The sequence below is a fragment of the Bos grunniens genome, chromosome 1, assembly GCF_055505025.1.
Source record: "Bos grunniens cultivar Pamir isolate PY7600 chromosome 1, Bosgru_T2T1.0, whole genome shotgun sequence".
Taxonomy (NCBI): Eukaryota; Metazoa; Chordata; class Mammalia; order Artiodactyla; family Bovidae; genus Bos; species Bos grunniens.
In genome coordinates, this window is record NC_141165.1 from 44774875 (window position 1) to 45018667 (window position 243793).

General features: G+C 38.7%; 1 protein-coding gene and 1 pseudogene across 9 annotated transcripts; both read left to right on the forward strand.

The window, feature by feature from the left end:
- Nucleotides 1–36623: 36623 nt before the first annotated feature.
- On the forward strand, nt 36624–37249 carry LOC147379357 (phosphatidylinositol N-acetylglucosaminyltransferase subunit P pseudogene; annotated as a pseudogene). The gene has a single exon (XR_015133011.1). The product of XR_015133011.1 is annotated as a phosphatidylinositol N-acetylglucosaminyltransferase subunit P pseudogene (transcript).
- Nucleotides 37250–127379: 90130 nt separating this feature from the next.
- On the forward strand, nt 127380–243587 carry MME (membrane metalloendopeptidase). 8 transcript variants are annotated; one of them, XM_086317624.1, is made up of 24 exons: nt 128202–128397; nt 128775–128837; nt 132895–133064; nt 133769–133804; nt 166765–166926; nt 168104–168184; nt 168271–168366; nt 168485–168603; nt 173827–173892; nt 186517–186651; nt 190834–190935; nt 192561–192697; nt 192807–192900; nt 194041–194169; nt 194923–195021; nt 198336–198416; nt 199685–199788; nt 214865–214923; nt 224557–224676; nt 226151–226284; nt 226407–226472; nt 229688–229783; nt 230128–230204; nt 242365–243587. In XM_086317624.1, the coding sequence occupies exons 3-24, from the start codon at nt 132905–132907 to the stop codon at nt 242462–242464; spliced, it is 2253 nt and encodes a 750-aa protein (XP_086173750.1). In that variant the 5' UTR covers nt 128202–128397; nt 128775–128837; nt 132895–132904; the 3' UTR covers nt 242465–243587. The 8 variants fall into 8 exon arrangements, with proteins under 8 accessions (XP_086173720.1, XP_086173728.1, XP_086173742.1 ...); XM_086317634.1 differs by lacking the exon at nt 128775–128837 and adding an exon at nt 132148–132248; XM_086317594.1 differs by lacking the exons at nt 128202–128397; nt 128775–128837 and adding an exon at nt 127380–127666.
- The last annotated feature ends 206 nt before the right edge of the window (nt 243588–243793 follow it).

Sequence of the window (243793 nt, forward strand, 5' to 3'; positions counted from 1 at the left end):
GACAGCAAGGAGATCCAACCAGTCCATTCTGAAGGATATCAGCCCTGGGATTTCTTTGGAAGGAATGATGCTAAAGCTGAAACTCCAGTACTTTGGCCACCTCTTGTGAAGAGTTGACTCATTGGAAAAGACTCTGATGCTGGGAGGGATTGGGGGCAGGAGGAGAAGGGGACGACAGAGGATGAGATGGCTGGATGGCATCACTGACTCGATGGACATGAGTCTGAGTGAACTCCGGGAGTTGGTGATGGACAGGGAGGCCTGGTGTGCTGCAATTCATGGGGTCACAGAGAGTCGGACACGACTGAGCGACTGAACTGAACTGAACTGAAGAGAGGAAACAGAAATAATCTTTAATGAGCATCTACTGTGTTCTGCTATCTCAATTCAATCTCACAACAATTTTCAATCTGAGAAGTGTTATCTCTATTTAACAGATAAGAAAAACAGGCCTTAGAAGAGCTAACAACTCACCCAAGGTTTTACATAGCTTGGAAGCAAGCAAGAGATTTAAAGCCAAGTCTACCTGGCTCAAATGTCATTTCTGAGGTTTTTGATCATGTTTGAGAAAGCCCCATAGATCCCTTTTCTTCCTGTTGTATAAAAATGTACAAGATTGTTTCTCAGATATCCAGAATAAGGATGACAAATGTGGAGCACTCAAGCCCTTGACCATCATGGCTATTCAGTCACTACTGGGTCAAACCAGAGTCTTAGAACATTTTTCAACAGAACAGTCCCAACAGTTCAGCCAGTCAACCAAGTATGTGAACTATTTAATTTTATTTATACATGATCTTTTTCCATTTAAAAAAAAAAATACTTTTTTTTAAACTTTTTCCTAGGATCAACTTTTTTTTTTTAAAGAATTCAACCTGAATTTTCAAAAAAAAAAAAATCTCAGTTGTGCCATGGTAACCAGTGAAGAAAACCATCAAACTGTGGCCTTTACTATTTTTTTTTCCTTCACTGTTACCTGTGACTCATAACTCCACTCTTTTCTTTCTGCTCCCATGCTTTCATTGGTCTCTACTGGGCCACTTAGCACAACTAAATGGAAAGAGTAGAAGGAAAAAGCTTCCTGTAGGCTTCCTGTCAATGTGCAGATGTATAACCCTTTTGGAATTACAGATCTTGTAGGTTATTGCACTTTCATAAATGCAGTTCAAACAGTGTTAGTGTGACTGCCAATTCCAAGAGCACTTCTCTTAATATGAGAGCATTCTGGAATTAGAAAATGTCACAGAAAGCATATGTTGTGTCCCCATGTCCATTTCACTTCCACCTTCTCCACAAGAAGGATGCGTCAGGCATCAAGATCAAACTAACAGTAATAGAAAGAAATGTAAAGACTGAAGGAGCAAGGGAAAGTATTACTAAGTCTAGGGGTCAGTACAGGAGACAAATACTATGCTCTCCTTTTGCAAGAAGATATAAAACAAATTGGAGTGTTAGAAACTTTGTTAGGCAAAAATAAAGAGTTTTAAAAGCTAAAAAAATTTAATGTAGGGTAGAAGCAAATTTTTTTTTCTTTTCTACCTTTTAGGAGTGAAGATTTGGTTGATGGAAATTTGTCTAAGACACTTTCAAGCTTTCAGGAGATTTATGGGACTGTGGAGATAGGTAGGAAAGGAAGGAAGGAAGATGATGTGTGCTTTCAAAATGTCTATGGAAGGCTGAGATGGAAGATCTAGATGTTGGCAAGAGTGGCGGTGGAAGCTTCAAGCTCTTCTTCTTACTTGTACCACAGTTTTATCATTAGGAGAAAAGGTAGAGATTTCAAGAGAATTGTTCCCCAGAAATAGAGATCTTTCAGGCAGAAAAGAAACCCACAATATGCTACAGTAACAACAGCAAAGCTTTACTGGTTTAAAATAAAGTTTTTCTTCTTTTTCAATCTGCTTGTTTACCTACTCGGCTCAGAGTATTCATTCAGAGGACACCCACCATCTCACAGTCTTGGTAGAGCCCCTACCATCTCAAACATGCGAGAAGGAAAAGAGAATTCTGAAAGCTCTCAGGCTATTAAATGATTTTCTTCTAAGTATTGTAACACATATTACTTCTGCTCTGACATATCAGCCAAAACCAATTACATTGCCCCACTCAGACGCAGTGAGGATGAGAAATACAATCCCATGTGCCCCAAACAGGAGATAACAGAGAATGTTAGTGACCAGGACTAATAACTACTTAAAGAGAACATCCTCATGTCTCTCAAAAATCTGAGCAGGTCTAAAGGAGTCCCATTGCAGGCCAGAGGAAGACTATTCCTAACATTGCTTCTGTTTGCATATGAGAGCACAAAACAGAAGTTATATACAACATATTATAGAGAATCTCTAAACTGCCTGATTCCCCACATCTGGCTCATACTAATAAAGTTTATAATACTTGAAGCACCTAAGCTACTATGGAAAAGACTATGCAGTTGCCTTAAAAAACTAAAAATAAAGTTACCAAATGATTCAGCAATGCTGGCATATATCCAGAAAAGATGAAAACTCATATTTGAAAAGATACATGCAACACAGTGTTCATAGCAGCACTATTTGCAATAGCCAACACATGGAAGCAATGTGAGTGTCCATCAGTAGATACATAGATAAATAAAGAAGATTGGTATATGGCAACCCACTCCAGTATTCTTCCCTGGAGAATCCCATGGACAGAGAAGCCTGGCAGGCTACAGTCCATGGAGTCACAAAGAGTCAGACATGACTGAGCGACTAACACTCTTCCTGCATATATATATATATATATATATATATCATGGGATATTGCTCAGCCATTAAAAAAATGAAATAATGCCATTTGCAGCAATATGGATGGACCTAGAGATTATTATGCTGAGTGAAGTCAGTCAAACAGAGAAAAACAAATACCATACATACCACTATGTAGAATATACAAAATACAGATTAATTTATTTACAAAACAGAAACAAACCTAAAAAACAAATTTATGGTTACCAAAGCAGACAGTGAGGGAGGGATAAATTGGGAGTGTGAAATTAGCAGATACACACTGTGCTGTGCTGTGCTTAGTCACTCAATTGTGTCCAACTCTTTGTGACCCCGTTAACCGTAGCCCACCAAGCAGTTCTGTCCATGGGGATTCTCCAGGCAAGAAAACTGGAGTAGGTTGCCATGTCCTCCTCCAGGGCATCTTCCCAACCCAGGGATTGAACCCAGGTCTCCTGCATTATATGTGGATTCTTTACAGTCTGAGCCACCAGGGAAGCCCAAGAATGCTGGAGTGGGCAGCCTATCCCTTCTCCAGGGGACCTTCCCGAACCAGGAATCGAATCAGGGTCTCCTGCACTGCAGATGGATTCTTTACCAGCTGAGCCCAGGGAAGCCCAGCTACACACTGCTATATATAAAATAGACAAACAATAAGGACTTATTGAATATCCCAGAGAACAATATTCAATATCTTGAAACAAGATATAATGAAAACGAATCTGAAAAAGAATGCATATGCGTTTGTATGTATATACGTATATATAAAAGAATGTGCATGTGTGTGATGTGTGTATTGAATCACTTTGCTGTACACTGAAACTAACACCTTATTATAAATCAACTATACTTCAATTAAAAAAAATCTTGGAGCACCTAGAAAATGCATCTATAACAAAGATATAATAAACTGTTATAACATGACTTGAGGGAAACCCACATTAATTTAATCAAAGATATGCATTATGTGCTCAGTCACCCCTCAGTCATGTCCAACTCTTTGCAACCCTTTGGACTATAACCCACCAGACTCCTCTGTCCATGGGATTTTTCAGGCAGGAATACTGCAGTGAGTTGCTATTTCCTCCTCCAAGGAACCTCCCGGACCCAGGAATCAAACCCACGTCTCCTGTCTTCTGCATTGCAGGTGGATTCTTCACCCACTAAGCCATTGGGAAACAGCTATGTATTATGAAATAGCTGAAAATTAATTCAATACTATTATTTATAATAAGAGTAAGAACTAGTTGGAATTATCATTGAAAATAGACTTTCAAGGAGATTTCCCCAACAGGAAAAAAAAAAAGAATATACTAAGAGCTAAGTTCATGTATTAAAAAGATAAATAAGTTACTACTTCCTCTTTCAAAAAGTCAGGGATGTCAACTGTATTTTAACAGTTGATCAAAGGAAAAACTAATACTAGATCTTTATTCTTCAGAACTAAAGTCCATCTTTCCAAATCCTTAGTAAAATGACATCGTTGCCATTATTCCAGAAGACTTAATGGAAAATAGTTTATATAAATCACCAAATAATCAGATTGAGTTCATATATGTAAGCTTAAATAACCAGGAATGTAATACATACCAAACATCTGGCATATCATAGTCAAGCTCTTGAAGAATGATTGATATGTCTATATTGTTGCTGGTTTCATGGCAATCCAACTTTTCCTTGAACCAAGAAAGGACTCAGATTGGCACGAAGTTTTGTGATAAATTTGTGTTTGGAATAGTCTTCAAAGAAATAAAAACTAACTTTCCTTGAAAAGTAATGATAGCTTAGTTAATGCATCTAAAGTCATAAAGGACTTATTGGCTATAGCTATTCATTCTTGCTTTACTTATGTTTTAACTGCTATTTTTCTATCATAAGAATAATACACTAGGTAGCATGAGGCATCGTTTTGGGTTGTTTAGTTGTAAATAACATAAACAACTCTAAATTACAAAAGCATAAAGGGAATATATTGAAAGGATCACAGGTAATTTATAGAACCAAAGAGAAGCCTGCACTAGGCTTGAAAAATAACAGGAATTAGTGCATCAGGAACTGGACCAGGGTGAATAAGTTAATCAACCACCACAGGGTAAGGAAGCTCCCATCAGTTTTTAGGTTTTTGCATCATTCTGCTCAACAGTCAGCATCCCAGAGGAGATGCTGACTGGCCAAGTTTAATTCACAATTCCCCCCCTTAGCTAGGGTGGGGCAAAATACCTTGATTGATTGCTGTATTAGTCTTGCACACAGTGGAAGGAAGGTAATTTTCTAAAAAGAATTTGGGTTATTTGCCTATTAAGTGAATGCTTATTAAAACAGTTATCTATGATACTAGGTTATATTCAGAGGAGCTTTAGAGTTAATAAAATACTTCAAGGGGGATGCCTATAAGTTTCCTCAAAATTCCCTTTAAAACTCTGAAATTTGAATTCTGATTTTATTAGACTTTCACTCTATATATATTGCATCTGTATATACAATTATACCTCCATATGTGTATACTTGTCTGTGCATAAACCAAGATTGTTTTTTAAAAAATAAGTTACTAAGAGGCTATTAGGATGCAATTAGCTTATACTATAAAATCCTTCAGAACATTGGTAGTAGAAAGGAGAATCTGAATTACTTAATATTTAACTCTCAGATACAAAGCATGAAAACATAACACATATTCCAGAGCAGTAAATATTGTGACAGCACTTGTGTATGGGGGAGAGGGTGGGAAATCATATTTATATTAATAGAGATTTTAGATTATGATGGACTTTGTATACCAAAAGTTTGGAATTTTACCATGTAGGCAATGAGACATCAGTAAAATTTACTTAAGTATGAAATGATATGATCAAGTTTGTGTTTGCATTTGTTTAACCACTGATGGAAATGGATAGGCTAGATTAAAGGAACAAATCACAGGAAATAACTTCGTTAGGCAACTGGAAATGATTTAGGCACAACTAGAAGGCAATGGCACCCCACTCCAGTACTCTTGCCTGGAAAATCCCATGGATGGAGGACCCTGGTAGGCTGCAGTCCATGGGGTCGCTGAGGGTCGGACACGACTGAGCGACTTCACTTTCACTTTTCACTTTCATGCATTGGAGAAGGAAATGGCAACCCACTCCAGTGTTCTTGCCTGGAGAATCCCAGGGACGGGGGAGCCTGGTGGGCTGCCATCTATGGGGTCGCACAGAGTCGGACACGACTGAAGCGACTTAGCAGCAGCAAGAGCTAACTCATTGGAAAAGATCCTGATGCTGGGAAAAACTCAAGGCAAGAGGAGAATGGGGCAACAGAGGATGAGACGGTTGGGTGGACGTGAGTTTGAGCAAGCTGAGGGAAATAGTTGTGGACAGAGAAGCTTAGTGTGCTGCAGTTAATGGGCTCGCCAAGAGTCAGACACAACTTAGAGACTGAAAAACAACAACAAAGTTACAGGAACTTGACCTAAGACAAAGACAATGAGAATGGCTCTAGAAAGAAGGGAACTGTGTTAGGTAGTTTTTTCTCTTCCACAACCTCCTCTGAATCTTAGAGGTGTGTAGCAACCAGCATTTATTTTTATCTATGGGAGGGGAGGGGTTTTCCCCACCACGATCATCAGGGGACATTTGTCCGTGTCTTGAGATATTTTGGGGCATCACAATGAAGAACAGTACTACCAGCATCAGTAAGTAGAAGCCAGGGATTTCACTAAACATCCAACCATACACAGGAGAGCTCCACCACCCTCCAAGAACCATCTAATCTAAAAAGTCAGTGTTCTGAGGTTGAGAAGCACTACTTAGCTTATGATTCCACAGGTCCAGTTTGCTCTGATCTTGGCAGGGATTCTAAGGGATTCTGCCCTCACCTGGGTGGTCCATGTATGTGTGGTCAGCTAGATGGTCAGCTGAGAGCTGGCTGCTCTGAGGTTCTGCTGTGAGAGCTCCTTTCTGATACCTATCAAGTCTTATCCTCCTGCAGGTTGACCAGGGGTCTTTCATGTGCTGAAGTCAGGGCTCCAAAAGATGAAGAAGAAATATGCAGGATCTCTTGGGGGCAAACACTGCTGTGAGTCTCAGAGAGCAAACACGGTTGCCTGTGTCTCATTTTGTGAGTCAGAGAAAGTCACAAATTTAGCCCAGATTCAAGAGATAAAGAAATACTTTTGTGCCTTTTGATGTGAGGGCCATAAAGAATGTGATCATTTTGCATTCCACCGTAGAGACAGACTCTTGGCATAGCTAGAAGGTAGAGTCAAAACAGCTGGTGGCTGATGGTGAAAAGGAAGAGATACTGACATTAAAATTGTATTGACCAGAGATCATGAATAATTGAATCTTGTTTTTGGCTACCTACTTCTTTGCATATTTCCCAGAGAAAAATGTATTCACAGAGAGCCAAGCAAGGTAAAAATTACCCTCTTTATTTTTTTTAAATATTTATTTTATTTATTTATTTGGCTGTGCTGGGTTGTAATTACAGCCCACAGGATCTTCAATCTTCACTGTAGTATGCAGCATCTTTCATTTGTGGCATGCGAACTCTTAGTTGCAGCATGAGGAATCTAGTTCCCTGACGAGGGATTGAACCCAGGCCCCCTGGACTGGGAGTGTGGAGTCTTAGCCACTGGACCATCAGGGAAGTCCAGACCCATTTTGTTTCTATCTGAAGATTTTGATTCAAAGATAAGAAAGTTCAATCCTAAAAATCTACACTAAAAGCAGAAGGAAAGATCTTCTCTGTCTAGTCCATTGAAAAATGTAATTCTTTCTCCACTGTGGAGAAAAGACACATCTGTGAAGAGGGAAGGGAACAAATGAAGAAAAGGGAATCTGGGAGAAGGCATGGTGCTGGGTAAGAGAGGACAGAAGAGGAGACACATGGCTGATATGGTAGGGTGCCCTGGGAGCTTGCAGCAGGCTCTTAGGAGAACAACACATCCTGAAAAGGTTCCACCCATGCACACTCTCCCCACAAGGGCAAGGTCAAACATAATGCTCCTGAACCTGGTCAGTCTCTGGTACTGTTTCTCTGTCAAAGAAGTCCGGAGTCCTGCTCTTCAACCTGATCCACTCATTTGGAGGAAATAGCAGAAGGAAGCTGTTCAGCCTCAGCTTCCACCCCCGTAATCAGTTGTAAACTGTTAGATACAGGACTGACAGAGAGGAAAAACTCAAGACGACTCCCAAGTTTTAGACTAGGCGCAGGGAAGGCAGTATTTCATCTCAATTACACATACCCAACTATGCTGAGAAAACTCCTCCCCAGCATAGTTGGTTGTGTATGTGGTGTGTATGAAAACATTACCCTTTCAGAGTATGTAAAATGAGAAAAGAAGCAAGCCAAAAGTGGGAACTTGGAAAGCATCAGTATTTAAACAGCAAGTGGAAAAAGAGGCTCATAGAGTAGGCTCAATATACTGGCTGCAGACATAAATAGAAATCAGGAAGAAGTAGGGGAATATTTTTTAAAGATCGAAAAATTCACAAGAGTGGGTAGGGTGTGGGAGGAAGTCTCAAGACGGAGGGGATATATATTTATACATATAGCTGATTCATATTATTGTACAGCAGAAACTAACAGAACGTTGTAAAGCAATTATACTCCAATTAAAAAATAAATAATAAAAATCCGAAAATTCAAAAGATGTGGTTGTGGTCAACACAGTCAAATGCAGCAGTGGTAAAGTAGGGATAAAAGCTTAAATGAACATTGGCTTTGGCAATAGTGATTCATTGTAAATGAAAAATGAGTTTAAGATTTCAAGTAATGATAATTACTTTCTTGAATAGATTGGAGGAAAAACAGAGATACAGGGACACTTGTGATTAAAAGAGCTTTTTATGTAAGGAGATTTGGGTATATTTACATGCTGAAAAGAAAGATTCACTACAGTAATTGAAGATATAGAAAAGAAGAGGAACATGATGGAGAAATCTCTCAAAAGATATAGAATAAATGAGTGAAGAAGAGCATGTTGAAGGAGTCTCTTTTAAAGGAATAGGGGAGTAAAATCAAGTAAGCAAAAAAAAGGTTAGGAGTAGGAGGTTTTCATGCTGGTAGCTGTTGCTTTATCAAGCAGGGAACAGCCATCCATCCATGTTCTAAATGAGATGGTGAAGGGCAATGGGGTGGTTTTAACTGGAGGGCCAGAGGACAGTGATGAATATATTATTAGACTCTACACTTGCAGTTTCCATTCTATAAAGATTGTGAGGAACTCAGAGTAAAAAAAAAAAAATAGTGATGACTAATATATCTACAAAATATTGTACATTTCCACTGGACATTGAAATGGAGGATGATATAGCACTGCTTATCTTCAAATATAGGGGATAAGTCAGGAAGCATATACAAGCAGTACTGAAATGTATTTATTCCACATTTATTAAATAACCATACCATTCCTCCAAAAGATAAGGGGTCCATCACCCCAACCATTAAAGAGCTTGAAATTTGTCAAGGAGGAGATAACAAACAAATCATTGTAAGGGACACTAACTATAGTGGAGGGGGAGGCACTTAGTTGATCAAGAAGGGAGGAAAGGACTCAAGGTTGGAGAAGAATTCTGGAAACAAGTGACAAACTGAGAATTGAAGAAGTTCATTAAGAGGCGGGTAGAGGGGGAGATCAGAAAGGGCAATCTGAGAAACAGAATCAGTGTGCAGAGATGGAAAGAGAAAAGAGACTCTCAGGAAGAATCAAATCAAACAGGCAAGTCAGAAGCCCTCATCCCTCTACTAGTTGCTTAATCCCCCTTTCCCTTTAAAGATCCTGAACCCCTCACATGCATTCTAGATTTTAAATAATGGGGGCAGGAAAATCAGGGCTTGCCCCTCCTCCGCTTTTCTCATAAATGACACACTTGCGAATATTATCCCCATCATCAAGTTCTTGCTACATAATCTGATGAATACAGTTCCACTGAGGAGTCATAGATTCATCATTGCTTTGCATCTAACTCCTTATAAAGGCATTTGCATTCTGTTCTGATACTTCCAGACTCAAAGTCTTTATAACAGAGAACTGAGGAGAGAGAAAAGGGATGCAAAATGGAAAAGAGTGTCTCCCAGCATCTCTCTTCAAATCATATGTCAAGTCACTTATTCCACTTGTACCTTAATCCTGGCTCTGAATAACTGAAAAGTTTGCAGTGTGTCTTGAATTTTTAAAAGTAATACAATATATAGTCCATGCACCGCATTAATTCAGGTTTAGACTTGGACAAATTGCTTTGAACAACTTCAGCCCCTAAGCAAGGTTAACTGGAAAATGCACCATCCTCCATGAAGGGAACCTCTGGGGAACCTGGTGAATTTGGAATTTTAAAAGTAATTCAACTATTTACAGAAACAATGGAACAAGAAGTATGGTTTCCTAAAAGCTGGTTAAAAATGCTATCTGAGTTCAATTTAAAGTGCTATTATTCTAATCTTTCTATTAAATGATAAAACATGAGAGAAAATATTATATGCTTTCCTAGCCTTAGTTTATGTATAAGAATGTAATTTATTTTTTAAAGAACACAAACACTACAGTAATTCTCAAAAATACCAAACTTTGAAATCCTCTTAGTTAAGAATTAAGTTTTTGAGGGAAGTGCCTAGAGGTGCAAGGAAGGGTAGATAAATGCATTTTTAAAGTAATCATAAAACCTATTTCATAATGCCCTCACCTGTGTTTGTCAGAGCCAGCAGCAGACAGTGCCAGCTTTACTTTTAGTTTCACTTACAAAAGTGAGGACAAACTTGAGCAGGATTTTAAAATCTAGAATCATGTTCTTTTCAAAATTAAGCTTGAATGTATCAGATAGTTTAGGGTGACAGCAAATGAATTTCATTGCATTTCTTTTTTTGCCTTTTTTTACCAGTAAGGCACCAGAAGTGCTGAGGATCTATTAAATAAAAAAGAGGAACAATAAGCCTCTGTGATGATGGTGGTACTAAAGCCCACAGGGACACCAGGCTCATTTGTTGTCTTAAAATATCAGATTATCTCTATCTCTGTCTCTCTCTCTCTCATTCTCACTCACCACACACACACACACACACACACACACACACACACACATACAGACTTCCATAAGGATACCTCTGATTTTTAAGCCTATACTGTATCAAATACCCCTTTTTTAAAGTATTAGTATTATTAAATTATTTTCAGCCACAAAGTAGATAACATTTCTAAAGAACCCTCAGCTCTTACAAGGAAGGACAAATCAAGATGACTAAATTCACTATTATTCCTTGTCTCTAAACAACTCCATTAAAAAGAAAAAAATGCACAACACACACATAAATTTTTTAAGGACATATAAAAAATAGATAGACTTGATAAGAAAGATGCTTTCTTGGCACAGGCCTCAATTTCCTTGACAATAGGATATGACCATATGAAAATCTCATCAATGCACACTTTAATAAATTGGAATTTATGATCACTAAGAAAAAGATTAAGTCAAAGTGTATCTGATTGTGTGAAAAATTATATTAGAAACCTGTATTTCTAGGTCTGCAAATTATTTTTGGACATTTTTATTTATGGAAATGTATAAATTATAAAAAGCTTTTAGGCAATGTTGCCCTAACCACCACTTCCAGTCTCCCTCCAGCTCCCTTCCCATTCGCTTGTTCCATCTCCTTCAGTTCAGTTCAGTCGCTCAGTTGTGTCCAACTCTTTGCAACCCCATGAATCGCAGCATGCCAGGCCTCCCTGTCCATCAAAACTCCAGGAGTTCACTCAGATTCACGTCCATCGAGTCAGTGATGCCATCCAGCCATCTCATCCTCTGTCGTCCCCTTCTCCTCCTGCCCCCAATCCCTCCCAGCATCAGAGTCTTTTCCAATGAGTCAACTCTTCGCATGAGGTGGCCAAAGTACTGGAGTTTCAGCTTCAGCATCATTCCTTCCAAAGAAATCCCAGGGCTGATCTCCTTCAGAATAGACTGACTGGATCTCCTTGCAGTCCAAGGGACTCTCAAGAGTCTTCTCCAACACCACAGTTCAAAAGCATCAATTCTTCGGCGCTCAGCCTTCTTCACAGTCCAACTCTCATATCCATACATGACCACAGGAAAAACCATAGCCTTAACTAGACAAACCTTTGTTGGCAAAGTAATGTCTCTGCTTTTGAATAGGCTATCTAGGTTGATCATAACTTTCCTTCCAAGGAGTAAGCATATATATCCCGTTAATTTTGGAATTCCTTCCCATTTGGGTCACCAAAGAGCACTGAGTAGATAGAGTTCCCTGAGCTATATATGAGGTTCTCATTAGTTATCTATTATATACAAAGAATCAATAGTGTACATATATCAGTCGCAATCCCCCAATTCATCCCACCCTCCTGGCCCCTAGCTTGATGTGCACACATTAGTTCTCTACATTTGTGTCTCTATTTTTGTTTTGCACAAATGATTACAGGTTTCCACTCCTAAAGCTTCACAAAGGCCACCTCTTCTTTGAAAACTCCCATGACAGAGCCCCACATACCCCTGCCTTTCCATGCCCATCTTTCCAAAGAAATGTATACTATCATATCTTTTATCTTGTATCTCTTCCCATTGTCATTAGGCATAATTATTCTCAGAACCTCTGGATTTTATATTCCTGTAATATATGGTGTTTCTTTTGGATTTCCGTTTAGTTCAGTTGCTCAGTCATGTCCGACTCTTTGCCACCCCATGGACTGCAACATGCCAGGCTTCCCTGTCTATCACCAACTCCCAGAGCTTACTCAAACTCATGTCCATTGAGTTGGTGAAGCCATCCAACCACCTCATCCTCTGTTATCTCCTTCTCCTCCCAACTTCAAACTGTCCCAGCATCAGGGTCTTTTCAAATGAGTCAGTTCTTCACATCAGGTGGCCAAAGTACTGGAGTTTCAGCTTCAACATCAGTCCTTCCAATGAATACTCAGACTGATTTCCTTTAGGATGGACTGGTTGGATCTCCTTGCAGTCCAAGGGACTCTCAAGAGTCTTCTCCAACACCACAGTTCAAAAGCATCAATTCTTCAGTGCTCCGCTTTCTTTATAGTCCAACTCTCACAGCCATACATGACTACTGAAAAAACCATAGCCTTGATTAGACGGACCTTTGTTTGGAAAGTAATGTCTCTGCCTTTGAATATACTATTTAGGTTGGTCATAACTTTCCTTCCAAGGAGTAAGCATCTTTTAATTTCATGGCTGCAATCACCATCTGCAGTGATTTTGGAGCCCAAAAAAATAAAGTCTGCCACTATTTCCACTGTTTCCCATCTATTTGCCATGAAGTGATGGGAACAGATGCCATGATCTTAGTTTTCTGAATGTTGAGCTTTAAGCCAACTTTTTCACTTTCCTCTTTCACTTTCATCAAGACGCTTTTCAGTTCTTCTTCACTTTCTGCCATAAGGGTGGTGTCATCTGCATATCTGATGCTATTGAGATTTCTCCCAGCAATCTTGTTTCCAGCTTGTTTCATCCAGCCCAGCGTTTCTCATGATGTACTCTGCATATAAGTTAAATAAGCAGAGTGACAATATACAGCCTTGACGTACTCGTTTTCCTATTTGGAACCAGTCTGTTGTTCCATGCCCAGTCCTGACTGTTGCTTCCTGACCTGCATACAGATTTCTCAAGAGGCAGGTCAGGTGGTCTGGTATTCCCATCTCTTTCAGAATTTTCCACAGTTTGTGGTGATCTACACAGTCAAAGATAGTCAATAAAGCAGAAATAAGTGTTTTTCTGGAACTCTCTTACCTTTTTGATGATCCAGTGAATGTTGGCAAATTGATCTCTGATTCCTCTGATTTTTCTCAATCCAGCTTGACCATCTGGAAGGTCACAGTTCATGTACTATTGAAGCCTGGCTTGGAGAATTTTGAGCATTACTTTGCTAGCATATGAGATGAATGCAATTGTGTGGTAATTTGAGAATTCTTTGGCATTGCCTTTCTTTGGGACTGGAATGAAAACTGACCTTTTCCAGTCCTGTGGCCACTGCTGAGTTTTCCAAATTTGCTGGCATATTGAGTGCAGCACTTTCACAGCATCATCTTCCAGGATTTGAAATAGCTCAACTGGAATTCCATCACCTCCATTAGCTTTGTTCCTAGTGATGGTTCCTAAGGCCCATTTGACCTCACATTCCAGGATGTCTGGCTCTAGGTCAGTGATCACACCATTGTGATTATCTAGGTCATGAAGATCTTTTTTATACAGTTCCTCTTTATATTCCTGCCGCCTTTTCTTAATATTGTCTGCTTCTGTTAGGTCCATATCATTTCTGTCCTCTATTGAGCCCATCTTTGCATGAAATGTTCCCTTGGTATCTCTAATTTTCTTGAGGAGATCTCCAGTCTTTCCCATTTTATTGTTTTCCTCTATTTCTTTGCACTGATCACTGAGGAAGGCTTTCTTATCTCTTCTTGCTTTTCTTTGGAACTCTGCATTCAAAAGGGTATATCTATCCTTTCCTTTTCTTCTTTGCTTTTCATGTCCCTTCTTTTCTCAGCTATTTGTAAGGCCTCCTCAGACAGCATTTTGCTTTTGACATTTCTTTTTCTTGGGGATGGTCTTGATCGCTATCTCCTGTACAATATCATGAACCTCTGTCTACAGTTCATTAGGCACTCTGTCTATCAGATCTAGTCCCTTAAATCTATTTCTCACTCCCACTATATAATCATAAGGGATTTTATTTAGGTCATACATGAATGATCTAGTGGTTTTCCCTACTTTCTTCAATTTAAGTCTGAATTTGGCAAAAAGGGGTTCATGATCTGAGCCACAGTCAGCTCCCAGTCTTGTTTTTGCTGACTGTACAGAGCTTTTTCAGCTTTGGCTGCAAAGAATATAATCAATCTGATTTCAATGTTGACCATCTGGTGATGTCCATTTATAGAGTCTTCTCTTGTGTTGTTGGAAGAAGGTGTTTGCTTTGACCAGTGCATTCTCTTGGCAAAACCCTATTAGCCTTTGCTCTGCTTCATTCTGTACTCCAAGGCCAAATTTGCCTCTTATTCCAGGTATTTCTTGACTTGCTACTTTTGCTCTAATGAAAAGGACATCCCCTCTAATGAAAAGGACATCTTTTTTGGGTGTTAGTTCCAGAAGGTCTTGTGGGTCTTCATAGAACTATTCAACTTCAGCTTCTTCAGCATTACTGGTCAGGGCATAGACTTGGATTACTGTTGTACTGAATGATTTGCCTTGAGAAGGAACAGAGATCATTGTATTTTTTTTGAGATTGGCCTAAGTCCAAGTACTTAGGCCCTGTTTATGTGATTCTTTCTGTGCAGAATGTTCTTTCTCCTGGTCTTTCTCACCATTAAAGTCTATTACTATTATCACCTGATTAAAAAACACCTTCTCCAACTACCCTATCCCATTACCTTGCTTTAATGTTTTGTGTTTTTGTTTGTTTGTTGTTTTTGTCTACCTTTTATTTTTTAACTGATGTGTTCCTATTTATCTGTTTACTTGTTTATTGTCTGTCTTCTCCTTCCTCCTCTCCTCACCCACTCTATTACAATGTAAGCTCCTCAGAGCTTAGGACAGTGTCTCAATCATGATATGCGTTCAATAAATATTTTTAGAATAAGTGAAAAAAATGGATGCCTATCTCCACCAATGATAGTGAGTTTCCTCAAGGCAGGGGCCATGCTTCACGCATTCCTTGTTCCTTATAAATAACACTGTCAGCATGGAATAACATAGTAAGAGTTCAACCGATGCTCACTAAATAAATTACCCATTAATGAATGAGTAAACAATGAATAAATTTTTTTATTATACACATAGGATAATATTAACCTTAAACATATTAATATCTGTGTAAAGTTAGTTACACAGTTTTAGAAAGGATAACAAAGGCAGGGATGCTATAAGGACTCTGAGACTTGGGGAATGGCCATATATTTTTTTAAGCCTTAATACCCTTAAAACAAAAACTATACATGACTCTTAAAACACAGCAAACATTATCCTCAATGGTGAAAAATTGAAAGCATTTCCCCTAAAATCAGGAACAAGACAAGGGTGCCAATTCTCACCACTACTATTCAACATAGTTTTGGAAGTTTTAGCCACAGCAATCAGAGAAGAAAAAGAAATTAAAGGAATCCAGATTGGAAAAGAAGTAAAACTCTCACTGTTTGCAGATGACATGATCCTCTACACAGAAAACCCTAAAGACTCCACCAGAAAATTACTAGAGCTAATCAATGAATATAGTAAAGTTGCAGGATATAAAATTAACACACAGAAATCCCTTGCATTCCTATACACTAACAATGAGAAAACAGAAAGAGAAATTAAGGAAACAATTCCATTCACCATTGCAATGAAAAGAATAAAATACTTAGGAATCAATCTACCTCAAGAAACAAAAGACCTATATACAGAAAACTATAAAACACAGATGAAAGAAATCAAAGATGACCCAAATAGATGGAGAAATATAACATGTTCATGGATCGGAAGAATCAATATAGTGAAAATGAGTATATTACCCAAAGCAATCTATAGATTCAGTGCAATCCCTATCAAGCTACCAACGGTGTTTTTCAGAGAACTAGAACAAAAAATTTCACAATTTGTATGGAAATACAAAAAACCTCGAATAGCCAAAGCAATCTTGAGAAAGAAGAATGGAACTGGAGGAATCAACCTGCCTGACTTCAGACTATACTACAAAGCAACAGTCATCAAGACAATATGGTACTGGCACAAAGACAGAAATATAGATCAATGGAACAAAATAGAAAGCCCAGAGACAAATCCACACACCTATGGACACCTTGTCTTTGACAAAGGAGGCAAGAATATACAATGGAGAAAAGACAATCTCTTTAACAAGTGGTGCTGGGAAAACTGGTCAACCACTTGTAAAAGAATGAAACTAGAACACTTTCTAACACCATACACAAAAATAAACTCAAAATGGATTAAAGATCTACATGTAAGACCAGAAACTATAAAACTCCTAGAGGAAAATATAGGCAAACACTGTCTGACATAAATCACAGCAGGATCCTCTATGACCCACCTCCCACAGTAATGGAAATAAAAGCAAAAACAAACAAATTGGACCTAATTAAACTTAAAAGCTTTTGCACAACGAAGGAAACTATAAGCAAAAAGACAGCCTTCAGAATGGGAGAAAATAATAGCAAATGAAGCAACTGACAAACAACTAATCTCAAAAATATACAAGCAGCTCCTGCAGCTCAATTCCAGAAAAATAAATGACCCAATCAAAAAATGGGCCAAAGAACTAAACAGATATTTCTCCAAAGAAGAAATACAGATGGCTAACAAACACATGAAAAGACGCTCAATATCACTCATTATCAGAGAAATGCAAATCAAAACCACAATGAGGTACCATCTCATGCCAGTCAGAATGGCTGCTATCCAAAAGTCTACCAACAATAAATGCTGGAGAGCGTGTGGAGAAAAGGGAACCCTCTTACATTGTTGGTGGGACTGCAAACTAGAACAGCCACTGTGGAGAACAGTGTGGAGATTCCTTAAAAAGCCAGAAATAGAACTGCCATATGACCCAGCAATCCCACTGCTGGGCATGCACATGGAGGAAACCAGAATTGAAAGAGACACATGTACCCCAATGTTCATCGCAGCACTGTTTATAATAGCCAGGACATGGAAGCAACCTAGATGTCCATCAGCAGACAAATGGATAAGAAAGCTGTCGTACATATACACAATAGAATATTACTCAGCCATTAAAAAGAATACGTTTGAATCAGTTCTAATTAGGTGGATGAAACTGGAGCCTATTAAACAGAGTGAAGTAAGCCAGAAAGAAAAACACCAATACAGTATACTAACGCATATATATGGAATTTAGAAAGATGGTAACAATAACCCTATATGTGAGACAGCAAAAGAGACACAGATGTATAGAACAGTCTTTTGAACTCTGTGGGAGAAGGCAAGGGTGGGATGATTTGCGAGAATAGCATTGAAACATGTATATTATCATATGTGAAACAGATCACTAGTCCAGGTTTGATGCATGAGACAAGGTTCTCAGGGCTGGTGCACTGGATGACCCTGAGGGATGGGATGGGGAAGGAGGTGGGAGGAGGGTTCAGGATAGGGAAGAGATGTACACCCATGGCTGATTCAGGTCAATGTATGGCAAAAACCACTACAATATTGTAAAGTAATTGGCCTCCAATTAAAATAAATAAATTAAAAAATAAATAAGTAAATCTTAGAACATTAGAAAAAAAAAAAGAAGTAGGGGGATGATGAAGATAAGTTGTAAGAAGATCCAATCATTAATACAGAGCTATTATTTTCAGAGTAATGCCCTAATCATTAATTTTTATCCATTTCTGTAATTAGTATAATTAAAGATCATTATTCTGCCAAAACAAAAATAAAGGGAAAAAAAAAAAAAAACAGAAGGGAAGGGGGCAGGGCACAACCTTTAAAAGAAACTGGTTGGGACCAACTAGGTCCAAGAAGGCGGATGAGTCAATTTCCACCAGACATTGAGCCTCAGAATATGCTTACTGTAAAACATCAACATGTTAAATGACACACCCATGGGTGCCATAACAGTTCCAAGGCTAACCATAAAAGGTCAACTAGTGAGCAGTGGCCGGGTTCCTAGAAATTCCCACCCTTTCCCCAATACAGCTGGAGTACTCTCCCCACTTGTAAGCCTATATTTCATTCTTTGCAATACTATGGGCTAACCTTCTTTCTGAGTCCCCCAAAATTGTGAATCATATACAGCATGAGGCTCAGAAATCTTAGCCAGTGTTTGATGCTAAAGCTTGAGGACTTCAAGAAGTACGAGGCTACCAGCACAGAGACCAGAGCCAGGAGAGCAGGACAGAGAAACAAGACCCACTGTGGGCCTTCTGCTCTTTCCAGGGGACAGAGAGAAAGTTACTGTGGATGAAAAAATCCACCCTCAGGGAAGGTGAATTCTCCAGTTATGTTCATTGTATTTTTCAAACCAAAATTTGTTACATGCAGCCTGAGAAGGAGACCTGAATACAATAGATAGAATGCTTGGATCTAGAGCCAGTTCAGAAAATCTAGAGGTAATAGTTGCAATATTAATAGGGGAACAAGTTAGTCCTCAGATTCTTCTATGTTTGGGTGAAATGTCTCACAAAAATTCTCAATTCCCCAGCTCTAATTGATTCCATGCTTATCAAGCTTTTCATTCAGTTACTGTTTTATTAATACTAGTCAGAGGATCTCCATATTTGAGATGTAAGTGTTCTGATCTCCAGCACATATAATCTTGCTGCTGCTGCTGCTGCTGCTAAGTCGCTTCAGTCATGTCCGACTCTGTGTGACCCCAGAGACGGCAGCCCACCAGGCTCCCCCATCCCTGGGATTCTCCAGGCAAGAACACTGGAATGGGTTGCCATTTCCTTCTCCAATGCATGAAAGTGAAAAGTGAAAGTGAAGTCGCTCAGTCACGTCCGACTCTTAGTGACCCGATGGACTGCAGCCTACCAGGCTCCTCGGTCCATGGGATTTTCCCGGCAAGAGTACTGGAGTGGGTTGCCATTGCCTTCTCCCATGTAATCTTAGTGATGGGTTATAAACCTATTTCTTGTGAGTTTTGTTAGTGCTGAATCACAGTCTCAGGGGAGAAACTGCCTGTATCCCTTAAGACTCTCAACTCTGAGAGTCTATAGTTCTATGATTCAATTCCCCAGACCCTAATAATCTGAATATGAACTGATGTAAACTGGTATGTGGGCTTCCCTGGTGTTCAAGAGCAAAGAATTGGCCTGCAGTGCACAAGACGCAGGTTCAATCCCTGGGTCAGAAAGATCCCCTGGAGAAGGAAACAGCAACCCACTCCAGTATTCTTGCCTGGGAAATCCCATGGATAGAGGAGCTTGGTGGGCTAGAGTCCATGGGGTCGCGAAAGAGTCAGACATGACTTAGTGACTCAACAACAAGAAACTAGTATGTGAGGGATGGATCCTGGAATCTGATACCTGAAGCCTGAAATCCTTCTGTTCATACTTTGTTTTGAGGCTTGGAAACAGAGCCTTCTCCTTTCTTAATTCAAAGCTCTGAGTTCAAAAATGTAGGTATATGGGTAATTGCCCCACTCTTGAGCACCAGCTTCTACCAAGGCCACACCCTATTCCTAACTCTATCACCGTGTTATTAAAGTATGACCTTCTCTCTTTTTCACAGTCTAGGATCTATCCTCACCATACTGCCTCTCCTGAACAAAGGGAAAGTAGCCACCTTGCTTTGGCTTCTTGTCTTAGGTAAATTACTTGTCTACTCTAAGCTTCAATTTCTGCTTCTATATAATGTCAATGGCCAGTAATATTCCATGTCCAGTTTCTCTATGTTGAAATGTAGTTGAAATTCTATCAGACTAAGACTCAGGAAAATTAGGAAGTGGAAAGAATGGTTCCAAAGGATTAAGTTTACTGGATGAGAGGACCATTAGCCAAGTTATGTTAAAAGACCTGGCAATCAGTTTCAAAGTGTTCATTAACATTTGACAGAGAAACTGGGAGAGTGGGTGAAGTCCCACATTTCTCTAAGTACCCTTATCTTTTAATCAGGAACCCCCTAAATTGTCAACGAACTACAATGTGCTACACTTTGTATAGAATCTTGATGCTCAAAATTGCACCGATCAGAAGCATCAGCACCACCTGGGAGCTTGTCAAAATGCAGAATCTTGAGTTCCTACTGGATTTGAATCTGTTTTTAAAGGATCTCTATGTGATTCATATGTGACTTGAACTTTGTAAAAAACTTGTCAAGAGCAGCCATTTTTAAGTATGATTTCCAGACCAGGAACACCAGCATTGCCTGAAAACTTGTTAGAAATGCAGAACCACAGTCCCACTCTAAACTTACTGAATGTAAAATTTTGGGGTGCAGCCCAGTAAAGTGTTTTAACAAACCCTCCAGGTGATTCTGATGTATGCTCAAGTTTGAAAATTTCTGCCTCTGGCTTTTCTCAGTTTATACTCAAGAAAAGCTAACTTTCAACAAAAGCTATTTTAATTCTAAAATTTCTTTAAGTGGCTAAAAGAACCATATGTCTATCTGGACAATTTTTTAAATATGTTCAAACCCCACTAGTATTTTCCGAAAATATACCATTATGATTTTATTTAAGCGGTAGTCAGAATTGATAAATGTGTATATTGAATACCATTTGTTAATTCATCTGGCATCTGGCAAAACCATATCACACTGATATGATGGATGATCCTGCTTCTTTGGAATGAGAAAACTTCCACATGGAGGCACAGTAATTATTCCTGAAGGAATGAACATAATATAAACTGTCATCATGGATAAGTTTTGTGGGCAAAGGATGCCTGAGGGAAAAGGCATCATTTTAAACCTCTATTTTCAGCAATGGTGCTCTTCAGTGTTGCTCACACCTAAAGCTGTTTTCAGAACTTCTTGGGCATTTCTGCCCTTTGTGGCTTTGGGCTTCATTTATCAGGTGATGGAATGTTTCAAATTCCCTCTCCCTAAAGAATTTAACGGAGAAGGCAATGGCACCCCACTCCAGTACTCTTGCCTGGAAAATCCCATGGATGGAGGAGCCTGGTGGGCTGCAGTCCATGGGGTCGTGAAGAGTTGGACATGACTGAGCGACTTCACTTTCACTTTTCACTTTCATGCATTGGAGAAGGAAATGGCAACCCACTCCAGTGTTCTTGCCTGGAGAATCCCAGGGACGGGGGAGCCTGGTGGGCTGCCGTCTATGGGGTTGCACAGAGTTGGACACAACTGAAGCGACTTAGCAGCAGCAGCAGTGAAGAATTTAAAATATTTTCTACTTTGAAATTTTTTCCTTCAAAAGCAAGGTCCAGAAGCCAAAATGAGTTCAACCAACATACTAGTATTTTCCACAAGTGTAGCTTTGACCAATGAGTTTTTTAAAACGTATTTTATGAAGAATGTTAACATACATGTAGCAATTTTCTACCTGTAGAAGGGAATGGCAACCCACTCCAGTATTCTTTCATGGAGAATTCCATGGACAGAGGAACCTGGCAGGGCTACAGTCCATGAGGTCATAAAAGAGTCAGACATGACTGAGTGGCTAACACTTTCAGTAATTTTCTAAATTAACCAATTCAGCAATTTCATTTCCAGAAATACATACTAAAATATATACCCAAATGAACATATATATGTATATATATATTCACATAGATTTATCCATATGATAGATATATGAACATGTATTTACAAGAAAATTCATTGATATGGTGTTTGTTGGAAATAAGCAAAATGTCCACTATCAGAGCATAGTCACAAGGGTATTAACCAGAGCCAGTTCCCTCAGGGATGCCCCCTGTGTGTGCCAGGCTTTGACTTAGTTTCCAGATTATGAGGAAGACAAGTATATTGAACTGCTCGGGCTGTGATTAATAAAATGCCACAGAGTTTGCATTTATGTTTCTCACCTATAAAATCAATATAATGGTACCTATTTCTAAGATTGTTGTAAGGAATAAGATAATAATTTAAAATGCTCATAATTTTCCAGGCCCAAAGTAGGTGTTCAATAAACAAGACATTATTATGTCTCTGTATAAGCTTGCTTTTGAAAAAAACTCATACACACACACACACCCAAAAATGTACTGTAAAACCACTCCACTAAATCATCTCTAAAGTCACTCTTAGAGTGACTGTAAATGATACTTGGCTGCAATGTTTCACAATAAAAGGAATGGAACTTTTAGGTACTTTTATTGCTTTCGATATAAAAAATATCGTACTTTCCTACTCTATGGGAATTCTATTTTCAACAGTTGCTTTGCTTGATTAACTATATTTGTTAAAATGTATTTGTGTTGCCAGGTAAACAATGTAATCCTGATGTTAGATTATTTTTTCTGTGGTTAGCATATTATTAAACCTACCAATTATATGCTACAAATAAAATGAAATTACATGTAATCATTAATATTACTAAATATATATTTTTCTATAGAATTCTATTGAAGATATATTACTTTCAGTGACAGAAGTGAAGTACACAGAGATATATATAATATGCTACCATGTGTTAAAAAGTGCCCTTTTTTAATGTCTACCTTTTTGCCATATGTATGCATTATCTTTTGAGAAAAATAATTTAAAAAACCAAAATAGGTGTTCTTTTCAAAGCAAAATACAGCAGAACAGATGCCCCAAATTTCATTTTCAAACAGAAATCTCTATCAATAGCACCGCTAGCAGCTTCTGTTTGTCTTTATTAATAAAGCAAAGCCTTCAATCTTTCCCAGCATCAAGGTCTTTTTCAATGAGTTGGCTCTTCTCATTAGGTGGCCAAAGTATTGGAGCTTCAGCTTCAGCATCAGTCCTTCCAATAACTATTCAGGGTTGATTTCCTTTTGGATTGACTGGTTTAATCTCCTTGCAGTCCAAGGGACTCTCAGGAGTCTTCTCCAGAACTTCGAAACTTCTCCAGAACTTCTCCAGAACAGTTCGAAAGTATCAGTTCTTCAGCTCTCAGCCCTCTTTAGGGTCCAACTCTCACATCCATACATGACTACTGGAAAAATCATAGCTTTGAGTATATGGACTTTTGTCGGCTAAGTGATGTCTCTGGATACAGACATACATTCATCACTTATTTAATAATGATAGGTGGACTCTGTTAAATATTGGGGATATACCAGAAAGCAGAACACACATATCAATTGCCCTCTTGAAAATTAGATTCTCACAGGGAGATAGATGGTAAACCAAACATCTTTCATGATAAAATTGTGCAAAGGCATATATTAGAAGTAGGGCGGGGCACCATAGAAACTCATATCAGGGGCATGTCATCACAGAAGATGTCAAGGCAGGCTTCCGGAGGAAGTCTGAGGTAAGAGTAGGAGTTAATGTAGTGACTCCTGAGGGGACTATTCTAGGCCTCCCTCTAGCTTGGCTGGCCCTGGAAGATAATACTTGGCAGGTGAACGGTGAGTGACTAGAGCTCAAAGCAGCTCCTCCCTCCATTAATCTTGTCCCGTGCAGTATGCTGATGAAAGTAGAAGTTGCTGGGCACATGAGGGATGTGAAAACTGAGGCTCAGAGAGGAGTCCAGGGTCACACAGCTACTGAGTGGCAGAGCCAGGATGTTGATTATCTCTGCCGTGTTTGAAAGATCAGTAGATTTTGTCTGATGTTATTGAAATTCTGACTCAGAATCAGCCAAGTATAGGCTTTCAGTCATACTACATGATACCTAAAACACTGTTTGGTACATAATAGATGTTCAGTAAATATATCTTGAATGAATGAATAAATCCTAAGTTTGAAGTATCCTGTTGAAGCATCCTCTATCTTTTGAATAATTTAAAGTAATCCATGTCTCAGTCCTTGAATGGAAATTTAAGCATCTTAAAAGTTTTATGGAACTTCAAAACCCTCCAAACCAGGTGTTTTAAAACTAGATTTATTCTTTCTACAAAATGCTAAGGGACCATGACAGAACCTAGAGCCAACTCCAGGAGGTCTACTTGGGCTCTGAGATGAGTGAGAAAATATATAATAATAATCCAAATGAAAAATTAGGAAAATAGGCTAAAAAATCAGGAAGAATAATCTAAAGATTAGGAACATGGCTCTCTAGGAAGAAGTCAATATGATTCATCTATTTGGAGCTGGCAAGAGAAATTTTATACATATTTCATAAAGATCATCTTGTTTACCTCTTACAACATGAATTTGATCCTCACTCCAGCCAGACCAAACAATCTAATACATTGAGGATTGTGCCTGATGATGAGAAGCAGAATGGCATGACTTGCTTTCTCCTCTTTTTACCTAAGACCAAGGTGTGGGGTCCTTGAGAAATTAAAGCTTCAGTGCACTGAACAAACTCTAGTCTTTTCTGAAGGACTTTGATCTTTTAGAATTACACTGAGCATGCTGCTGTGCTGTGCTTAGTCTCTCAGTCATGTCCAACTCTTCGAGACCCATGGACTGTAGCCCAGTAGGTTCCTCTGTCCATGGAGATTCTCCAGGCAAGAATACTGGAGTAGGTTTACACTGAGTATACTTTCTAGCATTTAAACATGGCATCCATATCTTAATTGCCCTATTTTAACTGTGAGTAATCTAGTGCTGGGAGGTAAATTAGGCCCCTGTAGTGGTCTATTAACTTTCTCCTCCCGCTAAGGGGAAATTTATTAAATTCTCTTTCTGTGTTCCAAGAAAGCAAAGCTTGAAACTGGCCAGTAAGCGTGTAAGAGCCTACTGATGATTGTGGAATGAGTTTCCACCAGCTTTTATTGTTATTTTAATTCATTCCAAATGTAGACTTAAACCATTAGCTAGCTAGCATTTTCTCTTTCTTTTCCTTCACATTCAAACACATGCACACTCTGTCACTATCCCTTTCTCAACGATACAAAGACTTGTATAAGTTCTACTCACATCTCATTTTCTGCTCATTTTCAGATCTCTCTTCTGCTCAAGATTTACTTCCTGACCACTAAATCTAGGTTCAGGTGTTCCTCCAATACACTCTTACTGCAATTACTTATTTGTTTTTCTCCATACTGACCTGTGCTTCCCTGGTGACTCAGATGGTAAAGAATCCACCTGTAGTGTAGCAGATGTCCCAGGGACAGAGGAGCCTGGTGGGCTGCCATCTGTGGGGTCGCACAGAGTCGCACACGACTGAAGTGACTTAGCAGCAGCAGGAAGGAAAGAGTATAGTATGTGTGGATAGACACACAGGTGGCCTCAGAGAGAGAGAGTTGTGTCCTTGTGATGGTTTGAAATCACTTTTATGGAGCATTTTTTTCCAGTTTTCCTGTGGCCAATCATCTTGCTTTGCCTGGTTCTGAGTCTGTTTTTGGTGTATCTCAGAGTCCTCCCATGTATGCATGCACATCTCTTAACCAAGATGGATTCTAGTGAAGAAGCCTGTGGGTAGGCTGATATCACTTAGTATGTGGTGGCATTCCCTCTCTTTTGACCTCTGAGGAGCCTTTCTGCACAGGTGTAGCTGGGGAAGTCCTGACTTCAAGCATGAGGAATAGAATATGTGGCCTTTTATCTCTTATCTGGTCATGGCCCAGCCTCTTCCATCATCTTGCTTTTATGAAGTTTCTATCCACAGGGGAGAAACTTTTCAGCCTGAGGCCCATCTATCTCCTGCCTCAACATGTTTCTATAAGTATTGGGGGAAAATCCATGAGCAATATGATTGGTAGTTGTGAATTCGAATTAGGTAGAAGTGAACATCCTTGTTTTTTGTTTTAGCAATTTTCAATTGTTTTTCAACATATTCATATCACAAAATAAGGGAAAATGCAGGTTTTTTATTCCCAGGTTAATGGTCCTTCAATATACTATGCAGCTAACAGAAAGGCATTAGGGAAAAAAACAAAGATTCAGAATTTAGGATTGGCACAAAGAAACTATTTTTGGTGTAAATAAGCAAATAACAGAAGTTGGCTTCTACAAGTATGTACTGAAAAATACAGGGGGAAATATAGAGGAAATAACTTACACTTAGATTTAGACCCTAGTACCAATTTTTAAAATGAAAACTTCATTTTACACCTCTGCATTTCACAAACTCACACACCAAGAAACATGAGGTCATCAGTTCTTGGAAACAAAGTAAATCTGTGGTTTACCTCTCAAGGTCTCTCACTGGTTCCTGTTATCACTGGCACCAGAGGTGGTGTTGGAAGGCCACTGTGAAATCAAGAATTCACACAATCTGAAACTGCTTATGTCAGGTCTTTCTTCAGGGTGAAAATAATATTCGACAATTTGCAGTGTATGCTTACCACATCTGCACCCATTTTGGGTCAATTTTTTAAAAAAAGAAAAGAAACTGCTGGAAAGAAATAAGCTACCCATTCAAAAGTAAAAACAGGGAAAGCCAGCTGCATACAAATATTACAGATTGTGCTGATGAGATCCATGGATGGGCAGAAAGAGCTGTTTCAGGAAAAGAAAATCTAACTTCTGAACAGAAAAGGCTCAGAACATAGATGGACAAAAGTACTTCTTCTAGCAAAAGCAATTTCTAGGAGTTAAGTGAAGATATTTTCATTTCATCCAAAAAGGATTCTCAAAAGAATATTTCTTTTCCATATGGGTTGATTGATTATTGATAGGCTGGTTTATGGACTGCCCCATCCCATTCTGTTTTTTTAAAGAAAATGTAGAAAAGCACAATGAAGCAAAGATTAAAAAATCACTCATAATCACATTACTCAATAATACCACTTTTAAATTTTCAATGATGGTTGGAACTTCACCAGTAATTTTTCATGATCATTGGTAAGTTGTAGGAAAGAATTTTCTAGTAAACTTTCTTCCAAAACACATATATTAATTCTTTCTTTAATCAAAGCTCTCCCTCAGTGTGAGTTTTTAATTAGCAAGACAATACTCAAGATAGAATCTGGTGTGTTCCTTAGTTGTTCAACCTGTTTAGTGGCTTACATTTGTTCCATTTGTACTAGGTGAGCGGACTGAGGCACAATTATGCCAGAACAGAGGTAGACCTGAATGTTAGAGAGGTCTCAGTGCACCGGAGTTTCTCTCAGAGACATGAATAAGGAAGACACATGAGTCTTGAGACTTTCCTCAGTGGTTCAAACGACAAACCCCCCAAGCCTGCAACTGGTTACCCTTCTTTACTGTCTGTTCATGAGGTCAGAGCTCCAGGTTTGATTTCAGCATGGACAGAATACTTTTCTGTTTCCTCAAAGCCATAGACAACATTGTTCACTGGTTGTGTCTCAGAGAACGTCATTCATTCATGAATGAAGAGATTGGGAAAGATAGTCTAGAGATGTGTTGGAAAGATAGTCTAGAGATGTAGAGTAATCCTGACAGGAAGCTGACTCTATTGACACCTATTGCATCTCTGGCACATTATCTACATCATTTCATGTTGTCATAACAGTACTTGTATAGAATGATTGTTATGATGCTTAGATGAAAAAATGAGACTCAGTCAGATTAATAAGTAACCCAAGATCATACTATTAATATGTGACAAAACCAGAATTCAAAACTCCAAATCCATACCTTTCCCACTGTAACATCCTGCCTGGTTAGTCAGAACGATCTTTAAGTTTACTGTTTTCTAAATCACAGATGAATAAGAATGTTTTCACCTATAAATATTTAAATATATGACACAGTGACTCTAAAATCTGTAAGGTCTTGTGATGCAAAATGATCAAAGTCCCTATAGGACTTTTAGTAAAACAAATAAACCTCATATCTATATGCTGTTTATGTGAAAATAAACCTCTCCTCATATGGTGAAAAGTAAAAGGAAGAAAATAAATGGGAATGTGATATATAAACTATTAAACACAGTGAACACATAAAATACTATTGTCTGCCAAGTTCTCAAGGACATAGTTGATTTTAAAAAATCATCTGCAAACAATAAGCATTGAGAGTGCAATCCCCCAAAATATAGTTTCTTCTAAACTATCTAGAGAACATGTCTTTTGAATCCTTGTTCAGTCACTAAACACACAGCTGTTTATTGAATTCTTTGGTGTCTTGACCATGAGTCTGTACAGATGCAAATCTCTGCTTCACTTTTGTGAGATTTCCACAAGTAATCTGTCTGTAAACCTGTTTAGGAATATAAGTAGAGCACATTGAGCAGCTCATATTGTCATCAGTCAGTGCTGTATGATATGAAATAATGCCTACCCCAATCTCGCCACTGGCTAAGCAGGAAACAGCTTTCTATATTCCCCTCACTGGACCTCTGGATATGTAGACGGACAGCAGATGTAAGTGTCATGGCAACAGAACTGTTTACTTAGTGGATAGCATGAAGTATCCAGAGAAGCTGAAAATGGCCATGATTGCTGATTTCTTTCAATAACACTAGTAAGATTCCTGGGACAAACTATAGGCTATAACTAAAGATCTATATAAAGATTATATAAATGTATTATATAAATTTAAAATTAATATGAAGATTCATATGAAGATTTATATAAAGTTGGATTTTATAAGAGTTGACTGACATTTTCTTAAAAATTGCCCAACGTACTGACCCTATGAAATTGCTGGGAAAATCACATGAAACTAAATTTAAGGATAATTAATAGCATGCCTTTGGAAAAATAATTTTTAAAAAAAGAGGAGTAAGGAAATAAAGAAAGAGATGCATAAAGACAAGGAGGGGATGGACAAGGAAAAGAAAATGAGAAAGGGGAAAAGGGAGGAAGAGGGAATAAACTGCAGACAAATGGAATTTTATCACTATTGGTAGAGCTCCTGTCATGTGCAAGGACCTGTGTGAAGTACTTGGGAAGCTACAGAGAGATGAGATATGTCCACTCAACAAATTCAACAAATATTTAAGCTAGGGGGAAGGAGCCCATTTTAGTATGCCATATCACTTGGAAATAAATCTAAGATTACTTAAATGAGAAATAAATCAGAAGTGGACTTCAAAAGCATCCTTCTTATTTAAACATTTATTAGAAGTTTTATGCTGGGAAATATTGAATTATGCTGGAAAAGATTGAAGACAGGACGAGAAGGGGATGACAGAGGATGAGATGGTTGGCTGGCATCACCGACTTGATGGACATGAGTTTGAACAAGCTCCAGCAGTTGGTGATGGACAGGGAAGCCTGGCATGCTGCAGTCCATGGGATTGCAAAGAGTCAGACACAACTGAGTGACTGAATTGATACTGATTTTGATAGAAGTTTTAATTTTTTTGAAGAAGCGAACTTGTTCTTTGATTGGGTGGTGGCTGTTATCTGTGACCAATAGAATTGGGTCCAGATCCATTGCCCACAGAGAACCATTTCATTACCTGGCAACAAAGGGGCCTATATCACACGGACAATTTAGTGGTGATAGCAATTTCTCAGATTTTCTGATTTTAGCATGATATGACATAGGATCAAGTAAGCTGTAGTTTCACACACTTGAGTTCTAAAACTTGGCTATGTCACTAATTTGTTGTTATTGTTTAGTGACTAAGTCATGTCCGACTCTTTTGAGACCCCATGGAGCCCGCTCAGCTCCTCTGTCCATGGAATTCTCCAGGCAAGAAAACTGGAGTGGGTTGCCACTTCCTTTTACAGGGGATCTTCCTGACCCAAGATCGAACCTGAGTTGCCTGAACTGGCAGGCATTGACAGACAGATTCTTTACCACTGAGCCACCAGGGATGTATGTCAATAATTAGCCTAGACATAATCAGAGTAGATGCTTCAGTACATTTTTTGATTGTTGTTTGTTTAACAAATTTTGACTCAGTATATATGCCTCAAATAAATACAAATACTATCTTGATAAAAATTCCCAAAGAATTATATTTGAAAACAACAAGAACATTTAATTCTTAGATCTTTTTTACTTTGAATATATGAATGTGAATGTATTGCAACAGAGAGGCTTAACACCTGGGTGAATCAAGAATCAATATTGTGAATATGAAAGAGTAACTGGCTAAGTGAACTTCATCAACTTGCTCCTGTATCTTGACCATATCCAAAAAACTGCCAGCTAAGGCCTGAAACCTAAGTAGATCCACTGTTTTAAAGAATCACTACTATAAAACCAGTAGAATTGTATGAAAAATGACACTGCTTTAGTCCACTAGTTTTCGAATGAAGCATACAACTCTGTTTTGACTAAACAAAGTTCAAGAATTTACGCCTTTGTTCTTGCCAAGATTTATTCAAAATACATTTTCAGTGCCACTGGGAATGAAGCTTTATCTGGAAAAGACAATAACTGGTACTATAAATAATAAACAATGAGTATATATTGTCAGGGAACACCTCAAATAATTCTCTATAAATCAAAAGGACATGTAATTCAATTCATGACATGCATATTTTAACTTGCTTCATTCAAAAGCATATTTTTATTAAAAATGTTATGGTCACTTTAGTCAAATGCCACTTGTGTCTACCTTTAGTTAGATATTGGTTCATGTACCTGAGAGGACAACATTTTTCAAGTGTTAAAAGAAGGCAAGGGTTACAAATGACATATAATACTTTTTATGCACAAAGAGAGAAGGGAGGTGAGATATTGTGGGAGGTATTTCTGTCCATTAAAGAGCATTATTCATGAAAAAAAAGTATTAAATAATCAGAAGAAACAATTTTAGGAATAAGCACATTAATAGCAAGCTACACAACAGTTCTAAATATTCTAGGGCAAATAAGCCTAGAGAAATTAGGAACAGAAGGAGTATTTGTCCCTTTGCACAGGCTTACATACACTTGACTTCAGAGAAGGCCCAGTTCCTCACCTCCTAGTAACAGCCTCTGCCGAGTTGAGTTCAGTTCAGTCACTCAGCTGTCCCTGAATCTTTGCAATGCCGTGGACTGCAGCATGCCAGGCCTCCCTGTCCATCACCAACTCCCAGAGCTTACTCAAATTCATGACCATTGAGTCGGTGATGCCATCCAACCATCTCATCCTCTGTCATCCCCTTCTGCTCCTGCCTTCAATCTCTCCCAGCATCACAGTCTTTTCAAATGAGTCAGTTCTTCGCATCAGGTGGCTGCAGTATTGGAGTTTCAGTTTCAGCATCAGTCCTTCCAATGAATATTCAGGACTGATTTCCTTTAGGATGAACTGGTTGGATTGCCCTGCAGTCCAAGGGACTCTCAAAGTCTTCTCCAACACCACAGTTCAAAAGTATCAATTCTTCAGTGCGAAGCTTTCTTTACACTCCAACTCTCACATCTATAAATGACTATAGGAAAAACCATGGCTCTGACTAGACAAACCTTTGTTGGCAAAGCAATGTCTCTTCTTTTTAATATGCTGTCTAGGTTGGTCATAACTTCTCTTCCAAGGAGCAAGCATCTTTTAATTTCATGGCTGCAGTTGCAGTCACCATCTGCAGTGATTTTGGAGCCCCAAAAAATAAAGTCTACCACTGTTTCTATGGTTTCTGCATCTATTTGCCATAAAGTGATGGGACCAGATGCCATGATCTTCGTTTTCTGAATGTTGAGCTTTAAGCCAACTTTTTCACTATCCTCTTTCACTTTCAACAAGAGGCTCTTTAGTGCTTTATCCCTTTGTGCCTTAAGGGTGGTGTCATTTGCACATCTGAGGTTATTGATATTTCTCCTAGCAATCTTGATTCCAGCTTGTGTTTCATCCAGTCCAGCATTACTCATGAAGTACTCTGCATATAAGTTAAATAAACAGGGTGACAATATACAGCCTTGACGTACTCCTTTCTCAATTTGGAACCAATCTGTTGTTTCATGTCCAGTTCTAAACTGTTGTTTCTTGACCTGCATACAGATTTCTCAGGAGGCAGGTCAGGTGGTCTGGTATTCTCATCTCTTGAAGAATTTTCCACAGTTTATTGTGATCCACACAGTCAAAGACTTTGGCATAGTCAATAAAGCAGAAGTAGATGTTTTTCTGAAACTCTCCTGCTTTTTCAGTGATCCAACGGATGTTGGCAATATGATTTCTGGTTCCTCTCCCGTTTCTAAATCCAGCTTGAACATCTGGAAGTCACGGTTCACGTACTTTTGAAACCTGGCTTGGAGAATTTTCAGAATTACTTTGCTAGCATGTGAAATGAGTGCAATTCTGTGGTAGTTTGAGCATTCTTTGGCATTGCCTTTCTATGGGATTGGAATGAAAACTGAACTATTCCAGTCCTGTGGCCACTGCTGAATTTTCCAAATTTGCTGGCATATTGAGTGCAGCACTTTCACAGCATCATCTTTCAGGATTTGAAATAGCTCAACTGGAATTCCAGAACCTCCACTAGCTTTGTTCGTGGTGATGCTTCCTAAGAGCCACTTGACTTCACATTCCAGGATGTCTGTCTTTAGGAGTGATCAAACCATTGTGATTATCTGGGTCATGAAGATCTTTTGTGTATAGTTCTGTGTATTCTTGCCACCTCTTCTTAATATCTTCTGCTTCTGTTAGGCCCATACCATTTCTGTCCTTTATTGAACTCATGTTTGCATGAAATGTTCCCTTGGTATCTCTATATTTCTTGTGGAGATCCCTAGTCTTTCCCATTCTATATTTCTCCTCTGTTTCTTTGCACCGATCACTGAGGAAGGCTTTCTTATCTCTCCTTGCTATTCCTTGGAACTCTACAATCAAATGGGTATACCTTTCCTTTCCTCCTTTGCCTTTTGTGTCTCTTCTTTTCTCAGCTATTTGTAAGGCCTCCTCAGACAACCATTTTGCCTTTTTGCATTTCTTTTTCTTGGGGATGGTCTTGATCACTGCCTCCTGTACAATGTCATGAACCTCCGTCTATAGTTCTTTAGGCACTCTATCAGGTCTAATCCCTTGAATCTATTTGTCACTTCCACTGTATAATCGTGAGGGATTTGATTTAGGTCATACCTGAATGGTCAGTGGTTTTCCCTACTTTTTTTAAGTATGAATTTGGCAATAAGGAGCTCATGATTTGAGCCACAGTCAGCTCCCAGTCTTGTTTTTACTGACTATATAGAGCTGCTCCATTTTGGCTGCAAAGAATATAACCAATCTGATTTTGGTATTGACTATCCGGTGATGTCTGTGTGTAGAATCTTCTCTTGTGTTGTTGGAAGAGGGTGTTTGCTATGACCAGTGCATTCTCTTGGCAAAACTCTGTTAGCCTTTGCCCTGCTTCATTCTGTATGCCAAGGCCAAATTTGCGTGTTACTCCAGGTGTTTCTTACTTGCTACTTTTGCATTCCAGTCCCCTATAATGAAAAGGATATCTTTTTTGGCTGTTAGTTCTAGAAGGTCTTGTAGGTACTCATAGAACCATTCAACTTCTTCAGCATTACTGATTGGAATGTTTCTTCAACATTACTGGTTGGAACATAGACTTGGATTACTATGATACTGAATGGTTTGCCTTGGAAATGAACAGAGATCATTTTGGCATTTTTGAGATTGTATCCAAGTACTGAATTTTGGACTCTTGTTGACTGTGATGGCTCTTCCATTTCTTCCAAGGGATTCTTGCCCACAGTAGTAGATGTAATGGTCATCTGAGTTTAATTCACCCATTCCAGTCCATTTTAGTTCACTGATTCCTAAAATGTCTATGTTCACTCTTGCCATCTATTTGACCACTTCCAACTTGCCTGGATTCATGGACCTAACATTACAGGTTCCTATGCATTATTGCTCTTTACAGCATCAGACTTTTCTTCCATCACCAGTCACAACCACAACTGGGTGTTGTTTTTGCTTTGACTCCGTCTCTTCATTCTTTCTGGAATTAGTTCTCCACTGATCTCCAGTAGCATATTGGGCACCTACCTACCTGGAGAGTTCATCTTTCAGCGTCATATCTTTTTGCCTTTTCATACTTTCATGGGGTTTTCAGGGCAAGAATACTGAACTGGTTTGCCATTCCCTTCTCCAGTGGACCACATTTTGTCAGAACTCTGTGCCATAATCTGTCCATCTTTGTTGGCCCTACATGGCATGGCTCATTGTTTCATTGAATTAGACAAGGCTGTGGTCATGTGATTGGATTGGTTAATTTTCTGTGATTGTGGTTTTCATTCTGTCTTTCCTCTGACCAAGAAGGATAAGAGGCTTTTGGAAGCTTCCTGATGGGAGAGACTGACTGAGGGGGGAAGTGGGTCTTGTTCTGATAGGCAGAGCCATGCTGAGTAAATCTTTAATCCAATTTTTTATTGAAGGGCTGGGCTGTCTTCCCTCCCTTTATTTGACCTGAGGCCAGACTATGGTGGAGGTAATTAAGAAAATGTTGACCTCCTTCAAAAGGTCCCAAGCATACATTGCTACACTCAAAGCCCCCAACCCTGCAGCAGGCCACCGCTGACCCATCTCCATGGGAGACTCCTGGACTCTCACGGGCAAGTCTGGGTCAGTCTCTTGTGGGGTCACTGCTCCTTTCTCTTGGGTCCTAGTGTGCACAAGATTCTGTTTGTGCCCTCCAAGAGTCTGTTTCCCCAGTTCAGTGTAAGTTCTGGCAACTCTATGGTGGGTTAATGGTGACCTCCTCCAGGAGGGTTTATACCATACCCAAGTCTGCACCCAGAGCCCCTGCCCCTGCAGCAGTTCATTGCTGGAGAATTCAAACACAGTTCTTTCTCAATCTCTGTGGGGTCTCTGGGTCCTGGTGCACACAAAGTATGTTTGAGCTCTCTGAGCCTCTCTGGCAGGCATGGGGTTTCATTCTAAATGCATTTTCACCCCTCCTACCATCTTGCTGGGGCCTCTCCTTTGCCCTTGGATGTGGGGTAAAGGAGAAGCCCAATGCTATAACCTTGAGGCAGCCCAGGGACCTTCAGCCACTGCTCCCTGTCTAAGACTTTTAGTATCACTCCTAGTTGCCTAGCAAGTTTTCACCTGAGAAAAAGAAAAAAATATTAAACACTAAGCTTGTCACCTACAGTGGCAAGGCCTATTTTTAATCATTTTAAATACAGATAGATGGTCTTGTTTGGTTCATGATGATGATAATGATAGAATGCTTTGTATGTATTTTACTATTTTATCCTTGAATTAATTTCTTCCCAATTTATTTTAGTTCAATTCAGTCAAAATATGTTTATGAAGGTCCTTTCCTCCAGGACCTGTACAAAGACTTGGTCAATGGCATGTATTCTACTAACTACAGAACAAAGAGATCAAACCATACACCATCAGTGTGCAGATAATGCTATTGGGACAGTAGGGAGGAACTAGGACTGTTAGGATGGAGAGAGGAAACAAAGGAGGCATTAAATCTAGGACATTAGAGAGAGAAGGAAAGGGACAAAAAGCAGAGGAGTGTGAAAGTGCACGTATGTCGACACACTAGTGAATGGAAAGAAGTTAGGTTAAAAACTTAGTTATGAGCCATACTATGAAATGAAAATTCATGAATGTCAAGCTGAGGGATTCACACTTTATTTTTCCTATGTAAAAGGTGAGAGGGCTGAGGAGGAGGAGAGTGAGTTATGAAACTAGTATTCACCATATTTTTTAACTTTAAACTTAATTTTTTTTTAGAGAGAAGCATTTAAGATTCACAATAAAATTCAGGGAAAGACATAGAGATTTCCCTTACTCCTCCTGTCCCAACACATGCATACCCTTCCCCATGGTCACCACCCCCCAACAGTCACTCTCCTGACCCCCTACCCTGATGACCACTGATCATTTTACTGTCTCCATAGTTTTACCTTTTCTAGAATGTCATATTCATAGTTGAAATCATATGGTATGCTTTTCATGTTGGCTTCTTTCTCTTAGAAATATGCATTTAATTTTCCTTCATGTCCTTTCATGACTTGATAGCTCATTTACTTTTAGCAATGAATATTAGTTCATTGTCTGGATATATCACAGCTTTTTTTTTTATCCATTCACCTACTAAAGGATAACTTGGTTGCTTCCAATCTTGGCAATGGTGAAAGCAGCTATAAATATGTCTGCAAATTTTTGCATAGACATAAATTTTCCACTTTTTTGAGTAAATACCAACGAGTGCAATTGCTGGGTCATATGGTAGACAGTCACCATCTTTTACTGATTCTAGGATGTATATTTTTTACAATTCTAGCATCAGAATGTATCTTTCAATTTACAGAGTCCTTTAGCAGGGATTGTTACATAATTGTATTGCGAGTACCAACAGCTTGTATTTTCTTCCTTGTGCATTTACAGAAATGATATATAATAAAAATCTGGCCAAATAAATTTAAAAGTGTCTTTAGATAGAAAAAGTCTAATAAGAAAGAATTATTTTGTAGCGTTTTTAAACTTGGGGATACATAAAATAACTATGTGGTAGTCTGCTTTTAATATATATGAGTCACAATATTAAATGCTTAAACAAGGAGGTGATGTAATCAAAAATATTTTTTAATATTTGTTCTTAGCAGTCTCCTGTGAAATACTAAAGAATATATTCGGGTCCTCTTTCGCCCTCCTGCAGCTCCCCTAGTCTGCGCCTGCGCCAAGGCAGAGGCCCTGAGGTGGCCGAACTTGCCGCTGGGGAGTCGGCGCTTGGAGGACCCAAGAATATCTAAAGCCACGGGGAAAATGGTGGAAAATTCACCGTCGCCGTTGCCAGAAAGAGCGATTTATGGCTTTGTTCTTTTCTTAAGCTCCCAATTTGGCTTCATACTGTATCTTGTGTGGGCTTTTATTCCTGAATCTTGGCTAAACTCCTTAGGCTTAACTTATTGGCCTCAAAAGTATTGGGCCGTTGCTCTGCCTGTGTATCTCCTCATTACCGTAGTCATCAATTACGTCCTCTTATTTGGAATAAACATGATGAGTACCTCTCCACTTGACTCCATTCATAATATCACAGATAACTATGCCGAAAACCAACAGCACAAGAAAGACCAAGAAGAGGCCATCCCAGCACTAAGAGATATTCCTATTAGTGAAGTAAACCAAATGTTCCTTCTTGAAGCCAAGTAACTTTACACCAAGAACTTAATTGTATGTGGACTAATACCAAACATTTATTATAAATTTTTGACATAAAGGTTTCAACCGTAAAAAAAAATAATAATAATAAAAAATAAAGAATATATTCAGGAGGAGTAGAGTCCAGTGACAAAGCTGGAGGCTATTTATATACTGTATATATATAGTATTATGGGGGTTCCTGGGAGATTAGCTAGAAAAGAATCCACCTGCAATGCGGGAGACCCTGGTTCAATTCCTGGGTTGGGAAGTTCTCCTGGAGAAGGGATAGGCTACCCACCCAGTATTCTTGGGCTTTCCTGGTGGCTCAGACAGTAAAGAATCAACCTGCAATGCAGGAGACCCGGGTTCGATCCCTGAGTTGGGAAGAGTCCCCTGGACGGGGACATGGCAACCCACTCCAGTATTCTTGCCTAGAGAATCCCAGGTACATTGGAGCCTGGAGGGCTGCAGTCCATGGGGTCGCAAAGAGTCAGACATGACTTAGCAACTAAGCACACATAGTATTATGATATATATATATATATATATTTATTGTAGTATATAGTATATATATATATATATGTATAGCATAGTATACAGGACCTTCACTGGTGACTCAGATGATAAAGCATCTGCCCACAATGGAGACCCAGGTTTGATCCCTGGGTCAGGAAGATCCCCTGGAGAATAGTGGTAATCCACTCCATTATTCTTGCCTAGACAATCCCATGGACAGAGAAGCCGGTGGACTATAGTCGATGGGGTTGTAAAGAGTTGGACACAACTAAGGGACTAACACTTTCCCTTTCATATAGTTACTATATATGTGATATACTAATATATGTGGTTTACTATATATATGGAAAAGGGAATGACAACCCATTCCAACATTCTTGCTTGGGAAATCCCATGGACAGAGGAGCCTGGAGGGCTGCAGTCCATGGGGCTGCAAAAGAGTTGGACAAGATTTATGACAAAGCAGCAATATATTTTATATACATATATATATAATAGGCACAACACACAACAGTATAGACAAGAAAATATGGGATATGAGCCATGGAAGTGGCATTAGACATTCAAGAAAGTCAAGATTCATTTTAAATATACACTTATTGAGAATAAGTATCCATCTAGATGTGATCTGATGAGGGAGAAGGAGTTAGAAGTAACTTTCTCTTTGTGGGTTTTTGCCTTTTTTTTTTTAACTGTTGTCTCCATTTCCTATTCAATCAAATCAAAGTTCTGGTGTAGGGATATAATTTTGTAAATAACCAACTGCTAAAAAAAGAAAACAAAATATATATCCTTTTCCCTTTGGCATTGTAAGCAGACTTCTTAAATCTCCAATGTATATGAGATGTCATTTCGGTCTATCTACATAGTCATCATGACCTTGACAGTGACCTGTAGTTAACACCGAGCATCTGATACATAAAACCACCCATCTAGACAATGAGCGGAGCTGTCAGCTCAAATTTCCCAGGAGACAACCCCTGCCTCAAAGATACTAGGAAAAACTGTGGAACATCTGTATCATCTCCAAGGCCATTCTGTATTTATTTGAAGGGCTAACGTCATGGTCTTCATCATACCTGACTCATTTTCACTTACCTAGCTCTTTAACAAACAAGCTTCCTAATTTATCTAAATTATTTTGACATTAAAATTTATCTAGCAACATTCACCATAACTTTCTTCCAAACTTTTATTTGAGGCCCCAGCATTTTAGGTTAACTCATACTGGCCTTACTGCACACTATCCTGCTCCCCCACTCCTCAACTAGAGACAAAAGCAGAATCCTGTGCATATGACAGACTCATCGGATCTTTAGAGTAGCACATAAGTGAATGAACATGTAATTTATTGTGCATAGCAGGACATTTTTTAGAGTAAAGGAGAACATTACTAATAATTACACAGGAACAGTACACACAATCCTGCTCAGGATGAAAGGTCATATTATTTATAAGGCCCTGGGTGATCTGGCCTCTGACAAGATGCTCAGTTTTATTTCTATGTGTTTTCTTTTTTTTTAATTCTTTTTTGAAATATCAAATTCTGACAACTACCTTCCAATGGTTCACTTTTTGGTCAAGTCCTCTCAGTTGAAAAGCAAAATGTTTGGTTAAATTAGTATTATAATCTAATATTCCTAAAACAGAATTGGAATGATAAGGTTATGGTAACATTACCCTGGGCATGTGCCAGAAATATTAGTAGGATTAGTTAGTAGGATTCCAAAAAAGTTCTGTGCCCCAAGAAGATGAAAAAACTCAAGCTAAGTGACTTCAAAGTGGTTCTCTAACTACAAGCCTCTTTAAAACCACTACTTGTTAATCTCCAAGAGAGTGGTGAACTATAGTATGTGAGTGCTAAGTTCCTTCAGTCATATCCAACTCTTTTGCAACCTTATGGACCATAGCCTGCCAGGCTCCTCCATCCATGGGATTCTCCAGATGAAAATACTGGAGTGGTTAGCCATTCTCTTCCCCAGGGGATCTTCCAGACCTAGGGATTGAACCCACATCTCTTATGTCTCTTGCATTGGCAGGTGGGTTCTTTACCACTAGCGCCATCTGGAACGCCCCTATGATAGTTTCCCCAATTTATGAGAGCCTGAAAAGGAGATTAATGTTCTTCTGTTCTGTGAAACACTTTTAGAGAAATTCTGTTCATGAAAAAAATTATACTTTATCTCCATTTAATAAGCTAAAGTTTTTTTGTTTATTTTCATAGTTAATGCTTTAATACTTATACATAACCCTGAAGTAGTAGTTTAAGCTGAGTTGAGGGTAATTAATTCCCTTTCCAATTTACTTCTGTGCCTTGGTATTGCTATGATTAGGTTTGAACAGATATATAAATGTAGCAGTGAGACTTGTAGGATACAAAAATCACTGATTTGGTGTTTTGTGGGTAAGAATCTCTCCAATTCCATAAACTATGACAGTCTAAAGAATTTATAGCTTTCCCTTCAAACTCCCTTTAATAACCAGCTTCCTCTTTAACAACATGTTGTGAATAGACTGAAACCAACCTGGATGTTTCCTTTCTTGGTAATCAGAAGACAAGTCGTGTTCTCTCTTTGTTTGATAAGACTATCAGGATGTGAAAAATAAATCTTGGCAGAGTTATTGAGATAAATCCTCAAACGAAACTCAGATTACATGTAAAATTAGTAGCTACATATCCTTTTGAGAAAAATAGAAAAACAAATTTAAAAGAACACAGTAAAAATTTTAGAACCTGCCATTAAAGACAATTTTTTTAAATGAAAATTTAGAAACATTGTCTCTCAGAGTATGATTTCTGAAAAGGCCATACTTTAAATATGGCTCTCTTTTTATAAGTGGGTAAGTTATTTCATTCTGCCTTGGAATTTTAAAATAATGTTCCACGTCATCTGATAAAACAGCGAAACCAGAAAAGGACCCCGGGAAGAGATTTATTAGTACCTTGTTTATTTTCCTTTGTTTTGTGGCCCAAAAACATACAAAACATTTTAATTATGATTAATCTTTAATTATAATTCTTTTAGAATGTACTTCCAAACATACACATATTGACCACTAAATATCACAATCATCTATATAACATATCAGAAATACTCAGCTTTATGAGGGTAAGATGCCAAATGTTACCACCTTATTTGGAGAAGTCATATTAAAAGTATCTTCATTTCTCCATTTGTTTCTAAGAGAACACACAATTGTAGTGGCCAAGACTTCAGACTTAAGGTATATCTGGATTTAAATCCTCGTTCTATCACTGAATACTGTGACATTCTAAACATGTCTTACACCTCACCTGCTAAATGAGATGCTAGTAATGACTCACTTATAAGCTTCTTATAAGAATTTAATAAACAGAAATATGTAAAAATTTTTGGCTTAAGTTCTGGCATATAGTAAATAAAAGTCACTATTAAACAGAATTAGTACATATAAATACTTTCCATTAGTCATTTGAGTTGGCATGGTATGTACCAAGATTCTAGGTTTCCAATCATTTAGTATTTAGCATGTCTGTTTCCACAAAGCAGAAATGCATCTGTGCTATCATGCATTTTCTAAGTCACTATATACAAGAATCAAGTTTTTACTAGCTTTTCTTATCTTTCTCTTCACCTCTTTCTTCTACTCTCTTGTACTTTCCACTTTTTCTCCTTCCTGGGATTGTAGTTTTGAAAATTAAACACCTGTTGCCATTGAAAGAAAATCCTATAGAGATAAGAAGTCTAAATAAACTGAGGGTTAAGAGTATGCCTGTCAATATTTCCAGGACCCAAAGATTGTTACCCTTACACCACCATACCCTAACATCACTCCAGAAAAACAAACTTATGTGAATGTTACAACCAGTCAACATTAGCACCTCCTTCCATAGGACCATGCATTAATTGGCTAAGGCTGCCATAATGATATACTCCAGACTAGTGGCAATACTAGAGAAATATATTTTCTTACAGTTCCAGGGGCTGAAATCCAAGATCATGGTGACATCAGTGTTGGTTTCTGGTGAGAGCTCTCTCCCTGGCTTGAAGATGGTTGCCTTCTCGCTGTGTGTTCACCTGGTCTTTCCTATGTGCTTATGTACAAAGACAGAGAGAGTTCTCTGGGGTGTCTCTTCATCGTCTTATAAGGACATTAGTCTTAACAGAATAGGGCTAACACTTATGACGTCACTTAACCTTAATTACCTCCTTAAGGCCCTTTCTCCAAATTCAGTCACCTTGGAGATTAAGACTTCAGCGTAAGAACTGAAGGAGTTTTAACACAATTCAGTCCATAACAATCCTGCTTTTTCCTATTACCATGAGGACTTGTAAACCCCTTCCCTCCTCCTATATTTAAGCATCTTGAAAGGAGAAGCAGAGGAGGAAAAGGATCATCCAGAGAAGAAGGAAATGATCGTAGATAGCTGAAGTGGTTTCAAATAATATATTTATTTTTCACACCTTTTCAGATTAAAACATCAGGGTTTTTTTTTTTTTTTTAATTCAAGTACAACACTAATTTCTCATCTGTTTTCTTTCATTCTGATGAACATGTATAGGACCTTCCTGGCTCTCTTAAAACACCTATCACCTCCTTCCTGGCAATATTTAGCTGCTTCAGTTCAGTTCAGTCACTCAGTCGTGTCCGACTCTTTGCGACCCCACGAATCATAGCACACCAGGCCTCCCTGTCCATCACCAACTCCTGGAGTTTACTCAAACTCATGTCCATCGAGTCAGTGATGCCATCCAGCCATCTCATCCTCTGTTGTCCCCTTCTCCTCCTGCCCCAAATCCCTCCCAGCATCAGGGTCTTTTCCAATGAGTCAACTCTTCGCATCAGGTGGCCAAAGTACTGGAGTTTCAGCTTAGCATCAGTCCTTCCAATGAACACCCAGAACTGATCTCCTTTAGAATGAACTGATTGGATCTCCTCGCAGTCCCTCCAAGGGACTCTCAAGAGTTTTCTCCAACACCACAGTTCAAAAGCATCAATTCTTTGGCACTCAGCTTTCTTCACAGTCCAACTCTCACATCCATACATGACTAATGGAAAAACCAGAGCCTTGACTAGATGGACTTTTGTTGGCAAAGTAATGTCTCTGCTTTTGAATATGCTATCTAGGTTGACAATAACTTTCCTTCCAAGGAGTAAGCGTCTTTTAATTTCATGGCTGCAGTCACCATCTGCAGTGATTTTGGAGCCCCCAAAATAAAGTCTGACACTGTTTCCACTGTTTCCTCATCTATTTCCCATGAAGTGATGGGACCAGATGCCATGATCTTCGTTTTCTGAATGTTGAGCTTTAAGCCAACTTTTTCACTCTCCACTTTCACTTTCATCAAGAGGCTTTTCAGTTCCTCTTCACTTTCTGCCATAAGGGTGGTGTCATCTGCATATCTGAGGTTATTGAGATTTCTCCCGGCAATCTTGATTCCAGCTTGTGCTTCTTCCAGCCCAGCATTTCTCATGATGTACTCTGCATATAAGTTAAATAAGGAGGGTGAAAATATACAGCAATATACAATTTAGTTGCTTACAGGTCCCATTTTTAAAATTAAATATAGAATTGTCTTGAAAGTGGGATCTGTGTCCAGTTATTTTTTTCCTGATAATAATTAACACAGTGTTTAATACAGTGTTTCAGAAAGCAATTTTTTTTCAGAAAACAGTTTTTCATTTTTTCAATAATTTTTAGTTCAATGGCTAGAATAACTAGGCCACTACTGCTTGATTAGAATTTCCTATTAAATAAACATAAATAATAATTATGAAATAAATTTATGAATAAATTCATATAAGTGTGAAATTAAAAAGTTGAAAAACTTAATGTAAGACTCTTTTAACCCAACGTTTTAGGTATTTATAAAATGCATTTAAAATTTACCATCATTCCTGCCATACATATTAGCAAGTTTATAACTCAGAAATATTTTTATTTTTATTCTGCTTGTACAAAATTTAACAAGCTAATACCTTCCATGATATGTTTCACAATGAGAGAAGAATTCAACTTTAATTGCTCGAGCACTATTCCTGACATAGTTTCATTGAATAGCAAATGCTAGTACAGTTTACAGAAATTCTACATATTACCAGATAGCAAATTCCTTGAGGACAGGAACTGGTTTTGTTTTATTAATGTATTGAGTTGTCATAGTCCCAAAATGTTGTCTTGAATTTAGCAGTTGTTCTAAAATATTTATAGCATAGAAAAAACAGAACTACATGTATTGGAGGGGCTTCCTGGGTAGCTCACATGGTAAAGACTCTGCCTGTAATGCAGGAGACTCAGCTGCAATTCCTGAGTCAGGAAGATCCCCTGGAGAAGGGCATGGCAACCCGCTCCAGTAATTTTGCTTGGAGAGTTCCATGGACAGAGGAACCTGGAGGGCTACAGTCCATGGGGTCACATGGAGTCAGACATGACTGAGGAACTAACACACACACACACACACACTCACACACACACATATTGGAAATGTTGTTTAATACAAGATGAGCTCTGAATAACTGTTCTCACTTCTTTTTATTTTCTTTTTAAGTTAAAATATAGATGATTTTTTAGTTTCAGGTGTGATACATAATAATATGGCATTCACGTATGAAATGATCACCATGATAATAAGTCTAGTACGACCTGTCCCTATATAAAGTTATTACAATATTGTTGACCACATTTCTTATGCTATATATTACATCCCCATGACTTTTAATTATGAAACAGGAGGTTTACTCCTTTTAATCCATTTCACTTAATCTATTCCATTGTGTGTGTGCGTGTGTGTGTATATATATATATACACATATATACCATATCGTTATCCATTTGCCTATCGATGGTCACTCAGGTTGCTTCATATCTTTGCTATCATACATAATGGTGTGATGAACATTGAAATGTTTATATCTTCTCAAATTAGTGTTATTGCTTTCTTTGAGTAAATACCCAGAAGTAGATTTGCTAGATAGGGCTTCCCTGGTGGCCCAGTGAGTAAAGAATCCACCTGCCAATGCAGAAGACCTGGGTTTGATCCATGGGTCAGAAAGATCCCCTGAAGAAGGGAATGACAGCCCACTCCAGTATTCTTGCCTAGAGAATTCCATGGACAGAGGAGCCTGGTCAGCTACAGTCCGTGGGGTCCCAAAGAGTCAGATGCAACTGAAGTGACTGAGCATGCACAGAAAATTATTGGGCTTCCCTTGTGGCTCAGATGGTAAAGAATCCACCTGCAATTCAGGAGATTCAGGTTCAATCCCTAGGTTGGGAAGGTGTCCCAGGGAAGGAAATGGCTACCCATTACAGTATTCTTGCCTGGAGAATCCCGTGGACAGAGTAGCCTGATGGATTACAATCCATGGGGTCGGAAAGAGTCGGATGCAACTGAGAAACTAAGCACACACAAATTCTGACACGTGTGAGGTGGTATCTCATTGTGGTTTCCTAGACAGCATATTCAAAAGCAGAGACATTACTTTGCCAATGAAGGTCCGTCTAGTCAAGGCTATGGTTTTTCCTGTGGTCATGTATGGATGTGAGAGTTGAACTGTGAAGAAGGCTGAGGGCTGAAGAATTGATGCTTTTGGACTGTGGTGTTGGAGAAGACTCTTGAGAGTCCCTTGGACTGCAAGGAGATCCAACCAGTCCATTCTGAAGGAGATCAGCCCTGGGATTTCTTTGGAAGGAATGATGCTAAAGCTGAAACTCCAGTACTTTGGCCACCTCACGCGAAGAGTTGACTTATTGGAAAAGACTCTGATGCCGGGAGGGATTGGGAGCAGGAGGAGAAGGGGACGACAGAGGATGAGATGGCTGGATGGCATCACTGACTCGATGGACATGAGTCTGAGTGAACTCTGGGAGTTGGTGATGGGCAGGGAGGCCTGGCGTGCTGCGATTCATGGGGTCGCAAAGAGTCAGACACGACTGAGCGACTGAACTGATGATTAGGGATGCTGAGAATCTTTTCATGTAACTGTGGCTATCTGTATATCTTACCTGGAAAAATGCCTATTTAGTTCCTCTGCTCATTTTTAAAACTGAGTTGTTTGGGGTTTTTTTGATGTTGAGTTGTTGAGCTCCTTGTATATTTTGGATTTTAATTCCTCATCAGATATATTGTTTGTAAATACATTCTCCTATTGCAGAGGCTACATTTTTGTTTTGTTTGCACTTTCCTTTAATGTGAAGAAAGGTTTTTAGTTTGATGGAGTCCCATTTGTTTTTGTTTTTTTTTTTCCTTTTGTTTCCCTTGTGTGGGGAGATAGACATTGTTTAGCAAGGAAATATTGCTAAGACCAATGTCAAGGAGCATATCACCTATGGTTTCTTCTAGAAATTTTACAGATTAATGTCTAAAATTTAAGTTAAATGTGTCTTTAATCCATTTTTAGTTTATTTTTGTATATGGTATGAGTATGTGTGTGTGTGTGTGTGCTCAGTCATGTCTGACTATATGGTATGAGAAAGTAGTCCGATTTGATTCTTCTGCATATAGCCATCCAGTTTTCCCAACACAATTTATTGAAAATCCAGTCTTTTCCCATTGTATATTCTTGCCTACTTTGCCATAGATTAATTGGCCATATTAGTGTGAGTTTACTCCTGGGCTGTCTATTCAGTTGAATTGATCTTGATGTCTTGTTTGGTGCCTGTACTGTAGTATTTTTATAACTGTAGCTTTGTAGTTTAATTTAAAATCAATGAGCATGATATTTCTAACTTTGTTCTTCTTTCTTAAGATTGGCTAACATGGTTCCATACAAATTTTGGAATTATTTGTTCAACTTCTGTGAAAAATGCCTTTGGTATTTGGATGGTTATCTGCGTGGTATAGCTATCCATTGTTTCATCTTCAACTTATTTCATCAATGTCTTATAGTCTTGAGTACAGGCCTTTTTGGTTAGATGTATCCTTAGATATTTCAATCTTTTTGGTATAATTATAAATAGTACTGTCTTCTTAATTTATCTTTTGACTACTTCATTGTTAGTGTATAGGAATGCAACAAACTTGTGTATGTTAATTTTATATCATGTGCAGCTTCACTGAATCTATTTATTAGTTCTAATACTTTTATATAGTATCATGCTATCTGCAAACTGTGACAGTTTTACTTCATTTCCAATTTGGATTTTTTTTTTTTTGGTCTCAATGCTGTGACTAGGACTTTTAATACTATGTAGAATAAAAGTGGTGACATTGGCATCCTTGTCTTCTTCCTTGGAAATGTTTTCAGGTATTTTTACCATTGAGTATGATGTTGGCTGTAGACTCACCATACCTCACCTTTATTATGTTGAGGTATGTCCTCTTGATACCCACTATGATGAAACTTTTATCATAAATGGATGTTGAATTTTGTCAAATATTTTTCTGAATCTATTGAGATGATCATATAGTTTCTATTGCTCAATTTGTTAATGGAGTGTATCATATTGTTTAATTTGTGAATGCTGAACTATCCTTGTATCCCTGGAACAAATCCAACTTGATCATAGTGTATTATTCTTTTAAGGTATTGTTGAATTTCATTTGCAAATATTTCATTATGGATTTTTGCATCTATATTTCATCAGGCATATTATATTGGCCTTTAATGTTCTGTTTTTTCTAGTGCCACCTGGGAAGCCCATGTGAAAGGATGCATATTTTACTGCTTTGGGATGAAATGTTCTATAGATACCTATTAAGGCCATTTGGTGTAGTGTGTCATTTAAGACCAGTATTTCTTTACAGATCATCTTCTGTCTGGATGATCTGTCGTTTGATGTAAGTGAGGTATTAAATTTTCCTACTAATACTGTGTCAGTTTCTCTCTTTATATTTGTTAAAACTTGCTTTATGCATTTAGGTGCTCCTATGTTGGGTACATGCATTTTATAATTCTTATATCTGTTTATTGGATTGATCCCTTGATCATTATGTAATGTCCATCTTTGTCTATTGTTACAGTTTTTGTTCTAATATCTATTTTCTCTGAATTAAGTATTGCTACCTCAGCTGTCTTGCATGAAATTTCTTTTGTATCTCCTCACTTTCAGTCTGTGCATCACTAGGTCACAAGTGAATCTCTTGCTGCTGCTGCTGCTGCTGCTGCTGCTGCTGCTGCTAAGTCGCTTCAGTCGTGTCCAACTCTGTGCGACCCCATAGACGGTAGCCCACCAGGCTCCCCTGTCCCTGGGATTCTCCAGGCAAGAACACTGGAGTGGGTTGCCATTGCCTTCTCCAATGCATGAAAGTGAAAAGTGAAAGTGAAGTCGCTCAGTCGTGTCTGACTCTTAGTGACCCCATGGACTGCAGCCTACCAGGCTCCTCTGTCCATGGGATTTTCCAGGCAAGAGTACTGGAGTGGGGTGCCATTTCCTTCTCCGAGTGTGTCTCTTATAAGCAGCATATGTGGGGGTGTTATTTTTTTATTCATTTAGCCATGCTGTCTTTTCAATAGAACATTTAGTCCTACATTTAATTTTTGGTAGGTATGTACTTATTGCCACTTTTTAAATTACTTTCTGGTTGCTTTTGTAGTTCCTTTCTGTTTTTTCTTTTGCTGTTCCTTGTCATTGTCCTTGAGTGTTAGATTTGAATTCCTTTCTCTTTGTGTGTGTATCTGTATGTATTTATTATAGCTTTTTGGTTTGTGGTCCCCATGAGGTACATATATAGCAATAAATACATCCATATATATATGTATATACACATACATATACATATAAATATATAAACAATTATAAGTATATATACTTTTCAGTTGAGCTTCCTAGGTGGCACTAGTGGTAAAGAACCTGTCTGCAAGAGACAGATTTGATCCCTGGGTCTGGAAGTTCCCTGGAGAAGGACATGGCAAGCCACTCCAGTATTCTTGCCTAGAGAATCCCATGGACAGAGAAGCCTGGCGGGCTACAGTCCATAGGGTCACACAGAGTCAGACACGACTGAAGCAACTGAGCAAGTGCACAAACACAATTTCAAGTTGGTGATCCCTTCAATTTAAATGGATTCTAACCACCCTTCGTTTTTTACTCTCCCTTCCAGGTTTGATGCTTTTCATATCATATTTTACGTCTTTTAGTTTTCTGTATCCCCTTAACTACTAATTGTGGATATAGCTGATTTTACTACTTTTATCTTCTAATCTTCCTCATAGCTTTGTAAGTGGTTGATCTGCTACATTTGCATACGTTTGCTTTTACCAGTGAGAATCTTCCTTTTGTAATTTTCATATTTCCATTTGTGGTCTTTTCTGTTTAGAGAAGTTCCTTTAATATTTATTATAAAGCTGGCTTAGTGCTACTGAAATTTTTTGAGTTTGCTTAACACTCTGGAGAAGGCAATGGCACCCCACTCTGGTACTCTTGCTTGGAAAATCCCATGGACAGAGGAGCCTGGTAGGCTACAGTCCATGGGGTCACTAAGAGTCAGACACGACTGAGCGACTTCACTTTTACTTTTCACTTTCATGCATTGGAGAAGGAAATGGCAACCCACTCCAGTGTTCTTGCCTGGAGAATCCCAGGGACGGGGGAGCCTGGTGGGCTACCGTCTATGGGGTCGCACAGAGTTGGACACGACTGAAGCGACTTAGCAGCAGCAGCAGCAGCAACACTCTATCTCATCTTCAAGTCTGAATGACAGCCTTGATGGGTATAAGGGGTTGTTTTTTTGTTGTTGTTGTTTTTTAACTTTCATCACTTTGAACATTTTGTGCCATTCCCTCCTGGCCTACAAGTTTTTTGAGAAAAGCTAGCTGATAATCTTACAGGAGTTCCCTTGTACATAACTAGCAGTTTTTATCTTCCTGCTTCTAAGGTTCTCTCTTTGCCTTTTATTTTTGCCATTTTAATTATAATGTGTCTTGGTGTAGACCTTTTTGGTTTTATCTTGTTTGAGATTCTCTGTGTTTCCTGAACCTGAATATCTTCCTCCTTTTTCTGCCTCTCTAAAATGTTAGCGAAGCTTTTAGCTATCATTTCTTTAAATAAGCTCTTTGCCCTTTGCTTTCTGTCTCTCTCTTCACCTTCTGACACTCCTCCTCATAATGCAAACGTTATTACGTGTGACATTGTACCAAGATCTCTTATTCTCATTTATTTTAGTTCTTTTTCTTTTTCTCTCTCTCTCTTCAGCTCAGATGATTTCCACTAGTTTGTCTTCCATTTTGCTGATCCATTCCTCTGTACTGTCTAATCTACTGCTTTTGTGTCTTACTGTGTATTTTTTTTAATCTCATTTACTGTATTCTTCAGCTCTATCTAGCTCTTTTTTTATATTTCTTAACATTTTGTTAAAATTATCACTATTTGCATCAATTCTTCTCCCAACTTTGTTGCACATCTTTATGATCATTACCTTGAACCCTTTAGCAAGTAAATCACTTATCTTCACTTTGCTTAGTTCTTCTGAGGTTTCACTTTTTCCTTCATTTAGAACATATTCCTCTGTTTCCTCATTTCCCCCTAATTCTCTGTATTTATTTCTATTTATTAGATAGGTTAGTTACATTTCCTACTTAGAGAAGTTAACATTTCCTAATCTTAGCATATGTAGGAAATATGCTATAGGCCCCAGCAGCGCACTTCCCTTTAATCACCAGAGCTATACGCTCTGTGACACTCCCTATGTGAATTGCATGGGCCCTTCTATGATGGACATATCTGGAGTTGGTGCCAACCTGCCAGTGGGAAGGGGCAGTTCTCTAAGCAGTTGGCTACAAGGTTTGGTGGGTGTTGGGACTGGTCCTGGCCCACTGATGGGTGGGAAAGCTCCCAGCATTAATAGGCTACACAAGAAGACTCCAAAATGGCACTTGTCAACACCAGCTTCTTCAGGGTACCACAAACTTTCCCAAACGACCGTCTCCAACATCCGTGTTCTCAGAGGGAATACCAATTTCCTGTCACCTTGCCAGGAGTCTCTCCAAGATCAGTAAAGAGCCTTCAGATTATTGCTTCTGTGCTGGGACTCAGCATATGTGAGAGTTTGCATGTGTCCTTTAAGAGCAGAGTCTCTGTTTCATAAAGCCCTCCATTTCTCCTGCGTGGAAGCAGTCTGACCTTCAGAGCCAGACAGTATAGGGGCTCCTCTTTCCCTTGCAGGGGCCCCAAGCTAATGTTGCACTCAGACTCCTGATTCTCGGGGGCAAACTCTGCATTAGTGATTACCCTCCTATTTGTGGTTTGCCTGCCAGAGTGTAGGTCTAGGCTGCATCACATCTGTGCCCTCCTACCTATCTTGCTATGGTTCCTTCTTTACAACTTCAGCTGTGGAAAATCTTTCTGCTAGTCTTCAGGCCATTCTCATGGATAGCTACTCTATAATAGTTGTAATTTTGGTGTGTCCATGGCAGGAGGTGAGCTCAGGGTCTTACTACTCTGCACTGCTGGCCACATCCTCCTTCACTTTCCTCTAACAGATTACCTCTATTATTAGCATACGTTGTTCAATACAATAGCCATTAGCAATATGAGAGTATTTAACACTTAAAATACAGCCAGTCCATATTGAGACTAGCCATATTTTAAGTGTTGCAAGTAAAAGTGAGAGGTGTCGTAAGCATAAAATATTCACCAAACTTCAAAAATTTAGTACAAATAAAAGCAAGATTTTTATTAATAATGTAAAAAATTGATTACATGTTGAATTGTTAATTTTTTTGACATACTGGATTAATAAAATGGGCCTCCCTTTCGGCTCAGTGATAAAGAATCTGCCTGCCAATTCAAGAGAGGCACCTTTGATCCCTGGGTCAGGAAGATCCTCTGAAGGAGGAAATGGCAGCCCACTCCAGTATTCTTGCCTGGAGAATCCCATGGACAGAGGAGCCTGATGGGCTACAGTCCATGGGGTCACAAAGAGTCGGACACAATTTAGAAACTGAGCGCACGCGCGCACACACACACACACCAAAATATTATTAAATTAATTTCACATTTTTCCCTTTTTTTAATGGAATTACTAGAAAATTTTAAATCTCACAGGTAATTGGCTGTATATTTTTAATGTACACAGCTAATGTGACCTGTTCACAGACGTAGGTTGTTATTTTGCCTAGAATTATACTATGCTAGCACAGTGAATGCTTTAAACTCTATTTCTGTAGAAATCCCTGGCCTCTTAAAAGCTTGTTGGAGGAAAAAAGAAAGATTTAATACCTGATGTAGTCCAAACAATATATTTATTTTTTAGCACTTATTTAGAACAAGCTGTTGAATATTTTGGAAATTCACAGTGTAACATGAAACACTTTTAAGTATTGTCATGTGGCTTCTCTACAATTAGTTCCTTAAACAGTACTCAGTTGTAGGCCAGACAAATTATAAATTGTTGTGGTTTAGGGTCCTTTATGCAGCATGAGGAAATTAAAAACTAAAAACTTTATAATAACCAACTCTAGAAAAAAAGTCATTGGAGCTCCTGTGGCAGCAATAGTTTTGAGGAATTAAAAAATAATGCCATAGAAAGGAATTTTTATTTAGTAAGATTTTAAATACTAGTTTTGTATACTGATACATCAGTGGTGTTTCAAGGCTGCTGCAAGCACTTGGGTGAGAATAAAATTAAGTTCTTGTGTATTTGTTCATTAGAGCTGACAATCTTCAAAATTCTTCTGTTTACTAAATATATTCCCATACGTCATTTTACTTTCATTTTGATTTCTGATATCAACACTCTGAAAACCGCTGACATCAGTTAACCTCAATCATTTGATAAGTCATCTTCCTCAAGCAGTTCACAATACCTTTTCATGTTGAATACAGAGGTCATTTTCTTCCACCATCAGTGCTAATAGGCCACCCCTTCCAATTAAATGCAATAACAGAGAAGCATTTCTAAGTGGCCGACAGTCTCATTTCACAAGAGCTGTAATGATATCTCTTCTTTTGTGTCATCTGAAAAGGTTCAAATGGCATGAGAAGCTATTCTGCCACAGTTAAAAATGAAAGTTAAGTCTGAGAAGAATGCAAGAGTGGAGATATTAGTGAGGCCAAACTGCAAATGTAGGGGCCATTTTCAAAGCAGAGGGAACCTTAGAAGTGCAGAAGAAAAGGAGGCACACTTGTCTCTTTCAAAAGAGAATGAGAAAGTAGTTCTCAGAGATGAGTTCTTTAACCCCAGACAGCTGTGAACAATTTGTCAACGGCTCTGAAGTGTGGCAGAGTCAACCCCTGGGTCTTAGCCACGTGGGTTGGGTACTGGTTTCCGTGATGCTGAACACACAAGAGGACACTTCTGCCTCAAGGACATCCTAGTTGTCGTTGCAACCCACAGAATATCAAAACGGTGGAAGAGTAGCTTACGAATTAACTGAACTAGACTAATAGGCACCCTGGGTGCATGAAAAAACCAGGCCAGCAAAAATTAGCAAATAGAAGTACACATGGCATGGCAGGAAAATCACAACCCTTTGCCATGACACTGAATCTTGTGTCTACGATTTAATGTGTCACCTTAGGCAACTTCTTTAACTTCTGTGAAGCTTGGTTTCTTCTATAAAACAAAAGTAACACGTATAGTTACAGGAATATATAGTTAGAGGAATCATTCTATTTAAGGTTTCTGAGATATAATAATTGTTCTTTAATATATGGTAGTGCATGAGTGTGTGCTCAGTCACTAAGTCATGTCCTACTCTTTGTAACCCCATGGACTGTAGCCCACCAGGTTCCTTTGTCCATGGAATCTGCCTGACAAGAATACTGGAGTGGGTTGCTATTTTCTCCTTCAGCGGATCTTCCTGACTCAGGGATATATATGGTAATATTGCTCTGAAAAAGCAATCTATAGCAATAAATGCACTGATAAAACTTAGAAAGGGGATTAGTTTGCTCTCACTCTTGCAATCTTTGTGATTTGATATGAAGCAGTATAATAATATAGAAACGTTCTAGGCTCCTGTTTTGCTCCCTATGTTTCCTTAAATCAGACAAGGACTGACAGAGCTAACCTTTGGTATCCACGTGGCCCCTGAGTTACAGTATTCCTCACTACCCATCTTGAGCAGTCCCTAGACCTTGTCTTCTGCTTTGAATTTCATTTTTAAACTCTTCTCACCTCAAGTCCTGGTGTCACCCACCACTCTCACCCTCAGTGACACAGAGCTACACTCCTATTTTTCCTTCCGTTATCATTCCATACACTTGTAGAAGGAATGGCCAAAAAGATCTGACAATCAAGAATTGAAAATGTCTCCCCTGAACTCTAACTTCCCAGTGGAAAACCCCAGAGTAGAGGGAGGCTCCAATCATAGATAAGCGGGCCACCTATTGAAGGCCAGGCTCTGCCTTAGCTTTATCAGATCAGATCAGATCAGTCACTCAGTCGTGTCCGACTCTTTGCGACCCCATGCATCGCAGCACGCCAGGCCTCCCTGTCCATCACCAACTCCCAGAGTTCACTCAGACTCACGTCCATCGAGTCAGTGATGCCATCCAGCCATCTCATCCTCTGTCGTCCCCTTCTCCTCCTACCCCCAATCCCTCCCAGCATCAGAGTCTTTTCCAATGAGTCAACTCTTCACATGAGGTGGCCAAAGTACTGGAGTTTCAGCTTTAGCATCATTCCTTCCAAAGAAATCCCAGGGCTGATCTCCTTCAGAATGGACTGCTTGGATCTCCTTGCAGTCCAAGGGACTCTCAAGAGTCTTCTCCAACACCACAGTCCAAAAGCATCAATTCTTCGGCGCTCAGCCTTCTTCACAGTCCAACTCTTACATCCATACATGACCACAGGAAAAACCATAGCCTTGACTAGACGAACCTTTGTTGGCAAAGTAATGTCTCTGCTTTTGAATATGCTATCTAGGTTGGTCATAACTTTCCTTCCAAGGAGTAAGTGTCTTTTAATTTCTTAGCTGTATACCCAGCATCAATTCTGTTGTCTCAGGGTCCATCCCAGTTACCCAATGAATACAACCTCCCTATGCACCCAATGAATGTGCTCAGTCACTTGGTCATGTCTGACTCTTTGCCACCACACAGACTGTAGCCTACCAGGCTCCTCTGTCCATGGGGATTCTCCAAGCAAGAATACTGGAGTGGGTTACCATGCCCTCCTCCAGGGGATCTTCCCCACCCGAGGATTGAACCTAGGTCTCCCTCATTGTAGGCAGATTCTTTACAGTCTGAGCCACCAGGGAAGCCCAATGAATAGCCAGACTTAAAACAAAGTTCCAGTATATGCAACCAGAATATATAGTTTATTTACTTTAATTTTTCTTACAATTCTAAATTTAAAGTTGACTTGATCTTGTATAGTTGAGGTTAGGATACAAAAACTGTGATGCACTGTACCAAAAAAAAGTGACATTGAAGGCAATGCTGCTGCTAAGTCGCTTCAGTCATGTCTGACTCTGTGCGACCCCAGAGACGGCAGCCCACCAGGCTCCCCCATCCCTGGGATTCTCCAGGCAATAGTAGAGCTGTATTTAGAATTTTTAGGGAAGGCTTATTTTGAATCAAGAAGTGAAATATACACATTTCTCATTTTCATTCTTGTTCCTTATTTCTGAACTATGCTCAAACCTCTCTTTGGAGTAACTTATATTTCTTACTTTGATTTGTTTCCAGTGGCTCAAGGTGAAAAAAAAATTTTTTTATCCTGTAAGCATAACAATGGGAAAAAAAAAAAGTGCTTTCCTTTATAATCCTGGGTAATATGTCTAATAAATTTGCCAGCAGTGAGGAATGAGCCTGTGAGGAAGTAAAGACACACATCTAATAGACTCTAATGACATAGTACAAAGGCCTAATTGTTGCTAAAATTTATGAGTTCAGTGTCCTTTCTCTTTGTAGCCTGGAGAAATAGTCTTACCATATTCTGAGCATCTTCCATCCTACATGATTTTTCTGTATCTCCTTTGAAAATGACTGCAAAATGCTGTAAACTCTTTGTTGCATGGCATTATGTGGAAACTAGATGTACTGGTTAATCCAAGAATTAATAAGCATTTTCTGTATGTATAGGTGACAAAATGAGAACTAACCCACCACAAAGTACCTTATGCTTTCTCTGCTTCTAATAGCCCTGCTATCTCTCTCAAAGCTCTACAATAGCTATTAAATGTCTACACTATCTTTGTGCTACTGACAAGTACATGTATCAGTTGATCAGGAGTCCTCATTGCTGGAATGCCAAGAAACAACATTGTAGTTTTGTTTGTATTTTTTAAATAAGGGAGAACGTCATTATCTTCCCAAGGCCTATGGTAATGTTCCCCAAGTTACCCAAAGAGAACAAAGCCTGTTGCTGATTAAATACCAAAGTTCCTTTTGGTTAATGCTCATGGAGGGTATGGGGACGTGTATGGACACCTGTTCTATGAAAACAAAATACACAATTTTAAAAGGTTCTTCCTTTTTTCCTATTTTAGAGTTTGTTTTACTTTGCTTTATTTTCCTATGGGATAAATTCTTCCCCCTAGTCCCCTCATGATTTCTTTCAGCATGATACATGAATAACTATGCATAGAAGCTAGTTGGGGTGGGGAGGTGTCAAACAAGATAAAGCTATATTGACTTGTTTCATTTGAAACTCACGATCTGAAACCTAAAAGCATATTTAATGGGCTCCTGCAATTTCTTTATAGAGGGGACTCAATAAATATTTCCTAATGGAATAATGTAAAGTTTTAAAATATTGTATTCAGGCAGGAAGCACCTCCTACACATTTAAATTTAAAAGTTCATACTGTATTTGTTGGTCTACTATAGTTACTGGCTGCACAGTTAATATTATTAAATAAGAAACGGGGCAAGTATGTAACTCATCCATCCAGGGTACCCTGTGTGACATGTGGCCTATGATGCACTGCCCAAATTGAACACTTTTTATTTTCAAACAAGAAAATATTGACTATCATAAATTTGATTATGAATTTCTCTGCCAATATTTTATATATATGATATCAACAAAAAATCCAAAGGGCCCAGGAAGGGCCAAATTAAACATAAATATCCACGTGAAAGACAGCAAACTTCCATGAACAGCTAATTGATGAATGTAAAAGTACATGTAGATACACATGTAACTGAGGGAAAATGATATTTGTATTAAATTCAAAATGTTGAGCAACAGATTCAGTTTCAGACAAGATATTCAGATTCTGAAGGAAAAAAGAAAAGCATGATGACAAAGAGTAAGATAACTTACAAATTGGGATCCACCACTGCCCAGAAATGCTAAGTAGAAGAGGGAAAGGGGTGCAGATTGGACATTTCATGTACATTCATCCACACAGATAGTACCATAATAAGTGATGCTATCCTTGACCAGAATGAAAATGGCAGACCCTTTTCGTTTATAGGTAATGTGGATGAATCATTCACAAAAGACTGAACTCTTGTTTCTAGGTTGAACCCCAAAGCCTTTCAAGCTTGATTAGTTTAATTGTTTTTACATTTTTAAGAACCACGTTATAAAGTAGAATGATGTATCCATTTGTTCTCTGTAGTGGTGATATCTTTCAAGAGTTACACATCACTGGGTCAGTGTGGACTGAGGTACAGTGGTTGCAGCCTGAAAATTCTCTGGAAAGAGTGGACAGTATATCCAAGTTATCATCTACAGTGAATTCTAGTTCTTAATTTTTATTTGCTTACAAATTACTTCTCCTGACAAAAGCTATATTTAGCTGAACTATGTGGTTTGATTTTCAAATCCTCCACCCGCACACACATATATTTAAGTAATTGTTTCAAAGGTTCACAATCATCGCTTTGTAAGGAAGGAAAGCAGGGCATGCGTGCTTAGTTGTTCAGTCGTGTCTGACTCTTTTGCAACCCCAAAGACTGTTGCCTGCCAGGCTCCTCTGTCCATGGGATTTTTCAGGCAAAATTACTGGAGTGCGTTGCCATTTTCCTCCTCCGCAGGATCTTCTTGACCTAGGGATGTAACCTGCATCTCCAGTGTCTCCTGCATGGCAGGCATTCTTTACCCACTGAGACAGCTTCTGTTACAAGTTAAAATATCCCTTAGTACAAATAATTAGTACAAAAAAAATCCCTTAGTGCAAATTCCTGTAGGTGAAAATTATGTCTATCATCTGACCTTTGTGTCACACTTCATTACAGTGTAAGTAGACAAAGCCCTTCAGACAGCCACCCACACTGAGTAAAACTGCTTTGATAGGTTCCCTGCTTCTTTTGCCCTTTCAATGAAGATTCCAAATGATAGGCATAAACTAAATAGAACGGGACAGTGAATAGGAATGTGCCTTCTGTCATGTTAATCGGAAAAAGGCTGTAGTGCAGTTTAGACTGGAGAAGCAGCATGAAACCTGAAGTCAGGAGATGAAGGAGTCTGGTCCTTGTTCTGCCATTTGCTTGCTGAGTGACACTGGGAAAGTTGCTTAACTTTTCTGAGAAAATTTTGTGAAATTGGAAGATTATATTTAATCTTTACTGTTTTATGTAGCTATTTGAAAAATTTGGTAATCAGACTGGTGCTTTAATCATATTTTCTCTTTACGTATCAATATATTCTTGGGCGCTAGAGATGTATCAGTTCAGTTCAGTTCAGTCTCTCAGTCGTGTTCGACTCCTTGTGACGCCATAAATCGCAGCACACCAGGCCTCCCTGTTCATCATCAACTCCCAGAGTTCACCCAAACTTATGTGCATGGAATCGGTGATGCCATCCAGCCATCTCCTCCTCTGTCGTCCCCTTCTCCTCCTGCCCTCAACCCCTCCCAGCATCAGGGTCTTTTCCAATGAGTCAACTCTTCGCATGAGGTGGCCAAAGTACTGGAGTTTCAGCTTCAGCGTCAGTCCTTCCAATGAACACCCAGGAGTGGTCTCCTTTAGGATGGACTGATTGGATCTCCTTGCAGTCCAAGGGACTCTCAAGAGTCTTCTCCAACACCACAGTTCAAAAGCACCAATTCTTTGGCGCTCAGCTTCCTTCCCAATCCAACTCTCACATCCATACATGACCACTGGAAAAACCATAGCCTTGACTAGACGGACCTTTGTTGGCAAAGTAGTGTCTCTGCTTTTGAATATGCTATCTGCTGCTGCTGCTGCTAAGTCGCTTCAGTCGTGTCCGACTCTATGCGACCCCAGAGACGGCAGCCCTCCAGGCTCCGCCGTCCCTTGGATTCTCCAGGCAAGAACACTGGAGTGGGTTGCCATTTCCTTCTCCAATGCATGAAAGTGAAAAGTGAAAGTGAAGTCGCTCAGTCGTGTCCGACTCTTAGCGATCCCATGGACTGCAGCCTACCAGGTTCCTCCATCCGTGGGATTTTCCAGGAAAGAGTACTGGAGTGGGTTGCCATTGCCTTCTCCGATATGCTATCTAGGTTGGTCATAACTTTCCTTCCAAGGAGTAAGCGTCTTTTAATTTCATGGCTGCAGTCACCGTCTGCAGTGATTTTGGATATAGACATAGCCCCTAGGTGGCGCAGTTGTAAAGACCCTGCCTGCCAATACAGAGGGCGCAAGAAACGCGGATTCAGTCCCTGAGTCGGGAAGATCCTCTGGAGTAGGAAATGGCAACCCGCTCCAGTATTCTTGCCTGGAGAATTCCATGGACAAAGGAACCTGATGGGCTACAGTCTGGGAGTCACAAGAGTCAAACACACCTAAGCAACTGAGAACACACACAAACAGATATAGATATATGGATATCTATCTAAATGTGCGTATAAATATAATATACATATTTGAATATATGTATGAGCAGAATAGGGGCTTCCCTGGTGGCTCAGACACTAAAGCGTCTGCCTACAATTCAGGAGACCCGGGTTCGATCCCTGGGTTGGGAAGATCCTCTGGAGAAGGAAATGGCAACCCACTCCAGTATTCTTGCCTGGAAAATCCCATGGATGGAGGAGCGTGGTAGGCTACAGTCCATGGGGTTGCAGAGAGTCGGACACGACTGAGCGACTTCAGTTTCATTTTTTCATGAGCAGAAAAAACATAGATATATCTAGCAGCTTGGGGGAGTTGTGGTTTTGCTTGTTTTTCACAGGTGCTTGAACAAGTATGTATTTGCTCTGTTGAGTGGAGTGGTGAGTAGTGTCAGTTCAATCCTATGTTGATTATATTGTTCAGTTATTACTAGCTACTACTTATGGTTGCTTTAGTAAGGGCACTGGGTCCTTAGATCTCCTTACACTGCCATTCTGGAAATAATGAGATTTTGAAACAGTGTTTCCTTTGTCTTTTATTTACTACAGCCATTCTGGTAAAATTATCCTGATTTTTTTCTTAATTTCCTAATTCTATGGTTTGATGGTTTGTTTCATTTTGAAATCTGAAGATTCACATTTGTATATTGTATTATTTCGATCTTTAGTCACTCTGAAAGAATTTAACATTAACATTCTATAAAAATTTGAAGCCATCCTTATAGTCTCCAAGACGTTTTAAAAACTGATAAATATAGTTTAATTGATAAGAAATTTAAAGAGAATTTTTAAGGAAACACAGAAATATAATGAGTAAGGACTATTTTCTTCTAGGAAATTTTTTTCTTCAATTTTATTATATTTGTTACCTGCAGTATTCCTAAAGTCCTCTTAATTTTCTATCTTCCAAATGGTTGCTTTTCCTTACTATTAGGGAAAATAGTAAGGAAATACTATTAAGGAAAACAGTAAGGAAATACAACATTAATACTATTGTATTACTTTACTAAGCCTGCCATAGCAAAATACCACAATCATCAGTGTCTTAAACAAAAGAAATCTATTTTCTCACAGTTCTGGAGGATGGAAGTTCAAGATTAAATTGCCAATGAAGTTTCTCCTGAAGTCTCTCTTCTTGGCTTGCAGATGGCCACCTCCCTGCCGCCTATTCATGTGGCCATCGATCTGTGCATACATGTGTGCCTTTGGTGTCTCTTAGTGTGTCCAGATTTCCTCTTTTTATAAGGATACTGATGCCAAAACTTAGCCTTTGTGCACACTGGTACTGAGTAAAATCCTGGAGACAGAGTTTTGGGTGAAGTAGTAAAGAACAGACTTACTGCTTTGATAGGACTTCCCTGGTGACTCAGACTGTAAAAGCATCTGCCTACAATGAGGGAGACCCGGGTTTAATCTTTGGGTCAGGAAGATCCCCCGGAGAAGGAAATGGCAATCGATTCCAAACTCTTGCCTGGAAAATCCCATGGACAAAGGAGCCTGGTAGGCTACAATCCATGGGGTCACAAAGAGTCAGACACGACTGAGCAACTTCACTTTCACTTTCACTTTTGATAGGCAAAGGTAGACATAGCAGGTTCATGCCCCCAAAACTCTGTCCCAAACTGGTGGGGTTTGTGGGGAGTTTTATAGCCAAGGGACAGGGTTGCTTCTAAGGACCAGGTTGCATGCAAGCTCTGTATTCCTTTAATCTGAGATCTCCTGGCATCTCATGGTCTCATAATCTGTGGTTCTTGGTTCTCCAGGTTACTGAACTGTGACTTCCTCTCTGGAACATCTATTTGGTGGAGATTTTAGTTCTGCAGAAGAGCTTAAAGATATTGTTGTGAATACCTCTTGAGGAAGAACCAGGACCCTGCCCCAAGGCTGTACTATTGTTTCTTGACTGTTCTTCCCTTTTTTCTGCATCCCCTCCCATTCCTGATTAGCAAATGTTTGAACCTATCCTTTGGAACAAAGAAAGGCTTTTGTGCTCAGGCACCCCATTTGGTCCTGCTGCTGCTGCTGCTACGTCGCTTCAGTCGTGTCCGACTCTGTGCGACCCCAGAGAGGGCAGCCCACCAGGCTCCCCTGTCCCTGGGATTCTCCAGGCAAGAACACTGGAGTGGGTTGCCATTTCCTTCTCCAATGCATGAAAGTGAAAAGTGAAAGTGAAGTTGCTCAGTCGTGTCCGACTCTTAGCGACCCCGTGGACTGCAGCCCACCAGGCTCCTCCATCCATGGGATTTTCCAGGCAAGAGTACTGGAGTGGGGTGCCATTGCATTTGGTCCTATTCGGTTTCAATACCAGTCACAATGGATTAGGCCCCCCCCAACAGCCTCATTTCAATTTAGGCATCACAGGTGGCACAGCAGTCAAGAATCTGCCTGACAATACAGGAGACTCAAGAGAGGCAGGTTTGATCCCTGGGTCAGAAAGATCCCTTGGAGTAGGAAATGGCCACCCGCCCGAGTATTCTTGCCTGGAAAATCCATGGAGAGAGGAGCCTGGTGGGCTATATATAGTTCAACAAGAGAGGCAAAACTGAGCACAGCACAGTCATCTCTCCAGAGGCTCTCTCTCCAGTAAGAAGTATTGGGGTTATACAGATTTAGAGAGGGACACAATTAAGCTCATCAGATATATAGTCTAAGTCTTCCTTGTATTGATACATTGTTTAGTATTAATGGAAACATTTTCAGTCTAATAATCAACAGGCAACTGCTTAGGAAAAACTAACTGAGACACCCCATTATGGTAGCCCTTATCCAGCCCTTGTTCTCTCACCCATTTAACCTACCATTTCTTCTCTCTCTCTTTCTTGCTTAATTGCTTTTTGAAAATGATTGCCCTCCAGCTACACCTGATGTTTACCCTTCCAGGGCAACAGTCTTCATTCCAGAAAGAATGTCACCAGAAGATGATCTCAAGGACCATCAGAACCTGTCTTGGAATCACCTGATGCCAGCCCTAATGATCTCAGTGCCCCTAGGAGGAAGAGAAGAATGCAGGACCACATCAACCTTGACCCTTATCTTCAGTCCCATTTTCCATCCTAAAACTGTAAGACCTCTTCCAACTTCCCAAGAAGGGGGACTCAGTCTTGAAAGCATTAGCTTGCTGTGGTGTCCTTTGCCAGGGAAAGTAATAAAGCTACTCCTTTCTTCTCCTCCAAGACTCTGTCTCCATACTTATATTCAGCTATGGTAAGCAGAGACCTGTTTTTCGCCAACACAACTACTTCTAAACAGACTTTTAGTAGGCATTATAATTTTAATTACATGAATCAGTACTTATATGATTTTATACGTATTTCCAGCAACTCTAATCATTTTTTCATGAAATGGTAGAGTACGATAATTTCCTAGTTTCTTCTTCATTCATTCTTGTATTTGACAAGGAAATTGATTAATAGATAATCATTCATAAACCAGCATTACAGAAATCCTCTGATACTACATAATCCTATGTCCCAAAGAATACCTACTAAACACTTGTTAGATTAATTTAGTTAGGTTTGGGTCTTTGTTTTTTGCTTTAGGGACCTAAAGGCCCATAAAAACAGAGATAAGGATCTAGGAATCAAACTGCTATTTGCTATATGACACACAGTAACAATTGTTAAAAATCGATGCTAATGGATGGCAAGGACTATGCTCTCTGGTACGCGTTCTTCTTGTTGGTCGATGCACAGTTAACGACTTCACTCTCCTGATACAGCCCTGTCTCCTACACCTTGTTGCCATTAGAGAAAGCTGTGAATATGAAGTTGCATCTGTGAAGGCTCTTCTTAGGATCTCTGCAGAATCTGTTAGCAGTTTTAGAGTCTCTCTCCAGGATTTTCCTGGCCTTTTAGAAAGCTTGGGATCTTAGCCAGAACAGGCTGACCAACCTCTGCAGGGACCTATTTAACCTTGTCATTAGCAAGAGAAAAACCTAAGCAATTCCCATGTCAATTTGACAGAGGATGAAGCTAAGGGTCAAACAGACTAAGGATTTTTCCTGTTAAGTTCAAAGTCATAATATGAATAACTGATGAAGCTGCAAATTCCAGTCTAACGACTTTTATCCCAGAATGATTCCATCTTCTTTCACTGGTGTTAAAGTAGGAACTTGATAAGTCTTGCTAATTATATAAGATTATCAACTGTGTAACCATGTGTTCGGAGAACGCAATGGCACCCCGCTCCAGTACTCTTGCCTGGAAAATCCCATGTGCAGAGGAGCCTGGTAGGCTGCAGTCCATGGGGTCACTAAGAGTCGGACACGACTGAGCGACTTCACTTTCACTTTTCACTTTCATGCATTGGAGAAGGAAATGGCAACCCACTCTAGTATTCTTGCCTGGAGAATCCCGGGGACAGGGGAGCCTGGTGGGCTGCCCTCTCTGGGGTCGCACAGAGTCGGACACTACTGAAGCGACTTAGCAGTAGCAGCAGCAACCATGTGTTAGGCAAATAAATTGCTTTCTTTTTACTGAAATGATGCTATCTAAGCTTCTCTGGTGTCACCAGTGGTAAAGAATCTGCCTTCCAGGGCAGGAGACACAAGATACTTGGGTTTGATCTCTGGGTTGGGAAAATCCTCTGGAGGAGGAAATAACAACCCACTCCAGTGTTCTTGCCTAGAAAATTCCAGGGACAGACGAGCCTTGTGGACTGCAGTCCATGGGGGTCACAGAGAGTTGGACACAATTTGAACAACATGTACACATGCATAACTGCTGGAGCAGATAATCTTCAGCAGTTTCATTAAACCAGAGTCAGATTTCAGGAAATTAGATTATTTAAGGGATGTGGGCAGAATTTTTTTTAATAATTTTAATTTTTTTTTAATGTTTTTGTTTTTTATTGGATGAAAGATTATTTAAATTCTATGCTGCTTTACAATTTTCAGAAGTTTTACACACATGATTTCGTATAATTCTGGAATTACCCCTTTTCCCTGTCTACTTCTGTATTGCCCCTCCTGTCTAACCTCTCCCCACAGGTAACCACTGGTTTGTTCTCCGTATCTGTAAGCATGATTCTTTTTTATTTATTAGTTTGTTGTATTTTTTAGATTCCACATATAAGTGATATCATACAGTATTTGTTTTTCTCATCTGATTTCTTTCACTTAGCATAATTGGGCAGACTTTTTTAGAGCTGCTGAGTATATTCAAAGATTTATTAATTAAATCAGAATAGAAAATTTTATGCCCGTTCTCCTCTAGATGTGGTACACAAGATAAAAAAATTAAAGTTGCTTAATGTATACAGCTCTCTCAACTAGAACTTGCTGGGGAAAGAGACTGATTCAAAAAAACTCCTGGACTTTTTAAACCATCCTCTCCTTAGCACTAACCCAGGGCCTTGAAGTAAGAGGCTAATGGTGTATTGGTGGTGGTTTAGCTGCTAAGTCTTATCTAACTCTTGCAACCCCATGGACAACAGCCCACCAGACTCTGTCCATGGGATTTCCCAGGCAAGAATACTGGAGTGGTTTGCCATTTCTTTCTCCAGGGGATCTTCCTGACCCAGGGATCAAACCCACATCTCCTTCATTGTTCATGGTCTCCTCCTGCATTGCAGGCAGATGCTTTACTGCTGAACTGTTAATAAAGCATCTGCCTGCAATACAAAAGATGCAAACTTGATCCGTGGATTGGGAAGATTCCTTGCAGAAGGACATGGCAACCCACTCTACTGTTCTTGCCTGGGAAATCCAGTGGTCAGGGGAATCTGGCAAGCTACAGTCCTTCAGGTTGCAAAGAATTGGACATAACTGAGTGATTGAAAAAACAACATCAATATATTAATTGAAATAAGTTAGAGAATGAAAAATTTTTATAAAGTAATGGCTGAAAGAGGAGGGTAGCAGGCAGGGCAAAACCTTTAAAAGAATGACATTGTCACAAGGACAGAAGATAAACTAAGAACCAACTAGGTCCAAGATGGCCGATGAGACTTCCACTACACCTTGAGCCTCAGTATACACTCATGTAACACTTCAGTAAGCTAAATGACACACCCACAGGTATCAGGACAGTTTCAAGGCTGACCATAAAAGATCAAGAGGTGGGTGGTGTCCCAATTTTCTGGAAATCCCCACCCTTCCCCCAAAATAGCTGAAATACTCCTCTCACTCATTAGCCTATGAAATTACCCACCTCTGTAAAAACTGACAACTCCATACCCTGGTACCTCTTGCCTTCTGAGATGTCCCACACTCTGTCTGTGTAGGAATTTTTCCTAAACAAATTCACTTCTTATCTATCACTTTGTCTCTCACCGAATTGTTTCTGTGACAAGATATCAAGAACTGAGTTTCATTCGGTACTGAGACCACGTGTGTGTGATCTCAGTTAAAAGGCTGTGGCTTCAAGTCCGAATCTGATTGCCAGTTTCACAGCCCCCCTTCCACCTTTGCTCTCCTGCAGTCTCTTCACATCTGGCAACCAAGTGGTACTTGAGGAGTATCAACTAGAGTATGTTATCATCAGAACTCTTCAATGACTCCCATTCTTACTCAGGACAAAAGCCAAGGTCCTCGTAACAGTTTCAAAGGCTCTGCAAGATTGGCCCGTGTGTCCCTTTGAACCCATCTTGCACTTTCAGCTTTGCTCGCACCCCTCCATCCTTCTTTGCTATTCCTCGAGCTTGCCAAATGTGTTGCCACCTGGGGAAGCACCTCCCCACCTCCCCAGGCTGCTGCCCTAGATTTTGCTGCTGCTCATTCTTTGCAGTGCACGATTTAAAATGGAAACAATTCTCCCCAACTCCATATTCACCTCCCTAATCTATTTATCTCTCTACTCTTTATGAATTTCTAATAAATAATTGACTTGTTTATTGTGCCTATCATCTATTTTACCCCAGCTGCAATGGGAATACCATAAGTACAGGGATTTTTGTTTGTTTTTCTAGTACCAGGAACATAATAAGTATTCAGTAAACACTTACTGAAAAAATAAAAATAGTACAGGGAAATGATCTAAATTCAGTAAAATCAGTGTTTTTGTGAAGGCAACATTAAAGGATCTGTTGACAAAGAAGGGAAAGACAAGAAAATATTTTCAGAATAAACTGGAAAGGACATTTCAGGACTACAAAGGAAAAGTGAAGTTAATGCGCCAGGCTTTCCTGGTGGCTCAGATGGTAAAGAGTCGGCCTGCAATGGGGGAGACCTGGGTTTGAGCCCTGGCTCAGAAAGATCCCCTGGAGAAGGAAATGGCAACCTACTCCAATATTCTTGCCTGGAAAATCCCATGAATGGAGGAGCCTAGCGGGCTACAGTCTGTGGGGTCACAAAGAGTCGGACTCAACTGAGAGACTAACACACACATGTGCAAAACAATAAATAAAAAGAGGGGAGGGAAGAAGGAAGAAAGAAGCAAAGAGACTTTATGTTGACTTAAAGGGTGCTGGTTAAGACATTGCTCTTCATAGAGTCTCCAAGTTCCCTTTGACATTGGTCTGGAGAGAAGACAACTAGAACTTCAGCCCCCAACACCTGAATCTGCTCCTCAGTTTTATATCATTAATATTTTGAGTTTCTCAAAAAGATTTTGTTTTGAAAAAAAAAATGCTTCAGATTAAAAGTGAAAACAGGAGGGTGAAACTATGGCCACAAAGTACGGTATGCTGGGCACGTTCTAAGAGCTGTTCACTGAAGCCTGCTGATAGAAGAGGTCAGAATCACAGAGCGGTCTGTAGAGAATCCCTCTGTCTTAACAACCAGCCTTCAAGTCCTGAAGTTCAGAAAGAGAGTGGCTGCAAGGCAAAGAAAAAGAACAGCTGGGTCTTCAGGGAAATGCACAATTGAACCTGGAGTTGAGGTGATCCAGTGGAGAAGGCAATGGCATCCCACTCCAGTACTCTTGCCTGGAGAATCCCAGAGACAGAGGAGCCTCGTGGGCTGCCTTCTATGGGGTCACACAGAGTCGGACATGACTGAAGCGACTTAGCAGCAGCAGCAGTGGAGCAAGGAAGGAGAGGGCCAAGAAAGGAAAACGGCTCTGAAGATGGTTCAGCTGTTCATCTGAGGGAGTAAGGGTGCTGGGCAGAGCATTTACAGCCTCAGAGGGCACTAAGATAAGAACACAAAGACATTCTTGCAAACTACTCAGAACACGAGTTGGAACTCTGTGGAATGTGGTGGGAATAAAAATAAGCAGTGGGGTTTTTAGTGTTGGGAACAATGGTGTGGCCCCCTCACTGAGTATGAATTAGGGTTGTTCACTGTCATTGCTGGGAACTGAGGAGTGGGATTCCTTATCTGGTAGGAATTTGTGCCTGCAGTGGCTGGATTTGTGCCTGCATTGAGAGATTTGTGCCAAGTGTGTATATAAAGATGTATAGTGTATGAGTTTGGAGGAATTTACACTACCCAGGCTCTTGGCTTTGAATAGTTCAGTTCTATTTTTTTTAATTATTATTACTAAATTGTATTATTACTTTTATTAATTATTACTATCAAAGTTTACTTGAGTCTTAAAATCTGTTCTACACTGATATATCCTATGCTATCAGCATTTCACTTTATGCTGTTCTAAATATTCCCTGTGTCTTAGTCAGTCAGTCTGTCTGACTCTTTGCGACCCCATGGACTGCTGCTCACCAGGCTCCTCTTTTCATGGAATTCTCCAGGCAAGAATACAGGGGTGGTAGACATTCCCTTCTCCAGGGAATCACCCAAGGATTGCATCCCAGTCTCCTGCATTGCAGGGAGATTCTTTACCACCTGAGCTACCAGAGAAGCCAAAATATTCTCTGCCCATGCTTAATTTAGTATATGTGATGATTCATGTTATTTGCACAAAAATAATACATAAAGCTGGTAGTCTAAGGAGAGGACAAATAAAGTTGTAAAAAAGGGCAACTTTCATGTTATTCAGTCTTAGTCTCATATAATTATATTATTTCATTTTTGTTTCTGTTGGAATTGCTATTATGAACATGTGGCTGTTTTTTGGATACTTTTCCATTGATATTGCCCTGATTTGGCAATTGTGGTTAAGGAATTTAGGTATTTGAGTGTAACACAGAAACAGAAGTTTTTGTCCAAAGGATAAATTTCCTATAAAGATTCATATTAATATATGTATAAAAACCATAATAGAAAATTTTCTTTAACAATAAATAAAAGTGGTCCTCGGGCTTCCCTGATTGCTCAGTGGTAAAAGTCCACCTACAGGTTCAATCCCTGGATTGGGGAGATCCGGGGGAGAAGGAAGTGGCAACCCACTGCAGTACTCTTGTCTGGAGAATTCTATGGACAGAGGAGCCTGGCGGGCTACAGTCCATGGAGTTCGGACATAACTTCATGACTGAACAACAGCAACAACAAAAAAGTGGTCCTATCTATATAGAAGCAGAGGAGAATTGTAGCAAATATCTTTGAATGCACAGAAAGAGCTATGAAGCCACTGAAAATCATATTACTTGAGAAGAAGCTGAAAAACAAGGATTCTTGAGAAAGCAAGACCTGCTGAATGTAATATCTGTTTCCAAATAGTTGGAGGCTTCTGGAATTAAAAAAAAAAAAAAAAAATGGATTGGGCTTGTTAGGTATGGCCTGAGGGACAGATGATGAGAGATGCAGTTTCCTGACAAAATGGAGCAGAATGTCTGTGACATTCACATCTCTACTTCTGACTCTGAGAGAATCAGGATGTGCAGCCTAGCCACAGTGGCCATGTGCTCACCAATGGAGAAGACAAATAAAACAGAGACATATTAACAGAGCATCTGCTCTGCTGACTATGCCTGCATGATGGCCAGAGATAAACTGTGATGGGCTCCAATTTACCTTTCTAGTCCTGCCACTTCCTGCGCTATTCAGACTTGAAGGCTATTGGTTAATTCTTCCCCATGATCTCCCCAGTCCCACATACACATAGAATGCCAGGACCCTTCTGGGCCTTTGCTCATGCTGGTTTCTTTCCTTAATGCTCTTTCTCCTTTCTCTACCCTGAAAACCTCCACTCGGTCTTTGAGATCCAGCTCAAATATCACTGCTATAGAGGTTTCTTTGCCTTGGGGTTCCTTCCACAGAATCCTTTGGCATTGCATTTATATAGCATTTTAACAGTGTTACAGACGTAGAGGGCTTAAAGGCAACAGATTAAATGCATAAATGGCTTAGATTAGGTTGGATTGGGTGCTTTTTAAATATATGAATTCTTTCCTTTCTATATCTTAAACTCAGTAACTGGCTCAATCCTTAGCACATAATATTTGCTCAAAGAGGTTTATTGAAAGAATGGGTGAAATTTACCTCCAGCATATTTTCACTTTTCATCAGCACAATCAAATAAAAGTTTGATTATTTTGCTTGTTTTAAATTATCTATTTACTGATTGGTAGCAATCTATTTATGCATGGGTAAATGCCACACTAGAAAGATGGTTCTGCTTTTCTTTTGGAATGCCAATGAACTCAGCTACAGGAAAGGGGTGATGACCACCATTTATTCATTCATTTAATTGCTAATTATGTGTCAGCCCTCTTCTAGGCTCAGGTGATTCCATGAAAAGAAATACAGACAATGCCCTCTGTTGATGCCCAATTAAAGATCTCTAAGATCTCTAAGATCTTTAATTCTCTAAAGAGACAGAAAATAATCAAGTAACCAGAAAAACAAGGTAATAGTGTCTAGTAATATGGGCTAATGGAGAAGGAAATGGCAACCCACTCCAGTATTCTTGGCTGGAAAATCCCATAGATGGAGGAGCCTGGTAGGCTACAGTCCATGGGGTCACAAAGAGTCGGACATGACTGAGCAACTTCACTTCACTTCATTTCAATATGGGCTAAAAGGACCATAAAATGATATGTTGTTTTGCAACAGATTACGGATAGAGGTTAGAGTGGGTGATTCTTCTCTGATGAGGTGAGATCTAAATGTTGGAAAAGAGCCTGTCACGTAAGATCTAGGAATGGAGAGGACAGTCAGAGCAGTCTAAAGACAGGAATTGGGAAAAGAAAAGGCCACAAGCGTAGCTAGCACATCATCAGTGAAGAAGACCGTAGAGTGTATGAAATACTCCATCACCTGCTTCCCATGTTTCTACTTTTATGTCTGACCACATCCTTGGAAGAAGACTATCCACATTTTATAGAAGAGGAAGCTGAGAGTCAGAGAAGAGAAATAATTTTCTCTTCTGGAAATGGAAGGAACAATTATTCTAAACAAATTGTGACTGTCTCAAAAGTTCGGAATCAAACTCAGACTTGAGTAAACTGATTCTAGATATCACTGTGTCTTTACAGTCTTTTGCTAAACCACTGTGAGGTGAAAACAAGCAAATACACTGGAATCTCTTGATATATTGTTAGAAGACAATATTGCTTACCTCAAAGTATAAATGTACTATTTTAAGCTTTTCCTTATTTGCAAGTTATATATTTCAAAAACAACTGTCATCTGTTTAAAACCATGGTAGGAGCTATAAACAACATACTTCATTTTAATAGACCAAATTAAAATGTCAATTGATATAAACACCAATAAAATGAAAATTCATAGTTTGATGAGAATATATATTATTTCAGTAGTTTTTTTTTTCTACTGAAGTCTAATTAACTTACAATATTACATTGATTTCAGGTATATTACATAGTGATTCAGTATTTTTATACATTACAAAATGATTACCCCAATCTAGTTACTGTCTGTCTCATGCAAAGTTATTGCAATATTATTAACTATATTTTCTATGCTGTATATTACTTTTTATAAGTCACTGGGAAGTAGCTTTATTTTATAACTGAAAGTTTGTCCCTTTTAACCCCCTTCCCTATTTTGTTCATCCCTTTACCCTCTCTGTCCTGGCAAACACCAGTTTGTATATGAATCTATTTCTGCTTTGTTATATTAAATTTTTTTTGATTATACAAATAAGTGAAATCACACAGTATTTGTTTTAGTCTGACTCATTTAACATAGTGTAATACCATCTAGATTCATCCATATTATCACAAATGGCAAAATTTTATCCCTTTTATTGGCTGATTAATATTCGTCTGTAGTATGTGTGTGTACTATGTCTTCTGTCCATGAACACAGGTTGCTGCCATAACTTGGTTGGTTGAAGTGTGCTCAATCATGTCCAACTCTCTGCAACTTCATGGACTGTAGCCTGCCAGGCTCCTCTGTCCATGGAATTTTCCAGGCAAAAATACTGGAGCAGGTTGCCATTTCCTTCTCCAGGGGATCTTCCCAACTCAGGGGTTGAACCTGTGCCTCCTGCATTGGCAAGCAGATTCTTTACCTCTGTGCCACCTGGAAAGCCCACATCTTGGCTATTTTAAATAGTGCTACAATGAACTGGGGTGGCATCTATCTTTTTGTACTAGTGTTTTCAGTCTCTCTGAATAAATACCCAGAAGTAGAATGCTGAATTGTATGGTAGTTCTATTTTTTATTTTGTCCCATTTTCCATAGAGGCTATACCAATTTACATTTCCACCCGTAACGCACAAAGTTTCCCTTTTCTCTGCATCCAGTTCAACACTTTTATTTTTGACTCCTTGATGATAGCTATTCTGACAGGTGTGAGGTCATAACTTACGGTGGTTTTGGCTTACGTTTCCCTGATGATTAGCTATGTTGACCATCTTTTCATGTGTCTGTGGCCATCTGTAATGTTTGTTGGAAAAACTGTTTAGGTCCTCTACAATTTTTGATTGGTTTCTTTCTTCCTTTTTTATTTGGTTACTGAGTTTTATGAATATTCAAAATAAATTTTTGATGTTAACTACTTACCATTTGAAAATATTATCTACCATTCAATAGATGGCCTTTTTGTTCTGTTGATATGCAAAGGCTATTTAGTTTGATGTAGTTTCATTTGCTTGTTTTTGCTTTTGTTTCCCTTGCCTAAGGAGACAGATCTAAGAAAATAATAATATCATCAATGTCAGAGAGCTACTGTCTATGTTTTTTCCTAGAAGTTTTATGGTTTCAGGTCTTACATTTAAGTGTATAATCCACTTTGAGTTGATTTCTGTGTATGGTGCAGAAAGTCACCCAGTTTCATTCTTTTGCATATAGCTGTCCAGTTTATCCAACACCGTTTATTGAAGAGATTGTGTTTTTAAAGTTTGAGGATAAAGTAAGAGGCAATTCAATGTTAAAACACAACATTTGTTGTTGTTGTTGTTGTTAAGCATTGTTTCCCGTTGATGCTAAAACATTCAACCAATTCTTCAAGGCTGACATAGCACACTAAACTAATAACAAAATGCAACCATGAAACAATTGTGGACACTTCAAAAAGGGTATTCAGTTTATAGTGAATACAATGAACAGATACATCTCTCTTCTATTTTTTAAAATTAATCTATTAGTGATCAGTAACCACAAAAAGGCTAATTAAAGGTTAACTAAAATACCATGTAATTATCTTCCATTGGGCCAGAATAAACTTAAAGTAATATGGAAATTAATTCACTGACACTGGGAGATATTCCTTAAACCAAAGATACCAAAAGATTCAAAATTAGGGTAGTATCTAAATGAATAGATATGGAAAACTTGGCCAATTGCCTAAAAGATTCAAGCTGCAGATTTTTAGAATGTACAAGGAAAAGATAGCCTTCAGAGTCTTATCTAAGAAACGTCTTCATCTCAACAATGAGATTCAAGTTTTGAGTTACTGTCTATGGAGATAAACTAGTATAGGAGGACTTTAACCTGTCTAAGGTCATTACCATAAATCATAAAGAGGATTTGGGCATGTGTGTTCCTTAACCAGAAGGAAAAGTTACCACTAGTAAATTCCTGAGTCTTAGACACATGGCAGAATGTGCATGGGCTGTTTGCTGAGATTTATTTTTCCCTCCAGGTATGCTTTTCCTGTCCCAGTGATCTCCCGGTAGTAATAAATATCTTACTGTACATCCAGAAACCTCATTAGAAATAAGGAGCATAGTTATCAATTTGACTTTAGAAGCCAAAGATTGGAAGTGATGTTTCTCTGACTTTGTACAATCTGCCTCACTTCAGAAGAGGTGCAGAGCTTTGTTCATAAAGGGCTCTCCTTATAAATAAAGCAAACAATTTTTAAGGTTTTCTGTACATGCCTTAGCGATCTGTGATTGATTAGACCTCAGGAGGCTAAGGAGGAATATAACTCAATTAAGTTGAGATTTTTGTTAAGGCACAGATGAAGGAGAAGCAGGAGTTTTATTTTGAAGCCAACCCCCTAGGGTCTTAATAAAATATGCAGTAGTCATTAACACACAATTTGCCTCTTTGGTCCTTCCTAACAAAACTGGAAGAATTTTGAAGAACATGTGATTTCCATTTTACCCCATGGGTCTAGGTCTCTTGGTCAGTTTGGAAATCAAGCCTAAAATAACAACCAAAGAAAGTTTAAATTTATATCCAGGATAACAAACAGGTTTCATATTGCCTGCCCTGCCAGATCTCATCAATTCGAGGTGGCTGCCTGGAATTCTGGGTCGAGCAGGATGGTAAAGTACACTAGCTCATGGGAAAGAAACCAGGATGAGTTACTTATGTTTACCATGCACTCAGGGAGGGAATATGACAAGGCCCACTCAATGTGTTCACTGACTTTGATGGAGACACTCAAAGAAACATGAAGACAGATGATTGTTTCAGGGAACCATGATGGATGAAAAGTAAAACTTCCATACCAAGAATGGTGTGTGGGTGCTCAGTTGTGTCTGACTCCCTGTGGCCCCATGGACTGTAGCCCATCGGCTTGTCTGTCCATGGAATTTTTCAGACAACATTACTGGAGCAGTTAAGGCTACTCCAGGGGGTCTTCTCAGCCCAGAGATCAAATCTGCCTCTCTTGTGTCCCCTGCATTGACAGTCGGATTCTTTACCACTGTGCCACCAATAAGGGAGAAAATATAAAAATACATATGTGTATAGTGACTTCAGAGTAAAGCCATTTACTCATTCATTAAAAAGTTTATTGTATGTTTGTTTAAAAAAATTAAATTATTAACAATAATTAGCAAATATAATAATAATATTACTATAACATGTATTACATATAATACAAATATACTTTTAATATACTTACATATTGTCATGAAAAGCAGGCATGATATGCATTATATATGAATAATGAAAAAATAAACATTTGCTGAGTGTATTTTCCAGGTGCTAGAGATAGAATAAAAACTAAAACAACATTCTGTTACATTTCATGTGAGGAAGAGACCCAAAAAAAGGCAATTAAACAAATAATTCTGGGAGTTATAAAGGCTGAGAATAAAAATAAAGTAATGAAAAGGAGCAGAGATTATTAGGAGTGCTATTTCATGAACAGGGGGTGAAGCCTTCTCTGAGAAGGTGGCCTGGAAGCAGGACCTGAAAGAAGTGAGTGGCTGAGCTGTGTAGACACATGCAGGGAGGGCACGTTTCTTTCAGGGAGGAGCAAGCACAAAGACCTTGATGCCAGAGTGTTCTTGGTGTCTGAAGAACAGCAAGGATTTCAGTGGGTGGAAGGAGCACTGATGAGAGTGAAGGAGATGAGGAGAGAATGGGGGCTGATGATGAGAGCTAAGCCTCCTCAGCTATTGAGGAAGCTGTCCCTTATACGAGTTTGACAAGTTACCAACAGAGAGTTCTGAGCGGAAAGTTACTATGAATGACCTGGTGGTTGTTGAGAAAAACTGCAGGGAAGGAAATGGGGCAAAAATAGAAGAAAAAAGACCACTCAGAAAAGAAAAGCAAAAACACTCAGGAGACACCTGCGATAATCTTGAACCAGTCTAGTTGTGGTGAAGGGGAGAAGTGATCATATCAGGAGATAGCTCTCTCTTTCTCTCTCTCTATATATATACACACATACATATATATATTACATTTATATATGTGTGTATGTATATTTCCATATAATATTTACATTTTAAGATTTGTATTTATTTAAACTAGAAAGAAAAACTCAGCTCACCCATTTCTCTTACTCCTTGCCCCCCAACTCTTAAGCCACCAATCTGTTCTCTGTATCTATGAGTTTGAGTTTGTCTATTTGTTTAAATTCCACATATAAAGGAGATTATATGGTTATTTGTCTTTCTCTGTCAAGGTCTGTCTGTGCTGTCACAAATGGCAAAATTTCATTGTATTTTAGGGCTGAATAATATTCCGTTGTATATATGACTTAAATAAGTTGGGGTCTGTTAAGGCACAGTTCAAGGAAACTGAAAGTTCTTTACAACTTTTTATTCATTCATTCATTGTTGAACACTTCGGTTGTTTCCATATCTAGGCTACTGTAAATATGCTACAGAGAACATGATGATACATATCTCTTTTTCAAAGTAATGTTTTTGTTTGGAACTCCCATACTTTTTCCCACAGTGGTTACACTGATTTATATTCCCATCAAAAGAATGTATTCTGAAGGTAAAAGTGGTGGAATTTTTTAATGGGTTGGAAGTGATATGTGACACAGAATGTCATGAAAGACTTCAGTATTTATGGCCTGAGCAACTGGAGAGATATATTTGTCATGTTTTGAGATGGGGAAGATTGTGAAAGCCGCAGTTTTCTGGAAAAAAATTATATAATTCATGTTTGAACATGTTAAATTCTTTTAAATTTTTTAAAAATAGACTTCATTGTGGTATAATTCATAAACAATTAGACATACCAATTTAAAGTGTTCAGTTTGATGTGTTTTGACAAATGTAGACACTTGTGTAACTATCACTGCAAACAAGCTACAGAGTGCTTACCATTACCTCCAGAACTTGTGCTAGTCCTTTCCCCAGCCACTGCAGGCCCCAGGCAACAACTGCTCTGTTTTCTGTCCCTATAGCATAGATTATGTTACAGCATATAATCTTTGGACTGACTTCTTTCAATCAAGACCAATATTTTTGTGATTTCATTCATGTTGTATCAGTAGTTTGTTTCCTCTTATTGCTGGGTATCATTTGCCTTTTTATTACTGAGTTGGAAGAGTTCTTACTGAGCTTCCTTGGTGGCTCAGACAGTAAAGAATCCACTTGCAATGCAGGAGACTGCGTTCGATCCCTGGATCGGAAAGATACTCTGGAGAAGGAAATAGCAACGCACTTCAGTATTCTTGCCTGGAGAATTCCGTGGACAGAGTAGGCTGGTGGGCTACAGTCCATGGGGCTGCAGAGTCAGACACAGCTGAGCACTAACACACACACACGAGTTCTGAATACTACTCCTTTTTCAGATACATGCAAGCAAATATCTTCTCCAGTTTTTGGTTTGCTTTTTTTTTCTTTTTTTTTGCCTTTTCTTTTGAAGAACAGTGTATGCTGAAAAGCAGAACTTTTAATTTTGTTGAAGTCTGATTTATCACATTTCTGCTATGGTTTGTATATTTTATGACCAAAAAAATTTTTACATACTCCAAAGTTACAACATGTCTTCTATGTTTGCTTCTAAATATTTTATAATTTTAACTTTCAAGTTTAGGTCTGTGATTTATTTCAGGTTAGTTTTCATATATGATGTACAGTTTATTTTTTCCAAATGGATATACAGTTTTTCTAGCACCAATTTTTGAAAATGATTTACTTCCTCCGTTGAGTAATGTTGACACCTTTTTTCAAAATTCAATTGACCATAAATGTGAGAAACTATTTTTGGATGCTACATTCTGCTGAATTGATCTTTATGTATTCTCATGACAGTATTATACTGTCTTGAATATTAATTTTATACTAAGTCTTGCTTTGTCCCTCCAAGTAGTAGCAATGGCTTATTGTGTTACTAACATCTGGATTTTCTCACCAGCCCTTTGTTGACTTCTCAGCTTCTAATTAGTTTTCTTGCTAACAAATACATTAAATTCCATTTGTTGTAAATACTTCAAGTGGTTTCCAGGTCAAAATTGACTAATATAAAGTCTCAAAAAATTGGTGAGAAAGTACTATAATTATCCCCACTTAACAGATGAGGAAATTGAGGCACAGAGAAGTTAACTATTTTGTTTATTAAATAAAGAGCTAGTAAGGGGTTGCATAGAGTCGGACACGACTGAAGCAACTTAGCAGCAGCAGCAAGTGGTGAAAGATAAGTTTCAAAGCCAGATAATCCAGTTCCTGAGCATTTGCCTGTAACATTCTGCTTTGCCACCAGCAAATATCACTATACTAGTGATATTCAACAGAGAAGGCAATGGCACCCCACTTCAGTACTCTTGCCTGGAAAATCCCATGGATGGAGGACCCTGGTAGGCTGCAGTCCATGGGGTCACTAAGAGTCAGACACGACTGAGCGACTTCACTTTCACTTTTCACTTTCATGTGTTGGAGAAGGAAATGGCAACCCACTCCAGTGTTCTTGCCTGGAGAATCCCAGGGACGGCGGAGCCTGGTGGGCTGCCGTCTATGGGGTCACACAGAGTCGGATACGACTGAAGCGACTTAGCAGCAGTAGCAGCAGTGATATTCAAACTTTAACTCACTAAGTGAATTCATGCAGAATGCAAACAGAAAGAAAAAAAACCAGAGGAATGAGCAAGGAGTTTAGAGCTCAGAAAGATGAGGAAGAATCAACAAAGGAGACTGAAAAGAAATAATCCTTGAAAGAGGAAAATCATAAAAAGGAGTGTTCTAGAAACTAAGGGAAGAAAGTATTCCAAGGAGGGAGGATCAACTATGTCAAATGCTGCTGGTAGGTCAAATGAGGTGAGCGCTGGGAAATGCTCATGGGATTTGGCAACATGGGTTGTTGATGATCTTGATAAGAACAGCTGTGGTGGAACCATAGGCGGGTATTAGAGCTAATACAGTGGGATCAAGGGAAAAACAGAGAAGAGGAAGTGGAGAATGAAAGTGTACACACCACATTAGCTGTGTTTGTTGTGAGGGACTGGGTAGTAGCTGGGAGTGATAGTGGTGGTGGTAGATGAAGTCAGGTTTGTATGAAGATGTGGATAATCTAATGAAGAAGAAAATATTGATGATGCAAAAGTGAGGAGAGGAAATTGAAGAACACAAATCCTGGAGGGGACAAGTGAAGATAACAGTAAGACCCAGTGCCAAGCAGAAGGGTCAGCTGCAGGTAGAAGGGGAAATAAGCCCTTCCTAGTAGTGGAATAATAAGGCAGAGGATGTGGTACAAGGTGGTTTGACAGGATTTGTGGTAGGAATGTGTGAGAGGGCTCTTCTGGGAGCTTATTTGTTCTCAGTGAAGGAAGAAGTTGGACCATCAGCTAAAAGTGAAGAGAGGCAAGAAAATTGCAGAAACTTGATGAAAGTAGAAAAGGCATCAATTATGTGGTGGTGGTGGTTTAGTCAGTAAGTCATGTCTGACTCTTTGCAACTCTATGGACTGTAGCCCACTAGGCTCCTCTGACCATTGGATTCTCCAAGTAAGAATACTGGAATGGGTTGCCATGCCCTCCTCCAGAGGATCTTCCCAAACCAGGAACTGAACATGGGTCTCTGTGAGAGTAAGAATTAAATAGATTAGAGAAATGTAGTAGAATTGCCAGGTAGTAGCACTGGATGCGTGCTTGAGGGTAATGATCATACATGCAAAATGATAGCAAGTTGATACTTAATAAGTAGCTCTCATTTTTTTAATGGCCATTTTCATCCCAATAATATTGTTGGGAAAAGTTAATAAGCTTAGATCTTCTAATTTTTTTTAATTGACCAAAAGAATGACCATAAAATTTGCCAGTTAAATTGTGCTATTGTAATTATTGTAAGATAATTTCCTAATTTTAATCATTTAACTATGGCTCTGTAGGGCCTCCCTGGTAGCTCAGTGTAAAGAATCCGCCTGTAATGCAGGAGACATGAGAGACACAAGTTTGATCCCTGGGTCTGGAAGATCCCCTGAGGAAGAAATAGCAACCCACTCCATTATTCTTGCCTGGAGAATCCCATGGATAGAGGAGCCTGGCAGGCTCCATGGGATTGCAAAGAGTCGGACACGACTGAGCAATTAACACTCACTCACTCATGGCTCTGTAAGAGAATTTCTTGGTTTTAGAAAATACACAATGAAATATTCGAGAAGAAAGGGACATTATTTCTGCAACTTACTCTTAAATGCTTCAGAAAATGAATAATGGATATATGAGATTACACACACACAACATGCAAAAAACTAAGATCATGGCATCTGGTACCATCACTCCATGGCAAATAGATGGAGAAACCATGGGAAAATGACAGACTATTTTCTTGAGCTCCAAAATCACTGCAGATGGTGACTGCAGCCATGAAATCAAAAGACACTTGCTCCTTGGAAGAAAAGCTATGAAACACCTAGACAGCATATTAAAAAGCAGAGACATTACTTTGTCAACAAACGCCAATCTAGTCAAAGCTATGGTTTTTCCAGTAGTCATGTATGGATGTGACAGTTGGAGTATAAAGAAAGCTGAGTGCCAAAGAATTGATGCTTTTGAACTGCGGTGTTGGAGAAGATACTTGAGAGTCCCTTGGACTGCAAGGCGATCAAACCAGTCAGTCCTAAAGGAAATCAACCCTGAATAGTCATTGGAAGTACTGATGCTAACGCTGAAGCTCCAATACTTTGGCCACCTGATGAAAAGTGCTGACTCATTGGAAAAGACCCTGATGCTGGGAAAGATTGAAGGCAGGAGGAGAAAGGAACAACAGAGAATGAGATGGTTGGCTGGCATCACCGATTCGATGGATATGAGTTTGAGCAAGCTCTGGGAGTTGGTGATGGACAGAGAGGCCTGGTGAGCTGCAGTCCATGGGGTTGCAAAGAGTCGGACACAACTGAGCAACTGAACTGAACTGAACTGATAGATATATTATATGTGTTTATTATGTATATATATAAGTGCATCAGAAAATACTGTTGCTTTGATCTCCCTTATTCATTCTGAATTGCTTCCCTCACTCTGAATCTATGATCTCTATGATCATCATTCTAGTCCATGTCACCAACATTAAAGCCCGGCAGGCCTGTTTTCCCTATCACCTCTCCCTCAATATATTTTCTACATTCTAACTAAAGTCTATTTATAGCCAGTCATGTTATACACATAAAATATTCCAATGCATTTAGAATTTTCAGGGCCCTGCATATGCCTCCAAGCATCCCGCCTCTCTTCATCATTCCACATACTCCAACAACGTGGAATTTTCCTTGACTTCTGGAACAAGTCATCTCTGTTCCCATATCTGCACTGACTGGAATGCCCTTGTCTCTCATATCCCACATCTCATCATTCATTCAACAAAGATTTATGAAGATCCTGTTATGTGCCAAGCACTACTCTAGGCTCTGTGGTAACAATAGTGAAAGCACATTCATGGTCTTTTCACAGGGCTTGTGCTCTTGTCAGTGACATACTCAGGATTCATAAAGCCTCAAGTTAACATAAATTTGGCCTGCTTTCACTAAGAAAAAAAACAGCTATAAATTGTGAGTACAAAAGTAGATATAGAAGTTAGTAGTTATTTAGAATAAGAGAAGAAATTTCAAGCACTTTCTTGGCCTTGGAGTTTCAGACCCCTTTCTTCTGAGAAATCCTTCAGCAAATCGCTAGATGTGCTTACCTGCTAAGGCTTCTTGACACAACTTGCCTTCCCCTCTTCACCCTGAATGCTGCACAGCTTCCAGAAACTCCCAGCAGTTATAGGGCTCCAAGCAAGACAGAGCTTCCTTGGTGATTCAGATGGTAAAGAATCTGCCTGCAATGCAGGAGACCCAGGTTCAATCCCTGGGTCAGGAAGATTCTCTGGAGAAGGGAATGGCTATCCACTCCAGTATTCTTGTCTGGAGAATTCCATGAACAGAGGAGCCTGACAGACTACAGTGCATGGGGTCGCAAAGTGTCGGACATAACTGAGTAACTTCCACTTTCAAGCAAGACGGGAATTTTGAAGCTTAAACTTCACTAGCTTCATGGCAAATTTACTCCTCATTCTGTAAACAAGACAGATCATAAACAATTACAGCAAAAATATTTTAGGAAGTGATAAGTATTATAAAAAGATAAAAGTAGTCCATATGACACAGAATGCCCAGGCAGGCAGTATTAAATATAGTGGAAGTGAAGACCTTAAACTTGATTCCAGAGTAAAGATCATACAAAAGCCACAAGCATTTAAAGGTCACAAGTTCTTTGCTTTCTTGACTGTTCCTATTGTAGCAAATTTTAAAAAGGGATTTCATAGAAGGATACCAGAAAGCTTGAAAAATCCATAAATTTAGTTTTCTGAGAAAGGAAGGATTTTTCCGTAAGATAAAGCAAGCAAAACAGGCAATTGTCACTTTTATATGTGAGATGGTGGTTCAGATAATTTTGCAGCATATTAAAGGCATTTCAGCCTACTTACCCAAAGCCCTTTTGAAAATGGTCTTCAAACTCCAGAGTTTCTATTTAAACAGAAGTACACAGAGCTCCATCTTAGAAAAGTGACTGAGAAGAAGGAATTGTCTTCAGTTTTAACAGAAGACAAAGAGTGAGAGATGAGGAAATAAGAAAAAAATGAAAAAGATTTAAATTCTCGAGTACCTCACCAATTATGATAATGGCAAAGACCTAAAGCCTGTGTGTCAATTTAAGCCACAAAAAAGTATGCGCATTTCGAATCAGAGGGAAATGGAAATTGTCAGCAGCATTGTACTGTCTTAACCCGAGAGAAGAAAGAGTTGCAACTCTACATGTTTCTAGACTTTTATTGAGCCACTTCTTTTAATCTTCTTGAAATTGGACTTATTCATTTTACAGGAACACTACTTAGCTCTGAAAGATTATCTTAACAAAAGAATATTTCAATTCAGGAGTTTAGAGAAATTAGTCAAATGGAGTTGCCAAATGGTCATAATGACCATTCTGGTTTTCATCTTCGCTGAAATAAAACTCATAAACAGTCAGGAATGAGAGTGTTCCCACCTTCTCTTGTCAGAAAAGTTCAGAACAATTGATACAAACTAGTTGAAGACAATTTTTATAATGGAATTCCTTCTGTCAGCCACTTTTTAATTTTTTTGTTTTGCTGTGTATATGTGTGTGTGTGTAAAGGTTGGGGGTCTGGCTAATTTTTATTTTAGGTGATATAGACCTGTAATAAAAAAATTTAAAAATCAGTAGACAAAAACATATACAATGAAAAAAAGATCTTTCTTCCCATTTCATGCCCAATCTTTCTCCCCATTTCATGCCCAATCTTTCTCCCCAAATGTAACTAGTAAGAATAATTTCTTATGGATCCTTCAGAGAATAGGGGAAAAATACACATACACACACACACACAAAGGTTACATATGTGTTTAATGTTTTACACAAATTGCATTGTATAGCAAAGAGTGTTTGAATCTTCAAACACTCAATTCAAATATTGTTCAGTTTGAATAATCATTGCCAACATGACCTTTCAAAGAAATTGTATATTTTATTTTCCTACCAGAAATACATGAATTTCTGTACATAACCTCTCCAAATACATGAATTCATGAAGAAATACATGAATTTCTTCATAGCCTCTCCAAAACTGAATGTTAGTAAACTTAAAACAAAATTTTTAATCTAAAAGATGAAATAAAGCACCATTTTTGCTTTTGCTAATTAATTATGAATGACAGTGCATATTTTTCGTGTTTTTTACCAATTTATATTTCTTTTTTCCCTTAAGTGTTTATGTTCATCACATTTAAGGACTACTCCAGTGGCTCAGCAGTGTTAATGCAATGCAGGAGATACGGAGAAAGAAATGGCAACCCACTCCAGTGTTCTTGCCTAGGAAATCCAATGGACAGAGAAGCCTAATGGGCTATAGTCCATGTCTCAAAGAGTCGGACATGACTGAGCGCGCGCACACACACACACACACACACACACACACTTATCACCTTTATATGTTTTTCTTCTATATTTTCCTTTATGTAACAATTTACATAAACCATTTATAAATTTAGAAAAATCACCATTTGTAAATTATATCTCTTACAAATATTTTTCCAAGTTAATCATTGTGGGGGTATTTTTTTTTTGCTTTTTTTCTCTTGTAAAATTACTCTTACAGTCTTTTTGCAGTGCAATTTTTAAACTTTTTCATTTATGGCTTTAGTGTTTTTGTGTCCTACTTACAGTCTTCTCATAGTAAGATTATACATAAGTTTATCCAACTTTTCTTCTAGTAATTTTATAATTTTAGTTTTAAATCTCTGATTACCTAGAAATCATTTTGATATTAAGGAATCAACCTTATTTTTTACAAAATACTAGCATATTTTTCCAACACTATTTGTGAATCTATTCTTTCTCCTCTGTTTGGATATGCAACCCTCACAACACACTGATTTCCCTTGAATTTATCTATTACTGGACTCTTTTTTATGTTTCCTAGATCTATTTCTTCTATACTACCAAATTCTTTTTTTTTTTTTTCTTTTTTAACTTGATTACATATTTTATTATCTGGTAGACTAGTCTTCTTTTTTTCTTTAATTCTTTAAAAATTTATTTATTTATTTTTGGCTATTCTGGGTCTTTGTTGCTGCATCTGGGCTTTCTCTAATTGTGGCACATGAGCTTCTCATTGCAGTGGTTTCTCTTGTTCTGGAGCTTGGGCTCTAGGGCACATAGGCTTCAGTAGTTGCAGCTCCCAGGCTCTAGATCATAGGCTTAATAGTTGTGGTGCATGGGGCACAGAGGATCTTAGCTTCCAGGTCAAAGCCTTGTCTCCTGCATTGGCATGCAGATTCTTAACCCCTGGACTCCTAGAGGAAGTCCCTAGACTGCTGCTGCTGCTAAGTCACTTCATTCATGTCCGACTCTTTGTGACCCTATAGATGGCAGCCCACCAGGCTCCCCCATCCCTGGGATTCTCCAGGCAAGAATACTGGAGTGGGTTGCCATTTCCTTCTCCAATCCATATTTCACATATTTACAAAAATTTTGTCTGATATCCCATAAAATCTTCTGGTGTTATAATGAGATTGATTGACTTAAGTTAATAATTTATCATTAAGTGATCGTTTTTTAACCTATCCATAGACAAAGTATCATTTCCTCTATTAATCTCAATAGAATTTTTTAGACGCATTTATAAAAGTCTTAGAAATTCTGTAAGTTTCTCATTATTTATCTTTTTATAACCATTGTAAATGAGATCATTTCTTCCTTTTTTATCTAATATATTGTTGTGTACTCTTAGGAAAGTTTCTAACTTTTGTGTATTAATTTTGTAAGTAGCCATCTTGATAAAAATTATTTTATTAATTATAAAAGGGTTTTGGGGCGATTCTTTTAAATTTTCTAGGTAGATTAATCATTTCACCTGCAAAGAATTTTTCCTGTTTTTCCATTTCTTTTTTCCTTCCAGTATTTATACTACTAATACTACTAATTTTTCTTGTTTAATTTGTATTGGCTATTCCTTCCTGAACAATATTAGTAATAGAGCTAACACTAGAAATCCTTACCTTTCTCCTGACTCTAATTTGAATGTTTATTAAGTAGATTCTTTATGCTGTTGTCAAATATCTTCAACAAACACCCTATTGGGAATAAGATAATCATTTTTCCTCCTTTAGCCTAGTATTGTGAGGAATTATATTAATTAATTTCCTGATGTGTAAACAATTTTGCATTCTTGGGGTGTGCCTAACCAGGCCAAGAAGTAGTGTTCCTTAATTGTCCACTTTATGCTATTCATGCATTTTTAAAAGATATTTGTATTAATATTGTAGGTGAGATTAGCTTTGTAATGAAAGAGGGGCAAATTTTGTTATTACTCTTCTCCTGACCTAGTAAGTAAAAGTTGAAAGCTTTCCTTCATTTGTGTGTGTTAAGTCGCTTCAGTCATGTCTGACTGTTTGTGACCCCATGCCCACCAGGCTCCTCTGTCCACAGGATTCTCCAGGCAAGAACACTGTAGTGGGTTGTCGTGCTCTCCTCCAGGGGATCTTCCCGACCCAGGGATTAAGCCTGAGTCTCTTATGTCTCCTGCAATGGCTGGCAGGTTCTGTACCACTAGTGCCACCTGGGAAGCCTTCCCTCCTTAGTGTTCATTACAATATTGTAAATTAGGCTGAAATTATCTATAAAACCATTTGGACCATTTCTTCAGAGAGTACTATTAATACGTTTTCAGCAAATTTGGTTTGATTTCTTCCTTACCAAAAAGGTATTATAAGTATATAAATTTTCAGGTAGTTTTGGTTTGAGGATTTTTTAAAAATTATTATCCTTTAATAATTGTAGGCTCTTTGCTGATCTATTTTTTATTTCCCATCATAACAATTGATTCTCTTTTTCTTTTATTCTTTACACTTTACCTAGAGTTGGTTGATTTTTTAGGTCTTTTCAATGAACCAACTTTTTCTTTGTTAATTTTCTCTCTTGTCTGTTTCCATTCTTATCTTTATTAGATAAGATAAACTTTGGGTTTATTTTTTATTTATTTATTTTTAAATTTTATTTTTGGCTGTTCTGGGTCTTTGTTGCTGCGTGCAGACACTCTCTAGTTGTAGTTGGCAGGAGCTACTCTTTAATTGAGGTGCATGGGCTTCTCAGTTTGATGGCTTCTCTTGTGCTGCAGCACAGGCTCTCGGCACACGCACTTTGATAGTTACAGCCTATAGGCTCAGTAGTTGTGGCTCGAAGGCTCTAGACTCAGTAGTTGCGATATATGGGCTTACTTGCTCCATGGCACCTGGGATCTTCCCAGACCAGGGATTGAACCTATATCCACTGCATTGGCTGCTGCTGCTGCTGCTAAGTCGCTTCAGTCGTGTCCGACTCTATGCGACCCCATAGACGGCAGCCCAGCATTGGCAGGAGGATTCTTATCCACTGTACCACCAGAGAAGTCCCAGTTTATTGTTAAATGTTAGGCATTGATTTAAATACTTGTTCTTTTCTAATATCAATATTTAAAATTTCAAGTTTCCCTCTCATTACAGCTTTAGCTTTATTTCATAAACTTTGATATGTTATCTTTGAATTATAATTCAGTCCAAAGTATTTTCTTACTTCCCTTGTTTTCCATGGTATTTTTCAAGTTTATCCTGTTTGGGGTTTGCTAATCTTCTTGAATAAATGAATCTATGTTTTTCACCAAATTTTAAGATTTTCAGCTATTATTTTCTTTAACTATTTTTGTGCCTCTGTATCTCTTGCACTGACTCTCTGGGAGTCTATTCATGTATGTTAGACTTTTTGAGGTATTTCATTGGTTCCTGAGAGATGACGGTTTAAAAAAATATTTTTAATCTTTTTTCTCTTTATTTTTAAATTGGATAACTTTGTATTGACTTACCTTCAACTTTACTGAAAAACTAAACTGTTCCTCTGTTATTTCCATTCCACTTGTGAGCCTATCAGTAAGAGTTTTGTTTTAATTTATTGTATTTATCACTTCTAAAATTTTCCTGTGCTTCTTTTTTATATTCTCTACTAGTCACATGAGACTTTTACTCATTGCATTTTTTTTTTTTTTTCAGTTGAGGGTTTCTACATCATGTTGTACAGCTATATAATAGCTATGATTCCAACACCTAGGTGTATCTCAGGGATGACAGTGAAGAAGGAATTCATAGGGCCTGGACTGCATCTTAGGCTAGTTCATGCTGATCATGCTCTGCCACCTTTCCAATGGACTCTGAACTCTGTGTTTAGTGCCTATGAAAACAACAACAGAAGGATAAGACCCCCTCCGGACAGGGGAACCTTGAAGATCGCATCTAGGTTACTCATCGCCTAAGAGAAAACATACACTAATCACCCCTTCCTCCAGACAGGCCATGAATTGTTCTGTATCTATCGGAGTGTAACCTCAGGTTTATTGATTACTGGCTAATTGTTTGACTGTTTGAGCAAGAGCACGACACGTGAGTGATGGGGTTATTGGGATTGTATTTTCCTTGGTTTATGTAAGTCTCAAGGAATTTGGAGTGGTGGGTTCAGACATGTACACATGTGGTATAAAAGATTTTCACAAATGCTGGTCGGGGTCCTTCTCTAAGAGACTCTACCTTAGGCCCACTGGTGTAATAAACTGCACTCCACTCTCTGCATTGTCCTTCTGAGTGAGTTTGTTTCAGAGAACGCATGGCTACAACAACAGCTGTTCCTTGTCTTTTTTTTTTTTTCTGAGAGTTAGACATATATTCTTGGTTCTGTGTATGTAGAGTAATTTTCTATTGTATCCTGGATATTACAAAAGGTATGTTGTGTAGACTGAGTCCTATTGTGATCCTCTAGAGAAACCAATATGATTTAAACAGTAAGATCTGTTTTATATTTATGAATGGTAATTCAAACCTCTGTGAAGTTTTCTGAGACTTTGCTAATCTGTTTTAGGTCTGGTCCATGCATTTAAAGTTCATGTGTTAGTACAAGACTGTTTTGAGTAGTCCAGTTTTCAACTCAGCTCTTTTTAAGCTTTTGTGTGGGTTGTTCCTGTGTAGGCATTGTTCCAGAAGGGCATATTTTTGGGTTAAAGCTGAGTTTGTACATGTGGTTTAAATCTCAGTTCCCTTTGGAAGACCTTGCTATGTGTTGGTTGAGGTCAAACCTGTACATGCATAGCGTCACAGAGGAAAGATAAATTCATGAATAAATGGGAAGTCACCCCATGTGAATTATTTCACTCAGTTTTTACTCTCCAACATTTAATTGGTTTTGTTTCTTTTTGGAGTTCTTGAACAATTCAGAACATTTTTGTTTGTTTGTTGTTCAGAGTTGTTGTTTTCGTTATAATCATAGGGAGACATGGACTACAGTGAGAATATTTCTTGAGATTGTTGCATTGGTTTTATACTCTTTGCCTTTGTGCTTATTTAACAAGACTTGTAAAATTTTTTTTATTAACTCTTTCCTCAGAGCTCAATAGAAATTGCCTTGGGGTAAAATCAGAGAAAGCTTGCAATGTCCTGAATGCAGACTTTTAAAACCTACATCCTTACAGAATTCTTTGGCCTTGAATTTTAGTATATTCTGCAGAACATCCCTTGATAATGAATACCTTGCATTCGTTTTTCCTAGAACATGGTGAACACTTTAATCTGTAGTTTCAGTTCTTCCCTTCCTCTTATAAAAATACTCATTATTCTATCTTTGAGTACTTTTTTCTATTTCAGTATTTAGTTTATCTTATTCATAGATGCTGAAGATCTTTGTGTGGAATTTATTTTTGTTCTTTATATATATTATGTGCCCTTTAATTGCTTTAATCTCCTTATCTCTTTTATATGTAATCACTGCGATTATCCCAAACTTTTCCAAAAAAGTCTGTCTTTAACATGTCTATTCTAATCCTTACTAATTCTAATTTATTCATGACTTTTGTATTACACACCCTCAGTTTGTTTCCCTAGTCCTGAAATCTCACGTTTCACCTTTTTCTGTTACTTCATTATTTATTTTTTATTCATGAATTCATGCTTTTCTTGATCTCCCTGTGGTCAAATCTCCCATCGTATCTGTCATAGGTTGAATAGTGTCTGCCCCCCCCCAAAAATTCATATTTATACAAAACCTCAGAATATGACTTCATTTGGAAATAGGGTCTTTGCTGATGTATTAATCTAATAGTTGAGATAAGATCATGCTGGATTAGAGTGGGTCCTAAACCCTATGAGGTTGCTTTCATTTAAGACAGAAAAGGACAGAGACACCCAGAGATGAAAGCGATGAAGGCCATGTGAGGATGGATACAGAGTAGGAGTAATGAGTGCTTCTATGAGCCAAGGAATGCCAACAGTCACTGGAAATTAGGAAAAAAGTATGGGAGAGTTTCTCCCTCAAACTCCAGAAAGAACTGACCTTGCTGATTTTGTACTCCTGGCCTCCTGAGGTATGAGAATAATACACCTGTGTTTTTTCAAGCTACTTAGTTTGTAATAACTAGTTATGGCAACACTAGGGATCTATACCTTATGTTGGTACTAGAAAGTGAGGTGCTACAGTAAGAAATATCTAAATATGTGGAAATGGCTTTAGAATTGAGAAATGGGTAGAGGCTGGAAGAATTTTGAGGCACTTCTTGGAAAAAGTCTAGATTGCTTTGAAGAGATGATTAGTTGAAATATGTATGTGAAAGGTAATTCTGATGAGGACTCAGATGGAAGTTAGGAGCATGATGGAGAAAAAAATCTTAGCAAATATACATATCATTATGAACAGAATATGGGTAGAAATATGAATGAGGAGAGTGAAAAAGCTGACTTAAAGCTCAACATTCAAAAAACTAAGATCATGGCACCTGGTCCCATCACTCCATGGCAAATAGATGGGGAAAAGTGGAAACAGTGACAGGTTTTACTTTCTTGGGCTCCAAAATCCCTGTGGACAGTGACTGCAGCCATGAAATTAAGACGCTTGCTCCTTGGAAGAAAAGCTATGACAAAATAAACAGTGTATTAAAAAGTAGAGACATTACTTTGCTGAAGTCAAAGCTGTGGTTTTTCTACTCATCATGTATGGATATAAGAGTTAAACTATAACAGAAGCTGAATGCCAAATTATTGATGCTTTCCAATTATGGTGCTGGAGAAGCCTCTTGAGAGTCCCTAGGACAGCAGAGAGATCCAACCAGTCTATCCTAAAGGAAATCAGTCCTGAACATTCATTGGAAGGGCTGATGCTGAAGCTGAAGCTCCAATACTTTGGCCACCAGATACAAAGAGCCAACTCGTTGGAAAAGACCCTGAAGCTGGAAATGATTGAGGGGAAGAGGAAAAGGGCAACAGAGGATGAGATGGTTGGCTAGCTTCATTGACTTAGTGAACATGAATTTGAGCAAACTCTGGGAGATGGTGAAGGACAGGGAAGCCTGGCGTGCTACAGACCACGGTCCATGTCAACGAGTCAGACATGACAGCGACTGAACAACAACAATGAACATAAAAGATGCTTTTGGTGAAATCTCAGAAATAAATGAAGGATAATTATTGTCAAATGGCAGAAAAATTGTCCTTAGAAAGCAAAGAAACTTTGGCTGAGATGTGTTCTATAGTTTGGTGGAAAACAAAACTTCTAAGTTAAGAACTTGAATATTTAGCTGAGGATACTTCCAAGAAAAGTATGAAAGGTTTCACCTAGTTCCTCCTTGCTGTTTATAGTAAAATGTGAGAGGAAAGAGATAAACTGAAGAAGGAACTGTTAAACAATAAGGAACCAGAGTTTGATAATTTGGAAAATTCTCAGTCTATACAGAAGGCATGCTCTAGAGAGGGAATCAAGCGTTCTGGACAAACCCTTGCTAAAGAGATTAGGTATATATTAATAACATGTGAATCAAATCAACCATGTCAACAAAAGCCAAGAACAGATATAGGGTTATCAAAGAAAGGTCTATGGAGGACTTTCTTGTCTGATGGCACAGATTACTATGAATTGTGTGGGAGACCAACATGGGTTTTGAAACTGTTATACTAGCAGAAACATTGCCAGCCTGGACTGAAAGAGATAATGGTGGGACAAAATGAAGGAAGACTGTCAGACTTCTGGGACTATGCAAACAAAAAGTGAACTGACAAAGCTGCTTGGCTGTAAAAGTGTACTAATTGTCAAAAAAAAAAAAAAAAAAAATGAATCCAGGGGAAAGCTGCAGATAGATATAAAGGCAGAGACCAGAAAAAAATAGAACCATTGCCACAGGCTGAAAGGGTAAACCAACTGATATAGGCCCAGAGGACAGAGCATCAAATCTTAGATGATTATTCTCAGACTTTGAACTTAATGGAATTTGTCCAACTGGATTTCAGATTTGCCTGGGATCAGTGATCCCTTTATTCCTTCCAGTGCCTCCCTATGAGAATAAGAATGTTTATCCTATGCCTGTCCCACAATTATATTTTGGAAGTGGATAACTTGCTTTCTGGCTTCACAGGTGCCTCAATGATAAAGAACCTGCCTGCTAATGCAGAAGACACAGGAGACATGGGTTTGATCGTTGGGTAAGGAAGATACCCCTAGAGTAGGATATGGCAACCCACTCCAGTATTCTTGCCTGGAAAATTCCACAGACAAAAGAGCCTGACAGGCTACAGTCCAGGGGGACACAAAGAAGTGGACACAACTGAGCATGCACAGAACTTGTTTTCTGGTTTCACCAGTCTAGATACAGAGAAGACTGCCAAGGATTTCCAGCAATGACCAGAAACTATTCATCTAGCATTATAAGAGAATACATTTCCATTGTTTCGAGTCATCCGGATTGTGGTAATGTGCTATGACAGCCCCAGGACACTAATACAGTGTGGAATTTACTTTTATTTCTTTGCCCTTTTTAATATGAGGTATTGCATCTATTGGGATTTTTTACACTATATTCTTTTCTTTAATGGTTTTTATTGTAGCAATTTTTATGTAGCTTTCCTATCACTTCTTTTTGTCTTTATTACTCATTTATGTTGTTTCATCAAAACCATCTTTTGGTCCTAAATAACTTTGATACATTCTTCTTGTCTTCCTTCCATGGTGCTAAGACCCAATGTTTTTCTTCCTCATTTTCCTAATTATGCATGAATTGAAAGAGTTAAGTCCAGCTTTGGACAACTATAGGTAGATGACCTAGCCTATGTTCCCTCTCATATCATTTTGTTAGAAATTCAGTATATAAGAAAATGGACTCAAGGCTTCATTGAGTACCTCCATAAAAGAGGATATCTAAATGGCCAATAAACATATAGCTAAATTGAAAATGACTGAGTTGGCAAGAATCTGGAATAATCAGAAATATCGTAGATTGTTGATATTAATTAGTTCAACCATCATGGGAAATTGTTTGTTAGCACCTATTAAACCTGATCATATGTATACTTCATGACCCAGAAATTCAACTTCTAGATATATACCAAACAGAAGTGTATTCACATTTTCACTAAAAAACACACAGAAGATTCATATCAGCTGTAAACTGGGACCTGCTTAAGAATGTTTCAACTATAAATGGTGATACGCTCACACAGTGGAATACCACACAGAAGCTTCCGTTGCAGCTCAGCTGGGAAAGAATCTGCCTGCAATGTGGGAGACCGAGGTTCGATCCCTGGGTTGGGAAGATCCCCTGGAGAAGGGAAAGGCTACCCATTCCTGTATTCTGGCCTGGAGAATTCCATGGAATGTATAGTCCATGGGGTCTCAGAGTCGTACACGACTGAAAGACTTTCACTTTCACTTTCAAAAAGAATAAACAAACTAAAACTACGTGCAACAACATGGATGAATCTCACAAAGATAATGATGAGCAAAATAGAGAGAAATCTGATGGATTGAATGTGTTGATGCAAAATTCATATATTGACATCTTAACCCCCAATATGACGTGTTTGGAGATAGAGTCATTTTGTTATTGTTTAGTCGCTAAATGATATCCAACTCTTTTGTGACCCCATTGACTGTAGCCCACCAGGCTCCTCTGTCCATGAGATTTTCCAGGCAAGAATACTGGAGTGAGTTGCCATTTCCTTCTCCAGGAGATTTTCCTGCCCCAGGGCTCGAACCTGAGTCTCCTGAATTGACAAGCAGATTCTTTACCTCTGAGCCACCTATGAAGCCCATAGAACCTTTAAGAGATAATTAAGGTTAAATAAGGTCAAAAATGGGGCCACAATTAGATAACATTAGTGTTCTCAAGAGAAAAGACACTGGGGATCTTGCTTGCTCGAACTTTCTCTCTGTCTCTGTCTTGTGAGCACATAGCAAGAAGATAGCCACCTGCAAGCCAAGAAGAGAGCTCCTGCCACAAGCTGAATATGCTGGGGCCTTGATCTAGGTCTTCTGGCCTCCAGAACTATGAGAAATTAAATTTCTGTCATTTAAGCTGCCCAGATTATGATACTTTTTATGGCATGTCAATCACACTAAAAAAGAATTTATTACATAAATCCTCCAAATATATAAATTCAAAAGCAGACAGAATTAATCTATGCGGTTAGAAGTTAAATAATAGTCACTCTTGGGAGAAGTAGGAAATAACTAGAAGGGAGCCCAGAAAGATGCCTAAGTCACTAGGGATACTCTGTTCTTGGTGTGATTGCATGAATGTCTTAATTTTGTGAAAATTCATTGGGATGTACACTAATGCATTTTTCTGATTTATGCATTTATGATGTATGCATTTTTCTAAATGTACATTTTGTGAGAAAAAATTACAAAAATTGTCTTTTCTAAAATTTCGGTGCCTTAGTTCCCTGCTCCTAGCCAGGACACAGGTTTTTGGAATTTTTATTTATTTATTTTTTTGCATAGGCCTACTCTCAAGATTCCTTTGTGGCTCAGACAGTAAAGAATTTGCCTGCAATGCAGGAGATCCAGGTTCGATCCCTTGGGTGGGAAGATCCCCTGGAGAAGGGAATGGCAGTCCACTCCAATATTCTTGCATGGGAGGGGAGGTGAAGGGTGAAAGGGTAGAGATCAGTGATCTTTTTAAGGATGTAATTCATTTTCTTTCCCCCGACTGCTTACAGGATGAATGAAGTCCACAATGCCTATTGTATTCTGCCTTTCAGTTCAGTTCAGGTCAGTTGCTCAGTCTTGTCTGACTCTTTGGGACCCCATGGACTGCAGCACGCCAGACTTGCCTGTCCATCACCAACTCCCAGAGCTTGCTCAAACTCACGTCCATTGAACTGGTGATGCTATCCAACCATCTCATTCTCTGTTGTTCCCTTCTCCTCCTGCCTTCAATCCTACCCAGCATCAGGGTCTTTTCTAATAAGCTGGCTCTTCTCATCAGGTGGCCAAAGTATTGGAGCTTCAGCTTCAGCATCAGTACTTCCAATGAATATTCAGGGTGGATTTCCTTTAGAATGGACTGGTTGGATCTCCTTGCAGTCCAAGGGACTCTGAAGAGTCTTCTCCAACACCACAGTTTAAAAGCATCAACTCTCTGTCACTCAGCCTTCTTTATGGTCCAACTCTCACATCCATGCATGATTACTGGGAAAACCATAGCTTTGACTAGACAGACCTTTGTCAGCAATGTCTCCACTTTTTAATATGCTATCTAGATGTGTCATAGCTTTTCTTCCAAGGAGCAAGAGTCTTTAAATTGCATGGCTGCAGTCACCATCTGCAGTGATTTTGGAGCCCAAGAAAATAAAGTCTGTCATTGTCTCCATTGTTTCCCCATCTGCTTGCCATGAAGTGATGGAACTGGATGATGGGACTGGATGCCATGATCTTCGTTTTTTGACTGTTGAGTTTTAAACCAGCTTTTTCACTCTCCTCTTTCACCTTCATCAAAAGGCTCTTTAGTTTTTCTTCACTCTGCCATAAGGGTGGTGTCATCTGCATATCTGAGGTTATTGATATTTCTCCTGGCAATCTTGACTCCAGCTTTTGCTTCATCCAGCCTGGCATTTCGCATGATGTACAGTCTTCCCTGGTGGCTCAGATGGTAAAGCGTCTGCCTGCAATGTGGGAGACCAAGTTCGATCCCTGGGTTGGGAAGATCCCCTGGAGATGGAAATGGCAACCCACTCCAGTACTCTTGCCTGGAAAATTCCATGGACTGAGGAGCCTGGTAGGCTACAATCAATGGGGTCGCAAAGAGTCGGACATGACTGAGCAACTTCACTTTCACTTTCACAGTGCATATAATTTAAATAAGCAGGGTGACAATATACAGCCTCGACATGCTTCTTTCCCAATTTTGAACCAGCTTGGTTTTATATCTATTTGTTGTACTCCTGCTGCCATACTAAAATTTTCCTTCATTCATTTCTATAGTTGTCACTGTTTGAAACTTACTTTTAACTGTTTTATTTTTGGACAAAGAAGGATCTAATATATAACTTTTTTCACTGTCTTTCCCCAGAAAGCAGAAGTCAAGTTTACTTAACTACCAACTAACTTACTTAGTTACCATATCTTTTAAAATATGTTAGGAGGTAGTTGACTTAAAAACAAAAAGCTTTTATGAACCCCTATAAATAATAACAATAGTATTAATACATTTATGCTGTTAAAATTGTCAAGACTTTTAATAAAGATGCCTGATCATGATTGACTCAAAATGTTACATGGTAGAAGCCTTTCAGTTCAGACCCCAAGAAAGAGAAAGAGCATCTCTTTCTTCTTAAAGGACATTTAACCACTGGATTTTTTTCTTGTCAATGACAGTGGTCCATTTTATTGTTCACTGCCCTACCCCCACTGCCAGCACCACGGACAATGTCTAGTTCTAAATAATACTTAAGAATGAATAAATAAACTAATGAATGGGAATGTAATCATAACAAAGAACATGTAAATAGATCATGCTAAAATTAGAAAAATAGAAGAAACATCTCTTAGCCATTTCTTCACACTTTTAAAGCCGTTATCCAGCATTTGTGCCAAAAACCAAACTAAACATTTCACTTAATAAGTTAGAAAATTAAAACCCAGGAAAAGAAAATTATTTTAAAATTGACACCAGAAATGAATGGAAAACAAACACACAATGAATAAGTTGGTAAATGAAACTGTACCCTGACTCTGAAAATGCCACAAAGTGAACCACAATTGTTTAAACCTCAACAGGAAAAAGATTGAAAATAAAACTCAATATTGATATATTTAAAGCATCTTGATATTTTGTACATAGTGTAATTTTCCAGTAAAACACCAATTTCCAAAATTACTCCAAGAAGAGGAAGAAAATACGCATTTGTCAAAGCACTACCCTCTCCAACGGATACAGGTTCCGAATGATTTCATAACTGAGTTATTTTAAATCTTCAAGGAATAAATAATTCTGCTGCTTTTTAAAGTGTTTCCAGATCTAGAAAAAGAAGGATCACTTCCAAGGATATTTTGTGAAGTTAGCATATTGATATCAAAACATGGCTAGAGAATGAGTGTCAACTTAAAAAATATTCACACCCTAAAAGTTGAGTTATATTTTATTTGGTGGGATTTTTTAGGACTTCAAGCCTGGGAAACAGTATCTCAAGTGACCCTGAGAAAACTACTCTGAGGAGGCGAGGAGAGGAGTCAGGTTATATAGAAGTTTTGCAACAAGGGGCAGGTAGTCTGAATATCAAAAGATGATTGTCAGTTAAAGGAAACCAGATATCCTAAGTTAAGGAATTTAGTGCTTTTCTATGTATGGGAAGATGCAAGAGTCCGAGTTCACTGAAATCATTCCTTTCATATGGACCTCAGCTATCCTGAGGCCTGTAACCTGCGTTATCCTGAGCTTCCTTGGGCTCACCACAGGGAATGACTGCAATCTGATGGCTATTAGACCACAGGTATTTTTCTCCTCCCTGAGCACCCTTAGCGCTCAGGAACTTACACTGGAGACCTAGAATCACTGATGACTGTCACATCCTTGTTTATTGATATGGCAGAAAACATTCCAATTCTCAACAGCTAATACCGAAAAGGAGCTTTTAGTATATAATAAGCATTATTTAAGGGTCCTAGGAATATAAACACATTTAACTCTCACAAAATGCTTATGAGATAGATGTATATTAAAACTTTGCAGATAAGAAAACTTAGACACAGAGATGCTAAATAACTTCAAGATTTCACAGTTAGTAAATTGTAGAACTGGAATGCAGGTCGAGTAACTTGATTCTAGGAGACAAGCTATCGACCATTACACTGTTTGCCTTTCATAGAAAACAGAAGTTACACCCCTACTTCATTTTTGAATGAAGATGCCACCATCTTAGATAAATTGCTAGCAAGTTTAACTCAAAAGTATATAAAGTTTGAAGAAGAAAACAAATATATATCATGACCAAAAGAGGGTTTTTTTTTAAGAAAATTGAAAAAACTCAAGAGTATAAAGACAATTTATGCAATTCTTAAATTTTAAGTAATTTAAAATTTTATGTGTTCATTCAATCGGAAAGCAATTTGATGTAATCATTCTCAGAGAACAGAATAAACCATATATTAAAGAAGCAACAGTTACCATTATTAATAAAAATATAGTGAACAGAGGAAAACAAAATGAAAAAAAATTAATAATATGAAAATTCAGTAAAGAGGTTGTTGAATGGATTTGGCTAAGGGGCAACTAGATCCAGAGTCTGAAAGCAGGAGTTGTTGCTCAGTTGATCACTCTCTTGACTGATAAGGATAAGGGTAGAAGGTAACTATACGCCACCTAAAATTGCTTTAGGTCGCTTGGTCAGAGGTTATTGACGTCAAGAATAGACCTTCATTCTTGATCTTTGGGAAACTGAGGGAAAATCAATGTCCTGAGAGTTGCAGCAAAAGAATGTAGTTTTGTATATGTAAAACTGCTTCTGATCCGCAAATGTCCCTTTGGGCTAGGGGAAAGCTGAAACCATGCTATTAAAGATCCTTCTTTATAGCTGGAAGCATTCTTAATCTGTTCATTGAAATGCCTATGGTCATGATGGTTTACTAAGGCATCTTTCCCATAGAGCAGGTGGTTTACAGCAAGTATATTGGCCTTTTTTGTCTTCAGTTTATTCCCTTGTAAAATGTAAGGGGTTGAACAAGAATAACCTAAGACTTTTCCCAGACCTAATATGTCAAGATTTTAGATCCTCAGATCCTTCCCAGAGAGCAGATAGAAACTGATGGTTGTAATGGAAGGAATGTCCTGAGGTCCTGATGACGTTGAGAAAGAACAGAACTTTCTCAATGAGGGTGAGTTGGGAAGGGGACTTGGGTGCAAGGATGGCTAAAGATAAACCTGAATGTTTTAGAACTGGTCTAAGGTATGCCTTATATTTACAAAAGGATAATTGCCATGTAACATATTAAAAGGCTACATGTGCCAGCCATACAAATAAAAAGTATCACACATTCTTTATTCAACTTTGTTCTGAGTTAAGAAGTCATGGAGGGGACTCTTACCATAGCAACCATTTATTACTAAGATCCTGATAATATTTTTGAAGTGTGGTTTGTTTTTTTTTTTTCCCAAATAGTTCCCTGGCATCAGCTATGTGTCTGTAAAGTTAACTCAATTCTGACACATATACCTGCAGATAGCACCAGATTCCATGGTTAAGAGTTCAGTTCTACAAAACTGCTCTCCATTTCAGGTGCTAATAGCAAGTCCCGATTATTGCCTGAGCTACTAACAAACTGGCTATCAGTCAGTTTCCCACGACCCCCTGTTTGGTTTCAGTTAATTTGGTAGAGCGATTCACAGAACTCAGGAAACCAGTTTACTCACAAGGTTATTGATTTATTATGAAAAGTGAAAAAGAAGGTGAAAGTGCTAGTTGCTCAGTCATGCCTGTTTGCAACCCCATGGACTGTGGCCTGCCAGGCTCCTCTGCCTATAAAATTTCACAGGCAAGAATACTGGAGTGAGTAGCCATTCCCTTCTCCAGGGGATCTTCCTGACTCGGGGATCAAACCGGGTTTATCATAAAAGGGTATAATTCAAGAAGAGCCCAATGGGAGAGGTCCACCGGGGCAAGGTATGAAGAAAGGATGAGGAGCGTCAATGCCTTCTCTGAGCACCGCTCTCCCCAAATCTCCATGTGTTTACCAACCCAGAAGCTCTCCAAACCCTGATACTTTGAGTTTTTATACAGACCTCATTACCTAGGCATGATCAATGAAATCTTTGGTCCTTGGTTATTAAACTCAATTTCCAGCCCCTCTCCCTTTCCCAGAGGCCAGGGATAGAAGTGGGACTGAAAATTCCAACATCAGTTGGTTTCTCAGGCAACCAACTCCCATCCTTAGATGACTAGGGACTTTCCAAAAGTCACCTCATTAACAAAGACACCTTTATTATGCGCATCACTTTGGAAATTCTGAGGGTTTCCATAGTTCTGTGCCAGATAGAAACAAAGATCAAATATTTATTTCTTACTAAAAAAATCAGAATATCACAATTATAAACTTGTATTTGTTACAGGTATATAGAAATGCACTTGATTTTTTGTATTTGCTTTTTATATATTTTATCCTTCATAAGCACATCTATTAATTCTAACAATTTATCTATAGGTTCTTTTAGATTTTCTAGGTACATTACATTTGAGAATAACAACAGTTACATTTGTTCCTTTCTAAAACTTGTAACACTTTCTTTCTTCATTCTGACTAATTGCCTTAGTTACAATATTTTCTTTCATGTTTTAAATTTAAATGGTGGTAGTTGGCATCCTTGTCATATATTGTAATTTTTTTTCTAGAGTTAATTTTCAAACACTTAACATTTATATAGATTTACCTATTTACCTTCATCTTGCTCATCATTCCTTCCAGCCTTTTTGAACTTTCACCTGCATCCTATTCCATAGGCAAAATATGGATCTTTTGGTAACAAATATCTTTAGTTTAGGGGCTTTTCATGTGCTGCTAGTGATAAAGAACTCACCAGCCAGTACAGGAGACATAAGAGATGCAGATTTGATCCCTGGGTTAGGAAGATCCTCTAGAGGAGGGTACGACAACCCACTCCAGTATTCTTGCCTGGAGAATCCCGAGGACAGAGGAACCTAGCAGGCTACAGTCTATAGGGTCATAAAGAGTTGGACATGACTGAAGCAACCTGGAAAGCATGCATGCCTTTAATTTATCTTCTTTTTTGAAGAAACTATTCTTTCAAAAAGGCTTCCTTGGTGACTCAGTGCAAAGAATATCCTTGCCAAGCAGGAGAGATAGATTCAATCTCTAGGTTGAGAAAACTCCCTGGAGAAGGAAATGACAATCCACCCCAGTATTCTTGCCTGAGAAATCCCATGGACAGAGAGAGGAGCTTAGCAGGCTAAAGTCCAGGCTACAGGTTGCAAAAGAGCTGGGTATGACTTAGTGACTAAGCAACAACAAAATTCGTTCAAAACTTTAAAGACTATCTTTCCATTGCCTTTGGGCTTCCATTCTTCATGTTGAAAATTCAGCTATTACCCTAATTGTTAGTTCTTTGAGTTCCAGAGTGTTTGTCCCTAGTTACCTGTAAGAAATGAACATAAATATTTATGGAGGAAGGTAATATACTTACAGGCTTGGAGCTATATCACAAAATTTTTGTATACAATCTCCGACACTCAATTTAAAGTAACCAGGCATCTGAGAAGAAATCAGAACAGAAATGAAACTTTAGAGAAACAGTTAACAATACTGACAAAACTAAAGGTAAATTCTGTTTCTCCAACCCCCACTGCTTCTCTGTTAACTGCTTTTGGGATTTATCTCCTTGACTTTAGCCCTCAACATGGTTATTATGATATTGTTGTTTAGTTGTGAAGTCATGTCTGACTCATTTGTGACCCCATGGACGATAGCCCCCAAGGCTCCTCTGTTCATGGGATTTCCCGGGCAAGAATACAGGAGTAGGTTGTATTTCCTTCTCCAGGGCATCTTCCTGACACAGGGATGGAACCTGTGTCTCCTATACTCAGCCTTCTTTGTGGTCCAACTCTAACCTACATGGCTACTGGGAAAAACCATAGCTTTGACTATATGTACCTTTGTTGGCAAAGTGATGTCTCTCCTTTTTAAAATGCTGTCTAGGTTTGTGAAAACTTCCCTTCCAAGGAGCAAGTGTCTTTTAATTTCATGGCTACACTTACCATCTGCAGTGATTTTGGAGTACAAGAAAATAAAATCTGTCACTGTTTCCATTTTTTCCCCAATGTATTTGCCATGTAGAGATGGGACCAGCTGCCATGATCTTAAGTTTTTTGAACATTGAGTTTTAAGCCAAATTTTTTACTCTCCTCTTTTACCCTCCTCAAGAGGATCTTTATTTCCTCTTCACTTTTTAACATTACAGTGGTATCTGAGTATCTGAGGTTGTTGATATTTCTCCCAGCAATCTTGATTCCAGACTGAGATTCATCCAGCCTGGCATTTTTCATGATGTTCTCTCTATTATATATGGTAAACAAGCAGGGTGACAATATACAGCCCAGACATACTTCTTTCCCAATTTTGAACTAGTCACTTGTTCCATATCTGGTTCCAACTGTTGTTTCTTGACACACATACAGGTTTCTCAGGAGATAGGTAAGATAATCTGGTATTCCAATCTCTTTAAGAATTTTCCACCATTTGTTGTGATCCATGCAGTCAAAGTCTTTCACATAGCCAACGAAACAGAAGTAAATGCTTTTTGAAATTCCCCTGCTTTTTCTATGATGCAAATGTTGGCAATTTGATCTCTGGTTCTTCTGCCATTTCTAAACCCAGGTTATAAATCTGGAAGTTCTCAGTTCATGTACTATTGAAGCTTAGCTTGAAGCATTACCTTGCTAGCATGTCCAATGAGCACAATTGTATGGTAGTTTGAACATTCTTTGGCATTACCTTTCTTTGGGATTGAAATGAAAACTGACCTTTTCCAGTCCTGTGGCCACTGCTGAGTTTTCCAAATTTGCTGGCATATTGAGTGCAGCACTTTCATAGCATCACCTTTTATGATTTGAAATAGCTCAACTGGGATTCCATCACCTCCACTAACTTTTTCATAGTAATGCTTCCTAAGGCCCACTTGACTTCACACTAAAGGATGTCTGGCTCTAGGTGAGTGACCACCCTATTGTGGTTGCTGCTAAGTCACTTCAGTCGTGTCCGACTCTGTGCGACCCCATGGACTGCAGCCTACCAGGCTCCCCCGTCCCTGGGATTCTCCAGGCAAGAACACTGGAGTGGGTTGCCATTTCCTTCTCCAATGCATGCAAGTGAAAAGTGAAAGTGAAATCACTCAGTCGTGTCCGACTCTAGCGACCCCATGGACTGCAGCCTACCAGGCTCCTCCATCCATGGTATTTTCTAGGCAAAAGTACTGGAGTGGGGTGCCATTGCCTTCTCTGTCTATTGTGATTATATGGGTCATTAAGACCTTTTTTGTATAGTTCTGTGTATTCTTGCCACCTCTTCTTAATCTCTTCTGCTTCTGTTAGGTCCTTGCTATTTCTGTCCTTTATTTGTACCTATCTTTGCCTGAAATGTTTCCTTGGTATCTCCAATTTTCTTGAAGAGATCCCTAGTTTTCCCCCATTTTGTTGCTTTCCTCTGTTTCTTTGTATTGTTCATTTAAGAAAGTGTTAGTCACTTAGTCATGTCAAACTCTTTGTGAGTCTGTTCTGTGAGTCTCCTCTGTTTATGGAATTCTCCAGACAAGAATACTGGAGTGGGTAGCCATTCCCTTCTCCAGGGGCTCTTCCCAACCCAGGAATGGAACCTGGATCTCCTGAATTGCAGACAAGATTCTTTATAGTCTGAGCCACCAGAGAAGCCCAAAGGCTTTGTGCATTCAGCTTAGTATATCTTTCCTTTTCTCCTTTCCCTTGTACTTCTTTGCTTTTCTCACCTATTTGTAAAGACTTCTCAGATAACCACAATTTCTTTTTGTTTGAAATGGCTTTAATCACCACCTCTTGTACAACATTATGAACCTCCATCAATAGTTCTTAAGTCATTCTGTCTACCAGATCTAATCCCTTGAATCTATTCATCACTCTCACTGTATAATCCTAAGAGATTTGATTTATGTCCTACCTTAATGGCCTAGTGGTTTTCCCTACTTTCTTCATTTTAAGCCAAAATTTTGCAATAAGGAGCCATTGATCTAAGCCAGAGTCAGCTCACTTTTTGCTGACTATATAGAGCTTCTCTATATTTGGGTACAAAAAATATGATCAATCTGATTTCGGTATTGACCATCTGGTGACATCCATTTGTAGAGTCATCTCTTATGTTGTTGGAAGAGGATGTTTGCTATGACCAGTATGTTATCTTGGCAAAACTCTGTTAGCCTTTGCCCTACTTCATTTTGTATTCCAAAGCCAAAGTATGTGTGAAAAAGTGTTAGCTGCTCAGTTGTGTCTGACTCTTTGACACCCCATGAACTGTAGTCTGCCAGGCTCCTCTATTCATGGCATTCTCCATGCAAGAATATTGCAGTGGGCAGCCATTCCCTTATCCAGGGGATCTTCCTGACCCAGGGATCAAACCCAGGTCTCCTGCATTGCCTGCAGATGATATACCATATGAGCCACCAGGGAAGTGGTATTGAACATCTGGTGATGTCCATGTGTAGTGTCATTTTTGGTGTTGTTGGAAGAGTGTGTTTGCTATGATCAGTGTGTTTTCTTGACAAAACTCTGTTAGTCTTTGCCCTGCTTCATTTTGTACTCCAATGCCAAACTTGCCTGTTACTCCAGGTATCTCTTGCTACTTCTGTATTCCAATCCCCTGTGATGAAAAGGACACCTTTTTTTGATGTTAGTTCCAGAAGTTCTTGTACATCTTCATAGAACCATTTGAGTTCAGCTTCTTTGGCATCAGTGGTTGTGGCATAGACTTTGATCACTATGATGTTGAATGGTTTACCTTGGAAATGAAGCAAGGTCATTCTGTTGTTTTTGAGATTGCACCCAAGTACTGTATTTTGGACTCTCTTGTTGACTATGAAGACTACCCCATTTCTTCAAAGGGATTCTTGCCGTCAGTAGTAGATGTAACGGTCATCTGAATTAAATTTACCCATTCCTGTCCATTTTAGTTCACTGATTCCTAAGAGTTTAATGTTCAGTCTTGCCATTTCCTGCTTGATGTTTCCAGTTTACCTTGATTTATGGATCTAACATCCCAGGTTCTTCTGCAATATTGTTCTTTCCAGCATCCAACTTTACTTTCACCATCAGACACACCCACATTTAAGCACTGTTTCCACTTTGGCATAGCCTTTTCATTCCCTCTGGAGTGTTTCTCTGCTCTTCCCCATAAGACATATTGGACATCTACTGACCTCAAGGACTTATCTTTTCTGTGTATAGGAAGATACAGGACTCTGGGCTCACTGAAACCATTCCTTTCATATTTATTTCTTTTTAAATTTAGCTTCAGCTTTCTGAATTAGTTGATTGATACCTTTTATCAGTTTTGGAAAATTCTTAGGCACTATCTCCAAACAATGTTTCTACCCTACTTTCTCTCTTCCTCTGGGACTTCAGTTACAAGTATGTCAGATCTTCTCAATGTATTCTGTATCCTCCTGCCTTTTACCTTCTTTTCTTTATTGTCCACCCCTTTGTTTCCTAGTGTTTTGTTCTGGGTAATTTTTGTTTTCTTTTGATTTGTTTGTCTGACTTAGATTCAAGGTAAATAATCCTATATTTATCTTCAAATTTAGTTCTTTTTTTTTTAAGTTTCCAGCTATATGAAAAAGTATTCAAGCTTGGCTTTTATGTCTTGGATCATAATAATCATAATTATTTTGAAGAATTGATGCTTTTGAAGTGTGGTGTTGAAGAAGACTCTTGAGAGTCCCTTGGACTGCAAGGAGATCCAACCAGTCCATTCTGAAGGAGATCAGCCCTGGGATTTCTTTGGAAGGAATGATGCTAAAGCTGAAACTCCAGTACTTTGGCCACCTCATGCAAAGAGTTGACTCATTGGAAAAGACTCTGATGCTGGGAGAGATTGGGGGCAGGAGGAGGAGGGGACAACAGAGGATGAGATGGCTGGATGGCATCACTGACTCGATGGACGTGAGTCTCAGTGAACTCCGGGAGTTGGTGATGGACAGGGAGGCCTGGCGTGCTGCGATTCATGGGGTTGCAAAGAGTCGGACACAAATGAGCCACCGAACTGAACTGAACTGAACTGAATTATTTTAAAATCTATTTTTGATAATTCCAGTGTCCATTACTTCTCAGTCACTTCTCTTGTATATTGTTTATCCAATGTTTTGTTTCCTTTCTCTCTTTTGCTCATGTGCCTGTTTATTTTTGACTGAGTGCTAAAAATTGTGTATTAAAAACTGTGGAACAATTCTAAGCATAGTGTAATATTATTTTTTGAAATAATTTTTCTAAACCATGGAGGATTTAGATTTGCTTCTTTACTGGTGTATGCATGCTCAGCTGTGTCTGACTCTTTGTGACCCCCTGTGACTCTTTGTGACTCAGAGGGCCCACCAGGATCCTCTGTCCATGGAATTTTCCAGGCAAGAATACTGAAACAGGTTTCTTTACTGGTGAGGGGCTAACAATGCTGGGTTACCTTAATTCAATTTAAGGGATAGATGTGTTTTACACTGAACTTCAGTTCCTAGAAGAAACAGGTTATTTTCAAACACTTTAATTCTTAAAGTGCAGTCTCAACTCAAAGCAGTGAGACATTTACTGTTTCATTTGTTTTCTATTGGCTGGTGCTATACTCAATTTTTGTTTTTTGTTTTTTTTTTAAATCTAGTTGTGCAAAACTGTGAAAAGCACTGCTTCATCTCAGGCTCTCAGACATCTCTTCAAATATGAGCGTATGACCCTGGAGGAACAGTGCTCCAAACTGAGGGCTCACTTCCTAGGTGATCTTTTTCTCCTGGATTTTGACCCTTTGATGTCCCACTATTTTATTATATTATCTTCCTTGCTTTTTCTGTTGTTCACAATAGAAATTTTGCTCCGAATTACACAGTCTGCTGGGGCTTCCTAGGTGGCTCAGTGGGTAAAGAATTTGCCTGCAATATAGGAGACACAGGAGACATGGGTTGGGAAGATCCTCCCTGATAGCTCAGTGTAAAGAATCCACGTGCAATGCAGGAGACCTGGGTTCTATCCCTGGGTTGGGAAGATCACCTGAAGAAGGGAAAGGCTACCCACTCCAGTATTCTGGCTTGGAGAATTCCATGGACTGCATAGTCCGTGGGGTCGCAAAGAGTCGGACATGACTGAGTGACTTTCACTTTTGGAGGAGGGCATGGCAACCTACTCCAGGATTCTTGCCTGGAGAATCCCATGGACAGAGGAGCCTGGCAGGCTACAGTCAATAGGGTCACAAAGAATGGGACACAACTAAAGTGACTGAGCGCATTTAGTCTGCTATTATAGATAAGCCAATTCTTTCTAATTCAAACTCATAAGGTCTTCTGGTCCTTTTTTTTTAATTTCTTAACCATGATATAGCTAAAAAGAAGTTGCTGATCATAGAATTACTTTATAAATTTTATCTTAAAAGAGGTAAAAAAGGATTTAAAAATTGTATTTCTAGCTTTTCAAGATATAATTCAGGAAGAAATATTTATTTTTAAGGCAATATAACTGGATCCTGTGTTAATTATGTGATTGATTTTGTTATGCCAACTGATCTCAGCAAATTTTATACCATATCATCATCTTATAAAAGATGCAATAGTTGTTATCATGCAAAGGCAACCAAACTATAAAATAATATTTAACAAAAATTATTTAGAATCACACAGTGTCATATGATGACCTTTCTGTCAATGAGACAGAATGTAGCAGTTAAACGCAGAGTCTTTTGCAACAAAAACACCCATGCTTGACTTGTAGCCCATCATTTGCTGGGACAGATTAATTTCTCCAACCTTTAGTTTCCTCATTTGTAAAATGGTATTCATAATACTATGTACTAAATCAAGAATATCTTGAGGATAAAGAAACCATTGTTTAGAAATGATTTATTTAGCACAATGCTTGGTATCTGATAAATATTTAATAAAGATATTTATTATTAGCCATTATGCTAGATCACAGTTTTCAACCTTAGCTCTTGACATTTTGGACTGAATAACTTTCTCTGAGAAAATATCCTATATATAGTAAAATTTTCAGAGGTTATCTTGACCTCTGTTCATCAGATGCCAGCAGTATCCCCTCAGTGGGACAACTAAAAATGTCTCTAGAAATTGTCAAATATTGTCTAGAAAACAAAAAATTCCTGGTTGAGAACCTCTTTGCTTGAAAATCATGTATATATAGTCATCAAACTCAAGTGGGAAAGATGCTAAATTTGAAGTTAGAATACTTAAATTAATATGCTAGATTTTATCATTATTAATCAATGAACTTCAGAAAATTCCTTAATTTCTCCCATCTCAGCTTCCCCACTGTACACATGCACACAGATGCATATATATGTTCATATGCTATACAAATGTGGGTAAATATATGTAGCTATTTAATATATATGGCAGTTTGTAGTATCCTTAAAAGGATCATACAAGAACAAACTGTGAAAAATAGCTTTGTAAACTTTCTCAATACTTCATTGACCTGATAAAGAAGAAAATAATAATTGCTTACCTGTTAATGACCTACACCCTGCCCTCCAATTCTGAGGAGAATAGAAACAGAAAACTTGTCATTTTATAACCTTTTACAGTGAAGTAGAATCTTCACTGTAGATCAGTCCAGTGATAGACAAAAATTAGGTAGAGCCAAAATTACTCTTGTAAACCATTAGAAAGTTGCTAAACTGGAAACTTATTAATGATCTCTGAGTAATTAAGATATCCAATTTTAGTTCATATTGGAATAGAACTGTTTCTTCAGTTGAGTACCAGATGAAGTGTTTGGGGCCATGGTGCTTTTTTAAAAACTATATTTAACAACTGTATTAACCCTCCAATTTGCGAAATACTCAATGAGAGGCGTGCTGCTGCTGCTGCTAAGTCGCTTCAGTCATGTCCGACTCTGTGCGACCCCATAGACAGCAGCCCACCAGGCTCTGCTGTCCCTGGGATTCTCCAGGCAAGAACACTGGAGTGGGTTACCATTTCCTTCTCCATTGTGTGAAAGTGAAAAGTGAAAGTAAAGTCGCTCAGTCGCAACCGACTCATGGCGACCGCATGGACTGTAGCCCACCAGGCTCCTCCATCCATGGGATTTTCCAGGCAAGAGTACTGGAGTGGCTTGCCATTGCCTTCTCCAGATGAGAGGCATGGTGACCAGCTTAAAAAAAAAAAAAAAAACAGGCTAAAGTCTGTGTCTCATTTCTCGTGTTCTTCCTGTGGCATATGCTCAATTGTACAGCATGATAAGGAACATCACTGGTTGTATTTATTATTCATTTAACCACACATAGCATGTTGAATTATAACTCAATTGTGTTAATAGGACCCTTCTATTCCTTTGCCTTTGAACATGCTGGCACCTTTACTTAGAAAATCTTTCCCTTCAGTGTACTCAGTGAGCTCCTAGGTATCTGGACTAGGATACCTAGTCCTAGTCTCCCAAGGACATTTTTAACAAAGTACCACCATTGGCTGCTTAAAACAATCATGACATTTATTGTGTCACTGCTCTAGAAGCTAGAAATTCAAAAGCCAAGTGTAAATAGGGCCAGGCTCCCCGTAAAGTCTGTAAGGGAGAATTCATTCTTGCCTCTTCTAGCTTCTGGTACTTGTTGGTAGCAACCCTTGGCATTCCTTGGCTTGTAGAAGCACCACTCTAACCCTTGCCTTGACTGTTGCATGGTCACCTTCTCCCTGCGTGACTCTGCTCTGAGTCTTTTCTCTTCAAGGACATCAGGCATACTAAATTAAGACTCACTCTATTTCAAGACTTCCCAGATGGCTCAGTGGTAAGGAATCCACCTACAGTGTAAGAGACACAGGAAATACAGGTTCAATCCCTGGACTGGGATGATCCCCTGGAGAAGGAAATGACTACCTACTCTAGTATTCTTGCCTGGGAAGTCCCCTAGACAGAGGAGCCTGGAGGGCTATGGTCCATGGGGTAACAGAGACGGACACAACCGAATGACTCAGCATGCATGCACTCCAATAGGGCCACATCTTAATGAATTATAACTGCAATGACCTTATTTCCAAATAAATTCTTAGTCTGAGGTTCCAAAAAGACATGAATTTGGAGTGGGAACATTATTAAGCCCAATAAAGTAGTGTTTGGCAGTTTCTTCAAAGACAATCTGTGTGAATTCTTTTTTTTTTAATTGACCACTTTAGGCATTCTTTCATCAGGGTGAGTTTTGTATTATCTAACTTAAAATATGAGCTATATGACATAAACACAATCTACCTTGTAGAGCACTAGGAGGTGCCTTAAATAAACAGGCAGTCATTGTCCAGAGCAACCAAAGCTGAGGTGAAGTGAGAGGTCAGAGATTAACTAGAAGAAGCTTTCCATACATAATAAGACACTGTGGTTGTAAAAGAACAGTAGCTTTAAATATGAACCCAAATTGTACTGATATGCACTGATGTTCCTAATTACTGTCACTGCTGTATATGGAGCTACTTTTACATGGACAGCTCCATATGTATAGTGCCTTCTAGGATGAATAAGGAGGGACTGATATTTTTAAGCCATTCAAGAGCTTCTAGCTGATTCACCTAATGAATCAAGGAGTGTTAGAGCAGGAAAGTATTCTAGATATCATATAGTCCACCTCTCACTTTGTAGAAGTGAAACTGAGGCTCACAGTTTAAGTACTCTGTTTCAAAAATCAACTTTCAAAGACTATGTAATGACAGAAAATAAACCTTTTCCAGTATTTATTTCTTAAAGAAATATATAAAATAATGACACAATCTTATTTATAAAATAACGTGTTGTTGTTTAGTAGCTAAGCTGTGTCTGACTCTTTGAGACTCCATAGACTGTAGCCCACCAGGTTCCTCTATCCATGGGATTTCCCAGGCAAGAATACTAGAGTGGGTTGCCATTTCCTTCTCCAGGGGGTCTTCGCAACTCAGGGATTGAACCTGCGTCTCCTGCATTGGGAGGCAGGTTCTTTACCACTGAGTCATCAAGGAAGCCCCAAAATAATCCATATGGACATAGAAAGAGAGTACAGGATGTGCACTGAAAGGAAATGATAGCACAAACGAACACAGATGATTATTGTCTTCTTTGCATTTTCTGATATTTCCTATTTCCTATAAATAAATATTATGAGCTGTTATGATTGGTCCCAAGGTTGGGCACCCTAAATTTGTTTGTTCATCTCTCCTTGCTTACCAGTTGCCAATAATGAAGGCACCCCCATGTAAACTCTCATTTCTTGGGTAGCATAGTTTTAAAGTAATTAGGATAAATATTAAAGCAGCTTTTCCCAAATTTCAGTCATTTGTGTGCATGTGTGTGTATTTGGAGGAAAATTGCTTTACAATGTTGTGTTGGTTTCTGCTTGTACAACAACATGAGTCGGCTATAAGTGTGTGTGTGTGTGTATATATATATATATATATATATATATATATATATATATATCTCCCACCTTTGAGCCTCCCTCCCATCCACTCCCATCCCACCCCTCTAGGTCATCTCTGAGCACTGAGCTGAGTTCCCTATGCTATACAACTGCTTTCTGCTAGCCACATTTGTATATTATGTTAGTGAGTTTGGCATATCTGAGTATCAATTGAATATTACTTACCTTATTGAAAGTTTTTTAAATTGTTTTTTAATAGACACTTTAACAAGCAAGATATAAGGATAAAAAAACAGGCACATGGAAAGATTCAAAGTCACTAGTAATTAAAAAATATATACATTGAAATCACAATGAGGCATTACTATGTATCTGACCCAATGGCTAAAATTAAAAGATTGACCATGCCAGTGTTGGCAAGGATGTGGACCAAACAGAACCCTTATACATTACTGGTGAAAAGAAAGAAAGCTACAGCCACTTTGGAAAACAGTTTGGCAGTTTGCTGAAAAGTTAAACATGACTACCATATCCAATCATTGCACTCCTAGGTATTTATCCAAGAGAAATGAAAGCATATGCTCATATGCTTGTACAAAGACTTGCACATTAATTTTCATAGCAGTTTTATTTGTAGTAGCCTAAATGGGAAACAGCACAAGGACTAATGGCTAAGCAAGCTGTGGTGTATCCATACGATGACACCACTCAACAATTAAAAAAAAACAAACAGACTTTTGCTATTAAATGGATGAATAACTATTTTAAGTGAAAAAGCCAGGCAAAAAAAGAGTATACTTTTATAAATCTAAGTAACTAACTACATATTAATAAATATACATATATATGTGATTATATTTACATAAATTCTAGAAAGTGAAAACTATCATATAGTGACAGAGAGCCCATTAAATGTTGCCTAAGGATAAGAGAAAGGTAGAGGAGGGGCAGGAGAGAAAGATTATCAAGGGGCAGAAGGGATTTTTGGAGAGTGACGGATAAATTTATTATCTTGCAATGAGTCTTCCATTGATATGTACATATGCCAAAATGTATCAAGTTGTACACTTAAATATATGTCAATTAAACATTAATAAAGTTGTTGAAGCCAAAATAATGCCCCCCCAAAACTTGGATACCATAAGCGTGTCTGATACAGTATCATTGGTGTTATTATCAACTACTTTGCTTGAAGTCTCTGTACTTATAAACACCTTTCCCATTCTAATTGGCCCACCACACACTTAACAAGTTTTACTAAATTTAGTGTAGCATGAGTAACATTTTAGACTGCAGAAGTCTACAGCAGTAGGGAATTATTGAAAGTTTTTGAACAGTTGAGGAGTGAAATAATCTGAGCTTCTATTTAAAACAATCTACCAGAGAGTATAGTGAACAATAAATTGGCATAAAGAAAAGATGAAATTGTGCATTTGTAAGAATAATAGTTAAAATGTTAGTATAATAATTCAGAAAAAGTAAGAGCATTCATGCTGGTTAATGTTAGCTTTGGAATAGGGTATAGGGGAAGAATATAGCAGATCCTATAGAGGTAAAAACATTAGGATTTGGAAACCTATTGTATGGTTAGTAATAAAGAAGTCATTAAAGGTCACTTGAATGTGTAAAGCCTAGGTGACCTGGGACAATGGTAATTCTATAAAATGTATGGGTTCATAAGAGCATGGGTATGTGGAGTTTCCTGCAGATGGAAAGAAAGTTGGGTCTACCACTCAGGAAATACACTGGACAGACTGACATCAATTTGGTAGTTGTCTGTCATGATATCATAGCTGAGATAATGGGAATGGATAAAAATAATCAAGGAAGAAACGGTAGAGAGATGAAAAGAGAAGAAAAGATGCTTTGTTTACTAGACACACAGAGGGAAAAGAGGACAGGGGAGGCCAGTGTAGGCACAGTGTTAGCATAGCATGGCAGAAGCTGAGTTAAAAGTTCAAGAAATATATGTGTTAAGGGTTTCAGGAGAAGAAATAATCGAGAAAATTGAAGGCTTTCAGTAAGAGAGTGGACAACTCAGAGTTGAGAGCTTTGTCCAGGCCCGGGATAAGGCTAGAGGGAAGATGAACATTCCAGTAAATGAAGAGCACTAACCTGACCCTTTTGCTCTGAGGCACTTTATAGGAGTATTAATTTCTTGCTAGAATGTGAAATGGTGCCCTAGCAATTTACTGAAGATACTGGAGGAGGAGAAAAATTGTACTTTATGGAGAAATCTTTTTTACTTTTATATTAACTCCTACTTCAAAGAGTTCTTGGAGAAATTAATCTGGCCCTGAATTCCTTAGCAGAAAGAAACTCATTGAGTTTCAGATGAGTAGGAAGCAATACCATCAGCTTAACAAACTGAGAATAGGCTCCATTACCTTCAGCTATTTTAATACCCAGATACTGACTCAATTTGGCAAGAATGACACTGAACCTATTCCTTATCTTTGTGATGTCAGGCAACCCCAGCAAAAACACCTCTTTGGGATTTGCCTTCCTACCCAGCTCCAGAAGCAGCCGGAAATGAGCATAACCAGAGAGAACAGGAAGAGATTATTTTCCCTTTGGAATGTAACTGCCACCTCTACCCAAAACCAACAGATATCACAGGTGGACTAGGGGAAGGGACAATAACTGGTCTGCTGCTGCTGCCACTAAGTCACTTCAGTCGTGTCAAACTCTGTGTGACCCCATAGACGGCAGCCCACCAGGCTCCCCTGTCCCCAGGATTCTCCAGGCAAGAATACTGGAGTGGGTTGCCATTTCCTTCTCCAATGCATGCATGCATGCTAAATCGCTTCAGTCGTGTCTGGCTCCGTGCGACCCTATGGACAGCAGCCCACCAGGCTCCTCTGACCATGGGATTCTCTAGGCAAGAATACTAGAGTGGGTTGCCATTTCCTTCTCCAAATAACTTGTCTATACAAATAAAATTAGTTTGATAGAAGTAAAAACATGGCAGACCACACAGTTTAATATGTCTGAAGCTTTCAAGTACATCAATTTTTCCCTAGTGAAATTTCTTTAATTTTCCTGGCCCAGTTTTGAAAGTTACAATGCATTAATGTACATTGAACAAACTTTTTAAGTAATATTCCCCAATCACGATACTTGAAAAGATTTTTTACATTAAAAAGTATCTTGTAGCAATGAGCAGTTGGTTTTATTTAGGAATTGGCATTCAGAAATTTTGAACATTATTAAAAATATACACTGAAAGCCACTAGGTACATACATCTGCTTGTACAGATCCGATTGAAGTTTTTAAAGTTTTCTTTACAATTGAACTTAAAGAATGTAGGTAAATGTAATAATCTGATTGGTAAGAATGACTGTCTGGTGGAAAGGATTAAGATGGATGGGGTTAAAGGTCAGCTTTATCTTTGCAAATGAATTGGTAGAAACTAAAGCAGAAAACATGAGTCTAAAATCAAGATATTTCTATTTCATTTGGCACTTTTCCTGCAAACATTAGGCATTCAAGAAGTTGGGAATCAATTATATTTAAAATATGAATATATCAAGGTAAGATACCAGCTTTCCTCTTCAGGATTGCTTAGAAGACACATTTCTTTTCTTTATCGTGCTTCTCCTGGTTTTGACTATTTGTAAACATCCCTCTTCCCCCTCCACAGTCAGAGTCAGAAAGTACCAGATATTTAAAGGTGAACTGTGCCAAGGCTGAACAGCTGTCCACAGTCTGGATTCTTCCTGTGGCTGTTGCTGTGTTGTATTCAACTCCCCACTCTTACCCCAGAGCCAGGGCCACAGATGTCCACAGGAAATGCATCTGAGAGGTCTAAGGGGAGTGAATCAGATGCACATGTTCCTTGGTATGTGGTGATGGGCATCCTCAAAGTGCCGGCCACAGGCAGGGCTCCCTCAGGCCAGAATTGTTTCCAGGCTTGTGAATGCCGAGTGTCTGCACAAGTTGTGCTGGAAAACCGCCTCTCCTTCCCCTTCTCAGTACAGTGTCAGCGATGGAATGTTAGAGTGTTGCTGAGATGAAACATGTAATCATCTTGGGGATGTGAGGGATGAGCACATCTTTGTAACTGAGCTTAGTCACGTTCTAGGTGAGGGGTAAGTGCAGCCTGTCCCCAGACGGATTTTCCTGCCCCACAATATCAGAGCATATGGAACAGTTTAGCCAGAGAAGAGGCTCGATTCCATGTTTTAAAATGCAATTTTCAGTGGCTCAGAGGTTAAAGTGTCTGCAATGCGGGAGACCTGGCTTCGATCCCTGGGTCAGGAAGATCCCCTGGAGAAGGAAACGGCAACCCACTCCAGTATTCTTAAGCCTGGAGAATCTCATGGGCAGAGGAGCCTGGTGGGCTACAGTCCACGGGGTCACAAAGAGTCGGATACAACTGAGTGACTTCACTTTCACTTTCACGTCAATCAAAAAATTGTTTGATGAGTAGAGCTTGGTGTTACAATGTTTCTGAGCCTTATTTGTATCATTGTCACAATTAATGATTGCTTTGAAAGTGAAAGTGAAGTCACTCAGTCATGTCCGACTCTTTGCGACCCCATGGAATGTAGCCTACCAGGCTCCTCCGTCCGTCCGTGGGATTCTCCAGGTTGGGTTGCCATTTCCTTCTCCAGGAGATCTTCCCAACCCAGGGATCGAACCCTGGTCTCCAGCACTGCAGGCAGATGCTTTACCATTGGAGCCACCAGGAAAGACTCTGATTGCCTTTGGCACATAACAAATATTTAGATGTTTTGTCAGTTTGTCAGAAACAACAAACTTCCCATTGTTACGTTCTGTCATTTCACAGAAATACAGCAATTTCAACAATTTGTTCTACATTCTATCTATAACTCACCACCACCAAATGTTCCCTGTCTCAGTGAAGTGATAGATCCATCTCCTTGCCCCAAACGACAGGAATCATTCTAGATTCCTTCTTCTGTACCTTTAATATTAAAAAAAAAAAATCCAAAGTCCTATGATTCCACCTCAAAAATCTCTCCTTTGATTGCCTTAGATCATTTGCTTTTAAGACACCTCTCATAAGAACTATTGCACTAGCTTTCTAACAGGTCTCTCTGCCTCCATTTTTTGCCTCCTCCAGCTGTGCTTCCCATTACCATCCATGCAGCAGAGGTATTCTCATGTACCACTCTGATAGTATTTCTCCCTTGTACAGATTTTACCATGCTCTCTACTGCATGCAACCAAATGTAAACAGTTTGTAGCACATACAAATTTCTTCATTATCTGGTTCCTCTCTTCAGTCTTCTCTTGAGAAACCTCCTGCTTCCTCCCTATGTCTTTTACACTTCAGCAATAACTAGCTACTCAAAGTCATCAGACTATTGCAAGGTATCTCATACAATATTCAGGACATAGAAAGGTTCTCTATGTTCTCTCTGTCTTGACTGCTCTTATCCTCTCTTTTATCTGCCAAATACCTTAAGTCAAATAAGAAATATATTAAGTGATGAAGTGTTCTGATGTACCCAATGATAAAAAAAAAATGCCCTGTCACATATTTCAAATGAACTTTGTATATTATTCAGTTACAAAAATAACTATGTTCTATTGTAAAAGTTTGTTTGTATTTGTCTTACTCACTAAACTATGACTTCCTTGATTACCTAATCATCTTATCTTTTGTTTTCTTTTTATCTACACAATCCTGCAAAGGATTTGCTTGCTTTTTCACTCAAAATTTCTTTCTGAGTCATCCATATTGATTTGTTTAGCTGCAATTGGTTATTTTACATTCTGTGTAATATTCTAGGATTCCATTTTATGAATGTATTAGAATAGTTTATCCAATCTTCCATAAGTTGACTTTTGTTTCTTGTATATTATTATTATTATAGACAATGTTGCCATGAAGTCTTTCACACATCTCCAGATGCACATGTACACAAGTATGCATTTGAAGGTAAAATTGCTGGAATGTCATGTACTTCAATTTTTCTAGACAATGCAAAATTTTTTCAAAATGATTTGCTAAAGTATATATATAATTTTTTTTCAAAATTCTATTGGCCAGTAATAGAACAATGGAAACAGTGAGAGACTTTATTTTTGGGGCTCCAAAATCACTGCAGATAGTGACTGAAGTCATGAAATTAAAAGACACTTGCTCCTTGGCAGAAAAACTATGGCCAACCTAGACACCATATTAAAAGGCAGAGACATTACTTTGCCAACAAAGGTCTGTCAAGCTATGGTTTTTCCAGTAGTCATGTATGGATGTGAGAGTTGGACTATAAAGAAAGCTGAGCACCGAAAAACTGACGCTTTTGAACTGTGGTGTTGGAAAAGATTCTTGAAAGTCCCTTGGACTGCAAGGATATCCAACCAGTCGATCCTAAAGGCAATCAGTCCTGAATATTCATTGGAAGGACTCATACTAAAGTTGAAACTCCAATACTTTGGCCACCTGATGTGAAGAACTGACTCATTGGAAAAGACCCTGATGCTGGGAAAGACTGAAGGGGGAGGAGAAGGGGACGACAGAGGATTAGATGGTTGGATGGCATCACCAACTCAATGAACGTGAGTTTGAGCAAGCTCAGAGAGTTGGTGATGTACAGGGAAGCCTGGTGTGCTGCAGTCTGGCATCGCAAAGAGTAGGACACAACTGAGCAACTGAACTGAACTGATTGGCCAGTGCCAGTTAAATGTAATGTTTGGGGTTATCTTTTCAATGGAAATTAACAGAATTTCTGTCAGAAAAAGTTTATTTGTATTTTTTAAGCAATAATTATTTTGATTCCTATCAGTTTCTTACAAATTACTAAATATTTGAATACATGTACTTTCCTATCAATTTCCAAAAATGGATATCTTTGCAGAGTTGTAAAATAGCATGGCCAATAAAGAGTCAGCCAAAGTTGTACAGACCAATAGAATCAGATAGTCCTGCAGGATCTGCTAGCCAGGGATCTGCAAGCTACCACTGGCTAGCCAAATCCAGTAGTAGCCTGCTTCTTAGATTCCACATACAATTTTTTTACATTTTTAAAGAGTTTTTAAAAAGAAAAAAATACGCAACAAACATATGTGGGCAACCCTAAAATATTAACTTTCTGGTCCTTTACAGAACAAGTTTTCCTACTTTTGTGCTAGCCAATTCTCTCAATTCCATTAAAAATCATCTCTTTTGTCCTTTACAAGGACAATTGTTTTTTCCTCCCGTGAGACTGAACAAATTGATACTCTTATCTGTGGTATGTAAGAAGTCAGGTGAGTAAAATTTGGTTTTATCTTGGAGTTTTAATTGATATTTACCTGTTAATTAATGAGATTGTGTATCATTTTTATTTAAAATGAAAGTGAAAGTCGCTTAGTCTTGTCCAACTCTTTGCGATCCCATGGACTATACAGTCCACGGAATTCTCTAGGCTGGAATACTGGAATGGGAAACCTTTCCCTTTGCCAGGAGATCTTCCCAACCCAGGGATCGAACCCAGGTCTCCCACATTGCAGATGGATTCTTTACCAGCTGAGCCACAAGGGAAGCCCAAGAATACTGCAATGGGTAGCCTGTCCCCTCTCCAGGAGATCTTTCCAACCCAGAAATTAAACTGGGGTCTCCTGCATTGCTGGCAGATTCTTTACCAATTGAGCTATCAGGGAAGCCCATTTCTATTTAATGTCTGTTTATGTCTCTTATTCATTTGGAGTGATTAACTTGGCTTCTATTTGCAGATCCTTATATACTCTAATAATTTTCCACTTTTATGTGTTGGAGATATCTTTCCCTAGTGCATTACTTGTCTTTTTATTTTCTTTAAAGTTTTTTTTTTTTTTTTTTGGTAAGCAAATAGAATTCAATTTGTAATTATATTTATCAGTCTCTTTAGGTTTTGAACTTTTGGGGCTTTGAAATAATTCCATTTCATAAGATATGCTTTTATATTTATTTCTAACACTTTTAACACTTTAAAAATGTTTGCTTACCACATTTAAATTTCTAATTCACATATAGCTGATTTTGTGTACTGTATAGAAATGCAATGTATTTTCCATCTGAGGTTTTATCACTATTTAAATAATTTAAAATTCTTTCTCTATCTATAAGCCAACTCTATGTGACTGATCTGATCTGATCTGATCTGATAGATATATCAAGTTTTCTTAAAAAAATGAGTCTATATTTTATATCCCTATTTCATTTGATACATTTTTCTTTGAACCATAAACTATTGCTAATTAGTAAATTACTATTAAAATTAATTTATAAGTCTTATCTTCTAGAAGGTTAAATTCCTTCTACCTGCTCATTTTCAGGATTGTCTCAGCTATAATTTTCTGTTTCTTTCATGATCATTTTACAATCAGCTTATCATATTTCCAAAAATATTTTGGGCATTTGATTGACATCTAATTTAATCTATAGATTAAGAATTGATATTCTTATAATATTAAATATTCAACTCTGAGTTCTTGATTTGTTTCTCAGTTTACCTGGTTTTCTTCATAACTTTTGGGAAGATTTATAGCTTGTATGTTTTTTATGAGATTTACTTTTAGGAAAAAAATCTTTTTATGTCCATAATTATATCATTATCTATCTATACATATATCAACCTAAAAAAAATAGTCACAACCTAAAAGTTGAAAGTTGGGTTTTATTTGGTATGGATTATTAGGACTTCAAGCCTGGGAGACAGCATTTTAAGTAACCCTGTGAGAACTTCTCCAAGCAGATGAGGGGAGGAGGCAGATTATATAGAAATTTTGCAACAAAGGGCAGATAGTCTGAACATCAAAAGACTATTGTTAACTAAAGAAAACCAGATATCCTAAGCTAAGGAATTTAGTGCTTTTCTATGCATGGGAAAATGCAAGAGTCTGGGTTCACTGAAATCATTCCTTTCATGTGCATCTCAGCTATCTGGGGTCAGTATCCTGTGTTATTTCACATCCTGAGCTTCCTTGGGGCTCACCATAGGGAGTGGCTGCAGTCCTGATGGCTGCTAGTTCACAGATACTCTTCTTCCAGAGTTTCCCTTAGGGCTCACCTTAAAGGGCTGCAATCACTGATGACTGGGACATCCTTGTTTACTGATATGGCAAGAAATATTTCATTTCTCATATATATATATATATATATATATATATATCTTTGTTACTGTAGACAGGTCTTTTAAAGGTTACACTTTCTAAAATTTTATTTCTGCTGTATAAAGATACAATTAGCTTTTTAATACTGACTTTATATTCAATGATGTTATTACACTTTTACAAATACTAACAATTTTTTATTGATTGCATTCATTTTCCTATATTGATGATCATGTAGCAGGGAAGGGCCAATTTTGACTCCATGTTGGATCTGTTGTTTTGACTTTAACCATTGCTTTTGTTATATAATCTTACATAATGACCTGCTTCAGAGAACCCTGCCCACCTGTGAATGGCTACCGAAAAGAAGAAATTAATACATCCTCTCCTATTTTGTGAGGTAAATGGCCTTTTTATCTTACTTCCTCACCTCCTCCCACTCCCTGATTTTAAAAAAGGAACTGACATCCAGACCCTGATGAGATGGGTATTTGGTAACACTAATCTGCTACCTTCTCTGTCTGCTGGCTTTCTGAATAAAGTCTTTACTCCTTGCCTCAACACCTCATTTGTAAATTTCTTGGCCTGTTGTCCAGTGAGCAGAGCAAGCTTGGACTTGGTAACAATCATACTATTTTCAAACAATGACAGTTTGACATTCTTTCCTTCATTCTTTCCTTCTTTTTTTCTTTTCTCCTTTTTCCTGCCTCCTCTCTCTCTTTGTTTAATTTCTAACTGTATTGTCTCAGTTCTCTAAATACAACACTTAATGTACAAACTTGTATTTCTAGCTTTTGGATCATTTTTATATACTGCCTGTATTCAGTTTACCATTATTTTGGTTTTGCTTCAAAACTCATGGATGTTTGATCTTAATTTTCCCTTCAGATACTCTTCTGTTATTAGCATCAAGGTTATATTAATCTCATAAAATGACTTAGGAGATATTGTTCCTTATTTCATTTGCTAGGGAGGTTTGTATGAGAATGGAATTGCCCATTAATAAGATAGAATTTGCCTTAAAAATGTGTAGGCCTATTTCTTTTTTCTTTATGGGAAGATTCCTAACTGCTAAACTTATAATGATTATAAGATTATTTAGATTCTCTATTTATTCTTGAAACAATTTTTGTAATTTGTATTGTCCTAGGAATCTGTTCATTTTACCTAATTTCTTAAATATATTGGATATAACAGCATACAACATTTTCATTATCTTTAATTTCTGTTTATTTTTTGTTTTTTCTTTTATTCAAGCCATGCAAGGTTCAATTGTAACCTTGACTCATCCATCTTTTTTAGTGAAGAAAAGTTATATGGCTAAAAAAAAAAAAAAAGAAAAGTTACATGGCTCAAAATAGCCTGAAGTTAAAACTCCCTTCCAGATCCTCCCCACCATTCTATGCAAAACAAAGAACTCTCTCATCCAGAGGAAAAAAATGGACATTAAGGATGGTTACACCCAGTTCCCAGCCAGTAACTTTCCACATACATGCCTATATATACTTACTCTTTTCTTGGATAAGTACAGCAGCTCGATAATCTGACTGCTGCCCCTTCTCGCCTCATTAAAGGTGATCTGTTCCTGTAAAGTGCCGGTCTCCTTTTTCTGAACCTCACCTTCTCTAACTCCCTTACCTTACATTTAGCCTTGCCAGTTTTATTTTGGAGAAGGCAATGGCACCCCACTCCAGTACTCTTGCCTGGAAAATCCCATGTGCAGAGGAGCCTAGTAGGCTGCAGTCCATGGGGTCGCTAAGAGTCGGACACGACTGAGCAACTTCCCTTTCACTTTTCACTTTTCACTTTCATGCATTGGAGAAGGAAATGGCAACCCACTCCAGTGTTCTTGCCTGGAGAATCCCAGGGACAGGGGAGCCTGGTGGGCTGCCGTCTATGGGGTCTCACAGAGTCGGACACGACTGAGGTGACTTAGCAGTAGCAGTAGCAGTTTTATTTGTCTTTTGTAAGATCCAATTTTGGATTTGTTGCTCTTGGTGGCTCAGATGGTAAAGTGCCTACAATGCGGGAGACCTGGGTTCAATCCCTGGGTTGGGATATCTCCTGGAGAAGGAAATCGCAACCCACTCCAGTATTCTTGCCTGGAAAATCCCATGGATGGAGAAGCCTGGTAGGCTACAGTCCATGGGGTTGCAAAGAGTTGAATACGACTGAGCAACTTCACTTTCACTTTCTATTATATTTCATGAATTTTATTATTTTAAGGTAGTTATTTCTTTCCTTTCATTTTGTTAGAATGTTTCCTGTTGTTCGTTAACTTTTTAAGTTAATGCTCACCTCATGAAGTTTCAACATTTTTCTTTTTAAATTAAAAACATTTAAGACTGTAAGTCTCCCTATAGATAAGTCAATTGATAGGCAGTATTTTCATTGTCATCCAGTTTTGTTTTTCAACTTTCATCTTTGATTCATGTGTTATTTATTTAAAAACAATTCAACTGAGTAAAATATAAAAATCAACAATTCTTAAAAGCAGAAACATTCAACCTAGCAGGTAGATAAGAGTTCTGAAGTTCTATACAGGGCAAGAGATTTTATAGATACAAGGAAGGAGGAACACGGAAGTTGTACTAGACAAAATAAAAAAGAAGACAGATTAGTTATTGCAAAATTATTTTCCTTTGGCAGGAGTCCACCAGGCAGATTAGCTACCTAGTGCTGATCAGGCAATCCTGATTGACTAGTTTAAAATTCCGTTTCTGGAATAGCCTAAACTATAATTAAGTCCAGGCACAGTTTTAAAGTGTTGTGGGAATTAACATATGCTACACTCCATTTGGGGCCTGTATTCTTGTCTTTAACATATGTAAAAGTGTTTGTGTGCATCATTTAACAATTTCTAAGTGTACATGTGATTTTGATTTAGCTTTCTTTAGTTGTGTTAAGTTCCGAAAATCTGTTATTTATAATGAAAAGTCTTTGAAATTCATTGGCACTTGTTTAACGGTTTGATATGTAATCAATGTTTATAAATATTCAGCGGGTGCTTTAAAAAATGTGTTTTCTCCAGTTCTTGGTTAAAATGTTCAATATATTCCATTAGGCATGCTTTTAATATTGTTATTTAGATCTTTTGTATCATTACTGCTATGTACATGATTTGTCAAATATCATGAATGATGTATTAAAATCACCCATTATCATGGTGAATTATCATTTTTCTCTTGCAATTCTGCTGTTATTTTTTTTACAGTACATATTTAAACTTATAGTACTGGATCTAATAAAGTTTAGAATTGTATCACCCTGCTGAACTGACTGGTATCTTTCTTTGATAAGTTTTAAGTTTATTTTGTCTGATTACAATATAGCTATACCAGCTATCTTTTGGTTAACATTTGTTTGAAGTATCTTTTTTTAACATCATTTTGCTTTCAACCATTCTATATTATTAGGTTATAAGTGTGTCTCTTGGGCTTCCCTGGTGGTTGAGACAGCAAAGAATCTGCCTGCAATGCAGGAGACCCAGGTTTGATCCCTGGATCAGGAAGACCTCCTGGAGAAGGGAATGGCAACCCACTCCAGTATTCTTGCTTGGAGAATCACATGGACTGAGGAGCCTGCAGGCTACAGTCCATAGGGTCACAAAGAGTCGGACATGGCTGAAACACCTTAGGATGCACGTGTTTCTTAAACAGAAGATAGCTGGCTTTTATTTGTTGTATTACAATCTTTGTCCTATAATTGGAAAATTGGATCAAATTATATTTATTATAATTAATATATTCTTTTCCATCGGAGCCAACGGCGAAGCCCATAAATAACATATTTGGATTAATTTTTACAATTTTATTTCTAGAATTTCATTTTTTCTCTTTCCTTATCATTCAGTTCAGTTCAGTTCAGTCACTCAGTCATGTCCGACTCTTTTCGACCCCATGAATCGCAGCATGCCAGGCCTCCCTGTCCATCACCAACTCCCGGAGTTCACTCAAACTCATGTCCATTGAGTTGGTGATGCCATCCAGCCATCTCATCCTCTGTCGTCCCCTTTTCCTCCTGCCCCCAGTCCCTCCAGGCATCAGGGTTTTTTCCAAATGAGTCAACTCTTCGCATGAGGTGGCCAAAGTATTGGAGTTTCAGCTTCAGCATCAGTCCTTCCAAAGAACACCCAGGACTGATCTCCTTTAGGATGGACTGGTTGGATCTCCTTGCAGTCCAAGGGACTCTCAAGAGTCTTCTCCAATACCACAGTTCAAAATTATATTGCCTTTAATTCTAGTTATTTTCCTTATGTAAAACTTGACCTTATACACTTCATTTTTTTTATGGTTAACTAGTAATTTTTACACGTATAATTAATTTAATAAGGTCTAAAATTAATGTCATTATCCTCCTTTCCAGCAACCTAAGTAAGCGCTTTAGAGTGTTTGAACTCTATTTAATACTTTCCTGAGTTACACATCACCATTGCCTAGTATTTTAGTTGATCTTTTTTATTCCCATACATTTTGTCATCAGTGTTTCCTTAGATTTACCTATATTATTACTATTTTATTTGCTTACTATTTCTTCTTGCATATAAGATCTCATATCTAGTATTATTTTGTTTCAGAAATTCATTCTCAACAAGTTCCTTTAGTGAGAGTTAGGTAGTGATAATTCTCTCAATTTTTGTTTGGCATAGTCTAGCTGGGACCACTTTACTAAGAATTTTTAACTTGGGAATTTTCAGGCTGCACAATTAGTGTAAATCTCAGCCCTATATCCATCTGAGGTCTGGTCTGATCATGAATTTTCACTGGAAGCTTTTTGGTATAAATTTACGTACCTGAAGTGGAGGCTTAAAAATACATATATATTTATGTATTTATGTTTAGGGAGTAGGAAAGAGTGAAAGTGGGATTTGAGTTTTTTTCTTTTTTTCTAGTTCACCTTTTCACTGCAGATGTTCCTTTTTAGTCATCTCGACTTTATGTAGGAATCTGACCTGGCTTTCACCTTGTTCTGGACTAGGTTTTGTAAGGAGGTTTTGTAAGATTTTGTTAAAATTGAAGCTCTAGATCACCTAGGTTTGATAAGACCTCCTGAGATAGGTAAATGTCACCAGGGCAGCACCACTTTCATCACTCAAATGCCTTTCTGGATTCCTAGCTTTTGGCTTTTCAGATTTTCCTTCCATTTCTTGCTAGCTCAGTGGTGCACTTAAAGGGCCTTTAAAAAATATCAAGAATTTGTAAGTGTTGCATACAAGGACAGCTTTGAAGGGTCTACTCTGCATCCTTCTAGAACTTGCGTTCCACTCTTAATAACTTATGCATAGCAGCCGGGAGGACTACTTTTGTTACCAAAACAGTACCCCTTCCAGGGTCCGAGAGTGAGCTCTTGTCTACCACTCAGAAATGAATTGTCTGAGGAGAAACACATGCTAACAAAGCAAAAGAATATATTGGGAATAGGCACGAGGTGGAAAGCAGGAGAGTAAGGGAACTCAGGAGAACTGTGCTGTCATGAGGTTTGCAGTCTTAGGTTTTATGGTGATGGGGTTTGCTTTCTGGGTTGCCTCTGGCCAATCATTTTGCCCCTGCAAAATGATTCAAGACCCTTCCTGGCAGTGCACACATCTGTTAATTAAAGTGGTTTCCAGCCCAAGGGTTTCTGGAAGGTTGGCAGAACATATTATGGGCTGGCATCCCCTCCCTCCTTTTGTCCCTTCCCAAATTCTCCCAATTAGTCTTACAAGACATATCAGGGGATGGTATCTCTCACCTCTTTTTGACCCCTCCTAAATTCTCTGTTAGTTTTTAGCAGCAGCATAGTGTTCTGTATCATGACTTCCTGTTGTGCAGCAACTCATGCCTGGCCAACAGTTCCCTAAAATCTTCTCCTCCATCTCTGTAACTCACCAAACTACCTGACTTTGGAAAACCTCTACAAACCTCGGTTTTCTGAGTTTCCTTATCTAGTGACTCTTTATTAGTTAGTGTTAGTCGCTCAGTCGTGCCCGACTCTTTGCGACCCCATGGACTGCAGCCCACCAGGCCCCTCTGTCCATGAGATTTTCCAGGCAAGGATACTGGAGTGGGTTGCCATTTCCTTCTCCAGGGGATCTTCCCAACCCAGGGATCGAACCTGGGTCTCCTGCACTGCAGGCAGATTCTTTACCAACTGAGCTACAAGGGAAGCCCCTGACTCTTTATTAGATCTATTATAAAAGAAATCTTCCCAGTTTAACCTCTGTCTAGGAAGACATTTGGCATTTTTGATATAACCCTTAAATTTCTGGGGAACTTTAATGAGATTAAGCTTTCTTGTAGGAAACACACACTTGACCAACAGCTAGAAGTCTCATTCTAAAAATAACTTGGCACTTTTTTTTGTTGTTAACTGTATACTCTATATCCAGTCTTTGTCTCTATGAAACAACCTTATCAAAAGTGAATTTTGAATTGGATTCCTGCAGTTTTTTTTTTAATTGCAATTGAATAGACTTAAATCTATGACATATGCTCTGTTAAGAATAGTCTGAAAAGTTTTCATTAACAAATCTTAATTTTTAAGACAATTTAAATGAATTAGCTTTGTTTTTATGTTTCAACTCTAAGTTCAGAGGCACTATAAACAAATCAGACCATCTTTGTTTCTACCAGAAATAAGATATTCCTGAACTGCAAGGATAAATATTACCTTCCAAAGGAAATTTTTCTTTTTAAAAGTTTTGTGCAAATTTGAAAACAGAACCTAGCTTGAAAAATTCAAATAAAAATGTTAGGACCAGGACTGAGTTTTACTTACATTTCCTGTTGATATGCAAACTTGGTGATTATTCTGGCCAAGGTATTCCCCCTCCACCACCAACTTTCATCACATATTAATCAGAAGAAATGTATTAAACTTTTAACGTACATGGCTCCTTATGAAGAAACTGAGGACTGACTACATTAAAAAAAAAAAAAAGACTTTTCTAGCTCATTTTAATTTATTGTTAATTGCATAAGGTTGAAATAACATTCTGATGATTTAGCTGAAAAGTAATAAAAATTAAGTACTAGAGTGTTAGAAAAATCTAGATTTCTCACAGATTGAGTAAATCACCTATGTTTCACTCTTTTCTGTAAAGTGAGAATAAGAGTAACTCTTATTTGAGTCAAAATGAACTGGGTTCAAATTCCTGAGCTGAGTTCCTTATGCTTATCTGTGGGGTAATTACATTCATATTGTAATATTGTGAGGATTAAGTAGTGTCTGCACCATGCATCTAGAAAGAGTAGAGAACAGAGGTTTGAGGAGAGTCCTTTTGATTTTGCTATATAATCTAATTATACAATGATTGTTCTTTTTCTTAATGTCTCTCCATTGTATCCCATTTGCCCTTTCATTAGCAAGTATCACTTTTTCTCTTAGCTTTTCAGCTTTCTTTGTTATGAGAAAGATTCAAAATTTGTTAATGCAAAGGGACTTCTCTCAAGCACTGAGTCATTGTGATGTTAAAAACAGTAACGGGAAATGCAGGAAAACGCAACCTGAATTCCAGTATGAATACCCCAGGATGTGTCATGTGTGTATATGTGTGTACATATGTTGACAAACATATAAGGAAAAAGACATCGATGTTAAAGCTACCTATGTACCTGGCATTGATTAACTGAACCAAAAATTATTGAAGCAAAAAATTAAAAAAAAAAGAAATTAGAAGAGGTTTAGTTCTTCTAAGCTAAACTGTTTTTTGTGCCCTTGAAAAGGAATCACATGTCTTACATGAAAATGGTATGTTGCTTGACTGCATTAAAATGATGAGGGTCCAGCAGATACATTATAGCTAATTAAAAAAAATTTTTTTTTATTTTATATAGCTAATTTTAATAGGTAAAGCAGACACACTTGAGTTTCTTTTTCTCACTCCCCATTCCAGGCCCCCAGGTATGCACATTACAAGATTCCCTAGAGTCAGAAGATGGAAGTGGAGAGTTTCACTACAGATTATAGCTCTGGACATCCCCAAGAAAAAGAAAGGAAGGGAAGAAAGAGACGAGAGGGTAAGCAAAGAGGAAGGGAGGAAAAGGAACAGAAGGAGAGAAGGAATAAAGGGAGGGATTGAAAGAAAAGAACGAAAGAAAACACATAAATGAAGGAGGGAAAGAAAATAAAGAAAAAATGAGAAAGGAAGGAAGCTTCGCTGATGGGAACGAGAAAAAGGGAGTGTGAGGAGAATTGTTTTTGTCTCAGGTCCATTAGGAAGAGAAATAGAACCTTTATCAGCACAACAGAATCTCGAAGAAGCAATGTATTGTTTTCTTGAAAGCCCAGAAGCTAAGCAATTCCAAGAATGTTTGGCAAAGACCTTTTGAGAAGGGTGAGGTAGGGGACGAGTGGGGAGGACTTTCTCATACCCCTAGCCCGCAGCCCTGGCCCCATCACAGGATGTGGCAGGATTTGGGAGACTTAGAGGAAACCTTCAGGTCACTCAGGGAACTGCTCCTCTCGCTGGTCCTGCAGTAGCAAGGCGGGGTGGGGGGTGGGGGGTGAGAGCGCCCAGACGCGCGGGGCGCGGAGATGTGCGAGTGGCGAAGCTGGACCCAGCGCAGGCGGGAGCAGCCGCCCAACTCCCGGCGCGGGATCTGCTGAGAGGCCACGGTGAGTCTCTCCGGATGCGGGTCAGGAGATGCCCTGGTTCCCCGTGGCCCCCGGGGCCCCGGCCGAGGCGGGCCCGGAACCTCCCTGGAGTCCGGCCTGGGCTCTGCGCTGCCACCAGCTGCCGGGAGCCCGCGCTGCTCCGGGCGCGCCTGGGCGGACGCACCTACCCACCCGCGCTCTGCGGGACTCCCCGCCGGCCGCCGGCCCTGTGCGCTCATTGGTCGGGGATGTGTCTGCTCAGCAGCCGCCAACTTCCCCCGAATCCCACGGGTGAGTCCCGGGAGAGCGAGCGGGCACCTGGGAGCTGAGGGAGATGGGTCCAAAGGGCGTGAGATCTCCCCTGGGGCGGTGGGAGCTGTTGGGACGACAGCTGGAGGGCAGAGCTGGCCGCGGGGCGCGGCTGCCCGGGAGGTGCACGGAACCGGGTTGACGACTCAGGTCCGGCGCGATCAGAGCGCCCGCGACCCTGCGGGCGAGGGAGGCGTGCCCTGGGAAAAGCCGAAACAGACTTAAAGAGTGAGGGACCAGGGCAGAGAGGGTAACCTGGAGGAGGGCTTTGCAAGTGATGTGAGGTCGACTCTTCAGGTTCATTTCCATAGCTTTCTTGTAGCCTCTTCCTCGGAGAGTTAGGTCTGGTTACTGAGTTCAGCGGTACCAGATTGCAGCGGGGCTGATTTGGGGACTGGGCATTTGCCATTCCGCTGGACAGACAGTGTTATTGTATATTTAAAGTAAGGTTTGTTTTCATTTTGGTTTCTGTCAGATTTTCTTCCTTTTTGTAGCTCACTTTTCTATTTTTACTTTCCCTAACCTGAAGATCTTTTTATTATCCCACCTCTTCATCTTGCTTTGAACCTTAGTTTCCTCTTACATAATTTATGCTGATAGAGTGCTTAAATCTCTCGAGGGTTGGTTGGTGGGAGTGGGTGGGTAGTTCTTTAGCAGATGAAAGTTTCCTTAATCGGTCTCAACCAGTTTGTATTATTCGAACAAAAGGGTAATTGCAACTGAACTGTTCTCTTTAGCCGCTTGATCAAGCCTATTCCTCCCCAATATACGATGCAAATAGTAATTTTATTAAACTGAAAAGTAGTACCTTGATTTGCAGTGTCAGCATTTGGAAGTTGCTAATCCGCAAATCGGCTATGAAGCCATCTACCTTGCATTATTGGTGGGTTTCAGCACTTACAGAAATATTGTCCCACAGTTTCTTGCGCTCCATGCTGTGTCTTTTGTTGTATAGCTGCTATACTGCATATGGGAGTAATGTGGTTGGGACTTTGTGCTCAGAACTCCGTATATTATTAATAGATCCTGGAAATACCTTCAAGTTAATGTCTGAGCAAACAAGGAGGTGATTTCTCTAGCATATGTGCCTCCTCAGATCTGCAGCTACCCTCTAGTATATGTGCTGCCCTCTAAATATGGGACCCATTACCATCTTTTTTTGAACATAAGTATAGTTGATTTATATGTGTCAGTTTCAGGCATATAGCATAGTGGTTCAGTATTTTTGCAGATTATACTCCCCTACAGGTGGAACCTGTTTCTCTTGCTTTCTATGCCTCAGTTTCCATAATACAAACTGTAATTGCATAGATTAACCTCAGGGACTAGTAGAAAAATGTTAATGTACTGTGAAGATGAACATTGCTTGGATTTATAGACTTCTTTTTAACAAACCAGTTACCCTCTGGATTCTTTGATGTGATAAAAGTAATGTGTATGCTCAACTGGCATAAAAATTGCTACTTTATATTGCTTTGAAACTCAGTTTCTACCTAGGCAAAATAATCATTTTTTTCTTTTGGAGATGTTGTCTGAAGTCTGCAGTTTGTTAGGTTAGACATTCTATTTCTCTTCTCGTAGAAGTATCTACTTTTTTGCTTGAACTTGCCAACACATCTCCTCAATTGAGGTGAAATACTTTAAGGATGTAGATATGTTTTGGCATATCCTGCTTTATATGGGACTAAAAGTATCAGCTGTATAATTTTTATATTCTTTTGTATAATTGCCTCCTTTACCCCTCTCTAAAACGAGTTGGGTGTGATTGCATTGGGTATCTAAGTATCTGAGAGATGGTGGTAAGTTTCTTCCTGAAATTCAAGATATTGACACTTATTTTCATATAAGAAAATAGTGAATCCACTGGAATTGACTGGAAATGAATGACAAAGTTGATTAGGTGGTTAAACATGCCTGCCTCCTTTTTGCTTTGCTAAGTGCTGTTGAAAAATGTGTCTTAGGAGCAAAGATTGCAAATTTACTGGGCGTTTACAAGAGGGCAGATGGAGAGTTCAGTTCAGTTCAGTCGCTCAGTCGTGTCCGACTCTTTGCGACCCCATGAATCGCAGCACGCCAGGCCTCCCTGTCCATCACCAACTCCCAGAGTTCACTCAGACTCACGCCTATCGAGTCAGTGATGCCATCCAGCCATCTCGTCCGCTGTCATCCCCTTCTCCTGCCCCCAGTCCCTCCCAGCATCAGAGTCTTTTCCAATGAGTCAACTCTTCACATGAGGTGGCCAAAGTACTGGAGTTTCAGCTTTAGCATCATTCCTTCCAAAGAAATCCCAGGGGTTAGCATGTAGTTAAAAAATGATATTCTTTTGATGCAGGTAGAAGGACTAAACAGCCTCAGTCACGGCCTTCATTTACCCCTGTAACAATTTCTGCTGCCTTAGGTGCAGAACCATTAAGAGCTCAACTGCTTCAGTACCCCAATCTCATGGGTAAGGAGGAGAAACCTGGGAAAAGTATCCCAGAAGACAGAAAGATACACATGCCTACTAGTTTTCCTGTATAGTGGAAGCCTGGTGGCGCCAAAGAGCACCTTTAATTTAACCCCATGGCTGCCCTGGTTCCTGGCCCTAAGTTTTGCTAGAGAAACCGACGTTTCTAAGAAGGAACTAAAAAGAGAAGTGGGTCATAATGTATCAGAGAATGTTTCTCTAAATTGTCTTCTGAACTATTATTAGAGAAGGGAGAGAAATATTCAGGAAAGGGAAATACTCAAGTAAATGTGATTAATATTAAGATGTTTTTGAAGTCAGTCTTGAATTCATCTGGGAGAAGTGGGAAAATTATTCTTTTTATTGTTTATCTTTCTGTACAGCATACAAGTGTTCACTTTGTCGCCCATTTTCTTTCCCCACCTACCTCCCCTGTTAAAACTCCAAGGACTACTATCAGTGCAATTCCATATCGTAACCCAAGAAAGAGGCTGTGAGATGAAGCCTCATGTTATGGTAACATGAGTTACATAACCATTAAGACATTTTAACATTCAGGTACATTACATTCCGTTTTTATTGAGTAGACCCGGTTTTCATGGTCTAATAAAATATTTTTATTTGATAGTCTGTCCTTGGTTATAGCCTCATGTAATCAAGGGGACAGCATACTTAAAAATATGTATCCAGAAATTTCAAGTCCAGTTGTGGTTCACTTAGTAATAACTCACTAGGCATATTAAATTCCTAGTTATCTGCTGGATCATCCAGGCCTTCCTTTAAACATAGAATCCTTATCTACTTTATCCTGTGCCTCAGTTTCCACAAAACACAGAAGATTACAAAGATTTCTAACAGTAAGAGCATCTCTGAGCAGTCATTTCATCTGGGAACTAAATTATATGCTTAATTTGCATCAGGCTATAAACAGTTAATCTGTTAGTTTACGATCCTTTTTTCTACAATCAGCCAGGAAAATTGAAGTTGTCTGTTCTAAGCTTTGGTAAATGGCTGATAAAGAGTCACTAGGCCTCTAAAAGAAACATAATGAAATTTAATATTTAGGCTTATATCCCTTTAATTTTACCCCCTGGACTTCTGCAATAAGGTTTATTTTATTTTATTTTTTTTTTGCAATAAGGTTTAAAGTAGCTATCTTTCTATGATGATTCAATTTTATTTCAAAATGTATTCTTTGTAATTGTGTTCTTTGAAATGTATTCATTGTAAATGTATTCTTAGTTGTGTAGCTCTGGGCAAGTTACCTGGTTTTTCTTTGCCCCACTTTCCTAAGGTATAGAACTGGAATATTAAAATCCAACTCACAAAGATTCAGAGAATAAGCACATGCAAAGCACTAAGAACTATGAATGACACAGGGGAAGTAATAAATGTCACCTATTATTAGTAGAAGTATTAATATTAGTAATTTAAAAACAAGTTAAATAAGTATCTTGTTATCTTGACCTGCAAAGTTGAATTTTTTTTAATCATATTTTTTCCTTCTTTAGTTGCACAAGGAAGCTGTGATTGTGGTTAATATCTCTCATCCCAGGTTGTAAACCATGACTTTTGGTCCAGTGAATGACCATCTCCAAGACGGTCTAACTAGTTAATAGATACTCATGTTAGCAGTTGTAATTTGGAACTGTAAAAATAAAAGACTTTTTAAGACTGAAAAAAAACTACCACATATGTTTGTTCATTTTTGTTTTTATCTTTATTCACATTTCAAATTATTATTTAGTCAAAACCACAAAGTATTAGATGTTGATTTCCAAGCTTGTAAAAGAAGACAGTGGAACAAGATATAAAATTCACCTTTGATGTTGTCCAAAGTTCAGAAGGGTGAGTTTAAAAATTTCCTTAATGGTACAGAAGTTACTTGCTTATGAACCGCTGAAAAAATTCTATGTGAGTATTTAAGCAACTTTCCTTGTCTAATTTTGCTTGGATCTTTAGTGATATGTCAAAAAACCCGAAAGATTGTGGCCAGGATCTGTCTAATTTATATGACTATATACTCCTTGCTTTCAGAATCAAAATTTTGACTTTCAGCAAAAAAACTTCTATTTCTAATTTTATACTGAGTTAGCCTTTTACTGAAGAAAGCAATGGCAACCCACTCCATTACTCTTGCCTGGAGAATCCCATGGACGGAGGAGCCTAGTGGGCTGCAGTCCATGGGGTCGCTAAGAGTCTGACACGACTGAGTGACTTCACTTTCACTCTTCACTTTCATGCATTGGAGAAGGAAATGGCAACCCACTCCAGTGTTCTTGGCTGGAGAATCCCAGGGACAGCGGAGCCTGGAGGGCTGCCGTCTATGGGGTCACACAGAGTCAGACACGACTGAAGTGACTTAGCAGCAGCAGCAGCCTTTTACTTTTATTCAGCCACGTTAGGCATTTAGAAAATTGTGTATAGATCTCTTCGTTTTATCTATTTATTTGTTATGACTAGTTTTTAAAAATTAAGAAACAGTTTTTTGCAGATTTTAGGTAATGGGCAGATCAGAAAGTCAGATGGATATAACTGATATCAACACACCAAAGCCAAAGAAGAAACAGAGATGGACCCCATTGGAGATCAGCCTCTCCGTCCTCGTCCTGCTGCTCACCATCATTGCAGTGACAATGATAGCTCTCTATGCAACCTATGATGGTGAGTTATTCCCACACTCATGCCCACAAACATGCAGAAGAGAGTGAAGTCTTTATCCTAGACTTTCCCCATCTATTAAACAATAGGTTAAGGAGAGAGACACTTAAAGACTGTGTGATATAAAGATTCATTTATAAAATGTAATATCAATATGCCAGAGCAATTAACTTTGACTAAAGTACAATGTTTTTTTATGCTTGAACTAAGTTATTAATTGCCAAGTATAGTTAGTGCACTCATACTTATTTTATGAAGATTCTAATGTATAATTTTACATGATGACAATGTTCACAATTTTAAAACCAACTTCATTTGGTCAACTTTTGTTGTGTCATTGAAATTCTAAACAGCTTTACGAGAATTTAAGAGGTGTAATTTGAGTCTTAAAAGTTTTTCACAAATGGGAAAAAAAATGGTATGGTTATCAGACTAAAACAACTGATATTTCAATTTAATAGTACTAAGGGCTTAGGGGACAGAGATGATATAAGAAATACATTCTCTTCATTTAAAAATGTAGGATTTGCTTATTTTATTCCTCTTTATTTTCTTCTAACTTCTGTCAGTGGTATATAATACTTGGGGTTTAATTCTTGCTCTAAGGAATTGATTATTTAATTGATAGTTTATAAAAGAAGAAAAGGTAGGGAGAAAATAGAAAACATGTATTGCAAGTATTTATGCATATATCTTCCTTTTTCTAGATGGTATTTGCAAGTCATCAGAGTGCATAAAATCAGGTAAGAATATGGTTTTTAAATTGAATAGTTTTATAATTATTGTATAAATATATAAAAATCAAATGCTAATATATCTCTATATTTGGGTATATTTTTATTTATTATAAATCACTAATTTATAGTCAAAGAAAATAAAAATACATTTAAGTAGTAGATAGTTAATTTATTCATTCTAAAAAGGAATTCACTCATTTGAACCCCAGAGTATATGGTAGGGTAGAGATGGAGAACTGTGTCTCTAGCTTTATGAAGCTTGCCTTATAATTGGAGAAAGAAAATCAGCACATTGAAATGGCACACGTCGTATCATTTAGTTTTAAATTTCTCAATGCAGATCATAAGCAAGGTAGAGAAACTGAGATTTGGGAGGGGTCTTAAAGCAGGGCTGGGATGTGGAAGTGGAAGTACAGAAGAGAAAATTCTAAACTAGGAGAAAAGACAGGAATAAATCATGTAGAAAAGCAGTGAAAGTATAGACTTGATAGATAAAAGTTACAGAGAGCATTGAAAATTCATGTTTAGCCCTGATTTTGTAGTAGGAGTGGAAAGGATATTTTCCTAAACAGATCACTCAATAAGGCAATAGTTGGAAGGTGATTCTGGGAATGCTAGGGTAGGTGGACTGAGTGAGAAGCTAGGGAGAGTAGGCAGGTAGGGGCTGCTTCTGTAACTCAGATGTGAACTGAGGAGGGCTACCTACGGTGGGATGAAAAAGCAATGAAACAATTGGATGGCTCAATAGCACTGACTTGCTAAAGGAAGGATATGAATAATTTGAACATGACACCAAGTATGAAACCTCAAGGGACTTGGGCGACTGTGGCAGTTCACACAGAAACAACGAAGTTAGGTAAGTTTGTTTTCGGGGGCGGTGTGATTAATGTGGATTTAGATGTGTTGGGTCTAAGTCAGGGGTAATATCGAAGTGAAGATCGACAGTAAGACAGTAAAGATGCAGTGGATTTAGGGTCTGTCAGCCAAGAGGGGATGGTTGAAGCCTTGGGAATCGCTGAGTTCTTAAAAGGAGAAGTATAAGGTTGAAATTAAGAGGACATCAAGAATTAGAGTAGAAGGAGAAGAAAAATCAGCAAAGGGAACAGAAAAGTATATGATGCTTTTAGACGTCATATCAATTAGAGTGTGGTGAAAAAAAGAACATTTTGACAAAGAGAAGAAAGGTGGTAGCAGATATGTGAACACCTTGGAGATGGACATAATATATATGCCCTTTAGCAAGAGGTTCTAAACTTCCTTTCTAGTGTCTACATTTCTTCTAAGAAATAACCTGTCACAAATTAAACGTTTTCTGTTGGACTGTCTTATGTGGTTTTTTGTTATTTACTGATTTGTGCAGAATAATGATAGGAAAACTATGGGATTATAGGTTGTAGTCTAATGTCCTGAGTGTATATGTGCTCTTTTTGCCTACCCTTCCCCAACCACTGGATCTTAAGGGCACTAGCCATATAGACATTTTGGGACATGATGTGGGTAGCTTAAGGGCAACCTGATTAGGATACCAGCCATTTGCTCCTCAGCATAACAACACATACTTTCCCATCCAAAGGCCTTCCCAGAAACCAAAGTTTCCTTATTCCTCAGGGGAATGGCTACACAGGTCCCTTGGCTGGGTGGTGTCCAGGGTCTCTGTGCTAAAGCTGGTAATGCTCAAGTTGTTTGTCTGAATTACTGTTTGCCCTCTCCCTGGGTCCCATCCCTCCTTTCTCTCTACCAGTTCCCTATGATATGCTCATGCTGTTCAGTTTTGAAAAAACCCCACTTACGTGTTGACTTCTAATTATCTCTGTTTTTCAATACACTTGACAGACCTATTAAGTCTCTTAATCTGTAGATTCTCTCAGGCACTCTTTTTTTCCCTCTCACTTTTTTTTCTTGGATTTTATTTTTGAAGAAACTAGATCCTTTGATTCCTAGGATTTGTAGGATCACCTACAATCTAGGTGATTGTACCCTAGAGATCTGAGCAGGTTTCTTCAGTGATACCCACCCAATGAGCAATGTGACATTTGGAATCTGAAATCTTACATGTGACTTAATGTTTGGGGGTAAGGCTCTGGCTCTTTTTGATAGTGGCTGCCAGGTTTAACTCATTAAAATGTATTTAAACTGGATCCTTTAATTGTAGCTTAGAAATCATACCAAATGTAAAAAATACCTCACAGAACTGTATCTTGGCAGAGAAATGTATACAGTAGGAATAACTTCAGTGATAAACAAGATTGCTGAATAGCTGTATGTTTTTCTTCATTCTGCTTTGTTGATTCACAAGCTGTTAAGAATACGTTTGTATTCCTAGTTACTGTTCCTCCCTGGGGGAAGAATGGTGAAACTTACACTTATGGATAGAGTTTTCATGCTCTACTTACACATACACACACACACACACACACACACACAGTCCTCTACTGGTTAGAAAATATTTTCTGTGTCAGAAAATACAACTGTCAGTTTTGGAAGTTTCTGTAGATTAAGAAAACTCTGGGGGAAATTTTGGAAAGAAAAAAAAAGTGAGAAAGTGAAAGAGGGGAATGGATGGAAAAGAAAAGAAAGATGGAGAAAAGGATGTTGAAAAAAATATAAAGTCTCCCACCAGCAATTCTATAGATTACTTTAAAAGGTTCAGTTCAGATCAGTTCAGTTCAGTCGATCAGTGGTGTCCAATTCTTTGCAACCCCATGAATCACAGCATGCCAGACCTCCCTGTCCATCACCAACTCCCGGAGTTCACTCAAACTCACGTCCATTGACTCGGTGATGCCATCCAGCCATCTCATCCTCTGTCTTCCCCTTCTCTTCCTGCCCCCAATCCTCCCAGCATCAGGGTCTTTTCCAGTGAGTCAACACTTCATATGAGGCGGCCAAAGTACTGGAGTTTCAGCTTTAGCATCATTCCTTCCAAAGAACACCCAGGGCTGATCTCCTTTAGAATGGACTGGTTGGATCTCCTTGCAGTCCAAGGGACTCTCAAGAGTCTTCTCCAACACCACAGTTCAAAAGCATCAATTCTTCAGCACTCAGCTTTCTTTACAGTCCAACTCTCACATCCATACATGACCACTGGAAAAACCATGCTGCTGCTGCTGCTGCTAAGTCGCTTCAGTCGTGTCCAACTCCATGCGACCCCATAGATGGCAGCCCACCAGGCTCCCCTGTCCCTGGGATTCTCCAGGCAAGAACACTGGAGTGGGTTGCCATTTCCTTCTCCAATACATGAAAATGAAAAGTCAAAGTGAAGTTGCTCAGTCGTGTCTGACTCTTCGCGACCCCATGGACTGCAGCCCACCAGGCTCCTCCATCCATGGGATTTTCCAGGCAAGAGTACTGGAGTGGGGTGACTTCGCCTAAACGGACCTTTGTTGGCAAAGTAATGTCTCTGCTTTTCAATATGCTACCTAGGTTGGTCATAACTTTCCTTCCAAGATGTAAGTGTCTTAATTTCATGGCTGCAGTCACTATCTGCAGTTGGGAAGATTCAAATCTGAGCACAGAAATTGTTGAGCATTGGAACGTTTAGGTATTGATACCCATGGTGTTTATTTTAAGTAAAAGTTGGTTGTAGCTTAAATCTTTCTCCCCGTGGAAGGGAAAGTCATGGCAAGTATACTTCTCTCTTTGATCCTATGAAGTCAAGGGATGGAGGTCAAGCCATACTAAGGCAAAAATAAAATATTACAGAAGGCTGTGGGTCATCTTGAAATTTAGTGGTTGTTCTTTAAACCTCTATAAATTTAAATATTGGTTTGGCCAATATTAAATATTGGTTTGGCCAAAAGTTAGTTCAGGGTTTCCATAAGCTGTTATAGAAAAACCTGAAAAACTTTTTAGCCAACCCAGTATTTATAATATACACAAAAATTATGTTTATAATACACACTTTAACTTGCTTGTGTAAAAACTGCATCACTATCAAAGATTCAGTTCAGTTCAGTCGCTCAGTCGTGTCCAACTCTTTGCGACCCCATGAATCGCAGCACGCCAGGCCTCCCTGTCCATCACAAACTCCCAGAGTTCACGAAAACTCATGTCCATCGAGTCGGTGATGCCATCCAGCCATCTCATCCTCTGTTGTCCCCTTTTCCTCCTGCCCCCAATCCCTCCCAACATCAGAGTCTTTTCTAATGAGTCAACTCTTCACATGAGGTGGCCAAAGTACTGGAGTTTCAGCGTTAGCATCATTCCTTCCAAAGAAATCCCAGGGCTGATCTCCTTCAGAATGGACTGGTTGGATCTACTTGCAGTCCAAGGGATTCTCAAGAGTCTTCTCCAACACCACAGTTCAAAAGCATCAATTCTTCGGCACTCAGCTTTCTTCACAGTCCAACTCTCACATCCATACATGACCACAGGAAAAGCCAGAGCCTTACACCACACCTAAAATGAAACAATTACTATTTAACAAGTTATGTCAGTGTTCAAAACCCTACTCTTAAAGTCTGAGTAATATTATTTACCATACAAGGTTGTAAAAAACATGGAGTTACAGAGCCTGAATGTGATTTCTCAAATGTCTCTGTAAATCTATATCTTGAAACTGGCTTCCATTGCACTGAAAACTTACTGAGATGTCAAAGAATCATGAACTTTAAATCAAGGTTTTCCAGTTTCATCACTGTTGACATTTTGGGCTGGATCATTCTTTACTGTGTGGAGAGGACTGTCCTGTGAACAGTAGGATGTTTAATAGCATCCCTGGCTTCTACCACTAGGTGACTAGCAGCATCATTTCCCAATTGTGACAATCAAAAAATGTCTCCAGACATTGCTAGAAGTCTCCTTGGGGCAGCAGAATCATCTCCAGTTGAGTACCACTGGCTTAAATAATCTCAGGAGATCATCTAATGCTTTCTCTTTGTACTAGGCAGAATAATGCTTCCCTAGAGAGGTCCACTTCCTATCCTTGGATCCTGTGAATGTGTTACCTTATAAGGCAAAGGATACTTTGCAGATGTGATTATTAAGTTAAGGATAACTCAGGGAGATTATCCTGAGTTATCTGGATGGTCTTATGTGATCACAGGAGTTCTTATTGGGTTGGCTAGAATGTCCACTCAGGTACCATTTATAGAAAACCCCAAATGAAACTTTTGGCCAACCCAGTATAAGGAGAAGGGAGCAGGAGGGTCAGAATCAGAGAGGAAGATGTGAGAACTGAAGCAGAGGAAGCCAAGATTGGAGTAATACAGCCATAAGCCAGAGAAAGTGTGTGGCCTCTAGAAGCTGAAAAGGGAAAGGTATGGTTCTTTCTAGCGTATCCAGAAGGAATGTATCCCTGTTGACCTCCAGAGCCGTAAGATAATGCATTTCTGTTGAGTCACTGCATTTGTGACAGTTTGTTGTAGCAGCAATAGGGAACTAGTAATATACCCTTCTATAGTTTCTTTATTTGAGGCCTGTCTTTGAAGAGTTAAACATGCATACACAGTGTCTCTTGCTAAACTAGTCTTTTATTACTAAATTGTGTGTAACATATAAAAATAAGGAAGAAATGTTAAAAAGATTAACAGAGAGGTATAATACAGGAGAATAATAATCGAATCTAATAAAGTAAAAATAGGAGATAATAAAATAGAATAATAATAGCTAACACTTATTGACTGTTTGTGTGTCTGACCCAGTTGCAGGCAGTTTACATTTGATTCTTACAGTGACCTTGTGAATTAGGTACCGTTATACATTCTTTTAGGAGAAGGTGATGGCACCCCACTCCAGTACTCTTGCCTGGAAAATCCCATGGATGGAGGAGCCTGGTAGGCTGCAGTCTGTGGGGTTGCAAAGAGTCAGACACGACTGAGCGACTTCACTTTCACTTTTCACTTTCATGCATTGGAGAAGGAAATGGCAACCCACTCCAGTGTTCTTGCCTGGAGAATCCCAGGGATGGGGGAGCCTAGTGGGCTGCCGTCTATGGGGTCGCACAGAGTTGGACACGACTGAAGTGACTTAGCAGCAGCAGCAGCAGCATACATTCTTTTTACAGATGAACAAACTTGAGCTAGCATTGCACTCCAGGCAGCTTGGCTCTAGAGCCTGTATTCATGACCACTTCTCCATGTTGCCTTAAAGAAAATTAGGCATCTGTCAAACTTCTAATGCTCTATACTTGTACATATAGTATTTGAAAGCAAATTGCCTCCCCTCGTGCTAGAACTTGGAATTAAAGGACATAAATGACTCTCAGAGACCTGAAATAATTAAATCCAAACTGAGAAGGAGAAGAATGAATATCTCTTTGACCAAGAACCAAGCTACTTTACTGAGAACAGTAAGCAACTTTATCAGTGACTTTAGTACATCAAACTCAACTTGGAATTGAGGCGTTTATAGAAGCAAACATTAGTGGTGTGGTCCTCAACTCTCCAGGGGATAGAGAAACCAAGTTCAGATACATGATCAGTCCAGTTCTCAAGACAGCAGGAATACCCGTACAGGTGTGCAGGTTGTACACTGCACAATTGTGGCAGTCCTGAGAGATTTATGGAGCACCAGGATCTGGATGAACCTCTCAGAACTATCCATTTTCTTTACTTTAATTCTCTACTTACCAAGCAAACTTTTGATAAGTATTAAATATTAATACAGGAAAGGAGGCATTCTATTCATTTGATAGATATATTCAGCTTGGTGAGATAATGTATTCCTATTCTGATATATAATCACTTTTGTGTGGCTGAAGCTATAATCTTTGAAGTAAATGAACCTTCCAAATATCTGATCGTTTCTGCAAGGCCAGATCCTGGTAGTAACCTCAGTGAAGCATCTTGTTAGCAACTGGCCTTTTCCTGACAACAGCAGGGAATATCTGCATTGATATGGGTCGTGGTCCCTCCTTGTCTGCTGACACCCGAGACCTCCAAGAAGAAAAATGACCAACTAGATAAGTACACTGAAGACTGCAGACTGACTCATGAGAGCTGCCAGCCATGTAATGGCCTTTCAGAGTGGATGAGGCGATTTCATTATGTAATTAAGCTTGAAAAAAATCCTTCAGGCAATAAGAACACAGCAGGTATCTTAGTGGGAAGACTGCTGAAGCATAGCTTTGTTAATTTAAATGTGGCATGTGGCAATTTGCTTTGGGCTTCCCTGACACCATTCTCCTGACAATTGTGTAAAAATACTAGCTTCAAAAATTCTCCAGTCTAAATTAGCATTTGTCAGTCAGATCCTTTCCAAGAAAGGGAGTCAATTATGTGATAGGTACACTCATATATAACATATCTTTCTTACGTTCTAGGTAGATTTTAAGCAGTCATGCACCGTCTCTTTTTAGTACATGGTCAAGGTATGGAAAACATAGATAAATTGGATTCAGTGGCTAAAGGGAAAAAAATTGGCAATGTCTGATAAGTTCATTTGGTATCTTAAGGTTTATTTTACTAAAAAGGCAAAACTATAGGGGCAGAAAGTGGAATAGCTATTGCCTACAGGCTGAGATTGGAACAAGGATTCCCACAAATGGACATAAGGAAACATTCTGGGGTGATGGAATGTTTCTAGAGTTGGATTGTGGTGATCATTGTACAAATATGTAGATGTATTAAAAGTCACTGGGTGAATTTTATGGTATATGATTTAAAAGCAGCAAAATCACCGTTATCCCTTTTTTCCATCTCTCCAGTGTCCATTTATAAGTAGTTATCTTCTGTTTTGATCTTATACTTGGAATCGTTAGTAAATGTTGAGTCCATTGATTCCCATATCCACAATTCAAAGCAATTATGTGTCATTTTCTATGCCTACCAAATCACTAAATAATTTAAGCTTCTCAATTTGAGTGAGTACCTATTATCTGATTACATTAACATTATATTGATGAAAAGTCTATGGAAATAGTAAGTCAACTAAGAAGTTAAAATTATTTCAGAATTGGACATGGGAAGCATTGTTTGCATATGTTCGAGTTGCATTTTCAGAGGAAGTCCGGGATATATGTGGTATGGTAGGCCAGGTAGATCAACCACCTCTTAATCAAAGGCAGGATACAGGGTCTACCACAGAGTGGTTCTTGGGGATAATCGTGCTCCTGGGAAAAGGTGTTGGTTTTTCCCGAGAGTTCTGTGAATTGTTTCCCTTTTCACCCTGACTACTAATATGTCAAGAGATTTGTCTTTAACCTCTAATGATAGGACCTCTTTGTATACAGTTGATTCATTAGCATTATCCCTGCCCTCCTTTTTCTTTCTCAGCTGATGTATATGATTTTATTTTATATATCCCTGTAAGGCCACTTTGAATTCTTTTATGAACCACATAGGTTAATAATTAGATGACTAGAATATAGAGAACTTCCAGTAATAGATATGTGCATGAGAAAGACTGTTAAAGGGTAAACTTTATTTCAAAGAGATGTGTTATGAATAATTAAGGCAAAATCTTTTGAAAGATTATGGCTTCTTTTTCCACAAAGCCAGCAGCACCAAAGAACTGAGATGTAAGTCTGGGCCACATCCTGTGTTGCTAGTATGTGATCTTAATTATGTCAGTTTAGCTCTCTGCATTCCATTTTCCTTATCTACAAAATTGAAATTAAAAGTGTCTCATTTTACAGGGAAACAGCAAAGACTAATGACAGCCCATTTCATTTTATGCATTCTTCAAGGAGATACACCACAGGTATAATGCACAGATGTATTCCATTTAATATGTTCTTTCATGAAAGTTGCAGATGCACTATTTAAGGCTGAGTTTTGAAGGGTAAAAATCTATTTATTGAGAATCAAAAGGCAGTCAATGTATTTTTTTTAAGTGGAAGGTGTATCTAAAAAAGAGAGAGGGTAGGGGCTGGAGGGGGAGAGAGAGAGAAAGTAGTATATTTTAGATACTCAGGTAAAAATGTGTCATCTCTTATTAACATTTTCCTTGACTACTGTGCTCTGTCTTAGCACAAGGAGTGACAGTTCAGCCTGCAAATCAGGTAAAACGAGCAAAATTAGTAATGGGCACTTGCATCCATGTTTCCTGTAAAGCAAACCACATTTTTGGGTGTGTGTGAAATCAGTCAGGCACACTTTGATTTGAACACATAGCTCTTCTGTGCTCACCCTTGCAGACACTCACTGTTATCCCTTCCCTCCCCAGGGATTAAACTCTAAAAGTAAAGAAGCCAGAGGGCTACAGTAAGAGGAGAATAACTAGATTCTTGTTATTCACAGTGTGGTCCACATACTAGCAGCATCAGCATTAGCTGGGAACTTGCAAAAATGCAAATTCTCAGATCCCAACTCAGACCTGTTGAATCTGCAACTGCATTTTTAGTCAAATTGCCAGGAGAGGACACTGCACAGTAAGGATTGAGAAGCACTGAGCAATAGTGATTCTCAACTATGGCTGCTTATTACGATAATTGGGGAAACTTTTAAAATATACCCATGCCAGCCTCTCTCTTTTCCCTGACACACAAAGTTCCCAGTCCTTCAGCAGAGTGGTTTCTGCTGAGTGTTGGCAGAAAAGGAATTTAAGTAAATAAAGTGACATTAAGGTATATAGAAATTCCCTAGGCATTTGCATTTTTACAAGAAGTTATATGTAACCAACTGATTGCTTTAAAAGGTGCAATTTTGGACAGTGCTACTCAGTGAAAACTAAGTCAGAGCTGAGGGACACTGGGCCTGTTTTTTTTTTTTTTTTTTTTAACTAATTATAATGGAGAAGCTGAACCTGATTGTTCCTTTGAATTTCCTAGTATAATATAGGCACAGATATTTCCATAGAGACTTCAGAACAACATCTTTCCTCATCTATTCCTCTCTTCATTCATTTATAGTTCCCCAAAACATTAATTGAACACTTTCTAAATATTAAGCACTTTTCTAGACACTGGGAGTTTGAACTTAGATATACCCTGCCCTCAGGAAAGTGACAGTCTGTTCAGCATGACAGACCAATAAACAAAGTTACCATGTGGTTTGGGTAAGTGCTAGGGCAGAGAGAAGCAGTGTGCCTCAGGCGCTCTGAGAACAGAGCACCTAAAACCAAATCAATCCTTACATAGCTTGGCAGCTAGAGTGATTGTAACAGGGCCAGGAAAGCATTTGCAAGAGGAAACATTGCCTGCTGGTTCAGAAGGCCAGGCAGGGGTTGGCAGGCCAGTGGAGCAGAGGGCAGCATGTGCACAGGCTGGATGCAATACGCCTGGGAAACCTGGGTAAGTGTAGGGTCTGCAAAGAGTTCATGATGACTGGAGTGTAATGTGGAATGCACTGGGTTGTAATTCCTCTTCAAGTCTATAGAAAATGCATAAGTATGTTCTAGGGAGCATCTAAAGGATTTAAGCAGAGGTATGGCATTGTCAGGCTTGCCTGCTAGCTCACGCCAACCTGGTGAAGCGGAGACAGAGCTTTACCCATACAAGGGAATACTATTTCTGTGTCCTGGGTATGAGGGAGAGCTTAGCAAGATCAAAGAACTAGAATAATGACTATAAGGCTAAGTCATAGGTGACGTGTGTGTGGATGTGAGAGTAGGGGTGATAAGGGTATGTCAGCATTGGCACAGGATTTTGTAGTCCATGGTAAATTCCATGGTAAAGTGTTTGAACCTTCTACCAATACCAGTGAAAAGTTATGGAATGAAGTTTTCAGTGAAGATCAGAATTGTTGAGAAGGTTCATTGACTGTAACTAAAGAAGGGCTGTGGGCAGGGAATTAGTCTACTACCCCTTAACCATAACCCTAATGGTTGCCTGGATTTGATGGTAACAGAGTGGAGAGAATAGATGGACTTGAGAGCTCTTTAGGAGTAAATATAGGCATAAAGTAAATATGTGAGGTTGTGAAAAAGAAGTGAGTAAAATGTAACTGACGTTTCTGGCTTGGGAAACTGGGTGATAAGTGTTGCCAGTCACTCAGCCAGGGGACACGGGAAGAAATTAGAGAGTATGTTAAAAGCTAGAGTCTGATCATTGGAGTTAAATGCAGCTGAGAAGTTGATAAGATAGAAATGAAACTATGAAGAGGTTGGGATTTCCCTGGTGGTCCAGTGGTTAAGACTTTGCCTTCCAATGCAGGGGGTGTGGGTTTGATCCCTGATCTGAGAGCTAAGATCCTTCATGCCTCATGGCCAAAAAGCCAAAATATAAAGCAGAAGCAAAATGTAACAAATTCAATAAAGACTTTAAAGAATGGTCCACATTAAAAAAAAAATGTTTTTTAATGAAGGAAGAGATTGAAGATTCCATTGGAAGATGGGAAAAATGATGGATCTTGTTCCTGGGGACATAAGAGAGGATACATTCAGAGAAAAGACAGCAGGGCTACTATTAAACAGGGGAGGAACCCCTCTTCCTCTCTTACCAGGTGGAAAGTGGTAATGATAGTGTGAGTGCTAGTATGGTTAGAGGCTGGCAAGGATGGGAACCTGTGTGACACATCACCCAGTTACTTCAGTTTTCTCTTTGTAAGAGAAATTACGGGTTTTGAAGGCTGGAAAGGGCCAGTGTGTGGAGTTGAAAGGAAAGACTAACCAGGCCCGTGTAGAAAGGCTTTGCACAGAATTAATGGCCCTGTTGAAGTTTTCTTATTTGAAATGGCATTAAACTAAGCAGTTACAGGGTTTTCCCAGCATCACAGATAATGTCTTCCACAGATATTTACTGAACATTGTTCCAGTTGCTGCAGATGTAGAAGTAAACAACACAAAGTCCCTGCTCAAAATGAGCATGCAGTAAAAAGGGAGACTGATAATAAAGAAGTCAATTGATAATTCTATACAAATATTCTGAACTATCTTAACCTAAAGTTGGAAGGGAAAAGGTAGGTGGCAGGGAGCATTCAGGGTGGGCTCATTTGCAAGGGGAAGGGAATAAATTCTCTGGTGAGATGACAGTTTAAATGATGGCACCATAGGATGTAGCCTAATAGAAGGTAAAGGAAAAGCCAAGAAAGAGCAGAGTAGACCTGAAGTAAGAATTCTCAGCAAAGTAAAAGAGCCGGTGCAGAGGGACTAAAGAAGTGAAAAAGCTTCTGAGGATGGGAAGGCTGATGTGTAGATGACGCAAGTAAAAGATGTCAAAGGTAACTATTCCATATGATAACATCAGAACATCACCCTGAAAACGCAGATATGAATGCGGAATGGAGGTGAAGGTCCTGAGACTTTGTAAGGTTAAGAAATTCTTAAGTTAGATAGTAGCAGCAAGTGTCCACGTAGTCCCTCATGTTATCTGGGAACATGGTAGAACATTTGTGGCAGGGAAGACTGAGCGAGATGTCGAGTCTTTAATACAGATGAATGTCTAGGAATTTAGTAGACAACAGAGATAAAGCAGATGAAGTGGGGGTGGTCAGCTGGCAGAAGCCTAAATAAACCCAGTAGAGAGGAATGATCTGAAGCTTTGTAGAGTGACGGTAGGAGGCTGGTTTTGTTTTTCAGTGTGTGGAGTGCTGACGGAGAGAGAGCTTCAAGGAAAAGGGCCTCCCTTAAATCAGAGAGCTGGGGGAGTGTCCTGTGAGTAGGCTGTGTGTGTGTTAGTCATTCAGTCATGTCCAATTCTTTGTGACCCCATGGACTGTAGCCCACCAGGCTCCTCTGTCCATGGATTTCTTCAGGCAAGAATACTGGAATGGGTTGCCTTTTACTCCTCCAGAGGATCTTCCGGGTCTCTTGCATCGTGTGCAGATTCTTTACCACTTGTGAGTAAGCTTAGGGATTAATAAATCATGCCTTCTTGTCCAAGATAATTCTAGAAATGCTCTTCTGATCATGCTTCCTCACACAACCCAAAATGCTTTCTTTCACTCTCTAAAGGCAGACTTGCAGGAGATACCCTTCTGAATGGAGGTAAATGTTTGCTGATAGGAATCAGATTCTAGAATCATAGTATGGGCCACCTGATCTAGAAGTTAGCACTGCCAGACATAGTAGCAATGATTATAATGTTTTATTAAAATAAGTATGGGAAAATATTTCATGAAAGGTATCTTTCCAAACCCTTCTCTATACCCTGCCTTACTGTGAAGAAATTATTTACATATCATTTCCAGGTAAAGTTTGGGAACAGTTGTTCAGTTTCTCATTAGATGTGGACATTTTTGTTTTTGTTTTCAGAGATGAAATAAAATGTATCATTTGTACTTTGGAAATTAACCCACTCTCGTTAGGGTTTTCGACTTCTATGTGTCACCAGTTATTGTATCACCCCAGTGGGTCCGCAGCAGTGGGTAAGAGGAGATGCTGGAGGGCCACCCGTCCAGCATGTTGTGTGGGAACTCCATTTGATGGAATTAGAATTAGTCATGAATTCGTTTTTTTTTTTTTTTTATCAGCCCAGATGAAAACTCAAAGTGAACCAGTGAGTTCTTAAAGCAAAATGTTTGTTTAAATATTTTTCAGAGGCATAATCTTCCTTCAAAATCAAAAGGAAAAAAAAGCCCAAACAAAATTGTCACATTTTAGACACAACACGTCTTTTAAAAAAACTTTTCAAAGTAGTACCTTAACCTGAAACTAATAAAAAGGGATTTGGTCCATAGCACGGACTAGGTGGATTAGGAAATCAAATTGAAATCGATTAGCAGGTAACCAATAGCCAGCAGTACCTCTGTTTCTCTGGGCTTGATGTTTAAAGCAAGAATAAAGAAGCCAACCATAAAGTGGTGAAGATGGCTTAGGCCATACCTTTAAGTAGTTTCCTTTGTTAATTAAGATTTTATTGAACTTTGGTTCAGTTGCTCAGTCGTGTCCGACTCTTTGCAACCCCATGAACTGCAGCACGTCAGGCCTCCCTGTCCATCACCAACTCCTGGAGTCCACCCAAATCCATGTCCATCGAGTCAGTGATGCCATTGACTCATCTCATCCCTCTGTCGCCCCCTTCTCCTCCTACCCTCAATCTTTCCCAGCATCAGGGTCTTTTCAAATGAGTCAGCTCTTCGCATCAGGTGGCCAAAGTATTGGAGTTTCAGCTTCAACATCAGTCCTTCCAGTGAACACCCAGGACTGATCTCCTTTAGGATGGACTGGTTGGATCTCCTTGCAGTCCAATGGATTCTCAAGAGTCTTCTCAAACACCACAGTTCAAAAGCATCAATTCTTTGGCTCTCAGCTTTCTTTATAGTCCAACTCTCACATCCATACATGACCACTGGAAAAACCATAGTCTTGACTAGACGAACCTTTGTTGGCAAAGTAATGTCTCTGCTTTTGAATATGCTATCTAGGTTGGTCATAACTTTCCTTCCAAGGAGTAACGTCTTTTAATTTCATTGCTGCAGTCACCATCTGCAGTGATTTTAGAGCCCAGAAAAACAAAGTCAGCCACTGTTTCCACTGTTTACCCATCTATTTGCCATGAAGTGATGGGATCAGATGCCATGAGAATTTCTTATTTAAAGAACTCGCAAATCATTAAAGACTTATAATAAAACGTTGTTGAGGATCTAGTAGTTATTTTAAAATACTACCAGAAAAGAAAGTTTGTTAAATCTAGAGGCTTAATTTTCTGCTTTAATTAAATTAATTGAGTGAAATTAAGATGTTTCTGATATCTCTTGCCAATCTGAAGCCAGAATGAATTCATTACCCCCAAACACATATATATAGTAATTAATGATTTCACTAACTTAGAAACCAAAAAGCAAAGTATTAAAATTATATATGTTCAGAGAAATAATTTAATTATATATAAGTGAATCAAAGAAAAAAACAATATTTAAAAAGTCATTAACTGAACAGAATGTTTCTCTAAGCCCTGCGTATAATATTCTGTAGTAAGGAAGTGACAATGTGTTGGGAAAAAATGGTACAAGTGAAACCTTGAAAGTCTCCTTAAACTCAAATCCATGCAAATATGAATCTCTAAAAGAGAATGTAAGGTAGCAGCTACAGATGCTGTGAAACTTGACATATTTCGACAACTATGGTAATAAACTTAAAGTAAAGAAGTGGAAAGATTTGCAAAGCTGACAAACTGGCTGAGTTCCATGCAGGCCCTTGTTGCAGGATCAGCTCCATTCCAGCCCCAGGCACTTACTAAGCCAAGGTCATTGGCTCTGGCTCCCGAGTCTGGTCAGTCTCGCGCCTGGTGAACTACCTCTGACCTAACTCTAGTGACTGGGTTCCTACCTTGTCCCTTGGGACCTCACTTCTGGCTCATCCCCCAGTTTTGGAAATTGAGTTTCTGCTTTTTCTTCCCTGTCTTCTGGGACTGGCACCTACCTTATTGCCTTTTGCACACAGTCTGCTGGTTACAGTGCCCTCATCACAGCTGCCTACTGCTCCTTGTCCCTGGGTAGCTTCTTGCTATTAGGCAGGAACTTCCTCTGTTGCTGATCCCTCATAGTCTATCTAAATTGGGATTCAGTCTCCCAGGACTGGCTCAGATTACTTCTACCTGAGCCCACTTTATGTACATGACAACATTTTATATGGAAGGAAAATGTTTCTTCATTTGCTGACGAAGAAACAGCTCAGTGATGTTGTATGCTGATACAGAAAGCCAAGGATCTGGCTTTTCTCTCAACTATCAGCCAATTATGCCTGTTAAATTAAAAAATTTAGAGAGGGAGGAATCAATTTTTTGTCTTATTTTATTTCAATACAAGAAAATCTATGTGTCAAAAGTTCAAAATTTTTTAGATACTGCCTACTGGCTTAAAGCTCAACATTCAGAAAATGAAGATCATGGCATCCGGTCCCATCACTTCATGGGAAATAGATGGGGAAACAGTGTCAGACTTTATTTTTCTGGACTCCAAAATCACTACAGATGGTGACTGCAGCCATGAAATTAAAAGATGCTTACTCCTTGGAAGGAAAGTTATGACCAACCTAGATAGCATATTCAAAAGCAGAGACATTACTTTGCCAACAAAGGTTCGTCTAGTCAAGGCTATGGTTTTTCCTGTGGTCATGTATGGATGTGAGAGTTGGACTGTGAAGAAGGCTGAGCACCGAAGAATTGATGCTTTTGAACTGTGGTGTTGGAGAAGACTCTTGAGAGTCCCTTGGACTGCAAGGAGATCCAACCAGTCCATTCTGAAGGAGATCAGCCCTGGGATTTCTTTGGAAGGAATGATGCTAAAGCTGAAACTCCAGTCCTTTGGCCACCTCAAGCGAAGAGTTGACTCATTGGAAAAGACTCTGATGCTGGGAGGGATTGGGGGCAGGAGGAGGAGGGGACGACAGAGGATGAGATGGCTGGATGGCATCACTGACTCGATGGACGTGAGTCTGAGTGAACTCCGGGAGTTGGTGATGGACAGGGAAGCCTGGCGTGCTGCGATTTGTGGGGTCGCAAAGAGTCGGACACGACTGAGCGACTGATCTGATCTGATCTATCTGACTTTAAATGAACAATAAAAGCCATATTTAACTGTAGTAACAGGAAAAAAGAAGCCAGTATCAAAATATCTTAAGATTTTGATACAGTTAAAGTACAGCTTTAAAATAACAGGTGGTGATAATTCACTAACAGAAGACAAGAAGGAAGGGTTCTTTGGGAGTATCTCTTATGGAATAGTCATTGTTTAAGGTATTGGAATTAGAATCATTGCTGTGGGTAAAGGGTATACTTGTAATTATCATTGCTTTTATAGTCTGTGGGTTACCTGGAAATACACCTTGAGTTAATTCTTAGAAACTGCACATCTCATACTTTTAAGTTATTGCATGATTGATAGTCTGAAGCTCCATCTCTAACCTAGCCCATACAGTCATACAAATGATGCCTTTGTGTACAAATCTTACAGAAGAGGTCAACCAGCAGCTTAATATCTGTAATCCATGAGAACTCTGTCTGGATTCATGGGGAGGCTTTGTCCAAGCAAGGGCTCCTGAAAGCCTAAGTTGACTGGGCAAGGGCATGTGCTGAAAGTTGGTTTATAACTTTCTGACCAGCCATCCAGATAGATTGAGGATCAAAAGGCCCATTTCTATTAGATGCACATGATGAGGACTTCTAGGACAAGGCTGGCTGTTTCCTGCAAGCTCAGCAAGAGGAAATCCTTTCCTGTGATCAACTCCCTTCCCTAAACTGGACAGGGTGACAAAGGCCAAGCCCTGCTTGTTGGCTCCCACAGATCTCTTTCCACCAATTGAAGAGGCAGGGATCCTCCTCAGGGATGCTCTGCCCTGGGGATGTTGAAGCCCTGGGGATCTAGCCCTTCATTCTTTATCCATGCTGTATCCTTCCTTCTGAGGATGGCCTACCTTTCCATACTCACAGAGAGCCGCTCTACGCTCCAGTCCTCTTTCAGTTGCCTCTTTTGTGAAGCCTGTCACTCACCTTCTCTGCCTGGACCGCAGCTCTGTTCCTGACTCCACTATCTGTTGAGTGAATGAACGAAATGTCTTCCCTCTTTCACCTTTGCCTAGCTAACTCCTTTGCTCCCAACACATCCTATATGTTTACCCATAACTCCCATCACACTTGTAGTTAGTTCTCCAATGTCTAGATTTGCCCCACTATAATAACTATTTCTATCTTACTCATCAGTCTGTTTCTAGCAGCTAACAAGGTGCATCGCAAATTGTAAGTCACCAATAAATACTGATTGCATATATGACGATTTTATGTTTTATATTTATATATTTTATTTACATTTTATATTTGTTTATATTTATTCTGTCAGGTTCCTTATCTTGGTTACAAAGCCACTGTTGTCTAGGCAAGGTGTTTTCAGGGCACCTTATACATAAATGCAGTAGCAAAGAAGTGGTCTCATTCTGACTGCTCCACATATGTAAATCAGATTTCTTAGTTTTGTATCTCCCCATCAGATTTCCCGAGTTTAGCCCTTTTCTGTTTGATCTATCTCTTTTGCTAGCAGTAAAGTCAATTATTCTCTTCTTGGTGGTTTAATTTTCCTTGTTAATTCTACCCTTCTAAGGTAGAACTGGGTCAACAAGAAGACAGTTTCTGTATGTATTTCTCTTCCCACTATTTTCTTCTTTCAGGGAGATTTTGTAACTAATGTTCTACTTACATAAGCATTTCCAACTTCATATGACCAAAATCTCCACTAGTCTGGCCTTTCTTTTTCCAACACCAGCTCTCTCAGAGCTTCTCCCTTCTCAGTAACTCATCTCTGCTCTCCTTTAATGAGACCCCGTGCTCACCTTCTCTTGAATGTCTCTGTTTGGCTAAGTGTGGCTGGTTTTTGACCATCATCCTTAAAGATTCCTCTATCCTAGGAATATGTTTCACTCATAGTATGCTCATTCAGACTCCTGGTTAGTCCACACAATCACCCATAAGAAGCTCATTTATAGAAGCACACTGAGAGTGGAGCATAACAACCCTTCCTTTCTAGATACAGTTACTTTATAGGAATTCATGTGCATCATGAAAGAAATAGTCTTGTGTCAGAGGAAACCCTGCAATTTCTGCGAGGGAAGGGATTATACCTGTTTATTCACCATGACATATATTCAGATCCCAATAGTGTCAGACATGTAGGGGTACTCAAAATAGTTGTCGAAAAGTTTCAGAGTCTTTTCATGGTCCACAAAGAAAAAAAATCTTTTTTGGAGAAGGCAAATGATTTAACATAATCTTCTGCGTCTTCTGTAATAGAAGAGAGATAGGTTTTAAAAAGATAAATATATGGAGCCTTACGCTACCTTGTATCCACTAAATTTCTAATTTGTTAATATGTACTCAATGTCATAGTGCCCACTAGAGTTTTGTTTTGTTTTTATAATTTTGACTTCACTTTAGGCAGCATTCTAAAGCACCAGTGACCCAGTTTATCCTTCTATTGTGATCTTGCACCACTCCCTATCCAAAATTGATGCAAAGGCAGAATGTTTTGAATTACTCCCAGTAATTATATATCATTGAAGTTGGACTGATCACTTTTGTTCCACAGCATGATCCAAAATAGCAAAATTTTTAAACGGGAGAAACATGGCTATGTAATCTCATTGCTTTCTCCTTAGAGATACCTACCAGTGTCCAGAGTTTGAGATCTACCTAATAAAGTTACTAAGGGAACAATGTAGCCTTTTCATAACCTTCTGTATCTTTCCTTAAATGAGGAACATTATTATTCATTAATATTATAATCAACATGCAGCCTTGATAACTTATTTTAAGTGATATATTGTATTTAAATTGCAGTATAATCTTTAATAGCTTTTTGCCAGCAGAGAATCTTTTAGGATTTAAAATGCAAATTGACTTGAAAAAGAAAATTTATTTTTAGACTTAGGGCACTTTAACTTAATTGTAACACAGTTTCAGGGCTTCCATTTGTTAACAGGATGTTTTGGGTTGTGAATTTTGAAGGAATCCCTACTGGAAAATTATTGACTATCCTCTCTTGGCTATGAGCCATTCATTTAAATGGGCTGTAAGATAAGGCTGAAGAATTTCACTAATTTGGAAACGCCAACTAAGGATTATTACTGTAGGTCCATTAGACTTGAGATTTCTGTAATTATCTATACAAGTTTTAAAGTCTAGGGTCAAACGAGGTGAAAAACTTTATGTAGCTGTACTCATGTTATGAAGCAATTAAAATCTTAATTGGGCATCAAAAAAACAGTGACTGCTATATAATTTAATTTAGATTCTTGGAGCTTTCAAAATGTTTTTTAGTGTTATTTGGAGTTACGGAAGGATGATTCCGTAGAAAGACATCAGCTTAAAGTTAGACCTAGGCTCTCTCTAAAGTCGTATTGATAACTTCAAGCATGTAATCACTCAATGCCTAGGTTTCCTTAAAATAAACATAATATGTCCTATTTATAGAGCAATGGGAAGATGTTGTAAGAAAGAAAAATAATTAAAACCTTCAGCATTGCTATTTACCAACAGTGTGACTTCACATACAGATTCCTTATCCTCAATTTCTTTAGCTCTAAAGTGGGGACTCAATTACTATGGCTCTAAAGTGGGCTTCCCTGTTGGCTCAGACGGTAAAGAATCTGCCTGCAATGCAGGAGACCTGAGTTCGATCCCTGGATTGGGAAGATCCCCTGGAGGAAGGCATGGCAACCCTCTCCAGTATTTTTGCCTGGAGAATCCCCACGGATGGAGGAACTTGGCGGGCTACAGACCATGGGGTCGCAGAGTCGGACATGACTGAGTGACTAAGCATACAAAGTGGGGACAAAAATATTGTTGCCGTACTTCAGACTTAAAGTTTGAAGCAAATGCATTAAGTAAGTGCCTGGTGCCTAACACATGTCAAACATTGACTTTTTATTGTTATTATGACATGCGCATCTTTGGCTGAACCTTAATTAAAATCCTATAGTTCATATTTTACCTATAAATTTGACAGTGAGTTTATCTGTAAATCTGATAGCAAATGTATTCCAGGTTAACTATGTATAGCTTGTGTCTGTGTGTATGTGGGTATGGAGCCTGTGGAGGCGTGGTTGTAGTGTATGTTTGTGCCTATGCATTCAAGGTAAATGGTACAGTGGTAACGAATCTGCCTGCCAATGCAGGAGATGTGCCATACGCAGAATTCAGTCCCTGGTTTGGGAAGATCCCCTGAAGGAGGAAATGGCAACCCACCCCAGTATTCTTGCCTGGACAGAGGAGCCTGGCAGGCTACAGTGCCAGATGGGGTCACAAAGAGTCAGACATGACTGAGCACACATGCATGTCGTATATGAAATATAATTTTAAACTAATTACTCTTCAAGCAAAAACACAAAAAGTAAATCTCCTTTCCTGGGAGTTTCAACTCTACAGAGAAAATTCACTATCTTGAAACTTTCTTCGAATCTACTTGTGTAAATCCACAGTTTCTGAACAGTGGTATAGAGGTGGCTTTTGGCACTGACCAGTTGGACTAGTGCAAGACTTGACTTTGGCTTAGCTTGAACTTACCCAGTGGTTGACAGGGAGTGTTGAACTAAGTGATTAACTAGCAGTTCTTATTACATCTTGATTACACCTAGCATCAGGTATTCCTTCACCTGCTTCCCCTAACCTTTCTTTAACCAAGGTATCAGAAAAGCCATTTGAAACAGGGATTTCATTTAAAAGGGAGGATTGGATTTTGCAAGAATCTGAACATTTGTAATGAAAACTGTTTGGTTTTATTAGCATTAGTCTGTGTGCTTGCTAATTTTCAGTCATTTTCTCTTTACGAATGGTCCCCCGGATTCTAGTTTCTACATTGCTGCCTTCTGAATGGAGTCCTTTGTGACCCATTGTAATTACATTGCATTTTCCTTGTGTTCTTTCAAAACGTTCTGACTTCGCCTTGATTTTGGTTGGGAGATGGTGGGAGGAGGGTGGCAGCAGGGGAATGAGGTCAGCAGTACTTTCAGAATGTTGTCAAAGAAGATTTTTAAATTGTTAAAAATTGCCTAGTAAGTAATAGCAAGCTTTGTGGTTTGTTGCTGTTTAGTTGCTTAGTCATGTCCGACTCTTTGCAAGCCTTTGGACTGTAGCCCGCCAGGCTCCTCTGTCCATGGGATTTCCCAGGCAAGAATACTGGAGTGGGTTGCCATTTCTTTCTCCAGGGGATCTTTGCAACCCAGGGATTGAACCCGCATCTCTTGTGTCTCCTGCATCGACAGGTGGGTTCTTTACTACTGAGCCACCAGGGAAACCCGAGTATCAAGCTTGGTATGTGTTAATAAAGGAGACAGGATAGGAGGTTGAGTCAGAAATGAATGTCCTCTGGTCTTCACAGGAGTGTTTGCTCCTTGATGCCCAGCATTTCTCTGATGTCTTCTGGACACTTCCAAAATGGTCATAGACCAGGCTGATGACTATAATAATTTTTAAGGTATCAAAATGAAAATGTCGTGTGGTTGGGAGCAAAAAACCAAGGGCATAAGCCGATTGAGAGAGAATAAGCTGAAAACAGTTTTGCTCATAACAGCTTTCTTAAACCTGATTTAAGCATGGAAAGAATAGTCAAGAGAATTTGCCACCAAGCTAGGAATGTTTCATATATGTTGTAAATAAAAAGATGGCTAGTCTATTTAAAATGTTCAACACTAAAACATATAGGGCCAGGAGTTTTTAATAATACAATAGTAACTGAGAAAGAAATGATTTGAGTCCATTTCCACTTAATATTGTTGCTTGTTTTGCACATTTTCCTGGATATTTTTTAAAAGCCTGAAAGAAAAAAATGGACAAAACTGTAGTTGACCCTAGTCATTTACAAATTTTCTATTTGCTAATTTGCCTATGGGTTAAAATTTATTTGTAACCTCCAAATCAGTCTTCACACTTTTGAGATCATTTATAGATTGATGAAACATTTCCGTCACCCGCATATGTGTACCCTTCTGATGTCCAATGAGATTGTAAACGAGGGTCCTTCTCTTGGTCTTTTTACCGCCACACGTTTCACATTTTTTATACTATTTGTTAATTATTTTATTGTTTAAAATGGTCCCCAGGACTAGTGCTGAAGTGTTATCTAGTGTTCCTAAGTGCAAGAAGGCTGTGATGTGCCTTACAGAGAAAAGACATGTGATACATAAGCTTCATTCAGGTATGAGTTGTAGTGCTGTTGACTTCAATGTTAATGAATCAATGATGTATATATTAAATCAGAAATTAAACAGGAACACATAAAATGAGGTTATGTATTGATCAGTTGATGAAAATGCTGTGTGATCAGAGGCTCATAGGAACCTAACCTTGCATTTACCAAGGGTCAATGCTTCAGAATTTTTTAAAATTCATTTTTATTGGAGAATAGTTGCTTTACAATTTGTGTTAGTTTCTATGTACAACAAAGTGAATCTGCTATACATATACATATATCCCCTCTTTTGTCAACTTCCTTCCCATTAAGGTCACCACAGAGCACTGAGCTCCCTGAGCTATAAGTATCAATATTTGTTAATTCAGTGTTACTGTTGACTTTAGAACAAATCCATCAAATAATAGATATTCACCCTATTCATCAGTTCAGTTCAGTTGAGTTCAGTTGCTCAGTCATGTCCAACTCTTTGCGACCTCAAGGACTGCAGCACACTAGGCCTCCCTGTCCATCACCAACTCACAGGGTTTACCCAAACTCATGTCCATCAAGTCGGTGATGCTATCCAACCATCTCATCCTCTGTCGTCCCCTTCTCCTCCCGCCTTCAATCTTTCCCAGCATTGGGTCTTTTCCAATGAGTCAGTTCTTTGCATCACGTGGCCAAAATATTAGAGTTTCAGCTTCAGCATCAGTCTTTCCAATGAATATTCAGGACTGATCTCCTTTAGGATGGACTCGTTGGATCTCCTTGCAGTCCAAGGGACCCTCAAAAGTCTTTTCCAACACCACAGGTCAAAAACATCAATTCTTTGGCGCTTAGCTTTCTTTATAGTCCAACTCTCACAAAGCTATGGAAAAACCATAGCTTTGACTAAACGGACCTTTGTTGACAAAGTAATGTCTCTGCTTTTTAATATGCTATCTAGGTTGGTCATAACTTTTCTTCCAAGGAGCAAGAGTCTTTTAATTTCATGGCTGCAGTCACCATCTGCAGTGATTTTGGAGCCCCAAAAGATAAAGTCTGCCACTGTTTCTCCATCTATTTGCCATGAAGTGATGGGACCAAATGCCATGATCTTCATTTTCTGAATGTTGAGCTTTAGGCCAACTTTTTCACTCTCCTCTTTCATTTTCATCAAGAGGCTCTTTAGTTCTTCTTCACTTTCTGCCATAAGGATGATGTCATCTGCATATCTGAGGTTATTGATATTTCTTCTGGCAATCCTGATTCTGGCTTGTGCTTGCTCCAGCCCAGCGTTTCTCATGATGTACTCTGCATATAAGTTAAATAAGCAGGGTGACAGTATACAGCCTTGACGTACTCCTTTCCCTATTTGGAACCAGTCTATTTGGAACACTATTTGGAACAGTATGGTTCACATACTGTTGAAGCCTGGCTTGGAGAATTTCGAGCATTACTTTACTAGTATGTAGGAACTGTGAACTTCCAGATGTTCAAGCTGGTTTTAGAAAAGACAGAGGAACCAGAGGTCAAATTGCCAACATCCGCTGGATCATTGAAAGAGCAAGAGAGTTCCAGAAAAGCATCTATTTCTGCTTTATTGACTATGCCAAAGCCTTTGTGTGGATCACAGCAAACTCTGGAAAATTCTGAAGGAGATGGGAATACCAGACCACCTGACCTTCCTCTTGAGAAATCTGTATGCAGGTCAGGAAGCAACAGTTAGAACTGGACATGGAACAACAGACTGGTTCCAAATAGGAAAAGGAGTACATCAAGGCTGTGTATTGTCACCCTGCTTATTTAACTTATATGCAGACCACATCATGAGGAACGTTGGGCTGGAAGAAGCACAAGCTGGAATCAAGATTGCCAGGAGAAATCTCAATAACCTCAGATATGCAGATGACACCACTCTTATGGCAGAAAGTGAAGAATAGCTAAAGAGCCTCTTGATGAAAATGAAAGAGGAGAGTGAAAAAGTTGGCTTAAAGCTCAACATTCAGAAAACTAAGATCATGGCATCTGGTCCCATCACTTCATGGTAAATAGATAGGCAAACAGTGGAAACAGTGGCAGACTTTATTTTTGGGGGCTCCAAAATCACTGCAGATGGTGATTGCAGCCATGAAATTAAAAGATGCTTGCTCCTTTGAAGAAAAGCTATGACCAACCTAGATAGCATATTAAAAAGCAGAGACATTACTTTGTCAACAAAGGTCTGTCTAGTCAAGGCTGTTGTTTTTCCAGTAGTCATGTATGGTTGTGAGAGTTGGACTGTGAAGAAAGCTGAGCGCCAAAGAATTGATCCTTTTGAACTGTGATGTTGGAGAAGACTTTTGAGAGTTCCTTGGACTGCAAGGAGATCCAACGAGTCCATCCTAAAAGAGATCAGTCCTGCATGTTCACTGGAAGGACTGATGTTGAAGCTGAAACTCCAATACTTTGGCCACCTGATGTGAAGAACTGACTCATTGTAAAAGACCCTGATGCTGGGAAAGATTGAAGGCGGGAGGAGAAGGGGATGACAGAGGGATGAGATGGTTGGATGGTATCACCGACTTGATGGACATGAGTTTGGGTAAACCCTGTGAGTTGGTGATGGACAGGGAGGCCTGGCGTGCTGCAGTCCATGGGGTCGCAAAGAGTCGGACACGACTGAGCCCCTTAACTGAACTGACTGAGATGACTGCAATTGTACGGTAGTTTGAGCATTCTTAGGCATTACCTTTCTTTGGGATTGGAATGAAAACTGACCTTTTCCAGTCCTGTGGCCTCTGCTGAGTTTTCCAAATTTGCTGGCATGTTGAGTGCAGCACTTTCACAGCATCATCTTTTAGAATTTGAAATACTCAACTGGAATTCTATCACTTCCACTAGCTTTGATCGTAGTGATGCTTCCTAAGGCCCACTTCACTTCTCATTCCAGGATGTCTGACCCTAGGTGAGTGATCATATCATTGTGATTATCTGGGTCATGAAGATCTTTTTTGTATAGTTCTTCTGTGTATTCTTGCCATTTATTCTTAATATCTTCTGCTTCTCTTAGGTCCATACCATTTCTGTCCTTTATTGTGCTCATCTTTGGATGAAATATTCCCTTGTTATCTCTAATCTTCCTGAAGAAATCTCTAGTCTTTCCCATTCTGTTATTTTTCTCTATTTCTTTGCACTGATCACTGAGGAAGGCTTTCTTATCTCTCCTTGCTATTCTTTGGAACTCTGCATTCGATTGGGTATATCTTTCTTTTTCTCCTTTGCCTTTAGCTTATCTTCTTTTCATAGCTACTTGTAAGGCCTCCTCAGACCCCCATTTTGCCTTTTTGCATTTCTTTTTCTTGGGGATGGTTTGGTCACTGCCTCTTGTACAATGTCACGAACCTCTGTCCATAGTTCATCAGGCACTCTGTCTATCAGATCTAATCCCTTGAATCTATTCTCACTTCCACTGTATAATCAATAAGGGATTTGATTTAGGTCATACCTGAATGTTTCAGTGGTTTTCCCTACTTTCTTCAGTTTAAGTCTGAACCCTATTCATAATTCCTGTTAATTCATTTGCACGGGAATGTATCAGTGATCTACTAAGTAAAGATCAACATTAAAGAAAATTAAACTTACAACAAAGTGCCACAGCACAAAGCTTCTTGCTATCCAGTGGCAATCATTTATTTCAGATTATCTTATGTTCCTGAGAGTCTTCCTAGGAGCACTTGAGACATGCAGAAGTCTCTTTAAAATACACATACAGATTCATACACACAGGACGAGAAAACTGGCCTCTATGGAATGTACATGTATAAACTTAGAAATCTTTCTTTTGATAGTGCCCCAAATTCCATTTTCACTCAGCAAACCATTGATGTTATTTGAAAGCGTGGCATATAGATAAAAAAGGGGGATCCTAAAACATTGGAAGCTATTGGCATTCAAAGGCAGATCATGGATTGCCCCTTCTTGAGGTAGACCAGTAGCTGGTTTCCAGTGAAGCTAGAATTCCACCATGCCTAATCATGTCTGATAACTAGTGGAGTGGTTGTGTCTTGGGTCTGTTTGCTGAGAGGGTCAGGGTCCTCCCGAGATAGATAGAGCTCATCTCAGAGGAATAAAAGTCAAGCTCAACAGAAATATCTGTTGAAGAAAATCTTTCCCATCAGAGAAGTGATTCTGTATGCAGTCCAGTTTTTGCTGTTTTGGCCCTCCTCCCAAACCAGGCCCACTGGTCCTTGTGGTTCTTGGTAGAGGAAGGCATGGAGATAAAATCAAGAGAGCTCCTCACCTGGAGGGGCCATGAGCCCTCTTGGGACTCCCCTAAGACAGTGACTGATGGAAGAGAGCATGTTCCCTGCACCAGAGGTTGTGGATGGGATCCAGGAAAGGAGGCTGTGGAGGCAAAGCCAGTATAGTGGAGGGCTAAGGAGAGTGGGCTTGTACAGAAGACACTTGTGTGATTCCTTGCCATACTGTGCCAGGGACTCGGAAAGGATCAATGCACTTAGAAATATGGGTTGTCATGACACGAGCCCATTCACACTTACAGGCTGGAAAGGCGAGAAGGAATAGGCCTGATCCATCCAAGTATGCCTGGAGTAGGAAAGGGCAACCCACTCCAGTATTCTTCCCTTGAAAGTTTCATTGATTGAAGAGCCTGACAGGCTAGAGTCCATGGGTCTGTCAGGTCGCAAAAAGATGGACACAACTGAGCGCACACACACACACATCTAAGCATAGTACTGTTTTTACTTGCTGATACTGAGTTCTCTTGTTTTCATTTTCCATGTTTCTCTATTGTCTAATCTGATAGTTCTTCCCTTGGATGGACATTAAAATCACTCAGGAAGCATTAAAAGATGCTGGAACCATCTCAAAGGTTTTGATTGATCAGGGATCTATCCTTGATCCTTGGCATCTTTATGTTTAAAAGGCTTCTAAGGTGATTCACATGGTTAACCACAGTTGAAAGTTGTTGCAGTTAAATATATCACGGAAAATCTTCACTCTCCATCATCTGTCCTGCTCTATCTAGAGGAGGGTTAGGCAAGACCCCTGCTACGTGTCCACCTCAAGAAGAGCTCTCCTGGGTGTGCCTCTGTCTCTTGTTACCCTGTGAAGAATTCATCTGTTTCTTTCCCTGTCCTTCTTCCTGGCCCCTACAGACTCCAAATTCTGAGGCCTTTTCCTTCCTTGGACTCTGCACTAGTTTCTGGTGATGAGCTCAACACTGAGGGGAGGAGAGGAAGTAAAGAAGAGGGCAGGGCAAGGGGAGAATAAAGGGTAATTGGGAAGAAGTGGAGGAGGAGAGAGGGATGGAGCACACTCACTGCTTCTCACACACTCCGGCTATGGCCAGAGTGTGGAGGGAAGAGTGTGAGCAGGGAGCTACACACACCCAAGTGGAAGTTCTGGGTCTCCATTACTTACTAGCTTCTGGATCTTGGGGAAGCTACTTTTTTGGCTTGTTTTCTTTTTGGCTGCCCCAGGTCTTCCTTGTGGTACACAGGCTTTCTCTAGTTGCAGTGCACAGGTTTCTCTAGTTGTGGATCACAGGTTCTACAGTGTGTGGGCTTCAGTAGTTGCGGTGTCTTGAGTGAGGGCTTAGTTGCTTTGCATCATGTGGGATCTTACTTCCCTGACCAGAGATCAAACCTGTGTCCGCTGCATTGGAAGGCAAATTCTTAACCACTGGACTACCAGGGAAGTCCAGGAACTACTTAGTCTTTTACAGCTAAAAAGTGGGGAAGCTCAGGGATTCAAAACAAGCCTGACTGATTTAAGAACTCTAAACATTTTCTCAGCTTATGTAGCATCTTCTAATCCATACCCATACAATAGGGCCTGGTAATGAATACAGCAATTAATAATGTCCCAGATGGTAGTTGAGCTTGTTTTTAAATTCCTATGGTCAAATACATTGGGCAAATGTTACAAAAAGATTAGTTGGAGAAAAAAACGGTGTGCCATTTATTATCAGCCTAGAACATTCAGAATTGTCATTCATGAGAAATAAGCTCATTATTAATAAAAGATTACTTTTCTTGTCTTTATGTGACTATTTTCTTAAATTAAAAATAAACTCTTTTCTTATTGTAAAAGCAAAGCATGTTTATCTAATACAAACTGGAAAATAGAGATAAGCAAATAACACAAAATTAAACACACTCATAATCTCTCTACCCAGATACAATTGCTCTAAAGACCTTTTAGACTTCCTCTGTTTTTATGCAGATTTTCAAAAAGTCATAATATACACTTTCTTTTACCTTTATAAACATCTGGTCAACAGCATTTTGTGTCAATACACTGGTATTTACTACATCATTTTTGTGTCTGCTTATGAAGGTAAAATAATTTTGTTTGTTTTTAAACCACATTTGTTTACTTAGAAGTCAGAAACTCACAGATTCGGAAACATCTGAAGAGCCCCAGGTGTGGCTTTGTGGAGAGGTTGAGTAATTCAAAACAAAGTGCAAAATATAAAAACAATTACAGTCAGTTTGACAGTGGTGCGTCTGTTTCCTATGGCCCTCCTACCCCTGAGTCTACTGCTGACTTCAAAGGAAAGCCAGCACAGAGGAGGTCCAGAGGATAAGGTGCAAAACGAGAATCAAAACCCACGATAAGAGATTAAAGGAAGGTTGATCAAAGCCCCAGCATGAAAGTGCTAGCCCATGACTTGCCTTGGCCCATGGCCCCAAAATATTCATCAGAACAGAACTTTCTTTGATGTGATTGGAAGCTCCTGCGCTCCGATGAGCTCTCTGGTCAAAGGGAAACTTTAAAAGTGGCACAGAAGGGGTTGGCAGAGGTTCTCTCTCTCTCTCTCTCTTTCTCTCTCTCTCGTCTGCACATACCTCACAAATTGCTTGAATGCTGCTTCTTTGGTTTGTTGTCCAGATGTAAGTAGTTTCACTGTGTATCAAGTGAGGAATTCAACCTAAGATGGGAAGGATCGTCTTTTCCGTGGTGGGAGGTGAGGCTGTGTGAACGTGGCGTGTATTTGCACTCATGAATGTGGGACTTCAGCCACTGCTCCTCCTTTTCATTCAGGGTGGGTCAGTATGTGTTTGATGCCCTCCTAACTAGGAGTCTATGGCTCTTTGTGGTGTTAGGATAGAAGCCATCTATTTCCTCCGAGAATAGAAGAAAGTAGAAGTGCTTTCAAAATGGTGGTTGCCTTTACAACATTCAGCTTACACTTTTTAAAGTCTGTTGAAAGACAAGAGTTGTATAAAATTGCTAAAAAATGTGTGCTGAGAATGTCTTTAGCTAGTAGTCCTTTCAGGTTCCAGTTTTCTGGCTTTTCACTTTACATAATAATCTATTATTTAGGGTCTTTATTTTTATTTCCCCTGTCATCATATCTTCATTTCCTTAAAACTTTAAGAGATTTTCATTTTCTTTCTACCTTTTTAGGATCTATTTCTTAATCTTTACCTGAGGTTTCAAGTTAGAGTTTTTACTGACAAGTCTTGATCAAGCACAATCTTAGGCTCTGAGAGAAAACTGGAAATTGTATCTCTACCTTTGTGGGAACCACAATCCAGGTGAAGAGGCAATGGGTTTTCCAACAGAAAAATGAATGTCAGCCAGTATGGGCTTTGTAGGGACAGTCCTTCATGAAGAAAAAGGATTTGAACTGGGCCTTGAACAAGCCTGAAATTTCTGAATGTGAGAAAATAAAAAAGGATATTTTGACAAGGGTTGAGGCAACATAGTCAAAGTTACAGAAATGGAGAACTGTAAGATGTTCCATAGCATAAAATGAATACATTCATTTAATTGGGGCAGATGGCTCATGTAAGAAAGTGATGAGAGAAGCTTCACTAGGTATGTTAAGGTTAGAATATACTATGAATCTGGATTTTATTATGAATGCGAGAGGACTGAATACTTTGTAGTGGAATATTGAATAGTTTGGAGTGGAAATATTGAATACTTTGGAGTGGAAAATGGCATACTGAAATGCTAGGATGGTGTGAATCCAATTGACACACAGGATGGATGGCATGGGGAGAGGCCTGGGGCCATACTTTGGTGAAAGGGCATGAATAGAGCCTTAGAGACGAAGGCCCAAGAAAGAATGGAAACAGTGGGAACTGGAAGTATGGGACTGACCCTGGAGGCTGTGAAATGAGAACTGGTCTGACCTGCAGGAACTAGGGAAGGAGATGTGTAGGAGGAACAAGTAAAGGGACTCATTGATGATTCAGTAATGTCATCATACAAACTTAACGCATTTTACTGAACATTCCAGGTGACAGGAATACAAAGAGGTTGAGTTCATCAACAGAATGGTTAGGAAGACTCAGCAGGTATTTATATGAGAAATTCAAAATAGCCTAATCTAGAGCATTTAAGACTGAGTGAGACAGTGACCTCCCAGGAGTTCAGAGAAAGAAATTTTCTCTATGGTTTGGAAGAGATGGGACAGAAGCTGAACCTTGAATAGTGGGTAGAATTTGGAAAGAATGGGAGAAGTTGAAAGGGTCAAGTTTCTACTCAGCCATAAAAAGGAACAAAACTGTGCCATTTGCAGAGACATGGGTAGACCTTGAGCATGTCATACAGTGGGAAGTAAGTCAGAAGGAGGAAAAAAAAATTGTATATTAACACATGTATGTGGAATCTAGGAAAAATGGTACAGATGAACCTATTTGCAAAGCAGAAATAAAGAGGCAAACATACAGATACAAAAGCAAGGAAAGAGAAGGTGGGATGAACTGGGAGACTGGGATTGACATGTATATGCTACTATGTATAAAATAACTAACTAACAGGAACCTACTGTATGGCACAGGGAACTCCACTCGTTGCTCTGTGGTGACAAAGAGGGAATATATATTTATGTATAGCTGATTCACTTTGCTGTACAGGAGAAACTAACACAACATACAAAGGAACTGTACTCCAATAAAACTGTTTTTTAAAAAAGGGTGGAGTGAGGAGGAGAGAAACAAAGATGCAGGGTAGAGAAGCACAGGAGTGTTTGTGGTCCTTGCGGCAAAACCCACCTGGCCAAAGTACAGTGTTTTTGTGAAAACGCAGGGAGGAAAAAAGACAGAAGGTAGAGACTTTATATTAGCCAAGTTAAAGAGTCGTAATTTAATCTGGGCAGTGTCAAGCCACTGACATTTTTGAGCAAGGGAGTAGCTAGAGCAAAAGGGTCTTTGGGGAAGTTTAACCTGTGAAAGATACACAACATATGTATACAAGTAGAGAGATAATACTATGAATAGCAAGAGGAGTAGTTGGGTGACGTCTAGTCAAAAGGGAGGAAGATGTAAACTAGGTTGACATTGATTATCTAGAGTATAGATTGAAAGAGGCAGAAGAGTTACTGATAGCCCAAGGGAGAGCATGAAATACAGAATTCTACTCAAGATTTCAAACCTGGGAGGCTGTGATAACAATTGTACCACATGCCAAAGTACAAACATCCAGAGAGGACTGGTTTGGAGGTGACCCACAGAGTTTAGTCTAAAAGAGATGGAGACTGAGATGACAGTCAGGCAAACATGTCCAAAAGTGGTCAGAAGCGGGGGCTCGAGGCTCAGCGGGAAGACAGATTTACCATTCCAAGCTGGAAAAATCCACACAGCTCAGCAGTTCTTTAAAAGTGTTTAATTAATTTATTCAGAAGGCAAAGTATTTTCAAAAGCTCACTTGAGAACTTATACTCTCTTGATGCAGATGAATTCTCAATTGCTCTTTTGTTTTCCTTGCAAAACAGTTCAACTTGTTTGAGAAAGAATGTGGGGAGGGCAATGGTAGGGTTTTCTCACTGTTCCAGGTGTAGAAATTGTGAGCACAAGAGTCCTGTACATAATATAGTATTTTTCTCTTCATAGATCTTCTCTTTATCTATCTTTCTATTAATTGAGACACCTAGTACAGTCAGTGTTTTGCACATTTTAAATACTCAACATTAGTTGATTTGTTTTTTCATCATAATTCTCAAAGATAAAATCATGGATGAAAGAAAAACTAACAAGCTTACAGCTAATTTTATAATGACAGACTCTACATAAACAAATGCAAATTGGATATCCGGTATGAATTGCAGAAATATTGTAAGCAGAGTCCAAGAAGTATTAACTGTAGCTTCAGATCTTTACTGAAACAATAAAATCCCTTAACAATCCCACATACCGTAGAGCCTCCTAGATGTTCAAAGGTCACAGCACCTTGAAGAACAAAGTCAACAGCCAAAGTTATCAGAGTGCAGAGTGACTCCAGGCCCAGGACAGCTAAGGCAGGCCTGCATTTTCTCTTTCATCTGAGGTAGAAACTAGCGAGACACTTGGTTATTTAAAGAAAGAGATAAGATGCAGGACAGGAGGACCCAGACCTCTTAAGAATAAAACCAACCCACTACAGTAAAGGAGGAAGAAGTATACACACGTACTATTCATCATTCAACCTAAGTCCACAGTTCCACAAGTAAAAAGAAGAGCATCAGTCCAGTTGACCTGATCATAAAGAAGTAACATGTCTCTTTTTCTTCCCCCCTTCCAAACTACTTACGAAACAAACCCTTCACTTTATCTCATCCTTTCTCTGGTCTTTCAGCCGCTCGACTGATCCAGAACATGGATGCCACTGTTGAGCCTTGCACAGACTTTTTCAAATATGCTTGCGGAGGCTGGTTGAAACGTAACGTCATTCCGGAGACCAGCTCTCGTTACAGTAACTTTGACATTTTAAGAGATGAATTAGAAGTCGTTTTGAAAGGTTAGTGAAGTTTAAGTCTATGTATCAAAGATTTCTGTCTTAATATATCCATTTTAAGGCCTTCCCAGGTGGCTCAGTGGTAGAGAATCTGCCTGCCAGTGCAGGAGATGTGAGTTTGGTCCCCTGGGTCAGGAAGATACCCTGAAGAAGGAAATGGCAATCTGCTCCATTATTCTTGCCTGGGAAATCCCATGGACAGAAGAGCCTGGTGGGCCATAGTCTATGGGGTCACAAAAGGGTCAGGCACAACTTAGCAACTAAATAACATCCATTTTCAAGATTTTACTTGGGAATGTAAAAGCCATTACAGGGAGTGTCACACAAAATTAAAAGTTGATAATCCCTCCAAGTTTTGTGGACCATTGCTGAGTCACTCTAAGGATGGAAGACACTAAAATGAATATGTTGACATCTCAGCATTCCTGCTTTCATTTGAATATAACATGATAAATGCTCTATTACCCATGAAGGTGGTATCTATGCATTTTACAGGAGAAATTAAATGATTGCCACTAAACAGGACATGCATGTTTACCCTGGCCCTGTGTTGAAGTTGCTGTAAGATAGTACCAAGATTTGCCTTCCCAGACTAGGTATATCTGTTCTAATCCAGATATGATCAAGACACTCTGCCCGGGAAGCTGAGGAAGTTGTGTCTAGTCCTTTGTTATCCTACATTCTGTGTTCTTGTTTAGAATTCTTTGTAAAAATCAAAACTTTTTTTTTTTTTACTATTTTTTAATATCCAAGCAAGTAGAACATTTCATTTGGAGCATGAACAGTATGATCACACAAAAATAATTACCCTCCAACCATCAAGAAGACTATCATATTAAATTACATATTCCAAAACAAATTTGTTTTCTTTTTAATCTCAATATCAGAAAAAGTAACTTCTGTATGGCAGAGCAGTACAGATCACTGTTTACCAGAAACTAATAATCTAGTCAAAAAGACTTTCATCTAAGTTGGCTAATGAAAGTAACTCCTCCTTCTACACTAGGAATAATGATCTGATAAGGAGTTTGGTTTTTCTCATAGGGTTTTGGAATGGGAGAGGTATGAACACATACAAGTTTTTTTTTTTTTTTTTTTAAACCAAACTTGCATTGAAAATGTTATTTAGAGCTGCAAATGAACAATTATACTGATGCATTTTACCAACACTCCATTTCAGATGTCCTTCAGGAACCCAAAACTGAAGATATAATAGCAGTGCAGAAAGCAAAAATGTTATATAGATCTTGTATAAATGAAAGTAAGTGCTCTTTATTTTATTTTACTAGGAGTATGCCAAAATATGTATATACTTCATAATATATTTATATTCATTATTTTTAAAAGCTGCTATTGAGAGCAGAGGCGGGGAACCTCTACTTAGACTGTTGCCAGATATATATGATTGGCCAGTGGCGCTAGAAAACTGGGAGCAAAAATATGGTAAGACAGTCTTCCCTTTAATAAAATTATTTCTGTATAAAATCTGTTATTATTATACTATAGTATCATATTAATGCATCAAGCATCTAATGATATACTTCACCTTTCATTTCTTTAGGTTCTTCTTGGACAGCTGAGAAATCTATTGCACAACTGAATTCTAAATATGGAAAAAAAGTCATTATTAATTTTTTTGTTGGCACTGATGATAAAAACTCTACGAATCATATAATTCATGTAAGTTTGTATGGCCAACAGCCAGAGTTATCTTTAACGTGATAAAACATTCACATGCATTGTTGTTATTGATATTTAGAAAAAATAAGGCTTATTCTTATTTGACTTGTAGGAACAAAGTGGTAATAAATTCAAGGACAGATACCTGGCTTTCCAATTTTGAAACTGTTTTCTTGATGCTATGTTTTAGACATTCAACTCTCCTTTCTGCTATCTTTGTTTAGATAAGAAATGAAAGACTTTAGGTCTCTCCTATTTAGAAAAGGGGCTTCACTGGTGGCTCAGTGGTAAAGAACCCACCCGCTAATACAGGAAACTTGAGTTTGATCCCTGGGGCAGGAATATCCCCTGGAGGAGGGCATGGCAGCCCACTCCAATATTCTTGACTCACGGAATCCCAGGGGCAGAGGAGCCTGGTGGGCTACAGTCCATGGAGTCACAAAGAGTTAGACACAACTTAGTGACTAAACAATAACAATTTAGAAAAAGCACTTGATTTCTCTATACGTTCATGAAAGGAGCATGGTCTTGTTTATATAAGTAATATGGGTTAGAAATCAGAAATTCCTAATTGACTCCAAAAAGATCATAAAAATGGGATACTACTACTACTACTACTACTACTACTACTACTACTAAGTCGCTTCAGTCGTGTCCAACTCTGTGGGACCCCATGGACTGCAGCCTACCAGGCTTCTCTGTCCATGGGATTCTCCAGGCAAGAACACTGGAGTGGGTTGCCATTTCCTTCTCCAATGCATGAAAGTGGAAAGTGAAAGTGAAGTCGCTCAGTCGTGTCTGAGTCTTAGCGACCCATGGACTGCAGCCTATCAGGCTCCTCCGTCCATGGGATTTTCCGGGCAACAGTAGTGGAGTGGGGTGCCATTGCCTTCTCCCAAAAATGGGATATTGAACATAATTTTGATGCTTGCTACATCTGTACTTTTTTTTTTTTCCCAGTTAAGGTAAGCAAAATGTCATTCTTCTTAAAGGGCTTGATAGAAGCAAGGTCCGATGCTGTAAAGAGCAATATTGCATAGGAACCTGGAATGTCAGGTCCATGAATCAAGGCAAATTGGAAGTGGTCAAACAAGAGATGGCAAGAGTGAATGTTGACATTCTAGGAATCAGCGAACTGAAATGGACTGGAATGGGTGAATTTAACTCAGATGACCATTATATCTACTACTGCGGGCAGGAATCCCTCAGAAGAAATGGAGTGGCCATCATGGTCAACAAAAGAGTCCAAAATGCAGTACTTGGATGCAGTCTCAAAAATGACAGAATGATATCTGTTCGTTTCCAAGGCAAACCATTCAATATCACAGTAATCCAAGTCTATGCCCCAACCAGTAATGCTGAAGAAGCTGAAGTTGAATGGTTCTATGAAGACCTACAAGACCTTTTAGAACTAACACCCAAAAAAGATGTCCTTTTCATTATAGGGGACTGGGATGCAAAAGTAGGAGGTCAAGAAACACCTGGAGTAACAGGCAAATTTGGCCTTGGAATACGGAATGAAGCAGGGCAAAGACTAATAGAGTTTTGCCAAGAAAATGCACTGGTCATAACAAACACCCTCTTCCAACAACACAAGAGAAGACTCTATACATGGACATCACCAGATGGTCAACACCGAAATCAGATTGATTATATTCTTTGCAGCCAAAGATGGAGAAGCTCTATACATCAGCAAAAACAAGACCAGGAGCTGACTGTGGCTCAGACCATGAACTCCTTATTGCCAAATTCAGACTGAAATTGAAGAAAGTAGGGAAAACCACTAGACCATGCAGGTATGACCTAAATCAAATCCCTTATGATTATACAGTGGAAGTGAGAAATAGATTTAAGGGCCTAGATCTGATAGATAGAATGCCTGATGAACTGTGGAATGAGGTTCATGACATTGTACAGGAGATAGGGATCAAGACCATTCCCATGGAAAAAAAATGCAAAAAAGCAAAATGGCTGTCTGGGGAGGCCTTACAAATAGCTGTGAAAAGAAGAGAAGCAAAAAGCAAAGGAGAAAAGGAAAGCTATAAACATCTGAATGCAGAGTTCCAAAGAATAGCAAGAAGAGATAAGAAAGCCTTCTTCAGCGATCAATGCAAAGAAATAGAGGAAAACAACAGAATGGGAAGACTAGGGATCTCTTCAAGAAAATCAGAGATACCAAAGGAACATTTCATGCAAAGATGAGCTTGATAAAGGACAGAAATGGTATGGACCTAACAGAAGCAGAAGATATTAAGAAGAGATGGCAAGAATACACAGAAGAACTGTACAAAAAAGATCTTCATGACCCAGATAATCATGACGGTGTGATCACTGACCTAGAGCCAGACATGCTGGAATGAGAAGTGAAGTGGGCCTTAGAAAGCATCACTACGAACAAAGCTAGTGGAGGTAATGGAATTCCAGTGGAGCTATTCCAAATCCTAAAAGATGATGCTGTGAAAGTGCTGCACTCAATATGCCAGCAAATTTGGAAAACTCAGCAGTGGCCACAGGACTGGAAAAGGTCAGTTTTCATTCCAATCCCAAAGAAAGACAATGCCAAAGAATGCTCAAACTATCGCACAATTGCACTCATCTCACAGGCTAGTAAAGTAATGCTCAAAATTCTCCAAGCCAGGCTTCAGCAATACGTGAACCTTGAACTTCCTGATGTTCAAGCTGGTTTTAGAAAAGGCAGAGGAACCAGAGATCAAATTGCCAACATCCGCTGGATCATAGAAAAAGCAAGAGAGTTCCAGAAAAACATCTATTTCTGCTTTATTGACTATGCCAAAGCCTTTGACTGTGTGGATCACAATAAATTGTGGAAAATTCTGAAAGAGATGGGAATACCAGACCACCTGATCTGCCTCTTGAGAAATTTGTATGCAGGTCAGGAAGCAACAGTTAGAACTGGACTTGGAACAACAGACTGGTTCCAAATAGGAAAAGGAATACGTCAAGGCTGTATATTGTCACCTTGCTTATTTAACATATATGCAGAGTACATCATGAGAAACGCTGGACTGGAAGAAACACAAGCTGGAATCCAGATTGCTGGGAGAAATATCAATAACCTCAGATATGCAGATGACACCACCCTTATGGCAGAAAGTGAAGAGGAACTCAAAAGCCTCTTGATGAAAGTGAAAGTGGAGAGTGAAAAAGTTGGCTTAAAGCTCAACATTCAGAAAACGAAGATCATGGCATCCGGTCCCACCACTTCATGGGAAATAGATGGGGAAACAGTGGTAATTGTGTCAGACTTTATTTTTCTGGGCTCCAAAATCACTACAGATGGTGACTGCAGCCATGAAATTAAAAGACGCTTACTCCTTGGAAGGAAAGTTATGACCAACCTAGATAGCATATTCAAAAGCAGAGACATTACTTTGCCAACAAAGGCTCGTCTAGTCAAGGCTATGGTTTTTCCTGTGGTCATGTATGGATGTGAGAGTTGGACTGTGAAGAAGGCTGAGCGCCGAAGAATTGATGCTTTTGAACTGTGGTGTTGGAGAAGACTCTTGAGAGTCCCTTGGACTGCAGGGAGATCCAAGCAGTCCATTCTGAAGGAGATCAGCCCTGGGATTTCTTTGGAAGGAATGATGCTAAAGCTGAAACTCCAGTACTTTGGCCACCTCATGGGAAGAGTTGACTCATTGGAAAGACTGATGCTGGGAGGGATTGGGGGCAGGAGGAGAAGGGGACGACAGAGGATGAGATGGCTGGATGGCACCACTGACTCGATGGACGTGAGTCTGAGTGAACTCCGGGAGTTGGTGATGGACAGGGAGGCCTGGCGTGCTGCAATTCATGGGGTTGCAAAGAGTCGGACACCACTCAGCGACTGATCTGATCTGATCTGATCTGAAGAATCACATAAGATGAGATTAGTACTTAATAAGTATGTTTGGAATGGAGTAAAACATTTACAGAGCTTTTCCTTAGTCTCCTGTAAAAGAAACTACCAAAAGTTACAGATCATAGAAGCTTATGTATGTCACAGTTATATAAATCCTTATGGTCATTTTTATTAAAACCATGAAAACAATTGAACCTGACTCTTGTCTGCAGTGGACCCTTTCTGTCTTCCTAGAGTCTCTCCTTTGGCTGTGGAATGCCAGCATCCTGCTTGATCACCATATGAGGATTGCTAAGGAGGCTCAGAAGGTTAGAGAAGGAACAGGGCCCCTCCTGTGGGGATGTCTTCTGGCTCTTTCCCTGCCAGTCTTCTGCGTTCTGTTTCTTTTATATTGCCCTGTTTCTTTACACTGCTAGGATTCTCACTTCCACCCATAGTTTGCTTTACCCACTTATCGTGCAGCATGTAGGAGGGAATCTCACAAAGCTTCGAGGATGTCTAGGAGCTTTCATGAGGTATCCAGGGTGGAGTGGACGTGCTGGAGCAGAAATAGGTTACCTCTTTCATATGCTCAGCTGGCAGCTGGGTCTGCTGACCTCCTGAGCAGGGCAGCTCTGAAGAGGAGTCTCCTCTGTCCTCTTAGGGTGTTGTGTGTGTGTGTTACTTGCTCAGTCATGTCCGACTCTTTGTCACCTCATGGATTATAGCCCATGAGGCTCCTCTTCCATATGGATTCTCCAGGCAAGAATACTAACACATTCCCTTCTCCATGGAATCTTCCCGACCCAGGGATTGAACCCCGATCTCCTGCATTGCAGGCAGATTCTTTACCAACTGAGCTACCAAGGAAGCCCCCTCTTAGGGTACAGAGTCTCAAAAAAATCTCTGGCAAGATTTCTACTAGCTTAGAATTTCTTGAGTCACCATAGAGGTTTTCCACTTTTTTTTTTTTTCCATTACAATTAAGGGTAGGGGCAAAAGAAAACATCCAGCAAGGGAGTATATTAGAAACTCAGGGACCTGAAATGTCCTATGAAAGTATAAAACTCCCCAGCCCTAGATTCTAATGTGTGTTTGTTTATCTCTCCCATTGTTATACAGTAAACTCTTTCCCCATATGGTTTTTGTGGGTTTAAGATTTCATTGGTTTCTCTCAAATATCTGTAATATGATCTTCCAGATTGTCTCACCTACCCATCAGTTTAACACTGAGAAGTATTATGGAAACCATTTCTTAATTGTATATTCATTCAGTGTTAGCTTGTTATATAGAGCAAGAACACTAAGATCTTGTTTACACATAGGTAGGCATGCTTATAATTTGTCAACTAAATATTTTCTTCTTTGTACATTTTTTATAGATTGACCAACCTCAACTTGGCCTGCCTTCCAGAGACTACTATGAATGCACTGCAGCATATAAAGAGGTAAAAACAAAAACAAAAAACCAACAAAACTAAACTACAGAATTTAAACTTAACCCTCTATCTTCTTCACTCAGGCAGATACTGAAAATCATACATAATAGTGAGCTTCCTTTGACTGACTGAGTATTCTCAACAGAACAAATGAAGATCTTTTAAGAAACAAAGAAACTTGAAATTCCTTGTTTGTGTCTTGATTCTTAGTATTTAAGTCATGTGGCCCATTTTTAAAAGCCAATTTTATTTACTTATTTATTTTTACCTTTTAATTTTATATTGGAGTACAGCCCATTAACAATGTTGTGATAGTTTCGGATGGACAATGAAGGGGCTCAGCATACGTATGTTGTTGTTCAGTCACTAAGCCCTGTCCTTCCCTTTGTGACCCCATGAACTGCAACACACCAGGCTTCCCTGTCCCTCACTATCTCCCACAATTTGCCTAAACTCATGTCCATTGAGTCGATGATGCCTTCCAACTATCTCATCCTCTGTTGCACTCTTCTCCTGTCCTCAATCTTTTCCAGCATCAGGGTCTTTTCTAATGAGTCAGCTCTTCACATCAGGTAGCCAGAATATTGGAGCTTCAGCTTCAGAATCAGTCCTTCCAAGGAATATTCAGGGTTGATTTCCCTTAGGATTGACGGATTTGATCTTGTTGTCCAAGGGACTCCTAAGAGTCTTCTCTAGTACCACAGTTCAAAAACATCAATTCTTTGGTGCTTAGCTTTCATTATGGTCCAACTCTCACATCCGTACATGACCACTAGAAAAACCAGAACTTTGCCTATATGAACCTTTTTTGGCAAAATAATGTCTCTGTTTTTTAATACTCTGTTTAGGTTTGTCATAGCTTTTCTTCCAAGGAGCAAGCATCTTTTAATTTCATGGCTGCAGTCACAGTGATTTTGGAGCCCAAGAAAATAAAATCTGTTATGTTTCTACTTTTTTCCCATTTGTTTGACATGAAGTGATGGGACCAGATGCTATGATCTTCGGTTTTTGAATGTTAAGTTTTAAGCCAGTTTTTTTACTCTCCTCTTTCACCATCATTAGGAGGCTCTTTAGTTCTTCACTTTCTGCCATTAAAGTGGTGTCATCTGCATATCTGAGGTTGTTATCAACAACCATATCATGGTATATCCATTTTCCCTGAAAAGCCAATTTTAAATGTCTTTTTTTCTTTATAAATTCAAATGATTTAAAAATGAACAGATGAATCATAGTCTAGGTCAGTGCCAGTGAAGACCAGGGAATGGTCCAGTAAGTACGTACATTGTGCTCGGCACCATTCTTTCTAGAGCCTTCCTATTTGACTTTCAGAGGGCTGCCCACATAGGGGCATTGGGTTAGACAATCCTTTGTGGCCACCTTCTGACTCTGTTCGTCACACCCCACAACACTGCTTCTTATTGTCTCACAGCCTTGCCTTGCTCAAGCTGGTGTTGGTGTGTACTTGCTTGTTGATATAAGGGAACCACAGAAGATGAACTTAGCAGAGTAGGGTATTAAGTATTTGGGGAAGGTTTTGGTTCCATAAATGTTTTCTTTCCTAATTTGAGGCTCAGAAGTAAGTTTAGTTACCTTTTATTCTAATGGATCAGAGGTGTTGTGGCTGAAATTACTTCTTAATTAAAATGATTAGCTCTATATGTTCATACTGAGTGTGCATTTTGCCTCATTATTAAGTTCAAAAGCCATGGAATAAATTCAGTATAAAGTAACTTTATGAGTGGCTACACAGCATTGAAATGAAGAAAAAGGTAAATATAAAAGTCCACAATTAATGTCATAGACAATCAAATGGGCGTGGGATATTTGAGTTCTTGACAATGCAGGTATCATGTGGGTTGCAGTTGTCTTTACAAGCTATCTAGCTGCTTCCTATTGCAGAGTTGAGGGTGATTGAAGAATTTTGGCTCATTACACTACCTTTTCATTGTTATTAACCGGAATGTTTTTCAAATTTAGGATTTTGTCCTAAAAACATACTATATTTATCCAACCTTATAAAGATGTGTGAGGACTTCCCTGGTGACTCAGTGGCAAAAAATTTGCCTGCCAATCCAGGAGATGTTGGTTCAGTCCCTGGTCCAGGATGATCCCCTAGAGAAGGAAATGGCTGCCCACTCCAGTATTCTTGCCTGGGAAATCCGGTGGACAGAAGAGCCTGGCCGGCTCCAGTCCATGGGGACTCAAAAGAGTCAGACGTGACTTAGCAACTAAACAGCAACAAAAAGGATACATATTTTTTGTATTTTAAATTCCTGATATCAAGGTATACCTGGCAGTCAGTGTATACACGTAATGTGATAAAGTTTCCTTTTTGCATTTTTTTTCTTTTGGAAAGGATCCTGTTGTTAAGAGGATGGTGTATATGTGCATTTTGTATTCAATATTGTCTCATAATTAATAGAATGTCATAATCTAGGTCATAGGTTTGAGTCATAGAGAGACATTTTGTTTAACCTGTGGCTAATTTTTTTAAAATTTTATATTAGTTGCCAAGATTTTCTAAAAATTGAAGATTTTACTTGAAAATCCAGATCTCCTGATAAATTAGCAGAATTGGAAACCCTAGGCCTACATCCCCATGTAGTTATGGGACAGAGTTTTTTTATGGTTCTTGCTTCAGGTAGGGCCTTTGTTCTCCAGACTTGGGCAGTCCTCATCGAGATAATTCATTGATTTTTATTGACTTTGTGGTTCCTCTAGACATTTGAGTTTGTAAATTAGTTGGGATCTTACTAAACTGTGGTAAAAAAGAGACTGAAAAAGCAAGAGAGAAGTTCATTTCTGTCTCCAGAGAGGTAGGAAGCTCTCTTCATGGGAATGGCCAGGAGCACTGTTTTCTTTGACCTCTAATATCGACCTCCTCAAGTGTTTTATTTGTAGTCTGTTTGGTCAAAGTTGGTTGACCAGTGCCCTGTTCACATTTCAGTTCATAGGAAAAAGAAAAGAGGTAGTGATAGACAAGCAATTTCTTGTCATGTAAGTGATGCAGGAGTTGTATACATGTCATTGCTTAGAATATTGTCATGTGGACACAGCTAAGTATCAGTGAGGCTGAGAAATGTAGTGTTAAACAAGTGGCCATGTGTATGCCTTATTAAAATTTGGTTAATGGGAACAAGGTTCTATTACTGAAAAGAAGAGGAGCTCAGACCACAGATACTTACATTTGGCAGTCTGTACTACCCATTGCATCCACTGGTCGGGAAAATACTTATAGTCAAAATATTTGTAGTCAAACAATGGAGTGGAGATTAAATCTGGAATTAGTAATGTGATTAGAGTTTATAAGTGAGAAATCCAAGGCCTAAAGATTGTCAGTCTTTGTCAGAACGCTCAAACAATAGTAGAACCAGAGATAGAACTTTAGTCCCTATCTTCTGTTCCTTCCGTTACATCATTCCAACTTCCTAAGAGTAGTATTTCATAGTAGTAGAGTTCTTTACGGGAACAAATGATTTAGAAAACTCAGTAGCAGTAGCACTTTCAGCTAGGAAGTTATTATTAGCTCAAATTAGGTGCCTTCCCATGATCTGGATAAGAGAAGCAAACACACAGCATGCTGGGTGCCTTACCCCGCTTCCATAACTATGGCTATATGGTCACTGCACTCTTTCCCCCTAACCTCCGACCTCAGAATATGCCTCAGCTTAGTGCTCCAAGCTCCAAGCAATGTGCTTCCAGTTGCAAGGAGTCTGCATATAATATGGAATTCTTTTTTTTTTTTTAATGAGATGAAATTCTGTCATCCTGAAAATGGGTAATTGCTAGAACATTTCTGTACTCTTCCCATCTTAAAATCCATTCTTTTGGAGTGTTAGGGGGAGGGGGAAGAGTATATAACTATGGAGAAAATTCCAATTTTCTACCTATTTCCCTCATGATAATTGCTACTCTTTCCCATTCATTACTACCTGTAATCCCTCACTTAGTTTCATCTGCATCCCCAGCCAGATATCAAATTAAAGTTCATTCTAGTTTTTCCACTACTCTGCAGTCTCTGAAAGAATTCAGTCCCTTCAAGTACTTTTTTTTTTAGGATTTTATCATTCATGGTTTGGAGAAGGCAATGGCAACCCACTCCAGTACTCTTGCCTGGAAAATCCCGTGGATGGAGGAGCCTGGTAGGCTGCAGTCCATGGGGTCGCTAAGAGTCAGAGACGACTGAGCGACTTCCCTTTCACTTTTCACTTTCATGCATTGGAGAAGGAAATGGCAACCCACTTCAGTGTTCTTGCCTGGAGAATCCCAGGGACAGGGGAGCCTGGTGGGCTGCTGTCTATGGGGTCACACAGAGTCGGACACGACTGAAGCAACTTAGCAGCAGCAGCAGTGGAATCTATGGCTGAATGGTTGAGAGGGAAGATGTCAGGGAAGACAGGAAAGGTACTTTATCTTTGACTAGAGAAGACTGGCTTCTTTGTCTGTCACTGTAGCCAGTGATTTTCACACTATGATATGGCGTCTGGTTTGCAGATCTGTCTCAGGGGCTGGGGAAGAGGAAGCATCCCTTTCTGATCAAAGGGACCCTAATTATAGATTTCCTTGATCAAATCATTACCTAAGGCCATTTCCCCCAGGTCTTTTTTGATCCCTGTTTCTAGGGAATCATCTTACAATTCTACAACCAGACTTCTTATGAGCAATGAAAACAGCCCCTGTGATTACAAGGAAGTCCATTCCACCACACTGAGGTATTTGGGGGCTTCTGATATCCTAGGAATGGAATTTTTGTGTTCAAATATTTGTTTGGCATTCAAAATAGTAAAATGTGTCATTATACCACTAAGTGATGAAAATAGGTAATGCATTTTTTAAAAAGAACTATATCTAACCTCCTTCCTTAAAACAAAACCTATTTTTCTCTTGTTAAAAAAAAAAAAAAACACGCTGTTTTTCAAACGTGTGCTTTTATTCAGTAGTTTTGAATGTTATATTTTGAGAAATGCATATTGTATTCCTCTAGTTAATGTTCTGAACTTAAATACCTCAGTTCCTTTTTGTTTTCTGTGCTTTCCTTCCTAAAGAGGGAATAGGCCTTAAAGGCAGTAGCAACTCAAAGAAATATATTCTTATATTTTTTACATAGTATCATATATTTTCATAGTATATTTACTTATGCACAGACTTTAAGAGCTAAATGATGATCCTTGGCAGCTTTGCAATCTAGAGAAAAGAAATCCCATCTCTGTTATTGTCTATCGATTTCTGAGGAAAGGGCTCTGATCCTGATTGAGCCACCTGCCTTTCTTTTGACCAAGCACTATGTCCAGGGAACCAGGCTCTCTGAACAGCTAGTCGGTACCGTCAACCCATCTCAGTGGCTCAGGAAAGTAGACCCCTTGATTGACTGTCAACCCATCTCAATGGCTCAGGAAACTAGACCCCTTGTCCACCAAGAAGAAAGAGAACAGAGGGTTCTGTTGTGAGCAGTTGTCGAGAAATAGCTACTGGGTAGCTCCCCTTGTCATGATCCTGTCTTCCGATTCCCAACTAGTTTTACTTCTAGATGGTGCAATTTCTAAAAAAAGACCTGGAGAGCAGCTCTCATTGAAAATAGTGAACTAAGCTGGCTCATGTGGATGACATAAGGTGCCCAACTAGACAAACACTGTCTTTTTTCAGGAGTTTATAGTGTAAAACTGATAACACAGTGTCCCTCCAGCCAAGTATTAGGCGAAAGGCCACATAGACATCTGTATAGACACCGAACAAATACATACATTTATTTAAAAAATTGGGATTTAATTGTGCTCTCAAAATGGGTTCATTAAGGAGCCACTCATGCTGGAAGTCTCTGGCTGGAGAGATAGAACTTTATTTTGGAGGTATTCTGATTATCTGAAGAGATCGCTTAATGACACACTGCTACCTCAGAGGACAGAAGTAATGAGATTTGAGACAACTCCATCCTGTACAAGAGCATACATTTTTCTATGCTAGCAAAACAATGTGAGAGATACCCATTGCCCATAAAAAATAATCATCCCATTCACAGAATTTTCAAATGGAACCAACCAACTACTTAGTGTGGGAAAGTGCTTGCATATTGATTCACTGAAAGGAATAGCAACCTTAATTTTCTTGAACAATCACACCTTCAGAAGAGTTTTTAAACTCTATTCGGGAGAATGGAATTGGTTTCAAATCTTCTCTTTCTCTACCTCCTTAGTGGTTCAAGGCTAATTGTTATCTTGTCCTCCTTCATAAGGAAATCTACAGGTTAGGTAACCAGCATATTGGAGCATAATTGGATTGTAGCTATGTTTATGTTCTGTTTGTCTGAGAAGGTAGAATAAGCCACAGGAGTGGCTTCTGAATGTTCGGACCACTTGGCGTGTGCCAATGACAATGCTCTGTGTAGCCACACCTTCAAGTATACATTCTTAAAGATTCATTTTACTTGTTTATACATTAACAAAACATTCATCTGAATATAGCATTTCAGGGCTAAAATAAAAGTGAGAAAATCTCTCATCTAGTTAATGAAAGCCTGCTGCTACGTCACTTCAGTCGTGTCCGACTCTGTGCGACCCCATAGACGGCAGCCCACCAGGCTCCCCTGTCCCTGGGATTCTCCAGGCAAGAACACTGGAGTGAGTTGCCATTGCTTTCTCCAATGCATGAAAGTGAAAAGTGAAAGTGAAGCCGCTCAGTCATGTCCGACCCTCAGCGACCCCATGGACTGCAGCCTACCAGGCTCCTCCATCCATGGGATTTTCCAGGCAAGAGTACTGGAGTGGGGTGCCATTGCCTTCTCCCATGAAAGCCTGAGGAGGTAGCAAAGGGGTTCGAGATTAGAAGCTATATAGTATATTGCTATGAGGCATGGCAGGGTAGGAAGAGGAGATGAGAGTTATGAAGAAATTTAGAGCAGTTAGAAAAAATGATGTTCATTTTAAAAAAAAAAGGTAAAAAGAAAACACTTTAGGGATGAAGACAGAGGACTTAGAATATGGCTGAGATGGTTAGAAGCCAAAAAGAGATGATCCAAGGCTTGTGTACTGAATAAGAGAAATCAACCACAATCCAGGGAAATTCTCTAAGCTGTACCTACTCTGGAAATAGCACAAACTGAGATTTTCAGTCCTTTAGATGAACAGGTTTTAGAACTTAGGGTAAACCAAGAGAGGATTTTGTTTGCCTGCTTACCCAAAATGCAACCTCAAAGAAACTGCTCTGAACTTGGACTACGATTAGAAGGCTGATGACACAGTAAGTGAGGGATATTTACTCAGTATACTTACAATTAACTATTTTTATTGAGCTTCTACTATGTGACAGATACTCCTCTGGACAGGAAGGATATCAAGGAAACAAGGCAGAAATGGTCTTTAATTCACATAGAATGCTCATGTTCTAATCAGAGGAGATAGACAATAAAAAATAATTTAAGGAAAGAGGTGAATGGAGGCAGTGTTATAAAAGGTGAATGACTGGCGCTCCAGGTCAGTGGATAATTTAGATGTGATTTGATTTGGTTTTTACAAGGATTGCTCTGACTGCTGCTTGGTTGACTTGATAAAACAGATCCTGCAAGGGAAACTGCTGACCTCGTTTTGTTCTTTCTGGGCATCAGGTGACTAATAGTCAGGAGGTTTCCCCCAAGTATCTGTATTTAACAAAACATAAAGGAGCTTTTGAACTTGGGACTTAGTGGGTATGTCAAGGGAAATTTTTTTAGATCATCTGAACTCAGTTTGTAAAAAGAAGTACATGCACCTTCCCAAACATAAGCAACAAACCTTAGAAGTTACACAATAAATTCTCATGTGAATCTGCAGGTGCTCTCATTAGTAACCTGACAAAAGCCTCTGACCATCCCCATGTTCGTCCACAGTAGATTCTCTTGTGCCTATGTTTCTCCTGTTTCTGAGCCCTGTTAGCTTCTGGGGACTTTCTCACTTCCTGTCTCCAGGATCCGCTGTGTGATTCTGTATGTTCGTATCCATCTTTGGGGAGCAAGTCTCTGTGTTCTGGCAGCTGCATGATCTCTGACATGCTTCGTCAAGTGGAAAAAAATTCATAGTCTTCTGAGAGGAAACATATCTCTCCTGGTGGGGGCCCTGTGTGTTCCCTCACGAAACATCCTGTGTAACACTATTAAATAACACCCCTGGCGTCAGCGGCTAGGAATAAGACAGTTCTGTGACTTTTCAGTTGTTTAATGCTCCACATAATATCTGGGAAAGGGAAGGGCAGAAAATTGCTAAGACTAAGGTGTCCGGGAAATGAAATTTCTGGTCCATGGTTGTTGGCATACCAAGGTGCACAAATATCAGGCAGTATTTCCAGAGTGCTCTCTGTTCCTCCCTGGGACTTGCTGTTACTTATTAACAAAGATATTAAGTGTGAAGGACAATAGTTGAATGGCATTGCTCTCTTGCTCTTTGGCAACTCAAACAAATAGTAGCTTTTTTTCTTAGCAGAAGGAATCTAATTTCTGAACAGAGCCAACATAAAAATATTATTGCCTGGTCCTGCAGATTAAAGAATTAGAGTAACAGTTCCTGGTGTTAGGTATTGGTAAATATCTCACCAATAGTGTATAACTTAAAAGCTCACAAAACTGCGATTGTGGATTTTACCCAACCATTTAAAACCAATTATCATCTTCGAACCTGCTATTACAAGCATTGGGATTTATAATGTTTTATTTTTAAAGGAAAGACTACATAGATATTTAGGTTTTTTGTTTTCTGTGTTTTTTTTTTTTTGTCATGTAAAGGATTCACTGTATCAAAGCTTTAACTAGGCTACCTTACGACTGTCAAAGAAGATAGCTGCCTCTCACCCTTGTCCTAATATCTAGTTGCTCTATTAGTGACAGAGAATAAAAATTAAATTTTTGATTTAAAAAATATTCTGGCTAATATACTGTTTAAGGTTAAAATATGTGTTGATTACTTTCTCCCCAAATTATAATTGGTATTATTTGGCATTTTACATATCTAGAAGTATCTCAAGGAAGAAAATTAATATGTTAAGGTAGAACCATATCTTGTAGAAAAGACTTTAAAAGCTTTATTTATTTTTTCTTTTTTGACTATGGTGAGTCTTTGTTGCTGTATGAGACTTCTCTAGTTGTGGCGAGCAGGGGCTACTCTTTGCTGCAGTGTGCAGTTTTCCCAGTGAGGTGGCTTCTTTTGTGGAGCGCAGGCTCTACGTGCTGCAGGCTTTGGTAGCTGCAGTACAGGGGCTCAGTAGTTGTGGTTTGAGGGCTCTAGAGCACAGGCTCAGTAGTTGTGGGACACAGGCTTGGCTATTCTGTGGCATATGGGATCTTCCTGACCCAAGGATCAAACCTGTGTCCCTTGCATTGCAGGGTGGATTTTTAACCACTGGGCTACCAGGGAAACCTCTCTTGTAAAAAGGATTTAACAGCAGCAGTAAGCCTGGGTTTTGACAGCTACTGGATAAATTTGGAATCCAAAGAAGATAAAATCAAGATACTAAGACATACTTCACTCTGTATAACAAGCTCTAGGTTCATCTATCTTAGTTCAACTGACTCAAATTTGTTCCTTTTTACGGCTGAGTAACATTCCATTGTGGGCTTCCCAGGTAACTCAGTAGTAAAGAATCTGCCTGCCACTGCAGGAGACACAGGAGTTGTAGGTTCGATTCCTGGGTCAGGAAGATCCCCTGGAGGGGAAAATGGCAACCCACTCCAGTATTCTTACCTGGAAAATCCCATGGACAGAGAAGCCTGGCAGGCTACAGTCCAAGGGGTCACAAAGAGTCAGACACAGCTGAGTGACTGAGCGTGCAATATTCCATTGTACATATATGCCACAACTTCTTTATCCAACTATCTATCAGTAGACATCTAGGTTGCTTCCATGTCCTGGCTATTGTAGGTAGTGTTGTGATGAACACTTTGGGATACATGTGTCTTTTTGAATTACGGTTTCTCAGAATCTTTGCCCAGTAGTGGGATTACTGGGTCATATGGCAGTTTTATTCCTAGTTTTTGAAGGAAATCTCCAAAGAGAAAAACAAATACCATATTAATGCATATATATGGAATCTAGAAAAAATGGTACTGATGAACTTATTTGCAGGGCAGGAATAGAGATGCAGATGTCGAGAATGGACTTGTGGACACAGTGGAAGAAGGAGAGAGTGGGATAAATTGAGAGTAGCATCGAAATACATACATTACCATGTATAAAACAGTTAGCTAGTGGGAAGTTGCTGTATAACACAGGGAGCTCAGCCTGGTGCTCTGTGATGACCTAGAGGGGTGGGATGGGGGTGGTGGTGGGTGGAAGGCTCAAGAGGGAATATATATATATATGTATATATATATATACACTTATGGCTGATTCATGTTGTATGGCAAAAACTAATACAACATTGTAAAGCAATTATCCTCCAATTAAAAAAAAAACATACTGAAACATGTTTTAATCAGTCACACTGTAAAATTTTGCCAGGTAATGGAGCTCATTAAAGGAAAGAGTATATTTTGTGTTAACTGTATTTAATATTCAAGCATCTCAGAAGTCCATGATATCATATACTTCTAGCTTTCTGGGAAGCTTTACCAGTTCATTAGGTTGGAAGCATTGTACAAAGTTCTTGTGCTTACCAAGTTCTGTAGCCTTTAAATACATCTTTAGGGATAAAGACACAGGAGTAACACCCTTGCAGAGTCAATGAAATGGAGGAGAGCACTCTTGCTATTGTTTTCTCACCTCATTAACAAAAAAGCATCCCATAGTGTACAAAAAAAATCTTAGAGATTGATATTGGAAAATTCAAATTACCATTTCTTTGCAGTCAAGTAGTAATTCCCTGCTGAATGCAGATGAATTTATATGATTTGAAATACAGTTAATTCAAAACACTGCATGCTTGTACTTTGGAATCGTTGGTCCCATTAGGTATGAACTCAGACATGTTTATTTTCTTCAAAGTGAAACAAGAATTCTGATTACTTTTTAATAGGAAAAGAATGGAGTTGGCAGGACTATACATAAAAACATCCTTTTATCCCTGTTACCTTAGTGATTAAGTGTTTAATACAGAAACAGATGAAATTTTTATTGAACAGCAGATCCAGGATAGAGATGCTAGTTAGACAGCCTCCTAATTGCAGGGTATCCTTACTTAGCATTTAATAATGGTCATGGAATACCAGTATCTAAATGTTACTTAAAGATGTCCTCTTGAATTTCAAATTAATAACAGCTTACATTTTGCTTAGGTTCTTGTTTGATAAAATATTTTCATTTCCCTACAAATTTTTTGTGTGATCCTCTTGAGTCACTGTGAATTTAAATGTGCCTTTTCACTCAGCGTGACAGGAAGGATGCCCCTTTCACTGATAATCAGTAGGGTTATAAAACCCCCTGGAAACTGTGAAAGGGTTAAGTACTCTTCAGCTCTTCTTCATATTTATCCTGTGTGGACATATATTTGAAGCTCAGAACTACCCATTGATCCCAAATGTGTGGTATGGCCTTCCTAATTGTAGTTGTCTAGTTGCTGTTGTGTCCAATTTTTTTTGCTACCTCATGGACTATAGCCCATCAGGCTCTTCCATCCATGGGATTTCCCAGGCAAGAATATTAGAGTGGATTGCCATTTCCTCCTCTAGGGGATCTTCCTGACCCAGGGATTGAACCCTAGTCTCCTGCATTGGCAAGTGGATTCTTTACCACTGAGCCACCAGGAAGCCCTTACCAAATTGATGCTGGGACTTGAAATTTTGAGTAAATTTTGATGTGGGACTTGAAATTTTGAATAAATTTTAAGTTGTTTAAACTGCTGATAGATAATAACTAAATAGCAGTGGGCTGAGATTTATGAAAGTGTTATTCAATTTCCTGGGTTCAGTGCCAGTCAGAACTTGAATAAGGGATTTATATATTCTGTAAAAGGTCAATAACATAATTAGGTTATAGGTTATCTTCATACAGTTAAATGTGTGTGAATAGAAAATGGAAAATTTTGAGTTTTTGGAAGAAAGCTGATAGTCAAAATGGCATATTAGAAATTTCACAGTAATGAGAACCAGCTATGGAATTAACTAAAGCCCACAGATTTGTCTTGGAGGAGCTCATGGGAAAACAGTCTCATTAAAAAAAAATATTGCTTGGCTAGAGGAGACAATTAAAAGATGTCTTGATAATATGATATGCTTGTGGCCATCTCTTCATGGATAATTGAAAAAAAATTTATATGAGCAGAGAAAACCTGATAAAAGGAAATTTGGCAAAATAATGTATTTTTAAGGAAAAAATACTAGTTTACTGCTTACCAAGTGTTTTGCGAGTGTATTCTTATTAAAGCAGTATAACTTGGTTAAAAGTTGAAGATTATAAAATCTCCATAACCACATAGTTTTAAATGACTTAGTACTTTTAGAGTGATCCCTCATTGTTCTGTTCTAATTCAAAGGTACATTGAGAGTCTGTTATGATTCAAAGACACACTGAGTTTGAATCTGTGCAGGTCATTTCTTTTAAGATTCAGAAATGAATTTCTATTTTGTGCTTCATCTGTTACCAAAAATGAATATTGAATTGAAAATAAATTTTAATTTTAAGTGCCATGATGAATATTTAGAAGGTTCTTCAGTAATGTACTGTTATTTATTTCTTGCAGGCTTGTACGGCATATGTGGATTTTATGATTTCTGTGGCCAAATTGATTCGTCAGGAAAGAGGACTGCCCATAGATGAAAACCAGCTTTCTTTGGAAATGAATAAAGTTATGGATTTGGAAAAAGAAATTGCCAATGTAAAACACATATTCTCTTATACAATGAATAATGTCAACTGCTTTTTATTTCTTTCTCCTCTCTATTGTATTTTAAGGGTAAAAGGTACAGCTCCTCAACTAAGTGATAAAAATGTACAGCTCAGTAATGGATCATTGACTTCAAGAGGACCTTTGAAACTGGAGTTTTTCAGTAAACCAAATTCCAGACATCCAGGAGACATACTAATTTTGACAAATATTAAACTAGATTTGTTTAATGACCTATTATAACTGGAGCACGTCAAGATCTTAACTATTTGCAGTCACACTGTTGTTGAGATGCCCTTGAGATTCAGGACACATGTGATGACTATTCAGCAAAGCTGTTTTAATTTTAATGTATACAATTTTGCTTTATTTTAAAGTTTTAAAATTTAAGGTGACCACAGAAATTGTCTCTATCCCTTTGCTAAGAAGTATTAGCCTCTTAACATGGCCACACTACCATATGAAATTCACTGAGTTCAGACTGTCAGGCTGCTTATTAGCTCAGGGAAGATCTGACAGGAGGAGTTTATCAGCAAAGCCAAAGGGGTCTGTTGCTGAGATTCCTCTGGTTCTGGGTCAGCCCTTAGAGGCTGAGTTGGCACATTCTGTTCTGACGTTCCTCTGACAGGATCTGCAGTCTCAAGCAAGTGAACTCTGTCTAAACAGCATCCAGGTTATTGACTGATCTCATAGTCAGTTTCAGTCTAGGATCCACAGAGCTGTGACATTGCCACCAGCAACCTACAGTCCTAAATCCCCATCTGCTTGGCAGTTTGCCATCAGAATCTTGAAAATGAAAGATCTTTGAGGGCAATTTTAGCTTTCCTGGGGCCACATGAAACTAAAAGTCTAGAATCACAACCAGACATTGGTTGGAGCTGCAGCTGGATGAGTGGCAGTTTGATGGGTTACACATGGTTCTGTGTTGGAAACAGAATTCTTAGAGAAGCATAGTTTATTACCCTGGGTTTTTACCACTTGTACCTTATCAGACTGTGTGCTCCTTTGATCAGCCTCAGCTCTATAATAGTCGTATCTTACTTCAAAATTCTTTGTGTCTATATTTTCTCTCCTCTCAGACACTGAGATTTAGTGGGGTCTTAGTGCTCTCTGAATCACCTATGTGTCTCTAACAATGTCCAGCATATCACTGCAGGCAGATTTTACAAACATAATCTTTAAGTTGTTGTTGTTCAGTTACTCAGTCATATCCAACTCTTTGTGACCCAGAGGACTACAGCATACCAACCTTCTCTATCATTCAGTATCTCTTGGAGTTTGCTCAAACTCATGTCCATTGACAAGTTGTCCATTGTCGCCCCCTTCTCCTCTTGCCCTCAGTCTTTCGCAACATGAGGGTCTTTTTCAATAAGTCAGCCCTTCGCATCAGGTGTCCAAAGTATTGGAGTTTCAGTTTAGCATCAGTTCTTCCAGTGAATATTCAGGGTTGATTCCTTTGGGATTGACTGGTTTGATCTCCTTGCTGTCAAAGGAACTCTCAAGAGTCTTCTCCAGCACCATAGTTTGAAAGTATCAATTCTTTGGCACTCAGCCTTCTTTATGGTCCAACTCTCACATCCATACATGATTACTGGAAAAACCATAGCTTTGACTATACGGACCTTTATCAGCTAAGTGATGTCTCTGCTTTTTAATACATATACTTTCTAGGCTTGCAATAGCTTTTCTTCCAGGAAGCAAGCGTCTTTTAATTTCATGGCTGCAGTCACAATCTGTAGTGATTTTGGAGCCCCAGAAAATAAAGTCTGTCACTGTTTCCATTGTTTCCTCATCTATTTGCCATGAAGTGATGGAACCAGATGCCATTTTTTTTGAATGTTGAGTTTTAAGCCAGCTGTTTCGCTCTCTTTCACCTTCATGAAGCGGCTCTTAAGTTTCTCTTTACTTTCTGCCATTAGGGTAGTGTCATCTGCTATCTTAGGTTGTTGATATTTCTCCCGGCAATCTTGATTCCAGCTTGAGAGTCATCCAGCCTGGCATTTTGTATGACATACTCAGCATAGAAGTTAAATAAGCAGGATAACAATATACAGCCTTGTCATAATCCTTTCCCAATTTTGAACCGGTTGTTGTTCCATATCCAGTTCTAACTGTTGCTTCGTGACCTACATACAAGCTTCTAGGAGGCAGGCAAGGTGGTCTGGTATTTCCACCTCTTTAAGAATTTTCCACAGTTTTTCGTGATTCGTACAGTAAAAGGCTTTAGTGTAATCAATGAAGCAGAAGTAGACTTTTTCTGGAGTTCTCTTGCTTTTTCTATGGTCCATCAGATGTTGACAATTTGATCTCTGATTCCTCTACCTTTTCTAAATCCAGCTTGTGTACTTGGAAGTTCTCAGTTCACCTTTTGTTGAAGACTGGCTTGAAGGACTTTGGGCATTACCTTGCTAGCAAGTGAAATGAGAGCAACTGTGAGGTTTGAACATTCTTTGGCATTGCCCTTCTTTGGGATTGGAATGAAATCTGACATTTTCCAGTCCTGTGGCTGCTGCTGAGTTTTCCAAATTTGCTGGCATGTTGAGCACAGCACTTTAATAGCATAATTTTTAGGATGTGAAATAGCTCAGCCGAAATTCCATCACCTCCACTAGCTTTGTTCATAGCAGTGCTTCCTAAGGCCCACTTGACTTCACACTCCATGATGTCTGGCTCTAAGTGGGTGCCCAGACCATTGTGGTTACCTGTGTCATTAAGACTTTTTGGTACAGCTCTTCTGTGTATTCTTGCCATCTCATAATATCTTCTGCTTCTGTTAGGTCCATATTGTTTCTGTCCTGTATTGTACCCATCTTTGCATGAATGTTCCCTTGATATCTGATTTTCTTGAAGAGATCTCTAGTCTTTCCCATTCTATTGTTTTCCTCTATTTCTTTTCTTTGTTCACTTAGAAAGGCTTTCTTCTCTCTCCTTGCTATTCTTTGGAACTCTGCATTCAAATGGGTATGTCTTTCCTTTTCTCCTTTGCCTTTCACTTTCTTCTTTTCTCAGCTCTTTGTAAGGCCTCCTCAGACAACCATTTTGCCTTTTTGCATTTTTCTTGAAGTAAATAAATAAATCCGTGAACTGAAATCACGAGTCATTGTTAACTAGAGAAATAATTCCCATTTTTACCTTTTGTCTCTCTTCACTTAAAATTGCTTCTACTCCTTTCAACCACTAGTTGGGGAGTTGTTATTGAAATTTTCTTTTTTCAGTCAGTGAAAACAGTAATACTGGATGATGATGATATTACTAAACTCGTTAGGCCACATGAGCGGACAGTCACAGAAGTAAGTGCTAGCACTCTCCTCAGATAATTTGGCACCTACCTACACTGTGTACTAGGGATTTTCTTGGTCTCACTTGCCTTCAGTTCTTGGCAGAAATCATTGTGGGTGTGTGTATGTGTGTTTTCCTGTCTGAATTTTAACTAGGACACTGAATGGTGGTGGGTAGCAGACAGAGTGGGAGAAGGCAATGGTAACCCACTCCAGTGTTCTCGCCTGGAGAATCCCAGGGACGGGGGAGCCTGGTGGGCTGCTGTCTATGGGGTCGCACAGAGTCGGACACGACTGAAGCGACTTAGCAGCAGTAGCAGCAGCAGAGTATTTGAGGGATTAATTGGAAATGACTTTATTCAAGAAAATCATTATATGAAATAGCCACAGGCACAACTGTGCTGCCCATTAGCCATGGAAGGAAGGAGGGCTGCAAATATTGCTGATGTTTTTCGTTGTTATAAAAATATAAAATGATTTTTGAAGACCGCATGGACTGTAGCCTGCCAGGCTCCTGTGTCCATGGGATTTCCTAGCCAAGAATGCTGGAGTGGGTAGCTCCAGGGAAATCTTCCTGACCCAGGGATCAAACCCAGGTCTCTTGCATTGCAGGCAATGTCCTGCACTGCTCGCCGATTCTTTACTGACTGAGCCAGCAAAGAAGCCCTCAGACTTAACACTAACCAAATCTTGATGATTGTTACTAAATATACTTAAAATCTTTTAATTTCTCTTTTCATCTTGATGTGACAAGATAAATCATGAAACAAATGCAGAATATAAAAACAAATATAATTATGTTGTACCAATGCCATATTTCTTTCCCCCTTGTATAAAGGTGTATTTTTCAAAAGAATTCTTGATCTAAAATAATAATAAAACATTAAATCCATAGGCTACAACTAAATCTGAAGATCGAAATGATCCAATGCTTCTTTATAACAAAATGACATTAGCTGAGGTCCAAAATAAATTTTCACTGGAATTCAGTGGGAAGGTAAGTAGCAAGATTTAAGTACTTATTATGTCATTTTCAAAGTTAATATTAAAATGAAGTTAAAATTCAATGATTTTTTAATTTATTGAGATAAATTGAACATCAAAATGAATTTAGATGATACCAATCATTTGATTTTAGGAAAAGACTTGAAAAAAACTATTCTATTTATATTTAATTAGAGTGAATTTCAAAGATAAAAAGCCTTTTCAAAGCAGCTATGGAATAGTGTTAGAAAGTATCATAAAAAAGGATTTAGAAACATTAAAAGGGAAAATCCTTCTGAAAGGCCATTATATAACTATGGGACTTGGACAGTCATATAATATGTACCAGAATTCTTACCTCCGAAAAAAGAATAATTTATTCATAGAACTTGCCATGTTCTCATCAGGGCCATCTATGGAGGTGTTCAAAGCAATAATGGAGAGATAGAACACAGGAAACAGAAAAATCTGTGGGTACCATTTATAAATGTCAACTGACATCTTTTTGCTTAGTAGTAATTCCTTAGCTAGTATCTAATAATCTTTTCTAAGCTATGCGTATATTCTGTGTGTGAGCCGATGCACACAATTGAATAATGAAGCAACATTCATAAAATCTACAAACTACCACATTCAGTGATGGAATTCTATTTGGAATTGCAATAAACAATTGCAGTTGTTGTTTTGTTTATTGTCTAATTGCAATAAACAAGGAATTTCTTACATAAAGCTTTTTAATAAGTGTTTAATAAATGTTTTGAAAAAATAGTCCATGCAACTAAAAGAAATCAAGAAAAGCCATAGCACCTCATACTGAGTAAGTGATCAGTGTATTTATGTACTTCTAGGTAGCCTAATATATCTGTAATCTTAAACATTCTCAAGCATTGAAATGTGACATTTCAGCAAGATTTGCATAGTCTTCACTTTTGCTATCTTTCCTTATATCCATTGGTGGTTGAATACCCACAATTCCCACTGAAAGAATAATAGAGAAACAAGATTCTATCTCTCAGTAACTCCAAATCCAGCTTCTGAAGTGTGAAAACTGCATGTCTATATAGACCTGACATTGATAGCGTAAAATACGTTTTGTTCATCCTCACGAGACCATGTGTGTTGTGTCATTACCATTACTCATACCTCTGCTAGAACAATAGTGTGCTTTCACCTTCATGTACAACACAGTCTCCACTGAAATGGATCACTGTGTTAAAACAAATTGTCTACTAACATACACTTTTAAGGAATATGCGTATTATACCCATTTAAATGTTTGCTTAAACCTAGAAAACATTATAGCTAAATTTCTTTTTCTCTCTTCTGGCTAGACCAAGAATATGACATTGAGCCTGATTTCTACCATATGACTACTACTCTTAGAGGCTTTGTTATTGCTCTTAAATGGTTGGTTTAATTCTGCATTTAAATAATTATGCCGTAGAACTAATTTTTATTCAAAAACTGACAGAAGCAATTAAAGAAGAAGCCCAAACAAATATCACACTGACCATTGTGATAATTATATAGGATACAATTGACACTATAACCATGTCTGACCATGTAACCATAACTGATTCTTGGAACCAAGAAGAAAAATCCATAATTACTGAATGTTTTGTGCCTGATTTTTTCCAGCCATTCAGCTGGTCAAATTTCACAAATGAAATCATGTCAACCGTGAATATCAATATTCCACATGAGGAAGAAGTGATTGTTTATGCTCCAGAATATTTAACCAATCTTAAGCTCATTCTTGCCAAATATTCTGCCAGGTAGGTATGTCAGCGTCCCCGTGTCCCCAAAGTTTGCATTTAATATCATTCTTTAGAAGCTTTGCAGCCTCATCTTTTCTGTTGCTGGGTGGTGGGTTTTTTTATACAGAGATCTTCAAAATTTAATGTCCTGGCGGTTCATAATGGATCTTGTAAGCAGCCTCAGCCGAAACTACAAGGAGTCCAGAAATGCTTTCCGCAAGGTGAAGAAAAAATCTCTCTTTTCTTAAGACTTAAAGCATAAAGAGATCCATGGTTATGAAGGCTTGCCATGTCCATTGCTAGAATGTGGTAAACTTTGCGAAGAGACAGAAGGCCAAATGTTGCTTACTTTGCCTGTATTCAAGCCGTGTTGCCTAGGAAAGCCAGGTTTCAGGTGCTCTGTTGTCCTGTCTACTTTGGCACCATGATTGAATTGCCCTGGAAGGAAGGGCATTTGGTTATTTACACAGTTCATGAAAGAGTACTGGCTTGGTTTGGTGTTGTGTTCCAAGTAATTTCAGGGCTATCTATCTCAATTAATTTGATTTTTCTAGTACTCACAGCACAGTAGACATACAAACAGATGGACTACATTGTGTGGACTACCCACTGAGAACACACCTACCTGGAGATACCCTTAAGACCTTTTATTGGGCTGTACCCATATTATTTAAACAATCATCATTTTGGTCCTAATGTGAGGGGAAAGACAAAGTCCTAATGTGAAAAAGAAGAAATTCTCACAAATGTATTGGTTGGTGTCATGGGAAGGGAATAATTCTCATTGATTGAAATTTTTAATATTTTACCCTTTAAAAGAAAATGTAGATATTTTAAAAATTAAAGAAGATAAAAGCTGTGTTTTGCTAAATTTTCCTTCCACAAATGTATCCCTTTATTGGTACTTAAATGTGTACACATGCAGTTCTTCTAAGTACTGGAAGTTCAGTAAAAGCATTGAAAAACAGCAATGTGTTTTCTTGTATACCAGGTCTCTCCCTTGGTACATATATTGAATATTGCTTCATGTTTATGTTTATGCAGTGGCAACAGCATTATTTTGAGATTTGGCGGGGCAGAGTTTTTTCCCTAAGGTGGTCCAGAAGGATATTAACTTGCAGTAGCCAACAGTTCTTCTAGGACTTGCTACTGAAAATATACCTTATTTCCAGATCATATATAAGTAATAATTCTATTGGATTACATTTTTTCCTGTGCACGGACATCCTGACGTGTGAGGAGAAGCAATGAATATTGAAAGAATTTGAGATGTAAGAGTAGAGTCCTATGAAATCTGTGCTCTCACCGCACTTCGGCTATCTACGCCTACTCAAATGCCATTTCCTTTCTCTCTCCCATAGGCTCTTTATGGCACAACATCAGAAACAGCAACTTGGAGGCGCTGCGCAAACTATGTCAATGGGAATATGGAAAATGCCGTGGGAAGGCTCTATGTGGAAGCGGCATTTCCTGGAGATAGTAAACATGTGGTAATGTTTTAAGCACAGTACTCTATCAGTTTGCATCAATGGGAAGTCACAGTAGTCCATCATTTCCTAAAATTTTACTGATTGGCTGAGAACTTCTGAATTACCATTTGCCATTATTACCCAATAAATCTTATCCTCCCTCCCCCAAGGGTCTGCGTATTTTTCTAATCCTAATATTGTTTAACCCAAAAGCAATTGTCCATTTTCCAAAAGCAGTGTATTCACAATACCTAATCACATGTTCTTATAATATAGTCATTTGTAGTCTCTTCTATTAGCAAAATTGACTAAGAATTAGTATTTTTTCTTAAAAAAAAACAGAAAGTAAATCAGAGTTCATTTGAAGTATAAGCCAAGTACTGTATATTTTATTGTTACTGAAGGGAAGACAAAGGAACTTATAGGCAAGGTGAAAGAATCTATTGAAATGCTACTTCATGTTTAACTGAACTATTAATAGTAATGACAGCTACTATTTTATGTTAGTTCTTCTTTCTTGAAAATGGAAACCATACATTCTAAAGAAGAATTTTATTAATGTATACATTAGGATCTATTCAGTCGTTAGTGTTGATAATGGAAGTGCTGCTTTAAAAATATAATTATCCATATATATCCATTTGTTTAGACCATTTATATTTATTAACATATTATTGAATCACATCAACACAGCTTATAATTCTATTTTTCTTAATTTTTATTACAAAAAATTATCTCATGGCTCATATTTGCTTTCTGTTCTTTTGGTTTAAGGTTGAGGATTTAATTGCCCAGATCCGGGCGGTTTTTATTCAAACTTTAGATGACCTAACTTGGATGGATGCTGAAACAAAAAAGAAAGCTGAAGAAAAGGTAAAGAGCAAGGCAGAGCTAACTACCAAAGAAAAATCTATAAGAAATGATGAACTTTTATGATATTTGGGGAAAATATGCTAATCAAGAATTGTATAAAATAAAAATACACTCTTTCAAGATGTAACATATCCAGGAACAATTTTCATGGATGAAGTTTTTTCCTATGATTTTCGTCTTTCATTATTTCTTTGCAACTAGCTCCTACTCTCCATGTTCAGCTCAAAACTTTGAAAAACTCCTTTTCTTTAAAAAAGAAGTCTTTACAAACCAAGAAAATAAGAGAAAAATCTTATGTGAATAAGAAAGCATTAGAAGATATTATCAGTGGTTCATATTTTTCCTTTTATGAAACATATTTAAAAGACTTCTACCAATATTCAGTAATCTTTAATGCAAATTTCTAGCTAAAAATTTGTAAACATGTGCTATTTAGTTTTTTTTTTTTTTTAAATATAACCTAGGGAAAATAATACCAAATTTCTATTAAGCCAATGTGAGGTAGTGCATTATTTGAATACTATGGAGTGTCCTACAGTTACAGAGATGTTGATGGAGCTCTTTATAAACTATTCTTATTTACCATCACTATTTACCTTTTATTGAGATTTTTAACATCTTGCATAGAATAATCAAAATGGAAATTCTAAGGAAATCCCAGGTTTAAATTTACTATGCCATTGTCTTGATAACTATATAAAACTAGAAGGAACATGTCCAGTGAAAACTGTATGTGCTTTATAAGCAGTATTCACATGCAACCTGATTATTCCTCAGTAGTTAGAGTAGCAGGAAGAACAGACCATTCTCTAAACTTAACACAGAAAGAGTCCATAAATCTATTTATAATAAGAGAATCCAACTGAAGTCTAGTTTTCTTTCAGGATTAGATCACATAGAAGGATCATCTTCTTCAGTGACCATAGAACCCTGGATGACTCAGATCTAGAATTTGGCACCCCAGGATAGCTGTCTTTGCAGCACTGTGTCTAGCTCCTCAGAAGTTCAGGCTGGATTTGCTCGTTTAGTGTTCTAGCTGTCATAACATGGTTCTTTTTGATGTAACTAATTAAGTTGTTCTAGACTTAATAATTTCCCAAGGTGATATAAAACTCTGGATCTGCAAATTGCTTTGTGAAAGAGTCCCATACTCAAAAAGTTTAGGCAACACTTCCTGAAGGAAGGCTTCCCTGATCCTACCCTCGATTAGGTTACATGCCTCTAGAGTATGATTTTATGGCATCATACATCACACTTGAGAGTTAATATTCATTTTATTGCCTACCATTGACCTTTACAATAAACTCTCCATGAGCAGAAATTTTTGCATTGTATCCTCAACCCCTCACAAAGTACCTGGTTTGTTGTAGATCCTAGAACACAAATTGAATGAATAAATAGGCAGACTAATTCATCCTCTTGGATACTTGCAATTACTTAATTATGGACTCTAAGATGTCCTTCAGTGAAAGAGCCTGCTTCATGTTTCTGTCATAGCGCTCGCGTGCTCAGTCGCTCAGACATGTCCAACTCTTTTCGACCCCATGGACGGTAGCCTGCCAGGCTCCTCTGTCTATGGAATTTTCCAGGCAAGAATACTGGAGTGGGTTGCCATTTCCTTCTCCAGAGATCTTTCCAACCCAAGGACTGAACCCATGTCTCCTGAGTCTTCTGCACCAGCAAGGTGGATTCTTTACCTACTGAACCACCTGGGAAGCGGTCACAGTATTTACCCCAAATATTTTACAATATATCCTTTCTTATGTAGTACCTCCCATTTCTGTAGATTTTGTATCCCTTAGAATACTTTTGGGGGAAATATCTTCTAGAAAAGAAAATACCACTGAGAGGGGAGTGATTTATTATGAGCTGACAGTATGGAAAGAAAATAGGCTGGGCCTATTAGATTAGCTGACACCTCTGTCTGATCCACTGGGGAAATCCTAGACTCATGAAACAGATTTGTAACAAAACCGCATCCATTTGATGGCAAAACAAATAACTCAGAGATGCAAGCTTAATACCTCATGAAAAATGTAAATTAGTTAAATTGCTTAAGAACAGTGTGGCATGATTGAATCAAATATCTTTGAGAAAAATGAGAGAAGTGAAAAATAGAAATAGCAAGTAGTAAGCAAGTGGGCTTCCCAGGTGGCGCTAGTGGTAAGGAACTCGCCAGCCAGTGCAAGAGACATGAGAGACACAGGTTCAATCCCTGGGTTGGAAAGATCCCGTGGAGGAGGGCTTAGCAACCCACTCCAATATTCTTGGCTGGAGAATCCCATGGACAGAGGAGCCTGGTGGGCTATGGTCCATAGTGTCACATAGAATTGGGCACAACTGAAGTGACTTAGCACCCACAAGCAAGTGGTAATAATGAAATAATTATAAGTAAACAATTTTAAGGATGGCCCATGTGGTGCTAGTGGTAAAGAACTGGCCTGCCAATGCAGGAGACTTAAGAGACTCAGGTTTGATCCCTGGATTGGGAAGATTCCCTAGAGGAAGGCATGGCAACCCACTCCAGTATTCTTGCCTAGAGAATCCCATGGACAGAGAAGCCTGGAAGGCTACAGTCCATAGGGTTGCAAAGAGTCAGACACAACTGAAGTAACTTAGCATGCACATATACAAACAGTAGTAAGCAACTGGTAAACATGAGATGGTATAACAAGGAAAACCCTGCTTTCTACTCATTTAACTAATATCATTCATTTAACTGTGGAAAGTTGGGTACTCTAGCTCTGGAGACCGAAAGAGAACATAAAAACTCCAGGAACCAATATTCAAGAAGAATATTTGGCACTGAACCTGTAAGCCCACATCTGTTTTCTCAGCCAAATTGGTGAAGTGGAAAGATAAGCTACTAGAATGGAAGTTCTAAATATTATTTCTCCTATAGTAGTAGTAGTCGTAGTAGTTAAGTCGCTAAGTTGTGTCCGACTCTTGCGACCCCATGGACTGTAAGACTGACGAAAAAAGCCTTATAGAGAAAAAGTTCATAAGAGTAATACCTGTGTTTGTAATACCTTTGTTTCAATACCTGTGGAACAAAGATTTGTCAGTTTTTAATGTTAATTTTCTTGGGCAAGCTTCAGACTATGAGAATAGGGTATTAGAAGCTAAATTTCAGGACACTTTTATTTTGAATTCCAGGAAGAAGCCATGGCAAAGACTCTGTTTAAGTGTGGTCAAATACTCATTTTGTAAACAGTATGGATCAAGTTATTCAATTTCCAGTCAAGGGCACAATCATAAAGTTTGCATTTGAAAGTTCATAATCATGCTCACATTCAATATTATAATTTTCATAGGCCTTAGCAATTAAAGAAAGAATTGGCTATCCTGATGACATTATTTCAAATGATGACAAATTGAATAATGAGTACCTTGAGGTAAGTCTTAAAAGGACTCTACACTGATGATGCCTGAGGCTGGGGGCAATGTCATTTCTTGCTATGGGGGGGCCAGAACATATGAGGGCCTACACAGAGAGCTCTTATTATATTAAGCCTTTAACACTGAAGCCAGAACTGTTTGTTTTAGTGTTAGCTTATTGTTTCATTGGCCTGGTCTGTATTTGGTTTTCTTATTTTGCTTTCCATATAGTCCATTTTAAGAGTAGTGATAAAAACTTGGTGTTTTTTTTTTTAAGTGCATCAAGGCATGGATATTTAAGTGATGAACCGGCAGTACTCAGGCTTCTTATACATGCCTGAAAAGTCAAATCTTCAGGTTTCTTTCCAATTTCTAATTATTTCTCCACTGGATTAACCTGGTCATGTCTTCTCTATTTGGAAAAAAAGCATCTATTATTCGAGAATAAGAAACTGTTTTATTCCCCTGTGTAATGTAAATGATGAAACCAGAATTGATTGAAGTATGGATTTCAGAGTCACATAAGAGCTTATTGCTAACCTTGCAGTCTCCACGACTACTTGCCACCTTGGTGACAAGATGGTCCTTGCCTAGATCCGGGGATGATGATTTCTAATCATTGATTACTAGCCTAACTTGAGAGTTTGCAAGGCACAGTGTCCTCATTTCTTTTTCTATTGCAGAAAAGCTTGACTTTAAAAAAAAATGAGCTCACTGTAGCATGTGCATCCTTGGGGCCCTTGTGGCAGGAGTCTAGTGGCTGAGCATATAGCCTCAGAGCTGAACTGCATGGGTTCAGATCTCAGCTCTACCACACACTAACTGGCTAAGAGCATCAACTCAAAGTCAGACTCCTAGGGTTCAAATCTCAACTTCATCACTAATTAACTTGGACAAGTGACTTGTCTGTGCCTCAGTTTCCTCAACTTTAATAATGGTGATAATAGCCCATCTTCATAAAATTATTTTGAGGATTAGAAGAATAAGTGTTCTTATAACACAGTAAATAAGAATGCTGTTATCTGTCATGTAAGGATTGATACAAATATAGAAAAGCTTGTTTGACACTTAGTTTCATTTGATTAATTAGAAAAGAATACACTGAAGAAATAATTCAGCCAGAGCAGCAGTGACTTGTATAGAATTAATTAGAACTTAATTTTTCTTTGGTAAGTTTTAATGCTCTCTGCTAACTTTATTAAGTAATAATCTCTTAATGCTATTTAGCAAAACTTTGGAGACACATTTTTAATATTGTTCTCAAAATTCTTTTAAATTAATATAGTTGAGCTACCAGGAAGAAGAATACTTTGAGAATATAATTCAAAACTTGAAGTTTGGCCAAAATAGACAACTAAAGAAGCTTCGAGAAAAGGTGGACAAGGATGAGTATGTATATTTCAATTTTCTAATATGTTCATTCAGAAGAGGCCCTTTGTTGGATTAAGAACCTGACTTAGAATAAATGTTAAAAGGTGAAATGTTCTCTTTCTATTGAGTACTTCTAAGAGCATCTAAGAATATAGGAGGATTTAATCAAAATATAAATTTTTTCCTTACGGTGTTAGACTACCCTTGGTTTCTTCTCATATTATCGTCTGTCCCTTCTACTTTGTGGACAGAGCTCCCTAGAACACTTTAGTCTAAGCAGTCCTTAGATCCTTCAAACCTTCTTTGGGTCTATTACTGTACTCAGAATTATCATCTACCCTCAGACCCACCTACCTTTCTATTGTTCAGCCATCCTGCAACTCCATCCCCTACCTAGCTTGTCCAGGTAACACTTCTCTCAACCTTGTGAGAACCAAATCTGAGATATCAGGGTTCAGTCACATTCATAGCTTTCAAATGATTCAGTCTCTGCTTACTAGTGGTATTAGTACATCATAGTAATGATCAGCTTAATGTTTATTTTTTGGTTAAATGGATGTCTTTAAAATATTTATCAACATAAGTGTTTATGCACTTAAGTCCCTAGAACTGTGTGGACTTTTCCCCACACAGCTCCAAGAGAATAGGAGATCATTCAACACAGTGCTGGATACATAGGAGATTTTCAATTAAAAATAAATTAATGAGTGAGCAAGTGCAAAGTAAATATACTAACTTGATCTTTGTGGTAACTGACACAATACCATGCTAGTGAAGTGTATGGTTCACTCCTATATTCCTTTATTCTTTCACTAACATTTATTAAGTTAGTATTTTGGAATAGCGACCAAGTCAAGATGGGAACTGGAAAAATCAAAGGTGAACCTTGATTCAATTACATTATATTACAATAGTAGAGTGTAGGAAAGATGTGTTATAACAAACTGCCTCCAGCAGGGAAATGTGCCAAGAAAGGGACAAAGTGCAGAAGAACTATTTGATGACAGAGTGTTCTATTCTCAGTAAACCAAGTACAGGTTGGACAAAATTCCCAGTATGAAAATGCCAATACATTTCAATCCCTGTACAACATTTTTAATCCTTCAGGTATTCTGAAAAAGACAGCAATTTCTTTTACTGACCCCTGTGTTTCCACTGGAGCAAATGTTATGTTATCTGGTACTAAAAATAGGGCAGCAAATGTCAGAGAACGTTTAGTGCCCCAGGTGGGAAAGAAAGAGATTGGGTACATATGGCTTCTGTCATACTCAGTGGTCAAGTCCTAGCTGTAGAAATTGACAGAAAGTCATCAAAAAGAATACCTTGTGGAAAAATTTATAATCAAGTCTGAATGTTTTTATTTCTTTACAAAATATAGTTACATACTATATACTTACATTTAATAATTGTTAGCACTTTGTAAAATACCTATATATAATTATCATCAAATATTCCTTCCGAAAAGAGCTAATATAAGCTGCATCCACCTGACATCAGAATATTTCTTCATAATTTAAAAAATCGTTGTTGAATTATTGCTTGATGTTTTCTTTGGAAGTTAATATATTCTCAGTTCCTTAATAATTTTGTAATGTAGTATGTAATTTTCACTCCTTTTCATCATATGTGTTGATCTTCTCTGAGTTCTTTTCTCTTTACCACAGATACTCAATTGCAAAGACTGTATCTAAGATTTAATGAATGTTTTCTCAATAGCATGCACAGCTCAGTAGTACTTTTTGGATCCTTTCATGAGCCTCTGACAGTCAATGACAAGTGCAATATGCCTTTTAAGGTCTTCACTGCCATATGAGGCTAGTTTTTCTTCCTTCCTCATCTTCTACCTGTATGCTGAATACAAGGGTTCAACACTCTTGACTGCACTTTAGATTCAGCTGGGGAGCATTTGAAATAGACTGATTCTCCAGCTCTCCCACCCTAGATTGTGATGGACATGCCTCTAGGTGGGGTCTCAGGTACTGGTATTCTTTTTAAGTACCACACCCCCTTCTCAGGTCAGAATCTTTGCATTAATGTTAATTCCTTTTTATATTGAATCATACTTGCTCATATTCAATATTGTGAGATATTTTTACAAGATGATACCTTTAACTTAGGAATTTTGATTTTTTTTAAAAAATTAAATTTATATTGGACTACCCACTCTAGTACTTTTGCCTAGAAAATCCCATGGACGGAGGAGCCTGGTAGGCTGCGGGGGTCGCTACCATGGGGTTGCTAGAGTCGGACACAACTGAGCGACTTCACTTTCACTTTTCACTTTCATGCATTGGAGAAGGCAATGGCAACCCACTCCAGTGTTCTTGCCTGGAGAATCCCAGGGATGGGAAGCCTAGTTGGCCGCCGTCTATGGGGTTGCACAGAGTCGGACACGACTGAAGTGACGCAGCAGCAGCATACTTGATTTGCAATGCTGTGTTAGTTTCAGGTGTACAGCAAGGTGATTCAGTTATACATATATATATATTCTTTTTTCAAATTCTTTTCCTATTTAGGTTATTGCAAAATAGTGAGTAAAGTTCCCTATGCTAGGGAACTATACTATACTCTAGTATAGCTATACTCTAGTATACTATACTAGCTATACTCTAGGCCTTTGTTGGTTATCTACCTTAAATATAACAGTATGTATATGTCAATCCTAAATTCCCAATTTATCCCCCTCCCCCTTTCCCTTTTGGTAACTATAAGTTTGCTTTCCTTTTTTTTTTTTTTTAATATATTTATTTGTTTATTTGGCTGCACTGGATCCTAGCCATGGCATGTGAGATCTAGTTCCTTGATCAGGCTTGGAACCCAAGCCCCCTGCATTGGGAGCACAGTGTGTTAGAAACTAGACTAATAGGGAGGTCCTGATATGAGTGTTTTCTATCCCTGGGTCAGAAAGATTCCCATGGAGAAGGGCATGGCAACCCACTCCAGTATTCTTGGCTGGAGAATCTCATGGACAGAGGAGCCTGGTGGGTTACAGTCCGTGGGTCACAAAGAGTCGGACACGACTGAACGACTAACACACACACACACACACACACACACACACACATGGGTTCATCATTTCAGAGCAGTTCTTTTCTATCATCTCTCGCAATTGCTGTGATATTTACTACAAATCCTATCTTAAAAAATGTTTATATCCACCAGCTGCTAATTAACTATTTTATTGGCATGAGGGCATGTGGATCCATCTTACATCTCCATTGTCATGCCTTATTCGGACATTTCTCATTGTTCACCAGAGTGATTACAATATTTTTCCTAATCTTCTCAATCATCTCACAGTCAATCTTGAGCTAATTTTCCAGGCTACCACCTTAGAGAGCTTTTAAAAACACAGACTGAGTCATGTTGTTTTCTGATGAAAACCTTTCAATGTGTTCTGCCCATCTCATGAAGCTTGTACAAAGCTCTACAATCTACTGCTCACACTCTAGAATCCCTTCAGAGTCACCCTACCCCACAGCATTGTCCCAAATCTCCAGCCATAGGAATTACTTTAAAATCACTGCTCCATCTCTTCCTCCTCCTTATCCCTTACCTCGGACCACTCTTTCCACCCTTGTTCATTTATCAGAAACCTACACTTACTATAATTTTCTTGAGTGTTATCTCCTTACTCATGCATCCCTTACATTTCTCTCTTCACCTTGTCCTTGTATGATACCTTACACATATTTTCGTCACCAGTATATTATGTTACATTTAGCTGGAATAGCCCTTGTTGAAAGAAAGCAGAAGTCATGTATTTGCGCCACCAGAGATTGAACATTGATGAATAGAATGTGGACCTTCCTTCAATGATGACAGAGTGAATGATTGATAAAACAGTCAATTTGTAACAGTGCTGATAAAGTGAACTCAGCCACTAAAATAAATACTGATATATCCAAGCATTTCACCATCATCGTTGGTGAATACGTCCAATATGATCTCTGTTTTCTCTGCTTAAGAATTCAAAAAATTGAGAAAGTCAGAAAGTTTGAGTGTGATATGCCTAAGTTAGTCATTTGGCTAAAAGAACCTCCTTCTGCCCATTCAAGCAGCTGGCAACTGCAAAGGACAAAGATTTAAATTTACAAGGCTGTTGGTTCATGGGGTTTCTGAGTACCTAGTTTATGTTTCCAAAATTACCTCAAACATTATGTTCTCTGCGGACTTAATGACAGTTTGTAAATAATTTCAAGCACATCATGTTATCAAATAGTAATAATGTTAGATTGAAAATGTAATATCCATTGGCAAAATGACTTGGCGAAGTATCTGAAATAATTTACTTTCAGTAACATGAGTATTCACTTAGACTCTATGGAACAAACATAAACCTTTAAAAAGAAGCAATGTACTAGGACAAAATAAAGTGAATTCCTTAATTTTAGACTTGACATTATTTTGTTAGTTTCTCAAGACAGGATTTTCTGTAATATAATTTGGACAAGTAGTACCAGCCTTGGTAAGTTATGACTGTTGAGCATGTGGAGTTGCATTTCATAAACTACAATGACTTATTTCACTGCTGCATCTTTCCTGCCATTGTACATGAAACTCAAAACAAACTGACAGTAATAGCAGCCAACTCGATAAACATTGGAGAAGGCAATGGCACCCCACTCCAATACTCTTGCCTGGAAAATCCCATGGACGGCGGAGCCTGGTAGGCTGCAGTCCATGGGGTCGCTAAGAGTTGGGTACAACCGAGCAACTTCCCTTTCACTTTTCACTTTCATGTACTGGAGAAGGAAATGGCAACCCACTCCAGTGTTCTTGCCTGGAGAATCCCAGGGACAGAGGAGCCTGGTGGGCTGCCATCTATGGGGTCGCACAGAGTCGGACATGACTGAAACGACTTAGCAGCAGCAGCAGCAATAAACATTTTGCCAAATAGCTACAGTGTGCAAAGTACTGTGCTACCTTGTAGAGGATACAGAGATGAGTAAGACTCCGAGCTAGCAATCTAATGGAAGAGGCAGGTATGTAACAGTGAAAGCCGATGGAAGGCGGAGTTGGCTGTTGCGATTACAAGACAAGGTGCTAGGATAGCACTTTTCTAAAACCACAATTAAACTTTTACTTATTAGTAAAACATTCTCTGGAAGGAACATGTCAGCATTTAAATTAATGTTGAGGTGAACTAGAGCAAAACAAACAAAATGATTGATTCATTTCTTCTCCTTTATTGCTTCAAGTCTGCTGTTTTTTCTAATCTGGACCAACTGGATGTTTGCTAGTCCCTGCAATAAGTGGTGCTACGGAGGTTGGCGGCCAACAGCTGTGGCTCTGTGTAGTTCTTCCCGAAAAACCAACAGCACCAAAAAGACAGGGTGGCTGGTTCCACTGTTGTTTTGCTGCTGCAGTGACTTGCTACCCCTTTTTCAGTGTCTCAGTTCTGCCAGTTACTATCTGTAGCCTTTTAAAAGCCTTGAAGTTTCGGTATTTGTGAAATGAGCAGGTTGATTTAGACCCTATAACATCTTTAAGATTCTTTCCAGCACTAAAATTTTCGGGCCCTTACTGTGAAGTTTTGATAAGAGCCAAGATGTTTTAGTCCTTGGCTTTTCCACAAGTGACCCAGGAGAGAAAGACCATATTCTTACAAGGTAGGGATGTACCTCACTTCTTTCTGAAGTATCTCTTCTGCTATTTCCCCTTCAGGGATGTTTCTAGACTTAGTCTTCTAATTAAGTCTTGTATCATTGAACTTGAATTTCAAAAGAATAGCTATAGAGGATTTCTGTGAAGTAATGAGATGGCCCAGAGGTGGAAAATTGATAAGACTCATGCAGGGTGGGCATTTAGAGTGCTGGAGACTTGGGACACAAGTGACTCTCCATGGTGTAGATGTATGGGAAGATACATAAAGCAGATGGTTTTGACTCATCAAGTACTACTTAGTCAGAAAGACTAACAGACTAAACCTGGACAAGTCACTCTGATTTCCTGTGGCAGTATCTGCCTTGGTGTGCTCATGTTCTACACCTATAATAATAGATTAAAATATTAAGTTCCATCTATTTAGATTCCCATTAAGATAACAGACTGTGATTTTTCAACACGTTTTTGGATTATAAGCAAAATATATCTTATCAGTGAAAAAAATTTTTTTTGCATTTTAATTAGCACCAAGGAAGGTTTGTTTCAGAGGGGAAAGAAGAGATAGAGAAGGAAGGCTAATAAGTTAAAGGTTTAAACTGAAGAGCTTTGCAAAAGAAGTCTAGAACTTGATACCAGTGTGCCCTCTTGAGAGGACAATGCCCAGATAGTGCGTGGCTTCTGGTTGTCATGACTCTCCACAGTCTGCAGGGCAGCAGTGCCTCACCTAGGCTTACCACGCATCACCCTTCCAGATTGAAAAGAGTCAGTACTCTTGGGGCCTGAAGGACTCATTGGTATCCCAAGACCTATATGTGTGTGCATGCCTTTCATGTTCTCAATATTGTGTTAAGCCCTAGAGATGCTTTAAGAACTAAGCATAAAATAAATAAGTGGGAGTGGGACTCCTTGGAATTTAAAAGCTTCTGCCCAGCAAAAAAAAAAAAAAAATTTAAGGTTCTAAGGAATCGACACTGACCTAGAGCCAGACATCCTGGAATGTGAAGTCAAGTGGGCCTTAGAAAGCATCACTACGAACAAAGCTAGTGGAGGTGATGGAATTCCAGTTGAGCTATTCCAAATCCTGAAAGATGATGCTGTGAAAGTACTGCACTCAATATGCCAGCAAATTTGGAAAACTCAGCAGTGGCCACAGGACTGGAAAAGGTCAGTTTTCATTCCAATCCCAATGAAAGGCAATGCCAAAGAATGCTCAAACTACCGCACAATTGCACTTATCTCACAGGCTAGTAAAGTAATGCTCAAAATTCTCCAAGCCAGCCTTCAGCAATATGTGAACCGTGAACTTCCTGATGTTCAAGCTGGTTTTAGAAAAGGCAGAAGAACCAGAGATCAAATTTCCAACATCTGCTGGATCATGGAAAAAGCAAGAGAGTTCCAGAAAAGCATCTATTTCTGCTTTATTGACTATGCCAAAGCCTTTGACTGTGTGGATCACAATAAACTGTGGAAAATTCTGAAAGAGATGGGAATACCAGACCACCTGGTCTGCCTCTTGAGAAATTTGTATGCAGGTAAGGAAGCAACAGTTAGAACTGGACATGGAACAACAGACTGGTTCCAAATAGGAAAAGGAGTACGTCAAGGCTGTATATTGTCACCCTGCTTATTTACTTATATAGAGAGTACATCATGAGAAACGCTGGACTGGAAGAAACACAAGCTGGAATCAAGATTGCTGGGAGAAATATCAATCACCTCAGATATGCAGATGATACCACCCTTATGGCAGAAAGTGAAGAGGAACTCAAAAGCCTCTTGATGAAAGTGAAAGTGGAGAGTGAAAAAGTTGGCTTAAAGCTCAACATTCAGAAAATGAAGATCATGGCATCCGGTCACACCACTTCATGTGAAAAAAATGGGGAAACAGTGGAAACAGTGTCAGATTTTATTTTTGGGGGCCTCCAAAATCACTACAGATGGTGACTGCAGCCATGAAATTAAAAGACGCTTACTCCTTGGAAGGAAAGTTATGACCAACCTAGATAGCATATTCAAAAGCAGAGACATTACTTTGCCAACAAAGGTCCATCTAGTCAAGGCTATGGTTTTTCCTGTGGTCATGTATGGATGTGAGAGTTGGACTGTGAAGAAGTCCGAGTGCTGAAGAATTGATGCTTTTGAAGTGTGGTGTTGGAGAAGACTCTTGAGAGTCCCTTGAACTGCAAGGAGATCCAAGCAGTCCATTCTGAAGGAGATCAGCCCTGGGATTTCTTTGGAAGGAATGATGCTAAAGCTGAAACTCCAGTACTTTGGCCACTTCATGGGAAGAGTTGACTCATTGGAAAAGACTCTGATGCTGGGAGGGATTGGGGGCAAGAGGAGAAGGGGACGACAGAGGATGAGATGGCTGGATGGCATCACTGACTCGATGGACGTGAGTCTCAGTGAACTCCAGGAGTTGGTGATGGACAGGGAGGCCTGGCATGCTGCAATTCATGGGGTCACAAAGAGTCGGACATGACTGAGCAACTGATCTCATCTGATCTTAAGGAATGGGAGAAAGTATTTACCAATCACATATCTGGTAACAGATTAATCTCCAATATATATAAGGCACTCCTATAATTCAGTAGCAGAAAAAAAAAATACCCTAATAACCAATTTAAAATGACCCATGAACAGAGGAGCCTGGTGCGCTACAGTCCATTGGGTCACTAAGAGTCAGACGCGACTTAGCAACTGAGCGTGCACACAAGGATTTGGATAGACATTTCTCCAAAGACGTACAAATGGCCACCAGGTAGATGGAAAGATGCTCAACATCACTAATCATCATGCATGTGTGCTAAGTCACTTCAGCCATGTCCGCTCTGTGACCCAATGGACCATAGCCTACCAGGCTCCTCTGTCCATGAAATTCTCCAGGCAAGAATACTGGAGTGGGTTGGTGTGCCCTCGTCCAAGGGATCTTCCCACCCGTCAAAGGGTCAAACCTGCATCTCTTGTGTCTACCTGCATTAGCAGGTGGTTTCTTTACCACTAGTGCTACCTGGGAAACCTAATCATCAAGGAAATGCAAATCAAAACCCTAGTGAGATATCACATCACTCCTGTCAGGATGACATATTGTTAAAAAAATAAATAAAAAGACAACAAGTATTGGCAAGGATGTGGAGAAATTGGAACACAATTGGTGGGAATGCAAAAGGGTGCAAAAGTTATGGAAAACAACATAGACATTCCTTAAAAAGTTAGAAATAGAACTGTCATAAGACCCAGCAATTCTGGGCCTATAGCCAAACTAGTTGAACTCAGGATCTCAGAGATATTAGCAGTCCCGTGTTCATAGCAGCACCATTCACAATAGCTAAGATGTGGAGGCAGCCTCTTTCCCTCAACAGATGAATGGTTGGAAAAAAAATATCTGTGTATACAGTGGAACACTACTCAGTATCTAAAAAGAAGGAAATTATGCAGTATGCGTTGACGAACTTAAGAAAATGTGCTAATTGAAATAAGCCCAGAAAGATAAGTACTGCCTGATTCCACTTATATGAGGTTTCTAAAATAGTCAAATTTCATAAAATCAAAGGAGGGAATCATTGGGGGAAGAGGGAAATGAGAAGTTATTAATCAACAGGCAAAAAATTTCCAGTTAAGCAAAATGAGTAAGTTACAGCATTGTGCCTAGTGTCAACCATAATGTACTAGATACTTAAAATATATTAAATGGGTAGATCTCGTGGTAAGTGTTATTGCCATAATTTAGAAAAAGGACAAAACATGAAACATTGCGGCCTTCATGGAGTCACTATTTCATGAGCTAGACAGACAATAGACTTGTAATGTTATGTCCTTGCTAAGGGGTATATAGGATGTAAGAGCTTTCAATTCTTTCCTGAAAGATCACAAGATTATTCTCAGTCAGGAGAATAAATACTACAAGAAAATTCTAACAGAAAAAAATCCACCCACCCCTATATGTTCCAAATTGGGAATTTCTCTGAATTTGACATTGCTCACATGAGTGCACACATCATGCATGTACACACACATAGAGTTACTGAAGACTAAAGCGATTGCGTCTTGTTGCCAACTTACAACCATACACAACCAACTGATGACTTCTAGGAAGAAAATCAATGATTTTGGGGTTGGTTTTTTTTTTTTTTTTTGGTTGAAAGAGAAGTTGATTCTCTTATTGTGCTATTAGAGAAAGAACCTTGGCTCTCACCTCCGAGGATCAGGTGAATCACTCAGAGTGCTTGTTAACTACTCTTAAAGGACCAATTTATTGAGGCTCTTTGGTCCTACTATGCTTTTGCCTTTGTATAAAATATTGTACTTTATGCAGCAATGGAAAGAGCTTGTACTCTGGAACCAGGGGGCTGAGGTGGATGGTAGAGAGAGTGAGCAACCATGAGTTAAGATTCCTGCTCTGCCACTTATTAACTGTGTGAAGTTAGACAACCACCATGATACCTCTGAGCCTCAATGGTCCCTTTATAAACTGAGGATAATAGCATTTACTTTTGCTTTGTGAGGTCATTGTGTATTGTGTATTGTGCCACATAACTTAGGTGTTCATTAAACAGTAGCCATCGTTATGATTGGGTCATGATGAGACTTCAGGGTGGTGTATAAGCCAGCATCCTAAAGCTTGTTAGGGTAGGGGCCGCCCTAAATATAAAGTAATGTAAAAATGAGCACTGGGACTTCCCAGTGATTAAGACTCTGCACTTCCAATGCAGGGGCCATGGTTTTGATCCCTGGTCGGGGGACTAATATCCTAAGCACAGTATAGCCAAAAAATAAAACAAATCTTTAAAAAAGATGAAAAATGTGAACACCTTCATTTTTAAAGAGGTTAGCAAGGAAATGGCATTGATTTTTGTAATGAAATTTTATGCATGGTGCAGATCGACATGTTAGAAGTTGGGGATTGATTGGAAGACGAGTGTGTCATATTTCTCAGTAGTTTATATATTCTTTTCCCAATTGTATCACTAACTCTATAAATAAATTAGGAAAAAGAGTTTGATCTATGATGTACCTTAGTTTCTATACATGAAAATTGAGGTATCATCTATCTTATATGGGTGGTTTGAAAGATGAATGAAAATATATAGAAAACTTTGAAGTCCTGCTGAGGGGATATTAATAAATATAAAGAATTACAGTGGTAATTACCATTACAAATGAGAATTCTCCTTTCCAGAAGTATTTGAGGAAGACAGAGAAAACCTTTGTATTATACTGCTGATTTCAAAGGAATTGCTTCAAAGCCACTAGATGCTGGGAAATTAAATGTTTTCAGGGAAAGGAGCATTCATGATTTTGTTGTTTAAAGATGTTTGTTTTAAAGTTACACATGAATAAGTGAAAGAAGTTTTATTCCATATGTCTTTGCAATCCAGTGGGTTTATTATATCCAAGAGGCTATAGGATCAGGCTGTAGACTTCTGTTTTCAGTGCCCTGGGTAAAACGGTGTCCTGTGCTTTCATCTCATCATCACTTAGGTTCCTCAGGGTAATTAAGAGGTGGAGGAGAAACGCACCTGGTCCGCCTCTCCAGGAGATTTCAGTTATATTTCCCAACTACATTGTTAGTTCAGTTTGTTGTATGTAAATGCCCCCAAACCAGAATAAGATTACTTGACAAAATTGTTTCTCAGAAATGGAAAGTAAAGTTTGCTTACCTCTTGCTTCCCCACCCTTCACTTTATACTGCACATACCCATCCTTCTACAGCCACATAGTGGAGGCAGGAAGAGAAGTCAAAGAACAGAGTGATGTGCACTCTCTCTCAGCTCCAGTACCTGCTGTAGGAGATGCTAGTGTCTGGCCTCCATACTTTAAAGGTATCTTCAGATAACTTGCACTATCCATTTTGTTACTGGACACTTGGTTCTCTCGTTAGTTGTGCATTTTCTCTTTTCTGTGCTGCTGTTCAGGGTCACATTTGTCTGTTTTCCATAAACGAAAGCCTCTCCTGAAACTCTGAGGCTGCATCCAAATCAGAAGATCTTACAGTTTTTGTTATATCACCATTTACTTTAAAAACTATATTCTTTGTCCTTTAATTTAGCTTTTGCTGTAACATAGTGAGATATTTCATGATTGACCACAAATATTAGACACTGAGTCTGTAACTGCTATCATCACTTTAAGATGAATGATCCAATTACAGTACCTTAAGTTCTGGTCATTCCCAGGGACAAAGTGCCCTGTGCTTTTGGATCTGGATAATTACCCAGGGTTGGCCTGAGGATGCACTGTGAAAGGTCTCGGGGAAGAAAAGGCAAACACTACACACTTGTGCTCTGTGAAACTAACCACTATGATTCTAATTTTATGTGATTGTTCTGTGGTCATAAATAGCTACCTATTTTCTTGAAGGTGTAATTCACAGTGGACATTTTAATATGTAAAACTTTCCCTGCTAAGAAGTTACAAACATTGATCAAAGTACAATTTTAAACAGAAGAGCAGAAAAAAAAATCATTAAAACAACAGGTGGGACATTTATTTTTACAAAAGCAATAAACATGAGATGGATAATACAAACTCCATTCATCTATGTCCAACTTTTGAGATCTGTTGCTATCTGCAACATCAGATTGCTGTATCTAGTTTATTCCTCTCTAATATACTAATTTAAAAATAGAAAACATGTTGACTTGGCACCTTTTGTGTTTCATTATTAGTACTGTGCCTGAGTGCAAAACCAACAATTTGTATATATTATCTGTGATTACCCACTAATGTCCATGCAGAGTATATTATCACTAAATCAGAAGTTCAGAACTGAACAACTGGGGCCTAGAAATATGTTAAAGTAATTTTTAAACAATTGAAATTCTAATAGGTATAAGCTATTTATGCATAAAATCTGTTATGTTGGCTATTATCAGGGAGGAAGAAATTTTCTTCAACCCTTCCAGGATCTTCTGGCTGGTCTATGAATTAAATTGACATGAGACAGATTAACAGGAGAAAAATCAAGGTTTAATACCATGTACACACAAGAGAGACCCAGGAAAACTGAGTAACTTGCCAAGGCTGAACCCCTAACCCTAAATACCATCTTCAGCTAAAGACAAAAGAGGATGTTGAGAATAGTGGTTTGGGACCTCAAAGGGGAGGAAGACAATTCACATGAAGATGGAAAATCAAATGTTTGGGAAATGCTTATTCAGTGCGTCATGCTGTCACAAAGGGATACAGAATGGACTCTGATCTCTAGGCTCTGAATAGTTGCCCCACCACATCTGGTCCATATTCCCTGAAGATCCCTCTGGTGATGGCTCTTTTTCAGGAACAGGTCTCCTCTATCTAAATTTTTTTAGGCAGTCATGGGGCAGGTCGAAGTTTCTTCCTAAGTCTTCCGGGAGATTTGTTTTCATCTCAAAATTATCTTCATGCCAAAGAGACTTTTTATGGGTGGCAAGTTTTGCTGTCTTACACTTTCAGAATGTTGATGACACATCAGAAATACCTCTAAACTCACCACAAGGAGCAGTGTTTCTGCTCAGGAGTGGGGTGAGCATGTTTCCTATTTTCTGCTCCTGCCAGATAGCCTTGAACCATACGTGAGTCATGTGGTTCTGTGTGAATTTATTTAAACATAGTCCTAATGCATCATTTTTCCTGATCGTGAGTTTTATTTATATATTTTCTTTCATAATACTTTTGGGCCACACAAAATCAACTTTTCCTATGTAGCTTCTGATATCAAGATTTTAGTCTAACATCCCTGGGTTTACAAATACGTGTTTTTGTTGTGAGTCACTACAAAGCACGTGGGAAGCAAGTCAAGTTTAATTAAAATAAATAAAATTGTATGCTTATAATCATCAACCTGCAAGAAATTAAAATATTGATGACTCAGCTGTGGTGAAATTAGGGAGGACTGAAATATTGGTCATACCATCCTGTTTGAAAATGTTTTTCTCTATTTGAAACAACAAAATCAAACTAAAGAAGAAACACATTGATTGACCATCCCCCAACCCAAACCCTCCATCTTCAAACTTATTTTCTTCCTAAAGAAAAATTCCCAGAAATTCTATCTGAATTTTTTTTATCTACAGAAACTCTATCTGAATTTTTTTTAAGCCATATATCCTTCATATGAATGTCTTAGTCTTGTTATTGGAGGTAAAACTCATGCTTAATTAGAATTTATCTAACAGTTGTTATATGTGACCCTGTCTGAGTTACTTTTAATAGATCAAAATAGGACTTACATCTGATATCCCAGAATAGTTACTGAAAATTTAACTAAAATGCTGATTTGGGCAGCTGACTTTGGACTGCTTACCTTGCAAAGCAGGGTCTGGAAACAGTTCTGATTTAACCTCATTGTGTTAATTACTATAAACTTGTTTCATGAGTAGGATAATAATTTTCACTTGAATTGTTGCCCTAAAAGTGGGGTAACTATGCGGCCATTAGATAACAATATATGGTTGTTTTGAGTGTGTGTGTGTATGTGTGCTGACATTTAAGAAGGTATCAGAATTCAAGTAAATTGACACTTTCAATATAAGGATATGTGTCTATTAATGAGTATATAAGAATACAGCCTATGAAGACAGTATTACTCCTGTTGCACAAAAGTGCTTAACAGTGATTGTTGATATGCAGTCTTCATAACATCTTAGCAGAAAGACATGGGAACACTGGCTCCATCCTTTACCTTACTGCTGCTCTCAGATTGTTGTTTGGGGAACTGGATTGTTGGTTTTTTTCTCACTCACTCTTGTATAAGCTATTTATGCTTCTTTATCATTTCCTCAACTAGGGTCTTCTGAAGTCAAGAATTGTATTTTATAAAATCTCTAGGTCCAATATAGAGCCTAATTCATGTCATATACAGACAGACAGATTTATTTAAGAATCACCTGGATTTCATTTTGCAGTCATTATACAAAAATATACCTTTGCTCACTTATCTGTCATATTTTTTTTTTTAAATTTTAAGTGACAATAATCAGAGTAGGCACACTACACAAAGCTGAATACCTGTCAAGGGGATCTCTTAGTCCCCAAAGAGGCTCTTTGTAAACCAAGAATTTAAAAAGTTTAAATGTACTTTTTAGCAACCTGAAATCTGCTGAATTGAAATTTTAGCATTATTTCTATATTTTGTCAACTGTTCCAGAATTGTTGGCATAGTCACCTAGTATCAGGAACACAGAACTAAATAAATTTCAATATAATTTTAATCCATTGCAGTTTCCAAAGAGATGTGTTAGAATGGGTTTTGCACTGTGAGATGCCATCATTAAAAATGTATGCAAATTAAATAACAGATTGCAGACCTGTGTACACTCATTTTTCAAGAAGTGGAAATATTTTTAAATGAATGCTCTCATCTAGTGAATTAATTTTAATTTGTTGATCATATTTCAAACAGAAAATTAAAATTCATCTTGGAATAGTGGTAATGCTTTTATGGTTGTGAACAGATTGAATCAGATAATTTAGTATCTTTTGTAACAAGTTCTTATGTTTTCTATAGGTGGATAAGCGGAGCAGCTGTAGTCAATGCATTTTACTCGTCAGGCAGAAATCAGATAGGTAAGGTCTGTTCTTAAATAACTGTATAATATTTCTCTGTTGGTCCCACGCTTTAGTGCTTTGCATGACCAATTTATTATATTCCCTATAAAAGCAATGTTGAGGCTGAGTTACTGATTTATTGAATATCCTCCTTGGAAATAAATGTATCCATGTACCTCTTTTCACTATAATAGCAAAATTTAAATCAGTATAAGTCACATTAAGTGGTTTTGTTTCTTTTATAACATTCTCATTTATAGCTAAGTGGTTTATCTTATTGTTAAGTACTTTTATTTCAAACTGCTTTTTAAAAAAATTCCCTTATATCTCCATAAAGTTATACTAACTTTAGGACTTTCTAAGCATCAGCATCTTAAGTGGTTTAAGTTTCAAGAACCAAAGTTTCAGAAATCCAATTTTTTTCTCAATTCTGTATGCAGGCATTGGTAGAGATGATCCTGCTCTGTATCATTGTTTTTTCCTAGAAGGTTCCAAGAGAGAAGCTCAGAAAGTTGCAAAGTCGGTTTTACTAGGTTGAACCATGTGGAATTGTGTTTACTTAACCACAAATGGCAACCCACTCCAGTGTTCTTGCCTGGAGAATCCCAGGGACGGGGGAGCCTGGTGGGCTGCCGTCTATGGGGTCGCACAGAGTCAGACACGACTGAAGTGACTTAGCAGCAGCAGCAACCACTTTTGATCCCCCCCAAAATTTATGTTCACTAGTAGTAATATCACATAAATAAGCATAGAAATTAATACCTCTTTGGAGAAATGTCTATTTAGTTCTTTGGCCCAGTTTTTGATTGGGTCATTTATTTTTCTGGAGTTGAGCTGTAGGAGTTGCTTGTATATTTTTGAGATTAGTTGTTTGTCTGTTGCTTCATTTGCTAATATTTTCTCCCATTCTGAAGGCTGCCTTTTCACCTTGCTAATAGTTTCATTTGTTGTGCAGAAGCTTTTAAGTTTAATTAGGTCGCATGTGTTTATTTTTGCTTTTGTTTCCAATATTCTGGGAGGTGGGTCATGGAGGATCCTGCTGTGATGTATGTCAGAGAGTGTTTTGCCTATGTTCTCCTCTAGGAGTTTTATAGTTTCTGGTCTTACGTTTAGATCTTTAATCCATTTTGAGTTTATTTTTGTGTATGGTGTTAGAAAGTGTTCTAGTTTCATTCTTTTACAAGTGGTTGACCAGTTTTCCCAGCACCACTTGTTAAAGAGATTGTCTTTAATCCATTGTATATTCTTGCCTCCTTTGTCAAAGATAAGGTGTCCATAGGTGCGTGGATTTATCTCTGGGCTTTCTATTTTGTTCCATTGATCTATATTTCTGTCTTTGTGCCAGTACCATACTGTCTTGATAACTGTGGCTTTGTAATAGAGCCTGAAGTCAGGTAGGTTGATTCCTCCAGTTCCATTCTTCTTTCTCAAGATAGCTTTGGCTATTCGAGGTTTTTTGTATTTCCATACAAATTGTGAAATTATTTGTTCTAGCTCTGTGAAGAATACCGTTGGTAGCTTGATAGGGATTGCATTGAATCTATAAATTGCTTTGCGTAGTATACTCATTTTCACTATATTGATTCTTCCAATCCATGAACATGGTATATTTCTCCATCTATTAGTGTCCTCTTTGATTTCTTTCACCAGTGTTTTATAGTTTTCTATATAGGTCTTTAGTTTCTTTAGGTAGATATATTCCTAAGTATTTTATTCTTTCCGTTGCAATGGTGAATGGAATTGTTTCCTTAATTTCTCTTTCTGTTTTCTCATTATTAGTGTATAGGAATGCAAGGGATTTCTGTGTGTTGATTTTACATCCTGCAACTTTACTATAGTCATTGATTAGTTCTAGTAATTTTCTGGTGGAGTCTTTAGGGTTTTCTATGTAGAGGATCATGTCATCTGCAAATAGTGAGAGTTTTACTTCTTCTTTTCCAATTTGGATTCCTTTTATTTCTTTTTCTGCTCTGATTGCTGTGGCCAAAACTACCAAAACTATGTTGAATAGTAAAGGTGAAAGTGGGCACCCTTGTCTTGTTCCTGACTTTAGAGGAAATGCTTTCAATTTTTCACCATTGAGGATAATGTTTGCTGTGGGTTTGTCATATATAGCTTTTATTATGTTGAGGTATGTTCTTTCTATTCCTGCTTTCTGGAGAGTTTTTATCATAAATGTGTGTTGAATTTTGTCAAAGGCTTTCTCTGCATCTATTGAGATAATCATATGGTTTTTATTTTTCAATTTGTTAATGTGGTGTATTACATTGATTGATTTGCGGATATTGAAGAATCCTTGCATCCCTGGGATAAAGCCCACTTGGTCATGGTGTATGATCTTTTTAATGTGTTGTTGGATTCTGATTGCTAGAATTTTGTTAAGGATTTTTGCATCTATGTTCATCAGTGATATTGGCCTGTAGTTTTCTTTTTTTGTGGGATCTTTGTCAGGTTTTGGTATTAGGGTGATGGTGGCCTCATAGAATGAGTTTGGAAGTTTACCTTCCTCTGCAATTTTCTGGAAGAGTTTGAGCAGGATAGGTGTTAGCTCTTCTTCTCCAAAGAAGACATACAGATTGCTAACAAACACATGAAAAGATGCTCAACATCACTCATTATCAGAGAAATGCAAATCAAAACCACTATGAGGTACCATTTCACGCCAGTCAGAATGGCTATGATCCAAAAGTCTACAAGCAATAAATGCTGGAGAGGGTGTGGAGAAAAGGGAACCCTCCTACACTTTTGGTGGGAAAGCAAACTAGTACAGCCACTATGGAGAACAGTGTGGAGATTCCTTAAAAAACTGGAAATAGAACTGCCTTATGATCCAGCAATCCCACTGCTGGGCATACACACTGAGGAAACCAGAAGGGAAAGAGACACGTGTACCCCAATGTTCATCGCAGCACTGTTTATAATAGCCAGGACATGGAAGCAACCTAGATGTCCATCAGCAGATGAATGGATAAGAAAGCAGTGGTACATATACACAATGGAGTATTACTCAGCCATTAAAAAGAAAACATTTGAATCAGTTCTAATGAGGTGGATGAAACTGGAGCCTATTATACAGAGTTAAGTAAGCCAGAAGGAAAAACACCAATACAGTATATTAATGCATATATATGGAATTTAGAAAGATGGTAACAATAACCCTGTGTACGAGACAGCAAAAGAGACACTGATGTATAGAACAGTCTTATGGACTCTATGGGAGAGGGAGAGGGTGGGAAGATTTGGGAGAATGGCATTGAAACATGTAAAATATCACGTATGAAATGAGATGCCAGTCCAGGTTCGATGCACGATACTGGATGCTTGGGGCTAGTGCACTGGGACGACCCAGAGGGATGGTATGGGGAGGGAGGAGGGTTCAGGATGGGGAACACATGTATACCTGTGGCAGATTCATTTTGATATTTGGCAAAACTAATACAATTATGTAAAGTTTAAAATTAAAATAAAATAAAAAAAAAAGAAATTAATACCTGGGTGAATAACACTATGAATAATGCAATGGCTTAATAAACCAAAGATATATTTTTTCTCTTCCTGGGAATACCTTGTCATCTTGAAGCTCTCTCTTAAGTATCTTACAAATAGATACATTTCCCCCTGCCCCAAGGATTTTAGTATGAAGAAAGACAACCAACTGATTTAGTACTTCAGTGGAAGTATTCTCAACAGTATAGCCAGCTTCTCCAGGTTTGTTCAGTCTAGCCCTTCATTTCTAAGTGTAGTCAAAAATCAAGTGGGAAGGTAAAGTTTGATGATACTTCTTAACATTGCTTTTAAAACTAGTCTGATACATCTCCCAGCTAGTAAAATGATTACCTGAAACTAGGTCAGAGCCTGTTTAATTATCAACTGAGAACCCATGCAGTCTGTCCTTTGTAAAGTATTCCTAGAAACCATTCAGATCTTTTCCTGAAAGTTGCTCAGTCGCGTCCAACTGTTTGTGACCACATGGACTGTAGCCTGCCAGGCTCCTCTTTCCATGGAATTCTCTAGGCAAGAGTACTGGAGTAGGTAGCTATTCCCTTTTCTAGGGGATTTTCCTGACCCAGAGATCGAACCCAGTTCTTCTGCCTTACAGGCAGATTCTTTACCATCTGAGCCACAAGGGAAACTCTTTATCATTAAAGACCTTTGCTTTTTCTCTGGAGAGTCTTTACTTTGAAGACCTCTTTGATGTTCAGTAGTTCTGTCGGTGTAAAGTCTAGTTCATTCTGCTGCTGTTGCTGTTTAGTCACTAAGTCACGTCCAACCCTTTGCAACCCCATGGACTATAACCTGCCAGGCCCCTTTGTCCATGGGATTCTCCAGGCAAGAATACTGGAGTGGGTTGCCATTTCCTTCTCCAGGGGATCTTCCCAACCCAGGGATTGAACCCACATCTCCTGCTTGGCAGGTGGATTCTTTACTATTGAGCTACCTAGGAAGCCTCTCATTCATTCAAGACTTAAACTAAATAGGATAATTGACTTTTAAAGGATTCCCAAGGCAAAGTGAGGCAGCCTCAACTTCAATTGTGCATTAGGGCAGACTAAAGGATACTGCTTTCTATTAATCCAGCTCAGTATCCTATCAGACCTAGTGCTGAAGCATTCCCAAGAAGACCACTCTGGCATGTTCATCCTCTCAGTCCTCTAGGGCAGGTCAAGACAGACTTCGTTTGTCTCTAAATTACCCCTTGTTCCTGAAGCTGGCTCAAAATTGGTCTGCCTCAGAGATTCCCTGAGCAGAGAAGACCTGGGTATGTTCTCATTTTGAATTTAATACCCTTAAACCAAACAAGCTACAGCAAAAGGAAAAAGAAGTTAAAAGTGGCCTGACATCTCACAAAGCAGACAATTATCATCTGAATAATCAAGAATTGGCTGTAATAAGCATTCTTAATGTATAAGAAAGACCTCTTAAAGATGCTTAATATAAATTCCTCTGATGGAAATAAGAAATCTGAAAAATTGCTAACCTCTTTTCATATGCTTATCTGCTAATAACAGCAGTTCAGAGAAAGGGAAAGTGTCATGCATGAGAACGCTTTGACGCGTACATTTTCTCCTTGACAATTCATTTAAATCTCCAAAATGGGGATTGTCTTAACTAAAAACAATTGAAGATCCTGATCTCTCACTTTCTTCTTCATAAAAGTGTATTTGTATGCCTATCCATGTCCATCCATACCTAGATATACAGCTTTTGCAACTCTCTTAATGGATTTGATATCATGTGCATCACAGAATTAGAACTGGTATAGAATAACATGTCTCATAAATGACCCTCCCACCTTCACACAAATCCCTTAAACTATATCACATGCAATTTCTTGCAGGATTGATCTTTTTATGTTATGGTGAAAAAAGAACTTGTTTTATTATTATATAGGGAGTTATCCATATTAATAATTTCTACTTTTAAAAAATTTCTACTTTTTAAAAAGTAGAAAAAAGTTATGACCACTTTTTGTCATAACTCACACATGTAGGCTAAAAGTGGTCAAAAAGTTATGACCACTTTTTGTCATAACTCACACATGTAGGCTACATTCCAATTTTTATGCACACTTGCTGCTGCTAAGTCGCGTCAGTCGTGTCCGACTCTGTGCGACCCCATAGACGGCAGCCCACCAGGCTCCCTGTCCCTGGGATTCTCCAGGCAAGAACACTGGAGTGGGTTGCCATTTCCTTCTCCAATGCATGAAAGTGAAAAGTGAAGGTGAAGTCGCTCAGTCATGTCCGACTCTTCGCGACCCCATGGACTGCAGCCTACCAGGCTCCTCTGTCCATGGGATTTTCCAGGCAAAAGAGTACTGGAGTGGGGTGCCATTACCCTTGCCCCTTCTCAAAAACAAAAAGTCAACTTTCAGGACAGGAAGGCATGCTGAAAGCAGTAAATTCACTTGTTCCTCTTCCTTATGTAATTGTACCATAGAGCTTTAGGGACCTTTCATGTTATTAGAAAAGCTGCACTTGAATGTTTTGTTAAGTGTTTCTCTGTAAGTTTCAGGCAGTATCCAATCATCTTATTAAACTTTCAAGTCTTATCCAAGGAAATGACAAGTCATTTGAGAAGTCTTAATACTGCTGCATTCTCCTTTTTCAATAACAACAAAATTCTTTTCCAATTTTAGGTAATTTATAAGTAATTTAGAGTATATTCAGCCTGGGTGATCTATGACTACCTTGACATAATTAAACTTTGTAAAATTGTCTTACTCATCCTTCAGCTCAGTTCAGTCCGACTCTTTGCGACCCCATGAATCGCAGCACACCAGGCCTTCCTGTCCATCACCAACTGCTGGAGTTTACTCAAACTCATGTCCGTCGAGTCGGTGATGCCATTCAGCCATCTCATTCCCTGTCGTCCCCTTCTCCTCCTGCCCCCAATCCCTCCCAGCATCAGGGTCTTTTCCAACGAGTCAACTCTGCATGAGGTGGCCAAAGTACTGGAGTTGCAGCTTTAGCATCAGTCCTTCCAATGAACTCCCAGGACTGATCTCCTTTAGAATGGACTGGTTGGATCTCCTTGCAGTCCAAGGGACTCTCGAGAGTCTTCTCCAACACCACAGTTCAAAAGCATCAATTCTTTGGTGCTCAGCTTTCTTCACAGCCCAACTCTCACATCCGTACATGACTACTGGAAAAACCATAGCCTTGACTAGACGGACCTTTGTTGGCAAAGTAATGTCTCTGCTTTTGAATATGCTATCTAGGTTGGTCATAACTTTCCTTCCAAGGAGTGTCTTTTTTAATTTCATGGCTGTAATCACCATCTGCAGTGATTTTGGAGCCCCCCAAAAATAAAGTCTGACACTGTTTCCACTGTTTCCCCATCTATTTCCCCTGAAGTGGTGGGACCAGATGCCATGATCTTCGTTTTCTGAATGTTGAGCTTTAAGCCAACTTTTTCACTCTCTTCTTTCACTTTCAACAAGAAGCTCTTTAGTTCCTCTTCACTTTCTGCCATAAGAGTGGTGTCATTAGGATTCTTATTTTCAGACTTGAGAATTAAGAGTAAATTTTTCCAAACAGGTTGCTATTTCATTTAATATAAAAACAATGTTTAACTTTTCCACCAAAATTGATTTTATCTGATTGCACTCTTGAGCTTTATATCAAAGATTCTAAAATTGAGTTGCTTGCAGCCTTGACAAAATAAACCAGGGAAGTGAGGGGATAGGCGTGAGGAGAAACACTGTCTTTTGTTTCATGGAACAATGGTGTATTTAACTAACTAACTTGTTGACAGTCATGAACATAAAAAATGCACAACTAAGCAGTTGGTAATTATCAACAGTTGTGATGTCTACTAGTAACAACGATAAGACTAATCAGTAAAATCCTCATAAATATTTAGCTGACGGAGTAAAAGGAGAAATCGTGATTTGCAAAGTTGAACTTGAAGACTAGTATTTAATATGAGCCATAAAAATCTTATCACTTGCCTGAAAAATGTATATCAGGGTATAATTAAAGCAGCAGGATCTTTATAGTTAATGTTTAGTCTTAATAGTGTGTTTCATAAGAGCATTTTATATAATGGATGGATTTTAATCAAAGTACATAGTGTGGGAGATAGTCCTCACTTTAAGTTAATAAAGTACTGCACATAATTTTTATACTTCAAGCTAAAAATAATTTCTTGGCACCGTTGATAGCTCAGGCAGCTACACGTGACGTATAATGTTCATCAGAATTCTCCAAGGACAAAAATTTTGTGTGTTTTTTTTAACTTAGTCATTTTGATTGTTAAGACAACTTTCCAGATATTTTTTAAAGATCTAACGAGCACTTAAATTGCCCAGTGTATATTTTAAAGTCTCCTCTGTAAATAGCTCGTATTTATCCCTGAAACACTTACAAGTTAAGGTCATACTCACACACCAGCTGAATGACACAAAACAACGTTTGCTACTCTGTATTAACTAGGTCTTATATTTCTTAAAATAAGCGCCTTTGTTTTGTGCTGTTAATGTTCCATGCAGCAATAGCCCAGGCCTTTACATGTAGCAGATGTTGATACTAATGATTTTTTATTTTTGCTTACAGAACATAATACTTCAGTGGATACTAGAATTTTACAATGTGAAAGATAAAATCTCAAAACTATGAATGTTATGAGGGAAGGGAAGGGCATAGGGGAGGTGGAGAAGTAGAACACCATAGAGACAAAGGCCAGGAAGAATATGCTGTCTTTAGTTAGGAAACAATGATAAGCCATCCAAGGTGTTTTAGCAGGATAGTGATAATGACCACAGTGGCACTTTAATTGGCAGGCAGGATAGAGTAGATTTAGGATAGACTGAAGTTGGGGGAGACTGGAAGTAAGAAGATCTAAGAAAGCCAATTAGGAAATTAAGTAATTCTTCAGGTAAGAAATGAGAGCATGAACTCAGAAGGTGGCCAGTAGGACTGATAGGAGGAGATAAACAGAAGAAATGCTTCTGGAAAGAAGGCACAGGACCTGATGTTTTCCATACTAGATCATATAAGGACTTTGTAGAAAGAAAGGAGACATGAAAGATAAACAGAAAAATGTTCACTTTGGGTGATCGAGACTCTTCACATGCTATTAGCAGAAATAATAAACTCAGATGGTTTAGAAGGGAAATGAGGAGTTAGATGTGTGACACATGAAATTTAAACAGTATGAAATGTCTAAGTATAGAAAATTAGCTAGTTAAGACAGATGTCAGGGTAGATATAAAAATCACAATTCATTTACTTACAAGTCTTTAGGACACTGTACAAAATTCACTCATTCATTCATCAGTTATTGATTTATTCAGCACATTTCCTGAGTACCTGTTATGTTCCAGGCACTATCCAATTTAAAGTGCTAGAGATAATTAAAAATTCAAATGGACTCAAAAACAAATAAACAAATACATGTATGTGCAAACAAATCTATGCTCTCAAAGAGCTAATACTTGAGGTGCTTTGAGGAAGACATGAAAAACGAAGGACTAAACAACCATAAATAAATAAATAGTCACATGCCTTGATGAAAATTTAAAAAGGTTATGTGATTAGGGGGTACTTTTGATTGTCTCTGTTTATTTACTAAGCTATTGTAGATGGATAAACTGTTAGACATGGTAAAAACAATACTTCTGTTATTAACTGTTTCTCCCAAATATTTGCAGTGGAAAGACCTTCTGAATGAGATGATAATTTTCCCTTGCTCTAAATTCCTTATAGCATGAAAACAATCTTAACGGATGTTATACAGTCAGTTGTAATTATAAATCACAGATATGATGTATTCTGGGATAAACTCTTTACTGTCATCAACAATAAATGATGACCTGGGGACTTCCGTGGTGGCCCAGTGGTTAAGAATCTGCTCTTTCACTACAGGGAGCATGGGTTCGATCCCTGGTTAGGGAACTAAGATCCCGCTTGCCTTGGCAGTGCACCCAAAATAAATAAAATAAAATATAAAGAAATAACAGCATCTTAATATCCTTTTTTTTAAAAAAACCAATAGATGACCTGCATTTGTTTCTGTCACAGAAGATTTTTGTATACAATTAAGTGAAACTGACATACTGGAAAGCAGCTTAGCAGGCAAACAGCCAATCCAATGCCTGTCATTACAGAAAAAAAACTACAAGCAATCTTTAACCATCTTCTTTGCTTATAGTCTTCCCAGCTGGCATTCTGCAGCCACCCTTTTTCAGTGCCCAGCAGCCTAAGTCATTGAACTACGGGGGCATTGGCATGGTCATAGGACACGAAATCACCCATGGCTTCGATGACAATGGTAAAGTACAACTGATGCTTTTATTTGCCTGAGATATACCCTAGTAAACCTAATTAAGAGTTATAATAATGTATCGATATAAAACACATTTATTCATCAGTGTATCATTAGCCTAACAATCACTGCACTTTTAATGTTCCTTTTAAATTGTTGCTTTAGAAGATCAGAATTTTCTAATAGTGAGGTTTAGTAACGTGTGCTTTTTACTCTGACAGAATAAAACAATATCCACATTGAGAAAACACTGATATTTGTCAACACCAATGATAATGTTTGTTCTCATTTCATGATTATGTCTTATCTCTCCAGAATTTTAGAGGGTAGAGTCCATGTCTTAAAATTAGATGTAAACTCGGAAAGTAAGGTGCCCCCAGGACTTTTAAACTTCCTGTGGTCAGAGACTTTTTTTTTTTGACTGCATCTCACATCTACTACTTAGTTCACAGCCTTGCAAACAGTAGGAAATTAAATGTTTACATGCTGCCCCAAACAGCAACATAGATTTCGAGTTTCAATGAAATTTGAGAGGAATAGAAGTAAAGACATGAGAGATGTAAAGAGGTAGGAGTTGAAGCTGTAACAAAGATCAGTTCACAATTGGAAAGAAAATAAAAACAGTAGAGAGAAAATAATTAAGCCTTAATCTAACTTCAAAGCTTCAGAAGAAGAAAAGGAGACAGGAGGGATATACTAAGGGTCTGTTAACTCAATTAAACTATATAGCAATCTTCACAAGTAGATATTAATACTATTTCCACGTTTCAAACAGAAAAATATAGAGACACATAAGACTTGGTCAAAGTTACAAAACTGGGAATTGGTGGAACCAGGATATGGGTTCAGGTAGTCTGTCTTTATAGCCCTTACCTTATTCACTACATCATAGATAACTGTTTAAAAGATGACAAAATCAAGTGTCAAAATTATAATGTATATAAATGCTGCTGAAGCTCAAAAAGGAGAAAGATCAATGTAGTTAGGATCAGCAAGAAAGCCCCAAGAGTAAAAGTGACTTTTTGTTCATGCTTGAAGTAGGGCAAAACTATGAGTCCACAATTACTAATGAAGGGTTTGAGATAGGAAATGAACGCCATAGTGAAATACTGACCTCTTTAAAAATCTCAGAACATCAAAGTGAACAGATTTGGTTCATCCAAACAAAAATCATCCAACAGAAACAAGTCATAATTTCAGGAGTATTTATCTGGTGGCCTTGGCTGAGACATCAACAACCAAGTGGGTAAAATTGGATTAATCTGGATTAATACTAGGGCATATCAGCATAGAGAGCCCAAATGGTCTGGTTTTTATCAACCCTAGATGAGAAAGCAGAACAGTTTATCTACTCATCTGTCCAGGTTAATGTTCTCTTGCATGCTTGGTATTTCAGTCCTTGCACTTTGAATTAAAGATATCTTATTGCAACTCTTGATGTAATGAGTTCTCATTTTACTTAGATAAATATATATTCCAGGCAGAAATTTTAACAAGGATGGAGACCTTGTTGACTGGTGGACTCAACAGTCTGCAAATAATTTTAAAGACCTATCCCAGTGCATGGTGTACCAGTATGGGAACTTCTCCTGGGACCTAGCAAATGGACAGCATGTATGTCATCAGCATTCTCTTCAAAAGTTGTATTCAACCTTAAGTGAATTACTGATGTTTTCTTAACAATCCAAACATAGTTAAGGATCTTTAAGTGTTTTTTGTTTTTTTTTTTTAAACAGCTCAATGGAATTAATACACTGGGAGAAAACATTGCTGATAATGGTGGTATTGGCCAAGCATACAGAGTGAGTAATATTTTCTTTCCATTTTAGTGGTTAGAGTGGATATTGATGACATTTAATCATTCATTTTAAAGCTTTTTGCAAAAGATACATGTAACAATAGAAAATTGAAAATACACAGGAGAAAGGGGATTGTAAATATGCTAATAAGAAGGGACAATACAGTTGATAGGCTTGAGCTAGATACCATTCTCTAAGCTTCAAAGAAAGGAAAGAGAAAAGGAAACAGAATATTATAATGACAGAATTGAGGAGTATGCAAGTTCCATAGAGGAGGCAACATTTTCCTAAGAAATAATCTCTGAGATAGTTTTTTAGGAAAGATAGTCTACAAAAAGATTTATTATAGAATCATTCACTGACGTACTGAACAGGACTCTCAGTTTCTTAGCAGGTGAAGCAGTATTTGGGAATAATAATCAACATAAACCCAGTCCAATTACAGTGATAAGTGAAGGATTGAAGTGATATGGTTCCTGCAAGTAGCCTTGTAATGGTCCATACCGTAAACGCAGAGGAGTATATTGTTGGAATATCCTTTAGAATCTCATTTAGGCTTGCATTCAACAATACTTTCTGAGGCCTTCACTCTGTGTTTGGCACTATTCTTGGTGCTAGAGATCCAGCTTCAAACCCTTCATAAAAGATGCCATTATTTGATGATCTGAACCAGGATTAAAGATGGCCTGCTGCTGCTGCTGCTAAGTCACTTCAGTTGTGTCCGACTCCGTGTGACCCTGTAGACGGCAGCCCACCAGGCTCCCCCGTCCCTGGGATTCTCCAGGCAAGAACAGTGGAGGGGGTTGCCATTTCCTCCTCCAATGCATGAAAGTGAAAAGTGAAAGGGAGGTCGCTCAGTTGTGTCCGACTCTTCGCGACCCCATGGACTGCAGCCTACTAGGTTCCTCCATCCATGGGAGTTTCCAGGCAAGAGTATTGGAGTGGGATGCCATTGCCTTCTCCAAAGATGGCCTAGTGGATACTATGTGTACAAAAAAAAGTAGAGTTTTTCACAAAAGAGTGGGGGAATAATGATCTTGGAAGTAAATACGGAGTGAGTATGATTTTGAGTTGTTTTCCCAACCCTGAGATAGCCCACATGTGGGAGAAAAAGGCAGAGGCTACGTGAGAGGACACGGGACAAGGTGTCCACAGGAGAGAATCAGGCTACTGACATAAGATGGATGGAATGTTCATTGTAGTGGATGAAGATGTAGTGTTATTTGTTCACCATAGAGATGTTTGGGTTGGAGGGGAGAAGAGACTTGGTGGTTGGGTCAGGAAGAAGGAATGATCAGAACAATGTGGGAGAGGTGACTTGTGAGGCCTGTAAATTGGCAGTGACCCGAATGATCAAAGTGTGAGACTTGGGAGATAAATCTGGCTGGAAATTTTCCTAAAGAATGAATCCCAGCCAAGTCCTGGGGGATGGTCGATTACTGCTTCTTTGAATATTTGATCTGTTTTTTTTTTTTTTTAAACTCGATGCCACATATTGTACATTTTACATCTTTGGGTGGGGAAAATTTTTGTTCTCCTGTTAATATTCTTGAGCTTTATTTTAGGGTGCAGTTAAGTCCCTCAGAAATGGCTAGATCCTTTTAGATCTTGCTTTTACATCGTGTTAGGTATGTCTGGGGTAGTGCTCAGTCTAGGGATAGTTCTTCACTGCTGAGCAACACCCTGTGTGAACCTAAAGGTCTTCCAATCTTGTATTGTGTGAGTACCAGACGTTTTATCTCGAATCCTTTTCTGCAGTCCCTTCCGTAGCCTTGGATAGTTTGCCCACATGTATACTCAGGTACTCAGCTGAATACTGAGGGGATGTTTGATTTCTGAGAGTCTCTTTCTCTGCATTTTCTCCTCTTCACCCTGTCCTTGATGTCCTTGAATTCTCAATGCCTTTTCCTCACCCGTTCGCAAAGTCCACCAGGCTCCACTGGGGTTTCCTGCTCTATTTTGTGTTCCATAGTGCTCAAGTTATTAGCTAGGGCAGTCATAGGGCTCCTCTTGTTTACTATCTCCTAGAGATCAGATTTTGCCTGATGTCTAGCGTCATGCAAACCATTGTTTAATATATTTTGTCTATTATTTGGTTGTTTCAGCGGAAGGATAAATTCAGTCTCAGTCTCTCCATCTTGCCTGGAAGTGGAAGGAATTGACCCTTTTAATAGTCCTTGGTGATTCTAATACACAATCAGATTGAGAATCACTGCTGTAAAAATTCGGCCAAAGTCTGAGTTAAGTGTACTTCCATGGAGATCCTCATGTAGAACAAGTACAGGTTAAGAATAACAAAGCAAATTACAATTGTGCAAATATATTATTATATATGAAGTCTTGACTTGTAATACTCCCTGGTAGATTGTGAAATCCCTCAGAGGAGTAGGTTCATGTCTTTCCTATATCTCCAGCATCTTTGCACATTAGAGATGCAGAAAATCTATGTTGATGACAAGCAAGAAGAAATGAAATATATCTTCTGTGTATCTAATTATCACCTTTCTTTTTTTCAGTTAAAGCTAACACATCTCAGAAATTTGTTGTCAATCCCATTCTTAAGTATATTTTGTAGCGGAAAACTATATTTTCCAATAGTGTCTATAAATCCTTAAGAATTAAGGACATTTCCTGACATTCAGTAATCTAAATTCCTCCTTCGTAGGATGACTGAGGTTCAATTTATTTTGCCCTGTCTTCAGGGGCCATAATAATTGCTCATCCTTATTCTTAGAATCATATGGTGCTAAACCTCTAAGGAATCTCAGGAGACGCCCTTAACTTTTCTCAAGTATCTCTCAAATGAAATCTGTTGTGAATCTCTTTTTACCGAGAGTGATAACCCAGTCAAGTATAGCAATTACAGATTCTCTTGGCTACTCTTTCTTCCAACTAGCTAGACTTACTCATCTATAGAACAACATTTAGATAAGTTTTTTATCACTTATGTAAATCCATCCTTTCAGTTAACATTTGTTGATTTTCTGACATTAGCTAGGCTTTTATCATCTGTTAATCATTAATCTTATTCTTTTCAGAGTATTTGTAAATAAATTCTAGTTTTCTTTCTAATCCATTAAATACTTGAAGGTTGCCATAACTAAATGTATTATTATGGTGATTCTGATATTAATTACTTGGTCACATGATCTTCAAATAGGTTTATGTATAAATTTAAAAATTATAAACATCATGTTTCTATTTCGTTAACTGCCTAGGCCTATCAAAACTATGTTAAAAAGCATGGTGAAGAAAAATTACTTCCTGGACTTGACCTAAATCACAGACAACTGTTCTTCCTGAATTTTGCCCAGGTATTGTTATCTTTCTTGATTGATAGATATGAAAATCATTTTGAGTTATAATTTCATACTAAGTTAGATATTGCATACTGAGTTTTCTTGTTTTAATTGATTGTGGCAGAGCATTTGATTGACTGACTTTCATTGTGTGTAATAGTCTGTCAGACCGTATTAATGATAATTGTGTTTCTGGTTGCCTATTATTAAACATTATTTGAAGAGTAATTGGCTGTGGAATGCAGAACTTCTATTTAATTTCTGCAATAGGAAGTTTGCTTTTCTTCCAAACTGCCCAAACAAATAATCCTTGATGCAACCTGAGAATACTGCTTTCCTTTCTCCATTTCTGTCCCTAGGTGTGGTGTGGAACCTACAGGACGGAGTATGCTCTCAACTCCATTAAAACAGATGTGCACAGTCCAGGCAATTTCAGGTGTGTGGGTATCAATAGGGTCAAAGTGCTCCAATATTGGCTCCATTATTTCAGATTTGGAGGGTTGTTTTTGACTCTGATTCTGTACAATTTGGAAATCCAGTGCTTTTCTTTTTCCTTTCATTTTTTTCGTTTTGTTTTTTGAGGGTCTCAGAAAGAATTAACCAAACACGTCAAGATATATGTCATGTTTACCCAAGCATAGCCTTGACTGCTCTTATCTTCAGATTGTATATAACCTAGGCCCAGTTGTTAATGAATTCCAACAAAGATGTCACCTCGGAACAGTGGCTCTATTTAAAGCTAGCAGAGACATTTCTAAGGCTACAAAAGGCAAAGGCCTAGAACCAGTGAGTAGCTGTTCCAAAAAGATTTCCATTCAACACAGAGGAAAATTTTCTAGTAATTAAAAGGTCCCAACGTGGAGTAAAGTTGTTCCCAAAACTCCAGGAAAGAGTATGATGAAGCAGAGGTCAGAGAATAGCCTGGCAGGGATGCTGGAGGAAAATTCTACTCTGTGCAGAGTAGAAGGTTGAATTATAAGGTATCTAAAGTCCTTCCCAATTCAGAAAATCTAAGAGAACACCAGATTGAAAGAAGATCAACCAGCTATCATTTGAATGTTAAATTTAAGTCCCTGTGTGTCTGTTTTAGGGCCGAGTTCCTAATTCCTACCCCTTCCTCAGGTTCTAAACTCTTCCTCACTGATTTGCTGATCAGCAGCAGCACCTCTCAGGCATGAATGTATGAGAAACAAATTAAAATTTCTGTAGGCTTATTGGGAAACAGTTTGAGAACAAAAGGAAACTAATGGGCTAATTTTAAAAGCTTCTCCTAAAACAAACACAAACATACTACCCAGATCATTCATTCCTGAGAAAAATACACATTCAATTGTGAAATAATAAAAAAGCATATTTAAAATTAAAGAATTTACTCATCTTATTCTTGTAGCATCATCACCATTTAGTATTTGCCTTAACAGTTTTTTCAAATTCATTCATTCAACAATTGATTATTGTATGCCTATTATATGTATAGTGCAAACTAAATTTATCCTTGCTAAGATGTACAAATTAAGTTCTTTTTTAGATAAAAAAGTGAAGTGCTAGTCACGTAGTTACATCCAACTCTTTGCAACCCCACAGACTGCAGCCCGCCAGGCTCCTCTGTTCATAGAATTCTCCAGGCAAGAATACTGGAGTGAGAAGCCATTCTCTTCTCCAGGGGATCTTCCCAACCCAGGGATCGAACCCTGGTCTCTTGCATTGCAGGCAGATCCTGTACTGTCTGAGGCATGAGCAGCATAATCCCTGGACCAATTCTCATTATGGTTTTGTAATTTTTAGGTGTTTTTTTTTTTTTTTTTAATTTTAAAAATTTTACTTCCAGTTTTATTAAGATATAATTAACATACACCACGGTATAAGTTTCAGATGTATAGCATAATGGTTCAAATTGCATACATCATGAAGTGATTACCATAACATTAATAACTTTATTGAACTATCGTCTCAAATATATACAAAATTAAACTAAAAAATTCTTTTTCCTTATGATGAGAACTCTTCCATCTTACACTCTTAACTGTCATGTGTAACATACAGCAGTGTTAATTTTATCTGTCATGTTGTGCATTGCATCCCTAGTATTTATTTCTTTTATAACCGAAGTTTGTACCTTTCAACTACCTTCATCCAATTCCCCTCCCCCTGATAACCACAAATCTGATAGATTTTCCTCTGAGTGTGTTTCTTTATTTTATTTTTTAATATAAATTTATTTATTTTAATTGGAGGCTAATTACTTTATAATATTGTATTGGTTTTGCCATCCGTCAACATGAATCCACCACAGGTGTACATGTGTTCCCCACTGAACCCCCCTACCACTTCCCTCCCCATCCCATCCCTCTGGGTCATCCCAGTGCACCAGCCCCAAGCATCCTGTATCATGCATTGAGTATAATTGACCTACAATACCATGTTAATTCCTGCTCCAAAACAGTGATTCAATAGCTTTAATTTTTTAAAGTTGTCTTTTTCCTTACTGAAGTCTTTAGAAGTTAAGGTCTAAAAATCTGGGGATAACAGAGTATTTATAAGCTCACACAAATGACCATAACTAATCTGTCAAAGCTCTGCCCTATAGAGCATCATGAACCAAAGCATATATCCATAAAATGCCCAGGTTAATTTAAGTAATTTTATCCAGTACTTTGTATGTACAGCATCCTCAAAGAACAAGGGGTAGCATATTAATATTTTGACAGCTAATGTTTATCTCTTGAGTATTACCATTTTTATTTTAACCAGTGGATTAAAATTTCTGTGTTTAAAATAAATTTTCCAACTTCCTGCCTTATTAACACAGCATCCTGAAGAAAACCTCAGCTTTCTTTTTTGATGATACAGATTTTTGTTATGAGTAATACTTATGGTTTCACTGTTTATTAGGTTAGAGACGGCCTCAGAGGCTGTAGCATGTGGAGTAATTCCTACACTATAGAGCCATTATGGTGATTTTATTTACTTTTCAGTTAAGGTTTTTTATTAGGATTTTTCTACCTGTTGTCTCTTCCCTAGTATTTTTTTTTTCTTATTATGAAATTGCCTGCCTTCAGCCATCCCATTTGTCCATTCCTATTGGCTCAAAAAACATATCCTACAGTTTATGGCAGAAAATGAATGCAAACCTTGAATTAAGAAAAGTGTTGAGTTCCATTCAGGGCTCTGCCATTTATGAGCTGTTTCTTAATCATCTGGGTCTCAATTTCTTGATATATAAAATGAGAAGTAAATTATAATAAGAGTTGCTTGGGGGGCTAATGTTAATGTATATGAAATCTCTATTACATGTATGTGCTTGAAAATTAGTGCCTGAATTACTTTTATGTGAGAGAAATGTGAACAGAATAAGAGTTCCTATGAATAAAGCATATGGATTTTGCAGTCATTCCCTATTTAGCTGACAGTCAAGGGTTTTTTGGGTTTTTTTCTCTCATTTCTTATGTCTTCATAGTTCAAAATGTCAATAACTGATCACCAGTAAGTGATCATATAGGTAAACAAGGAATTTTTTTCCACTCCCAATTTTAAACTGAAAATAGTATTTTGTTATAAATATGTAAAATTATTTGTAACTTTTGTTTTCTTTGTTCTGGCCCAAAAGATGCCTCTTTGACTATTTTTCATTCATAATAAGAGAAGTATGTGTTGATTTTTTTATAAAAGAGTAAATGGAATGCCAACCTTTTTTCCAGGAAAATTATTATTTTCTCTGGAGGTAAAGGGATTTCCTCAGCAAAAGGTTGAGGTCATATTTAGTTTTGGAAACAGGCTGCTTCCTGGCTGTACAAAGTAAAATACATTTTTTTTAAAAGAACCTTAAAAACCAATAGACACTGAGTTGCTATTGAAAAACTGTGCATAGTGGTTTCTGTAGAAATATACCTGAAATGAAGGGAGATTTTGTAACTTTATACTTAAATAACCACACTATCAAAAGTATAAGGCCAAGTATAGTTGGTTTAAGTTGAATCTATAGAAGCACATTGTGTGTGTGTGTGTGTGTGTGTGTGTGTGTGCACTCAGTTGCTTTGTCATGTTTGAGTTTTCGCAACCCCATGAAATGTAGCCCGCCAGAATCCGATGTCCGTGGGATTTTCCAGGCAAGAATACTGGACCCAGTTGCCATTTCATACGCAGGGATTGAATCTGCATCTCTTGCATTTAAGATGGATTCTTTACCACTGAGCCGCCTGGGAAGCTCACACACAACACTAGGTTTAGGCTATAATTGTTTTATTCCTCCTAACTAAAGTCTTATGTACTTTAAACTTTAGTATTTAAAAACCTTTCCTCCTGATATTCTGGAAATTTAAATGACTTCATTTGGAAATCTAATTTTTGTTAGCTCTCTACAGTCACTTCAGGGAATGGTTGCTATGATACTATTTATTATACAATCTATAAATGTGTTTCTAAGGTTATTCAGATATAATATTTCTGTATAAGATATAAAGGTCTGATCATTTTTAAAGTAAATCCAAATAGACAAAAATGATACCCATGTCTGCTTCCTAAATAGTACGGGTGCTAATCTAGATACTTAGATTGCTTGAGATCATCCACCAGTCAGAATAAAGTATATTTTACAGATCCTAGTAGTAGTAGTTCAGTCGCTCAGTCGTGTACAACTCTTTGCGACCCCATGGACTGCAGCACCCCAGGCCTCCTTGTCCATCACCAACTCCCGACTTTACCCAAACTCATGTCCATTGAGTCAGTGATGCCGTCCAACCATCTCATCTTCTGTCGTCCCCTTCTCCTACTGCCCACAATCTTTCCCAGCATCAAGGTCTTTACAAATGAGTCAGCTCTTTGCATCAGGTGGCCAAAGTATTGGAGTTTTAGCTTCAGCATCAGTCCTTCCAATGAACACCCAGGGCTGATCTCCTTCAGGATGGACTGGTTGGATCTCCTTGCAGTCCAAGGGACTCTCAAGACTCTCCTCCAACACCACAGTTCAAAAGCATCAATTCTTTTGTGCTCAGCTTTCTTCACAGTCCAACTCTTACATCCATACATGACCACTGGAACAACCATAGCCTTGACTAGACGGACCTTTGTTGGCAAAGTAATGTCTCTGCTTTTGAATATGCTGTCTAGGTTGGTCATAACTTTCCTTCCAAGGAGTAAGCGTCTTTTAATTTCATGGCTGCAATCACCATCTGCAGTGATTTTGGAACCCCCTCCCCCAAAATAAAGTCTGACACTGTTTCCCCATCTATTTGCCATGAAGTGATGGGACCAGATGCCATGGTCTTAGTTTTCTGAATGTTGAGCTTTAAGCCAACTTTTTCACTCTCCTCTTTCACTTTGATCAAGAGGCTTTTGAGTTCCTCTTCACTTTCTGCCATAAGGGTGGTGTCATCTGCAAATCTGAGGTTATTGATATTTCTCCCGGCAATCTTGATTCCAGCTTGTGCTTCATTCAGCCTAGTGTTTCTCATGATGTACTCTGCATATAAGTTAAATAAGCAGGGTGACAATATACAGCCTTGATGTACTCCTTTTCCTATTTGGAACCAGTCTGTTGTTCCATGTCCAGTTCTAACTTGCTTCCTGACCTGCATATGGGTTTCTCAAGAGGCAGGTCAGGTGGTCTGGTATTCCATCTCTTTCAGAATTTTCCACAGTTTATTGTGATCCACACAGTCAAAGGCTTTGACATAGTCAATAAAGCAGAAATAGATGTTTTTCTGGAACTCTCTTGCTTTTTCAATGATCCAGCAGATGTTGGCAATTTGATCTCTGGTTCCTCTGCCTTCTCTAAAACCCACTTGAACATCTGGAATTTCATGATTGCTGAAGCCTGACTTGGAGAATTTTGAGCATTACTTTGCTAGCGTGTGAGATGAGTGCAATTGTGTGGTAGTTTGTGCGTTCTTTGGCATTGCCTTTCTTTGGGATTGGAATGAAAACTGACCTTTTCCAGTTCCGTGGCCACTCCTGAGTTTTCCAAATTTGCTGGCATATTGAGTGCAACACTCACAGCATCATCTTCCAGGATTTGAAATAGCTCAACTGGAATTCCATCACCTCCACTAGCTTTGTTCATAGTGATGCTTCCTAAGGCCCAGTTGACTTCACATTCCAGGATGTCTGGCTCTAGGTCAGTGATCACACATTGTGATTATCTGGGTCGTGAAGATCTTTTTTGTACAGTTCTTCTGTGTATTCTTGCCACCTCTTCTTAATATCTTCTGCTTCTGTTAGGTCCATACCATTTCTGTACTTTATTGAGCCCATCTTTGCATGAAATGTTCCCTTGGTATCTCTGATTATCTTGAAGAGATCTCTAGTCTTTCCCATTCTATTTTTTCCATTTCTTTGCACTGATCACTGGGGAGGGCTTTCTTATCTCTCCTTGCTATTCTTTGGAACTCTGCATTCAAATGGGTACATTTTTCCTTTCCTCCCTTGCTTTTCACTTCTCTTCTTTTCACAGCTATTTGTAAGGCCTCCTCAGACAGCCATGTTGCTTTTTTGTGTAAGGCCTCCTCAGAAAGTCATGTGTTCTTTTTCTTGGATAGATTCTATACCACTATTAATGCTAGAAATGTTTAACACAGCTTGGAGCTTGGTGGGCTGCAGTTCATGAGGTCGCTAAGAGTTGGACACGACTGAGCAACTTCACTTTCACTTTTCACTCTCATGCATTGGAGAAGGAAATGGCAACCCACTCCAGTGTTCTTGCCTGGAGAATCCCAGGGACGGGAGAGCTTGGTGGGCTGTCGTCTATAGGGTCACACAGAGTCGGACACAACTGAAGCGACTTAGCAGCAGCAGCAATATCTAATATTTTTAAAAGAATATTCTTTCTAATGATTTATTTAGACATTTTAAAGTAATGTGGCTATTTTATTCCTTATTATTCTATGATTGGTCTTCCCTGGTGGCTCAACTGGTAAAGAATCCACCTGCAATGCAGGAGACCCCAGTTTTATTTCCTGGGTTGGGAAGATCCCCTGGAGAAGGGATAGGCTACCCACTCCAGTATTCTCGGGCTTCCCTGGTGGCTCAGATGGTAAAGAATCTGCCTGTAATGTGGGAGACCTGGGTTCGATCCCTGGGTGGGAAGATCCCCTGGAGAAGGGATAGGGTACCCACTCCGGTATTCTTGGGCTTCCCTGGTGGCTCAGATGGTAAAGAATCCGCCTGTAATGTGGGAGACCTGGGTTTGATCCCTGGGTTGGAAAGATTCCCTGGAGGAGGGCATGGCAACCCACTCCAGTATTCTTGCCTGGAGAATCTCCATGGACAGAGGAGCCTGGTGGGCTACAGTCCAAGGGGTCTCAAAGAGTCGGACACGACTGAGTGACTAAGCACAACACAGCACATTCTATGATTTAGCATGTCGAAGCTAAGCCCTCTTTGAAATACTGATGTTTCCTCCATTTACCTTAAATATTAGGATTCATTTCTGGTATTTTATACATGGTGTGGATATTAGTGGGCTTTGTAGAATTTCTTTTAGCACTTACTAATCTTTAGCCCATGCCTGCGAATCTATTCACACATTTATTTCTTGATGAATTTATAATGGAACACATGTGGACCAATGTGACCTTACCTTAAAAGAATCATGAATGTTAGTTAATGATAAATTTTAAACAGTTTATTCATGAATGAAGCTAATTAACCTTGTATCCCTGTTGTGTGTTTTAAACAAGTAACAAAAGATTTTCAGAGAACTCATAAATTGTTAAAAGCTCATTCAGTAATTTAAAAAACAGTTAATTTCAAGCAGGAGTAGTCAGATTTGTGGTAGATAAAGTTCATTCTTGATTACATGATGTTCAACTGCACATCTCTTAGATATTTTCAGTACAAGTGATTATTTGCCAAGGTAATAAGCAGTAGGAATATGATAAGATAGCAGTAATATATGTTTTATATAATAAACTAAAAGTTTCAAGAAAATTACTTTAGGAAATAATAAAAGATGTTATTGTCTCCTCTTATTATAAACACAAATATATATAGTTTTCATATAGCATTTAAAAATTATGAAATATGATCCTATTCTTAGAGAAGAAATTTATATTTATCAATAATATATCTACTTTTTGAAATAGATTATTTATGTCATCCATCCAAAGAGTTGATGTTATAAACACACAAGCACTAATTAGAGTCCTAGGAAAGTAAGTGAAGCCCTGGTACACTGTTGACCTAATTTTTCAGAATCAGATTATCTAAACTGGAGTTTTTGGATGGAAAGAAAGGAATTGGAATGGAAATGGAGGGCTGAGTGTTCCTTACTTTGAGTGTCATTGCATGGCCAACTCCCAGTGGTGTTTTGTGGGCTTTCTTGTTTTGAGGTATATTCTTTTAAATGTCTTTAATATTTTTAAGAGAAACGTAGAATTAAGTCTTGGGTTTGGACATTTTTACTGAAGTACTTATCCCCATGTGGTGATGTCTAAGATAATGATCCCTTGAAAAAATATTAATAAAGTAAGAGCAAAGAGATCAGCTCTTCCAGCCAGTGATGCTCAAATGGTCATGACCCCATCCATCAGGGAGCTTGCTCCTCAGAGGAATAGTCAGACCACCAGCATACTGTCCCTCAGCGAGCACTTAGGGTTTCTAATAAAGGAAGAGAATCAGATTAAATGAACCAAAGCCCGTCTCAACTCCAAGTCTATGAGCCTACAACCTTAAAGACTAAGTACACCTATAAATCCCTGATGTCTGAAATCTTCCTATTGTTATATGTATGATCACTTTGACCAGGTATCGAGTAAATCTGTTCATGAGCTTTCAAGTGTAAGAAATTACACCATGGACATTATTATTATCATTAATCAAATTAACTCAAAGTCTAAGCTCCCACCCTAAGCCAGGAGGTGAGAAATTCAGTTTCAGTCATTTTCAGTGTAGTCCTTCTTGGGGTCATACAGGAATCCAAAGGCATCTGATGAGCCTAGAAATCAAGAAATTACCTCCTTTTCTGGTCTGCCATGGGTACTGGCATCCTTGCAGTCCTCTCGTCCTATCTGAAGTCAAGTGGCTCCTTTTCCTTCCGTTGGTCATGGTCAAGCTAGGCAGCAACCACTGCTCTTGACGTTCAGCCTCACTGACAGCCATGTACCATCCTATCAGGGGTCCTCTCTGGACCCTGCTCAGAGGCAGACACATCCTTGCCTTTATTGGGCCCCTCTTCAGGCTTGAGGAGACCTCCCTCTTCAGCCAGTGAACAGATAGATTCTTCTGCTCTACCCCTCTCCCCTATTCCACTTTATGCTGGGAAGATTCCTTTTGATCTTTAATAGTGCTCTGAGCGCATGCATGAGAGATCACTCAGTCGTGTCCGACTCTTTGCAGCCCCATGGGCTGTAGCCCACCAGGTTCCTCTGTCCATGGGATTCTCCAGGCAAGAATACTGGAGTGGGTTGCCATGCCTTCCTACAGGGGATCTTCCCAACCCAGAGATCAAACCCGTGTCTTCTGCATCTCCTGAATTGCAGGCAGGTTCCTTACTGTCTAAGCCACCAGGGTAGCCCCAAGATTGCTCTGCTGCTGCTGCTGCTGCTGCTGCTGCTAAGTCCCTTCAGTTGTGTCAGACTCTGTGCGACCCCATTGACGGCAGCCCACGAGGCACCCCCGTCCCTGGGATTCTCCAAGCAAGAATACTGGAGTGGGTTGCCATTTCCTTTTCCAATGCATTAAAGTGAAAAGTGAAAGTGAAGTCGCTCAGTCGTGTCCGACTCTTCGCGACCCCATGGACTGCAGCCCACCAGGCTCTTCTGTCCATGGGATTTTCCAGGCAAGAGTACTGGAGTGGGGTGCCATTGCCTTCCCCAAAGATCGCTCTAGGAATCCTCAAAAACATACAACCAAAAAAATTTACATCCTCCTTGAATGGGAAATTTGAGAAATAACTGATGTGGTGATGGGTTACACATTAGGAAGTAGGACTTTTACAAATTCTATGTGGAATGAAATAGAGGAAGGAAATGCTTTCTTTCCCTCCTGTTGGTTCATTATAACAAATATACCAAAAACACTGAGCTTTGTTTTTCTTCATAATGTCCTGTTACTCTCTATATGTAATCACCATGACCAGGTGATGGGCTCATTCGTTATTTCTGGAGTTCTGCAATAAACAAGGACTGTGCTAAGCTGTGGTGGAGCAGCAGGGAGCAAAGTATATTCCATATGTTGTCCTCATAGAGATTACAGTGTCGAGAGTATGTCAGGAAGGAAAGAAGGAGAAAAAAATCATCACGTTTCATGATAAGTGCTGTGATGGGGCTGGTACAGGTGAGAGGGGCTCACATGGACAGTATTCCAAGAAGGCCTCTAAGATGATGTGTTGAAGCAGGGGCTGAGGAGTTAGCCACATAGTCATTGGGGAGTAACTTTGTAGGGAGTGGGGTTGGCAGGCACAACAATGCCAGACAAGGGCAAGAGCTTAGCCAGTTTGCATAATGGAAGGTGGATCCATGTAGTTTGAGCCTAATGAGGAATAGGGGAAACAGATCATGAGGAGGCTGGAAGGTAGGCTGGAGCCATCAGGACACTGGAGATGATGGACAGGAGTTTGGATTTTCTTCAAGTCTCTAGAAGGTTATAAGTAAAAGAATTACTGATTTAAATACTTTTAAACTTTTTATTGGGGTATAGTTGATTTACAATGTTGTATTATTTTCTGCTGTATAGCAAAGTGAACCTGTCATACATATATCCCGTCTTTTTTGGATTTCCTTCCCTTTTAGGTCACCACATTCAGTATTAAGCATTAAGTAGAGCTCCCTGTGTTACGCAGTAGGTTCTCATCAGTCATGTGCTTTATACATAGTAGTGTATGTAAGTCAGTCCTAGTCTCCCAATTCACTTGACCCCTCCTTTTCCTGCTTGGTGTCCATAGGTTTGTTCTCTACATCTGTGTCCCTATTTCTGCTTTGCAGAGAGATTCATCTGTCCCATTTTTCTAGATTCCACATATATACATTAATTTACAATATTTGTTTTTTCTCTTTCTGACTTACAACATCACTCTCACTGCTGTGTGGAAAATGGGTTGGAGGAGGAGAGAAATGTTGGGATGTATACAGTTCAAAAAAGGAAATGGCAACCCACTCCAATATTCATGCCTGGGAAATCTCATGGACAGAGGAGCCTGATGGGCTACAATCCACAGGTCTCAAAGAGTTGGACACAACTTAGTAACTAAACAACAGTCATGAAGTTCATATATCTGCCATGTAGGGAGATCTCAGCAAGTTAGAACATGTTCATAGTCTTCTGACGACTCCAGTTTGCTTGCCTCTTGACCCCATGCCCCCAACCCAAGGTGGCTGAGTTGGGATGGTCCCAGTGGAAAGAGAAGGGAAGGAGCTGGTTCATGGTTGATGGGAAAACATCACCTCTCCATCACTGTACTGACCAGTGTCCTTCAAGTACTGCTTGGTGCCAATAGTGGGTTGGACAGTGTTGGTTTTGCCCACTGGGGTTCAGAGATAAGAGGAAATTGGCATTTTTCCAACCTTTCCCAGGTTCTCAGGTTAAATCCAGTTTCTGATAATCTATGGGGTTCTTTGAGAGGGAAAGGGAAATAATTATTATTTTTCCTATTAAATCAACAGATACCTATTTAAAATCTATCATAAAGTTACACTGTGATACCTTTCAAGATATATTCAGTTCAGTTCAGTCACTCAGTTGTGTCCAACTCTGTGACCCCATGGACTGCAGCATGCCAGGCCTCCCTGTCCATCACCAACTCCTGGAGTTTACTCAAACTCATGTCCATTGAGTCAGTGATGCCATCCAACCATCTCATCCTCTGTTGTCCCCTTCCCCTCCTGCCTTCAATCTTGCCCAACATCATGGTGTTTTCCAGTGAGTCAGTTCTTCACGTGAGGTGGCCAAAGTATTGGAGCTTCACCTTCAGCATCAGTCCTTCCAATGAACACTCAGGACTGATCTCCTTTAGGATGGACTGGTTGGATCTCCTTCCAGTCCAAGGGACTCTCAAGAGTCTTCTCCAACACCACAGTTCCAAAGCATCAATTCTTTGGCAATGAGCTTTCTTTATGGTCCAACTCTCATATCCATACACAACTACTGGAAAAACCATAGCCTTAACTAGGTGGGCCTTTGTTGACAAAGAAATGTCTCTGCTTTTTAAGAAATCATAATTTTATTCTTTGACCAAATTCTTCTTAAAATAACTGCACTTCCAAACTTGAATTATTCATTTATCCTACCAAAATATAGAGAGTATTTATAAATTAACTCCCCAAACCAAGCTTAAAATGCAGGTAATATTATTATATGCATTTTACAGAAAAGGAAACTGAGGCACAGACACGCTAAATAAAAACAGCTCATAACTGGGATTCAGAGCATGTGGTCTGTCTTCAAAATCTGTGCACTTAACCCCTGTAGTTTGCTATCTCTATATTTAAAACATTCTGTTAATGAAAAGGAGTGGGCTACCAGTTTTTTTGTTTTGTTTTGTTTTAGTTTCCTTTTAAACTTAAAGTTCCAAACTCACTCAATTGATCTACATAAATTCTGTAGAGCTCTTACATGGCATGGACATGAGTATCAAATGCTGATGGTGATTTTTGTTTGTTTCCCAGGATTATTGGGACTTTGCAGAACTCTCCTCAGTTTTCAGAAGCCTTCCATTGTCGCAAGAATTCATACATGAATCCAGAAAAGAAATGCCGGGTTTGGTAATCTTCAGAAGAAGTGGTGCAGCCCTTGGCTAAGCTTGCCCAAATCACAGAAATGGGGAACTCTATCCGAGAGAGAAGGGGTCAGAGAGGTCACTGATTACATGGAGGTGGTTCACAGGGGTGAGAACATGGCAATAAAAATGAAGTTTGGTTTTCTGGAAAAGGTGTGGAGGGAGGAAGGGTCTACTGTCTATCAAATCACTCATTCTCAGTGTCTAAATCATGCTTAATCTCTAGACAGAATATTACCATTCATTTCAGTTTCCCATATGATCTGCCAGTTTGATGTTGTCTCTTGATGTGGACTGGAATTTCTAATGAAACGGAGAAAGAAAAGGTAGAATAATTCACTTGGCCCCAAAAGTACAGCAGTAGCATAAGAGTTAAAAACATGAAGCCTGTGTACCTATTTTTACCTTTATTTGCAACATTTACACTCCTTCAGAACTCTTCCAAAGAAATCTTATACATATTGGGGCCTTGGGACTCAACATAGTTTTAATCTAATTTTACCAGTTATCAGTTATTCATTCTGAGAGTATTCTAAGCACTCTTAGGGCTAAAATGAATGTCTAAAACTGTTTTTTGTTGTACCTATTTCCACTGATAATGAGATTCTTGAGGCTCCCTGCAATTTTCTAAGCAGTTTCTTGTTCTCTCTCAAAACTTGGTCTTTTTAAGAGATTTGTAGTAATGTATAAATAATAATTTTTATATTTAATTATTAACTACATTTATGACTAAATAATTGTTATTATAAGTAACCATTGAATATTGAAGCTTCAGATCAAGATAAATAGTTAATGAACCAACAAGGTCTGTAAAGTGATGTACAGATAAAGATTTGAGACTTTTTAAACTTATAAATCATATTGATGAAAAGCTTTAAGCACAAACTTTGGGTTAAAAACTGCCCCTGGACAGTTGGCTAGAGGTACATAAGAGTTGTGGTTTAAAGATAACATAAAAGTTGTAGTTTATAAGCAGGATTTTCAATGTGAAATCTTCTCTGAGGGTGGCTATGATAAAAGGGCACAACTGCATTTATGTAGCTCTGCATCTCCTGTCTTTTCAGATTTGTCATGATGGAAATATTTTGATAATAAATTGAAATTGTGAACCCATTATTCACTAAGCTTATTGTACCAGCCGTCCAGCTTTGGAAGTGCATTTCTGAATAGAAATAAGAGGCTTCTGCATATCCAGTGGGCTTGTTTCTAAAATTCTGACTCACCTAGAGTTCTGGAAGCAGGGATCTAGTCCCTGAGAGCAGTTCAGTTCTTGAAGCTTTTTTGTTCTCTTTTCCTGTCCTGTTAGCTAGTTCAGTTCA

What these genes read in the sequence shown, in the direction of transcription:
- MME (XM_086317594.1), top strand. Translation starts at nt 132,905, where the DNA reads ATGGGCAGATCAGAAAGTCAGATGGATATAACTGATATCAACACACCA. An exon ending in ATTAGAAGTCGTTTTGAAAG is followed by an intron (nt 166,927 to 168,103) that starts GTTAGTGAAGTT and finishes ACTCCATTTCAG; the next exon opens with ATGTCCTTCAGGAACCCAAA. An exon ending in TGGAAAAAGAAATTGCCAAT is followed by an intron (nt 186,652 to 190,833) that starts GTAAAACACATA and finishes TTAAATCCATAG; the next exon opens with GCTACAACTAAATCTGAAGA.